The sequence below is a fragment of the Gigantopelta aegis genome, chromosome 6, assembly GCF_016097555.1.
Source record: "Gigantopelta aegis isolate Gae_Host chromosome 6, Gae_host_genome, whole genome shotgun sequence".
NCBI classification, from domain to species: Eukaryota; Metazoa; Mollusca; class Gastropoda; order Neomphalida; family Peltospiridae; genus Gigantopelta; species Gigantopelta aegis.
In genome coordinates, this window is record NC_054704.1 from 36,759,273 (window position 1) to 37,015,411 (window position 256,139).

Below are 256,139 nucleotides of genomic sequence, written 5' to 3' on the forward strand. Positions count from 1 at the left end.
CGTGTATGCCATTAAGACGTTTGAAATGGCTTCCATTCAATGACGTCATATTCCTTTCATCCAGATATACCTGATATATTCTCCTGATATATATATATAGAAAAGAAATAGCGTCTGAGGAATTAATCTGAACATTTATGTTGAAATTCATTTGTATTATGAACATAACCGCTTAGAAGAGGTCAGAAGATAGCAAATTGACCTGATTTAAAATAAATAATAATAATAAAATAAATTGCGATTGACTCTTTAACTAGAATTTTATTTTCATCGAGCATGTTGATTTGAAACTGTATTTATTAACGAGTTCTTTGCAAATAGTTCTTTAAACATATCTGTTTAACAGTCGTGCAGGCTTAAATTCTAGAATATAACTAACACAATAATCTTAGAGTTAAATCATTCTCGTCGAAAAAAGAAATCAAACAACTACGTGCTAAATACGTAACGTTGCAGTAAACAAGACACGTGACATCGTTTCTGGCATTTTGAAAGTTTGGTGACTAAATAGGGGTAGAAGATAGAAGGTCGGCACTGGGGGTAGACTTCGATCAGCTTCATGGTTCTTCACATATTCATGTTCTATACACTGTGAATTCGTTTCAATGAAAACTCTCAAAACTAACATGTCTGTTACGGATTAAAATTGACCTTTGAAGCAGGTTTTTTGTTAGAATTTAGATAGTTCCATGAACTATATACTAGTAGTTTGCATGGTTCTAATTTACATTAAGTTAAGAAATTTCGAAGGTATATACATAGACGTACGGGCTCCTATTTTTGTAGAGGAGGTAACAGGTTTATTTTTGCCCGAATCGGAATAACAACATTTATTTATATTAGCATTACTATCAAATACCTATATAAGATTGCAAACGAATCACTACGCATGCATTACAACTAATTTTTAGGATAGAATGATGGAAATACATGGTAAAACACATTTTGCCCGAATATATCTATACTTTTTGCCGAATTTGAGGTGTTGCAGTTGCCCCCCCCCCCCCCCTCCCCACACACCCACCCCCCTTCCCGATCTCGTACGCTTACAGGTATATGTTCAATCTACGAACCAAATATTGCTTTAAAGATTTTCTGTTTACTTGCTGACTTTGAAGTCCAGTCTGTAGTGTATAGGACCTGCTCAAACAGAAATATGTCGAAAGGATGGAAACTGTCACGGTGCGCGATCTGTCTTCTGTTATTGCCGTCAAAATCTAGCACCTCAATTACATTGGTTTTCGCGTCGCACCAGTAAATCTTTTGTCCTAGAATAATAATAATAATAATAGTAATAATAGAACATGCAGGTCAAAATGAAACAAAAACTAAAACTAATTCGATACCCGACTTCTGTTTATATAGAGAATAATACACGAGTGGCCGTTAGATACCATTATTCTCACAACGAGTTGTTTTGAAATGCATCTAACGAGCGAAAACGAGTTTGATACGTTTTTAAACAACAAGTCTGTGGAAAAGAGCATATAACAGCTCTCTTACTGCTAAAGGAAAATGTATCAGGGTTTTTTGCTAATGTTTAACATCCAATAATCTATGATTAATTAAATTAATGTGTTTTAGAGGGTCGTTAAACAAAACAAACTTTAGCTTTAAATCAACTGACTGACTACTGCAGCAACCTTATGAAGAAAACATCATCTAAACACTAACAAACATCCATTCAATTTGTGCTTTTCACAAATCGATAGTCTTTCCCAGCTGTTTGGTGGTTAGCTGGAAATATTAGACGAATATATTAAAGGGACATTCCTGAGTTTGCTGCAATTTTTAAGATGTTATCGACTAACAGAGACTTTTTAACGATTGTAATTACATATCAAATATATTTTTCTGCATAAAATATTAATGGTTGTATATTAAACGTGTTTCTGATGGTTATAATATTTGTACTAGGTTAAATTTCATTTTATTTCCTAAAATATATTTGAAGACAAAATCCAGTTGGGCTTCTTACAAATATTAAGACGACACATTGAATATACAAACAATGGTATTCTAAACAAGAAAATATATTTAATATGTAAGTTTAATCGTAGAAATATTTTATTAGTCGGAAACATCTTACAATGCAGCAAACTCAGGAATGTCCCTTTAAAGTTGAAATGACTATAATTCCAAAGTCATATTCTAGACTGTATTAGCCGCTGAAAATAAATGAATCAGGACCCCATACCTGACATTACCAAATACTTTCTGGGATAATAAAATATAATAACAATAAAATAAAATAAATATTTTAAAATAATAATAGAGATGTATTTATTGTTGAATAAAAACAACATTGTTTGTCGTTACAGACACATTGCTTTCCTATTACAGTACCTTCTGTGTCTAGCGTTATTCCGTTTGGCCAGATCAGACCGGTAGAAACCAGCGTCGTTCGACTTTCTCCTAAATATGTTGCTCTCTCTATCTTTGCTTCTGCACCCCAGTCTGTCCAATACATCATTCTAGAGAAGAAAAAAAAACCTAAACAAATTGATAGACAGACGAACGGACATAGAGATGTACCGCCGGAGAGAAACAGTGCTAGAAATTCGCACAACTATGTTGACAACATTTTTATATGGCGGGAAATCACAAACCCCTACCCTACTAAATCATAATAGTCTTGTAAACACACACACACACACACACACACACACACACACACACACAAACAAACAAAAACACACACACAGATATGCACACATACACACACAGAGACAGGCAGACACAAAAAGACTATCAAAATAAACACTGACAGAAATGATGCACTGCTATCAATGTGTTTACAAAATCTTAAAATCATTACACAAAACACCAATCACAAACGATTGTCTTACCTCTGTGTTCTGTCAAGCGCTATTCCTCGAGGCTCGTCTAAGTTTGTATTAATTATTGTCTTGTGGTAGAAGTCGGCCATGTCGATCAGAGCGATGACGTCATTTCCTGTGTCAGTGTAGAATATCAGTCTTGAGACTGGATCCAGAGTTAAGCCATCGGGAACTGAGCCTGGAAATATAACAGTCAGACTGTGCTCATGAACCTCGTTATGTTTTCAACATCGGGGTCTGTCTTTAAAGGTATACTGTCACAGACCATTGACCTATTTAATGGCCCAATAAAATACTACCTATATAACCACCGTTCACACTTATTTGAAATATGCAGATGGTCCATAATTCAGAGAAAAATAACAGACATAGGACATATTGTATTGTGAGTCACGTGACACTCATCTTTTTATAACCGCAAAATGGAATGCCACATTAACAGTACATGTATATGCTTAACTAGTCGAGAAATTTATATTTAGTTGTACGTATTCATTTTCCACCTTGGGGGCGGGACGTAACCCAGTAGTAAAGCGTTCGCTTGATGCGCGGTCGGTCTGGGGTCGAATTCATAATTATCTAAATATACTATAGTTCCATGATACTTATATTATCTAGTAGGCCTATTCACTATGGTCTAGGAATAGTTCCATTTTAAAACTGTACATATAGGTATACTAGTCGATGTTTAAGTAGGCGTCATTCGTTTCTGCTACAATTGTCTATTATGTTCAAATCAGTAAAGTTTCAAAAATCAATAATGAAAATTGCCGAAGGGTTGACGTGAATTTCCATCCATTGTGGTTCAATAACATTGTTTTGATGATACAATAGCAAGGTTTGGTATTCAAAGTGATTTATAATCAATTGTTTTTGAAAAATAAGTCCTTAAATCCGTGACGATAAACCTTTAATTCAAACATCGGGTCCGTTAATAAAATCATTGTACATTATGTCATCAGTAAGAATGTAGTTAGTCAAGCCAACAAATATATGGTTGAAGGCTGGCTTTTTATACCATAATAACAGTACACTTCACCGATATTCACTTTTTATCCGTTCCGTTCTAGAAGTGTGATTACTGAAATGTTGTTTTGCGACAATAACGTTAAAAAACCCAAAAAAACAACAAAAAAACCCCACACGATTCTGTGTTAATGGATACTTGGCAATAAATGTATCAAATTACTATACCCCAATTATCTCAGCCTAGGTGGCCATTTCTAACAGCACAATACAATATACATAATCTAGCGATCTTCCGGGTTGCAAACAAAACACACACAGACAAAAAAAACGAAACATAAATAAATAAGTAAAACCTGCTTAGCTATTGGCTATAGAGAAAAGCAGTGGACAGAAAAAAATCCCCCATCTTTTATGAACTAACTTTACAGCATACTTTTTGTTGGGTGCATACCCGTATTTTAATTGTCACTCGGTGAAAAGAACCCGGTAGTTCTATGCATATAAATCCTCTTAGTCAGGTCTGTGGGACAGTGCATATACAAGATCCCTTGTTGCAAACAAAACACACACAGACAAAAAAAACGAAACATAAATAAATAAGTAAAACCTGCTTAGCTATTGGCTATAGAGAAAAGCAGTGGACAGAAAAAAATCCCCCATCTTTTATGAACTAACTTTACAGCATACTTTTTGTTGGGTGCATACCCGTATTTTAATTGTCACTCGGTGAAAAGAACCCGGTAGTTCTATGCATATAAATCCTCTTAGTCAGTTCTGTGGGACAGTGTATATAAAAGATCCCTTGTTGCATTAGAAACATCCTGCCAGTGCAGGCGGTTCCCCCCTCAGTCCAACCCCACTCCTTTCCTGTCCTGTACGGAGGAGCCGGTCGATGTCGATACCTATGCCCAGGACAGGCGTGCGCTAACCTGACCTGACATTAGAAAAATATAGCGGGTTTCCTCTGATGACTGCGTGTCAGAATTACTAAATGTTTGACATCCAATAGATTAATTAATGTCCTCCAGTGGTGTCGTTAAACAAAACAAACTAATAAATCCTGATAGTGGCTGTTCACAACTGCGTTCGATACCATTAACATTGCTCTCTCTCTCTCTCTCTCTCTCTCTCTCTCTCTCTCTCTCTCTCTCTCTCTCTCTCTCTCTCTCTCTCTCTCTCTCTCTCTCTCTCTCTCTCTCTCTCTCTCTCTCTCTCTCTGATATATTAAAGGGGCATTCCTTAGTTTGCTGCACGTTTTAAAATGTTATAGACTAATAAAGACATTTTAACGGTTGTAATTACATATCAAATATATTTTTCTGCATAAAATATTAGTGCCTGTATATTAAACGTGTTTCTGAACGTTCTAATATTTGTACTAGGTTAAATTTCATTTTATATCCAAAAACTTCTTTTTTTCGTACGACAAAATCCAGTATGGGCTTTTTACAAATATTAAGACGACCAGAAACACATTGAATATACAGACACTGATATTCTAAACAAGAAAATATATTTAATATGCAAGTTTAATCGTAGAAATATTTTTACCACATCTTACCACGCAGCAAACTCAGGAATGTCCCTTTAATAAAACATTTCTGCATTATATCTTATAAAAGCATTTTTTTTAAATATTTGATTATTATTTTGTTATTGTGTCCCTTTATACTATTATAGTTTACAATAGTTGGAGATCTCTTTTGGTAAACCAAAACACTTGAAAATCCTCTTCCTTTTAACTTTACGTCAAGTCAAGTCAATCTGTAATTACTGGCAAAAGTCAAGCAAACAAAAATATGTGTGAACGTATGCTTTTTATACCATAATAACTGTACATTTGACCGATATTCACATTTTATTAGGAATCCGCTCTAGAAGTGTCATTACAATAACGTAAAACAATAAATGTAAATTAATTCTGTAGTGGGGAACACTTGGCGATAAATTCGTCAAATCCCTATATCCTATCCTTCCCACCCCTAGGTGGCCATTTCTAACAGCACCATACAATACTAGTGATCTTCCGGGTTGCAAAAAAACAACCCAAAACAACTATCAACACCTGTTTAGCTATTGGCTACTGCGCACAGTGGTTGCCAGTAGAAAATCCCCTGTCTTTTATGAAGTGTTCACACTTGACTAACTCACTTTGTATAGCGTTTGTATTGTTTGGTGCATACATGTAGTTGAATTATCACGAAGTGAAAAAAAAACCGTATCTTAAATCCTCTTAGTGGCTGTTAATAAAAGCCTACGTTGTCATTAGCAAACCCTCGCAACGGGTCTCTCTCTCTCTCTCTCTCTCTCTCTCTCTCTCTCTCTCTCTCTCTCTCTCTCTCTCTCTCTCTCTCTCTCTCTCTCTGTCCGTATGTATATTTGTCTGCTGTGTGTCCGTCTCTTTCACTGTATGTCTGTCTCTCTCTTCATTATAGATTATTCCAGTATGTTTTAATTTAACATTGCAAATGTAAAACTATATATGGTCGCTGATAGTATATGTTATGGAGAGGTCCCATTAAGTTAGAACGTTTTGCCCATTTAATTTATTTTCAAATGGAATAATATAATATATTTCAATCAATCTAACATATCTCTCTAGATACATCGGATGGCCCCTCAGAAACATGTACCCACTGTTTCTGATTAATAACTTGGAAAATACTTACATCAGGATAATGTTTTGCACCTGATATCATTATAAGTTGTAGAAGCATCACGAGGGATATATGGCTTTTTCTGTACCCTCTGTGTGTTCTTGTAAAAGAGCATAAAAAGCCATATACCCCGAGAGATGCTTCAACAACAAATTTATCTTGCCGACATGTTAATCCATATAGCCAAATAATCAAAATAACGCCAGACAATAATTGTTAACAATTTATTAACGGAGCCGTACCACGCGGACGCGAACGAAACCACTTACCAATGACGAATAATAGTTCCATCGATAAACGAGTTTTTAACTTCAAATGTTTGTAATGCGAAATTATTGCAATATTGATTGATTATCAATGTTATTTATAATCTAATTATTGCTTTAGCATTAACTGGGGTGGCTGGAAACTGTTGGAAATTACAGACGGTGTGTTTGTGAACCTATTCCAGAAAACCATTTGGTCTAGACGTGTATTCGGGCACACAGATTGAGTTAAATATGGCAGGAGTAACAATTAGTATGACTGTTTTGTGTTCATTGCAAGGTCATTTATATCTTAATCAAGTCTAAATAAGTAGATTTATATAAATAAATACACCCTTTGTGCAAATATTCAATGTATTTTAATCAAATGTTAAAATTTAATACAAAATGAGTATATTTGATAATTTGTATGATTCTTTAAACGCATTTAGGACCACCAGCAAACCAAGTGAGGTTGTGCCCACAGTATGAAACCAATGTACACGTGGAGTGAAAACGTTATTTTTCCAAATGCTAAACGCAGTTAGAAACTACTAACCTTTCCTGTTTAAGAGGTTAACTTTATCATAAAGAAAAGTTATAAACATACCGAAAATGTATTACCAAGTTGTAGTCAAATATCGGAAAATTACATAACGTATGTTTTCATTTTCAATAAAGGCTATTTAAATTTAATTTTTGTTTTAAATATTGAATATCATGCATTAAAATAGCTTTTTAGTTAAAAGGAAATAGTTCACTCTTTTGAATAATGACGTAGTTCTTATGATTTATTTGATGTATATTTGCTGTATAGTGTATGTACTGAAAACATTAGAATGATATCACGTATTTATAAGGCGTCCTCCTTTTTTGAAAATATTTGGAACATTTAACGTAGATTTTTGCAGCGCTTGCGTAAAAGCAAAAGTAGGATTACAACTTTTTACTCGTTATTGGGAATACAAGTATACAGTAAAACAGATTTTGAGCCTTAATATAAACACGAAAATAACTACATAAATTAGTGAATTAATAAATATTTAATTTAATATTTGAACAAAATTAAAATTCTGTATCTTAATTTAGTATATTTTTAAAACTGTCTGACCGGCCGTATCTTATAATATAAATACGGAAACACACAATTATTCTAATAGGCCTTTTAATAGTTGTAGGCTGAAGAAGAAAAAACAGACAAAACAACATTTAAGGAAATATTAATTACATAATTTTGCTAACAAGTAGTGTAGTGGTAGTCTCAAGAATAATAGTATTTCCAGGATACAGTCTTGAATGTCATTGATGTTACACACTGTCATTGGTGTTACTTCTTTTGTCAGTGGTGTTACGCAAGGATATTTTAGCTGTCATTTCTCAAAAAAACTTTATGTTTGAAATTTAAACTGTTTATTTAGGAAAGCATATCTTTTACCTTTATGACTTTGATGAAATTTATTTGGAAAAACTCCATATTTTTAAATAATTAAAATTGCCACTGTATAATTTAAGTCACATACAGAATATCCGTTTGGAAATGCACAATTACATCCTTGGATAGTTTTTAATTCTAAAATTATTCCATATATGTTATTAGGAACACTCAAATAACACATCCATGTGCTCTTGATCACTATAAAACAATTGGATCACACTGCTGAACTACCCCACTTGTCCGGTAACACCAATGACCGATTACAGTTCTGCGTGGCCAGATATAATTTTATGTTTCTTTGTTCATTTAGTTTCCAAAAGTTAACAATAAATATTTATATCTCTTAATTGTTTTATCTTAAATTTGTATTTTGAAAAGTGACGCTTTCTGTAGAATGACCCAGTACTGACTGATAACAACTGTGCAAGTGGTATAGTGCCACTTGTATAACAGAAATACGAGACGCTGGTCAGCCGTTAACTAAATACGTTCGTGGTCGACCAATGTTGATTTTTGTGTACGGTACCTGTCAGTTGAGAGCACTCCCTAAAATTAGTAGTCGCATGACCATCTCGATAGTGTTTTATGTTTCACAGAATATATTCTGACAGAAATTGTATTCAACTAAATGGAGTAAATAATAGTGGTGTGTAACCTTTACAGAACTATTCTTTCAATGTTTTCAAAATCATTCCTTCAAAAGTCGTTTTGCTCTCCATCCCTTTTCAGTAAAGCAAGCTTCAGTGATAGCTTTGTGACAGTCATGGAACACTCTTTTGAAAAATCGTAGGAGTAATTTGTACTATGAGAGACCTTTCAGTGAAAATAGGTCGAAACATAATCGGACTGGCCACCTGCATTTGACAAGTAGCATTCCCTGCGCATGCTGTAACTCACCGTTGTGCAGGGGTGTAACATTCTCTTTGAGAATGGCCAATACAGCACAAAATTGAAATTTTGAGTAAAAGTCAGTATCTATCTGTCATATTTGTATTTTTGTACAGTTCTTTACACTGTTTTTATGTAAATCTTGAATTCTTATATTGGTGTTGATCATCACTTTATTTGTTTGCATTACCATAGTTTGACACCCAATAGCGGATGTATTTGTCGTGCTGGGGTGTCGTTAAACATTCATTCATTCATTCGTTCATTGACAGGTAGCATTTGACTAACAGATATTCTCTCTGTGCACCACACGTAGCTCTGACATGAGTTCTTTTAATATGCAGTTTTGATTGTGGCACTAGTCATAAAGGCATTCGACCCGCATAATTGCATTTTTTTTTACAACAAATGGGTAACACCCCTAAGATATCAGGTGCAAAATAGTATCCTGGTTTAAATACTTTCCAAGTTGTTACTTATATGATTGACGAAGAGGGGGGTACAGCTTTGTTTGTTTTTGTTGGGGTTTTTTGTTTGGGGGTTGTTGTTTTTTCGTTTTTTTGAGGGGGCCGACGGGGGTCTTTGCCACTAGCAACCAACGTCACCACTAACTATTTTATTGTATTATTTGGGTTTTTGGGTTGTTGTTTTTTGGGGGTGGGGTCTTGGGGGTTTTGTTTGTTTGTTTTTTGTTTTTTCTGGTTAGATGATCATAACTTGCACGCCTGAGTTTATTAGAATACTCCTTGTTCTTGGAAAGGGGGGGGGGGGGGGGGGGGGGGGGGGGGCGTCGTACATCCCCAGAACTATGATGTTATAAAAATAACAACATTGTCACCAAAATTAATACCTGGCTTTAGTTTTCGCACTAAGCTTAAATTCTCTCCATTGAAGCCGCACGTTCTGATATCCGGCCGTCCGACGTCTGTCCAATATATTTTGTTCATCACTGGATCATAATCGATGGCGATGGGGTTTTCGTGATTTTCTATCACAATATTGGAGTAGTTGGAATTGTTAAAATCCAGTTTCCATATTTGTTTAGCATAACTGTCTGTGAAAAGTATGTACACGTCACCTGACCCTGTAAAATAAAAGCAAACTGGAATTTTAACACTTGAAATAATTTCTAATAATTGAGAATCGGTCTTCGCGATATATCGTGGTATGTATCGCAATTCGGGTTCCTGTATCGCTATATATGCACTACGAAATGTTTGGCAATACCCATCACTACAAGTTAATAAAATGGAAATAATACGTAAATTACGTAAGTGGTGATATGTACATTATTTAGATACTACTACTACTACTACTACTACTACTACTACTACTACTACTACTACTACTAATAATAATAATAATAATAATAATAACAATAATATGTTGTCCCGGACCCAGATACTGGCGATGTCGGAAGTTGTGCCCTGGATTGTGCCTGAATTTTTTTTTGATATCGGCACGTAAATAGAATGACTATGACCGTAATAATAATATGTTAATTATGTCAGTAGTAATATGTAAACTGAATCAGTAGTAAAAGGTAGTACAAAAAATACATACGTAGTGTGAAATAACAGGGGGGAGTGACAATTAATCAGAGTACGGTAATATATGGACTGTTTAAGCTAGACAAGGGGTTCTAGTACCGGTAGTTTAAAACTAAATAAAGCATTTAGGCCTACCCGTATTTTTCTAGGGGAGCATTTGCCCTCTTGTCCGCCCTGAATATATAAATTATGCAGATTGCAAAAATACCCTTTGGTACCCTTTTCTTATTTAAAAACCTGGCCAATCTTTTATCCGCGCTCAAACCCATCTGTGGACTAGACTGTCTGGTATTCTCTTTTCTTACACACCTATTGGTGAGAACATTTTGTGACATGTTTGGTAACATACGGTGATTTAAAGTTATATGAATAGCTGCTCCATAGTAATGACCTGGACACCAAACCTATGCCATCCAATCACATGACCACTGGTGAAACTGTTCTGTAAAATACGCCACCGAAATACTTTGTAATTAAAAAATACCTTTCCGTTTCTTTTAAACCTGATTTCTGAGGATTTGTAAGAAACACAACACTATACTAGTGTCCGTTAGATACGAGTATTCATCTACCAACTCGTTGTTTAAAAAAACAACCCAACAGCTTTCTCTGGTTCGTAAACTCGTTCAATGGTAAGTAATGCTCACTCGTGTAGGTCCCAGTTGATTAGCGATTATAGAAACCTAATAGTTATGAGATTTAATGTGCCAGATTCAATTAAGTTGAGGGGTTTTTAACGTTCAAATTCAAGTTCTTTATTATCAGTTGAATACATGACATACATAATACAACATAGCTATTATTCTTGCAGCAGAGGTTGAAAAAGAGCCTTAGTTTTTTAGTAACAGGGGCCGAAAGTATAACATTTGTTACTGTAGCTGAAATTAATCTCTAGGGTGTGGAGTTCATGAAAATATAGGACGAAATTGTTTTAAGTTAGTGCAAACAAGATGGGGGCTGTTTTTCAAAATGGCTGCCAGTCATCATAAAAACTGTATATCTTCAAAACTACAGCACTTAGAAATGTGATCTTGGTGTCAACATAGATGTTTATGGGCTCAGTGAGTTAATTAAAACTGTTTCTAATACTGTCAGATATTGGCTAACTAAAAGGACGGTAATTATGGTATACAAACCTAAAATACCTAATTTTATGTCAAATGTTAGTTTTAGATTGTTGCTAAGTTTAGTTAGCATGTTTTAAAAATTATTAAAATAAATATAACTGCAAATTGTAAATAATTGTATGAAATAATTGTAAATAATTGTATGAAATAATAGATCAAGATACCGACATATGTCATACTATTGACCAATGGTTCCCCAGTAAAAAAAGTGTTGCTGTAATTATATACCTATCAGCATCCACAAACACCTAACAACTATATCCTGAATAAATACACGAATGGATGGATTAGTGAGTGAATGAGTGAGTGTATGTTTGAATAAATGAATAAATGAAAGAATGTTTAGTAAAACTCCAGTACAAAAAACCTTGAAAGTTGCTCACAAAACAACCTCAATGTGTTGTACATAATACACAGTACATGCTACTTGTGTTGGTGGATCACATGCAAAAAAAAATCTTTTGCATCCCTTCGATACATCTGCATGCTGCTGTGCAAGGTTGTCCAATATCCAAACATGATCACATGTGTATATAAAAAGGGTCGCCTGGTGCACACCAGGATGTTCAGCAATTTTGCATATAGTCTGTTTTATTAGTTTTGGTAAACCCTATCCATTGAGTGTTTTCTCGAAATCAAACTTGGTGGAATCCTCATTCGTGGGCCTGGTGTTTATCGCTATGTCAACTGGTATGAATGCAGTCTGCATGTGCACGTGTCTTCAGCTGGTGGCCATTTCTTTGCAAAGACACTCTTCTTATAGACAATGTCTCACTGAATATTGTTTGACAATGCACAGTCAGCGTTACTGAACAGGGCCCAAGAAACCTGGTAGCTACCATTTTTATTCCTAAAACAATATTTCCTGTGTTCCCAGGTTGGGAACGACTAACACTGTTCAACGTTCTTCATTATTATGCAGTAAACTTAGTGTTTACCATGGCTGTTGTAGCCAGTTATAGGCAGGATACAGAACTCCTATTACAGTGCTGCATACGCTTTAGCTGATCATACATAGCAAGTGCTGGTTTATACCAGGTATGACTGGAATATGTTCTTTCATTGCATGTTTGGAGGTATACAACTATTTTCTTTACTCTAACTATACTCGTATTACGATAATACAGAAGCAATACGAGAACGTCGCTGCTTATTACAATGTACTGTGTTCACTTTCCTGAAGTACATTTTGTCAGCCTAACACTGAGACACAACATCTTCGTGCCGTTCAGACTGATACCTAGACATTTGATCATGTACTTTGTATAGGTATAATATAATATGCGGGCTTTGTCTAATATTATAATTGGAGTGAACGAAATATTATTATATCTCCTCATATATGGAAACAATATATGCCAGTCTTAACTGGTTTTCATCAACGCATGCTATTTATGATCAGCTAAGGAATAAATAATACAGTATCATTATTTGGCTGTGGCACGGAAAATGTTCTATTTAATGATGAAGAAAGTTGAACAGGAAAGAAATGTTTTATTTAACAACGCACTCAACACATTTTATTTACGGTTATATGGCGTCGGAAAAGTTGAACAGATGCAGTTGATTGCAAACTTGGGAACAAAAGGGATATTGTTTCAGAAAGAAAAGTTAGACGCCACAAAATGTTGGGTCCCTGTATGAAAATGCATATTGCGCTTCGCTGAACAATCTTCAATATTAGATTGTCAGTATGAATAGTGTGCTTGCAAATGGTAATTCCATGGTAAAGTTAAATTTTCACAAAGTTTTCAAATTTAGTTCACTGACAACTGATGCACATAAATGAAATGTACAATGATTCAACTTTCTGAAACAAACATAGTTTTCAGTTCATTTTTACAATGGCTTACTAGAATATTGACAAACCACATGCCTTACAGGAGGAATGGAATAGCATCTCGTCAGTCACGTGGTTTTGTCCCATAAGTTACACTAGAAAATTAAGCAGTATTAAAAGTGAATGAGATATTTCTCTCAAAACGGATCTTAATGCAGAATTGCAATATGTAGCTAATAAAAGGGTTGTATACAAAAATCTGTCTTTCTAGCTGAGATAGTGATTACAACTTCAGTACACTCTGTCAAAAGACGTTTTCCGTAAACGTCCAATATGTCTTCTTGACAAGACGAATCAAGTTACCATAAGGTTTTATAATTTTCAGAAAGATAAATACTTCCCATTTAATATGTGATAAACCACACCATTATCTGTTTAAAGTTTTAAAATGTTGTCCTATACTTTGGGAATTATTGATCAAATGTCCCATAAGTCACAATGGAATTCAGCAAATAAGCTACCCAAAATGAAGATAGTTTTAACCTACATAGCAGTGATGACTCTACCGGCTGATGACATCACGACACGTCACCACACACAAACGTGAGTTTGCAAATGCTGCCAAGAGTGGTTTTGAAAAGAAAAATGTTTTATGGGTATGTGGTACCCAAACTAATAAACCAGGTTTGATGTTGCCCAGAATTGCTGAACAACCTGATACGAAAGTGACTGCCCATTTCTTGTGCTTCAAAGTGATCATGCTTTAACAATGGATAACCATGTCAATAAATGAACCAGAATATGTTGTATGTGAAGATGATAGTGAGCCGCCAGTGTACCAGATGATATCTAGTATGACAGTGGTATTCATAGCACTGTGTAATTTATATATTACCCTCAGTGGTTTTCGTGTTATGGATTTGTTAACAATTCATTCATTCATTCATTCATTGTTCATTCATCCATCCATTCATTCATTAATTTATTTGGTACTGGAGTTGTGGTAATTTGAGAGTGCTAATAGCTCTATAATGACAACAATGCTTACTCAATGAGCAATGAATTGATCAATGGTATATCATATATACCTCATCTTGATTTATCATTTTAGACGAACAGTTACAATTTTAGGTTAAATTTTGTTTTAATATTCTTCATGTCAACCAAACTTAGCAACCATTAAAATTTAATATTTAACATACGAAGTATCTTTTCAACACAAATTATTAGATTTTCATGCCATTTTCGTCAGCCATTTTAACTGTTTGATAACCAATTATCTGACAGTATAACAAACCGTTTTGATGAACTTATTTACTCCACAAACATCAGTTTGGACATCAAGATCACCTTTCTAAGTGTTGTAGTTCTAAATATGTACAATTTTATCGATGGCCATCATCTTGTTCGCACCAACTTTACAAAATGTCATCTTATATTTCCATGAACTCTGCACCCCAGAGATTAATCTCCACCATGGTGACAAATGTTATACTTCCGGCCCCGGTATACATCACTTTGGAGGGCCTCTGCTGCAGGACTATATATATAAAATGCACACGTACAAAACAATTATTATTCCTTATTGCTACCGGTGGTTAATAACTGTATAAAACAAAACACACTTGGCCGCTTATAAAACATTTTACCAGAAATTAACTAGACACACCATATTAAATACAAAATTATACTTTATAATGAAAATTCTACCACTAATAGACATAATATACTGGTTTTGTGAAAAATACCAGTGCTCTGTATTGACTACTGTTTCAGCTATTCAATTTCAGCGCGTAGGAAGAGGTTTTTTTTATGAATCACCCTATATACATTAGAATACCTGTATATTATAGATCTGAACGCATTCTTGGATAGGGGCCGTGACGTAGCCTAGTGGTATAGTGCTCGCTTGATGTGTGGTCGGTCTATGGTATATCCCTGTCCGTGGACCCATTGGACTATTTCTCGTTCCAGCCAGTGCCGCACGACTGGTATATCAAAGGTCGTGGTATGTGTTATTCAGTCTGTAGGATGGTTCATATAAAAGTCCCCTTGCTACTAATGGGAAAACGTAGCGGGTTTCCTCTCTAAGACTATATGCTAGCATTACCGAATGTTTGACACCCAATAGTCGATTATTAATAAATCAATGAGCTCTAGTGGTGTCGTCAAACAAAACAAAGTTTAACTTGTCCTGGGTAGAAGACTGAACGGAATCTCGACCAGCCGGCGTCAATCATACACGATCATCTATATGTTCACTATAATATCCTACGCTATCAACTAATCAAATTTATTATTACATTGTAATGTTATTGTAATATTATTGGACCATTTTGGTGGCGGGAGTCAGCCCAGTGGTAAGGCGATCGCTTGATGCGCGGTCGGTTTAGGATCGATCCCCGTCGGTGGGCCCAATGGGCTATTTCTCGCTGCAGCCAGTGCACCAAGATTGGTATATGCTATCCTGTCTGTGCATATATAAGATCCATTGCTATTAATGGAAAAATTCCCCTTTCTCTTTCGTTGAACCTGTTCCAAAATGCGCCAAAATTACTTCAAGAAATTTGCGCACAATTTTACCTTTTTGACTTAATCCTACGGGATATTCAAAATTCAATAGTACCAAAAATAGCCCCGTCCGCTATCGACCCCGATCCGGCTGTTGGTTCTCTCTTGCACTTTTCAGCGCGTGCGATCCCTTCCTCCCACCTACCATAACCCTTTTTCTGTCCTGGATGGAGGAGCCGGCCCAGGCCGACACCTGCACCCATGAAAGGCGTGCGCTATAACAGCTTGTTCTGAATGTGCACGTTATGACCTGACCTGGTCTGACCTGACCTAACGAAAACATGTAGCAGGTTTCCTCTCTAAGACTATATGTCAAAATTACCAAATGTTTGACATCCAATAGCCGATGATTAATAAATCAATGTGCTCTAGTGCTTTCTTTTAAAACAAATCTGTTTTTTCTTTTACATTACTGACACTAATTACATCAATGTACCACTTTTTTCACATTAATGTTACCACATTATTGGTTGTAGTATAGATCCACAAGCATTCAAACAGTATGTCGCCTTTCCATAATGCAAGACAGTAAAGCAAAACAAATTACACAACCGTAGCCTTAACACATACAGTAAAGCCTGTTTGTATTGAAGAGCCTATAATAACAAATATCTGGAATGTCGCCAATATGTATGAATGACTATGTATGAATGCATGACTAAAGTAGTGTCGGAAATAGAATAAAACTGATTTTCGTTGAATATGTCTTTCGTATTAAACTGACAAGTAAATATTTTGTAAATATCTATTTAATGATACTCTACCTAATTTAGCTTTTACTTGTTTGGGCTCTCATTGATGTATAAGGTGGTACTTACTCTTGAAATTAAAAGAAAGATGTCAATAAACAAGTGATTTGTGTATTTTATTGGAACAGACTATAACAAATTTTGATCGACATGTGTCAGTTTCATATATCTTTAAACAAACTTTTAATTTAAAACTGCAAATTAACTGAGTATTTTGAATTGCAGCATAAGTTATTAATTATGATCAGCATATTTAGTGAATATGAATTCAATATAAGTACATTAGAAATTTACACAATCTTGCAACCACTTAAAGGTGCTATATCAGTTATATGTGAGCATCTGTTTGTGATAAAGAGTCTCCAATAAAAATGTATTTTCTACTATTAGATAAAATTATATTGTTTGAATCATTTATGGGCATATAGTTGAAGGTGTAGTCTTTAAATTTTAAAGCAAAATTTAATTTTTTTTAATTTATTTGCAATAGCTGTGATTATACAACCTGGAGATAGCACCTTTAATACATGTACATAGCACATTTAATACCGGTATAATAGATCACACACTCAGAATGGTTCTTGGCAGTTTTGCTCAAAAGTTACTAAGAAATGTCTACAAATATTTTGTTTTGGAGAGAAATAGGGGTAAACCATCATCAGAGACAGTCCCTCACATATTGCAACAGCAATGAAATTGACACATGTCAATCAATTTATTTTGTAGTTTGTTCCAATAAAGAGCACAAATCACCTGTTTATTGACATCTTTCTTTTAATTTCAAGAGTAAACACAACCTTGTACATCAATGAGAACCCAAACAAGTAAATGCTAAATTAGGTAGAGTATCATTAAATAGATATTCACAAAATATTTACTTGTCAGTTTAATATGAAAGACATATTCGACGAAAATCAGTTTTATTCTATTTCCGACACTACTTTAGTGTGCATTGCGCAATATGAGATTTATCTCATCGAATCATAATACGTTATTTTTTTTAAAACTAGTATTTCGCAGTGAATAAGGGTTTGTAACCTAAATGATTTCACCCGTACAGTCGGGTTTATTTTTGTGTTTGTTTGTTGTTGGTGGTGGTGGTTTTGGTGGGGGTTTTTTTTTTTTTTTTTTTTTTTGGGGGGGGGGGGGGGGGGGGGGGGGGGTTATGTTGTTTGGGGTTTTTTTTTCACTTTTTAAATATTTATTCCAGTCCCTCATTTACATGACACACAGTTCATGCTGAGGACAAAACATGAGTTGTGGATAAAATCAGTACATGACATAATTATTAGATTTCAAGAAACCTTTCATATATAAAGTATACAAATCATGTCTTGTTTCTGTAAACAAAACAAGATAAATAATAACACAATGGTTTATAAATGTAATAATAAAAGGCTGTTATGGTTTCTGTCAGTCTAGGTTATAGAAGAGGAAGTAAATACGTGAATCAAGATAATAAGTATAAATAAATAATAATAAAGTAAATAAGTAAATTTAAAGAAAATAGTAATAATAATTTTAAAATATATAAATAAATAATAATAATAAATAAATTAATAAATAATAATAATAATAATTTTAAAACAAGAAGCAACAAATAGAAATGACTTTGACACACAAACATTCAATCACTCACTAACTCACATATACCTGTACGTACACGAAGTTACTGTTAAAAATACTTTATATTTCATATACACTGTAATTTTGAAAATATTATTAATTTCTTGTGCTGTCTTGCACAGTTCTGAGATACTGCGATCCTATTTTACTAACATTTCATACTTTAACTTATGAACTGTTGAGGTGGGAGAAAGGAGGGTGTAATAAACGTATAAATAAATAAATAAATAAATAAATAAACAAATAAATAAATAACCGAATACATGAATTATCAAGTTATGTTTTCAAAGAAAAAATGGTACATGGACCACTTAGTAAAGAATTTATTGATACTGTTGTTACTTAAGTGCATATATATTTTTTACAGTGTATCATTGTTTAATTTCACATTTAAAATGTGTAATGTCTAGATGTATATTTTGGACTTTACATCGATATATAAAATGTTTTCCTTAAAGTAATAAGAACTCAAAGACGCTGTCCTAATGTTCTTCTTATGTCCGAATATAACATGTTCAAGAGAGAGTTTTAGGTTAATTATATGATTACAAGATGTCAGTAACCAATTTAAAAATGTATTCCAGAATTTTTGAATAATATTACATTCCCAAAAGGGATGCATGATAGATTCTTTACTTTCATGACAAAAACTACACGCTTCACTATCCACAAGTTTCAACTTATAGGCAAATGTGTCAGTAGTTAATATTCTGTGTAATATTCCATATTGGAACCATCTTAATTTTGTTTCCTCCGTGGTTATAAATGGTTTTAGATAAATAGTAGACCAGTTAAGCTTCATGGTGAAATGACATAGCTATTTTGACATAGCGGTATGTATAATAAAATAATTTGGAGCCTTTCTTAGCAGAGCAGAGTTTACGTTGAACAGGCGAGTCATCTAAAGATATGCTTCTGTCTAGTCGTGTCATTTTCAGTTTCGTTAAATATGATCTAAGTGAATTAATGACTGTAGTATTATACGAAACACACCCTTAATTCGTATAGTTCTTTAAATTCTTTTAAGTTATGAAATTCACCTTTTTCATAAACAGGGGGTGTTAATGCTTAGTATTAGTGGTTAGTGAGAGGGAAGTCGGTGTAGTGGCCTTATTTTTCTCTGTCGAGCCGTTAAAACACTCTATTATATATGATATTTCTATTAACTGATAAAGTTTATTGAAAACCTTTCAGGATAATTGTGTTTGGTCTAAGAGATGACAGAGCTTATAGTCTGACATGTGGCACGATAGGTAAAATTAGGTTTTAAAGATTGGTAAAATTAACAATATTTTGAATAAAGTTTGTTTGTTTTGTTTAACGACAGTACTAGAGCACATTGAGTTGTTAATCATTGGCTATTGGATGCCAAACATTTGATAATACTTGACATATAGTATTAGAGAGGAAAACCTCTACAATTTCCCATTAGTAGCAAACAGGATAGCACATACCACGGCCTTCAGGCGAGCACTTTACCACTGAGCTACGTCCCGCCCAATTTATTACACTACAATCTGCACAGGCTATATCCCTAGTCATCAGGACGTTAATTCCTAGTATTCCTAGTCATCAGGACGTTAATTCCTAGTATTCCTAGTCACCAGGACGTTAATTCCTAGTATTCCTAGTCATAAGGACGTTAATTCCTAGTATCCCTAGTCATCAAGACGTTAATTCCTAGTATTCCCAGTCATCAGGACGTTCAATTCTAGTATTCCTAGTCATCAGGACGTTAATTCCTAGTATTCCTAGTAATCAAGACGTTAATTCCTAGTATTCCCAGTCATCAGGACGTTAATTCCTAGTATTCCTATTCATCAGGACGTTAATTCCTAGTATTCCCAGTCATCGGGACGTTAATTCCTAGTATTCCTAGTCATCAGGACGTTAATTCCTAGTATTCCTAGTCACCAGGACGTTAATTCCTAGTATTCCTAGTCATAAGGACGTTAATTCCTAGTATCTCTAGTCATCAAGACGTTAATTCCTAGTATTCCCAGTCATCAGGACGTTCAATTCTAGTATTCCTAGTCATCAGGACGTTAATTCCTAGTATTCCTAGTCATCAAGACGTTAATTCCTAGTATTCCCAGTCATCAGGACGTTAATTCCTAGTATTCCTATTCATCAGGACGTTAATTCCTAGTATCCCTAGTCATCAAGACGTTAATTCCTAGTATTCCCAGTCATCGGGACGTTAATTCCTAGTATTCCTAGTCATCAGGACATTAATTCCTAGTATTCCCAGTCATCAGGACGTTAATTCCTAGTATTCCTAGTCATCAGGACGTTAATTCCTAGTATCCCTAGTCATCAAGACGTTAATTCCTAGTATTCCCAGTCATCGGGACGTTAATTCCTAGTATTCCTAGTCATCAGGACATTAATTCCTAGTATTCCCAGTCATCAGGACGTTCAATTCTAGTATTCCTAGTCATCAGGACGTTAATTCCTAGTATTCCCAGTCATCAGGACGTTCAATTCTAGTATTCCTAGTCATCAAGCCGTTAATTCCTAGTATTCCTAGTCATCAAGACGTTAATTCCTAGTATTCCCAGTGTGACGGTACATGCTCTTAATTTCTTTTCGCCTGTGGCGATATTAATTGTTTTAGAGGGCCGTGTGCAGTTCCAATATGCACTTAGCCCAGGTGGGCACTTTGTTACGTAATACCTTCGCGCGACCGTGCATCCCAATATGCACTTAGTTAGGTGTGGAGGCCATGTGGCCAGTAGTTACGTAATACCTCTGCGAGTGCGGTTTCGACGACCGTGATTTTGGCGACTAGGCGTCAGTAAGTCTGGCGATCCAAGAAAAATATGCCGGCGTAGTCGCTGTGGAAATATCACTTGATAGGGGGAGGTGCCGCGATGTACCCCCAGGCGATATTCGGTTTTATGATAAATAGCTAGGGTTTTAGACATATCGGGGAGAAACAAAAGGAAGGCTCCAGGGGATCGCTGTCCGTCCGGACTGGTAAATAATTTTATTTCTGCTCTGTGTATAACCTTGATGTGATTGATGTGACTTTAAATATTTTAATACTGTATTATACCAATATTATTTAGACGGTGCTGCCGGTCATCTGACGCAGTATACTGTAGGCTCACTGTACTAAATAATTATTAAAAAGCTTAACCAGTCATCCTAGAGGACCTAGGTAAACTGTAGGTTATTGTCTTTATTGTGATAGGTATCAGTATTAAGTCTGTACTACAAGGTTATTGAATGAGTAGTTAGGGTTAATTAAAAATTAACCAGTTAGGAATAGAGTTGTAATTCCTTTATTAATTAAGTTCTCCTGGAAGCGTTTCTCAATGATCACACGTTATTGAACGAGTAGTAAGGGTTAATTAAAAATTAACCAGTTAGGAATAGAGTTGTAATTCCTTTATTAATTAAGTTCTCCTGGAAGCGTTTCTCAAAAAATCACTTTTGTGTAAACTATGTAAATATTTGCAAATTGTCATTGAGAGGGTCAGTCTTCCGGGTTAATATTACTTAAATAGTATGTCCATTACCACTACAGTAAACACTTTGTAACTTATTTTGTTTATATTTTCTCCATACTGCACTCGGTGCAGTTTATGAGAATAAAATTCTTGTCTTGTCTTGTCAATTATCACACGTGTGGGTGTTGTGTCACGGTGAAGTGATTAGCATATTGTGTAAACTAGACACCTAGAGATTAACTAATTAAGTGATCAGTTCTGGGTTGTTATTATTTGTTGTTGTTAATTAACTACTGCTGCAGTACATTTGTCAGCGTAGGTTAATACAGATTCCAAAGTGTATTGTGTTTTTGTTGTGTTTTCTAGTGAACTAAACGTGCTACAATAATATATACTTTATATAAGATCTTATCTCTGAACATACCTAGACGAGCCACACTAGGGTATAACCGCCCGTTACAGAGAGATCTAATAGATATACAGTTAGGAGAGATATTTGGATAATCGTGTTTTATTCAGTTACGGGTATTATAGGATCCCCGTGACACCCAGTCACCAGGACGTTAATTCCTAGTATTCCTAGTCATAAGGACGTTAATTCCTAGTATCCCTAGTCATCAAGACGTTAATTCCTAGTATTCCCAGTCATCAGGACGTTCAATTCTAGTATTCCTAGTAATTCCCCAGTCATCAGGACGTTCAATTCTAGTATTCCTAGTCATCAGGACGTTAATTCCTATTATTCCTAGTCATCAAGACGTTAATTCCTAGTATTCCCAGTCATCAAGACGTTAATTCCTAGTGTTCCCAGTCATCAGGACGTTCAATTCTAGTATTCCTAGTCATCAAGCCGTTAATTCCTAGTAGTCCTAGTCATCATGACGTTAATTTCTAGTATTCCTAGTCACCAGGACGTTAATTCCTAGTATTCCTAGTCCACATGACGTTAATTCCTAGTATTCCTAGTCATAAGGACGTTAATTCCTAGTATCCCTAGTCCACAGGACGTTAATTCCTAGTATTCCTAGTCACCAGGACGTTAATTCCTAGTACCCCTAGTCATCAGGATGTTAATTCCTAATACCAGTCGTGGTGCACTAGCTGGAACGAGAAGTTATCCAATGAGCCCACCGACGGGGATCGATTAAAAACCGACCGCGTATCAAGCGGACGCTTTACCACTGGGCTACGTCCCGCCCCTGTCTAGAAAGAATGTCAAGTTACTAGATGTTGCTATCACACTACCGTGGAGCTGCATCTGAGCTTAACACAATTAATGTGACCATCCAGCAAGAGTCAGTGTCGTTCACCATTCATATTTACTTCATCGGTATTCAGTGCCAATGCTGTATCTTCCTCTGTGTATGACACAGGCTGCGTTCAGACCGAGCGGAAAAACGTCCGCTAGACTGGTTTAGGCGCCTCACGTTAAACCAAACGGCCACGCGGGAACCAATCAAATAGTCCGCGACCGTTAGCGAAACGTTTGCTGGCTGAACTTACGGACAGTCTCTGGCGATGTTTGACGTCATTCACTGCCTGCCCGAGACCTTGCTAACAAGGGATCATGGTGAGGGTCCAATATTACAAGAATAGCTGCCTTCATCCATCAGATGTTTTAGTCAGACAAACATTTTGGCACTGGCATTTTAAATTTTCTATATTACTAGTTTGATACCGGGTGAGCTGGACCCCGCTCCTGTAAACATACAATTCCAGCTGTGACGTCTGTATTTTGTGGTAATCTGATAACACAATCTATTATTAGGTATTATCGGGCCAGTGACACGATAACAGTTTGAGTTTGTGGTTGCTTCACACCAGCTCATTTCCCATTGGTGGTAATGTTATTTGTTTTTCAAAAAGTTAAAAGTTTGTTTTGTTTAACAATGGAATACATTGATTTTATTACTCATCGGCTATTGGATGTCAAACATTTTGTAATTTTGACATATAATCTTAGAGAGGAAACCCGCTACATTTTTCCATTAGTAGTAAGGAATATTTTGTATATACACCATCCAACAGACATAATAGCACATACCACGAGAAATAGCCCAATGGGCCCACCGACGTGGATCGATCCCAGACCGACCGCACAGCAGGCGAGCGCTTTACCAACATGAATTCTTCCACTACACTTTCTGCATCTCTTAATCATATAACATCAATCTTTTCATCACCAATTTATGGTGGCACCATAAATAATAACTTTTGTGGTGAAAACAGTTGCTCTGCATTTCAGAGTGAACCCAAACGTCGGAAAATCGCACATGACATCAACCATACAGACTCCCTTGATTAAAGCGGAAAGTTGAACGACATTGTGGACTTTGATCATTTATAATGTATTGTTTTATATATTAATACAGTTTATTAAATTCTGGTAATTTTGGAAGCATCTGTTAACTTTTTTTTATAACTGGTACACATACTAGTGCTATATGACGTTGCGGAGTCATAATGCACAGGCGTATGCACTTTTAGAAAAAAGAAAGAAAGAAATGTTTTATTTAACGACGCACTCAACACATTTTTATTTACGGTTATATGGCGTCAGACATATGCTTAAGCACCACACAGATTTTGAGAAGAGACCCGCTGTCGCCACTATATGGGCTACTCTTCCGATTAGCAGCAAGGGATCTTTTATTTGCGCTTCCCACAGGCAGGATAGCACAAACCATGGCCTTTGTTGAACCAGTTATGGATCACTGGTCGGTGCAAGTGGTTTACACCTACCCATTGAGTCTTGCGGAGCACTCACTCAGGGTTTGGAGTCGGTATCTGGATTAAAAATCCCATGCCTCGGCTGGGATTCGAACCCAGTACCTACCAGCCTGTAGACCGATGGCCTAACCACGACGCCACCGAGGCCGGTTTGTATATGGGAATTGTAAACAACAAGTTCTGATTAAACGTCTTCGAACGTTGTTACTTTAATAGCTACAGAGAAATCATAGAAATCACTAATATAGTCTTTCCAAAATAAATTATTTATATTTTTAATTCATAACTTTTGAAATATGCAGCCGTAATTGATATACGGTGTTCACAATGGATGTTTGAAAAAACAGCAAAAAAACAAAAACGTAATGCGCAGAAGTAATTTCCTACTAACCTGCTAACCCACTGTCATGCGCAGAATTCATTCCCTAGTGACCGGATAACACACAGCAACGCAAGGTTATCATGCTAGCAACGGGTCACAGGAAGCATGGTTTCATGATAAAAACAAATATCGGGTTACGACGTTTTGATAACGTGGTTATTTGGCTCGGTTCGATAACGTTCGATAACGTTGTAATGTAGTAACAGACGAGCGTGACGCAAGTCTGTTACACCGTTATCTAAACCTCTTCCAAATAACCACGATATCAAAACGTAGTAACCTGGTATTCTATATGTACCGTGCAGTGGTTTAAGAGAAGTTAGTAACTTTCAATTAAAAAGTTATCCCATTGCAGCTTGACTTTAATATAGGCGACATATATTTTGTATATTATTATTACTTACATAATATATAATACTACCGTGATCATTTATATATTACTACATACACAAGTAATATTTTACTACCTTCATAATCTACATATTACTATTTATATAATTTTCATATTACTACCTAGATAATTTGCATTACTACCAGTAATTTTCATATTGGTACCTAGATAATTTCAATGGTACCAACATAATTTTCATATTACTTCCTGCATAATTTGTACATTGCTGTCTGCATAATTTACATATTATTTACACAGAGTTGGGATTAGTATTGATACTTCATGTAGCTGTGTATGTTACCTGAAATAAAACAACTATTTTTATATTTTTATTGAATGCACTTTGTATTGAACGACAGAGAGGCATTCTTCTGGATTCTTTCAAAACATTCAACTGATTTTACCGTTGATCTTATATGTCAAAAGTATATTAACTAATGAAAGCAATAGTTCTTTTCTCATTTCCCAGTGGTAAAGCGCTCGCTTGATGCGCGGTTGGTCTAGGATCGATCCCCGTCAATGAGCCCATTGGACAATCTGATTAAAATTAGCACCACTGGTGTAGACCAGTAGAGATAATTTTAGTCACATTGCCCGTTGGGCTATTTCTCGTTCCAGCCAGTGCACCACGACTGGTATATCAAAGGCCGTGGTATGTTCTATCATATCTGTGGTATAGTGCATTATAAAAGATCCCTTGCTACTAATGAAAAAAATGTAGCGGGTTTCCTCTCTAACACTATATGTTAAATTACGAAATGTTTGACATTCAGTAGCCAATGATTAATAAATCAATGTGTTCTAGTGGTGTCGTTAAACAAAACAAACAAACTAATAATTTCTTAAATATTGCATTTTGTTCTCCTTTAAGATTGTAAAAATTATCGCCAGAATCATAGAGCAAGTTAAAAAAAATAGGTAGATTTTTTTTTTTTTCAATATATTTCCTCCCCCCGTATGAACTTCACTCGCTATAATCTAGATCTCCCTGCATAAATTCTAAATTCCTGCACATGCGCCTAATGGAATAAAATGTTTCATTGAATTTCCATACTGATATTTACGTTGCATGTTATTACATACACTATTTGCATATAAATAAATAAATACTAATTAATGTATCACACATTTATCTTTTGCATTACTAATTGTAATGTGCCACCTCTCTGCGTAAACAGTGGCGTCTCAATCCTTAATACAAATTTGTTTACAGTAAATTCATTAGCATACAAGGTCCAACGTATTTTTATATCTCCTAAGGTCAAGGGCTGTAACTCTGTCAAATGAGTAAATCGCCATGAAAGTCAAACCTGGTCTATAGCAGTATATGATAAAGCTATGCACAAAATTCCACACCAATATCTTTTGTGAAAATATCCAAAGAACTATATGTGGGAGAGACGGACGGACAGACAGGTCACAGACAGGAAGGCTGGATATGAAACCTATAGTCACCTCCGGTTGGACCGGTGGGGGGGCTAATAAAATCATTTAGATCGTCCAAGTCTTTGTGAAAAATCATTGAGGACAAATTTTTAAATGGCCATCGGGTAGATTTGTTATATCATATGGGATGTACTGTATACATTCGATGCTTGTATCACCATTTGCACGATTTAACTGTAAATACCGCTGTTATATGTTCCACTATGTTGAATTACCATATATATATACATATATACAGACCTAACCGTATGTGTGTGTATATATATATATATATATATATATATGTGTATGTATGTATGTGTGTGTGTGTGTGTGTGTGTGTGTGTGTGTGTGTGCAGTGTATGATGGCAACCCTGCATATAAAGGTCAGCTTTTTGTACAGTACATGTAAGCTATCAAACACTTTCATACATTTCACATTCAAGTATTATCATCTCAAGCTCAGATTAATTTAAAAAAAATTAAAACGAATAACGAAATAGTCTGGAGCTTTATAGATTTTCAAATGTAAGTTTGAGTTTTTGGAGGTGGGTTTTTTTTCCACCTCATCGGTTGATATTTACGCACATATTCGAGATATACATACACAAGCGAATAAATAAATTAGTTTACTTACTTTGTCCCAAAGCTACCGACAAAACAAAAAGTACTCCCACTGTTAACTGATAAATTCCACTCATTGTTTCTTATATATTGTGTCCCTGTGCTGCCTGGTTTTTATATTTCCAGGTCTACCACAGAGAGTGAGAGCAACATGTCGGCCACTGCAAACATAGACAAGACCAATCAAGCATGACAACGATTCGTATGATCGCGTCATTTCGGGTCCGAAACCTAAATTTGTCCTGGGTAGGGTGTGTAAATAAATTACACATCCGACAACCTGTGGGGCGAGTGGTATTGGGCTTCCTTACTCGTATAGTGATCATAAATCTGTGCCAAAATCTCTCAGAGGGCATTCGTACTTCTATAATGTGATATGATTTTCAGAAAAGAGGGATGACTGAGAGTTGTCTTGTTTAAATTTCAGACTAGATGTCAGACTAAGCCAGTATTCATTCATACAAGGCGTCTTATTTTAATGCAGGTGGCTTTCGTGGTGAAACACTTAAACTGAATGATCTATTCCAAATGGAAAGAAGGAAGGAAGAAACAAATGTTTCATTTAACGAAAATAAAATAAATCGTTGTTTAATTGTGGGGCAAAAGAGGCTTATCCTACCAAGTCCCAACCCAAACCCATCCCATGATAATCTACCCCAACCCCGCCCCTCCCACATATCCCCACCTTGATCTGCCTCTGAATTCGTATACAGCTGGCGACGCAGTAACCGGATTGTACGTTGTTCTGATTATATCAACCAGGAAGTGTAAAGCTAACACTTATTCAAAGCCCCATGTCGTCAGATATGTTTTTAACACTAGGGTACCGTACAATATAGAGTAGATCATCTAGTCCGTAGGAATAGTTGTGACTCTCGGACTCATAGGAATACAATCGGAGTTTAATTCATTTCAACTTATTTTCGTGCTTATGTCAAATTAAGGTTCAAACACGCTGTCCTGGGCACACACCTTATCGGTTAGTGAGAGAGAAGAGGGTGTAGTGGCCTTACACCTACCCATTGAGCCCTTAAGATATATATATATATATATATATATATATATATATATATATATATATATATATGTGTGTGTGTGTGTGTGTGTGTGTGTGTGTGTGTGTGTGTGTGTGTGTATATGTGTGTATGTATGTATACACACACTCATTGTGTTGTTCTTATTACGTTAGACCTGAACCAAGACCTTTATTCAATGTATGTTGTTCCAACTGGTAAATGTTTAAACATTTAAAATTAATTTTTGAAACATTTCAACATTTTTCAATGAATGTTATCGCTATTCACGTAGATTTATAACTTGCCAATACCAGAAACAAACAAAATGATCTCTTAAAATATGCACAAGCATTTAAAAATAATAATTCAACTAGAAAACAAAAGTGATATTTGCTTTAAATATAAATTTATAGTCTTAAGGTTAATTTTTGGTGTCGCATTTTATTCCTTTTCATTTACCCAATAACGCGCTGGGGTGTCGATAAACATTCATTCATTCATTCATTCATTTTATTCCAAAATATTTTATGTATATGTATTATGTGTACAATAATTTTGAATACAGATATGACGATTGTATTAAACTTACTAGTGATCTTTATTTATATTACGTCTTGTTTCATTCTATTGTTTTATAAATGTCCTGACCTGCTGGGATACGAGTCGTAATTTCTTTATTGACGAATATATAATTCTCTGGTGTTTGACAATAAAATTGTCCATTTTACAAATCTTTAAATCTCCATTTTCCCTATCATCCTACATCTCAGGCTGTAGGCGCAGTGGTCTCTTAGATCGAACTCATCATATCATTTACTTTAAGATTTCAGTCATTGTAAATGTAAGTACTTTAAAATGTGAACATGTGTTTATTAACACAATTACACATACGTCATAGAACGTTTGAAAGACTACAAGTATTGTGAATGAAATTCCAGCGGACTGGGAATATTAGGAATGAACGTCTTGGTGACTGGGAATACTAAGAATGAAATTCCAGCCGACTGGGAATATTAGGAATGAACGAACATCCTATGGACTAGGGATACTAAGAATGAAATTCCAGCGGACTGGGAATATTAGGAATGAACGAACGTCCTGGTGACTGGGAATACTAAGAATGAAATTCCAGCTGACTGGGAATATTAGGAATGAACGAACGTCCTGGTGACTGGGAATACTAAGAATGAAATTCCAGCGGACTGGGAATATTAGGAATGAACGAACGTCCTGGTGACTGGGAATACTAAGAATGAAATTCCAACTGACTGGGAATATTAGGAATGAACGTCCTGGTGACTGGGAATACTAAGAATGAAATTCCAACTGACTGGGAATATTAGGAATGAACGTCCTGGTGACTGGGAATACTAAGAATGAAATTCCAGCGGACTGGGAATATTAGGAATGAACGAACGTCCTGGTGACTAGGAATACTAGGAATTAACGTCCTGGTGACTAGGAGTATTAGGAATGAACGTCCTGGTGACTATAAAAATAAAATGATAGTAGAAAACTCATAAAAATAAACTAGGTATGAATGTCCGATAGGACTACACTTCCTAGGATTTGCGCTGCTTTCATACCTATACTAAACACGGATGCCACATTTTGTTAAATATATAGTCAACCGTTGTTATCTCGAACTCTGTTATCAATGTCGATAAATAGTTCTATGGCATATTGTTCAGGATTAACTACAGACAAACGTCGTTATCTCGATGTTATCCCTTGATGTGACGTTCAGTGAAAATCGGATGAGAAATGAAGTAGAGCAGTGACGTTGTAATTTCTATTTTTAGTAAGAGTGACCTTGATCTTTGACGAAAAGAGGCGAAACGAGAACTCCTTCAATCTGTCATCATCCTATTCCTATATGTGAAGTTTCATGAGAATCGTTTGAGAAACGAAGTGGCCGGAGTGACTATGTCGTAATTTCTACTTTTAGTAACAGTGACCTTGACCTTTGAAGAATAGAGGCGAAACGCGAAGTCGTTTAAGTTGCCATGATCCTACTCCTATAAGTGGAGTTTCATAAAAATGGGATGAGAAATGACATTGCTAGAGCCGTGGCGTCTATTAAGGTTTTTTTGTAAGGGGCCTTGACCTTGGCTGTAGTTTAAAATATGATACGGTGTGATTAAACAAATATTTCTTTCTGTATTTGTAATCACGTAATATGTTTTATATATAAAGCACAACAGACACATGATGCATATCAGTTGAGACAACATTTATTTATGTGTTACATAATAAAAAGTACACCGGAAATGCGTTACTTTAAAGCTCTGGAATAACACACATTGAATACTTCCTACAATTAATTAATGTAATATCTATTAACAAACATTTTAGTTATTAACATCGCGTCACATTTGATACTACTATTAGGTGCGGTGTATACAATTTATTTAGACATACACCAACAACAACTGTTGCCATTGTACCTTCTTTCCACTAACAGAGCTTTCTTGGTGACTAACTTTACACACTGAACACATATTTTGTATTTCAGATACCAGCGTACCTATATTCAGGTCGCCCTAATGTTTATAGTAGCTCAAACTTTTCCTCTCAATAATTTCATACATATTATAACTATATATTAGGAAGCAAAGTGCAGTTTAAAGTACTAGCCTACAAACAACTAAAACGCATTGAACATACAGATATACGTATTTAAAAAAATGTAATTAATATGAAATTGTAACTGTATATACATAGGTTTGTCTATGTCTATGTGTATGGTGTATGTATATGTATGTGTGTATGTATGTATGTATGTATGTATGTATGTATGTATGTATGTATGTATGTATGCCTACCCCCCTATAATTGCATACTAATAGACAAATAAATGGGGAAAAAAATGACAGACAAAGATAAGTTTAATATCGTCCATGTATCGCGGTTATCTTCCATTCCGTATCAGGACACCCAATGCTGGGGCAGTGTGATATCAAAACGAAAGTTTATATATAGATAATCACTTATTGTTGTCTTAAGATATCGGCTTTCGCACATCTTAAGACATTAACCAGTTATTTTATCCTACAATCCACATAAAACGAAAAATTAATTAAATGAACCAAATTATTTCACAACTGTACCATTTGCCAGAGTAGTATGCACACACGTGTTAAATGCCTTGTCCCCTACAATATCTATACACCAGAACAAAATAGTTCTTAAATAACCATTTATTTCTTATTTTTTAAATAAAAATTCTATCAGTAATGGATTATTAAAACTAAAAATAATCAACTGAAATCAACTGAACAATACAACATTCGTTTGCTGATAGCTAGTTGTAAAGGTAGTTCCGTCCCAAAAAGCTGTATTTGTGGTCAGTGGCCTAAAATGTAGAAGTTTATCTAGTTGTCAGATCTTTATAATATGTTTAGTGAATGCAGGGTAAATTATCTACTATAAATTATGTACTGCTAAACCAAACGAGCGTTAAAACAGTATTATAACTGTTGGTATTTTTATTTTATTATAAACATTAGTAGAAAATATAAAAATATGCCACTAATATTGCCACTAATAATACCAATATATAAATACTATTGTAACTGCTGATAATGGGTAAAATATCTACACAACAAAAACAAAAACACCAGGTATTGTTTATGGATAACATCAAGTAAAAATAAAACGAAATGATCACATTTGCTTGTTTTACCTCAAACACAATTAAAACTACAACACCTCTAGGTCAAGACATGAGACCATAAACAGAGTAGAGAATAGTGTAGTAGAGTTGTGACATATAGTATGAAAATAGTGCAAAATGTGATACTAACATGCCACTTTGCATGTTGTTAGGCCATCATGTGTAGAGTAAAACTTGATATAGGACCAACCCTGTTGGCCAGGTGAAGTCACAATTCAAAATGACCGTCAATTAACTAATTTTTTCGCTGTTTGTATAACATTTGAAAGTACAAGCTATGGAATATTGGTTCCAATGACAATATAATCACTATTTTAGGTGCACACGAATGACTGTCAAAATGTTTCTTGTTCGTCTGAGCTCAGTGTGCGGTTCCACTAGTGCCGAACACCAAACAATATTTACACACATAAGAAGGCACGTGTTTTCCGGCCAAAACCTCTGACCTTGTTTCAGGTATGGTCTAGGCCCCGTTTCACGAAGAGATCTTAACGCTAAGATCATCTTCCACAACGTTTTGAAAACCTATTCCATGATACGTCCCTCTCCTCTTTCTCAACATTTTGAAAAACCATTCCATGATACGCGATTCCCTTTAGAGAGTTACGTAATTGTTGAACGACCCTTTCGTTCTTATTCTGCTACTAGCAAGTTGCTAGTTAGAACTACATAAAGTATGATAATGGAATGAATAAAAACAAGTAAACTTGAACGTTTAATGCTGGTGGAAAGAAATAAGGGATCATACCTACACTAAGATAGGAAAACGTAACTGCAACTAAACCCCTCAGCCATAGTGTCAGGATGTTAGCCGTGTTACCGATATCCAATCTCACACTACTGAAATCTTTGTATTAAAGAGAGAATTCCATGAATATATATATCTGTAGCTGATGGTTACCTATATATCTGTAAATAATATGAATATATAATATATCTGTAGTGTGTGGGGGGGGAGGGAGGCGGGACGTAGCCCAGTGGTAAAGCGCTCGCTCGGTGCGCGGTCGGTCTTGGATCGATCTCCGTCGGTGGGCCCATTGGGTTATTTCTCGTTCCAGCCAGTGCAGCACGACTGGTATATCAAAGGCCGTGGTATGTACTATCCTGTCTGTGGGATGGTGCATATAAAAGATCCCTTGCTGCTGATCGAAAAGAGTAGCCCATGAAGCGGCGACAGCTGGTTTTCTCTCTCAATATCTGTGTGGTCCTTAACTATATGTCTGACGCCATATAACCGTAAATAAAATGTGTTGGGTGCGTCATTAAATACAACATTTCCTTCTTCCTTCCTTCTTATATCTGTAGGAGCTAGCAGAGCTGACGCCACATCAACATACAAATAGTGGGGGAGACAGCAGGCGGTGCTGTAGTTGCCATAGTCATCATCATCATCGTGGTCGTGGTTGTAGGTGAGTGATTGAAATGGCATCTTCTATTATAGCGTTTGTTATTATAATTTCAATCATTATAGTATATTACCGATTTACGAATTGTTTTAAAAAGGATCATGTCGGAAATATGAATTAAAAAGTGAATTTTTAGAGACACAACCATACCTGCGACTCAGTGTTTAAGAAGGTAATAGAGGATCACATAAAACTACTGCACGATACGCTGAATCCTTCCTTCATTGTTATTTTATATTTTATTAGTTATTCAAATGTTTTTTTCATATAGTTAAACGGCGAAGAGCAAAGAAAGCGGACTCTGAATATGAGCACTTGAATCGAAGTCGACCAACAGCGAACAGGGAGGCGATCTTCAACATAGCCTATGGACTAGAAGACGACTCCAGAAATGACTCTCCTCAACGACCTACTTACACCAACGAGAGTGATGTGGATGGACCCTATAGTGAATTGGGGGCCGAGGCTGTACAACTCCCAAACGGCGTGTATGACGTCATTGACGGAACACTTTTTGAGTCATCTACTGATTTCGATTAACCATTTAGTTCTCGTACAGAAAAATAAACTTGTAAAATAGTCGGCCATATCATAAAATGGTTACGTTAAACTGGTTGTTTCCTTTCAAGAGTTTTCAGAAACATTTACCAGTTTCTTAAAACCCTATTCTCTGGTGGATAATTCAGGGACTGTGTTAGATGTTTAAAAAGAGCAACTTCAAAAAGTTACAGTTTGTTTTGTTTGACGACACCACTGTAGGACATTGATTAATTAATCATCGGCTAATGGATGTCAAACATTTGGTCATTATGAATCAGTCATCAGAGGAAATCCGCTACATGTTTCGATTAGCAGCAAGGGATCTTTTATATGCACTTTCCCACAGACAGGTAAGCACATACCACAGCCTTTGTCCAGTTGTGGTGCACTGGTTGTAACGAGAAAAAAACGCCAAAACGAGACACTACATTATTTTAAAGTATACTTACGTAAGGTGTACACTCCCTAAGCACCAACCCTTAAATTACCAGCTGAAATCTGAGTATAGCCCATCTGTGTACATGTTAGCCATTGACAATAACAGATACCGACTGCGTTTTACACCCTTCTCGGCAACCCATATTTCCGATAGCGAACATTTAAATTACATTTATCTGCTGTTCACTTCTTGAAAGGAAAAGCTTGGTGAAATTCTTATATTCAATAGTAAAGCTTTATGACTATTAGAAAGTACAGTTTGGCCTGGCAATTTAGTTCACTTGCAGATTATCTAACAGTAATGAGAAGGTCGTTCAGTTACTAGTTTGTAAACAAGCAAGGGAAAGTAATTTAGATGAAATGCACGAACCCATGTAAAAACACCGTAGAAGTCATATTATGCCCAGTTTTGTGTAGGACAAGACAGAGAGATATACAAATTGTTTATTAAAGTCTCACCTCAGTTAAAACATAAAACATCACTAAACACCATAAAATCTAAAATAGCACCGAGCCACTCCATATGGAGTTACGAGAGAATATAAAATATTAATAAATGACATAATAAAATATATAAATATTATATTAAAAAACATTTAAAACATTTAACATGAAATAATATATATAAAAGATGTATCTAACTAAAACCCCTAATTATACAGTATCATACACTTAACATATAAAAAAAATATATTCCGTTAACGTGTAAAACACCATGACGCTTTTCTAAAATTAATTTTCAGGTCTTGGCACTTAATCTGTATAAAGTATAACTCGATAAGATATGTAAACAAAATTATGGATCTGTAGCTGTGATAAAACCATCCCATAATTCTACACATTTAATAAATAAAATCTCCCTCAAATCTTTATGCATGGGGCAATGAAGCAGGACGTAAGTTATCAAACACGTTTCTGAATTGTGCTATTCAAATAATTAACAAACTGTTTTGTACATTCCGTACATTCAAGTAGTATGATCTCATGTTCTGTTTAATAAATCAAATATTAAATCAAATAACCAAATAGTTTGGATAGTAAAATAGTAAAGAGTTTTCAAACGTACGTTTTTAGTACACGATCCTTTGCCATAACACAGATACACAAGATGTCATAACAAAAATACATACACACAAAAACGAATAAATTAGTTTACTTACTTTGTCCGAAAGCTATCGACAAAACAAGTCTACTCATTTTTCTTATATTTTGGAGTTCTACTTTTTCAAGCTATACCATAGGTAAAGAAACATGTCAGTTACAACAGTCGCACAGAAAACCAAATACCTTAATAAACTAACCAAGCGTATTAATGTATTGTTTCAGGTGCGTAACCAATATTTTGTTTGGGTGAGGTGTGTGGTTGCAGTTTCTTTGGTTAAGCGACACCGCTAGAACATATTGATTTACAAGAAGTAAAAAGGTGTTTTTTTTTTAGTTGCCAGAATAGTGGTCGACTAAGAGGAGTGGGTGGGGGGGGGGGGGGGGGGGGGGGGGAGGGGGGGGGGGGGGGGGGGGGTGGGGGGAGGGGGTGGGGGGGGGGGGGGGGGGGGGGGGGGGGGGGGGGGGGGGGGGGGGGGGGGGGGGGGGGGGGGCACGAGTCTTTGGTTAATGATAGCATGTCGAAGCAAACGAGTCAACTTGATCAGTGGAATGTTATAAGTACCAAATGCTTATGATTCACTTTCCCCTGCGATCGTAGTTTTACGATACGAGTTCATTAATGTATTTGCAATGATACTACTGTGCACACTGCCACACCGACTATGTAGATATCCCCGAGGTTATTTCGCAATGGAGGTGGCTGACCGAGAGAGATGAAAAGATTCACGCAGTAGATATGTTTAAGTATTTATAATGGTCAGGAAAAGCACTCATAGGGGTACAGTACGACTTACTAACTGCTAACTAAAGATCCGACAGCATATCGAGGTGGCTGATGATAAGATGCTCTTACAGAATTACGAATCCTCTGACTTACAACGCTGATGAAAGAAAATACTGCAGTCCGACTTTCTACAGAATCCAGTTAATACTATTGCCTGTTCGCATACGACTTTTACGGCATATGCGTGGTATGTGCTACATATCTATGGCAGTGGAGCTAATTTAAAAGATCCGAATTGCTACTAATGGTGACAAAACTATAGCGGGTTCCTCTCTAGAGATATATATCAAAATAACCAAATGTTTGACAACACCAATAGACTGATGAGTTAATAAATCACATGTGTTCTAGCTGGTTTGGTGTTCAACCAAAATCAAACTCTTGCCTGGGCTGTGGTCGGTTTTGTAAGAGAGAAAATGTGTTAAAAGGCCACGCGTGATCGTAGAAAAAGTGTAGGAGCAGTTTGTGAAACCCGTTATCCTCTTGTTTGGTAATTCGCGTCATGGATCATTTCGCATCACTCGGAAATTCACTCGGAAGCCGAGCCCTAGGGACTATTGGTAGCTGTTGTTCTTCTGTGATAAAGAATAACACACACAAACACTACACACACACACACACAACACACAAACAACACACACACACACACACCACATATTATATATATATATATATATATATTATATATACCTATATTACCATGAGGTCTGATGGAAAAGGGGCGTAGTGACCATGTTTGAAAAAACTTCGGCGTGCTAACAATTTATATGAAAGGGCTCCCTTTATTTCCTCACGCTGATACGAGATAATATATATATATCATTAATATATATAATATTATATATATATATATAAAAAAGAAGAAGAAACAAATTCAAATTTCTGCTTAACTAGTGGAGAGGGAAAACGACCGTTCCGTCTCTAGCACTTACCACCATCATGTTAGCCAACAAAACCCCATCCTCATGAAACAACCAAACACACCAGGCGGGCGTCAAGTATTCCCAGTGGTACAGCGCGCGCTCGATACGCGGGGTCGGGGTAAGATCGATCCCCGTCGGATGGAACACATTGCGCTCTATTCTCGTTCCAGCCAGTTGTGCACCACGACTGGTCTATCAAAGGCGCTGTATTTGGTAGACTACCGTCTCGGTGTGCTGGTGCATTGGCATATAAAAGATCCATTGCTGCTAATCGAAAAAGAGTATGGCCCACAATTGAAGTGGCGACTAGCGCGGTTTCGTCTCTTAACATCTGCTGTATGTCTAAACCCTATGTATGACCGCCATATAAAAAAAACCCGTAAATAAAATGTGATGAGTTGCGTCGGTAATTAACAACTATTACTTTCCAACCCAACTCCACTCCACCTAAACCCCACCATTGAAACTAGTATATGAACTTTGTATTTACAGCCGGCCGATGCCGCTCTTGCCCCTCTGTAACATGATACTAGGGTTCTTCTGGTTGTCCTACGCATTTGTGTCACTGAATCGTTTCGTTGAACCAGGAAGACACAATCCCGACAATAAGCTCATTGTAGATCGGTGGGGCACACACACCACGCACGCACGAATGCACACACACGCACACACATACGCACACACACACACCAGAGCGCGAGGAGAGCGCCGATGAGAGCTGAGAGAGAGAGAGGAGAAGTAGAGAGAGAGATGAGGAGAGAGCGAGAGTAATTTCACACACATACACCTGTACACACATACATACGGACACGCACACACACTAGCTACACAAACGACATCTATACACATACATTTACATACACCACACCTACAATTCATACATATCGCCACGGGGATTCTATAATTCCCGTAATCTGAATATACACGCGATTATCCAAATCTGCTCTCTCTAGCTGTTATATCTATTAGATCTCTCGCTGTAACAGGCGGTAAAAGAACCCTAGTATGGCTCGTCTCTAGGGATGAATCAGAGATACGATCTATATATATAGGTATAATTTTATTAGCACGTTTAGGCCTCACTAGAAATACACAACAAAAAACATCAATACAATGGGAATCGTGTATTAACTACGCTGACAAAATGTCCAGCCGTAGTATTTAAGTAATAACAACCAATATTATCAACCCAGAAATGATCATCTTAATTAGTTAACTCTAGGTGTCTAGTTACACACAATATGCGAATCACTTCACCGTTAACACCAAACCCACACGTGGGATAATTGAGAAACGCTTCCAGGAGAAGTTAATTAATAAAGAGAATTACAACACCATTCCTAACTGGTTAATTTTTAGTTAACCCTTACTACTCGTTCAGTAACGTGTGATAATTTAGGAACTCTTCCAGGGGGAACTTAATTAATAAAGGAATTACAGCTCTATTCCTAACGGGTTAATTTTTAATTAAACACCTAACTACTCATTCAGTACCTTGTAACACAGAATTAATACCTGGTACCTATCACAATTAAAGACAATAAAACCTACAGTTTACCTAGGTCATCTAGGATGACTGGCTAAGCTTTATATTACCAAATACTCGTATAAGGTTAGAAACAAAAAGTCTACGATTTACTTCGTCAGATGACCGAAGACCACTGTCTAAAGAATATTGGTATAATACAGTATTAAAATATTTAAAAGTCACATTCAATCACATCAAGGTTATACACAGGGCAGAAGAAATAAAAAATATTTACCAAAGTCCAACGGACTACGTTCCCTGGGAGCCTTCTATTATGGTTCTCCTAGATATCTCTAAATCCTAGCTTATTGATTATAAATCAGAATACGCCTGGGGGTACAAGGCGGTACCTCCCCCTATCATCTGATATTTCACCTCTATTAGAGTCGATATATTTCTCTCTGATCGTCAGACTTACTGACGCCTTGGTCGCCAAAATCACGGTCGTCGAAACCGCACTCGCAGAGGTATTACGTAACTACTCGCCACATGGCCTCCGCACCTGGCTAAGGGTATGTATTGGAATGCCCGATCGCGCGAAGTATTACGTAACAAGTTGCCCACCTGGGCTACGGGCAATGAAACTGCACACGGCCCTCTAACACAATTAAAATCGCCACAGGCGAAACAAATTTAAGAGCAATGTACCGTCATACACCCCCACCTCAAAAAGGTATTTTCCTCTACTCTAGGAATAGGAAAATATACTACATTAAAACAAAAGGGTGCGTTAACCGACGCATACGGGCATTTATAACACATGTAATAATAAGGTGACTACCACTAATCACACTGAGTCTCGGAGTCCCTGGTATACAAATAAAATATATATAAACAAAACAGAATTAAAGAATGTCAACACATTATCATAACGTTCAACTTCGGGACAGGGCATCAGCGATTACATTGGATTGATATGGTAATTGGGTATTCTTGCACAAGAAGACTCCATCTCAAAACTCTCTGGTTGGAGGCTTTCATTAGGATGGTCCAGTCCGTCTTCGTCTTCTTGGAACAGCACAGCTCCAGCACCCACGTTACTGGCACCCACAGCTAGCGTTGAACGGCATTCGGTAGTCTGGTGCTGCCATCACGGGAGACGAGTAGCGCCTCTGCTTGAGACGGTTTGAATGACTTCTCGCATTCACCTGACCAATGGAACTTCGTTTCCTTCTTTCTCAGCGTCGCACGTTTTCCAGGTTTTCTCCGATAGGCATGCTGTCGACGCGGTGTAGCGTTGGGTTCCAAGCGCACATCTTTGCTTAAGGTATTGGTAACCGTTGGAAGGTCCCGACAAATGGAAACATTGTCTTGTATCAATGTAGTCAGCTTTGCTCGCTGGGGGTTCAAGTCTGCTAGAATCTGGCTGTTGGCCAACTTGATCTCCGCAGTCTTGACGTCATCACAGGAAATTGAGTGTCTCTCAATTTGGACCGGTCTCTCTGGAACTATCGGCAGTCTGTGAAAATAACCTTTTAGCAAATTGATGTGACAATACCTACTTTTCCTAACCCTATCAGGAGAGTTTATCATATACCCTGTCTCATTAACCCGTTTGTGCACAACATAGGGCCCGAAATACCTGTTCTGCACAGAACCCCGTTTAACGGGAAGGTACAGCAGCACCTTATCCCCTGGTTTAAATTCCCGACTCTTAGCCCTCCTATCAAACACTGATCTTATTTTGCTCTGATCATGGCTCAGTTGCTTCCTAGCTAGTTCGGTTGCCGGCAACCTCCTATCCCTAACTCTTTTATTCATCAATACTCTCTCAGTTAACAATGTAGTGCGAACTGCCAACAATTTTGGATCAGCCCCCTGCTCTAGAATTAACTCTTGTCTATTACAAGGTAAATCCCCTCTATCAAACACAACTGGTTCAATTCCCCTCTGCGGAAGATCAACAGGTTCCACCACATTTAATTTGTCAGTTGACTTATCTACCATTTTACTGATAACCTCATCCACTCCAATTTCATGGCTCACACACGTATCAGACAAATCACAAATATCCTCTGCGTCTTGTGCTAACCTACTGGCCATAGCCCTAGTCTTTACACACGCAGGATATTTAATCTCATCAACCTCACACTCTTCTATTGGTAACGTGCTGTCTTTAATTAACAGTTGGTCACATTTCGGCTGACAACACTGACTAGTCAAATCATTACCCAACAAAACTCCTATGTTTTCAACAGGCAAATCATTCACAACACCCATAACGACTGGATCCGTCACAAACTTCGAACACAAGAAAACCTTATGTAACCGGACAACCATATTTTCTCCAGTAACCGAGGTTAAAACCAAACTACGTCCTATGTCTGAATTTTCAATACCAGCTAAACACTTTTGCGTTATCAGACTCTGACTACACCCGGTATTTCTATAGACTGATATTGCCTTAGGACTCAATTCTTCGTTCACATCACAAACCATACCAGTGGACACATACGGGTTTACTTTCTCTGCCATGGGACTAACCATTAACTCTCTCGCTAACGGAGCTGACCTCACTAAACCGACCACTTGCGCATTATCGCGTTTCCTTTTAAAACAGTCTTCGATAAGATGGTTATCCTTTTTACAGTAACTGCAATGTGGACGAAAAGTTCGTGCATTGGCTGATAATGCAGGTCTATCCTTACTTTGCCCACCAGGTGCATTCCTGGCCTGACTAGCTAACCAACTAGATGACTCTCCCCGATAGTTACTTTCCCGGGAAAAACCTGGCTGAAATTTCTTCTTATCACCCTGTTGTAAAGAGCTACCCGGTACTGCCTGAGCTTTGTGTATTAACACGTAATCATCTGCCACTATGCCTGCCTCCTCTATCTTTTTGACTTCACGAACCTCTAAGTGAATACGTAAGCTAACTGGTAATCCATTTTTAATGTCCTGTAAGATCAACAACTCCCGTAACTCGGTATATGACTCTACCTGATGAGACACCACCCATTTATCAAACATCCCTGCCTTCTTAGCCACAAACTCACTATAAGACTGACCCTGCGTTTTTCTCAACTCGCTATACCGTAAACGATAATCCTCAGGTCGTAATTCATACGCCCTCAACACCGCAGCCTTAACTAGGTCGTACTGACTTGCTCGCTCATCACTCATTGAATTATAAGCTACACTAGCCTTCCCCTTAAACTTAGACACGGCTAACAATGTCCACTTAGACTGCGGCCAATTTAGCTGCTTAGCGGCCCGTTCAAAAAGTTGGAAAAACATATCTACCTCCTGGTCATCAAATACCGGCACTGATCTATAAGCCTCCGACATGTTAAAACCATTTCCTGCCTCACGTCTAACTTCTTCAGTATTCAACTTTAACTCATGTTCCACTTTTAATTTTTCTAACTGGAATTCTCTATTCCTTTCTTCTTTCTCTCTATCCCTATCTTCTCTTTCTCTCTCTTTCTCTCTATCCCTATCTTCTCTTTCTCTCTCTCTCTCTCTCTCTCTCTCTCTCTCTCTCTCTCTCTCTCTCTCTCTCTCTCTCTCTCTCTCTCTCTCTCTCTCTCTCTCTCTCTCTCTCTCTCTCTCCCTTTCTCTATGCCTCTCTCTATCTTCCCTATCCCTCTCTTCTCTTTCTCTCTCTCTCTCTCTCTCTCTCTATCTAATGCACGTTCTTCTCTTTCGTACTCAAGTCTTTTAAAAGCTAATTGTTGTTCCACACTTAACTCATTTATCTCTATCTCTGGAACAATCTCACTGTCTTCCATAACAGGACTATCACCAAAAACTTCCTGGATAATAATTGTCCTTATATCTCCTAAGGTTTTAGCTGATGTTAAATCAATTTCTCGCTCACCCGCGATTTCAACTAACTCAGCCTTACGTGCTCGCTTAATCTCCACTACACTGAGCGTAGGCCTATCCAGCAAATTCTTATCCATGTTTAGATATGACGCACTTATTATTAATTAATTTTCTAGTGAACAACGTGCTACTTCTGGTTAATTTGTAAAATTAATTTATAAAGCCCCCATTTATAAACAATACTTTTTTAAATATGCATGTCCCGTTTCAGATCCGGGACGAGCGCCCCAATTTTCTACTCCTGTCACGGGGATTCTATAATTCCCGTAACTGAATAAACGCGATTATCCAAATCTCTCTCCTAACTGTATATCTATTAGATCTCTCTGTAACAGGCGGTTAAACCCTAGTATGGCTCGTCTCTAGGTATGATCAGAGATACGATCTTATATAAGGTATATTTTTATAGCACGTTTAGCTCACTAGAAACACAACAAAACACAATACACTTTGGAATCTGTATTAACCTACGCTGACAAATGTACAGCCGTAGTATTTAATTAATAACAACAATAATAACAACCCAGAACTGATCACTTAATTAGTTAATCTCTAGGTGTCTAGTTACACAATATGCGAATCACTTCACCGTTACACCACACCCACACGTGTGATAATTGAGAAACGCTTCCAGGAGAAGTTAATTAATAAAGGAATTACAACACCATTCCTAACTGGTTAATTTTTAGTTAACCCTTACTACTCGTTCAGTAACGTGTGATAATTTAGGAACTCTTCCAGGGGAACTTAATTAATAAAGGAATTACAGCTCTATTCCTAACGGGTTAATTTTTAATTAACCCTAACTACTCATTCAGTAACCTTGTAACACAGAATTAATACTGGTACCTATCACAATAAAGACAATAACCTACAGTTTACCTAGGTCGTCTAGGATGACTGGCTAAGCTTTATATTACCAAATACTCGTATAATGTTAGAACAAAAAGTCTACGATTTACTTCGTCAGATGACCGAAGACACTGTCTAAAGAATATTGGTATAATACAGTATTAAAATATTTAAAGTCACATCAATCACATCAAGGTTATACACAGAGCAGAAATAAAAATATTTACCAAAGTCCAACGGACTACGTTCCCTGGGAGCCTTCCTATTCTGGTTCTCCTAGATATCTCTAAATCCTAGCTATTTATTATAAATCAGAATACGCCTGGGGGTACAAGGCGGTACCTCCCCCTATCATCTGATATTTCACCTCTACTAGAGTCGGTATATTTCTCTCTGATCGTCAGACTTACTGACGCCTTGGTCGCCAAAATCACGGTCGTCGAAACCGCACTCGCAGAGGTATTACGTAACTACTCGCCACATGGCCTCCGCACCTGGCTAAGGGTGTGTATTGGAATGCCCGATCGCGCGAAGTATTACGTAACAAGTTGCCCACCTGGACTACGGGCAATGAAACTGCACACGGCCCTCTAACACAATTAAAATCGCCACAGGCGAAACAAATTTAAGAGCATGTACCGTCACAACATACATACATACACACACACACACATACGCACATACATACATACACACATACATACACACATACATACATACATACATGCATACATACACAGACAGACAGACATACAGATAGACAGACATATACATACACATATACGCCTAGTCGAGGGATGTAGTCCAGTGGTAAAGCGATTGCCTGATGTGCGGTCGGTCTGGGATCGATCCCCGTTGGTGGGCCCATTGATCCTACCCATTGTATGTGCTACCATGTTGGATGGTTTATATATAAAATATTCCTTGCTACTAATGGAACAATGTAGTGGGTTTCCTCTCTAAGATTATATGTCAAAATTACAAAATGTTTGACATCCAATAGCCGATGAGTAATAAAATCAATGTACTCCAGAGGTGTTGTTAACAAAACAAACTTTTAACTTTTTGAAAAACAAATAACATTACCATCAATGGGAAATGAGCTAGTGTAAGCAACCACAAACTCAAACTGTTATCGTGTTACTGGCCCGATAACACCTAATAACAGATTGTGTTATCAGATTACCACAAAATACAGGTGTCACAGCTGGGATTGTCTGTTACAGAAGCGGGATACAGCTCACCCGGTATCAAACTAAATAATATTATGGTTTGACTGGTAATATAATTTTTTTTTGAAATGTCATTGCCAAAATGTTTGTCTGATTAAAACATCTGATGGATGAAGACAGCTATTCTTGTAATATTGAACCCTCACCATGATCTCTTGTCAGCAAGGTCTCGGGCAGGCAGTGAATGAAGTCAAACATCGCCAGAGACTGTCCGTAAGTTCAGCCAGCAAACGTTTCGCTAACGGTCGCGGACTATTTGATTAGTTCCCGACGTGGCCATTTGGTTTAACGTGAGGCGCCTAAACCAGTCTAGCGGACGTTTTTCCGCTCGGTCTGGTTGAACGCAACCTGTGTCATACACAGGGGAAGAGACAGCATTGGCACTGAATACCAATGAAGTAAATATGAATGGTGAATGACACCGACTCTTGCTGGATGGTCACATTAATTGTGTTAAGCTCGGATGCAGCTCCACGGTAGTGTGATACCAACATCTAGTAACTTGACATTCTTTCTAGACAGGGGCGGGACGTAGCCCAGTGGTAAAGCGTCCGCTTGATACGCGGTCGGTTTTTGATCGATCCCCGTCGGTGGGCTCATTGGGCAACTTCTCGTTCCAGCTAGTGCACCACGACTGGTATACCAAACGCCGTGGTATAAAGTTTGTTTTAGAGTTTGATTTGTTTAACGACACCACTGGAGGCCGTGGTATGTGTTATTCTGTCTGTGGGATGGAGCGTATTAAAGATCCCTTGCTACTAATGGAAGAAATGTAGCGGGTTTCCTCTCTAAGAATATATATACAAATTACAAAATGTTCGACAGCCAATAGCCGATGATTAATAAATCAATGTGCTCTAGTGCAGGGCCGTAGCTAGCATGGGGGCAACTGCCCCCCCCCCCCCCCCCCCAAAAAAATAAATAAATTCGGAAAGCATTACAGAAAGTTAAAGAAAAGGAGTTTTAGACTATTAACTACTCAGTTGGCCCCCCCTCCCCCCCCCCCCCCCCCAAAAAAAAAAGATCCTAGCTACGGCCCTGTAGTGGTGTCGTTAAACAAAACAATTTTCTTTTTTTCTTTATAGACAGGTGCATTCTCGGGTGATATTCAATACCACATTTGTGCAGTGGATTAGGTAACTGTCGAACGAGAACATACTGTGACACTTCAGGAAAAGAAATTTAAAGGGACAGTCCTGAGTTTGCTGTAATTTTTAAGATGTTATCGACTAACAGACTTTTAACAACTGTAATTAGATATCAAATGTATTTTTCTGCATACAATATTACTGGCTATAATTTAAACGTGTTTCTGATCGTTCTAGTTTTGTTACTAGGTTAAATTTCATTTTATTTCATGAAAAGAAAATTTCGTACGTACGAAATTATTTGAAGACAAAATCCAGTTTGGGCTTCTTACAAATATTAAGACGACCAGAAACACATTAAATATACAGACACTGATATTCTAAACAAGAAAATATATTTAATGCGTATTTTAGACGTTAAAACATTTTATTAGTCGGAAACATCTTACAATGCAGGAAACTCAGGACAGTCCCTTTAATATATAAAAATCAGTTTATAAAAAAGATCCTTGGTTTAGCAATTATTTTCTTGAATAACAACCAAATAACTGAATAGTTGGCACAAAAAAAGAAACCTATGTGGAGACGTTGTATCGTCTTTTAGTCACAGCAGTCACTTGCATTCAAGGCTATTGTAATGACTGTGATGAGCGATGTACGATTGAAAAAACACGAGTTGTAATATAAACGGTCTCACACGGGAACGAGTATAGTATTACATTTATTACACCGTACATAACAACTTCCGAAATAACTAAACCAGACACGAAAATGCACAGATTAAAGACCTGTGGGGGAAAATTTACGTTATATTGTGGTCACTTTCATTTAGCTATTTATCAATGAAACTTTGAATTCCTACGCCACACACCTGTCAATGAACTTTACACAAATAATATTATAAACACATGCAAGGCTAAACAAAATCATTTTAACTTTATAAGACAGGGGCAATTGTGGAGGTGGCATATGTACGTTTTACACTAGGCTGCTTAATCATTAGAAAAACAACAAACAAAATCAACCATTAATTTATCACACACATGTGGCATATTGTACAACATTATAACCTAACCTGAAGACGGTCGCTTTAGGAAGAAGGAAATGTTTTATTTAACGACGCACTCAACACATTTTATTTACGGTTATATGGCGTCAGACATATGGTTACGGACAACACAGATATTGAGAGAGGAAACCCGCTTCATGGGCTATTCGTTTCGATTAGCAGCAAGTGATCTTTTATATGCACCATCCCAGTACTTATCACGGCCTTTTATATGTCAGTCGTGGTACACTGGCTGGAACGAGAAATAGGCTAATGGGCACACCGACGGGGATCGATCCCAGACCGACGCACATCGAGCGAACGCTTTACGTCCCGCCCCATGGTCTCTTTAGGATCGATCTCCGTTGGTCTATTTCTTACTGTATCCAGTGCACCCCGACTGGTACACCAAAGACTGTGGTATATGCAATCCTGTCTGTGGGATGTTACATATAAAAGATCACTTGCTACTAATAGAAAAATGTAGCGGGTTTCCTCTCTAAGATTATATGTAAAAAATATTACAAATGGTTGACATCCAGTAGCTGATGATTAATAAATTAATTTACTCTAGTGGCGTCGTTAAACAAAAAAAAATTCTTTATAGACAGGTGCATTCTCGGGTGATATTCAATACCACATTCGTGCAGTGGATTAGGTAACTGTCGAACGAGAACATACTGTGACATTTAAAGGGACAGTCCTGAGTTTGTTATATATTTTAAGATGTTATCAACTAACAGACTTTTAACAACTGTAATTACATATCAAATATATTTTTCTGCATACAATATTACTGGCTATTTTAAACGTGTTTCTGATCGTTCTAGTTTTGTTACTAGGTTAAATTTCATTTTGTTTCATAAAAAGAAAATTTCGTACGTACGAAATTATTTGAAGACAAAATCCAGTTTGGGCTTCTTACAAATATTAAGACGACCAGAAACACATTAAATATACAAACACTGATATTCTAAACAAGAAAATATATTTAATGCGTATTTCTTACAATGCAGGAAACTCAGGACAGTCCCTTTAATATATAAAAATCAGTTTATAAAAAAGATCCTTGCTTTAGCAATTATTTTCTTGAATAACAACCAAATAACTGAATAGTTGGCACAAAAAAAGAAACCTATATGGAGACGTTGTATCGTCTTTTAGTCACAGCAGTCACTTGCATTCAAGGCTATTGTAATGACTGTGGTGAGCGATGTACGTTTGAAAAAACACGAGTTGTAATATAAACGGTCTCACACGAGAACGAGTATAGTATTGCATATATTACACCGTACATAACATAACAACTTGCAAAATAATTAAACAAAACATGAAAATGCACAGATTAAAGACCGGTGGGGAAAAATGACATTATATTGTGGTCACTTTCATTTAGTTATTTATCAATGAAACTTTGAATTCCTACGCCACGCACCTGTCAAGGAACTTTACACAAATAATATTATAAACATATGCAAGGCTAAACAAAATCAGTTTAACTTTATAAAACAGCGGCAATTGTGGAGGTGGCGTATGTACGTTTTACACTAGGCTGCTTAATCATTAGAAAAACAACAAATAAAATTAACCATTAATTTATCACACACATGTGGCATATTGTACAACATTATAACTTAACCTGAAGACGGTCACTTTAGGAAGGAAGAAAATGTTTTATTTAACGACGCACTCAACACATTTTATTTACGGTTATATGGCATCAGACATATGGTTAAGGACAACACAGATATTGAGAGAGGAAACCCGCTTCATGGGCTATTCGTTTCGATTAGCAGCAAGTGATCTTTTATATGCACCATCCCAGTACTTACCACGGCCAGTCGTGGTACACTGGCTAGAACGAGAAAAAGGCTAATGGGCACACCGACGGGGATCGATCCCAGACAGACGCACATCGAGCGAACGCTTTACCACTGGGCTACGTCCCGACCCATGGTCGCTTTAGGATCGATCTCCGTTGGTGGACCCAAATGTAGAGGGTTTTCTCTCTAAGATTATATGTAAAAAAAAAAGTACAAATGGTTGACATCCAATAGCCGATGATTAATAAATTAATTTGCTCTAGTGGTGTCGTTAAACAAAACAAACTTTAACTTTTTATTTCTATCCATCTAACAAGAACATTATTTCACTTAGACTGCCATGAAAAAAGCAGACAAAAGTTCTGTGTCAGGATATCAAATTGCATATTCTTTGGAGAAGGGAACTGGCTTCAATATTGTTTATATAAAGTGGCCAGCAGTGTCATAACATTCCCTGGACATCTTAATTGGTTTCGTGGAGCTCCAACCAGTGTCTTTAAAGTACAACTGGTGTTCTTTTAAGATGTATGTCTGCCGTGTAATTCGAGACAGGTAGAGTGGTATTCTGCAGAATGGCCGTCATCCCAGTTGGCATCAGACTAGAGTTATCCACTCATTTGGTTGTCCGGATAACGAAACGAATGCGAGAAAATATAGTTTTCTTGTTATCTTGTTATGTGATTAATGGCTGGGGAGCGGCTTTGTATACTGGATTGTTACACTGGGTTTGACAGGTAAGAGGATGCAGTTAGTGAATATGTGCACTTGTTTACACTGGATACTGCATACTGTCCCCCAGAGCACCTTGAAGTCATGTAAAATTTGTGTAAAATGCACAGATATGGATGTGATTCTGTTCCTTAGCCCACGTGTGTTTGTTTACATTGATATAACGCGGAAAAGAGCTGGACAACAGAGGTCGTCCTTTTGAGTGTTCATTGGGCCCAGGCAGGTAATGTTTCCTGTGAACTGCTAATGGCCTGGTGAAATTAATAAAAGTGCTACAGCCACTGGGGCTACATGAGAAAAGTTTAGGCGCTGAATTTTAAACGGTTCGGTAGAAAGTTAAAGGGACAATCCCGAGTTTGCTGCATTGTAAGAGGTTTCCGACTAATAAAATATTTCTACGATTAAACTTACATATTAAATATATTTTCTTGTTTAGAATATCAGTGTCTGTATATTGAATGCGTTTCTGGTCGTCTTAATATCTGTAAGAAGCCCAAACTGAAATGTTAGCCCCCCCCCCCCCCCCCCCCCCCCCCCCCCCCCCCCCATAATGTTCACCAAGCTACGGGCCTGTAACCGCACGGCCGGTATTACTGCTAGTAGCAGATGTAAACTTACGATGTTTTGTGAAATGGGACCCAGTTTAGCAAGCATTGGTGACAAAGGGATGTATGAACTTACCATCTATGGGGTTTTTTGTTTGTTTTGGGGGTTTTTTAAATTTAAATATTTTGTTCACCATCTTCAATATGTAACAACATTTAAAAAGGTACATTTTACAAAGTGACACCAGCACCAAAAGCAGTTAATATAGTAACATCTACCGATTCACACCTCAAGATATAATACAAACAATGTGTTTCTGTCTAGACTAGTTCAAGCTGCAAGAACAGATTAGACCAGATATCCCATCTGTTCAGAAATTATTCATATTTATTTTTATTACAGTATGATATTCTTTCTAAAATTATGTTTTATGTTATGCAGGGTTTTTTTTGTAGTGATATATAAACTGGTTTTTTTGTTTTTCTATGCCAAGAAGAAACTCTTTCGAGAAACACACAAATACCATTGGCTAACATTTTGCAAACTTTTAAATATAGACTGAACATGAGTACAATAATAAAATTGCAAATGCTGACTCATTGCAAAAACAGTTTGGACTAATTACCTGTTTAATATCAAATAAAAACTTATTTGTCGGAAGAATTCATTGTGTTATTCTATACTGAAACCACTTTAACCTTTGTAATGTGATATTTTTTCCACCAGTTAAAACCAAATCACGTTCCCATTTACTAATATACTTTGGTGATGAAAACGAGTTCCTAACGTAATTTTTTTACTCTTCAAAAAAAGAAACGCAAAAGGGTTTATGTTTTTACCGGTTCATGCTTTGTGAATATAAGGTCATTGCATGACATTGTTACATTCGATAAAACGAGCTACTGTACTCCAAATGTGAATATTCGCAAAAACGCGACGTGCAAACCATGTCACCACAGACGTGCAACATACCCAGGGTGTTCGCTTGCCTGGCTGGCCGACAGTTGCAATCCAGGACATGCCACGTCTCAGTGAACAGCAGAGAAACAATGCCATCGGCCGACTAGACGCAGGCGAATCCAGAACGGCCGTTGCCAGGGATTCCATGTGTCCCCAAGCAATCTCCAGACTGTGACCGTACCACAACATGGATCAAAATAGATCGACCACGGGCAAACCGCTATCCGGGTACGCCACCTTCGGGAACGATTGACTAACTGCAGCAATCATTGCACACCAGCGTACAGTACGTTAGGACTATTCGTACCAGACGTCCAGTTCGAATATCAAACACCAAAACTTACTTGTCGGAAGATCGACAATGGCCTCAACTCGATTGTGTTCAGTGACGAGTATTCTGCTACTCGAAACCACTTTAAACCGTGTGGACAATGTTAAAACACAAGACTGTAAGGGCTACATTTTCCGGCCACACATCGTTCCAGTTATGGCCAACGCCAACCAGTGTTCCAACATGACAACGCCAGGCCTCACACAGCACGTTAAAGTGGCCTCGATTCTGTAGCCAAATCACGTTCCCATTTACTAATATACTTTGGTGCATGAAAACGAGTTCCTAACGTAATTTTTATATATATGCCGTGATCCCTTTTAGTTCTTTAAAATAATATAGACATGTTTTGATCAAAAGAGGAATTTTTCTGATAGGGGTTTAGAAGAGAGAAATGGCCATCTTTCAAGTACAGTAGCTTTTAACCCTTCAAAAATTGTGAATGGAGGATCAAACCCATAAAACTCACAAAAGGTATCATAACTGAATAGGTTACCATCTGGATCAAACATATCGTGTACATTTGTAATACCTCTTGAATTCCAATTAGCGTAATATGTAGTTTTATTATTAATTTTTATCAATGAATTGTACCAAAGTGGTTCAGAGGCAACATCCTCCTCTTCAAGTGTCACTATGTTCTTTAAAAACGCAAGAGTGTTAAACACCTCTTTCCAAAACGTATTTGAAATCTTCTTACTGCACTGCCTGTGATAGTCATCACCAATATTAGTAATTAATGCATTTCTGGAAGGTAACTGACAGTGAAGCAAATGGGACTGCAATGGTTCAGGACCTTTTTTTTTTCCTTTTTTTTTAAATAAATGTCATATTGCCCCAGAAAAACAATAGATAATGTCAGGATTATTACCGTATATAGCAAGTATACACAGAATATACCATGGAGCAAGGAGAGAAAGGGAAGAAAGCTGAAATAAGTATTTTTTCCAAACCAGCAACATTGTAAAACAAACAACCATAGTCTTTTTCTATATAAAAACTATTTATTAATCTTCTTATCCAGGTTAATTTCAGAGAATTTACAAAAATATTCTAGATATATCATCTTCAAGCCACTATAATAATTTGGTTGTGTTAAGGTCGTTCTGGCTATACGGTCTATGGAGTTCTTCCAAACATTAATTTATTTCTGTCTGGATTAGGAATGCCAAGAATAAGATGAATAAGTTTTGACAAAGCTAATGATTTTACAACTACAATTCTTCCTAACATGGTAAGCTGTCGTTTGGACCAGGAGTTGAGCAAATTGGAAATTTCATTAATTTTTTCTGTATAATTTAAATCTACAATTTGGTCTAAGTCAACATTAAATTTTACTCCCAGGAATGTAAAGGTGTTTTGAAACTTACCCTCTATGTTAGATGCCAAATAAGCTCAGTTATTAGTGAGCTGAGATGTCATTACACAAATGTTCGTGTTTGTAGTCACATAATATGTTTTGTATACAAACTATAACAAATGCATGAAGTGATTTAGTTGAAACAACATTTATTAACGAGTTAAATAAAGTAAGTAAAGTACACACGAAATGTGTTAATGTAAATCATGGGAATAACAAACATTGAATACACTTGATAATTACTCGATGTAATGTTTAACAGAATCCTTTTACTTATTACCATCTCGTCACATTTGACACTACCATTAGATGCTGTGTTTAAAATGTGTATACCATACACCAACAATGTTAAAGGGACTATTCGTACTTTGTTCCATTGCCATTGTTTCATTTTGAAGGAGCGGGATTCAGCTCAATCACCTGAGGTGCTTGCGTCGTAGGTTCGAATCACCTTGGAGGACCCATTCTCTGATTGGGTTTTTCCCCTGTCCCAACTAGTTCACCACGACTGGTATATAAAAAGCCGTGGTAAGTGCATATAAAATATCCCAAATCTCTTTGACATCCAATAGCCGATGATTAATAAATCAATGTTCTCTATAGCTCGAGACACTTCTAGCTCTCCCCTTATTGATATTGATATGTAGGGGAAGGCTAGAGGACACTCTAGGTAATGCTTTGGCAATCGTCGACAACCAAATGGTCGCAAGCTACTGTGTCTAAAATACATATGTTTTCCTAAATCTGAAGCCACATTTAGTTTGATTATTCTTGAGTCTTGTCATGACATTAAACTTACATGTTTCTTATACAGTACCAACGCTATACGAAAAAAACCAACGTTCCTATGCAAAAGTTGAAATTCTTCATTGCTTTAGGTTTTTACAACGTATCATACTTGTGCTGTACTTTATTGTGGTGACGTATAGGGGCGTCGGGTTTCTTCATGTAGCGTTGGTGACAGTGTTCTGTTTGTATTAAACAAAAATATTTGGTATTATTAAATCTGAACAACAAAACCGTACTCCATTATCATGGCACGAGGCAGATTCGAAAGCATGTTAGGCAAAGTGGTGATTGCTGCCATGATCCACTATCAGGTGCTCATCCTTTGAAGGAGCGCCACTCCCATAGGAGATCCGTAAAACATGTTTCATCCCCTCTACACCGACCGCATTAGGACTGCCACTCTTAAGACTAGCTTAGAAAACCCAAACTTGCACAGGACTTAATAAAGTTATATCTATAACTAAATAAGTGATATGTCATAGAAAAATTGGCCAAACTGTCGGTATTTAAGTTATGCATAAAATGACACATAATTCTGAAAACGTTACCTAAATCATGAAAAACACCCATTCCTATGTTCCATAATTACTCTCCCGTCTCCCCCATTCCCTCCAGAGAGTTACGTAATTATCGAATGACCCCACACCTTCTCGAGCACATTCTGCTCGCTTGAACCACATTATGTCTGACAATTGAATGAATAAAAAGAAATTGTCTTGAAGGTATACATAATATGAACAGTTATTTTTTTTCTAATAAGGATTAAGAATCTGATACAATGTTAGTATGACGTTTGTGTGTATTATTCACTTATCACGTCTACAATGTATTTGTATGATTTCGCGCATTCCATCAAAATTAATTTTCAATCTCTGGTCACAAACTGAACAAATAAATGTAATTAAAATGTTCGCTACTAAAAATAACAAGGATTATAAAAAGTCCCTCTGTTTTGATGTTACTCACTCTCAATATCCGTAACCGCCGCTGAATTACTTACCAATGAATAACCGTACAACAAACCACTAAAATATTTCTAAAAACACGTGAAAGGAAAACAAAGGTTTGGGCGGAAGAACTCGGTGATATAACCGACTATTTTCAAGTTTATTTTCCTGTATAGTAATGAAAAGGATGAATGTAATCTAGATCCGTGGGCGATCCAAAATGTTCTGGGCCAATGACGTCATACACCTCTTCTTGTGGTTGTGCACCAGCGGCCCCCAGTTTACTATAGGGTCCATGGACATCACCCTCGTTGGTGCAAGTGGGTCGTTGAGGAGAGTCATTTCTGGAGTCGTCATCTAGTCCATAGGCTATGTTGAAGACTGGTTCTCTGTTCGCTACTGGTTGATTTCGATTCAACTCATCATAGTCGGAGTCCGATTTCTTTGTTCTTCGGCGTTTAACTATATAAAAACAACATGTGAACAATACATACAATATACAATGACGCTGGAGCGAAGGTTCACCATAACATGTTGTAATTTTAAGTTTATCCTCTGCTTAAAAAATATTCTTTCATGGTTTTGCGGATATGGTTGTGTTTCCAAAATTCCTTTTCAAATTCATACTTCTGCGTGATCCTTTTTGGTCCAATTCTTAAATACATGTGCATTGAATATGTTTACTATAGTGACGTGACACGATTGATATATGATATTATTAATTATACGGAAGAGCATAACATCCCAGGCCTGCTATTATTAATTGATTTTGAAAATCATATTAAAGTTTCGGGGGGGGGGGGGGGGGAGGTGAAAATCTATTCGGAAATGGATTTATTTATTTTCTTGTATAATGTCCTTGTAATGGATTTGACTCATCCTTCTTTAGCCTGGGAAAGGATGTAGACAGGGTGATCCAGTATCTCCATATATATTTTTCTCTATAGTAGCCAGTTTGTTAAAAAAAAAAAAACATATATATATATATATCAAAAGTGACAATGACAAGCCTTTCACGAGGGACATAAACATGATACGAAATGGTAGCGAGTTTAATATTCTAATTATTACCCATAATTGATTTTAATTTATATGAGGTCGAATTGTTACATCCTACTTGACGTTCTAGTGTGTGTGTGTGTGTGGGGGGGGGGGTTAACACTTTGTTAAGAACCAAGATATTTTGAACCATTTGTGTAATAATATTGACTGAAGATGCAGACAAATCAACAGTATTATTGAATAGAACGGAAAAAAGCTTTTACGCTAGATTTTCAAGACTTAAAGTGAAACTAAATTGATTTGGATATAAAAAAAATGAAATTGATATAAATTATGTAAAGAATGGAAATTTGATTGAACAGAACATTTTAATCTATTGGGAATTATGTTTTATAGTGAGTTTTAAAATATTGTTAAAATTAATTATACTGATACATGCTACTGAAACTCTCGTGAATATTTGGTACTGTAGACCTTTAACACCATTGGCAAGAAAAACTGTTTTATTTCTTTCAAAACTAAATCATTTATTTCTGGTCATTCTGAACCCATCTATTAATGTAATACAGGGTTTTCAAAAGAAAGTTTTTAAATTTATATGGGAAGGGAAACCATGTCCAAAAGTTTATTATGGCGCCAAAACATTGCATGGATTAAAAACGATATATGTATGTATGTACACACACACACACAGACACACACACACACACATACACACACACACACACACACACACACACACACACAGACACACAGACACACACACACACACACACAGACACACAGACAGACACACACACACATGTATATGTTCTAACATATGAATATGTGCAATAGGTTCGAATTCTACCAAATGACACTTTTGTGTTTTCAAATGTATGTATGATTATGTATGGTTATATATTTTTTAAAACGTTAAATAAACAAATGTTTACTACAGTGATCTGCTAATATTTTAAGGCAGGTAAAATTATTTTACTTTTTTCTGTTAAACATTTAATGTTTGGTTACGAAATGTAACCTGGTCATAACACTAAATTAACTTGAACTGCCGCCAACAAACATTTAATTAGTGTCTCTTCTTTTGCCACAAGCATTTATTATTATTACTTATTTCTTTATTATTAGTGTGGTATTCTAGAATACAAGATGTCATGTGTATCACTCACCTACAACCACGACAACGATGATGATGATGACTATGACAACTACAACACCGCTTGCTGCCGCTCCCACTATTGGTATGCTGATAGGAAATGACGGTGTCTCCGATCTGCCAACATCTGCAAGTTCAAGTTCAAGTTCAAGTTCAAGTTCTTTATTTGCTTTGAGTTTTACAACTCATCAGCTGGATACATAACATACATAATACAACATAGTTATACAAAATACACACGTGCAAACCAATGGTGGGTGTGGTTTATATATAATCATGGACAAATGAAGTGATATAAGTTACATTTATTACATTAACTATTATCCTGCATTAACCGATCTCTAATTGTATTCGCTTGCACTAAATATTTGCCTAGGTTATTCAATTCCTTATTGTTACCGGTGGTTAATAACTGTATAAAACGATACACACTTGGCCGCTTATAATAATAAATTTTTATATATTTACAACGCAAATCTTTGTATTGTGGACACTCTATTACAAAGTGATATTCATCTTCTATGGCATTAGCGTTACACAGAGTACATATTCTTTCTGATCGTTCAATGTTTCGATACCTGCCAGATTCTACATTTAATTTATGAGCGCATATTCTAATCTTACATATTTCTTTTATATAACGCGTTTCCATTGGCAATCTTAAATATGTTTGTAATCTAAATTCATTTAATAAATGTTCATATAAAAGTCCTCTAGACGTTATCTGCAGATATATTATGTAGATATGTAGGTAATCGTCACCTAAGGTTAATTATGTAGATACCTATAACAAACCAGTATACAGATATATTATGATATACAGATATATTATGTTCATATGTAGGTAATCGTCACATAAGGTTAATTATGTAGATACCTATAACAAACCAGTTACAGATATATTATGATATATAGATATATTGTGTACATATGTAGGTAATCGTCACCTAAGGTTAATTATGTAGATACCTATAACAAACCAGTATACAGATATATTATGATATACAGATATAGTATGTACATATGTAGGTAATTGTCAACTAAGGTTAATTATGTAGATACCTATAACAAACCAGTATACAGATATATTATGATATACAGATATATTATGTACAGGTGTAGGTAATCGTCACATACAGGTTAATTATAGAGATACCTATAAAGGATATACAGATATATTATGTACAGATGTAGGTAATCGTCACATACATAATTAACCGGCCTCGGTGGTGTAGTGGTTATGCCATCGGACTTCTGGCTGGTAGGTACTGGGTTCGTATCCCACCTGAGGCAATGGGGGATTTTTATGCCAGTACCGGCTCCAACCCAGAGTGAGTGCACCGTAAGGCTACATACACCGAGTTTCACCCACTTCACGGGTGTGATTATGGGTGTGCCTCCCGAGTGTATCACCCCACATGGGGGATGATTACCCGGCATGCACTGCAGGTTCCGTATATCCCGGGCTCGGGTGATACCGAGATAAAATGACAGCAAGCGTAGAGCACGAACCTGTCAAGTAGTCCCAAATGTCAAATGGCAGTTAGATGAGGAGTTGATAATTTTTCCAACAAGGATACTAACTTTTTGTGTAAAAATGGTTCTAGTATATACTAAATACCTTTTATGAAACTCGGCGTTCGATGAAAAACAGTCTAGGTCATACGACCTTCACACGAAAATACGAGAGATAACTCTCATGTCTTATGCATTCGGCAATTTTCACTTAGCAAATACACTGACAAAGTTACTTCATTGATGTCCGATACCAATGAATGCATCCAAGGTGTTCCCAAAAGTCGGTAACCAATTTGTCATTTAATTAATTCGCACTTCTTTGCAAAGAGGATCTTAATCATTAAAGGGGCACTTACGACTACCGTAAGGTTGCTTTGTGAAACGGTTGTAAAGTTTACGATGCCAATTGTAAAACTCACCTTAAGTCACTACAATTAACCTTAGCTATAATTATTTCGTGGAACGGGACCCAGATGTATTACTTATCAATTATTGATATCATGTTTTATGGACAGAAGAAATTGATATTGACCGATTTCTTCTGTCCATAAAAACATGATATTGACTGAAATGTGGTCAATAATTATTTTATTACATAATGCCATCCATAAGGCTCGTACATTCCTGCTTTGTTTATCAGAATCGAAATACGCCAATGCTTATAATTTCCCACAGTGCGTTAAAACTGGTGGAATTTAGTGACGTCATGTAATCCTATGGCGTTGCATAACAAGTAGAGGAATGAGAAAATAAACAGTTGAAACATTATCAAGACAAAAATTAAATTCGAGACTTCATAACCAGCAACCGGCCTCGGTGGCGTCGTGGCAGGCCATCGGTCTACAGGCTGGTAGGTACTGGGTTCGGATCCCAGTCGAGGCATGGGATTTTTAATCCAGATACCGACTCCAAACCCTGAGTGAGTGCTCCGCAAGGCTCAATGGGTAGGTGTAAACCACTTGCACCGACCAGTGATCCATAACTGGTTCAACAAAGGCCATGGTTTGTGCTATCCTGCCTGTGGGAAGCGCAAATAAAAGATCCCTTGCTGCCTGTCGTAAAAAGAGTAGCCTATGTGGCGACAGTGGGTTTCCTCTAAAAACAGTGTCAGAATTACCATATGTTTGACGTCCAATAGCCGATGATAAGATAAAAAAATCAATGTGCTCTAGCGGCGTCGTTAAATAAAACAAACTTTACTTTTTTTTCATAACCAGCAAGAGTGTCAAAACCATATTAACAGCAAAATAAAATACAAAATGTGGTAATTTATACTGAACAGTTTCCGATTACTTCCAAATGCATTTTTTGTTTGTAACATAAAATCCTGAGATTGCCGATTCCATCTGCGTTTTGATATATTATGTACGTTTCTAAATCTGCAAGATAATCCTTACATACTTTGACGATTACTGACCTTGTCTTTGTCGTATTTGCGGAATTAAACTCAGTAAAGCGTTTTGTTACAAGTTTGTGGTTGTTTAATTCGAATTAGCAGTTGACGTTTCATTACGTTACCTACTCATTAATTCAACATAATTCTGTCTCATTTTTATTTTCATTGGTTAAATCTCCCAGGGCATTATCACTTTTGATCGGACCGGTGGGACCGTCTCAGGGCAATATCACTACTTACGGAAGGTCATGTGACTTGTTTTTTTACCAAAACGAATACAGATATATTTTCTTTTTGTAATAATAATATAGCTAGATACCTATAAACTTCATATTACGTACAGATGTATAAGTAACTATCATCTACAGATGTATTATATAGATTTAAATAAACTTCAGATATATTATACACCAACTACATACGTATTATATAGATACCCGTAATCATCAACTACAGATGTATTAATATAATAAAAAAATACCTGTAACTTTCAAATATTATATGCAGAAGTATAGGTAATGGACAGTCGCCTGGAGTGGAAAAGGTTATAGTAGTGGAAAGGTGGTGTTATCGCCAAAAACAGTCATATCGGTTTTCTGCTGTCGCCACAGTAAGACCACTCAGACCTCACCTTTGGGAACATATAGTGTTATCTTAATTTCAACGTTTTAGACAACCCTTGAAAATGTTATTTACTGTTTTATTATTAATTTACATGTATTAATGTATTATTATTTTTAATTATTACTTTTGTTGTTGGTGGTAGTGGTGTTAATAACAGCCTGGTAAACTTTATTTTGGCTGCCCTTCTTAATTGCTTAAAATGTTTTGGCAGAGCAGTCTATTTTCTTTTGTTTGGCCTTCATCAGTTTTACAACCAGTCATGATTTGTTTAGGCTCTTTATCAAAGTACCATTTCAAATTATGTCCGCTATGCATATTTGTTCACAGCCGCCTTTATCAATTGTACAGGCACTAGTTACTGAAATAAATAAATAAATGTATTTATACTATACTATGCAATGTTATACTATGCTATACTATGCTATGCTATGCTATGCTATGCCATATACATATACATACACATATACATATACACATACACATACACATACACATACACATACACACTGTTTCATGCACGTAAGCGGGATTGACCGCGTAGCTTGTAGGCCCCATGCATATGGTTGAGTTAAAGAGCATCCTTTTTGGTGGATGTCTTGATAGTTGAGAACATATCGTGGCAACAAAACTAGATTCCTTGTCCTCACCCGTGCAGTTCAGTCCGTTTGTTGTGAGTGTGTAGCCATCATCACATGCGCATTGTCTTCCCCCAGAAGTCGGTATGCAGATCTGTTCACAGCCACCTTTGTCAGTTGTACAGGCATTCGTATCTGTAAGAATATGATTGTTACTTACACTATGGGCCGAATTTACGAAGCTTGTGTTTCTTGAACACGGGTGTTTAAGCATTGTAAATTTATATAGTTACACGTGTGTAAGACATAACAGGCTTTGTACATTCAGTCCATATGTCTAAATTCGGTCACATTGTAAAATGTCTAAACAATTCCAGGCAATTTGTAAAGCGGGCAATTTACAAATTGCTTAAGTTTTCAGTAATTTCTCAAATTGACTGGAAAACGAAGGCCGTTTTTGGACAGATTGACTAAAATGAATTTGGGTAAAGAAAATAAAAGTAATGTGCTATATTATATTTTAATTTTAAAATAGTAAATCAATCGAAATTTGAAACCTAAGACGTTTTTTCGGTGGAGATCCATTATTTGTTACTAGAATGTATTTGTTTTTCATTCAGGTTGTTTAGGCATTGACGTAAACTGATTAGAATATACATGTATTTGATTTTACATTTTATGCCAAAACACTCCGTAAGTGTTCGTTTGTTTTTGTTACAATGAATATGCGTGTCTACCATTATCTTATTTTTTCTTAGACAAAATTGTGTATGGTATTTATGTAAGATAAAGATTCATGAATTAATGCTTATACTTATTATATATCCGTTAAATTATCTACTTTGTCTTTTGGCATTTTAACGCAGTTTTACTTTCTTTAAAAGAACAATCGCATAATGTAGGAACTCAATCAGTATATTTAATATGACCTCGCTATAAACGTTTTTGCACTCGCTATTACACGTTTTATTTTTAAAACAGTTTTGCACGTATTATATCACAGAATATAAGTAATCCATGTATTTTATGCTATCGATTCCATGATTATAATTACAAAATATAATTACGTTTAAAAACATAATTAAATAATAATAATTTTTTAAATCTATAATGTTATGATTTTGAAAGAAACTAAAAAAAACTAAAGTTTGTTTAACGACGTAGAGCACTATTTTTTAATGTAACGTTTAATGTTCTAAATGTAACGTGGACTGTTTTTAACTAAAACATATGTTTATGGAAAATAAAGAACGACTATTTTGTACTACTTACCATTTTGAAAGGCGCCGGCTCTAAAAACGTGTATGCCATTAAGACGTTTAAAACGGCGTCCGTCCCACGAAGTGACATTCCTTCCATCCAGATATATGTGATATATTCTCCTGATATGCATACAACAAAAAAAAACGTCTGAGGAATTCACCTGGACATTCATATTCAAAACTAATTTTTGATTTTCAGCAATGTAACTAGTAACGTTCCTTCCATCCATCTATCGACTTTTGTGTTACATGAAAAGGTGGTTATTGTGTCTACCGCCTTGCTTGGAGACTGCCCTCAAATGTTTGGGGGGTTTTACCACAAGGAAATCGATTTTCATATTTCTTCCTATCCAACGTGATTTTGTCTTCTTTTTTTTTCTTTTTATTCATTCTCCGTAAATATTGACGTGTTATATAAAATAAAAAAATCTAGATAAAATTTCACTTAGCTTTTGGCGTCGTATTGTTTTTCTTACAATTTTGAATCTGTTGCTATTCTAAAAATATTTGACATATGAGACTACGATTTTCACTGAATGTGGCAAATGTCTATTTAGAAATGAGTGTGAATTATTAAAATTACAGACCCCATACTTTTAGCCAATTCCATATTCACAAGGGTTATCTTTCTTCTTCTTCTTCTTCTTCTTTTTTTTTTTTTTTTTTGGGGGGGGGGGGGGGCACCCGATATATAGATATATATACTGAATTGCACAAGTGAGGTATCAATACGTTTATTTTTAATTTTTTGAATATATGATTCGGAACATCAGAGATGAGGAGGACAGCCATTACAGGTAACAGTTGGGACCTTGCAAGTCAATACATCGATCATGTACACGTTTATACCCATAGTGAGAACTCATTACACGGACAAGAGAGGCAGGATTTCAGAGAAGGTGTGTGATTTGTTTTTATATATATATATATAAATTTCTCTTTGTTTTGCCTTCTAACGGAGGCCTTCCATAAAGGCCTGGTGTCATATTTAATATGAAGGATTTATCAAGGCATATGCAAACGGTGAGAAGAAAGGCAAGATCCATCTTTTGTGCGAGTGATAGTGTCAGTAACAACACGTTAAATTCAGATCATAAATAATCTCTATTTAACTATAAACAGTAATAGCCGATTACATATTTACTTAACCATCTTTACTTGACTTTCATTTCTTTATGGGATGCTTACTAATAACAGCCATTAGTAGCAGATCAAAATCTAGTATCATTGCTGCCACATCTATCCTGATTGTAGCTGCAGCTTTGTGTCTGTCATACTACTCCATACTTAAACACTATATAACTTCCATTCATTCATTTTAAGTTACCAGCAAGATGAAACAATTCAGTTGTAATAATGGATAAAACAATTTCTGGGAATATGTATAAAATTAATTTAAATTTCAGGTATTATGTATAATAAATAAACATTTCATGGGTTTTATACATAATTCAATAAATATGCATATGTATATATGTATGTTAGTATGTACGTGTTTATGCATTGATGTATGTATGTATGTATGTGTGTGTATGTGTGTGTATGTATGTATGTATGTATTGATGTATGTATGTATGTATATATTGTATGTATGTCGGGTTTGATTATCATATACATAGATATTAACGTACTGAGCCCGTGCGGTGTCCGTGCGATGCTGTCTACGACGTGTCTACGGGCCAGTAAAAATTCTAAAACACATCGGGAACTTTTAACTCCGCGCTAAAAGCTTCCAGTCCGCCCTACAACAAGAAAAGAACGCCAAGGCGCCAGCAGGATAGCCACGGCACCCTTGCGGCCGCCGTGAGATTTTGACAATTTTACCCGAAATTTTGACCGGTACGGGCGCCTTATCCTGAATCGGTGGAGATGTGACTTAGTCATAATTAAAGATCGCTGTAAACATTTTCTGTGTTGTCTTGCTTACGTTCTATTCCATTCTGTGGTGTATATGATCTGCTCAAAGAGAAATACGTCGAAAGGTTGGAATCTTTCACCGTGAACCATTCGTCGTCTGTTATAGCCATCAAAATTCATAACTTCAATTACTTGGGTTTTTGCGTCGCACCAATACATCTTTTGTCCTAGTTGAATATACAAATAAAAATGAAACAAACAATCTATATCAATACCTTTCCTCTGCCTTGTATAAATGTTACATAGGCATCCTATCCGGTGACCGTAACACGCAAGCGTGGTAGTGAAACAATGGTCCTTTTGTTTAGCTGAAAAATACCCTATATCAGTGACTTCGACAACTTCTTCCCAACAGTTCCATTTTGTTTCAGTCCTTTTATGAACGATGTACTACAATATAGGGTGTATACCACCAAATCAAATCTCATAGACAATATTAGTAACATATGTGGTTAAAACTCCTACCTGCAGCGTATCAATCGACATATACACCACGGATATAAATACTACCACCCCTCACCCTTAAAGTAAATCAGAAAACAATTGGAGGTCAAGCTGCTCATTTCAGAGATAACAGGTAGCGTCTATGACTACCCTTGATCCGCACACAATTTGAGTATTTTTGTTTTACAAGGCTACTTGACAAAGTGGTACTAGATAACATTGTGCCCAGATGAAACTATTTTTTTTACAACAAACACACTCACATTTATCGCCTATGACAGGGCCTGTGATATTAACTGCTCTATCAAACGTTGGTTGCCCCTTGAACTTTGACCCATCCGGAAGTTATTTGGTTTAGTACTACCTATAACGACATTGCTATTTATTTATCTCCACAAACCATGACACAACTGACCACTACAGAGTTTTGCAAAAGTGGGTTTCCATTCTAGAATGTACGATGTCATTGGTTACGAATGTATTGTAAATTGGTTCTATTATATTTATTTTCATTAAAACAACTAAGTCATAATGTCATTGTTAAAGGAAGCACACTTTTCATTTTAGTACACTGTGTGATGACCCTATAATTTCATAATTTTAAATGGGCGGGGTGGGTATGTCAGACCTCCTGGATCTGCCTATGTATATGTAAATCACGTTCTAAAGCTATCTTATTCGTTGCTGTGCGCTGTGCCATTCGTGAATATCTTGTGTTTATTATTCCATAGCGACAAAGGGGCGGGACGTAGTCCATTGGTAAAGCGTTCGCTTGATGCGCGGTCGGTTTGGGATCGATCTCCATCGATGGGCCCATTGGGCTATATCTCGCTCCAGCCAGTGCACCACGAATGGTATATCAAACGCCATGGTATGTGTTACAGTGGCGTAGGAAGATGCCTAAAAGTGGGGGGGGGGGGGGAACACTTATATTTACATACTTTTACACTATTATAACGCAAATGTAAAGCAAAATATTTGAAAAGGGGGCACATGCCCTCCTGCCCCCCCCCCTTCCCCGTTTCCTACGCCAGTGTGTTATCTTGTCTGAGGGATGGTGCATATAAAAGATCCCTTGCTGCTAATCCAAAAGAGTAGCCCAAGAAGTGGCGACAGCGGGTTTACTCCCTCGATATCTGTGTGGTCCTTAACCATATGTCTGACGCCATATAACCGTAAATAAAATGTGTTGAGTGCGTCGTTAAATAAAAACATTTCCTTCCATAGCAACAAAAACATATCACGTTAAAGAACTGCGATTGCACTACACTACACTACACTACACTACACTACACTACACTACACTACACTACTATAATATACGCATAGGCGAAATATTCATGGAATTATCTCTTTAATACAAAGTGGCATAATTTCGTTATTTATGATCGTATCATAGTCAAATTTGACATGAGTATGTGACAATGTTCTTGCTATAGGTTGGAGGCGGTTTCGTCACCAAACAGCGTCGCACGAGGGCGCTGAAATCAGTACCTTGTATGGCCACCAGCAGCAGCAATCACTGCGCGACATCTCCTTGGCATAGACTGAATGAGTCTCTGAATCCGAGCACCTGGAATCCTAGCCCATTCTTCCTGCAGTGAACGTGACAGTTGCGGAAGCGTCGGAGGCTTCGGGTCACGCTGGCGTACACGTCTGTCCAGTTCGTCCCATAGATGTTCAATGGGGTTGAAATCTGGCGATATTGATGGCATGGCAGCACATTAATGTTCTCATTCTGTAGGAAATCTATTGTTGCACGTGCCGTATACGGCCTGGCATTGTCCTGCTGAAAGAGTTCTCTCTGTCGATCCAAAATGGGAAGCATGTGACGGCGAAGAATTTCATCCCGGTAGCGTACAGCTGTCAGGTTGCCTTGTATGAACACAAGTTCACTTCTGCCGGCTCCCCACACCATGAGACTCCCTCCACCGAATCTGTCAACTTGGGCGACGCAGTTTTTGGCAAAATGTTCATTGCGGCGTCTGTAACGTGACTTGTCGCTGAACCATACTCGCCGCCAGTTTCCCCAAGTTCCACCCCTGTACATTCGTGCACCAGCGAACACGTAAATGTCGATGTTGACGTCACAGGACGGGATCAACATACGGTCTCCAGCTTCTCGAAGTCGGTTCTGAATGGTTTGTGCAGAAACCCTTCTCAAACCAGGTATGCGTCCAGCAGTGTTCGTTGCTGTGGCAATTAGGTGGCGCAAGTGCAGGACCCGGATGTAGGGATATTGTGCTGCAGTTGTTATGCGAGGTCTTCCACTTCTGGGCCGGTCTTCAGCTCATTGAAACTGCTGGTACCTGTCCTATAGACGTGATAGGTGCTCTGATAGACGTTCATGTGGCGCGCGACTGTTGACTGCCATTCACCCAACTGGGGGGCGGCCTATTGCAATGTTTCGATTCGGCAGGCTTAGTCTTGGCATCTTGTAACCCGGCTACGTCGAAATGGTAATGAGGTATCATTGCGAGCATTGCAGCTTTAAATACCCATCACTACACCAATCTTTTCCCCGAGTTTCACGTGCATTCGCCAAAATCTGACCATTTCACGCCGATTTCCTGCAATTGTCGCACAACGTGCCACAAATTTGTTTTAGGGTGCATTTGGGAATGCTGTCCCATTCCAGGAACATTAACAGACATGGTCATTCAGCAACATTGTACAAAAAAACTATATTTTGTCAAATCAAACACTTTTCTTCTTTCCCTATCACCTATGCGTTTCTTTTTTAACAGAGTATATATAGTATAGGATACGATACTATACTGTGCTGCGCTGTACTGTACTGTACTGTACTGCACTATATTATAATATATTATATTATATGTTATCATATTCTTTAAATAAAATATAATTTTGTGTGATTAAACACACATTCATTTGCTATTACCTTGAGTGTCTAGCGTTATTCCGTTTGGCCATCCCAGCCCGGCAGAAACCAGCGTCGTTCTGCTTTCTCCTGAATATGTTGCTCTCTCTATCTTTGGACTTGCTCCCCGGTCTGTCCAGTACATCATTCTACGAAAGAAAACGCTTTAGAATATAACAGCTCGTGAGAGACTAACAGACGAGTGAGAAATAATGTAGAATTAAAGTCGCATTACTATGCAAGAGTTGTAATATTAGCCAGCTGATAAACCAATCATCCATCGACAAAAATGATGCACTGTTATCATGGCCAATTCCACGGTGACAGACGTTACATTCAGAGAGGCTTGAGGTCATTCCAACTGATCTGGTTGCTAGAGTGGTACCCCCAGTAAATTGGTATTGTTTATGATACTTGCCAATGTTCATGTCTCATTTGAAGCCATAGAGAAAGGTGCTTAGAAATAGTTATGGTTTAGTGGGTAATCAGAAATATGTGCGTGACAGACGTTACTTCAAAAGGACATGCGTAAGAAGCAACTAACTTCATTTCCAAATTGTGTGAAACCCTTAAATTGTACAAATCAATGTTTGCCCTTGAAGTAAAGGTAACATGGCTATAGAATATTTGGTTTAACCACACCTCGGCACATTTTGAGCTACGGTTACTTTGGAGTTTTAATATATTTACTTTGACTTTTGATCAGCAGAGAAAGATATTAAAAACAGCATGGGATCATTTATATGCATTTCCCATATAGGACAGGGTATATCATGACTCTTGTTGGGGCACAGGTGGGGGCTGTTTAAAACATGAGTTCCCTTAGCTCGATGGATCTTGCGACCCACCGCACCTCGGGCGACCATTCATCCACCGAGCTATATCCCGTCTCTTTGTTAACAACACCACTAGAGCACATTGATTTATTAATCATCGGCTATTGGATGTAAAACATTTGGTAATTCTAACATATATTCTTAGAGAGCCAACCCGCTACATTTTTGCATTAGTAGCAAGGGATATTATATATGCACCGTCCCACCGACAGGATAGCACATACCACGGCCTTTGAAATACCAGTTGTGGTGCACTGGCCATACGAAATACCAATTACAAATTGTCGTCTTACCTCTGTGTTCTGTCAAGCGCTATTCCTCGAGGCTCGTCTAAGTTTGTATTAATTATTGTCTTGTGGTAGTAGTCGGTCATGTCCATCAGAGCGATGACGTCATTTCCTGTGTCGGTGTAGAATATCAGTCTTGAGACTGGATCCAGCGTTAGGCCATAAGGTTGTAAATCTGGAAATATTATAGTCAAACAGTGCTCATGAACTTCATTTTTGCAATATCGGGGTCTGCTTTGGGCAGGTTGGCCTTTACATTAAAGTTAAAGTTTGTTTTCTTCAACGACTCCATCAGAGCATATTGATTAATTAATCATCGGCTATTGGATGTCAAACATTTGGTAATTTCGACATGTAGTTTTGAAAGGAAACCAGCAACATTTTTCCATTAGCAGCAAGAGTTGTTTTATATGCAGTTTCCCACAGACAGGGCTGCACATACCACGGCTTTTGATATACCAGCCGTGGGGCATTGATTGGGACGACCGGCCTCGGTGGCGTCGTGGTAGGCCATCGGTCTACAGGCTGGTAGGTACTGGGTTCGGATCCCAGTCGAGGCATGGGATTTTTTAATCCAGATACCGACTCCAAACCCTGAGTGAGTGCTACGCAAGGCTCAATGGGTAGGTGTAAACCACTTGCACCGACCAGTGTTCCATAACTGGTTCAACAAAGGCCATGGTTTGTGCTATTCTGCCTGTGGGAAGCGCAAATAAAAGATTCCTTGCTGCTAATCGGAAAGAGTAGCCCATGTAGTGGCGACAGCGGGTTTTCTCTCAAAATCTGTGTGGTCCTTAACCATATGTCTGAAGCCATATAACCGTAAATAAAATGTGCTGAGTGCGTCGTTAAATAAAACATTTCTTTCGTTCTTTCTTTGATTGTGACGAAAAGAAAAATAATTAAAGAAATTGGTTTTTAATGTAAATATTGGGTCTTTTAATAACACAATTGTACATTATATATTATTAAAAGTATAGGATACCGTAAAAAAGAAGCATTGTTTTAATCCGTCCATATATAGTATCATATACAGTATATAATAGATGGATATATGTTTTATTAACTAGTAGGATAAACCAGTCAATAAAATATAATTCCATTCTTCATTAAACAGATGACATTTTACTATGGATATGTAATATACTATTTCATTCATAACGGCAGATGTTTTTACAAACAGCACACAAGAAAAGAACTTTTTATTTAAATATGAAAATTTCCTTTTTGTTTTTCCTAGTCAAGCCGAATTATAATTTATGACAAAAACACTTATAGTGAAGGCTGGGACTGGTTCTAGATACACTCAGGCACGTAAGAACTGGGGTTGCCCCCATTCCGCCCCCACCGACCCTCCCCATCCCGTTAGAGGACCGTGTGCAGTTCCAAATGCACTTAGCCCAGATGGGCAACTTGTTACGTGATACCTTTGCGCGACGGTCGTCGAGCTTTTCTAATACACACCTAGCGCAGGTGTGGAGGCCATGTGGCCAGTAGTTACGTAGTAACTCCGCTAGTGCTGTTTATGACCAGGGGATTGCTCGCGGAATGGCGACAGCCAGTCTGACGATCAGAGAAAGATATGCCGGCGTGGTGGCTGTGGAAAATCCACATGATAAGATTCAGTACCGTCTTGTGTCCCCAGGCGATATTCGCTGTCTCTGAGAGTTTTGAATAAATAGCTAGGGTTTTAGAAATATCGGGGAGAAACATATTGGAAGGCGTCCAGGGGGAACGTTAGTCCGTCCGGACTGGTAATTATATATTTTCTGCTCTGTGTATAACCTTGATGTGATTGATGTGACTTTAAATATTTTAATACTGTATTATACCAATATTATTTAGACGGTGCTGCCGGTCATCTGACGCAGTAATCTGTAGGCTCACTGTCCTAAATAATTATAAAAAGCTTAACCAGTCATCCTAGAGGACCTAGGTAAACTGTAGGTTATTGTCTTTATTGTGATAGGTACCAGTATTAATTCTGTGTTACAAGGTTACTGAATGAGTAGTTAAAGGTTAATTAAAAATTAACCAGTTAGGAATAGAGTTGTAATTCCTTTATTAATTAAGTTCCCCTGGCAGCGTTTCTCAATTATCACACGTGTGGGTGTTGTGTCACGGTGAAGTGATTAGCATATTGTGTAAACTAGACACCTAGAGATTAACTAATTAAGTGATCAGTTCTGGGTTGTTATTATTTGTTGTTGTTAATTAACTACTGCGGCAGTACATTTGTCAGCGTAGGTTAATACAGATTCCAAAGTGTATTGTGTTTTTGTTGTGTTTTCTTGTGAACTAAACGTGCTATAATAATATATACTTTATATAAGATCTTATCTCTGATCATACCTAGACGAGCCACAGCGGGTATAACTGCCTGTTACAGAGAGATCTAATAGATATACAGTTAGGAGAGATATTTGGACAATCGTGTTTCATTCAGTTACGGGTATTATAGGATCCCCGTGACACACACATACACACACACACACACACACACACACACACACATATATATATATATGTGTGTATATATATATATATATGTGTGTGTGTGGTGTGTGTGTGTGTGTATATGTGTATATATATATATATATATATATATATATATATATATATATATATATATATATATATATATATATATGCAGGCTGATTTTTGCCCGAGTTAAACGATATTCCTCGAATTTGGATAATAACAAATATTCATAAAAGCTTTACTGCCAAACAGCAAACCCCACAAAAAATCCGGTAAGAAAAATATAAATTTACTGGTTATTGATATTGATGCTTTAAGTAAGTAACCTCCCTGAAATGGCTGCAAAATGGAATTTCAGAGCGTCTAGAGTTCTTGCGCCTTCCATGCTCAATGGTTCTAAGAATTCATCTGCCCCCCCCCCCCCCCCCCCCCCCCCCCCCCCCCCCATTTTTTTTTAATCCTAGCTACAACCCTGAATAGCTATACAGGGATGCAAATGAATCACTACAATTTTTTACATGGATTACAACCAATATTGTATCGGAGTAAAATGATGGAAATACACGGTGAAAAGGTTTTTGGCCTGCTCATTTGCCCGAAATGCTGTACCTGGATACTATTCAACTATGTCAAGGCAAATAATAACCAGGTAATGTTAATTTGTATTCATGAAAGGCCGATGGGCGGTGCCTAAACTCACTTTTTAAGGAACCAAGTGTTCTTTTAGACGACGTTGCACAAGTGTTCGGTGAATGTTACATGAAAATTACTTAATGAATATCGTTAAACCATATAGTTAGAAAGATTATCATTCTAAGAATCGACTGATATATAAATATATGTTTTATTGTGTAAAGGTGTTTTTTTATGTTTGTCGTTTTTAGCGAGTGGGGGTTTGTGTCTGATCGATCTTCGTTTCCAAAAGGTTCAAGCATTCATTAACACAAAGTAAAATAATTTATGCAGAAAAATATATTTGATATGTAATTACAATCGTTAAAAAGTCTCTGTTAGTCGATAACATCTTACAAAGTGCAGCAAACTCAGGAATGTCCCTTTAAGCAATTTCCTATGTTTTCTCTTGCATTTTGTTTCAGTTGTATGACAAACTACTTAAACAAAGTATCACTATAGAATGCTTAAATGTAGCTTTTAAGTTGATTATGGATATAGACTTATATTGAAGAAATTAATCCACTATGCTATTTGAACTCTACATTTTTGTTTTTGCTATATTGTTCCCCAAAATAGTCTACAAACCTGCAATAAAATTCACATAGCTGCTAGTCACAGACGTAAATTTACCGAAGTTTTGTGAAATGGGCCCCAGGACCCGAACGCTTGTCAGTGGCGGATCCAGAAAATCCATTGGGGGGCAGTGACATGAGGAGGAATGCCAAGGGAACTTTGGGGGAGGTTTGAAGGGGAATCGTAACAAAAATTAAAATTAATATATAATAAAATTATAACTATCGCAAAATTATGGGGGGCCCCTGCACCCCCCCCCCCCATCCCTCCTAGATCCCTCTGCCTGTGTATATAATATATACTGATAAACTCATGTCCAGGATTTTATTAGGATAGTCGTTGCTTTTAAAAAAGAGGGGGTTGTACTTCAATAGAATCCTCTTTTTTTAATGTTCACCAAATACCTGGCTTTAGTGTTCGCACTAATCTTAAATCTTCCCCATTGAAGCCGCACGTTCTGATATCCGGTCCACCGACGTCTGTCCAATATATTTTGTTCATCACTGGGTCATAGTCGATGGCGATGGGGTTTTCGTGATTTTCTATCCCAATATTGGAGTAGCTGGAATTGCTAACATCCAGTTTCCATATTTCTTTGGCAGAACTGTCTGTGAAAAGTACATATACGTCACCTGACCCTGTAAAATAAATGTAAACAGTAATGTTAATAATATGTAAATTACGTACATGGTAATATGTACATTATTTAAATAATATTTGTAATTATGTAGATAACAATATGTTGGGCCTTTTTGTTATTGTTGTTGTTGGGGGTTTTATCGCTGGTTGTTTTTTGGGTGGGGTATTTTTTGTGGGGTGTTTTGTTGTTGGTTTTTGGGTTGTTTTTGTTGTTGTTGTTTTTTGGGGAGTCGGGGCCTGGCGCCCGTTCAAATTGTTTCTAATCACCCTTAAATATTTTTGGATATTTTGGTATAAATAGTTTTTGTTTTTTATCACGACTGTGGTATGTGTTATCCTGACAGGTAGGGGCCTACATATAAAAGACCCCTTGCTACTAATGGAAACATGTAGCGGGTTTCCTCTCTAAGACTATATGTCAAATTGCCAAATGTTTGACATCCAATAGCCGATTATTAATAAATCAATGTGCTCTAGTGGTATCGTTAAACAAAACAATTTTCCCCCTAAGATAGAAATAAGAAGTGTATTGTACTTTTAAACTAAATACGGCACTTTTCGTATTTTCCCGGAGTATTTGCTCGTGCCTACCCCTGCTAGGTACATTAAATGATTTCATTTCATGTTATTTAATTTTTAATAATTTTTGTTATCCAATTAAGGTTTAGGCACTTTGTCCTGGGCTCAGCTATCTGCGCTGTCTGTCCAGGACAGTTGGTTAGTTGTTAGTGAGAGAGAAGTTGGTGTAGTGGCCTTACACCTACCCAGAATTATTCGAAGTCTTTAAGTATACGTGACAGAAAGACGTTTCATTTTCCATTTTACTACACAAAGGTGAATTATCATGGACGCAAGTGCCAAATTTGTGCATGTATTTGTGATAAATAACTATAAATTAAATAGGTATTTTCACAGATGCAAGTGCCACATTTCGCTGTTTGTACATTTATTTGTGATAAATAACTGCAACTTAAATGTGCATTTTTAAAACTGAAAGTGACATATTTCGCGATTTGTGAAGAAAAAAAACCCTACTGATTAATCTATCCCAGACAAAACGTCTGCATTATCTCAAGAATATCGAAATTGGCATGTGTTCCTACTCAAAGTAAATGGCGGCTTCTTCAAGAATCCTGAAGTAAACTTAAAATAAAAAGTAAGTAGGAAATATGTATGTCCATCAAAACAGAAACGTGTTCTTAGTAGGTGGGGAATGTATACGCGATATAACAACTGTGACGTCACACGTTTTTCATGTCTAACTCCAAAATCTTCCCTTTTAATCCACCACACATATAATGAATATACAGGTAGTATAATTAACAGAAGAATATCAAAATTGTTATATTCTGACGCTCGGCGTAAACAGGAGCTGCCTCAAGAATTCTAGGGGGGGGAAAAGTAAACAGACAAAGCTATCTGTGTTAATTAGCAATCAAAAATAACAGGAAATCAAAACTACAAATAAATGCGACGTCACGCGCTTAATCTGTCCACTAACCTCTAAATGTCCTGCCCCCACCTAGCACCCTCGTCCTCTGCCGCTAATAAAGGTGGTCTGACCCACGATACTAACTAACGACCGCCGGTAGTAGGGTTGTATAGTAGGTGGTTACAAGTGCCTCTTATAGTAACCCGAAGTGGTCAGACTAAGCCCACAGCTAAAAACTGATGGGGAATGGCAGGTGTGTGGCACGGATAGTCACAAGAGACAAGCACCTGGAGAGACAAGGACTAAGATGTGGAGGTGGACAGCAAACGAAGTTGAAATATAGGAGGAGTTGCCAGATCGGGAAGAAATGAGATGGTATTCAAAAGAAGAGAAAAAGAAAGGGGGCAGTAGGATAATAAAAAAAAAAAAATCCAACAAAAAAACATTCTGCTATTAAATGAAATTATTTGGTTGTAGTTTTTGTGTGTATAGAAGATAAATTCTTTATATTTCAAAACAAAAAGTATTAAATAATTTGGGTCGTTAAATAACTGATACAACGTATTTCTGGTCGTTGTGTAGCACAAATGCAGTTTTTAAATGAAAAAAGTATGGATCTCGAAAATTAAGGTCAGTGACTTTTCGTAATTCACAAATTACTACCTACGTAATTTAGATGTTATTGCCTAAGTCATGTACATGTAATTACAAGTGTATCTATGTAACTTACCTTAAATTCTAACGGTATTGCTCCAGAGAAATTGCGTAATGTCGGGGTCTACCTGTATACTTTACACAGACCCTGTACTGACTATCAGACTACGGATTAACATACCTATATTGGACATATTACTACCCACACGATTTAACCTTTTAATACTGATCTATTTCACATTAAAGTAATTTTGTAATGAAAACAATATACATGTATGTGTCCGGTATATCAAGGCAGCCTGTCTATAAAGGTCAGGTATGTGCAGGACATGTAAGTTAGCAAACTCGTTTGCAATTTACAAAGTTGTAAATTTACAAACAAATTTAAGCAATTTACGCATTTGTTTTCTACATTTCGTACATTTCATATTCAAGTATTATGATCTCACGCCCAGTTGAATAATACAAAAATAAAAAATAATAAAATAAATAGTTTGGAGAGTAAAATGGTAAAGAGTTTTCAAACAGAAGGTAATTTTTACACCATACATTTACATGTACGCACCTATCTAAGATATGCACACACACACACAAAAACTGAGTAAATTAGTTTACTTACTTTTTCCGAAAGCTATCGACAAAACAAAAAGTACTTCCACTGTTAATTGATAAATTATTTTCATGTTTCTTATATTGGGTTCTTTTTTCGCTGAAGTTTTACTTTTTCCAGCTACACAATAGATTAAGAAACATGTCGGATACAACTGTTAGTCAGAAAATCAAAAACCTTACTGAACTAACCAAGCGTTAATACGAATGTATATCGTTTTAGGCCCGTAACCTACATTTTGCCTGGGTGAGGTGTGTGGTATTCTAGAGGACTTTTGGGAGGAGAATGAGTAAATCCTTACTCACATATTGTTCATACATTAGTGCTAAAATCACTGCAAGGATATTCGTAGTTTTATGGTAAGATATATTTTCAGGAAAAAAAACCCGAGGGGGTTAAGAGTTGCTTTTTCAGATTACTAAGACGTTAGTCAGGGAGCGGCAGGTAACCCAGAGCTAAAGTGGTCGCCAGATGCACTGTCGGTCTAGGATCGATCCCTGTCGGTGCGCCCATTTCTCGTTCCAGACAGTGAACCACGACTAATATATCAATGGCCGTGGTATGTGCTATCATGTCTGTGGGATGGTGCAAATAAAAGATCCCTTGCTACTAATGGAAAATGTAGCGGGTTTTCTCAAAAGTACTAAATGTTCGACATCCAATAGCAGATGATTAATAAATCAATGTGCTCTAGTGGTGTCGTTAATCAAAACAACTTTATGATGTTATTACATTTACTTGGCAATGACCAATACTCCGCATGGAAAGGAAATGATTAACAGCAACCGAGCAAATTTTAAACTACGGTTATTTGAGATGTCTAACATACGGTTATTTCGACACATGATAGACAAAAAGAGTGGAAACCTGCTGAGAATATAAGTAGCAAGTGAGATTTTAATTGGCAGGACAGTATATACCAGGGACATTTGATATATATACCAGTCGTGGGGCATTAATCGGGGTGTGAAAATATTTCTATACCAATATAGTGGATGAAGTATTGGTTTAAATGAGAGTAAATCTTCCCACAGTTTAGAGCTCTACAATTTTATTCGGGGAAAACAATGTTTCTTTGGGTAAAGACGTTTTATATAACAAATTAATGAAGTAAGGAAATGTTTGATTTAACGACGCACTCGACACATTTTATTTACGGTTATATGGCGTCGGACATATTATCATATGGTTAAGGACCACACAGATATTAAGGGAGGAAACCCGCTGTCGCCACTTCATGGGCTACTCTTTTCGATTAGCAGCAAGGCGTCTTTTATATGCACCATCCCATAGACAGGATAGCACATACCAAGGCCTTTGATATACCAGTCGTGGTGCACTGGCTGAAGCGAGAACTAGCGCAATGGGCCCCACTGACGGGGATCGATCTCAAACCGACCGCACATCAAGCGAGCGCTTTACCACTGGACTACGCCTCGCCCTCCAATTAATGAAAACTTGAAACACGTGTTTTCAGATACAATGCAGCTTCGTGGATAGGTTAATAAATTGGAATACGAAATCCTTAACTTGCTAAACTGATTAAAGACACTAATCAATTTCTAAATTCTACGGAATCTAGTAAAGCGACAATTGGTTGCGGTCATTTTAAAAAGGAAAGGTTAAAGATCATGGTTATGTAACAAACTTTCCGACATGCTTGTGAAATCTTTATCTCTTGTTATGGATCAGAGAATAATTCGAAATTCAGCGGAACCCAGCAACTATCTTATCCAGGGTCTCAAGATCCCTAGGGATACCGCTAGCTGCTGTTATTTTGTGGTTAAAACAAATTAAAGGTCAAGGTCATATGTTAACAACACATGTTTGTTAAAACTTTTTTTCGAGCTCATTACATTTTATGGTCGAGTCTTTAAGTAAACAGTGTTTTTCATATCTAACGGCCACTCATGTAATATTTTCTATGTACTGCACAATCCACCTGGGAGAAGTTGCACTTTGAGGTTATAGAAGTTGTTAACATAATATTCACAGCCCCAGTCGATCGTTTCAAACCGGCCCCGGTGGTGTCGTGGTTAAGCTATCAGACATGGGGCTGGTAGGTACAAGGTTCGCAGCCCGGTACCGGCTCCCACCCAGAGCGAGTATTAACGACTCAGTGGGTAGGTGTAACACCACTGCACCATCTTGTTTCTCACTAACTACTAACAACTAACCCACTGTCCCAAAGGTGTGTGTCCAGGACAGCGTGTTTGAACCGTAATTGGATATAAGCAGGAAAATAAGCTGAAATGAAGTGATCGTTTTAATATGGTTTACGAGCTGTTCATACGTTATTAACTACTCGTAGATGCATGTGCTATATAAATAGTATAATAAAATAAAAACATGTTGTTCATTACCAAAACTAAATACAGTTATAACAGAAAAACAACAAATAAACATTGTTTTTCATTTCATCACATGAATATCTATGTTTTTAAAGAAAGAAACAATTCAATTTTCTTGAATAGTGGAGAAAACGACGTTCGTCCTACCACGTACCAGATCATTTAGCCCCAACCCAACCCCATCTCATGAAGCACCAAACCCACCCACTCCACCTAACCCCACCCTGAACTATATCTGAATTCGTATACAGCCGGCGACTCTGTAACCCGATACTTGTGCCGTTATGGTGTTCCTATGCTTTTGTCATGGGTACGTTTACTAACCGGGAAGTGTACGGTAACGTTTTTATACTTATCCAAAGATCCGTGCCTTCAGGTGTATACTGATACAAAAAAGAACCGACTGCAGTTCCAGTTGGTAAACTACATGTTGTTCGCGCCTGGCATGAACGTGCACACATCTAGTTCTGAGATATCCAAGATGGTGCACGTTCATGGTCAGTTCTGTGCGAAACACGTATTGAAATGAAGGTCGTTTCCATGAGAAAATTGTTCAAGCACGTCTGTCGTAGGACAACTTTAACTTCGCCAGAGAATTCTGCCCATGATAGGGAAGGGGTAAATGGTTGGTGGAAGAGGTATTTTTTATTGCTATGGAATAATTTTTTCCTAAAATAAAATTATCTTTATATGTATGTATATATGCGCGCGCACGCATGCACGCACGTACACACACACGCACGCACACACACGCACACACACACACACACACACCACAAAAACACGCACATATTATTAAATTATATAATAAATACAATTTGAGTAAGAAAATCCATTATGGTTTAAAGTAAAGTGTGCCTTTTGTGTGATGTGTTTAAACGTTGTGTATATGGGTCCTTCCTTGAGAGTGTTATTTAAAGACTGACATAGGCACTAGACCAGAACCAGGAGAACGCACTACAAATACAATGGCTGTTTTTCCCCATAATTCAGGTCACCCGGTCATGTGTTTAGTACAAAGTCGGACATTTCGCAGATCTGGTTGATCTTTAAAATAAACATTCGTTGGCGTGATTTTCGAAATAAAATCCCGACGTAATAAAGTAATTAATGTGTGGGGTTTTTAATATTTTTTATTTATATTATGAGCATCTGGACAAGAACGCATATATTAATATGCACACCGTGATGCTTCAGTGAATCGAATCATGTTCAAACTAGTTTTCTTGTTACTTTTGTTAAAGCTGTCGCGTTCCGTACGTAGCTTGAAGCGGACATCACTGGTTATATATAGAACCCTGGCTTTGATTGCAGTTTTGGGAAATTGGGTTCTTATATTTAATGGTAAATATCATTAAAACCATGACCATTTCTGATGTCCCAATTTTCGTCTTAATCTCATTCGTATTATTTGGGAAAATTTGATAATTTTTGTTTGCGTGTTGCCTGTTCAAGGATATTAATTTTCATGGACACTTTAACTCGGACAGTGTCCTACACAGGGAAAGAATTTAAAATCCACGATTGGACCAAACTGTATGAAAAATAAAACACTTTAGACCAATTTTAGACAGGTTATCAAACAAAATATGGTCTCACTAGTAATATATACATTAAAAAAAAAATTGATGCTAGAGATTCATTATACTCAATATTATCCAGATGCCTAAAAAAGTTTGGTTTGTTTACCATACACCGCTAAAACACATTGATTAATTTATAATTTTGGTAACTTTTGACACGTAGTCATCGGAGAAAACCAATCTGTCCAGTCGCACAACACTTATATCTAAACCAACCCAATACAACTCAACCCGATCTAAACAGATCAGGCCCTTTTAAGAGCCCTAGGGAGACATTTCAACACCAACTAGATCCCAGTAACGAGTACTCTCAGCTTACTAAGTTGCAAAACATATATAGCTCCCACTTTCCAATTCGACGGACAGGTCAAACATGCGCCAAATTTCCTTCATTCAAAATTGTGCACCTATTTCACGTTAGCTGCTGGTGCTCTCTTACACCTGCCAGTGCAGGCGGTCCCTTCTCCCACCCACCCATCCCAACCCTTTCCTGTCCTGGACGGAGGAGCCGGCCGGCCGACACCTGTGTCCATGACAGGCGTGCGCTAAAACAGCTTGCTCTGGATGTGCACGTAAACCCCTATACCATACCATACAACTGAACCCAGCTCAATTCAAATATAATCACATCAACCATTCGATAGGTTCTTACATCTACTAATTGTTCAATCACGTATTTCATGGACACTAACTCGAACCTCACAAGGTTTGGGAGCTTATTGGTACTGAATAAAACAAATTAATAACGATTAGTTTTAAAATTTAGTTTGGAGCAATTTTAGATCAAACAAAATATTGTCTGACTAGTAATATATATATATATATATATATATATATATATATATATATATATATATATATATATATATATACTGAACAAAATAAGAAACTTCCGCTAACTTTGCTTGAATATAACTTGATGAAAACAAACCGGGGGAATAATTGTTATATATGCGTTTAAAGAGTGTTCCATGATGCATCGTTTGGTGCAAAAATCATGGTCATAGGTTAACAGAAACTGGGAGAAATTTTGACCAAGTGTGGTAGGGGTTAAAAATAAAAACACCCACTTAATAACGGGTATGACCACCTCTTGAATTGACCACTGCAGTGCATCGCAGGCGCATAGAATTGACTAAAGTGTTGATTTCTGCCTGTGGAATATTGTTCCATTCCTGAATGAGCGCTTGACGAAGTTCGTTGACGTTAGCGGGTGGGTTGGGACGACGCCTCAATCGTCTGTCCAGACTATCCCAGACATGCTTGATGGGGTTGAGATCAGGACTTTTTAGCGGGCCAGTCATCAATGAAATCAATGTTATTTGTCCTAAGAAAATTTACAGTGTCTCTAGTTGTATGAGAGGTGGCATTATCATGCTGAAAAATCGAGATGTTGGCGTTGTTATGGAACAGAGGAATGAGGTGATGAGCGAGAATGTCATCGCGGTAACGTTGAGCATTTAAATTGCCATCAATGACGACTAGTGGTGAAGGATAACCATTGCCCAGACCATGACAGAACCCCCACCCACGAAACGATCTCGTTCAAGAACACAACAGTCAGCATAGGGTTCATTTCTCCTACGGTAGAGGCGCACCCTGCCATCACTACGTTGTAAAGAAAATCTGGATTCATCCGAAAAAAGAACGGTATTCCAGCGTCGCCGTATCCAACGAGTGTGTACACGTGCCCAATTAAGACGATTTAGACGATGACGTTGCGTTAAAACGCATCCGACGTAAGGACGTCGTGCATGTAAACCGTTCTCCCGCAGACGATTACGAACAGTTTGCCCACTGATTCGGTTATTATGAAGCCTAGGTGTGTTAGCAGCAGTAGCAGTGGCAGTTTGGAATCGATTGCGCAAATGCGTGTTCATGATATAGCGGTCTTGACCACGCGTTGTAACACGCGGACGTCCACGACGTGGCAAGTCGTTGGTGCTTCCTGTCGTTCGAAATCTTACGCGAAAATTTCGTATCGCTCGACTAGAACTCCCAACATGCCTTGCAACGTCTTCTGTCGACATGCCAGCATCAAGCATGCCAATCGCCCGTTCGCGTAAATTATTGGGTATTCTTGGCATACTAAAAATGCTACAATGTAAAAAACGTTATTTTTTTTACAAATTTTGAAGCTTTTTCGTTCACTTGACAACAATGTCAGTAAGACAAGTAAAACAAATTGACCGTATACTACACGGGACATGTCGAACCATGCATGCACGTGCAAATTGAATTTCACGTTTTTGACGATTAACAGTGAAAAAATAATCGATAAAATTCATGAATCCTGATAATACAGCTCAAGGCTAATACTACCTATATAATTTCATTACACAACGAATTCTTTAACACAACAAATACTATATGTACAAATCGGAAGTTTCTTTTTTTGTTCAGTAATATATATATATATATATATATATATATATATATATATATATATATATATATATATATATATATATATATGTGTGTGTGTGTGTGTGTGTTAAAATCGATTTGAATTCCTTGGTAATATATATATATAATGTGTTTACATCAATTCTGGAGGGTTTCGGGGGAAGATTTGTCTATTATATACTCTTCAAAAAAAGAAACGCAAAAGGGTACAAATGGGTTATAACTCCGATTTTATGTTTCCTACCGGTTCATGCTTTGTGAATATAAGGTCATTGCATGTCCCAAACACATTCCCACGGTTACATTCGATAAAACGCAGCTACTCTACAATAAAGTTCCAAAATGTGAATATTCGCAAAAACGCAGCCACGTGCAAACCATGTCACCACTGCACGTGCGTTGTCTGCACGTGCAACATGAACACCGACAGTATAAAAGTGCAGGGTGTTCGCTGCCTGGCCTCTGTATCTGGCCGACAGTTGACAATCCAGGACATGCCACGTCTCAGTGAACCGCAGAGAAACAATGCCATCGGCCGACTAGACGCAGGCGAATCCAGAACGGCCGTTGCCAGGGCATTCCATGTGTCCCCAAGCACCATCTCCAGACTGTGGGACCGTTACCAGCAAAATGGATCAACACGTGACCTCCCTAGATCCGGTCGACCACGGGTCACTACCCTCGGGCAGGACCGCTACATCCGGGTACGCCACCTTCGGGAACGATTGACTACTGCCACCTCCATAGCCGCAGCAATACCAGGTTTGCGCAGGATATCCGACCAGACCGTACGGAACCGCCTCCAGTTCGAGGTGTCATCTTAACACCACAACACCGTCGACTCCGACTGCAGTGGTGCCAGATTCATCGACAATGGCCTCAACTGCGATGGAGACAGGTGTGGTTCAGTGACGAGTCCCGATTTCTGCTCCGACGTCATGATGGAAGATGTCGCGTGTATAGGCGTCGTGGGGAACGTTATGCGGCAAACTGCGTGCAGGAAGTGGACAGATTCGGCGGGGGTAGTGTCATGGTGTGGGCAGCCATCTCACACACTGGCAGAACTGACCTGGTCCACGTGCAGGGCAACCTGAATGCACAGGGCTACATTGACCAGATCCTCCGGCCACACATCGTTCCAGTTATGGCCAACGCCAACGCAGTGTTCCAACATGACAACGCCAGGCCTCACACAGCACGTCTCACAACGGCTTTCCTACAGAACAACAACATTAATGTCCTTCCTTGGCCATCGATATCACCGGATTTGAACCCAATTGAGCATCTATGGGACGAGTTGGACCGACGCCTCCGACAGCGACAACCACAGCCCCATACCCTGCCCGAGCTGGCAGCAGCCTTGCAGGCCGAGTGGGCCACCATCCCCCGGGACGTCATCCGTACTCTGGTTGCTTCAATGGGCAGGCGGTGCCAGGCAGTTGTCAACACACGCGGAGGCCACACCCGGTATTGACTCCAGATGACCTTGACCTTGGTGGTGTGTCCTATCACTTACTCACAATGGACTAGAGTGAATTGTGAACAATCCTGCAACATTTGGTAATTATCGGACTCACCATTCAATAATTAAATCAATTCTCCAAATGTTACGACAATGTGGTTTTGCGTTTCTTCTTTTGAAGAGTATATATACAATAATACATCTATTTATTAAGATATATGCATATAGGCCGGTGGCTTTGGAGCACTCTGGAGGGGTAGCACAGTATCTGGTGTGACTGGTAACAGGTCGTTTCGCCCCTGTTACTAGATCAATCGTGTCGTTTCGACCCGGATTCATTTGTACTGTTAACTGAGTCGGTTCGCCCCCATGTAGGGTCGTTTCTCACTTTTTTTTAATTTTGTTAATAAAAACATTTATTCATTGCTTTATCATATATTCATCGGGATTTTTTTTTTTTTTTTTTTTTTGTTCTTTTGATATTATTTTTTTTTTTGGGGGGGGGGGGCGGGGTTACACACTGCCGTCGATAACCACAGAGTTTGGTCTAATAGTAATACGCGGATGGTTTATACTAAAATTCTAGCAGATCTAATTAATTTTTCTTTTCAGGTTGAAACATCTGCTAAAAAATAATCCCCTAAAACAGTGTCATACAAGACCTAAACTGAATAATAAGTACATCTTAGCATGTACTACATTATCATAAAGAACAGGATTAAAAACAAAATATTTTAACTGAAATGCCAAAATGTAATTGGCGAATACATATTTAGATTGGCGAAAGAAATTGAAGATTGGCGAATTTTTTGGCGAACAAAAATAGCCACCCAGGGCTAGCACTGTAGATATATATATATGTATATGTATATGTATATGTGTATGTATATGTGTATATATATGTGTATGTATATGTATATATATATATATATATATATATATATATATATATATATATATATATATATATGTATGTATGTATGTATGTATATATATATATATGTATATATATATATATGAATGTATGTATGTATATATGTATATTTAAAACAAAATTAGATGCCAGTGTCAATACGTTTGTGTGATAAAAAGAATCCGATGGTTGCAGTGTGAGTTTGGTCTAATACTAAGTTTACAGCTATTATTGTATTGCACCATCATCATGGTTCTTCGTCAGCGAGGTCCTCAGCAGACAGTGAGCGTCCCTAGATTCAATGTCTGGCAGTAGAGCCCCCACCCGCCCCCCCCCCTCCACCCTGCCCCGTGACGAACTGACGTGGGCAGACAGTGGAGTGGCACTAGAGTCGATGTCTGGCAGTAGAGCCCACCCCCACCCTGCCCCATGACGAACTGTGCTGGGCAGACAGTGGAGTGGCACTAGAGTCGATGTCTGACAGTAGAGCCCTCCCCACCCTGCCCTATGACGAACTGACGTGGGCAGACAGTGGAGTGGCACTAGAGTCGATGTCTGGCAGTAGAGCCCACCCCACCCCCCACCCTGCCCCATGACGAACTGTGCTGGGCAGACAGTGGAGTGGCACTAGAGTCGATGTCTGACAGTAGAGCCCTCCCCACCCTGCCCCGTGACGAACTGACGTGGGCAGACAGTGGAGTGGCACTAGAGTCGATGTCTGGCAGTAGAGCCCACCCCACCCCCCACCCTGCCCCATGACGAACTGTGCTGGGCAGACAGTGGAGTGGCACTAGAGTCGATGTCTGACAGTAGAGCCCTCCCCACCCTGCCCCGTGACGAACTGACGTGGGCAGACAGTGGAGTGGCACTAGAGTCGATGTCTGGCAGTAGAGCCCACCCCACCCCCCCCCCTGCCCCATGACGAACTGTGCTGGGCAGACAGTGGAGTGGCACTAGAGTCGATGTCTGACAGTAGAGCCCTCCCCACCCTGCCCCGTGACGAACTGTACTGAACAGACAGTGAGTGGCACTAGAGTCAATGTCTGACAGTAGAGCCCTCCCCACCCTGCCCTATGACGAACTGTACTGAACAGACAGTGAGTGGCACTAGAGTCAATGTCTGGCAGTAGAGCCACCACCACCACCACCCCCCCCCCACCCCACCCACCCCCACACTGCCCCATGACGAACTGTGCTGAGCAGACAGTGAGTGGCACTATAGTCAATGTCTGGCAGTATAACATCCCCCACCCACCCCCACCCTGCCCCATGACGAACTGTGCTGAGCAGACAGTGAGTGGCACTAGAGTCAATGTATGGCAGTAGATATATCCTACCCACCCACCACCACCAAGCCACCTACCCACCCCCACCCTGCCCCATGACAAACTGTGCTGGGCAGACAGTGAGTGGCACTAGAGGCAATGTCTGACAGTAGAGCCCTCCCCACCCTGCCCCATGACGAACTGTACTGAGCAGACAGTGAGTGGCACTAGAGTCAATGTTTGGCAGTAGAGCTCTATCCACCTCACCACACCCTGCTCCATGACGACCTGTAATAAACAGACACTGAGTGGCACTAGAGTCAATGTCTGGCAGTAGAGCCCTCCCCACCCCCACCATGCCCCATGACGAACTGTAATGAACAGACAGTGAGTGGCACTAGAGTCAATGTCTGACAATAGAACCCTTCCCAACCTGCCCCATGACGAACTGTGCTGAGCAGACAGTGAGTGGCACTAGAGTCAATGTCTGGCAGTAGAACACCCCACCCACCCCTACCCTGCCCTATGACGAACTGTACTGAACAGACAGTGAGTGGCACTAGAGTCAATGTCTGACAGTAGAGCCCTTTCCACCCTGCCCTATGACGAACTGTGCTGAGCAGACAGTGAGTGGCACTAGAGTCAATGTCTGGCAGTAGAGCCCTTCCCACCCTGCCACATGACGAACTGTGCTGGACAGACAGTGAGTGGCACTAGATTCAATGTATGGCAGTAGAGCCCTCCCCACCCCCGCTTGCTGGGTGGCACGATAACATATAAGCTGCGTTCAACCAGATCGAGCAGAAAAACGTCAGCTAGACTGGTTTATGCGTTGCACGGTAAACCAAATGGCCTCGTCGGGAACCAATCAAATAGTTAGCAAACGTTAGCGAAATGTTTGCTGGCTGAATTTGGGGCTGTTAAGATCGAATTCACCTCCACAGTAATGTGATACCAAAATGTAGTAACTTGACAGTTAAATACACGGGTGCTTTCTCGGGTGACATCCAGCAATGATTTATTTACTCGTGCAGTGTATTAGGTTTCTGTCGAAGTAGAACATACTGTGACATTTCATGAAAATATTTTAATACATAAAAATCAGTTTATAAAAGTCCTGAATAACAACCAAATAACTTAATATTTCAGCAAAAACAGAAACTTTCATTCCAACATTTTTGCAATAACTGTGGTAAGCGATATGACACACACACACACACACACATACACGCGCGCGCGCGCGCGCACGCACACACACACACACACCGATCTGATCCAAACTCTGTATCGTGGAGATCCAATGTATTTAGTCAATCCAACTGGTGTTCTATTTTAAGGTGTATATCTTAATTTAAACGTGACCCAATTCGTATTTTTTAAAACAGTATAATAGTAATGTCTACATATATGTAAATATAAAGTTTATATACACATTTATTTCTATATCAAATTGAGGAAAAGACAATATTATATACGACAGGATTTTGAAAGAAACTCGAAGCAAAGACAGTACATGTGCAGTCAAACCATTACACTCTTCTTAATCAAAACGATGTGTTTGTTGTATAAATTTTTGGACACAAATAAAACAAAAGTATTATTACTATTGACATAACTTAAAGGGAAATTCATGAGTTTGCTGCATTGTAAGATGTTTCCAACTAATAAAATATTTCTACGATTAAACTTACATATTAAATATATTTTCTTGTTCAGAATATCAGTGTCTGTATATTCAATGTGTTTCTGGTCGTCTTAATATTAATAAGAAGCCCAAACTGGATTTTGTCTTCAAATAATTTCGTACGTACGAAAAAACTACATTTTAGGAAATTGTATTAAATTTAACCTAGTGCAAATATTAGACCGATCAGAAACACGTTTAATACACAGCCACTAATATTTTATGAAGAAAAATATATTTGATGTGTAATTACAGTCGTTAAAACGTCTGTTAGTCGATAACATCTTAAAACTTGCAGCAAACTCAGGAATGTCCCTTTAAGGTAGGCCCATTTCGTTCATATAACAGCAGTTGTAAATGTATTGGTTGTTACAACTTATGCTGATGATGATAACTAGTTTAACGTGCCCATATACCACTAGGGTTTCGAACACGCCCATCCCGAGTCCGACCTCCGATAAGATCGGTGGCCTGACTCGGGATGGAGGGGGGGGGGGGGGGTGTAGAAACTGGGCAGAATTTTGAAAATAGCAATTAGTAAAGAAGTTAATAGATAAAAAAATAAAAAGGTTACAAGCCAAAAAAAAAAAAGAATTGACTGCTCGGTCGAATATTTATATAATTTGGAGCATTTTAGAAGGACAGTCCAAAATTAAATAAGAGAAAGAAGAGAGGATCGGACTATTTAATAATATTTAAAAAAAAAAAAAAAAGTAATTTCGACATAAAATTTTGAACGCAGATCTAAAAGTTTAAAGTCCGATCGATATGTCCACGCGAGTGGCCTCGTTAAGGCCGTTTGGGTGCACAGCATCTACGGGGAGGTGATGTTGTTCCTCTCCTCAAAGTGAGGCACCAGTCTCCTGTAGCTGTGGGTGTTAAGGCAGTGGACCATCTGTGGGTACTGGGCGCCGGTGACGATCTTCATGATTCTGTGGATGGTGTTGTTATCCATGTCATGGCTGAGGAATCCCTGTCGGTAAAGATCATCCCGGCGCGACGTCACTACTATAGCTTCCACTCCCCGTAGTTTGACCGTGTGGATGGCGACCTGGTGGCCATCGGGAAACGTCTTGAAGTTTTCTTCGTAGACCCCGCCTGGCAGTCTGTCGGGGTCCGTGACGTCTCCCACCAAGTACTTAGAGTACTGGCCTTTGATTTTCCGCGCTGCCACTCTCCAGTCACCCGAAGAGGAAGTAGAAGGCCGCGTCTTGGCTGGTTGGTCCTCCGGGGGGGTCACGGCCTTCCTCTTGACAGCCCCAACATCCAGAGTCGCCGTCGCGGAGTCCCCCGTGGGTGGGGTCTCGACGCAGACGAACGACGAGCGGGAACAGGTGACGCTGGTCGCGGTGCACTGGTTGGCTGCTCCACTTCCCGCATCTGAACAGTCGGTCCGGCTGGTTGGCGAGTCGCCTCCCGTCGATCCGTCCGGTTTGGTCGTGGTGGGGGCGGCGACGCAGACGGGACCGCCACTGGCGGTTGAGCCGCCAGCTTTGTCCCCGCCTGAGCCGCCCCTGGCGCACGTTTCCTCTTCCTAGTTCCCTTCCTCTTGGCTGTAGCCGCGTCGCCATACACCAAGGTCACGGTTGCCCGTGACCCGGTGTACGCGACGCGGTACTCCAACAGCGATCCATAACTAGCGATCAGTCCCCCCAGGTGGGGGGGTAAGTTGAGAGCGCATGAAACCACGTCTAACTTCATCGCTGGCCAAACTGAGCATGCATGTTGTAATGAGTTATAAAGAACCTGTCTGCGTTGCTCATATTTTTACATTAAACATAAAACAGTGACTACTGTCCACTTACTTTATTCGTATTCATAGTTTTAGATCTCACCCAGTTTGGAGCAAGATGATTAAAGACAGGGTCGTACCCTGATCAAAATCCTAGTGGGGGGGGGGGGGCACCACTTTTTTTTATAAACAAATGAAACACTATACAAACCCTGAGATGTGTATGCTATTTTCTGGAGTAAAAAAAAGAAGAAAAAAAAGGTGAGATTCTCGGGGTGGGGGGGGGGGGGGATCAGCCCTCCTTGCCCCCTCCCCCGAAGGGTACGGCCCTGAAAGAAAGCTAAAAAGGAGAGTAGGCTAGCCAAATGACCACTCTGATATAAATCCGATCAATTAGTCTGTAACCAAATATTTCGACACCTGTAATAATATTACTACTAATATGTAATAATAATTGTTTCATCTGCTAACTTACTATTTTAAAATTACTATGAATATGCTTCGAATACGTAGAAACATGTGTACCATTACGTTCACAGTTCAGTACAGTTTATCGGCATTTTATTTAGGTATGTGCTACAACCGTTAATCGTTTATCGCATATCGTATCGTGATCGGCAGTACACCATGCAACAAAATTAGGTGTGTGCGTGCCACCGATCTGCGACGAGCGATCGTCAACTGGCGTTTTCAGGACACAGCAAAAATAATCCAAGGGAAGCAAATGTGTTCACGAATACAAGAATATTGTAGAGTGAAATGTACAGTTCTCTCCCTTTGTTATACTTGACGGGATATTATAAGCTAATTATTACAATATTATTTCTCCACTTTTATCTTTCGGTGAACCGTTCAAAAATGCGCCAAAATTCCTACAAAGAAATTGCGCTTTTTTTTTCTTTTTTGACTTAATCTGACGGGATATTCAAAATTCAATAGCATCAACATTTCTCCCGCCCGCTACCGACCTCGGTCGGGCTGTTAGTGCTCCCTTGCACTTGCCAGTGCGGGCCGTCCCCTATCCCACCCACCCCTACCCTTTTCCTGACCTGGGCGGAGGAGTCAGCCGAGGCCGGCACCTGCGTCCATGACAGGTTAAGCCATCGGACATACGGCTGGTAGGTACAGGGTTCGCAGTCCTGTACCGGCTCCCACACAGAGCGAGTTTTAACTCACTGGTTAGGTACACCCACTACACCCTCTTCTCTCTCACTAACAAATAAACAACTAACCCACTGTCCTGGACAGACAGCCCACATAGCTCATAGGTGTGCCCAGGACAGCATGCTTGAACCTTAATTGGATATAAGCACGAAAATAAGTAAAAGAAAGAAAGATATTAGCTAGCATGAAACATGTATTATTTTATTAAGCAGATGTAAACTTTGACGCAATAGTCCGAAAGCCACTTCTTTATATCATATCATGATTTTTAAATTCCAATACTAAATATGTAAGTATAATTGCAATAATAAAATTATAATTAACCTTACTTAGTAACTGTTTGACAAGTTTATTTGATATTTTCAGATGAATTCTTCCGACCTCGCTGGTTCCGTGGTTAAGCCATCGGACATCAGGCTGGTAGGTACTGGGTTCGCAGCCCGATACCGGCTCCCACCTAGAGCAAGTTTTAACGACTCAGTGGGTAGGTGTAAGACCACTACATCCCATAAGCGTACGAGACAGGGAGCAGGAACAAATCCTTAAATTCGGGCAAAAACAATAGAGGTATTTGAGCAAAATGTGCTAATAACCTGAAGCTTTTTTTACCATTTTTTTCCATCATTCTACCCGCAATATTAATTGCAATTCATGTAAAAATGGCGTAGTGATTCGTTTGCAACCCTATATAGCCGTTTGACAGTAAGGCTAAGATGACAAAAACACCTTGTTATCCAGATTCGAGCATTTTCGTTTAATTCGGAGACAAATCAGCCTGGCCTCCTACGCCCGTACGCGTATGCTACACTTTCTTCTCTCACACTAACCACTTACAACTAACCCTCTGTCCTGGACAGATAATAGCTGAGGTGTGTGGCCAGGACAGCGTGCTTGAACGTGCTTGAACCTTAAGAGTGCTTGAACCTTAATTGGATATAAACACGAAAATAAGTTGTGCGTGCGTGCGTGCGTCTGTGACTATGTGTGTGTATGTGTGTTGTGCGTGCGTGTGTGTTGTGTATGTGCGTTCATACATGGGTGCGTCTGTGCGTGCGCGCGTGTGTGTGTGTGTGTGACAGTGTGTGTTGCGCGCGTGCGTGCATGCGTGTGTGTGGGTGTGTGGGTGCGTGCGTGTGTGTGACAGTGTGTGTGTATAACACATATACACACACTTACACACACACCAACACACACACATTCACTCACACACATACATGCACACACATACATCTACACACACATACACACACATACATACATACATACATACATCCACATCCACACACACACACACACACACACACATACGCACACACTTATAGTTTTACAGAACAACTGAGATTGGCAAATCAATGGCTTGCCCCCTCCTCTATTAGAGGGTGTGCCCCCATCCACCCACCCACATTCCAGACATCGTTCCAAAGAGCCTGTGTAAAACGTTATTAGTAGAGTCTATGTATTGCTGCTATCATTAAAGTACGTACACTAACAATGTGGGATGTTTACCTCCTCCTCCCCTCCCCCCACTCCCATGTATGCATTTTGTACGTTTCATCATTCCTCGGATCCCCCCCCCCCACACACACACACACCCCACACCCCCATTGTACGTCCTTACATCGATCCCACATATTGAATAGTAGTGGTAGAAATGAGAGTTCTGGCTCACTTTGGCCCATTCACTTAACAAGCGAGAGGTGTCACCCTCTCAGCGTCACTCTCCCAAGAGGGGACGGTAACGTCACAGCCCAGATGAATTTTCATTGGCTTACTAATGGTGATTTTAAAAATGGGGAAATTCCATATCGCACCAACTAACCAGAAAATAACCCCATCCACCCATATTGTACACCAAGTAAAGCGTAAACAATAAGAAACCATTCCATAAACACTACCAAGACATGAGTATGTGTTTGGTTATTAATGGTTTGAACTGCGTCAACATGAAGATGTATTAATATAAATGATGGCTATTGCGCTGTTAATAAACAACATAAGACAGAAATACATTTTCATTATTTATTTCCCCATGTTCATCGTGAATGGATCACAGGTCATGGGGCCCTGCGTCCACCCTTACAATCTGTATATTGGTCTAATTCTATGTATGCTATTGGTATTTACAAGTGTTCAACGTCAGATGCCTGCACCCATGAATTGAATTTCTTGGGCCAGTTTAGCCATTTAACATAGTGTTGTTTGTTAACACCACGTCCTCTCGTCTTTAGAATCTTTTCCACTTTCCAGAGATCGTCTTCCTTTACGTCAACCTTTTGGAGCTCGGACTGGTAGAAGGTGCCCTGGATTTCCTCGCCATCGTAGTCCTTCACTCGATAGTGGGGTAGTCCACCACGTAGTAGCGTTTGGCTGATGGTGAAGATTTCTCCTGTCCACTTCTCGTCGTATTCTCTTGTGAATATGTTTCTGCCACTGCTGCCTTAGTTTCGTTATTGGTAAGCAAATGTTGAATTTTCCGTTGTTTAAGAAGCCTTTGGACTTCCCTGGCTCTAAACTCCATACCCCTATCCGTGCGATTTCGACTCGGTTGTCTTACCTCTTGGAATATATCTTCCATGGCTCTAGACACAGTCTGTCCCTTCTTGTATTTTAAAGGTCTCAACCACAGGTATTTGGAGAACACGTCGAAAGTATGAAAGTGGTGATGATGATGAAGAACCTCGTATTAAAAGACAAAGGAATGAAGAAGGAAACGCAGGCGATGGCAAGCTTTGGGAAGATGCTGGTCTTCATGTCCTCTGGAAATGTGTTGTAAACCAGCATAAAGACAAGATGGCTGCAAAGAGAGCTAAATACGAGGCAGATGGTAAATCTGTGGATTGGATTGAGAACAAAATGAAGAACCTATGGGAGAGTAAATTCCTGGATAGACTGATCGGCACATTAACAGGTTGTCTTTATTTCACATGTAGACCGCTGTTTGACCCTCTGTTTGCTCAGCTCAGAAAGGTGAATCCTTACACAGATCTAGACGTTGAGGGGAAACATGTCCATGAGAAAATTGAACTCCTGATAAAACCATTACGCCCAACTATTGTTTCATATGTTTACCTCAAAACACTCTCCAATGATTCAGATGAAGAATCAGAAGATGAAGAAACATCAGATGTGGAAACGGATGAAGAGCAAGACTGAAGTGTATATAAGTGCAGTTTGTAAATATAGTGACTCATAATTAGTTTGACATTTGATGCACACGGATCATGCCTGCTTGGGAAGATTATCTGAAGGAAATATACTTCAACCCAGCCTCACCAGCAAGTTTTTCAGGACCTGATAAACTTTATAGATATGTCAGGAAAGCGGGAAAATATGTTGTCAACAAATACAAAATCAGAAAATGGCTGCAAAGACAAGAAGCTTATAGTTTACAACGCCCACTCAGAAGAACATTTGCCAAAAGCAAGATTATGGTTATGGGAATTGATGACCAGTGGTCGGCCGATCTCATGGACATGGTGAAGTTTGCCAACTATAATCGAGGCTACACCTTCGTGTTGGTCGTGATCGACGTGTTCTCCAAATACCTGTGGTTGAGACCTTTAAAAGACAAGAAGGGACAGACTGTGTCTAGAGCCATGGAAGATATATTCCAAGAGGGAAGACAACCGAGGCGAATTCGCACGGATTGGGGTATGGAGTTTAGAGCCAGGGACGTCCAAAGGCTTCTTAAACAACGGAAAATTCAACATTTGCTTACCAATAACGAAACTAAGGCAGCAGTGGCAGAAAGAGTCTTAAAAACCATTAAGGGACGGCTGTATCGGTACTTCACCTACAAACAGTCCTACGAGTATGTCGATCGTCTGCAGACGTTTGCCGACAGCTATAATAACACTTATCACAGAACCATCGGTATGGCTCCAAACACAAGGAAACATCTATATTATGGAAAATGTACTGGCCCAAGAAAGACGTGAAGCCAGTGAAGAAACGTTTTCGATTCAAAGTCGGGGACCACGTTCGACTCACTCATCTGAGAAACATATTCACAAGAAAATACGACGAGAAGTGGACAGGAGAAATCTTCACCATCAGCCAAACGCTACTACGTGGTGGACTACCCCTCTATCGAGTGAAGGACTACGATGGCGAGGAAATCCAGGGCACCTTCCACCAGTCCGAGCTCCAAAAGGTTGACGTAAAGGAAGACGATCTCTGGAAAGTGGAAATGATTTTAAAGACGAGAGGACGTGGTGTTAACAAACAACACTATGTTAAATGGCTAAACTGGCCCAAGAAATTCAATTCATGGGTGCAGGCATCTGACGTTGAACACTTGTAAATACCAATAGCATGCATAGAATTAGACCAATATACAGATTGTAAGGGTGGACGCAGGACCCCATAACCTGTGATCCATTCACGATGAACATGGGGAAATAAATAATGAAAATGTATTTCTGTCTTATGTTGTTTATTAATAGCGCAATAGCCATCATTTATATTAATACATCTTCATGTTGACGCAGTTCAAACCATTAATAACCAAACACATACTCATGTCTTGGTAGTGTTTATGGAATGGTTTCTTATTGTTTACGCTTTACTTGGTGTACAATATGGGTGGATGGGTGGATGGGGTTATTTTCTGGTTAGTTGGTGCGATATGGGATTTCCCCATTTTTTAAATCGCCATTAGTAAGCCAATGAAAATTCATCTGGGCTGTGACATCAACGTCCCCTCTTGGGAGGGTGACGCTGAGAGGGTGACACCTCTCGCGTGTTAAGTGAATGGGCCAAAGTAAGCCAGAACTCTCATTTCTACCACTACTTTGAATATAAAGTATAATAGATACAATTAGAGATTGAAAATGTGTATATTTTACAGCCTGAAATTTAAGACATTCATTAATTTACAGAATTTAGACTTACTGATAAATTTTGATATTAAACAAATCTCATTTTACAAAAAAATTCAATATATAGGTCTTCTTACACCCGTAGACCTACATTGCTGGAATATGTGCTCTGTCAGTCATATCTTCATGCTATGGGGGAAGGACTTAGCATACTATAGTGGAAAACCGCTCGCTTGATACGCGGTCGGTCTGCGATCGATTGCCGCCGGTGAACCCATTAAGCTATTTCTTGTTCCAGCCAGTGAACCACGACTGGTATATCAAAGGCCGTGGTATGTATATCCTGTCTGTGGGATGGTGCATATTTATAAAAGATCCCTTGCTACTTGTGCACAAATGTAGCGGTTTAACAGTTTCCTCTCTAAGAATCTATGTCAAAATTACCAAATGTTTGACATCCAATAGCCGATGACTATTAAATCAATGTCCTCAGGTGGTGTCGTTAAACAAAACAAACAAACAAGCGAATCTTCCTACTTGTACACTATTTGTAGCAAGGAAGGAAATGTGTTATTTAACGACGCACTCAACACATTTTATTTACGGTTATCAGGGACGTAGCTAGGAATTTTTGTTTGGGGGGGGGGGCAACTGAGTAGTTAATAATCTAAAACTCCTTTTCTTTAAGTTTCTATAATGCTTTCCGAATTTTTTCTGGAGGGATAACTGCCTCCCTTGACCCCCATGCTAGCTACGATTTTCGCCCGATGGTCTGGAATATGGGCCCATTGGCGCTCGGACTGGTATATCAAAGGCTGTGGTATGTGTTATCCTGTCTGTGGGATATAAAGGATCCCTTGCTGCTAATCGAAAAGAGTAGCCCATTAAGGACCACACAGATATAAAGAGAGAAAACCCGTTTTAGTCGGAGGTTGGCCGAATCCATAAAAAAAATCAAATGTTTTCATTTGCGTAAATAAAATATAACTTTTTTGTTGTTGTATCAACATACTGTCCACTTCGTGGGCTACTCTTTTTGCATACTGATCGAGATAGTTTTTCGATGTTCGCTCCCTTAAAGGCACTCAGTCACGGATGGTTGACCTAATTAATGACACAACAAAGTATTATCTGAAAATATACACATTTGATTTGTACCTAAAAGTACTTTACTGAATCATCTACGTAACCACCATATCCCATTTATTATTGATATTTTATGAACATAATTGAATTATGTCGACGGTCCATAATTCAGAGAAAATAACGGCTATTTGGAGAGCAGAGGTGTGACGTATTATTTTTGAGTCATGTGACGGGCATCCCCCGAATAACCGCAGTGTCAAAACGAGAACGCTTGACCGTCCTCTGCGACGTAGGGTAAATAGAGAAATTTATATATACATGTATATATTTTATTAAAATTAATAAAAACATGTACTGAATGATAATAGGCTTATACATTAATATATTTTAGTAACCTAAGCATGGTAAACGTCGACGATCCCGACTAGTTAGGCCTTTGCATCTATAGGTAAATTTATCGTTAGTCGTACACAAAAACATTTAACATCTGGATCACAAACACCTTCATTTTCCACTTTGTCAAATTCATTATTATGCAAAATATGCCATAACAGCTGGTTTAGGATAGGAATTGTTATATTTTTTAAAGAATACTGTTGGCGAAATCTAATACGACAATAATCTATCGATTGTATATAGGCGGTGTAAACTTAAAATGTTTGAACATCAATGGTTCTCCCACGTTTTCTATCTTGTTATACGGTTGAAAGAAGTACTGGGGATATGGAAAAAACGATATATGCGATTCATTGTTCAAATAAATTTCTTCCGACACATCTTGCCACTCCGAATTCCAAAGCTCGCTAAAAAAAATCCACCCCATTATTTATGTTATACGGAGAATTGGGGAAAGTGCCCGTGGAATTTAAATATTCAAAGAGTACGTAATTAAATTTAAATTTCATTAATTAGTCACTAGAGTAGTTTGTGTGTGTCCCCCTTAAAAACTTTTTAAAATATGTAATTATGTATTCCAAAACATTCACATAGCAATATTGGGTTTAAATCACGCATTATTTTTCAGGGAAACAATCAGGTGAAAAATTACCATGCCTGCTTGGCGTTTCTTCTATACAGACTTTATGTTGACAGATCATGTTACAAATAAAATAAATCATAAATTGGCTCACTAGTATTATTTTCAAAACATATTTTGGAACATGTTAGGATATGAGCGATGTTTGGATTATCACACACCTATGTATTTTTATCGTTAAACTTGGCTCTCACAACAAATTAAAATTAGGCAAAATGATTAATATTTACAAATATGGAATAATAGAATGGTTTGTTACTGGGCATCAGGGAAACAATCAAAATTACCATTTCTTCAATGTCATCATAATTGGCTCACTAGTATTAAACATATTTTGGAACATTTAGAGGCGATGTTTGGATAAAACCCTATCATTTACTATTTTAAAGAAGAACTCACTTTTTAAAGAAGAACTCATTTTTGAAAAATATTTAAATATAATTCCCGAAAGGTTGTGGAGATTAATTATAAAATTTAGAACATCAAATCACTGTTTACCTGTCGAAACTGGAAGGTGGAATAACATATTATTTGAAAACAGATTGTGTACTTTATGTGATGCAAGTGACATTGGTGATGAATTCCATTATTTATTTGTATGTATATTTTTTCATAATTCCCGAGTAAGATTTTTACATCCCTATTATTATACTAGACCAAGCACCTACAAATTCAAAGAACTAATGAGCAGTAAGAAAATAAGTGTATTAAAGAAGTTGGCGAAATTTATAAATGTAATTTGCCAGGTTTTTAAACGTCCTTGTAACTGAATAACTCGATGTCACAATCAAAACTGTTTCCTAGCTATATTACAATTATTATTATTATTATTATTATTACTGTACCATGTACTACCATTACTATTACTATTATTATACTACTACGACTACCATTACTGCTACCACCATTATTATTACTACTACTAATACTACTAATACTAATACTACTACTGTTACAGTTATTATCAATTGATATCATATACAAGTAAATGCATGTATTATGTATTATCATATGTTATTATTTCATCCTCCTGTAAACCATCTTGTCACGTTTATACTATTTATTATGTATGTTCCTCTAACGCCGTTGTGGAACGGCCTGAGTGTAATAAAGTTCTGTTCTGTTCTGTGATTGTTGGGCACTTGGGGTGGCTGGCAGTTGTGTGGTTATGTATGAGCCTGTTTTGTTTGGGGGGTTTTACTTTTGTAAATTTTGTCTCCACATTTTTATTTCTTATTTTTTTGGAGGGGGGGAGGGGTCGGTGTCCAAGGAACGAATCGTCAAACTACATTGGACAAAGACGAATAATTCTTTTTCGGAAGTGACATTACATCAAAAACATCACTTAATGTCTATGGAGCACTGGCCCACCTTTGAATTGTGTGTAAATTCCTAGTCTCCCAAACTGTCCACTTTTATGCTCCAAATTGTCTTTACAACACAAAAACACAAAACAAAACTAATCCATGTTGTAACCTTGCTTGGTGTGAGACTGCCCTTGTAACTTTGTGTAAAGCAGAATTACCGAGTGGTCGATCACGTGATCTACGTCACGATATAGGTCAGCGAGCTTTGGAATTCTGACGTCGGAGTGTGCCGAAGGTTAGCTGAATGTGGGTGCTGTCGGATTTCTTTATGTAGTGTGTGTATTAGTGATTAATAAATGGATTTTTTTAATCAAGTAACTCGAAAATTATCGATGTAAAGGTATTTGACGTCAAATATAGGATTGTTGTGGTATTAGAGCGGGAATCTTTGACTACCGTTTTGTGGGCAGCGATTGCCCGAAAATTACATCGCTTGGTCTCTGACTGCAAGGGCTCTATGTTTGTCGAACCATACCAATACGTACGGGGTGGGTTATCAGTCTTCAATTTTACATTAAAAATTATTTATTTATTTATAAAACCCCCCAAATAAATCAGTCTTCAGTTTTACATTACAAATTATTTATTTTATAAAATAAAACATGTTTTAAGGCATTCGTAATTCACACGAAACATGTCGTATACCCTCAGGATAATTCGGAATGTTTTCAAATTATTTTTAAATCACTGGCAGGATTCTGCAAGTAAGGTTTTGATTGGTGGACATGAGCTCCAACTGGCTGGTGTTAGATCCACATGTAATTGTGGAGCTAATTTTAATTAGATTGCAATTTTTCACACGTCGAAATGTCAATGAACGGGCTTTATCGAAAGGTGACACTTTTATCACGTACAACGGACATCTCTTGTGTCGAGGGATGGACACTCATGCTAACAGATACTGATAATTCGATGGATATTTCAGTCACAGAGAGGTTGGGTGGGGTGAAGGCAGGTTTTAAACGAAAATGCCACAATCTCAAGAACAACGTTTATTAACATTTGCAAATAATTACTACCAAACAGCTATACAAATTTCCAAAAGAATCACTGCGCATTTTTACTACAAAGTATACAACTGTTGAGCATTAAAGTATAAAACAGAAATGTTTTGCTTGACAATGTTAGTCTAAGAAAACAATATTTTACGCGCTTATGGAGGCATGTTCACACACACACACACACACACACACACACACACACACACACACACTGACTTAAAATTCAGATGAAAGTTCAGATGAAAAATAAAATTATCATTTTGCAATGTATTATTTTCAAGTTACAATGTAAGACTCTATAACCATATTTACAAAATTAACTAAACTGTTTTGACATTTTTGGTATAGCGGCGGGATGTAGCCCAGTGGTTAAGCACTCGCTTGATGCGCGGTCGGTATGGGATCGATCCCCGTCAGCGGGTCCATTAAGCTGTTTCTCGTTCCAGCCAGTGCACCACGACTGGTATATTAAAAGCCATGGTATGTGCTATCCTGTCTGTGGAAAGTGCATATAAAAGATCCCTTACTGCATTAGAAAAAATGTAGCGGGTTTCCCTGTTGACTACGAATCAGAATCACAATAGCCGATGATTAATTAGTCAATGTGCTCCAGTGGTGACGTTAAACATAACACACTGTATTTTTTTCTTGGTATAACGCGATTTCTTCAATTCTAGACACGTTTGAGGGCCCAGAAATGTAATCTCCTGCATTTTACCACCAAATTCACCACAACAGAATGATGAAACGTTTTCAGGTCAGCTCATTTTGCTCATTGTTTTTGTACTAATAGGTAATTTACTCCACTCTCGTCCCGTACGGTTATATCCGTTCCTCATCAACATAGATAATGGAGAAATTTTTGTTTATACGGGGTTTTTTCGAATTGAAGTTTTTAATGTTATTGTTAGGTTTTAATTATGGTTGGGTTTTTTTTTTTTAATATTTATTTTAATTTTAAAAATCCTTTTTTTTTTTCTTTTTTTTTTTTTTTTTTTTTTTTTTTTTTTTTTTTTTTCTCTCTTTTTTTTTTTTTTTTTTTAACATCTGCGTGTATTATCATGTAAAATCTTCAAAATCAGTTTTTAGTATATTCAGCAATAATATGATGAATGACTAGCTTGGATAAAATTACCTTCACTTAAAATAAATATTTAAAAAATCGTAACTCATCTGTCATTACCAGGAGTGCTTTCATTAAAAATATGTTACCTGTTGTCGCCAATCTGTTTACAATGATTGTTGACAATTTACATAGAATATTTACCATTAAGAAACGCCATCGTAAAGAAACTGTAAAATGTTGAAAAGAAGCCGTTATATTTATCATTAAGAAAAGCCATCGTAAAGAAACTTAACATGTTCAAACGAAACTATTTATCATTAAGAAACGCCATCGTAAAGAAACTGTAACATGTTGAAAAGAAGTCGTTATATTTATCATTAAGAAAAGCCATCGTAAAGAAACTTAACACGTTCAAACGAATATTCACCATTAAGGAAAGCCATCGTATACAAACTTAACAGGTTGAAAAGAAACCGTTATATTTATCATTAAGAAACGCCATCATAACGAAACTGTAATATGTTGAAGAAAAAAACGTTATATTTTATCATTAAGAAACACCATCGTAAACAAACTTAACATGTTGAAAAGAAACCGTTATGTTTACCATTAAGAAACGTCATCGTAAACAAACTGTGACATGTTGAAAAGAAACCGTTATATTTACAATTAAAACACGCCGTCGTAAAGAAACTGTGACATTTTGGGGGGAAAAGTTATATTTATCATTAAGAAACGCCATCATAAAGAAACTGTAATATGTTGAAGAAAACAAACCGTTATGTTTACCATTAAGAAACGTCATCGTAAACAAACTGTGACATGTTGAAAAGAAACCGTTCTATTTACAATTAAAACACGCCGTCGTAAAGAAACTGTGACATTTTGGGGGGAAAAGTTATATTTATTATTAAGAAACTCCATCATAAAGAAACTGTAATATGTTGAAGAAAACAAAACGTTATATTTATCATTAAGAAACGCCATCGTAAACAAACTTAACATGTTGAAAAGAAAGTGTTATATTTATCATTAGGAAACGACATCGTAAACAAACTGTGACATGATGACAAGGAACCGTTATATTTACCATTAAGAAACGCCTCTCACCGAGTTCCTAAACAGTTCATGTATGCTTTAAACGCAAACAACTGCTCATCTAAGGTGTGATGGGACTTAAGATCTATCGTCCTCGATAGACTCGGTTTTTTCCATTCCAACCACTTCCCACGACTGGTACACCAAAGGCCGTGGTATGTACTGTGGCGTTATGTATTTAAAGAATAATGGTGTTTGGCTACATTGGCAAGTCTATCGTTTGAAGAAGCAATAACTAATTTAGCAACATTTTAAGGGATTCTTAATTTATGTTTTTGTTCAATTTTTAAATATCATTTATTTGAATCAACAACATACGCACATAAATACATACATACATACAATATACCGGTATTGATATTCATATACACACACATGCACACACACACACACACATACACACACACACACACACAAACACACACAAACAGACACACACACACACACACACACACACACACACACACACAAACATATATACATGCAGTCATACATGCAGTCATACATGCATACGTGCATCATGATATATACATAATGTTCCGCCCAAATAAAGTTGACTGCAAAATTATGAAGCACATCAAATTTATACCTGCGTTCCCGAATATGATTTTGAGGATGGGCAGGACAACATGCACAGGACAGAAACAACTCAATAAACTTCACCGCAGTTGGATGAGGTACTTAAATTTAAACTAAGGCCGGGAGAGAGTTTAGGATTACGATTTAGGATTAACAACTAACATTGTTAACCTAACTGGTGACCCTAACCTTCTGACACCCACTGAAAAATCATTACTGGACACCCTCAACCAAAAATAGGCTTAGAGGCTAAACTTGACAGTGCTGTAATGGATACGGCAGGGTTGTTTTTCTTCACCAAAACATAAAACTGGCCGACTGTTTTCGACACTTAACTGGAGAAAAAAATGCCATTCGCGAAAAACTTAGGCTGGTTACCCCCAAACTCTAGTGTCGATCCTAAAATTAAAACTTTTAAAAAAAAGGATAATGAAAAAAGTGGGTGATATGACTGATATCACAAATCATCAAAATATTTCTGTGGTGGAACGTCGTCATCTCACCAAATTAGGTAAAAACCGCAAAATTGTTATAAAAAATCGGCAGACAATTCAATGGGTCAACTACTAGTGTCATTCTATCGGGGATGAACTATATCCGGGAAGTCCATCGACAGCTTAATAATTCAAGGAACTACAACAAATTTAGACAAAGCTATTTTGCTTGAGAATTGTAAAAAGTCAAATGCAATTATTCTATGTCAAAAAGATCAGGGACATATTAATTCTGTAAAAAGTAAAAATATTTAGAAACCAGGTTACGATTACAAACCCGGAAATGTACTTCCAAAATTCCACAAGCCAGTAAATACATGGACCAATATTAACACACCACCCGATCGTCCAATCATTTCAGACTGTGGATCAGAATCGTACAGCATTTCGAAATATATAGACTTTCATTGAAAACTAATTGCAAATAAACATGAAAGTTTTGTGGAAAAACATTGAAAATCGTCACTATCAAAATTACCAAAAACCAAAATCCCCGAACTTTCATTTTTATTTATCCTTGATATTGACTCCGTGTAGACCAACATAAATACTGATGCGGACATTGATTCAGTTAAGAGAGCATTTGATAAGTATCTATATTCAGGCAGACCAGATTAAAACATGTTTTTAATTTGAACTTATTTTTGTGCTTATATTCAATTAAGGTTCAAGTACGCTATCCTGGACACACACCTCAGCTATCTGGCTGTCTGTCCAGGACAGTGGGTTAGTGGTTAGTGAGAGAGAAGTTGGTGTAGTGGTCTTACACCTACCCAATGAGTCGTTAAAACTTGCTCTGGATGGGAGCCGGTACCGGGCTGCGAACCCTGTACCTACCAGCCTTATGTCCGATAGCTTAACCACGACACCACCGAGGCCGGTTAAAAACATTACTGAGCTGTTAAAATTAAACCTAAAAGGAAATGATTTTTCGTTTGAGGGAAGAAATGTATCAGCAGGTGTGTGGTTGTGCTATGGGCAAACGTGTTAGTCCAAATTTTGCATCTATCTATGTCGCCGAATGGGAAGAGGTTGCTTTAAAACATTTTTAAAGTTTGTTTCGTTTAACGACACCACTAGAACGCATTGATTAATAAATCATCGGTTATTGGATCTCAAACATTGGTACTTCTGACTCGTAGTCATCAGAGGAAACCCGCTACATTTTTCCTAAAGGAGCAAAGATTTTTTATATGCACTTTCTCACAGACATCAAAACACATACCACGGCCTTTGACCAGTTGTGGTGCACTGGTTGGAACGAGAGAAAAAACCCAGTTAGTTGAATGAATCCACCGACGTGGTTCGATCTCGCAAGCACCTCAAGCGAGCACTCAACCAATTGAATAATCCTGCCCCTTTAAAGAAATTAAGTAAAATTCCTGTTTTGTACCTTAGACATCTCGACGATATACTTCGAAACAAAAAAATTTGAACTTTTGTTTTAGCTATTAAAACAACAAGATGACAATATCGAACTTAAGGCCACCATATCAGATGTAACAATGTATAACGGTACATAGTTTGAAACATCAGGTTACGTCGACTACAAAGTCGGGGTTTTTTCCGAAACCAACAGACACATTTTCTCCACTGCAAGTCGTTACACCCACGCCATACCTTTCAAGATAATGTTAAATATCATATTATTAGATTTCACAGAAAGTCGAATAACAAACATAATTTCAATGAGGCTTGTTCACTTTTATTAGTGTTTTAAAACCTAGGGCATATTGAACACGGTCTTTAAGAAAAATTAAATCTGAAGCTGTTCGAGGATTAGGAAACCATTTTAGGGCAACTGAAGCCTATAACCCATGCAAACTTCGGGCTAATCAACCACCCCAGATAAGCACTGGCTCGTCTGTTACTTGTAACAAAACCAGGTACAGATTTCACAACTTATTTAAAACGCAGTCGACTTTCAAAAGTCAACAGGCCAAAATTGAATATCAAATTCGGACAGATTTGAACTGTGATTAAAAAATATATATATATATATTTCTAATCACCTGTAATTTATGTATAACAAAAAATATATAATTTAAAAAAAAAAAAAAAAAAAAACCCCACCTACATAGAACAAACGCCAATCTAACAAACGCAAAATCAACTGAGAATTAGAGCAGTTTGTCACAAGTATGATATTCGGCATGAAGCCGACACCCCGGTCGTCAGTAACTTCAATCTACCTGACTATTTATTAGCTACAGATTTTGAAATAAATTAAACTGAACAACCCTCGATACTGGTTCATAAGACGAAACATATCTCTTGAGATTCGAATGAAAGGCCTTCTGGATTCGTCCATTAAAGACACACAAAAAAAACAAGAAAAAAGAAAGAAATCAAATTTAATTTGGAATCAATGTGGAATTTGGCAAACCCGTAAAAAGAAAGAAAATTATTTCCACAACAATTTACAATCTGCAAACAGATATAAAAAAAACAACAACATTAAAGCACCTCTGGTTATTGCATACAGGAAAACAAATCCGAGTCTCAAGGACATTTTAGACTATACACGACTACCCGCCCGCCTAAGCCTGCAACCCTCTAACCCAGTCCATTCTTCAATGGTTGGTTTATTTGTTATCCCCTTTTCCTAAACATAATAAATCTTATTAGGCTAATAAACAAAACATGGTACTAGCCAAACAAATTAACATACATACATACATACATACATACATACATACATACATACATACATACATACATACATACATACATATATATATATATATATATATATATATATATATATATATATATACATACATACATACATACATACATACATATACATATATACCACGACTGGTATATCAAAGACCGTGGTGTGTGTCATCTTGTCTGTAGGATGCTGCATATAAAAGATCACTTGCTACTAATGGAAACATGTAGCGGGTTTCCTCTCTAAAACTGCACGTCAAAATAAACAAATGTTTTACATCCAATAGCCGATGACTAATAAATCAATGTGCTCTTGTGGTGTCGTTAAACAGAACAAAACTAACTTTAACATGCCCACTCATAGGCTTTCAACACACACGAATGCCAGTGGCGGGTCCAGAAAATCCATTTAAGGTCGCACTGCCCCCCCCCCCCCCCCACACACACACTTTAAATCCACCACTGGATGCATTCATATATATATGTGTATGTATGTATGTATGTATGTATATATATATATATATTATAGATATATATATATATATATATATATATATATATATATATATATATATATATATATATACATACATACATACATAATGGGTGACATTCAATGAATATATATGTATATATATATATATATATATATGTATATATATATATATATATATATATATATATATATATATATATATATATATATATATATATATATATATATATATATATATATATATATATATATATGTATATATATATATATATATATATATATATATATATATATATATATATATATATATATCCCTAGACATCTACGGAATAAATGTACATAAGTACATAAATGCATACATATACGTACATTATATATAATTTATGAGTTTGATTATAACGAGTTTTGATTGAGATAGTTTGGCTATTCAGTTTTGGTTTGACATTTCTAATAATTTGGTTATAACTGGGTTTAGAATATTTAATTATATTACTCTGATTATAATACTTTGCTCATTAATGTTGTATAGTAATTATTTAAAAAAAAAAAAAAAAAAAAAAAGTGTGTCAAATAATAAACAGCAATTAATGTTCTGTGTAACACGTATTCTGTGCGGAAAAGCCATTCCTGGAAATTTTCTGGACAGAGCTCGGAGCATTTGACGTCAGGGGTTCGAGGGTATTTTTATTACTGTCCCATAATTCATCTTTCCAGTTATTCCGAAGTCCTCCGCATCTCTTCGGTTTGGGATGTCCGTAAGTTCCTACCAATCATCTGCTGTCACGTGATTAGTTGAGCAAATGAAATGTATACAGTTTTGAATAATTAATATTCGGCACATTCCGGATTACTCGGAAGTGTTCGAGGCCTATGTGACAAGCGTAAAACTTTTCATCAACAGCCGCCATCTTAGGTATCGAAGATCCGATGGATCGACGAGTTTCAAACGATTAATTTCATTCTCTTTACATTTCTATCCATCTTCTAACCTGTACGGATATTCATAGACGTCTAAGGAATAATTTAAGCCCAGGGATGGTCATGTACGGGCCGAACTGGATCGTATTTTAGTATGAAAAGTTGCGCCGATTACGGCTTTGTACTGGCAATCATGGAGGCTTGGGCATTTCAGGGATTCCCTGTGTGTTGTTTGGATACGTGTATGCGCATCGTCATGATGTAGGTCTCATGCGGCAAATGTTGTCTTTGCTGAAGCACGTGAAGCCAACTGATCGCAGCTGAACAGTGAAGTAGGCTTGCATTTTTTTCTGTAAAGAAATTTTTACAAAACATGGCTGACCAGCTTGTGGATGGGGCCCCAGCGGCCAAACGACAGAGGAGAGATCTTGCATCGCCATCTCTTACGCCAGCAAGTGACAGTTCAGGTACACATTAACTTTATTATTAAATCTCGATCACTATGACTGTTATTTTCGATCAAATAGTGTTCGATGATGCTGAAGTTGCAGCCTTTTGTCTGTCAAAAAAAAATATATATAAAAACAACTACAATTTTTTTTTTAGACATAACTGTATGTGCAATTATATATTGGCTGATACGGTAAAATCGAGGTGCAATTGTTTTGTTGGTGTTGCTATGTTCTAATTTATCTTCTAATTTCAAGCACTTTTTTTCGATTTTCTATCTCAGTTTTACTCTTTATTAAAAAATGTTTTAACAAAAATAAATAAATCAGGAATGATGAAAAACAGCTTTAGTAATTAGGCCTATTAGCTGTTATTTTTTTTCTCCAACACACTTGAATTTTTATTGTAATTTAACATTTTGTTTTAGTTTAGCCAAAATTAAATTGAGCATAATATATTTGTGCACAGTTGCAACATTTTTCGTGAAATGGCTCATTATTATATGGTTATAAATTTAGGAAATAAATACATTGTATTTGTCCATTTGTAGATGTTAATACTGATTTTACTGTTGCAGATTGAGTTTTACTGGTGACGCAAAGCACATGTGATAAAACAAATATTTGTAACTAAATCAGCATTAATGTCTGCAAATGGTTAAGATACAACATGGTTATTCCCATACTAATTTAATAAAAAAAAAAAAAAAAAATTAAATCTGTAAATATGAATTTTTCGGAATGGATGCAGCGTTAACAAAATCCTAGTTACTGCGATCATGTTTCAAGTCTCTGTCTTTAAAACATAATTATATCGCAATCGGATTAAATAATAAATTTTTATGTTTAACCAGCCCACTGTGTTTTTGTTTTTTTAAACGAGTCCCTTAATGATTTTATCAGGCCCATATATCAAAATATCCTCATTTTTGTTTTGTAAATTTTAACCGGCCCTTTAGCTAAATAATTGACATGGACAGACTTTCCTAAGTTAATGTGCCACTTGCCAATTGCAAATTTTAAAAACAATTTTAATTTGGTGTAATAATTGATATTTTGATGGAAAATAGCTATATTCCTAGGTTTTTTTAAAGATAATTTGGTGAAATGTTCTAATCATGCAGAGCTAACCCTGCCGGTGTATTATCTGATGCTCCTAATTTTATTTTTGCATTTTATTTTGTGTTTTTTAACAATACTAACCATTATTGTCAATTTCACTTATTCAAAATACTCCTCACATCAGGTGCTCGATATATCAAAGATTCATAATTCGGCATAGTTTCCACTACTTACTTTGGAATTCCTGTCAACGTCACACAAACATTTATAAACAGCATTACATCATAAGAGTTAAGAAAGGATCAAAAGTACTCTTGGGGAATCCCCTAAATTTCTGACACTTTAATACTGGTTTTTCTGTCAAATTGATTTGATTAGCCAGTCAAATTTCACTGTGTATGCAGAGTGAAATACTTAAACTAGAATGAAAACATTTTATTAATTACAATTACTACATCAAATTAGCACAAGTTTAAATTTAAAAAATGGTATTTAATTTAAAATATCAACATATTATTTGATACCAGATTTTTTTATTTTAATATGCAGCTGGGATAATGCTAAAAACATTTAGTATCAGACACTGCACATTTCCCCCTTTTTATACATTGCATCCTGTACTTAAATATTGTAGATATTGGATTATAAGAAATGAAAACTGCAGTTTTCATCAAATCATTGTATAAAAAAAATTGATGGTTACAGGAAAATAATAAAAATGTCAATGAAATAAATATGTCATTGAATTTGATTGATATCATATGTATGAACTTTGTCAATAAATTGATGTTTTGTTTGATATAAAAAAATTTTTTTTTAATATTCCATGTATGTCGCACCTCACAAGACACTGCACCAATATATTTAAAGTAAGAATAGTTTATGAATTTTCTTTGCCAGACGCTTCGAATATTTGTAAATTATCAAATGGTATCTAATTCAAACTGAATCCACAATTGGATTTTATGTAATAAAAATTATTCATATAGCAACCTCAGAACAGAAAATTTGCAATATAACCTATTTATGAGATAAATTACCACCTAACCCACCAAAAACCCATAAATAATAAAAACGTCACACAGAATGTCAAACAGTCTTTATATCTTCTAAACTGAACTAGTGTAATTGATTTTTTTTTCTCTCTTTTTGTTTTCAGAATTCAGCTATGAGACTCTAGTTAACATTGCAAATGAACTTCCAGATGAACTGACAAGTACAAGTGATGGAAATCATAATGCACTCTGTGACCAGCCAACGTCAACCCATGACAGTACTGCACAAAATAACCAGCAATTGTCACATCTTTTATCTAGTTCAACACCACCATCAACAAATATTTCAATCACTAACAGTATTGCTAGTCCACAAAATCAAAATGCAACCCAAGGACGAAATGCAGGTCTTGTGCAGCAGCTTCCAGGCGGAGGCCTAAATGTTGTGAATAAAAGTTCACACATGAACATGTCCTCAGTGCTTGTTGGAAAGCAAGGCACTCTGAATCCACAGCATATGATGAACATTTCTGATACAAATCTAATAAACACTAGTGCTGCTTTCACCGTCACAAGTTCAGGGGGAACAAATTTGGGTGCTGTCTCAAGTTCAATGAACATGAAACCACTGACACCGCAGCAGCATATGATCCCTGGTGTGAATTTGAGCCAGCATAATCCCAATCAACCTTTGATGAATGGACCTTCGTATTCTCAAAGTGGTATAGGTCAGGCAAGAAATGTTCCATCGAACACTGTTGGGAACACAAATGCTATGCCTATGTCACAAGGAAATGTTATGGGACAATCAATTAATATATCCCAGTTAGCTGGACACCAGAATCTTGGGCATCCTGGAATAAATTCTGCTCAATCACATCAACAGATAGCCAAGGTATGTGCACATGACTGTTATTTTAGTTTCTTTAGCTTACAGTGACCAGGAATGTTTTGGTCTTATTCAAGTATGTTGGTTAATTAGCCTGCTTTAATATTAATTGCCTGTGTGTATTGGATAAGATACTTCAGTTTTCTTTAAAAAGTTTCTTTGTTGGTTTATTGAAAAAGATGCTTAGCTTTGCTTTCTAATGGCAACATTTTAAAAGCATAAATTGTGATGGTTATAGCATTGAGGCCTCTGATAATTAAACATTTGCAGAACTTAGGATTTAAACTGGATGCTAAAAATGAACAACAATTTGGTGAATTTGATAGAAAATCTAGCCAAATTCAAATAACATTCAGTTTAATAGAATTATTTAAAAAATATATATTCGTATACAAACAACAAACAATTTAACTTTTTGGCGAATTGGTAATGACATATTTGCCAAATTCAGCTTTAAATCACATTTGGCGATTTGGTGAACAACAGCGTAAATCCTGATAACCCATTTATGACTTTATATGCAAAAACAAATAGAGAAAAATTATATTTGTTAGCAACACATGAACGAAACAATAATTCTTTAAATTTTCATTCTCAACTTTATGTACTCATTGCAACTCTTTGTTGTGAAGTTGACAAAAAACATTTACAAGTCATTTATGATTATTCAGGGCTAGCTCTGGCACACGCCAATTTCGCCATTTGTGAATTTCAAAAACAATTAGCAAATTTTATTTTTTTATTTGGCAACTTAATTTCTTGAAATAACTGATATTTTGTTTAAAAAATAACTGGATTTCTGCAATTTAAAAAAAATTAACAGATTATTTGACAAAATTTTCTGCTCACCCAGAGCTAGCCATGTTATTGCACACTTTCAATGTTTGGGTCAAAACTTTATTTTGTAATTATTCTTTGCTTGTGGTGTTTGACTCCCTTGATATGTGATTTTGTATAGTATTTTAAACCTCATTTTGTTGTGTGTGGCAGTCTGTCCCGCAAGGTGGTGGTGGTGCTAGTGCATTCAACTTCTCTTCTGCTCCTGGTCCTGGTCATCCTCCTTCAACTGCTTCATTCACTACACCCCTTTCAACTGCAATGACGTCTATGACTTCTTCCCCTATGAATGCAGGCAGTACTATGACCAATGTAAGTGTATAGTTAATTTAGGTTTTCTTTTAACTTTGTGAATGGTAATTAGTGAGTTGTTTTTGTTTTGTTCACACTGGTGACCAACATTGTCATATTGGAGCATTACTTTTTTAATAGAATGATATTGTGCAAGAAATATAAGAATTGTGTATAAACTAAATATCATCTTGTTCAGTGCATATAAGATTTTCTCTGACATTTTTTATATATTATATCTACTTGGTTACAGAAATCTAATTATTCCTTGGGATTAATATTTAGTGTCAGTAACCCCAGACTCACACACTATGCTTACTCAGACATGAAAGTTCATGACTTGTAATATACTTATTTACGAGGAAATACATTCATGAAGAGAATACCAGTGAATTCTTTCTTTCTTTCTTTTTTTTGTACTCATTTCAGATGTGTTGTTCTTGTCCCAAAAAATTTCATATATTTTTTTAGTCTTTATTTTTATATCCTATAACGCACACATTATTAATTTTGAAACTTACTCTGCTTAAATAGTTGATAATAACAATTCTCCATTAAAGTTACAAAATACTGTTAGTAAAACTTTTGGGTTTTTTCCAATTCAGCCTGGACAACCAGTGCAGCCGGGAACGAGTCGCCCAGGAGCTGCTGATCCCGACAAGAGCAAGCTTATTCAACAGCAGCTTGTTCTACTGCTCCATGCCCATAAGTGTCAGAGGCGCGAGGCTACCAATGGAGAACAAGCTTGCAGCCTCCCATATTGCCGAACAATGAAAAATGTTTTGAATCACATGACTACTTGTAGTGCAGGAAAAGCATGTCAAGGTGGGTAAACCGTGTTACACATTTCCAATAGAACTGGAAAAGAATGTATGCAGTTATCCTGCAACCACCGTTTCTATTGACAAAATATGACAGGGCATAAAATTTGGCACGCACGATTTTGTCATTCGTCTGTCAAAACCAATATCAACATAAACAACGGATCGTTCGTGTAAAAGCTATAATCTTTTGTCAGAAAATCTTTTTAAAAAAAATATCACGGTTTTTGGAAGAAAATAAGGCTACTTTCCAGTGTAAGAAAAATACTGAAAAACCAGTGTCCACATCGTTCGTGTAAAAGCTTTAATCACTCGTTAGAAAATCCAAACAAAAGTGTGTTGGCTAGTATCATTAATGGAAATCCCTAACCTAGATGTACCTCGTATATGCTTGATGGTAATGTTCTATTTCTAACCAGCTTTTTCTCCATCGTTAACATCTCTATTTCTTTCATGACCACAGTCTACTTCTGTTAATATTAATAAAATGCTACCGGTGTAAGCTCGCCACCAACATATTTACAGTCCTGACGATATTAGGTGTTTGAAGCAAGTCACAGAACCTTTATGGGTAGTTTCTTAGAATATTATATTATATACCGATGCAATTTAATGACACTGATGAAAAGAAAACTTGTTAAACAAAATTATAGACAGGTGTTATAAAAATCTCGCACCACTTCAAGCCAATCAGAATAAGTCGACCGATTACAGATTCTCCGCCGAGTTCGACACTTGTACAGCTTCTTTCGGAATGAAGCATGTGTATTAATAGCGAACACTATGGCATTCTAGCAACTATTATACCTACTGCTAGTGTCGGACAAAATGACTGCTAATATTCAGTGTTTCTGCCAAAAAGAAATTTTTGGGTATGTCACTACAGTCAACAGGGGGTATAGGGAGCCTCCTCCAGAAAGAAAATGGGTTAAGTTTAAGGTTAGGGTTAAGAAAATCATTCAGTAATGATGAGAGTAATTAATTTTGTCAAAAGGTTAACTTTAAAAAAAAAATCTGCAAAATATTTTGGGTATGGCACCATACCCATTTTACCCTCTAGCAGAAACCCTGATATTAACTTTGTGACTGTTAAAGCATGCCAATACATAGCCTCATCTGGCTCACGCGAAGGTACCTGCAGAAACCGTTAGATTGATTTAGTTTAAAACAAATTTTGCCTGTCACAAGAGCATGCACCATGTATTACAAACATGCACAGCGATGCGCAGGATCTAGTGCCACCGTTAAAAGAAAATCATGTTCTCGTTACTATGACTAGTTCTTTGCAGAATCTAAACTGACGTTAATAAATTTTGCTTAAAGGTTTTAAAATGTTTGACAACTATCATCTACAGATCAATATTATACTTGTTTAAGTCTAAATTGAAATTGGTTAAATGTTTACAACAACAACAAAAAAATCTTCCCCAAAAGAGGTCAAAAAAGATTTCGACACAGGTCGATATTCGTGGGTAGGGCAAAAAACTAATTTTTATGTTCGTCTAAGCACACAAAAAGTATATTTTTGTATTTACAATAGGAGAAAAGCTATGAAACTCGCTCATCTTATTTGTATCTGAACTATAGAAGAAAATCGTTTGTGTTACAAACAATAAAATCACACAAACAATATATTGGTTGTCTGAAAAATTTTTTATGCCCTGTATGATGACGGATAAAGCAAAGACATATCCTGCTACTAGCTCATGTGACGTCCCACTCATAACCTACATTACAAAATCGCTCACTTGACCTCTAGGTCATCGTACAACATGGCTGAAATAATAGCTTTTCCGCATGCTTTTTATCTAACAGGATAAATCTAACAGCTAGTTAACCTTCTGACAACTGCATGGGCGAGATATAGCCTAGTGGTAAAGTGCTCAGTCGGTCTGGGATCGATCCTCGTCTGTGGGCCCAGTGCACCACGGCTGGTATATCAAAGGTCGTGGTATGTACTACCCTGTCTGTGGGATGGTGCATATAAAAGATCCATTGCTGCTAGTCGAAAAGAGTAGTCCATGAAGTGGTGACAGCAGGTTTCCTCTCTCAATATCTGTGTGGTCCTTAACCATATGTTTGACGCTATATAACCATAAATAAAATGTGTTGAGTGCATCGTTAAATAAAATATTTTCTTACTTCTGACTGCTGCAGGCGAGATATCTTGCCAGTCAACATACAGTGCATTCCTCAATTCATATTTTCTGCCGTTTTGCACACAACACTCACCGGAAATACTGGAAATACAAAACAGGAAACACTGACACTATGGCTGCTTTAGGTCTCCGTTTTTCAGTGGGAAATACACCTGACAACAATGGCAGCACATCATGGTAGTTTTCGGGAATCAATAGCTAATTTAATTGTTTTACCAACAACGAAAATTACCAAATATTGGGGTATGAATCGTAGTTCGTTTTAACCTTTAGACTACCAGATTAATTTTTGACAAAAACTGCTTTGAGTGGGTACAAGTTTACAATTTTTACTCACATATATTCACTCAAATGTTTTATGAATACATAAAATAAAGTTCATGTTTGAATCTGTAAGTATTATTTTTGTTGGTTTTCTAATTTTTATATGGATAATAGACTAAATACTGGACAGCTGGTCACGAATGCCAGTAAGTAAATGAGACTTTTTCAATGTTTGGCCTAATTTTAATCAACATTAACTGATCTAAAATTTCATAAAAAAGTAGAAAAATCCACAAAAATAATACTTACCGATTCAAATATGAACTTTATTTTATGTATTTATAAAATAATAATTGATCCAGTAGTCTAAAAGGTTGATTACGTCGGATATCTGATTATAAAATGCCTGAAATAAAACCATATTTACCCATTTTTATCAAGTGACTACTTCCAATTATAAAAACTGGCTATATCCTCCATGAAGAGAACCTATAGGATACCATCTCATGATATTGCAGCCTCCCTAGAACAAACGGTAAAGGCACTTTGATTTTATCCCTGAGGTCAATGGGTGTGACACATTGTCGTTAATTAGTATTGGAGGAAAACAGCATAGGACTCTTGTACAGCTTTTCCTGACATTACAGGAAAATGTCTGTGTCTGTCCCAAGTCTATGTCTGTCCACTGGCATCACAGATAAGAGCATGCAGGGGATAATATTTCAAAATCTGAGGTAACTGGAAGTCGGTTCACATGGTTTTTACCTAGGTAACCAATTGTTCGGTTACGTGAATTATATTTGCATAACCTGTGGATTAACTGATCGGTTACCTCAAACTTGTGTTGAAATTATATTTTAAATACATAATATTTAGTTCAAACATAAAGTAAAAACAAAATACAAAACAAAATACAAAACAAAACATTTTTATAAAACAGATTCTTTAACGCTTGCTAAAGTTAACTATTCTAAAAGGACTAAATATTGGCCCCTGACTACTGAAACAAAATAGATACACTTCCAGATTCCTTTTCTCGTTTTGCGTTGGCCAAGTTACTTTCACTTTAACAATGGTACCTCTATACTACAATGATGTTCCAACTGTTTGTTTTTTAAAGCTCATTATACTGTTTGTTTTTTAAAGCTCATTATTGCGATGTTAGTGTTTTTCAACTTTCGTGACACGTTTGAATTTTCAACATTTGTCAAATATTTTGTCTAATATATATTCCTTTAGAGATAAAATACCTGTAGATAATTTGGCCGTCTCCAGCAGGCCGTGCCCATTTAAAAAAAAACCCATTTGGCTTGACTTTATACTGAGCATTTAGTTTAGACTGGTCGCAGGTTACAATTGTTGCAATATAACGTTCTCTACTGGTTTGCTGCACATCAGGTATCTAAAAATCAGTCCAAAAACATTTGTCGGAATACTAGTCAATTTAGGTTCTTGAAATTACAATGCTCAACTGTATAATAAACTAAAGTTTGCAAGTTTTAATTTCCGAATGTCTACAGGTCACGACAGAACTGATTTGCGGTTTGCGTAAATTTAATTTTGCGTAATCGACACATGAATAGAACAGCGATTTGCATGAAACATTGTGGCCTGGCATGTATCAGCTTCAAAGATTAGTCAATTCTTCTTTATGACAGGACAAACAAAAACACTGAGATGGACCAGGCAAAGAAGGTACTCTTTGCCAAAGTGAGGCAGCTAGATCATATAGCTCGCACAAAAGGTGCTCTTACAACATATACTAAGAGCTAGGACTGCATACCAAGCAGGTCATATTTGAATACAATCACTGGTAGCTAAACAACGGCTACTATACTAGGGCCTCCACGAGTCCAAAATACTCAAGGGTGAAACTCGACCTGGACCAGAGTACACGACACAGATGATTATGAGACTAAGGAATGAAGTAAAATAGCATTATGCATCTTAATTCCAGTACTGAACATGGACGCCAAATCATGCCATTTATAATACTATAATTCACACATTCAACTTTTTTTTTTTTTTATAATTCATAGCCCTGTAATGTAATTGGCAGCAAGCACATTGATACAATTACATAAAAATATAATTAAATGAGTGTGCGCATCCTTGCACAGGTACCTGAGTCCTGTAAATGGACTTGAGTCTTGGTAGACTGTCCATACTCGAGTACTCATGGAGACCCTAAACCAAACTCGTGATTGGGAGTAGACAAGGACTCCAGTTAGGAGATACCGGCGTCGTGGTAGGCCATCGGTCTACAGGTTGGTAGGTACTGTGTTCGGATCCCAGTCGAGGCATGGGATTTTTAATCCAGATACCGACTCCAAACCCTGAGTGAGTGCTCCGCAAGGCTGAATGGGTAGGTGTAAACCACTTGCACTGACCGGTGATCCATAACTGGTTAACAAAGGCCATGGTTTGTGCTATTCTGCCTGTGGGAAGCGCAAATAAAAGATCCCTTGCTGCTAATCGAAAAGAGTAGCCCATGTAGTGGCGACAGCAGGTTTCCTCTCAAAATCTGGGTGGTCCTTAACCATATGTCTGACGCCATATAACTGTAAATAAAATGTGTTGAGTGAGTCGTTAAATAAAACATATCTTTCTTTCTTTCCAATTAGGAGATGACCATATGGAGTTTTTAGCTTTCCTGGTGTTATTGTCTATTTGATCCCGGAAAAAGAATGTAATTAACCAATCACAACATAGAACACACTCGCAGTCAGTTTACAATGATCTATAGATTCCATTCTAGACAGAACTTTCAGAAGCAGCCAGTACATTTATGGATTTGATTAGATGTGGTCGTGTCAAAAGAAAATTTCATTGCATACAATTTCAGCGCAACTACAATCACAAATGAAGTGTGGGTCTGACGCAACAAAAAAAGTAACTTGTATTTGACATGTCTTTGAATTTGCCAAAATTATCTGAAGTATTAAGTTTTTAGGTATATACAGAAATGTGTAGCGCACAGGTAATCTATGATCACTAGAACAAGAGAACTAAGTTTTCTACAAGGAATTTTTTATTAATGGGTAACTGACGTAACACTAAAAGTAACTGACGCAACAGTTGCGAATCATAAAAACATAATAAAACATTTGTCTTTGGCAACTGGTTCATCTAAATTGTAAGAAATACATAAATCTTAAAGGGAATTAAAAAAAAACTAACAATAGGGGCATGTTCAGGGTGGTGGGTTGAGGGGTCAACCCCCACATTTCCCAAACCTATCCCTGCTCAAAGCAAATTATTATTATTATTTTAATATGAATATACATGCATTTGTCATGATGAATTTTACTTGTAGAATGCGATAAATTGCATTTTAGGACATATGGTTCTCACAATTTTTCGACACACACACACACACACACACACACACAATAACTTGGGCAGTTGCATCCTTGATGCCAGCCAGTCTAAACCCCCACTCCCTTCAAAATGTTTTGCACACATGCCTCAGCAATGAGACAGCAGTTTACATTTACATGTTTATCTTGATTCGAAGTGTAATGATTTGGGTTTTTTTTGCAGTTTCCAAGTATATATACTGCATTCACTTTCTTATGATATGACTGAACTGAACCAAATATTTCGTAAGAAATCGATGGGAATAAGGCAGATATTGTAAATAACCCATATTCTTTCTTTAAAATCTGGGTTTTTTTATTCTCAGCATGCTGTTCTGTCTCATTTTTTTTTTCTTGCTCCATTTTTCACTATTCTCTGTTCTTTTTCCTCTCCAACCTCTTTCTGTCTTCGTTCAAATGTGCTTTATTCTAATTCATTTTCTAGGTTGCTGTCTTGGGAGGTATTCTACTAAAAACATCAGCAACTTGGGATATTTTTAGGAGTAGTAATCAATTTATCAAATGAAAGGACATTTGCTATTTAGAACTATTAACTCATTACCACATAGAACCGTGTTTTGACGTATGGTACATTTCTCCATGGAAACGTCTTTTGACGTGTAAGCACATTTCCATGTAGACGTCTTTTGACGAGTACGGAAAAAACCGATTATAACTTCGTAAATATTCGGTAAGAAACCGACGTATTTTTCCGAAGTTCAAGTTCAAGGTCTGATGAAAATTTCCCACAAGCCATGTCGTGACTGTTTATAAATAAAAACAAGTTATATCCGGTTTTTAACAACACGTGTAGCAAAATTTTAAAAAATGTCGACCATGGAAGAAAACAGTGAAGAGAGCGATGGAGAGTCATTATTTGAGGGTTTTGATGAGAGTGAAGTAGGGGATGATATTTCTGACATTGATGTTGGAAATATATCAGTAAGTGATGTTGAATCAAGTGACGATGAACTGTCCGACGACGCTGATGACGGTGACCTGAACTGGACCGATCAATTTTGACGACACTTTCGTGGTGAACGATTTTCGTGAAGAAACTGGACCTCAACTGCCTGAAGATTTTGATGTAAATACTGCTTCGCCGTTAGACTATTTTTACATGTTATTTCCTTTGACATTATTTGCTAATATTGTTGACCACACAAACAAGTACGCAATTTGGAAAATGGCCCAATCCGGCGAAAATGACCCAAAATGGATAGCTACCACCGTTGAAGAAATGGCCGCGTATATCGGACTAAACATCTTTATGGGGATCGATTCCAAGCCACATTACAACATGTACTGGTCAACAGATGAATTTATTGGAAATGCTGGTTTCAAAAAAACAATGACGTGCAATCGTTATGAAAAACTAACGCAGTATTTTCATGTGGCAGACCGACAAAGTGAACCAGAACGCAATCTCCAAACTATGACCGGCTATTCAAAATTAAACCCATCATGAACACTGTCAAAGAAACATTTTTTAAGTCGTACAAACCACACGGGGAGATGGCTATTGATGAGGGAATGATCAAATTTGCTGGAAGAAACTCCATGAAACAGTACATGCCAGCCAAACCAGTGAAACGAGGAGTGAAAGTGTGGATGAGATGTGAATCCAAAACCTCGTACCTCACAAAGTTTAATTTTTACATGGGCAAATCAGACAAGACATACGAAAATGGCCTGGGACACGGAGTTGTAACTGAACTAACTGATGATCTACGAGGAAAACATCACCATGTATATTTTAACAACTTCTTCACCAGTGTCAAACTACTGAAAGATCTATTGAAAGACGGCATATATTCTTGTGGAACTGTTCGACAAAACCGACGACACTTTCCGGATGAAATGCAACGTGGAGACAGCAAAATTGTGCAGTCGGCTTCAAAGAGAAACATTACAGCTGTTATTTGGCAAGACAAGAAGCAAGTGAGTATGCTGAGTAGCTTGAGTCCTCCACAAGACATCCTAGAAGCAAGCAGGAGGATTGGAAACAACCGGGTGCAGCTCAACCAGCCACATTCTGTACACAGCTACAACAAGTACATGAACGGCGTCGACAAACACGACCAGTATCGCCTGAAGTATGATGTGTCGAGGGAGAGCAAACGGTGGTGGAAGTACTTGTTCTTCTTTCTGGTGAACTGTGCTATTGTGAATGCATATATCCTGTACAGTTTGTCATCAAAGAGAAGAACCCAGCACAAGCAATTCACGCACTTGGACTTCCGGAGGGAGCTTGCCAGGGCCCTGGTTGGAGGCTTCACTTCAAGAAAGAGAAGTGCCATGTGTGACATTCAGGACATTCCCGTTGCTAATGCAAATGTGAGATTGCATTGCAACACACACATGGGCAAAGCACGCAGGTGCAAAGTTCACAGCAAAAGTGGAAAGCGCAAAGAAACTGTTTATGGGTGTGAATTGTGTGGGGTTCATTTGTGTAAGGAGGGGTGCCATGCAAAATTCCATAACACTCAGTGACATTCACAGGACAAAATTCAAGTGGAACACTTCAAACTTGTAAATAGAACATAACTTTTTTTTATTATAGTTCTTTTTCATACAGTGGAACACTTTTTATTGTTTTGTGACTTTCTATTGTGATTTTTGCCTGAAACATATAATAACCAAATATGACAATGTAAGTAACATTTTAAAAATATTCATCCTTTTCTCTACATTAGCTGTTATTTTTTTTTTCTTTCTAGGATGTATATATAAAAAGTTATAACTAATTTCCTTTGTTGTGTGGTGTTATTTGCTAATTGGCAAATTGTCTTATGGAGATGCTGCCTGCAGGGCCTAAGTAGGTCATGGTGCTTAGCAGCCAGCAGACAATAGGGCTCTATGTGGTAATGAGTTGAATAATATATTTTCAAAAATTATTATTATTATTTTATTTATCTTAAGTTATATGCCCAAAAAACATTACTACAACCAAATAACTTCATTTATAGGTAAAAAAATAATTAATATTACAAAATTAATTTCAGGTGACCAACAGTTAATTGCGTGAAATCACATTTTGAATTTGAGTTGCAATTGCACAATGACCAAGGATTGGCTGTTTTGTTGAATAACTGATACAAACTGTTTATGTACTTTACAATTTCAGCTAAGAATTCATGGGAAGCCACTGGCACTAAGGTGTAATGTTGATTTATTTTTCTAAGTTAATTATGAAAGATTATGTATGAAATCATCTAATGTATAGTTATTTATCATAAATAAATGTAAAAATAGCAAAATAAGTAACTTGCCACTACATGTGTGAAACTGCAATTTTAAATTTGTGTTACTGGTAATTATTATTGAACATTATAGATACTGTTTACAATAAAAGGTGCTGTACATATATAAATCTAAGCTAATGAAACAATGTCTACCTCTGACATCACAAGCAATACAATATATCTACTGAAACATTCTATGTGCATCTGATATCAAATGCTATACAATATATATCTTGAAGTATAAGGGTATATGCATTGATGCTTGTGAAACTGCTATCATCTACATACATGTATCTATTTAAAAACAGTGTTAAAGCCGCACACCCTAGTTCCATCCAGCGAAAATAAATTATAATTTGGTTAATCTACAAACCTGTAACACACTTAGATCACGTTTTTATCAAATGGAGTGAAAAAGCAGGTTTTATATCGATAAATACCATGGGAATTCCCATGTCCCAATTGCTTGAAATAATTTTGAAAGTTAGTATTCTGATGTCACCGGTAGATGTCGCTCGAAGCACAACAATGCCTACGTCACGACAAATTTCACAGAGTGCGCACAGACTTGGGGTGCGTTCTTTTCACCTCTCCTGGACATGTTCCATCTGTTCTGTCCTGGTTGTATCCCCTCTCCAGATATCGTAAGACTTAGCAAAATTATTGGTTTTAAGGGTTTGTAACGTTTTGTATTGAGACACTTACTTGTCTGAACTTTATTGTTACTGAAAATGTTCACGAACTGTGAAGAAAAATCTCACAAATGAACAACAAGCAAACGACAACAAATCGGATGTTGATTGCACGAACCGTGCACAAGAAAACAAACCGAACCAAAAATTATAACGGTCACGTGGTATACCAACGTCTGTGACGTTTACACAGGAAGATTTGCTCTAAAAATAGATTGGACCTCGCTTGCTTAACGTTTTTTTCTCGAGTGCATGCCTGTTGTTAAGAAATACAAAAAATGCATTCCGTGGTTTTACAAACATCAGGATTACCAGGATTACCAAAAAGCACTTCAGGTAAATGGAAATGTGTATTCTAAATAATAAAATGTAAGTAAAGTGCAATTTTATTTGTGAAAAATGGGTTTAATAACGAAAAACGCGCCGTAATGGTTAACAACTAGCCGTAACTAGGGCGTGTCCCTTTAACTGAGTCATGATTATTTTATTTTAGTGAAATAGACATCTTTAGATTAATTTCTAATTAGGAGTGACAGTATTTGCAGTTATTGAAAACTTTTTTTATATATATATATATAGTTTTACACATGTGATAATAAAGAAATTATAAAACTTACAAGTGCAAAGGTCAAGAAAATTCTTAAACTTAAATTATTATTTTTTATATAGTACTCAATCTAGTTTGAGAATTAACACATTTCACAATCTTACATTATGCCTCCAAGAAATATAACACTGGAAAATAATGTACGTGTTAATGTGTTGCGTCAGTTACTGACTGGGAAGTTACGTCCGTTACAAATAAATTTCAATTCTTGGTGTGCCCACTTTATATTATTATGTTGCCATGTTGTGTAACCATGGCACAACTAAGAGAATATAAAAAAATATATATATATATATGGTAGCACTGTAGGAGGTCAATATTAAAATTAAGCTTCAAAAGGTAACTGATGCAACGAGGTAATGCTATAAGTTAGTTTTTATTCATAAAAATCTATTCCAAATTTATTAATTTGTGGTGTGGGAATTACCATTAAGATCTTAGAAACAAAGTGCAATACTTACCTTTATCATATTCATTCAATTTTAATGACATTTTTGAAAAAAGATTTCAGTGCAATTTGGGTTCTATTCTTAGGAGGAAATAGCACAAATTAAAGATGGCCACCAAGTCAAATGACACAGTTTTGAATTAAAACCTGAGTATTTTATGGTTTATTGATTATCAACAAATAATTCTATGGGAAAAATAAAGGTACAACAGTGAAATAAAATTTCCCTCCTGAGGTATCATTTTTCGTGGAATTGCTCTATATGGCTAACAACAAATATTACCTGTAACGGTGAGCTCCGTGGTCTAGTGGATCAGCTGCTGGACAATCAAGCTGACGACAGTGGTTCATATCCCGTCAAAGCTAGCTCATACTTTAGTTCATCTTTCTCATCTATCACCCTCTGCCTATCATTCTCATTATCTTATTATAAAAAAACCTCCATTTTCTCCAACGATTTCAATCTGTTTCAACCCTGTTTGTCAGTTTTCTCCGACGGTCTTCTGAGCTGTCCACACCATCACCTACCTGTTTCAACTTCCTCCACAGTTGTAGTGTGTGTACTTCCCTGAACCCACCTGGTATCATCGCCCTCTGCCGCTAACAAAACTAGTCTTGACCCACGGCATTAACGACCGCCAGTAGTAGAGAAATACAGTAGGTGGTTACAAGTACCTCTTAACAATGCCAAAAGTAACTACTGAACACTCTGTAATGATGTGGCTAAACCCACAGACAATTCTGATAGGAAATGACAGGTGTGTAGGACGGATAGCCACAAGAGATGAGCACCTGTCATGTTTCGAGAGAGGACTGGGATGTGGAGGTGGACAGTAGAGTTGAAAGATGTGAGTTTCCAGAGTGGGAGCAAAGGAGAGAAAGAAAAGAGGGCAGTGGGATTTAAATATATATAGATATGTAGCTCTTTTTTTTATTTACTAAATATATTCCATATGAATTTACTTTTTCAGTTGCTCATTGTGCTTCATCCAGACAGATAATCACTCATTGGAAGAATTGTACTCGTAGTGATTGTCCCGTTTGTTTGCCATTAAAGCATGCTTCTGATAGAAGAAATACAACAGGTTTGTGCTGTTTATTTCCACAAAACTTTAAATTGAAAGATGTGCTGTATATGTCGAACGAAGTTTTTATATTGTTCCCCAAAGTACAAGAATTGTGCATTGTAATTACTTGCTAATTAATCATTGATCAATTTGTACGAACTGATAGTGGTCAAACAATTTTTTGTTTTTTTAATATATATATATTGAAAAAGCATTAACTGAAATTTAAGATGGTAGCTTTACAAGAAAAAAAAAATTCTTGAAAATAATTCTTAATTAAATTGACTTTTGTCATTTGAAAATATTGCTAATATTGCAGTTTGTATGTGTGTGTTTTAAATACCTTTTTCTTCTTCTGTAAAACTAGTTGAAAGATTGATTTAAAATTTGGCTGTTTGTTCTTGTTTACAGCCCAGAACACCTCGATGGCACCATCTAACACCCAGACTGTAACTGCAGCAGTATCTACTACAGTTGGTGTTAAGACTGCTGATCCTGCAACGATGAAAAGAGCATATGATGCACTTGGTCTGCAATATAACAGCACAGGTACAACTCACCTGGCACCCTCTGCTCACCCTCAGATAAACCAAGGGATGGCACCAGGTAAGTGGCTTGCTTTTTATGAATGATAAATTGGACATAAAAAAAAATAAAGCATATATATTAGTCACTGAATCTGATGGATGGCTTTTATTTATATTAAATGAAATGCTGATTGATACCTTTTACTTATTTTTTTTCTTTAAGATCAGTATTAAAATATATAGTGCTAAAAGTTCTTGATTAAATGTTAGTTGATAGATGAAATAAGATAATGGTGTATATTTTAAAATCGTAGGATTGGGTTTGGATTTTTTTTTTTTAATGTTATTGTTCACTGGTAATTCTATCTCTGATTGTACTTAATATTAGGCAAGCTAATGCTTTTATCACCTTGACCTTAATTCAAATGGTTGTATTTTTATCAGTGTAATTTTGACTTCTTACCACATATATTCTTTATTTAGCTGTTGGTTGATGTTGGTAATGCATGTTAATCTAAGAATTGAAATGTGAGTTAACAGGCGAAATAGCTATGAAAATTGACCAATTGATCTTCAAAGCTAATTTTATTATCTTTTTTTTTCTTCTGTTTTATTTGTTTTTAGCACAAATAAACTCAACAAATCAATCGAATCCTATTCAACAACTTATGGCAACACAACCAAATCTGAACAACCCAGCAGCAAATGCCACTCAGAGTCTGCCTCCGCTTTCTGATGGTCTTGCTACTGTCCAGCAGCCAAATGCACAAATATCGGATGATTGGCACCAAAATGTCACCCAGGATCTTCGAAATCATCTCGTGCATAAATTGTAAGTTTTACAATTTTCAAAATGTATTTTTCAGTAATTGCTGCACACCGAGATAAGCATTTCGGTCTATTAGGATTGTCTTTGTAGACTTTTTACCTTTGTGAAAAAATACTGCTTCATTCCTTATGATCAATTCAGGAACAGCCCTTCATTTTAAATCAGCAAGAGTGGTGATGGCTCTCAGGGCTCACCCTGGATCAAAAATACCTGTAGCCAAAATAGTAGCCAAATGGAATTTTTATTAGCCATATTGAAAATGCTTTAGCCAAAATTGTTTTACCTAGTACTATATAGAGTATTTATATATGAATATGAAAATGCATCTTTTTTAGCTAATTGTGTACAAATTGGAATAAATCTGAATAACAAAACCGTTTTACCTGATCAAAATCAAAGACAGCAATGGGGGTAGGGGCAGTTAATATATCACCGGTAGGGGCAGTTAATATATCACCGGTAGGGGCAGTTAATATATCACCTTGATTTTTCCGAGGTGGGGGAGGGGGTGATGCATTATCTCAGATTTGGAAGCCAGTACCCCGTACACCTGCCCCCACTTCTAAAGCATTTGACATTAAATTAACAAACATAAAAAAATATGGGGGTGGGTGAATGTTTATGGAGGGTGTTGTTTTATCTTTCTTCCTTTTTTTCCCCAAATAAAAAACTTGGTTTTTGTTTTTTTAATTTAGAGCTCATTATTTCTTGAAATAGCTATCGTCTTTATGTTAGTTTGAATTGATTTTTGTTTTTTTAAGTAACCCATCAATTCCCCACCCCCAGCAATTTCATAATTTGCGCCATGTTGTTGCTGTTGATTTCTGATTGTAAAATACCTAGGTTAAGAATGCTGACTACATAGTATATTCTAGTTATTAAAAATAATAATAAATTACGGTGTTTTTAAAATCCAGTTAACTTATTAAATTTCACCTCACAGTCTTACAAATCTATATCTAACAAATATGATTATTGTCAACTAATTTTATTCAGTGTACGTTTAACTGCAATATGTATAAATACTGCATGTTCATTTCCCACGATCGCAATCTGCATGCGTGCTCTCGACCATGGGTACGAAATTAACAAAGACAAAGAAATAACCGAAACTGCAGTTAGGTATTCATTGACTGCGAACAACTATTGTTTTTTCTACAAATTTACATCAAGATTTACTCCTGTGTAATCGTATTGTTTAATGTCCGCAACGATGTCTCTTGACACGTGGGTGTCAGCTGACTCTAAAGCGTGACGTTCGATACTACTGACGTGTAAAGTTAAACAATAGAACAGTCACCTGTAGCCTAATTGGCCACTGTGATACCCGGTATGCTCTTCGATAGACAACTGATCACAGTCTTTGATTTTATGTAAAGCCAATTACGACGTATGTGTGAACAAAGCACTTAAGGACGCCATGAAGTCTAATTTTACCACATGATATTCAAAGCGGGTTTCCCTGGCTATGAAACACGGCGAAGTTGTAACGGACATCAAGATCGAAATGCGTACTTTGGCGATAAAATCAATTCATGCAAGGTGGATTATGAAAGTTACGGCAGAATTAAAAATATGCCAGGAAATGTTGAAATCTGCATTCATCCACCCCAGAATCTCTGATGCAGTGCGGGCGGACATTGACAAAAACAATATACGAAATTTAAAATATTTCATTATTTTCTACAAACAGTGAGATTCACGCAATAACTTTTTTTAAATTCTAACTTGTTGTTTTGACTATACTATTCTCTTGTCATATCCGGTGGACTGCGCATGACAGGAAATAAAATGTTCCGGTAAATTGTCAGTGTGTTGTGGTTTTCACAATAAATATTTTAGTTAGAATTTGTTGATTTTTTCAAATATTTTCAAGGATTTATATTTTCGATGCTGACTACTTACCCTCGAAACCCACGAAAATAAAACTCCTGGAAAATTTCCGGTTATACGGTATATTCGTGCCGAGAGTTGTCCTCAGTTCAGCCAACGAACGTTCTTCCTAACGTTCGCGAACTATTTGATTGGTGTCCGTTGTGTCCATTTGGTTTAACGTGAAGCGCACAAACCAGTCTAGCAAACGTTTTCTTTTCGCTCAGTCTGGCTGAACTCAGCCCTTTGGATAGCCTACATGCTTTTGGCCTTGAACTGGCATGTGTATTCAAATTGAGACACATTGTCGGTCTGTTTTTATTACTTTGGTTCAAAGACTTTACAAAGTTAAAATAACAAGTTACAGACTATTATTTTATACATGTTGAATACATGACGTTAAAATTACTAACCGTGATTATTAAAATAATCAAACTTCATTAGGCCTACGCTGTATTCTGGATGACATCGTTTCTCGTTACTGGTCGTGAGATCGCTATTACGCTAATTGAATATTTGGTATTATTATTATGGTGTCGGATAGATTATGTAACGGTTTGTTCACATCAGAAGATAGAAAATGGCTTAGCCAAAATTTTAGCCATTTGCAAATTTTATTAGCCATTTTTTGTAAAAATTAGCCAATGGCTAATTTGGCTACCGACAGTGCGAGCCCTGGGTTCTATCATACATTTACTGGTGCATGTATAATATTTTATTTGTTCACTTATTTTTTATTGTTGTTATTTTTGGGGGAGAGGGGTAGGTGTTTTTAGATGGTCAAGTTTAAAAATAATGTCAATTAAGAAAGCAAACCTTACTTACCCTTGGACAAGTAATTTTTAAAATAATATTTTAAGTCCTGACAAGTCTTATTCACTAATATTTGTAAATATTTTGCTAAGTGTACCAAATATTATTTTAACATAATTTCAAACATATTTGATAATTATGATTTGGCATTCATAAAATATTTGGTTGAAATTGTTTGCAATAAAGTAATTCAAAATAGTGGTGAAATTCTCTAAACCAGATGGATTGCTTGTACTCTTTCACTTAGTGTTAGCCAAATACAAGTTTTAAGTTTATAATTGGATGTTTTGTTTCAGGGTTCAAGCTATTTTCCCTACCCCTGAACCTGCTGCATTAAAAGACAGTCGCATGAAGAATCTAGTGGCTTATGCTCGAAAAGTAGAAGGAGACATGTATGAAACTGCCAACAGTCGAGTAAGTAAAAAAAATCATCTCCATACCAAGTGAGAGTGGATTAGTAAATCAACTGTACAGATACAGTTAGATGATTGTAAATGAGGTTTGAGAGTAACTATACTTACAGTCTGTTCCACAGGGAATGCCTTTTTTCATGCTATGGAATTTACTACAAGTTATTTATTTCTGAGCCAATTATTTTCTAAATTGCACACATAATTAGTTTGGTTTATTTGTTATTTCCAAAACACTTTTACTTTTCTATGTTAAACAAAACATCAATTATTTTTTTAAAAACCAAAACATTTTCGTAGGAGGATAGGACAGATTATAGATTGTGGAAATATGTTTGATCTCTCATACACAAATGCTTCAATATTTATAATGAAATCTATCTGTCTCTTGAGCGACATTTAATTTTAAAAACTGAATGAAATAGTATATAATTGGTGAAAATAACCAGTTCTAAACATACAGGTTTTTAAAATTGTATTTTATAATTTACAACAGGAAGAGTATTATCATCTGCTGGCTGAAAAGATTTACAAAATACAGAAGGAACTGGATGAGAAGCGCATCCAGAGAATGATGAGGGGAGGCAACCCTAGTGGTCCAAATGCTCCGGCTGCAGTGGTTGGACCAGCTCGGCAAGCTGGACAGCAGAGTGAGTTTCCTTTGAACATTTTATGTGTATCTTTCATCCAGTGGTTGTTCTATTTCTTGTATTATTAAACTTCTACTTACATAACTGTTAACTTGGGAAAAGTTGTAGGAATTTTTTTTTTAATTAAACATTTATAAAATGTCGCTGCTCTGCAGTTGATTCTTACATTGCTTCCTTCTCAAAACTGAAGCATGCCTATTATGACCTTAAAACATCTTTCATTTGACAATTATATTCTCGGTATGTTAGTTAGTCCTGCTGGAGTAGCACATGACATTGTGTAATAAATCAATAAAGTTTGCATTTGTGGCCTGGTGTGCAGTATTTATGGTCATTATTCCCAATCACTATGTATTACTGATCACAATGTTTTGGAGGAAACAAACAACATTTGTTATTGTTGTCAAGCAAAAATACTCGCCGAAAATCATTTCCACAGAAAATAAAAGAAGTCATGAATTTAAGTCTTGATCAAAGCTATTTCCACTTTTATTATTGCTAACTATCACATGTGAAGAAGGTCGGTAAATATGAATTTGTGAATTCGTTACATTTAATATCAGTGTGTCGGCTTCTTTGACATTGGACGGGTTATCTTGATTGAAGTCCTTAACAACACTTCATTTGAATGTTTGTCTTAACAACATGATTGGAGCACGTGAATTTTAATCATCGGCTATTGGATGTGGCAGAAAATTCTTCTGGCGTAGTCTGCAGAGAAAGCCCACTACCATTTTTCATCAGTAGAAAAGGATATTTTATATTCAGTTCCTCATAGACAGGAGTGTACATACCACAACCTTTGATATACTAGTCTCTGAACACTGGTGATACCTGAAGTTTGAATTATCCATGTTCATTTCGCCGATTTTGTAAGCCATATGTTTTTTGTTATATTTAACATTATTCTTGTAATATGGTTTTATTGAGAGATGCTGGAGGTATTTCCAGTCTACAGCCAAGGTGAGTGGAAATGTAGCTTACTGTATCTTCATGTCCATGTAAGATGGTTATTACACTTTTTATGGTAGAGAGATGGTGTTTTCGATCACAATGTGACCAAACTGTCCAGCGATTTCATGTAACAATATCTTTATACTGTAGGTGTGTTCGAGACTTTAGGAATTCGAGCTCCTTCACAACACTTTGACAGTTCACTTCGAGGTAATATAATAGAAAGTTAACAGTACTATGATGTTATTCAACTTTTTAAACATAGACTAAGTCTCGGTTAAAATATTTGTCAGTTAGAAATCCTATATTTAAAAAGAATATATATATATATTTAGATATGTTACTTTTTAGTTGATTCAAAATATCAACCACAGCTTTTGGCTTACAAATTTTTAATGTCGTCCAAATATTTTAAGTGCCATTGCAAAAACATAAAGTTTAATGTAATGTTTTGATATAAGTACTGAAACTGTTTGTGTCGATTGGAAGTTGATATTGCCTCTCGTCGTCCAAGTGTTTTGCTGGAGTTTTATTGATACATATATATATTTCTCCCATCCCTAGCTATGCAAGACTGACCCATTCCATGACATCAGTCCATACGGAATAAATCTGTCTTGCATGGGCTATGACTTCATTGAATTTAACATGGGGAGTAATGACTTCATTGAATTTAACATGGGGAGTAATGACTTCATTGAATTTAACATGGGGAGTAATGACTTCATTGAATTTAACATGGGGAGTATTACGGTGTTGGTAATATATGATGTCATATTAATACTAGTTGGTAGTTTTAGATCAAAATTTTTAAAATTAAAATCTCCATTACAAAAGTTATCTTGTTAATTTATAGTGTTCTGTACATGAAACAGATGCGGAAAATATGATAGTATAGTTTATTTTTGATAAACGATGAAATAAAGAAGTTATTTTTTCAGCCATCTTTGTTCGTGTAAAATAGTGGTTTATTTATCAAATGGATGGGAGAAAAAGACTCCCATCATATGCGGTCATGTGGGATAGAAAAAGTACACCCTTGGTGGTGGAAATTTTGACCCTGGGACTCGGCAAGGGTCGAAATTTCCACCACCTTGGATATACTTTTTTGTATCCCACATGACTGCATATGATGGAGTCTTATTAACATATATAATTGTATTGCATCACAGATGTCACATGAAAATTTGGGCCTGTAGAAATGACGTGAAGAGGAAAGCACATGCTATGGTGGTGATGGGGGAGAGTGCCTCCACTTATTCTAACAAATATTCCAAATACGAGTTTATTACACATCTTGCATTATACAAACATGAAGTGTATCGGGGTGGCTATCGAATCTGTTTTACTCTATATCATCGACATGCTTCATATATAGAGGACTCTGAAATGATTCCCAAATTGTGGTCATCAGAATGTGCTGTATTTGAATTATCATTTCGATCCCGTCCCAGTTATTATTTTAACATTGCCTGTTTAAATGTTTTTTTAAGTTGCACTTAATATTTCAGAATTTTGGATATTTTTTTCTTCTTTCTTCTTTTTGGTATTGTAGGTAGCATAACATTTGCACATATTTGCAACAGGTTCATTACATTTAATTTTAAATTTGGATGTCACGGTCAATTTCATTTTGGAATTTCATCAGTAAATGGTTATAGTCGGTTTGCACGAACCAAATCAACTTTCACTTACAAAATTATTTAAAATTATACCAACATAAGATGGATTTGAATTATTATGACCATGTACCTATTGTATTCAGTGTGATAGACCCTAGAAACCAGAAATAAAGTACAAACCACAGCATACTTACATCATTTCCATCATCTAAACAGTAGGAACAATTAGGTAACATTTTCCAAGACAGTTGAATATTGATTTTTGTAATAGACTTCTTTCACATTCCACTGCGCATGTGCCCGTTGCGGAGTTACTCGAGGACGCAAACCGCGAGATTTTGCGAGATCTCGCCAAAATAGACCTATCTGCAAATTGGGGGGCAAAAGCAATGGGAGGCCACGACCATTGTTCAATTATAAACTGTTCCAACCGCATATGTCCGGGAAATTCGTTATCCTCCTATCGATATCCAGCCAATGGATATCGGAAACGATTGTGGGTAATCGTTTCACGTAGAAAACGATTTTAATGTTACTCTAAGTACGAGGGTTTGTTCGGCACATTTTGTAGGAGGGAAGCCAGTGAACGCATAAGGGACCAAAACCTTACCGGTTCTGTACAGGACGTTCCTACACAGGGCGGTCTAGTATACTTAGATATGGTGGAAAACACATTAACAGTAAAGAAAATAAATATATATTTTGTATATAAAGAAAATATATGTATATTTCGGATTATACTCAATAAAATATATAACGTGTGCGTGTGTAAATATATTAAAAATATATGTAGTCAGGACAGCTCTGTACAGAACATTCCTATACAGGGCGGTTTAGTATTCTCTATTTAGATATGGTAGTAAACAGTAAATAAAATAAAATAAATATCTATTTTGTATATACAGAAAATATATGTATATTTCGGACAATACTCAACAGAATATATATATATATATATATATAATGAACTTTTAATGTTATTATTACTCAGTATGTTTCAAATTTAATTATAAGTATTGTCTGTCATTACTTTTACGTTTATCTAGGTATGAAAAAAATTTTCATCCGCAAACTTATGTGAGAACGGCTTCGCCAATTCACACAATTTACGAATGATTTATTTTGTTCATACCCTGATGAACGTAAAAGAAATAACAGACACTCCTTAAATAATAATAATAATAATGATATATAAATATATATAGAGTGATGACAGCTCTGTATAGGACGTTCCTACACATGTCCGTCTAGTATTTTATATACTTAGATATGGTGGAAAACACATTAACAGTAATCCCCCTTTTTTAAATTCCCACTTTAACAGCATAAAATCTCTTCTTTTTTTTAACTTTTCCCAATTAGATAGACACTAAGAAAAATGCAACAAAACACCTTCCGATATATATATATATATATATATATATATATAGACCATATAATAAATATATATATATATATATATATATATATATATATATATATATATATATATACTGTCAAACCTGTCCTAGCGGCCACCTGTACTCAGCGGTCACCTGCCTTAAGCGGCCACTTTTTTGCTCCCAAACGATTTATAATGTAAATGCACCTGTAATAAGCGGTCACCTGTCTAACGCGGCCAGCGGCCACCTAAATCGGATCCCAAATCCAGAGCCCTCAAAAGTACCCGGTCTCCGGCGGCAAATCGCCGCCTGAAACAGCTTTTGCCGCCGCCTACTTTTCGTTGATGGTAAAAAAAAAGTGCTTTCTCTTCTTTAATAAAGTCTCCTACAAAAGGGATCCAAACAAGGTGCCAAAATAGTTGTTTATTTGTCTTGAAACGCGATTAGAGGCCATGAGAATGCATCTCAGAGGTTCGATTTTTCAAATGTTTCTTGGGGAGGGCCCCCTGCTATCATCACTGTTGTAGCCTGCTACTTCTTAAACTATTGAGGGCGCTGCAAATCGCTAAAATACCTGCATTAAGCGGTCACAGTGAAGTTTTACTCTTATATAAAAGGGATATTTTAACAACACCGATAGGTGCAGCAAATAACCGATCTTCACACCTTCAGGAATAATAGTACCCATTCAGTCCCGACATCTCCACTGTGTATCAATTAAGGAAGTATGAATCTGACATGCATCTAATTGCCTCTGGGCAGGCTACGCTTGACATTTGTAGATTCACTTACTATAACAATACATCGCATGAAGTCGGAATTAAATAATTAAATGGAAAAAGAAAACAAACTTGTGGAGAACAGTTAATTTAATATATTCTATTTGCATTATTTCTGAAGGAGACAACATGTCAAAAGTTGATTTATATGAAGCACACATCCGTTAATTAGCAGTACAGACGGTAAAACAAGAAACAACAACAAATGTTTTAAAGACTATATATGTGGCAACCTGTACTAAGCGGCAACCTGTCTTAAGCGGCCACGTTTATCTACTCCCTTGTGTGGCCCCTTAAGACAGGTTTGACTGTATATATATATATATATATATATATATATACTGTAAATCATGAAATTAATGCGAGCAAGTAATTAATGCGAAAAATGCGACGAACACATCGACGCAATAATAACTTGACGCATTTTGTTTAGTCTCATTCCCAATACAAAAAAATGTACAGGATTTTACTATAATACTTCTAAATAAAATAAAACTTTTATAAAGATGAAACAAAATACAAAAACAATTTTTGTTAAACGTCTTTTTGTGAATACTTCAAGAATCTTTCTTTCGTTTCGATGTTGCCATTCTATTTTCACTTTCCTGGAATATCATAGCGGTTATATAATACAGTTATGTTCCAAATGTTTTGTTTTTAAAAAGCTCATTTTGAGATGTGAGTATTTTTCTAATTTTCTTACACTTCTGGATTACTGTATACATTTAAACTGTTTTGAACATTTGTAAAATTATAATCAACACATTTTATTACTAAATATATTTCTTTAAAAATGAAACAGTAGAAAATTATATAACCGTAACGAACAATCCGTGCCTATTTCTTCAAACCATTTGGCTCGACTCTATACATGGCATTCAATTTAGACTGGTCGCAAGTTGTCACTGTTGCAATATATCGCATTTGTTAACGTCTATTCCTGTGCTGCGCATCAAGTGTATAAAATCAGTCTAAAACATTTGTTAGACTAATACGTCTGCGTTCACGTAAAATATTGTGCCCTGTAATAGCGACCCGTTTACATTTTATTCTTACTGGCGGATTAATTAGAAGCAATCACCACACAAAAGTGCGAGGCATACCCTTAACACTAAGGTGTAGTTATACTAATTACACTACTTTAAGTAATTAGGGCTTCCTGGTCGACCCACCATGCGATTAGCTTCAAGTTCAGGTTATGTAGTAGCTGTGAAAACAGCTACTGACTTCTTTTAACATGAAAGATGAAGCCCAAACAATATAATAACAACACAACTGTGGTTTTTATGTGATGTGGACTTTTGCCCGACGCATTAATAAAAATACGCATTTTTGTTCATTCATGTACGGACGCAATAATATGACGTATTAATTACATGATTTACAGTATATATGTGTGTGTGTGTGTGTGTGTATATATACTTTCTCTCTCTCTCTCTCTCTCTCTCTCTCTCTCTCTCTCTCTCTCTCTCTCTCTCTCTCTCTCTCTCTCTCTCTCTCTCTCTCTCAAATATATATATCGATCGATGCCATAACCTGTCGATGCCATAACCTATGGAATCTGTCAAATGTTTTGTTTATACTTTTTACGAGATAGTCTTTTAATCTGGCGTTATCAAAACCCTCAGATACAAGCCGCAGAGACTTTGTCCAAGTTGTTGCACTGCTTTTTAATTTGAACCATTCCGCTGTAAATTTCAGTGGACCGTTTTCTACGGCCAGTATACCATCTAATTCGAAATATGTACATGTTAGTTGCCAAAGTTTAAAAGTCTCCTACGAAGCTACTCAAGTTGCCCATAACAACCTGTCTGTCACGCCCCCCCCAATTTGTAAATAGACTAGCTTCAGTCTATTTTGTCAAATGACGTTACTCTTCGCGCGCATGCGCAATAGGAATGTGAAATACCTCTATTGCTCATCACATCAGTAGAGCCAATTTAATAAAATTATAATTGATTATTGCAACATTAGTGTGTGTAGTTTGGTTGGTGGGTTTTGGGTTGGTGGAGGTAGTTATTGGCAGAGACACTTTTTGATAATGTTACATTTGTGTAGTTGTTAGTGGCGTAGACACTCGATACTTTTTATTGTTAGCTTCAGCCCAAGTCTGTCAAGTATTATATTTTTTAAGAAAAAGGAAGTATAAATTTTGATTAAAAGTAGTGTTTAGGCGATTGGTATAATTGATTGTGTTACAGCAATGTTATTGTTGACCGTGGACCTCAAATTTGCTAAGCTGAACCATGAACAGTTATTTAAAATAAAAAACTCAAGAAAAGCACAGTAAACTATATTTCTCCGACTTGAATTTTTAAATTAAAAAAAACAAAATGTTTTCTTCTATCTCAAAATGCTTTCTGTTATCTCATTGCCTTACAGAGTGGAAATACACTACTCCACTCACTAGGGATACACCAAATATGTCATGATAAACAATTTGTGCAAGATGTGATCAGTGAGACTGTGGTTTGGATGTACAGTTAGATATGTCATACATCAAACACAATGAATGCAGTTACTTTACTCGACACATTTTCCCCAAATATCTCTATTGAACGTTTAGTATTTTGCAAGTGGTCTTTGTAGAAAAATAATAAATTAAGTAAACACTAGTGCTGAAACATTGTGTGCTTTTTATTTCAGATGTACCTGTTACAGGTGGTAATCAGCTACAAACTACTATAAATGCTCCCAATGATTTTAACATTGCACCACAAGTTCCTCAGATACCAAGTATGCAGAGAATGCCACTGCAGAACATGTCAGTACGAACTACCCCACCTCCTGCACAGGTTTGTACTGTAATATTCGTTTGAATAATTATTCCTGTCAGGTAGATGTTATCATAACCAATTTTACCATTCATATAGTATTGATTGAATGATCAATTATAGTGTTGTCTTATTTTGTAATGCAAAATTAATTTTTTAATTAAGAAGGAACAATGCATTGTAGCCTCCTAGGTTATGTAGTTGAGAAGGGGAGAGTGCTTCCAATGTCTAACAATATAATTAAGATGTTGTGATGTTTTCTTTGATTTAATTTTTGTTTTAATTAACTACGGATTCTTGGTGAAATGAGTGCCAGCACATTACAGTTTTTATATTATCGAGTTATTTAATATATAATATTAATTTGATGAAACTAAGGGAGATTCCTGTTGAAAAATATCAAAATTTAAGCCCATGGGGCTTAATTTTTCAGTAAACATTTCCGATTTTAAGCCCCATAGGCTTCATATCGTTTGGGTTTAAATACTGGAAATCCCGGTATGCTCCAAATTATTGGTGACTATTCAATAATTAAATTCTTCACATGAATTTGGTACAATTATTTACATCAACTTTAGTTGTGGTCATGTCTGGTCATTTGGAACCAAAACTGTCAAAATCTTTCTCTCCTCTTTCATGTCTCTCCCTCTGCTCTTTTACTTTGAATCTGGTTTCTCTTTAACCTGCATGAATGAATGTTTAACGACACCCCAGCACAAAAATACATACCGGCTATTGAGTGTCACAAATGGTTCTTTAACCTGCAGTCAATCTTGTATCATAACTGATTAATTTACTAGTATGTTAAGTTATCCACAGTTTTTGTATGTGCTACTATTGCCAGTCATCTTGTTCACATGAAGGTATCTGTTCTAAATTTGTGGGATACAGTTCTAATATAGGCTTCAGCCTGTCAACCAGTCCCTACCACCATGTAAAAGACAGAATAAATATTGTTTAAAACAAAACTGTCACAATAAGTATTTTCTTATAATGATTTAAACAAGAAGTTGAACAGAATACAGTGTGATTAATACATGAACAAAAGTTGGTCTTCTGTAGTTTTGTCCATCTTTGGGGGAAATGCAAATTCTGTTTATGATTTGTGTTTTCATCGGCAGTTATTTATCTTAGAAAAATTACAACCCTAACACATCTCAAAACATTGGGGAGTAATGCTTTGTTTGTCTTTTTCAGTTGCCTCTTGGCTCTAATGCAATAACAATGAATGCTGCTCTGCGTGAATCTAACCAACAGCTACAGGAAGCTTTGAAGAAAACATCGATACAACAGCCAATTAGCCTTCCTCAAAACCAGGCTGGCACGCAGCCTGGCCTTCCCCAGCAACCATTCTCAGCCCAGCACCAGGGAAACCAGTCCATTCCTGCACAGTCCCAGCCCCTGCCACAACCACAGCGACCTGTCTCACAACCCCAGCCATCACCGCAGCAGATGCAGTCACAGCCCCTTCAACAATTTCAGCAGCAACAGCAAAATGCTCAAGCTGTGCAGCAGCCAGTGCAGTCCAAGTTGCAACAACAGCTGCAACAAACACAGCAGGTAAAGTCTCTTGTTTCTGAGCACTGTCCAATTGCAGATGGTAGTTCTGGTTTTATCACTCATGTCCGATCCATGGGGGTGGGAGGAGGGGGGGGGGGGGGGGGGGGGGGGGGGTAACCAATGTGCAAAGCCTCTAACCTGAACTTAAAATGCCCCAAAATCTAATGTTGAACAGATGCATATAAATTATTATTGAATGTATCTGTTTTTAACAAGGAAGATGGTTATATCAGAGTGCATATTAGTATATTTTGGAAAACTGTTAATGCCCTTTTTTAAAAGTTGCACACCTTCCCTAGATAAATCTAGCATTCAACCCTGAAGTTAAGTGTTTTTTTTAACTGATAAAATCAAGTCTACATATCTTTTAACATTTTTTAAAGGATTAATAGCAAAAAAATTGTCCTTTAAATAATGTTTTTCCAAAATAAAACTTAAAACTAATGCTAATTCCTTGTACGTGTACATAGAAACAAATTATTGTGATTAGCCATTTGTCCTCTTGCTGTGTTTGTCACTAGTGCTTTGATTTTGTCTTAGATGGAACAAACACCAGCACCCCAGGAAGCCAAGGTCAAACAAGAAGTTATCGAAGCCAATCAGCATTTGTCAAGTCTTTTGTCAAGTTCCACACCACCACCGAGCAGTGTTGGCGCTACCTCTGCAGGCCAGATGATGCCGTCTGTCAACAGTGTTGGTGCAGCCTCTAATATAGCCTCCACTTCCCTGAAAGAAATAAAACAAGAGGTGAAAAGTGAAATGGACACTGACTTTAAAACTGAAGGCGATAAAGTGATAAACGGTACAAATTGTGCTACCAGTGGTAAAAGTGCTAATAATAATGCTCCACAGAATGTTGGCGGAAAATGTATTCCCTCTGTCGAGGTGAAAATGGAAACCCAGGATTCCGACTCAAATTCTGTTCCTGTCAAAGAAGAACAAAGTGCGTCTGCTTCTGGCACCGAGTCGTCTACTCCAAAACCAGAAGGCATGGACAATACTGCTGAAGCCAGTAACAATAGTGACGATTCCAAAAACAACATGGAGAGTCCAGCAGCTGGTACTGCAACTACTGCTGCAGCAGGGACGGCAGCTGCAGGTGCTGTAGTTCGAAAACCAAATAAAAAGAAAGGTAAGTGTGTATGTTAACTTGACTTAGCCATTGTTTTATTCTTATTTCTTGGGTGCTATGGTGTTGTCCGACCGTCCTTCTTAACTTTGCACCGGCCTCGGTGGCGGCGTGGCAGGCCATCGGTCTACAGGCTGGTAGGTACTGGGTTCGGATCCCAGTCGAGGCATGGGATTTTTAATCGAGATACCGACTCCAAACCCTGAGTGAGTGCTCCACAAGGCTCAATGGGTAGGTGTAAACAGGCCATGGTTTGTGCTATCCTGCCTGTGGGAAGCGCAAATAAAAGATCCCTTGCTGCCTGTCGTAAAAAGAGTAGCCTATGTGGCGACAGCGGGTTTCCTCTAAAAACAGTGTCAGAATGACCATATGTTTGACGTCCAATAGCCGATGATAAGATAAAAAATCAATGTGCTCTAGCGGCGTCGTTAAATAAAACAAACTTTACTTTCTTAACTTTGCATTTCCCGAGCATATCTTTCTTGTCACTTCATATAGAATTATCAAGTATAACTTGATAGTGATGATGTATACTATAAAGAGGTAATCGTGACCTACTTTTCACACATTACTGCACATTAAAGTAAATCCATATCGGGTCATGTCTTCCTTCTTTATCAATTCAAATAGGATCATCTAATCTTGCATGCAAATACAACTTGGGATGGTGATGTTGTGTACCATAACTAGATTACCATGACCTACATTTCATGCATGACTGCACATTAATGAGAATTCTTGTCAGGGCTATATCTTCCTTATCAATCCATATAGGAACATCAAACCTTGCAAGTTCAAGTTGGGATGGCAGTGAGTTGCATACCATAACTAGGTCATTGTGAAAAAGTATTTTGTTCAAATTTGTTTAATTGCTATAGTTTAAAGTTCAAAGTAAAAAAAAAAAAAAAAAAAAAAATGTGTTGTACTTTTCATAATTATTACCTGTAAAGCAGTCTCTATTCATGTACTTCAGACCTTGTCTGCGTGATTTGTGAAATATATATATATATATATATATATATATATATAGTAGGCAGTCTTAAGTCCTATCTGCATTACTTCATAAGTTCAAATACAAATTCTTTGTTATATAATAGTATGTGTTTGAAAAACCTGAATCATCTTATTTTCAGTATTTAAGCCAGATGAGTTACGTCAAGCTTTGATGCCAACTTTGGAAAAACTGTACAGGCAGGATCCAGAGTCTCTTCCCTTCCGTCAACCTGTTGATCCAATTATGCAACAGATTCCAGTATGTATTACTCGTCAATATATATTTTTAGGGGGGGGGTAGTACAAATATGATGTTTATAATAAAGTTTAGTACTTTTTTTTTTAACATACAGTATGACAATTACAAACAGGACTTGAAATGGTGGCTTGCAAAAAGTGAATAACTGGCCATTATTTAAATCTTATTTCAACCAGCCCATATTTTTTCTTAGCTGGTCATTTCATTGCTGTTCTGCAGTTGCTAAGTTTCTGTTCTCACTGTCTAGATCAAATGTTAAAGTAACAATATTAGACATCAAATATTCATGGTTAATAATATGCTAAAATGTTCTTTCTTTTTCTTCCCTTGGAGTATATACTAAAATGTATAGTTTTTTTGTTGTTTTAGGACTATTTTGAAATTATCAAGAAACCAATAGATCTGTCAATGATCAAACGCAAATTGGATACTGGTCAGTACCAGGATCCATGGGAATATGTTGATGATGTCTGGTTGATGTTCGAAAATGCCTGGGTATACAACAAGAAGACTTCAAGAGTTTACAAGTATTGCACAAAGGTAAATACATTCATTGTTTGATGAATGAATGAATGAATGTTAACGACACCCCAGCACGAAAAATACATCGGCTATTGGGTATCAAACTATGGTAATGCAAACAAATAAAGTGATGATCAACATCAATATTAAAATTCAAGATTTAAATAAAACAGGGTAAAGAACTGTGCAAAAATGCAAATATCACAGATATTGACTTTTACTCAAAATTTCAATTGTATGTCGAAGAAAACAAGGATTTGTGCTGTATTGGTCATTCTCAAAGAGAATGTTACACCTCTGCACCACAGTGATGAAGTGTGTCATATATCTCATCGGAGAACTGGCTGATGTGTACTGTGGCGCTGAGCTCAGAAAGAAAAGTAATTAGAAATGATTTGTCTGACGAACTTTGTGACAATCCCTTATTACAGTGAGGAGTTGTTCGCGGTTTGTTGGGTTTGGTTTTTCTAAAGGGTTGGGGGGGGGGGGGGGGGAGTTGGGTTTAAGCTTTGATCGGTCTTGGAATATTTGGTGACTCGTGGATATATTTTTGTTTGCTTTTAAGTATTCAAAATCTTTATGATGATAATGACGGCACTGTCAAGAAGAATGTGTAAAATTTTGTCTTCTGATTTGTTTTCAGTTATCTGAAGTATTCGAGAGTGAGATTGATGGAGTTATGCAGTCACTGGGATACTGCTGTGGTCATAAATATGTGTTCAGTCCCCAAGTTCTATGCTGCTATGGAAAGCAGTTGTGTACTATACCAAGAGATGTCATGTATTACTGCTACCAAAATAGGTAAGGTATAATTTTGGCAGTCTTTGGGCTGGGTCTTGGCTGTGCTTTTAATAGTTCCTTTTAATAACTATATACATTTCTTATGCACCCATTGGTGAGAACACCATGTGTTATTTATGATTACACATACTCGTACTTGTGTTAACAATTTCAAGACCAACGACTCGCTGCTCCTAGGTGATGACCAGCTCACCAATGCCATACGTCCAATAAAAAACCCAGCTCGATGGAAATCAATTACATTGTGACATATAGTTAATCTGACAATCGTGTCTGTGATGTGTAAGTCAGCTACAAGTACAACAGCTGTAAATAACTTTTAGTCGAAAAAGATGTTAAAATTTGCTTTAAACCTTCTGGGGTTATTTTTGAGGATATGTAAGAAATAGAATAATTCATTTGTGTCCATTAGATACCATTTATCTCGCAACTCGTTAAAAAACGTATCGAAGTCACTTTCACTCGTTAGATACATTTTAAAACAACTCGTGAGATAAATGGTATCTAACGGCCACTCGTGTATTATTCTCTATGTACAGGTAGACTAGTTAACTGATGTATTACATTGCATTGTGAAATGTTCTTGATTAGGTTATGCAAATACAATCCATGCAACTAAACACCTGGTAACAAAGGTAAAAATCATATGAAGTGATTTCTGGTTATCTAATGCCTTTTAATTTTGCTCCATGGTATTAATAAGTGTGTTGAGAGACATTAGTTAACAAACAAAAAATGCCATCTTGGAATAATTAAAAAATTAAGTTCCTTTGAATCAAATGGTAACATTCGTAGCTTTTTAATGTGTTATATTTGTCTTTTTCAGAGTGGTATATTGTGAGAAATGCTTCCAAGAAATCCAGGGTGATGAGATTGAAGTTTGTGATGACCCTACTCAGCCTGCTTCGTATGTATCATTGAGGTTATGATTGTTTTTATTATACCTTTTTAGAATTCTTAATTTATTTTGGCAAACAGGGTGGGATGTAGCCCAGTGGTAAAACACACTCTTGATGCATGGTCGGTCTGGGATTGATCCCTGTCGATGGGCTCACTGAGCTATTTCTCGTTCAGCCAGTGCTCCACGACAGGTTTATCAAAGGCAGTGGTATATGCTATCCTGTCTGTGGTATGGTAGATATAAAATATCCTTTCCTACCAATGGAAAAATGTAGCAGGTTTTTTTCTCTGACTATATCTTGCTGAGTTTATAAATTTATAAAATGATTTTCGTATGGAAATGAATAAATTTAGTTTTTTAAATTTAATCTATAAAACATTTTGGTGGGAGAAGAGAAGATATTTTCTGATAGCTTTAAAAGCTTCAGTATTACGACCTTTATAAACTGCTTATTATCTGTAATCATTTAATTTACAATTCAACATATTTGTTGAGTGAACCAGACAACATAATACAAACACAAAGTATTATTATATTAGATGATAGAAGTGCAGTTTGAAATTCAAGGTACATATTTGTAAACTTATTTTTTTAAATCCATTAAATATATTTATATTTTAACAAAATGTAAAGCCAGTTGTACTGTCGAAAATCAAAGATTTGCTTCCCTTTTGTGGATAGGCTGTGTTGTATGTTTTTATTTTTATTTTTATTTTTTTACAGGAGAATCCCAAAGACGAATTTTGACAAGCTCAAGAATGACAAGTTAGAATATGAAGAGTAAGTTCAATAGTTTTAATTAATTTAATAACAAATTTACATTGTTGGTTGGACTTACTTGATAAAGCAGCTACGTATTGGGCCTGTTTTCCATTAACAAGATTATCAATATAGTGCACATGTACTGTATGTGGTCCGTACATGAGCACTTAGTACATGGGTATTTAGTGTGTAGAATTAAAAAGTATTTTATTGTGCAAAGGGGTGGGATCTAGCTCAGTTGGTAGAGCATTCACCTGAGATGTTGCATCGTAGGATCGCACCACCTCGGTGGACCCATTCTCTTATTAGGTTTTTACCGTACCACCCAGTGCTCTGTGATTAATATATATGTGGGAAAATGTATATAAAAGATCCCTTTTTGCCGATGGAAAAATGTTCTGGCTTTCTTCTAAAACTATGAGTAAAAAATGTTTAACATCTAGTAGCTGATTAATAAATCGGTGTGCTCTAGTTAGTTGTTAAACAAAAATCATTTGGCAACAACATTGGTGTTAAAAGTCTAACCTGACTGAGTCTCCTACAGAAGCAATTACTTATCTTCCATCTCTTGCAGTTTAGAATTTGGTTCCGTTCTGTAGACCCTATGAAAGTGAACATTTTATAGTTAGCTGTTTTTTAAAGCTGTATAAGATGATACATTGTAAACTAAGAGAGTGGTTCATAATACTTTATCTTAATAATTCAATTGTTTTTTGCTTAGTTGGGAATTACTTGAAATTGTTGCATTGGTATTCAGAACTATGTATTTTATAACACATATATTGGTAATTTATATAACTTTTTTTCTTCATTTGTTTTTCAGTTTTATTAATTGTTTGGATTGTGGAAGAAAGTTGCATCGAATATGTTGTTTATGGTTCGAACCCATCTGGCCTCAAGGGTAAGTACTTTTAAGTGTTCTTAGTAATGAAGAGTGGGGTTTTTTCCAAAATTATATATCTTTATCTTGTTTACTTTATGCCATAGGTTACAATTCTTTATCTAAGCATGGAGATGGGTGAAAAGCTACTTTAAAAAAAAATATTGATACTTTATATGTAGTTGCTTAAAGTATTTTAGCTGACATTTTCTAAACCATTTCAAATTAAAATGTGATGTGGTATGAATAGTTGAGTTCCATTTAATTTTCTGATATTAATTTATAGATTTTAAGTTGATAAAGTACATTAAAGTATGTATTAATGGTCCTGTTTATTTCCTATTTTCCAGCTACACTTGTGATAATTGTTTGAAAGCCAAGGGAATGAAAAGAAAAGAGAACAAATATGGAGCAAAGAGTATATATGTTTCTTTATTTTTTACTCTTTTAGCATAGTCATGCATTTTTGCCTATTAAACAAATAATTAAATGCTGTTTAAATTTTGACTAAGATCATCAACAATTTCTGCACCATGATCTTTGCTTCATATACAGTAAATATAACATACACATTATTTTTTCATGTTACATGACAACTGATTGAAAAAAAAAATTCTTCTATCTTTTTAAACTTGAACAGTATTTTTCTACAAAAATAAGAACGTGTAAATGACTTGTTCTGCTCAGTGTAGAACTGAGAATTATTTTGACAGGTGTAGAGCTAATCTATAAGAATTGCATCCCAAAGTTCACATAGCTGATCTTAATACAAAAGTGACATCAGTTTGCAGATTCTTACATTAACAATGACCTTCTATTTTAAGAATGTTGGAAGTTTCAATGCTAAATTGCTAATGGAAATTTTTGGGTCGACAGTTGTTTGATTTATCTTTAGTGGTTGAAGAAAAAAATATAATTTGTAAAAGGTTTTTTTTTTGCTGTAATATGGGTGTGACATGATATTATGGTACAGTGTTTTATGTTATATTGTGTATGCAGCTAAGATGGTGCAGAAATTGTCTGTTGTTGACTTATTCACATCATTTGTTTTACAATTTAATACTTAGAATTTAATCAAAGAATGTATGGCCCCTATCATCAGAACATTAGAGAATTAGAAAAATAGCCACATAGTGATAACATGAAAATAACTACATATTAATTATAAATATTTAATATAAGACCCACAGAACTGAGAAGATATGTGTTGTGATATCATAGGTATTTGACATTTCTCTTGTTTTTGTTTTTCAGGATTGCCCAATACAAAACTAGGTACATATTTAGAGAACCGTGTAAATAATTTCCTAAGGAAAAAAGATGTTGGTGCTGGAGAAGTATCTATTAGAGTGCTGTCCAGTTCAGATAAAGTGGTGGAAGTGAAGCAAGGCATGAAAAAGAGGTATTTAAAAGATTTATGCCATAATTTGTTTTATTGTTTGATTTGCGTTTATATTTTTTCATTTTGGTTTTGTTTTGTTTTGGTTCGGGGGTGGGGGGGGTGTCATATTTCAAAACTGGTACTGGTTTAAATAGTAAAAATGCTTTTTTTTCTTTTATTAGTAATGTACAACTAAGTAACAACCTGATAAGTCACTTCATAAATTGCAGTGACAATATTCAATACAAGTTGGAATAAATATGGTTAATGTTTAGTTTTCGGAGGGTATGTTGTGGTGGAGGTGGGTTACAAGTAATCCATACAGCTATTACTTGGTGTTATGTTACAGAATATAGGATGTATGAACTAGATAGTGGTTCATCTGGCTAGTACAACATTAAATACATTAATGCAAATTGTAATAATCATTGTAGTAAAATGAATCTATGCAATTGAAAATGTTTGACTTTATGCAATGTGTGTGTAAATATTCTATATGCCATGTAGTTCTGAAGGTTGGAAGTGTCCAGTAATATGTTGATGTACTATTTTATCCAGATTTGGTGATGAATTCCAAGACTCGTTTGTATACCGGTCCAAGTCAATGTTTGCATTTGAAGAAATTGATGGCACGGATGTGTGTTTCTTTGGCATGCACGTTCAGGAATACGGCTCAGAATCTCCTGCCCCAAACACTAGGTGAGTGATGTGCTTAGTTTTGAAGTTCTTAATAAAACAGTGCAGTGATAATGATTGAGTATTAGATTTTTAGGCTCGGCATAAATCACTAGTGACTTGTTTTGTTATTGGTGCTTCTGTTTGATGCCTAAAAATAATAGACCTGAAATATGACACAGTAAAGAGTTTCTTAACTACCTGCTCACAAGAGGGTAGATTCAGTGGAGTGAAGCAAAATAAGTTCACATATTCGCTGTTTTATTTTTTTAAAACCTTCATTATCCCCAAATCAATGACAATGTCAGGGTTGCGGAGCCATGAATCACTGCCTTACAATACAGTAATAGTATTTTAAATGAAACAAATTGATAATACAGAAATTAAGCATTGATATTGAGACATTTAATTCAATAAAACATAAAAAATAATAGGACGAGAAAAACGGGGGGGGGGGGGGGGGGGGAGAAAGAAAGAACGACAGATATTAAGGAAACAAATATATCTTTAAAAAAAGTTAACAGTAAGAGAAGAAAAAAAAAATCATATTTTGCCATTATAATCTACTATAAATCGTTTTATTAAAATAATAGACCAATGCTCTTGTTCATATTCAGCAGTAATGTGCATTAAATATTGTTTGACTTTAATGTAATATAAATAATTTTAGTGGGAGCTGTTACTTAAGTATCTTTGAAACAGGTTGTGTAAACTTTCTCAAACTAATGAATGAATGAATGTTTAACGACACCCCAGCACGAACAATACATCGGCTATTGGGTGTCAAACTATGGTAATGCAAATAAATAAAGTGACGATCAACATCAATATAAAAAGTCAAGGTTTAAACAAAAACAGTGTAAAGAACTGTGCAAAAATACAAATACAAATATCACAGAATTTTACGGACACCGAATTTTACTCTAAACTTCAATTTGTGCTGTATTGGCCATTCTCAAAGAGAATGTTACACCCCTGCACCACGGTGAGGTTACAGCACGCGCAGGGGCTCAAAACTAATATGCAAAGGTTTATTTGTTTGTCTCTTTTCTTCCATCTCTTCCCCCACCCATTAAAACTTAATACCGTGAATTTGAATAAGGAAACAGGCTGTTTGTATCCCGAGGACATGGGTAATAAGTAGAACATTTAATGAATTTTGCTATCGGAGCATTAAATAATGGACACAAATTAGTGCCTCGATTTCAAATGGTTTTGGAGGTTACATGGTTTTAAATGCAAAGCATTATAATGTTTTTCTTTTTGTCTTTTTACAGGAGAGTGTACATATCATATTTAGACAGTGTTCACTTTTTCCGGCCCCGTGCATTAAGAACGGCAGTGTATCATGAAGTTCTCATTGGATACCTTGAATATGTGAAAAATCTGGGCTTTACAACGGCTCACATTTGGGCGTGTCCGCCTAGTGAAGGAGACGATTACATTTTTCACTGTCATCCACCAGAACAGAAGATTCCAAAACCAAAACGGCTCCAGGAGTGGTACAAGAAAATGCTCGACAAGGCAATCATCGAGAGATGTGTCACTGATTACAAGGTAAACATGAATATTATGCTCATCATCCGATTGGCAGATTGTTCCTTCATTGCAAATGTTTATTATTCAATTTATTTTAGAGTAGTTTATCATCATTGTTAACTCTTGTTTCATACTTAAGTAGGGGTGGGATGGGTAGCTCATCACTAACAATCGTCATCTTATAGTAGTAATGTAATAGCATGCTAAATTTAATCACCCAGTAAATAAAAGTTGGAAAATAAAATAATAATATATTTGAAAACATACATTTCACAGAATATACTTGTATAATATTATATAATTAGCATCTATAAAATAAGTAAAGGAAAAAGGTCTATAGAGATGGGTTGGATAATGTTTCATGTATGTTTACATGTTGGATTTTTATTTGAGAGGTGGATACATAAAACTAGCTTTAAACAAATGTTTGCTTTATCAAAATGGATTGGCTTGAGGCAGATTGAGACTTCTCTGGTGCATGTATTTCGATCCACAGGTTCAAGAGTTGTAAACAGTTTTTCATAATTATTGATGTTTTTCATTTTACAGGATATACTTAAAGATGCGATAGAAAATAATTTTACCAGTGCAAAAGAGCTACCATACTTCGAAGGCGACTTCTGGCCCAACGTGTTGGAGGAGTGTATCAAGGAGCTGGACCAGGAGGAGGAGGAGAAGAGGAAGCGCGAGGAGGCGGAGGCGGCAGCCGCTGAGGCCGAGAGCCAGGAGGTGGTCGATGAGACGGGAGACCCGGTATGTGCACTGGTAACAACACTTTTTCTAGCCTCTTTACTTAGTCAGTTTACACACTGTATATTGCCGTGTATCAGCCAACTTCTTAGTTTGACCCCTAAATATCTGTAGTCCTACCCACAGGTAATGCCTTTTTTTTTTTGGTGGTAGACGTTTGAAAAGTATATGTTTTTACTACTGAAACGACAAAACGGGTAAAAAAAAAAAAAAAAAAAAAAAAGATTCATCAAACTTATAATGCATTGAAGAACAAAAAAATACATAATATGGGTGTTTTATTTATACTGTCTACAAGTTATTGTTACATAAGTTGTGAAAGGCTTTAAGGGTCTGATCAAAATTTATAAGTTGCGGTCGTGAGCGTTTTCGGTCAGGATTTTATGCACCAATCTGTTCTCTCAGTGTATAAGCCAACTCTCTTCTTTAGGAAAGTTTTTCAAGACTTCAAAACTTGGCTAATACACGACAATATATGGTACTGTAATCTGTATGTTACGTTACTATAATGGCAATCAGATGCTTACTAGTTCCTTATCGGTCCAGCCAGAGGGAACTATAGGTTTCATGTCTGTCTGTTCTGTCTATCTTTTTGTGTGTATGTCCGTCTTGTCACACACACAGTTTTCCGGATATTTTTTTCACAATGCATTGAAATATTGAGCTGAAATTTTGTGTAGAGCTTTATTGTGTTCAGCTTTATTGTGTTCTGTTACAAATCAAGTTTGACTTTCATGGCAATTTACCCATTTCACACAGACTTATGACCTTTGAACTTAGGCGATGTGAAAATTTATTTTCCTGGGGATTTTTTTTTTTTCATTGCCTAAAGATATTTAGATGAAATTTTTGTATATAGATTTATCATGTACCATTACAGATCAAGTTTAACTTTCATGGCGATTTACATATTTTTCAAAGTTATGGTCCTTGAACTGGGCCTGGCTCTCGGAATGCTTGTTGTAACTACAGGCAGTTGCATATTTGAACTGGAAAAAACTGCACACTTGACTGTTGGCAGGGCAGGATGTAGCCCAGTGATAAAGTGCTTGCTTGATGTGTGGTCTGTTTGGGATTGATCACCGTCTGTGTGCCCTTTGAACTATTTCTCGTTCCATCCAGTGCATTACGACTGGTATGTCAAAGGTCGTGATGTGCTATCCTGTCTGGGATGGTACATCTAAAAGATCCCATGCTACTAATGGAAAAATGTATCGGGTTTCCTCTAAGACTATATGTCAGAATAACCAAATGTTTGACATCCAATAGCCGGTGGTAAATAAATCAATGTGCTCTAGAGGTGTCATTCAATAAAAAAAATTATTCTTTTTTTTTGACTGATAACCTAGTGATGAGTAGCATTAAATTAAAAAATGAATGAATGAATGTTTAATGACACCCCAGCACGAAAAATACATCGGCTATTGGGTGTCAAACTATGGTAATGGAAACAATGGTGATGATCAACATCAACAGAAACATTCAAGATTTAAATAAAAACAGTGTAAAGAACTGTGCAAAAATACAAATACAAATATCACAGATAAGATACTGACTTTTACTCTAAACTTCAATTTGTGCTGTATTGGCCATTCTCATAGAGAATGTTACACCCCTGCACCACGGTGAGGTTACAGCACGCGCAGGGGAGCATTAAATTATAACCTATGTTAAAAAGGCCATTTGGTTACACAGACAGTTAATTGTTGAATGCTTTATAGTTACTAAACCTGGCAGTTGTCCAGTAGTGGTGTTACTCTGTGTTTTAGTATTCATGTGTGTTTCATATCTACATTAATCAGGAAGCAACTTGTCAATAGTGGACATAACCAAATACTTCATCTTTCCTGTGATGCAAGGAAAGATAACTGCAGTTACTTTTGTGATGGTATTGATGACATTAACACTTGTTTCTAAGTCTTTGCAAATGTTTCTCAGAAATCATAACCCAAATACAATCACAGAATTCTTTAGACTTTAATCAACTGCACAAACATCAACTTTAATTTCATTTGATATTTACTTGCATGCAAATTGTTTTTGGGAAGTTTCTAACGTTGCTTCATAATTGAAATACAAAAATGAATTATTTTTAGTAATTTTGTTAAATGTTTTTGTGTAGAGTGCATTTAATAAGTGCACATTTTCCCTGTAACTCTTTTCTTGATGTTTTCAGACTATTGCTGGGAAAAAGAAAGGAGAAAAGAAAGGACGTAACAAGAAGGCTAGCAAAAGCAAAAATAACCAGAGAAAGAACAGCAAGAAAACCAGCTTGCCCTATGGTGGAAATGATCTCACTGCTAAAATCTACCAGACAATGGAAAAACACAAAGAGGTTCGACATCTTCTTAGTCCAAAACTTTCTATTCCTTATCTAAACAGCATGTTGAAATGTGAGATTTGAATGAATTATTCTAGGAAGAAGTAACTTCAGTGCATATACTTGTATAAACAAACATTCAAACTAGTTGTAGACAATATTAAATTGACATTTTGCAGTAATTTGATATGTAATTATAAAATATTTTATTTGTGGGTGTATTTTTAAATTTTGATTCAGGTATTTTGTTGACGGATTATTGTTTTGGCAATTTCATGGAAGGGAAATAACTCTTAAAATATCTTCTTTTTTGTTTGATAAATTGAATGCCTATTTAAAATCTTTTAATTGATAATCAACATGTCCTAATAGTAAGTAGCTTCAGTGATAATGATATCACTTTCAATTAAGGGAAAATTATGATAATCTTTAGTTAAAAACCACAGTAAACAAGTTTTACTGTTTAACATTTGAGGATTTTATTTTTAAAAGTTTATTTGTCATACATGAGCAAAGGTACTGCTTTCAGTCTATGCCTTACATACATTAATACTATTTTTAAAAGATATATTTGCCTTTGATATTGTCTTTTGCACAGCTCTATGCGCTTCATTATAAATGTAGAATTTTTATACTGTCGATCATTAATTCATTCTTTTATATACTTTTGTTAGCAGATACGTTATTAGTGTATTTATTGTATATATTATTTTTATAGTGATTATTGCTAACATTGAAATGGGTATCTTTCAGGTTTTCTTCGTTATTCGTCTGCGGCCTCAAGCTAATCATGAGCTACCTCCGATCGTGGATCCCGATCCTCACATCAGCAATGAACTGATGGATGGAAGAGATTCATTTCTCACCATGGCTCGTGAAAAGCATTTTGAATTCTCCTCACTCCGAAGAGCAAAGCTGTCCACAATGGCTCTACTCTACGAACTGCATAATCAAGGAAGAGATAGCTTTGTGTACACTTGTAATAGCTGCAAGACACACGTGGAAACGAGATACCACTGCCAAGTCTGTGATGTAAGTATTGCTGTCATAAACGGAGGATAATAAACAAGTTGCCAGTTATTATCAAATTTATGTCCCAGGTGAAATCATTTTCACTTGCCTCTAGCTTTAGCGAGTGACAAATGAACATTATTTCAGGAGTGTCATAAATTTGATATTTTGATATAAGTTTCTTATTCTATTTTTATATTCCCCCAGCTATTTTTTTTCTCTCTCTCAAAAAAGCTTTTTATTTTCGACATACATCATTTCTATATAAATTTATGTAAGCTGCTTTACACAGTGTTCTGAGTATTGCTATAACTTTATATTTTAATCCCGTTCACATAATTTCCTATTTATTTTGTTTCAAAAATCTATAATGAATTGTATTAAAATAAAGTTTTGTTTACAAATTTAGCAATGAAAACAGAGCCATAAACTCGAAATCTTTGAACTGTGGCATCATTTTGTGTTTTTACCAAAACATGATGATGTCATCTTGAGTACGGACAAGGTCATTGGTTTGATCTGGGGTAATTAAAAAAAGAAAAAAAAGACAAGGTCATTGGTTTGCAAATATCAGGATAGTATTGTACATTACACTAGTGTAGAATATTTCTCACTGAAAAAAAATATTTGTGACTGTTAGGGTAAAAATGTATATAATTTTGCCACCAGTTTTGTTACAGCAGTATATTTCTATTTGGGGGGCTTGAGGTGAAATGTATTGTATAGTATAAAGCCACTCATCCCACTCTTCTGTGATGTCTGTGTTGCTATTTTATCAATATTTGACCTGTGAGCCTAAAATATTCACTGAATGTGGCAAATGACAATATAGTAATGGCCTCATACTTATTCAATAATTCCATATTCAGTATGGTTGTCGATCTTAGAGGGCCTTCCAATATACATATATAAAACAGCAATGATACTGAGGCAGCCGACTTTAAAATTGCGAGAACAATAATTTTGTTTACATGTAGCTTAATGTAAGTTAAATTTGTGTAACCAGTTTTTTTATTAACACATTTAATTTAGGACAGCATTTACATGGTCATGATGGGTTACCAGAATTAGTTTTGGTTAACCCATAAATGATTTATGCAAATTTTCAATTCTCAGAGGCCTATACACTTACAAGGTAGATGATCTGAAGTGATCATTATGATTGCGTTTGTGTAGCATAATTTGTGTCTCGTCTTAACATTACAACCGTACAAATGAGTGTCATCTTTATCAAGTTTCTTTATTTCATAGAAAAGTTAAAGAATATTCTTTGTTTGTATTCCAGGATTTTGACCTGTGCACTGCATGCTTTAAGAAAGAGGGACATCCTCACAAGATGGACAAACTTGGTCTGGATCTTGATGATGGCTCGTACACTGGTGATAAGCAAGAAAATCCTCAGGAATCTCGGCGGCAGTCCATTCAGCGGTGCATTCAGTCTCTGGTTCATGCGTGTCAGTGCAGAGATGCAAACTGTAGACTTCACAGCTGCCAAAAAATGAAGCGTGTTGTGGCTCATACTAAGAGCTGTAGGCGAAAGACAAATGGCTGTCCAATTTGCAAACAGTTAATAGCTCTGTGTTGTTACCATGCAAAACACTGTGATGAACATAAGTGTCAGGTGCCATTCTGTCATCAGCTCAAACACAAGCTGCGACAGCAGCAGCTACAACAGCGCCTGCAGCAGGCCCAGATGTTGCGGCGGCGGATGGCTTTAATGACTGCAAACAATAGCAATGCCACTAGCGCCAGTGTTGTTGCGGCACCCCAGGTAGCACCACAACTTCCTGTGGTACCATCGTCAACTTTTACCAACGGAAAGCCATCGTCGACACCACCACAAGGTGCTATGGAAGCTGCCATGAAGGCCCAAGAAGCTGCCCAGGCTCAACGACAGCTTACTCATAATTTGAGTGTGGGCAAACCAACTTCTGTGAATAATATGCAGCAACCAAAAATGCCCAACCCAGGAATCCCTGTGAATACTATTCCATCACCTCAGGTTCAGCAGCGGCCACCTATATTTATGCATCAGCAGCAACAGTACCCAACCCAACAGCAGATGCCTCAGCAGCAGCAGGTGGCTCCACCACGGCAGGCTGTCGACCAGCAAATGTCACACCAGATGCAGCAGTCTGTGCCCAGTATGAATCCAGGAATGAATTCCCAGCAGCAGAGACCAAGCAATCAGATGACAAACAGCGCTATCCAGCAGCTACTACAGGCTCTGAAGAATCAATCCTCCACCCAGACCGAGCAGAAAGTCCTGGCCATGCTGAAACAGAACCCGGCTCTGATGGCGTCCGTCTTGAAGCTGAAGACCCAGCGTATGCAACAGCAGCAGCAGCAGGCTGCAGCACAACAGCAACAGGTACAGAATATATCTGGGATGCAGGTGCAGGGAATGCCGCCACAAAACCCACAGCTGGTCAATCCGCCAACTCATCAGCAGCTGCGCAACCTGCAACTGATGCAGCAGATGCGTCAGCAGCAGGCTGTACAACAACAAGCGGCTCAGCAACAGGCAGTCCAGCAACAACAGCAGCAGCAGCAACATCAGATGAACCAGTTCCAACAGCCCATGCAGCCTTTCTCGCAGAGGCAACGGATGAACTTCCCTCCGCGGCAGGGTTTCCAGAACGACGGTACCCAGCACCACATGCACCAGTTCCAGCAGCAGCAGCAGATGATGCAGGTTCAACATCACCAGGCACAGCTAAAACAGCAGGTGGTCGGCGGCCAGCCCATGAGCCCGCAGATGATGGTGCAGGCGAACCCATCTCCACAGCAACTGATGCAGCAAGTGCGATCACCACCGGCTCCCTCCACCTTGCCACAGACAGTTCGATCTCCGCAGCCCATCCCTTCCCCCCGGCAGCAGCCCATCCCATCACCACGTCAGCAGCCACAGCAGTCACCTCATCACGTGCCGACAATTAACTCACCGCACCCAGTTATGGCGGGGTCATCGGCCACCCCGGACCCAAGTCAAATGAACTCGGATCAAGTCATGCTTCCTCAGTTACAGTCCGCTCACACTTCCATGTTACAAAGTCCTGCCAACACAGACCTAATGAACACACAAGATCAAGACATGTCATCAACAATCCCTCCGCAGGACCAGCTCTCACGATACGTTGAAACATTGTAGTATTGAGCTTCACATTTAAAAAAAACTATATACAAATTTACACGTGCATATATATATATATATATATATATATATATATAATTATTATATATATTAAATGTTATATATTTCATGTACATAGATTGTAAAAAGTTGTAACTATTTCATACATAATGACATGCAAACATAATTTATCATTCACTTATAGATTTATCATATTTTACCATTGTTTTTCATTTTTTCAGAATAAGGTATCAGAAATTTTGATATATATATAATAATAAAAAAGTAAATATCTTGTCATCTTATATAAAATCATTAATTGTAGTTTAGGGCACTTGTTGCCAAAAGTTCATGGACATCAACTACAAAACTTCTAGCTTTGTTTTGATTCATTATTTGTATAGTTAGTGTTTCTGTTCTGTCCCATTGACATCTAAGCAAATTTGATGCTCCTGTTGACACTGTAGCTACGTTTAGTATGTTGATGTTTTAGCTGACAAAGGATGAAATTATCGAGAAACTTTGTGTTGTGATTTGCCCAAAGTTGGTGCATTTTTGTCAGGTTGCATTCAAAAGCATATAGTGTGTGATCAAGACTTCACAGTGTTTTAGAAAATACCAAAAAAAAAGAAGAAATTCTTGGTCAATAAGAAATTGTTTTGCTAATTTCCTATTTCTGGATTCATGCGAAAAAGACAACAAAAAAAGAGATTGGAATTCATCATCATTTTATTTGTCAGAATGGACTGTTCGACTGTGTTTAATGTGACGTGAAATACAGACAGTACTGACCAGTGGTAACTATAAAACAATTGTGTGTATGCATGTTGGTGTCAGAAGATTACCAGTATCTCTCAACTACAATCTTTCCAATTTGCATTTGATATTTCATGAGTGACATTGTAAATAAATATTTCCTACCAGGAAAATTTAATGAATGATTGCTGCTTTTTTTTTTCTTCATTTGTTACAGATGAATGTTAAGTGGAATTTTAATTGAGTAAAATGCAGTTATTGAGAAATCGATCATATGTCACATTGTGTGCGAGGTAGCTTTTTAGTACACAGAACAGCAGAGTAAAATGCAAACATTTAGATTTTCTTTTGTTTATTTGTATTGAGCTAAAATAAATGTAAATCTGAGTTGGGGAGGGGAATGACCATTTTTGAACATGTTTTGATTTGATCAGCGGTTATTATATTCCATTGTTACCTATTCTACCATTTTGTTCTAGACTTTGGGGTTGGGTGCAGAGAAAGGACAACTTATTTGTAACCAATTAAAGTAGCGAGTAATGTGTCTTACAAGTGTGGATTCGTGAAAAATAATTCATGAGTTTCATAGAAAACAGTTGATTTTTTTTTTTTATGAATACATTTTCAAGTAAAATGATCCAACTTGATCCAGTATGTATTGATCTTTTTCATTGTCCTTATCAAATTAACTACAATTACATATACAGAGAAAGAAATAAGGGAACATTTGGTATTGTAGACCAAATTTCAGTTACTATAGCATTGTAATGTCTATAAAGTACGAAGATGTATTGTGAGATTGAACTTCAGTAATATAATTCACTTTCTGACGGCTTTGGTTTCAGTCACTCCTATTTAAAGGTAGGGTCAACTCAAACAGGAGCCTGATGTGTTGAAAGACACATACCCTGACCACCAACACATACTGACACTTTAACAAATGAAAAATGCATAATTTTAGAGTTAATAAAAAAACATGATTATTCCTGCTAACTGGGGGCAGCCATTTTGTTTAGTTTTTGTGACGTCTGGTGGTATAGCTTGGGGTGAAATGACGTCAGCTCCATCCATCTTCTCTATGCACAGTGTAAACAAATGCTCTAATTTACAACAAGGCGCTTCGCTTTCATCAACCCGACGTGTAAAACAACATAAATGACATACTATAATAAACTATTTAACTAAATATATTTCAGGTTACATCAATAGAACGAAATGGAGTTACAGTATTTATTTATTTTTAAATCCAAAGAGAAAATACATACTATTAGTATTAGGCCTATTGGTAGGGCACATTCGAGCAAATATTACCACTCAAGATACCCAAGTGATACTTTTTTCTTTCGGACGACGTTATTGGTCAGTTTTGTGATTTTAGATTTACAGTTATTTAAACACTTTGACAATGGTGGTTTATTATGTATTGAAAAATAATATATAATTATTGGTGCTGGCTTACTAGGATGAATATAATTGCAGAACATTGCAATGCATCTGCAAAAATCAGGTATGTTTTGTTTCTTCAGTTCGAAGACTAATTCCTGACGTGACAGCTGTCACATTTAACCGTTTTATTAACTACGATTATACTTGTTGATGTTAAACAATAATGTACATTATATATCATTGAATATGCATACCAGGCCAAATGCCTTAATTGTCTCCTCCTTTAATGTTGTTGGTGTGATATCTCCTTTCTTTCCATCACTATATTTTTAATGGAAAAAAAATGGGTTAAAATTACAAATATTTATAAATGATGGGATGTTTTTGAATCTTACCTGAATGATTTGGCTAGTAATGTCCCAGGAGTAGATGCTGGCATCAAGTGTGATACTTTGCTAAACATGTAATCTATAAATTCTGTTTTAATATTAAACTTTGTTGTATTGCATATGCATGATATGTTACGATCACTAGTATTGGGTTTATATGGTGTCCGATGTTCATTCAGTGATAGTGGATGCAGATGTTAGGAATGCAATTTTATACTGGTTTTCATTGTTCAAGTTGGACATGAGTGGGTTCAAATCTTCCGACTTGAATGCACAAACAGTTCAAATTACATTGTTCACAGCTGTATTATTGAAAACTAATTTGCAGTTAACAATAGTTTGACCTCACAGGTATGGATTAAGGGATGATAGATATTTGTCAGTGATTTGAATTGTCTACACCTAAAATAGTGTAAAAACATTGCCATCAAGTACTTGTGACAAGTAAAATGGTTAGTTGGAAGGTACATGGTCCTTAGGGTTCTTGTACATTCTAGAGTTGTGTCCCTTGTGCAAATAATATCTATGAATACGATTGTCATTATGAAGTTTGGTTCCACCATACAGTTGGGTTGGGGGGGGGGGGGGGGGGTGGCAGGGCCGATTGGTGGGTATTACAGTAGGTTATTGATCATTTATAAGTTACCAGTATCCCATTAAGTTAACCCATTTGAACAATGTTATGTAAAAAGTAGTCCAGTAATACTGAAAAGGATAGTGTCCATGGTAGAGAAATTCCCACAGGGAACATATTTTTTCGTGCTATGAAATTTACAAGTTAGTTATTTCCGAGCAGATTGTTTTCTGAATTGGACACAAAAATAACTTTTTAAAATTTGTTATTTCCAAAAACACTTATTCTTATGTCGAACTAAATTGAAATTATTTACCCAAAAAAAATATATATATATTTTTGTAGGATGGGAAATTTAGTGGGTGTTTTTTTTTAACACCAGCAGATTGAATGATATATTTAAGTTCTGGAAAAACTCTGAACAAACATTTCAAGCCACTAAAATTTCACTTGAAACCATTTGTAGCTTTAAATGATTTTTTTTTTTAATATGGTCAGTTAACCAGACCAAGCAGAAAAGGTCTGTGAGACTGAAGTAGTTCACAGTAAACCAAATGGCCAAGTCAGGAACCAGTCAAATAGTTCAAAACCATTAGTTAAATGTTCACTGGCTGAACTAGGCTATAGTAGCTGTGCTATTGGTGGCAAGGAATCTTTTACACAAGACCGGACTATACATGCATCATTACACCAGACCAGTCATTGCTGGAATGGGAAATACCTAGGTATACTTTGGGTGGACTAGCCATGTGATCCATCATGCCTTGAGCATCGAGCTTCCACAAGGTTCAGCTGAAAATAAATCACAACAAACTAATAGTATTTCATATGCCATATTTTCATGACAATCTTTTATTTCACACCAATAGCAGAATGAAGTTTGAACAAGCATTTTGTTAGGAAAAACATGTTAGTACAGTATTTTCTTCACTAAACAAGCTGTGAGTAGTATAAAATATAATTTAATTTGGGTTTGGAAGAATGGGGTAATTATATGATAAATAAGAAAACTACTGGAAACATATTTAACTGAAAGCTCTATTACTTTCCATAATGGAGAAGTTTCAATAGTTATGCAGTTCTGTTTTTGGCAAAGACTAGTGAAAAATGTGTACTACTGAATGGCTTTTGAAGAAATGAGAATTTAAAAATATTAGAACTCTAGTTAAATATCCACCATAAAAGAAACATTTTGTTTTATTATTCCATGTAGGCCTATCAAGGTAGAATCCCCTTGAGGAATAAAGGCAATGGAAACTACAGGATTTAAAAAAAAAAAAAAAAAAAGTTAATAAAGATGCTGTTTTTGCTGATAAAAAGTGTTTTTACCCTATTGCTAAGACAAGCTTTGAATTGTAATGGTCACTGGAAACAATTGTTTGTACAACACTGACCAGTGAACCTTTGCAGCACACAGACCACAGACAAAACAGTGATGATACATGGTAGCCTTTGATGGCCCTTATTTTTATTTTACAGTGTTTTAATTATTTTACCTATGTTTGGTGCCATGATAAAACAGTCATGGATCCAGCATTTATATGCAATTTATTTTAAAATGATCCATATGATTAGTTTTAAATAATTTAACATATTCACTGCCTAAAATTAAAAACCAGACAACAAATGTGTTGTAAATAAATTTGACTTTTAAAAAAAACGAGAAGAAAATGCAAACATTTTTAGTAATAATACACCAATAAAATTCAGTTAGATTTGAATATGTACAAAACTGAAATACTTGTTTTAAATATTTACTGTTATAAATATTTTGAAGTAAAATGTTTTGGGTTTTTTACCATCAGATGCTTTCAAAGATAAGCATGTTCATCCCATATATATATGGAAGGGTGCAGGCAGACTAATGGATTAATTTTATAACCAGTTTTTCACCCAAAAAATAACCTTTAATTTAGTTAATCCTACATTTTACTGGTGTAAATGAAAACAATTCTTGAAAGTCAACTATAGTCGTGATCATAAAATGCTACGGTGCTTTTGTGGTATGATAAAAACTAAGCAGACCCATTGGGCTTTTACCCATCCAACCACTTCTACACAAATAGTACGTCAACGGTTGTGGTATGTGCTGTTCTGTCAATGAGAGAATGCATATAAAAGATCCCTTACTGGTAATACAAAAATACAGCTGGTTTCCTCTGATGAATGTCAGAATTAAAAAAAAAAATTGACATCCAATAACCAAACAAAATAAACTTTAAAATATTAAGAGGGATCTTTATTTTTCTTCTTACAAATCAACACTGCCATCTACATTGAAAGACAACAGATGGAGAAGGTTTGGAAAGAAATCGCATTTGGCCACATTCTTAACTAAGAGTTTCCAAAGCCAGACGAACAATTTCACATTTGGGTTAGGTTATAATAAAATAAGTCCTTTCTTCCCTCCCCCTGACCCTCTTTAATTGGTCAAAAAATATATAGCCTTTAAAAAATATGCATTTCCAATGTAAAATATATTTTTTAATAATCACATTTTTTTTTACCCGCTAGCCCCATTTTGAAAAAACAATTTGATGAAAATCTAGCATTAATTTTTATTATAGCCGTATGTGTTATATTTAATAATCTGAGACTTTAATGTCATGGCAATGCCATACGAAATTGCATGTGTGTGATACTTAAGTCTTACAGGTCCTAAAATCCAGAGAAAATCGCATAAAACCTGTAGTTGAAAAGTAAATCTGGCCACATTTAATGAGGATAATGCCATTGATTTCACATATAAAATCCAGGGTTAATCAAATCATTTTGTGTTAGCCATGTTAAGCAGACCCATTGTATCTCTCGGGTTAGATGGATACAACCAACTTGGGAGAGTGGGGGAAGGGGGATTGTTTTCACCATGTACTGTGCCACATGTGGGGTACCAGTTGTGGCCCCTTGGATGGGCTGGGGAAAAACAAACATGATTCCATGGAGATGCATCAATCCTACAACCCATCGCACCTCGGGTGCATTCTCTATCAGTGAACTACATATCCCAGTGCATGTTAGTCATGCTCCAAAGGTCACAGACTCCTACTGAAGGATAACTTTTCACTCACAACAAAGACTGCAGAATATTCATGTTTGTTTTTTTATATTATTTCTTTTTGGGTGGGTTAATTAGGATCTTGCTAAATCAGGATTTTGCAAGAACAGTAGTGAAAACTAGGCTTAAAGTATATAGGTCACCAACATATATCATGACTAGCATATTTATGGTCTTGGGGCCCCGTTCCACGAAGCGATCCTAGCGCTAAGATCATCTTACGGGCATACGGTAGCTATGCACATACAATGATCTTAGGGCTAAGATCGTTTCATGGAATGGGGCCCCTGGCGCCAGCTTTCCATTAACGCAATTCCGCATACGTTTCTGCACGTGGAAAACATGTTTTTACATATCTGCGTTTTCGCAAACATTACTATACAAAATTTTACATTGTTTCAGTGTACTTTAAGCCAGAAGTAAATGCTTCACATTATGATGTCACCACGATGAAAAACTCTGGTGCGAAACATTCGCTTGTCGCGGAATCATGTATATGGAAAAGGTCCTATGTAAACACACTATCAATAAACTTGTGTGCGAAATCACATTAATGGAAAGCAGGCCTTAACAGGACAGACCCTAGTTTTTAAACACTACAGCAGTTTTTCACTATTATAGCCGTTTCTGATCACTGAAATCAAACATTACTTATATTTTGTTTAGATTATCCATTTCCGTAGAACTGAAGTGTTGATTCTAATATCACAAAATACATTTTTCATATTTTTAAAAACACACGAGCGTCCGAGAAGTATCGGTTATTGATTAGAGTTCTAGTCTATTTTTTAAAGGATATTTTCCGTCACAGACTCTTGTTTCACTCTGTTGTATCTTGTAACCTGTGTTACAGGTTTTCGGATTAACTAAACTTAGTGTTAATTTTTTACTAGTTGAAACTAGGGTCTGCGCCTTTAAAAGGGACGAACTATTTTTTAACTTCTTACCATCACTGGATCAATTTGCTGTGTATGAGAAGCCTACCACTTTCCACCAACCTGGGTATGGACATGTCTTCAATTTTTACACATAACCACATTCTGCTACTAAATTTTGTATGTGCTTCCAGGTTTATGTTATTACCAATAGGTGTAAATCCTGTGCTCTTAATATGTGGAAGATTAAAATTATAGGCACTCGAGTTTTAAATCTACATCACTGATGTCTGTTGGACTGCTTTCCTTTTTTTAGTGGATTATACAGTTTTTCTTTGTCGCTATTTGTGACATTTATTAGTTTAAAACTGCATGCACATTTCTGGAAGGACCGACGGAGGAACAAATACAATAAATAACAGGAAAGACAGACAGACAGACAACAGTATAATCATTTTAGCCATAATGAAAAACACAAAAAAAACCTGCATGGCAAATGTTAGAAGATTTTGTTAAAAACCGCTAGGAACTTATCAGCATAGTATAAAATATACACTGATGTTATTACACTGACAATGTATAATAATAATATTAATAATTTAATGGCACAATAATAGTGAGCTAAATTCATAACATTTTACACATGATAATATTTATCAACAACTGTACACGTTTATTAGTAAAACTTCAAAAATAAAACAAGTATTGTAACAAACTGTTATAGCATATTTATATATGGGGGGTTTGGGGGGAGTAGGTTTTTTTTTTTTTTTTTTTTTTTTTTTTTAAATTAACATCTTTGAGCATAGGTATTATATATGACAAATACATATTACATGGTTCAAAATCTCAGCTGTATAAACATTGTCATTTTTTAACTAATCCATCCCAGTGAGCATACTGTGCTGTGGTTGATATGTACTGAAACTAGATAAAACAGCTAAAGTGCGGCATTAAAACCAATTATAAATTATACCCAAGTTATTAGCAGCAATAACATGTTCCCATATTGCAGGAAATCATACAGTACAGTCAATTTACCAAGCTGAACTATAGACAAAGATAAAAAAGATAATGGAAATAAAGACAAAGAAAATAACATAATGGGAAGTAAAGTTAATGAAAAATACACTATATATACATATTTGTTTTTTAAAGATTTTAAAAAACAAAAATGCCACAAAAACACATTATAGGTTCAATAAATGTTGTAAGCTATATAATTATTTTGAAAAGAAAACAATTTTTCTATCAAATTACCTTTGCTAATTATGGGAAAGTGAACATATGTTTGCTTTTTTAATGTATTTAAGTACATATGTATGTGTTTTGAGTGTGTGGTTTTTTTTTTTTTTGTTTTTTTTTTTTTATTTTACATTTTAACCATTGACTGACTTTTTTAACTTTTTTTTTTTGTCTTTATTTCTATAGTCGTTTTTATAAAGGGCTCAGTGTAAATCAACCACCTCTATAAAAGCCTGTCAATAAAGGACGGTTCAGTTAGATCCATTCTGCATGCCTATATGAATAATGCCTCCATATAAAGGCCACATGCTGACAAACGCCCTGGGGTATTTTTAGTTCTTATGTAATTCCTTTTATAGACAGGCTTTACTATACTAGTCTCATTTTTAAACATAAGTAATTCCAATTTTTAAATGAAAAGTGAAAATTACACGAAATATTGCATGTACTTATTTTCACAGAAAAGTAAAATCATTGGTGACTTTGTTCCATAAATAGTTTACTACTGAAATGCATAAAGGTGCTTAAAACTATTTACTGCAATCACAGTAAACAAGGAGAAAAAAACAAAAACACAGAAAGACATATGCAGCATTTGTGAAACACTGATATTTGGCGCAGTACCATACAATAAAATTAATTTGAAAAATATCCTCTAAAAGACTTTTAAATTAACAAAAATTTTAAAATAAAGTTCATAAAATAAAGTTCATAAATTGCTTAAAGAAGAAAAAACCAAAAAGGGTTTTATTCAACTACTGGTACATTATACCAAAACTTTTAAAATAAAATAACCATGAAGTGTTAACATAAGGTTTGAAAACCTATTTTCATCCATACTGTAATATAATTTGTCCATTCTATACTTTAATTTTCAAGTACTCTTCCCGTCCTTCCCCTACCCATCATTTTGAATATTAAACAATAAAAATATTATTACTGGAAACGGTGACGACAAAACTGTATCAAGTTAGGGTACTGTTAAACTGAAGCAGTATACCACATTTGGTCCCAAAAGACAATGTGTTCACAAACTTTGAGATTGAGTAAAATAAAATAAAATAACAAAACAAAACAAAACAAAACAAACTCGAAAAGTCTGTTATCAACCTAAATAGGTCAGCAAACCAAATATAAAAAGTGATTTCAAGATAGTGTAAGTATTCAGTAGGAGAAAATGGATGACATGAAAAAGTGTCTTGGGATCAATTCTTCTACAATGATAGTATGGTAATAGTATGTATTATAGTACAGTATGTATTATTGATGAAATATCGAGAAGCCTCAGAAAGTTAGTGCGACTATTTGATTCACGACATTTGAAACATACGGATTACCGATGCCATTTTAATTATCTGATTTTCTGACTGGAAATATATACAAGTTCAGCAATCAGAAAATGGGTTGTTTTATGTCACAATTCAGTTATATCTGAACATATTCTTTAGCAACTGTAGAGAAACCTGTCTAAACCGGATCACGCCGAGGACCTAATATTTATCCGATTTAGACACGATCTGTTGCCCAATTCACTAAACTCTCGCAACTTTGCCATCTCGCAGTGCAATGCTAAAAGACTTGCTAAAAGGATGATTTGTTGTCTAGCAGAGCCTAAGAGACCTTTGTGAATTAGGCCCCTGGTGTTTAGAAGGTCGCATTTTAGAATTTTGAATATTCAGAACCATGATAGTTGGCAGGTTTTCACAGGTTTCCGGTTTGTTCAGGGATGTGTTTCACTGTATTATAAACTGGATCATATTACGGTACATGCATATCCAAGACAGGCTCAGTAAAATAAAATTATAAAAACTGAAAGCCTGTTGCCTACTGTCATGTAACATAACCCACAATTACCATGTCCACACGAAAAAGTGTTTACCATGCAATTTGAAATCCTGGGACCTGCAAGGCAAAGCATTTATATGTGATGAAAATGTCTTGGATTACACTGAACGAAGCAAGCAAAAAGGGGTGATTTTCAGGCTACAGATTTTCAGAGCTATGATAATGCTAAGATATAGTAAAAAATATCGTAAGCTATGATGTCACAACAATGCATGCTAAAGCCTATGGCGGTTTTACGATATCGTAGCGCTAAGATAGCTTTGAAAATCTGGCCCCAGATTCCTACAATACGGTAGATCTGCTAAAAACAAGATAATACTTATGAAATATCTGTAAATAAAACAATAACTGTAATGTTCACCTGTAGCTGCTACAAACAGTTAACTGTAAATATATTCTTAAAATTAGTTTTCAAACAATTGCAGTTACGACGTACATGTGCATGTAACGCAGACAGGCCCATTATAAATCTTAAATAATTCATCATCATAAATGAAATACAATGTTCGGTTAATGACTATTACATTGAGGGTCTTTTAACATCATAAATCATATATGAAATACAATGTTTAGTTAACGACTATTACAGTTAGGGTTTTTTTAACAATTAATTTACTAATAAAGCACAATCTTTTACACAAATGAAACATTCTCTACTACTTTTAATTTAGTCAAAAAAAAACAAAAAAACATAAAAGATAATAAACAAGCATTTTGAGAATACACGTCTCTTATTGGACCATACAAATATTTGTATCTCCTGTCAATGATGGGTAAATTTCCATGAAAGTCAAATTTTACCTGTAACTCTGCCTGATAAAGCTATAATACACAAAATTTCAGCTTAATATCTTGAGGCATGGCAATAAACCCCCCACCAATAAATAGTCCCCTCTGGTAAGGAACTAATAAAAGAATATTTCTTAACTCAAAAGATCTCCAAAGACTACATGTATAATTTTCAGTCTTCAACAAAATATACTGATGGAAAGAAATAAAGGATAACACAGATGTCAACAAGAAATAATGACTGCATCAAAAATCAACTGATACTGTCAGAAGTTGACTGGGAACATATAGGCAGCACATTCAACACTACAGACATTCAATCCCACATTACAACTTGGTATGAAATACAGACGTTACTATGCTAGTAGTGAATTAAATTTGGTCTACAATTTGATGTGTTCCCTTATTTCTTTTCATCAGTATATAATAGTGTTAAATTAGCCTGACTAGTGACTAACATTATCACATTGAGAACATGACATAGAAGAACGGACGGATAGACGTTCAGACCACCTCTTACCACTGTGTCTCATTGTGTCACACCTTAGTGCTGCCTGATAATGCCAGTAAATCATCACTGCTTTCATTCCAAGGGTTACAAAGGGATTTCTCATAAAACAAATTAAACAATGCTGTCTGCTAATACATATTTCCATAAAGCGTTTGCTAATACATGTATTACTTATTTTCTTTTTAAACATTATTTTCATTAATTTTGCCACTTAGTAAAAGTAATTATATATATATATATATATATATATATATATATATATATATATATATATATATATTATAAATATATGTCTTATTATATTTATTTCTGTAATACTCATTGGAGTTAGTAAGCTGTTATCTGAAAAGTAAAGTATCAGAAATTAATTTATAGACAGCCAAACTCATTAAGCAGCCATCTAGGTAGTACCAGATGGTATATCTTAAAACAGTTGGAACCACATTAAATGTCATTTTGTTCTGTATTAGCAGAACTGGAGCAATAGGTGACCTCCAAAAACAGGTATTAGTGCAGTCACAGGCTAGCTCTGGGTGTGTAGAAAATTTCACCAAATTATATAAAAATAAAAAAATGTCAGAAACTCACCATTATTTTCAACAAAATATCAATCATTACATGAAATGTTTTCACCAACTTGAAATAAAATGTGTCAGTTGTGTTTAAAATCCACAGTGGGCGAATTTGGCGAGTGGCAGAGCTAGCCCTGGTATCAACAGGTTTGATTAGTTTAAATAATTTATAATGCCAATAATTACAGTACACTAATGAATTGCATATTGTATTGTTTTTTGTTTGTTGGGGGGGGGGGGGGGAGATGCGGGGGTTTTTAAAATTGGAATAGAGATCTTGCTTTATTTTATGAATTATTTTATGGTTTTGTTTCATCAATCTTGAGTGGGTCTGGCATTATATTTATAAAACATTTATCTTTAGCTTTGAAGTCCAATCATAAAGAAAGATTTCTTATCAACAGTCCAGCCATGATTTTGAGTAAAGACTTGAGTCATAATTTAAAATTCAAACTAGATTTGGATTTTTATATATATATATTTTTTTAATTTGTCTTTGTTGTATTTAAGTACAAATCATTTACAAAATGCCGACATCTCCTAAATCTTGGTGGTAATGTGTCCGTATGAATGTCATCTGTATGGAACTGCCGGACCAGGTTTTTACAATTGATTATAAAAAGAGAAATGGTCTTGGAAAATAAATTACTACAGATAGAAAAATACAAAAATATAATTTTGAAATTTGTAATGACGTATTTGAAATATTTTGCAACAAATGAAAATTACTTTAAAAACAAACAAAAAACAACAACAACCCTACCAAAGAAAGCTGATTGAAGAGTACCAAAGCTGATTATATCCCCTTGCAGGACATACACCCCTCCCTCTCCCCCTTCACCACCGATAACCTGACTGACATAAAGACATAACTACATATGATTACCAACTTACAGAATAACAACATTTAAATGATTTATGGATATTAAAACAGTTATATGATTCATTAAAATATACATAATTACTTTACTAAAATAGCTTTATAAGGTTCAATAAAATACACCTCTTTCACTATGATTGACTACAGTCTGTGTAAATCAACAGGAAACGAAATAAACAATGGATCTAAAATAAAAATAAATTCATGTACAGGTTTTAAATTCAAAAACTAAAATATATTACAAACATGTAAGAATGTGGTTGCAAAGAAAACAATGAACATAATAAAACAAAAACAAAACTTTTTTAAAACGAGGTTGGCATTTTTTTCTTTATACAGTAAACGTTTAAAAATTATGATCCAACTAAAATTTCAGACTGGACCTTCCCCCCCTCCCCAATGTTTCCCCAAATCCCAAATCAGCATGACCCCAATCCACAAACATAATTATGTTGGGGGGATGGGGCTTGGGACACATTTCTGTGGGTTGCTTTGATACTTTGTGATAAGACTAGCCAGCATTTTTAAAACATCTTTATGAATGAACACTAGTCTGTGTAATACTGTTCAAAATCCTCACTCGTTAGAATGACTGGACAGAAGACACATTCATATTCCTTACACATGTCATTTTACAGCTAGCAATGTTGAACTGACCAACTAACTGATCAACAAATCCTTCAACTGAATTTTTTTTTTTTTTAAAGACTTTGCAGTCAACTTGCAACAATCAGACCCGATTGGAACAATAAAAACCAGCAAATTAAAAAACAAAAAGAAAGTCAGCAATTCATAAATATTCACATTAACATCCATTCTGAAATGCTCACTTCATGATGTGCTGAGTATTTATCCGAATGTTTAAAAACTTTCTCTTTTTTTTTTCCACCCCGTGAAATCTTCCCGATTTTTCACAACAAGATATGTCCTCATCTGCCCTTTACCCTTGACGAATATTTCTCCACGGTATTCAAACTCGAATGCATCTGACAGTAGATTGGCCGCGGCCTCTGGCACCTGAATCCGATTGGCCACGCCGGTGGAGTACATGCGACTGGCAATGTTCACGGTGTCGCCCCATATGTCGTAGAGCAGCTTGGTGGTGCCGATGACCCCAGCGGTCACCTCCCCAAAGTTGAAGCCCACATTGAGGATGAATTCGAAGTTGAATATGCTCTCGTTGAACCGGTTCACGGCCTTCTGCAGCTCCATGGCGAAATTGAGGAGTGCGTGCAGGTGCGCGTACGGGTGTTTGTTCTTCATGCGGTTCTGCTCGTTGAGTCCCGAGGCGGCCATGAACGTGCTGCAGATGGTCTTGATCTTCTCCACATCCTGGAACTCGTCACGGTCCAGCAGCACCTCGTAGTCGCTGATCAGCTCGTTGAGCACGCGCAGGTACTCGCGCCCGCCCTCGTATGACTCATCGTAAAATTCGTTGAAGTTGACGAGCGTTGCGAAGATGACGCCACAGTCCTTGTGGTTCTTCGAGTACTTGGATGTCTTCTTCACCAGCTCCGACACGTGCTCGGGGATGATGTTGTGCAGCAGCCAGTCGGCCTGGTCCTTATTCTCCTGCATCGTCCGCTTGTCATGTTCGGCCTGCGCGCTCCCGTGGTAGCTCGACCGGTAGCTGATCTCGAACTCGCGGTTGATGAAGAAGATGAGGAACAGCAGTATCATAACATCGAGAATCATTTCGTAGTTATTAAAGTGCTTTGGTGTGTTATAATACAAAAGAGGCACATAATTGGGGTCGTTAGTACCACTGGAATTACTAATAGTATTATTGTTAAAATCTGCAGAGTCTAGCGGGCAGACGGTCACGTTGGAGATGACGATCAGACACATCCCGCCGATGGTGGCGATGCACGTTTTGATCCACGAGCTGAGCATGGTGAAGTTGCAGAAGTGCAGCAGCGCCACGAATACGCAGTAGAAGAAGAGGACAATGTGGTGCGAGCTCTTGCCGATCAGCTCACACGACAGGTTCGAGAACACCACCACGGCCGGGAGCGCGGCAATCAGTGAGCCGAGGAAGTTGCGGAAGTACCAACCGGACGTAACGCGCATCATCGAGTCGCACCGCTGCTTTTTGCGCACGCGGCAGAAGACGTCGGAGGCGACGTTGACGAGGTTGAGCAGCTCTATGATGAGGGTGACGACGAACACGAGGATCCACAGCAGGCGGCGGTCGAACAGCGCCCAGCAGCACACAGTGATGAACATGTAGACGAGCAGCGAGAAGATCACCTCCAGCAGCGCGATGTAGCGCGGAGACGCCACCGTCTCCTCCTTGAAGAGCTCGCTCTCCAGGTAGTGGTTGCGGAAGTCGCTCTCGAGGTTGCGGTCGCGGAAGCTGAGGGTCAGCTTGTTGATGTTGGGCTCGTAGAAGAACTTGTCGTTGCTGACGTCCTCCTCGATACACTTGATGATCTGCTGGTCGTCCTTGTCACGCTTCTCACGCTGCTTCTTCCACGCCGCATCGATCGGAACCTGGCTCTCCACATCACCTACCAAACACAAATACATTACTTTAACACAATGTTTTAGTCGGAAATATTTCTATCGTGTGAATACATTTGTGTGATACTGTTAAATAATGATAATGATAATAATAATAATAAAGTTTTTGGGGGTTTTAATGTTATGATCACGTTAGTAATTCAGTGGTAATATGTTTTAGTACAGGAGTACAGATATATCTTACTACAATACTAGTCTGCCAGATCACGTTAGAAAATATTGGTAATATGTTTTACTACAGGAATGCAGATATATCTTACTACAATACTAGTCTGCCAGATCACGTTAGAAATTATTGGTAATATGTTTTAGTACAGGAATGCAGATATATCTTACTACAATACTAGTCTGCCAGATCATGTTAGAAATTATTAGCAATATGTTTTAGTACAGGAGTGCAGAAATGTTTTACTACAATACTAGTCTGCCAGATCAGTGCCAGCCAAAGTTTGGCAGGATTTCCACTACCAGTAATCCATTTACCGATAGCAAAACGTTGTTACAATACAAAGTTAACTTGAAATGATCGTTCAGTGAAATGGAAACACATCTCATCTCTCCATTTTTTTAATTCTAATTTTATTTTAGTTTTTTTGCTTTGGAGTGACACTAATTTAAAATGAGAAAAACAAGACAAATAAAGAACAAAGAGAAATGGGTGAGATTTTATTAAAAGTTTAAAGAAAAGAATTAAACTACCCGGTAAACATAAAGCAAGATGATGTTAACCATACATATAGGATTGAGACTACCGTAGGTAAAAGAATTACTTTTGGACAAATGTTCACAACCGTAAATTCTGACACCATCATTTTGCAATGTTACCGTAACTGATCGACATACATCTGTTATTTGCCCATCAGACTGGTGGTTGTATTGTTTAACTCATCCATCAGAATTTTACTCTCATTAGACAAGTGGGCATGAACTTTCTGCACCCATTTTAGTCCCACACATAATACTGAGTTTTCTTATTACATATAAATACTGACCACGTGGGATACGCAGAAGGCATTTACATACAAGTTCCGAAAACATGAAGTTCCCACACCCTACAAATTAAAACGTTCTTTAAACCAAGTAAGCACATATAAAACATTGTAGCAGACACGCCAGATGTAAAACAATGATTATGGTGCCTCCCACTTACTCTATGTAGTCAATTCATGATCAGTACTACACTAACTAAGATTTTTCTACCAAAAGATTTCACCAAAACCATGTTTTATATACCACACATAAGCAAGAGCCTAATAGCAAACAATTTCATCAAAACCAGCTAGGATTGCAAAAAGCTAAAGTGATCAATGTTTAAAACAAAAGCAGTTTATATCTTCTTCTTTTTTGTAGCAAAACTAAGAACTTGGCTTTAATAAGGCATCTGATATCCCACATAATGAAAATCAACTGAGTAAATGTGAATTATGATGAAATGGTATAAAAGACAAAATAAATTATATACTACATTGCTACTAATAGTACTACACAAGACAGAGTGGAATGAAGTAACATGACCCAAGCTTGTGAAACCTTCAATCTAGAGTATATGCCAGCTGGACAGTGCCAGTGTCTAAACTTAGAGCCTGAATCCCAAATCTAAAAATGTTTTTATATGTTCAGAATAGAATTAAACATTTTAAAAGCACAGCATTATTAATATGGCCTATCATGGCAATGTTGTGTCATAACAACCACAATTGTAAACTGATGGCGAGTGTGTTCTGTATTGTCATTGATTAATTACATTCTTTTTCCATGATCAAACGAAAATAAAACCCGGAAAGCTAACGGCGTCATTAGCAATTGGAACAGGCCAAGTTGACAGTTCAAGGGTCTACAGTTAGATTGTAGCCAGGTATTTTTTTCAATATATTCCAAATATACAGTTAGTTCCGTAGAAAAACGATTCAACTTACAATGGACATAACCATATGGAGTTTTTAGATTTGCGGGTGTTATTTGATGCCCACAAATGTTTAATGTTTAACCTTAAACTAACGCCTTCAGTCAAAAATTACATTTGCAGGATCAAACAGACAATAACACTCGTAAATTTAAAACCTCCATATGGTTATCTCCTAATCTGAACATTCTTAAACCAGGTCATATTGAACCCCATTTTGTAAGAACTTAAATGATAGGAAAGCTTTTTTCTCATTAATAAAAGTATCAGTAATGTCTTCTATGAATAAAAGATTATACAGAGAACTGGTGATGTTTGTTCTGATATGCGTCTAAGCACTGGTAAGGAATAATGACTACAAATTAAGTCCTGAAAAAGGAATAATAATATTAAGCTAAAACTAATAACAAGGAATAATAATGGTAAATACTGACAAGGAATAATAACTAAGTTAAATACTTACAAGGAATAATAACTAAGTTAAATACTGACAAGGAATAATTATTAAGTTAAATACTGACAAGGAAAAATAACTAAGTTAAATACTTACAAGGAATAATAACTAAGTTAAATACTTACAAGGAATAATAACTAAGTTAAATACTTACAAGGAATAATAACTAAGTTAAATACTGACAAGGAATAATAACTAAGTTAAATACTGACAAGGAATACAAATCATAAGCCAATAACTGCCATGGTATAATTTCCGTATATACTAAGTACTGATATGAGATAATAAAAATAATCTAGGTATTGACAAGGAATAAAAATCATAAACCAATAAACTAGAGGCACAATTTCCATACACTAAGTACCAATAAGAAATACATTTGTACATGTGATAGAAATAATATGGAAAGTGAATAATAGCCACAGCCTAAGGTAGAGTAACCTGTCACCACACTTCACTAATACATGTACATGTATGTCCATCTCCGTGTTAGTAATAATACATTAAATGCTTTGGGAGATGCAATAAAGCTTGGGGAATGCTCGACTTATGTTTAATATATTAATCTTAAATGTGGTAACCTTTCTGTTGTTTGTGAATATGCATTTTTACACAAGAAATTTAAAAATCTGTTTGTTTTTTAATATCATCATAACACATCAAAATACAAGTGCAGCAGGTGATGTCAGATTCAAATGATTTAACCTGGTTACCAAAATCAAAATGCATGTACATTTAAACTAAGTGTATCTAACACATAAACCCTTTAACCACAAAATTTAGGCAAGTATATTCCATACTCAAAAAGACAAACAAGATTTTTTTACATACTAAATGTTATAATTGATACTAGCATTAATTTTACTGAAATATGCACCTCTATCACTGTGGGGGTTTTGGGAGATTTTTTTTGATTGTGGGTTTTTGGGGAAAACATTATTATTATTTTTTGTTTTTTTGTTGTTGCTGTTTCTTGGCTCAGGAGTATTTGTGTATTAAAATGTATGTAATATATTAATGTGTGCATTATATTGTGAAACCACTGGCATCAATAAAGATCTGCATTGGTACGGTATCTTTGGAGGATTCCTTTCAAAATGACTGAACACATTACAAATAGACTTGTAATGCCAGGTTTTCCACATGCTGCCAGCACGTGTATATCCATCGAAATATTATGCTACAGCATTGTAAACAGAATACTGGGTGTGTTAATGTTCCGGGTAATGCAATAAACAAGTCTGCTGACAATCTGGAAGAAAAACGATCCAAATTATAATCAATTGGTTTACGTTGTTCAGATACATGGGTGGCATATATGTGTGCATTGTGTTGGGCTTGATGGCTGGCAGTGATAAATGTTGGAAGTTAACATGTTAATATGGCTTTTTGGTCTTGTTTTATTACCTCCCCAGCATTCATTTTATTACCTCCCCTGCATTCATTTTATTATCTCCCCTGCATTTGATTTATTACCTCCCCTTTTATTTATTAAAACGTTTGTCAACTTGGACCAAGCTAACAAAAAAATGTTTCTTTGAAAGAAGCAAAAAGTATTACCTCCCCTTTTATTTATCTTTTTTTTTTGTCAACTTGGACCATGCTGACAAAAATGTTTCTTTAAAGGAAACACAAAATATTATTCAACTTGCAGATGTCGAAAGGAATGATGTGTCTAACAAATCTTAAATTTAACATTTGCAAGCAGCTTTCTACATTCACCTTGACTACATGGATTGAAACACTCACAAGTTAGCACTGTTATGTTAGTAATGTTAGTAGCAATACACCACAAACTCCCCACGCATTGCCAACCTCTCAGTCCAATTATCGTAATTAAACCTGGTTTCAACTCGATGTAAAATAGAAACATAATTTCAGAGTAATATACTGATTTAAAACAACATTCATGTTGGTTAATTCAATATTTGTTTCTCATTTTAGATAAGAAAACAAAACAAGATTGGAAATGGAATTTTTGAATTTTAATTTTTTGAGGGATTGCAGTATTTTGTGGGATTTTTATTTTAGTTTAAATGTAATATTAAGATGTGATACACTGTAATTATTATACAACCCTTAATCAAAAGGCTTCTTTTATTAAACTATTTTAAAATACTAATATGACATGCCCAAAACTTGAAAGTCATACAGTGATGTTGAGGGGAAAATTTTAAGTTAGTAATGATTTAACAAAGTAAATATTTATTTATAGGACTATAATTAAATTAACATGGCATAAAGGTTCAACAGAACCCTTTACATCAATAAAGTATATATAGTCAAAGGTTTTGTGCATAATAAACATAAAAAAGACATACATGTATATTTATTTATGAATTATGAGTTACAAACTATTTTTTACATTTCCATAATCTTTTTGTTGGGTTGCTCAGATTTTCAAAGCTGTCTTAGCACTACGATATCGTAAAGAGGCTATGACACATACCATAGTGACATCATAGCCTATGATGGTTTTACGATATTGTAGCACTAAGATACCTTCGGAAATATGGGCCCTGGTATAAAAAAAACATGTTCATGAATGTATTGTAACTCTGTATTTTCAAGACAGACTATCTTTTGTTGCATTACCCTAAAAAAATACACAATTTATTATTTATTACTATTTAAGAACAGACTTTAACATTATACTTTGTGGCTGTTTTTGCCAGATGGACTGAGAGGTTTCCAACGTGGAACCGAATGCCATGGCAAATACACGTAAGAAAGGCTAAAACCTGAAGTGTGAATCTGTATGACAGCTAGCCTAATGTTTTCAACACTCGATGAATGTTTAGGCTTTTGGCAATCGCAGCGTGACGGGAGGTTATTGTTAAGAGAGCTAGAGTTATTCATCACGCTGCCTAGCTCTCCGTGATTCCGCTCACTGGTGGATGGACTGTTTTTCACACAACATGAAATGTTAATAGTAGCTTTGCCTGTGTGAAAAACAAAACACAAAACAATACAAAACAGATGATTTAAAACGAAAACACACACAAAAAACACACAAGAACTAAAACAAAAAATTAACTGAAAGCACGTAAATTTTAACAGAATGATTTAATAAGAAATTTATTGCTAGATTCTCATTATAACATACAATTTATTTTTAATTTACTTTCTAATTTCTTTATTTTTCGTGCTGGGGTGTTGTTAAACATCTATTCTATTCTATTCTAATTTCTTTTATTCTATAAATTTACCATAAATCTTTGATTAAGGCTGTAAAAATAGTATTCCCCTAGCCTTGCCACTGGCAAAATTATTTAAAAGATTTTGGGTCAGCTTTATTGATTTAATACGACAGTCGGGGGACACTGATTTAACTTAAGACTAAAATAACAGGCTTCCACCGGGCAGTACATTCTGGTTCCAGTGGCTCAGAAAGATGTAGCATTGGCAACATTTCCTGCTGGCAAAAATAAATAAAATACTGATTATTATCAGTGATTTAAAATAAACAATGCTATAGATATACCATAGATAATTAAACAGTGCCATTCATTCCCAATACATTTGTCGATGTCAAAATTTTCTACAGGACTTATTCTCATGTAACATCGAAATAAAGTCTTCTATCAATAATTGAAAGAAAGAATTTATAAGAGAATCCAGCAATTAATTTATTTTAAACTAAAACTGGTTTTAGTATTAAAATGGTTTTAGTACCAAAAAAATTATTTTACATTTCTCGACTCAGGGTGGGTTAACTATTTGCAGTAGCTCTATCAACTACAACCAACTACTTAAGATAATTATGTAGATAAAATTTACAACATTAGAGACATTTTATGGAAAGTTAAGGAGAAAATAAACTGTATGACACAAGTACGTAAAGTTAGATAATCAAAATAAACTTTATAAATGATGCTGTCAGATAATAACTATTTAAATGTTAAGGTATCACAAATTAGTGTTAACAAACCTGCATGTTGAAAACTAAAATAAACCACTCTCCTACGATATGCTTTCTCAAACTAAAATAGACAAAAGGCTGAGAAAGTTTACTTAAAAACAGTACAAAATATTTTTGTCACAGTATGAAACTGACATTTTTTCAAAACTTGACATTACTGATAACAAATTTTTAGAAATAAATATCAACATGCAGATATTAACTGTTTACTACATTAATAATTGTAAATCATGCAGGTAGGATATTGCATGAATCTAGATACATGTATGTGCTGCTATTAGCATTGAAAGTGTAAGTAGTCAGTACAGTTAATAAATGTGTAAATCATGCAGCATGATTACCAGGACATGATCCCAGTACCTACCACAGGGCTCGAACCTAACGGCAGTACCGACGGCAATTGCCATCGTTGAGATATAAATTGCCGTAGGTAAAGCTCCTCAACAATGGCGAAATGTATACACCTGGTGTACATTATCTGCCAATATTTAACATTTGCACATTTAAAAGATATCTACATATAACAAGATAGCCTTTTAGTCACGTTTATTTGCTGCAAATGTCACTTTAAAAAAAAAAAATGCCGTCGGAGGACTGTTTCATCCATTGCAATTCTTTTAAAAATTGCCGTGGGAGATAAATTCTTAAGTTCGATTCCTGCTACCAGACATAAAAACCCAATAAACATGGATAACTGTGACTGGTCAGTGGGATTGAACCTTCTTGACGCACTCAATGGGACACCACTAGAGCACATTGATTAATCAATCAGCTGCAATTGGATGTCAAACATTTGGTAATTCTGACTCGTAATCATGAGAGGAAATCCGCTATATCAATCCTAATGCAGTAAGGGATCTTTATTTGCACTTTCCCACAGACAGGATAGCACATACCACATCCTTAGATATACCAGTTGTGGTGTACTGGCTGGAGAGAAAAATAGTCCAATGGGTCCACCGACGGAGATCGAAGGCTCTGGTATGTGCTGTCCTGCCAGTGAGAAAGTGCATATAAAATATCCTTTGCTGCTAATGGTAAAATGCAGCGGGTTTCTTATGAAGACTGTGTCACAATTACCAAATGTCTGACATCCAACAGCCAATTATTAGTTCATAAATATACTCTAGTGGTGGTGTTAAACAAAACAAAACTGGAGTTTTTTTCCAATGCCTGGGTTTTTTTCTGCATTTGTAGAAATGAAATTAAATTGAGTTGCTTCCCTTTGATTTAAGAATTATGGTGTTGCTTTCAGGGCAGAAAATGACACTGGATAAAAAATTTGAAGGTTCTGCAGGGTGTTAAAATATTTGTCAAAATCCAGAATTGCAAAAACATTCTGCAGTGCTTTTTCATAATTCCTATGGGCATGTATAATTTTTGTGCACCTATGGTTGAAAACAATGGACCAAATGTAACAAGCCTGTTTTTCTTAAACACATGTATGTAAGCATGGTAAATGTATGTAGTTACACACATGTAAGTCTAAAACGGACTTGGTAAATCCAGCTCCATACAAATATTATTCCTTTCAATCTATTTATAAACCATTACTTATAACTTACTTTTGTTTACTTTGAGAAAAAAGAGGTTATACCTTGTTTTACCAGATAAAATTGACCTAGTTGCTATCAATAAATAACAGGAATGAAAAGATATGGGTTCTTGACAAACACGTCACAATATGGCACAAGAAGTCAAAAAATCTTAAACCAATAACAAATGTTAAAAAAAAAAAAACACAAAAATATTTTTTACCCACCAAATCGGGATACCTCGATAAAACAGAGATATACATAACAAAGAAATAGAAGCCAAGAAACGCCAGTAACAGTCTGCAACTTCCAACTGTGGAATTAAAGAACACCCACCTTCCACATGCCATTTGGAAACTGGGATGCTAATTGCATAGAGACCGCTGCTGTGCTCTCTAACAAGCAGAGCTGTTGGAATCAATCACAGAAGAAAAGAAGATTAAAAACAAGACACAAGTGAGTTTAAACACCAAGTCCAGATACCGTAATACAAATGAATGAGGAAACGCCAGTAAAATTTTTGTGTCTTCCGACTGTGGAATGATAAAAAGAACCCACCTTCCTTTATGAGATCGAGGGAAGTCGTGCTGCCCGCGTAAAACCCACTGCTGTGACGTCTACCAAGCAGGGCCGCTGGCGTCACTCCATTAGCACCGTTCTGTAATAAAACACACTCGCATGTTTAGTTCAGACATACATTCTGTCAGACAGAGACGAAATAGAGGAACATTATTTATGGGAGATGATTCACCTGTACGCACTGTACGGTTTATTTTATGATCTACCCTTTATGATATGATGTACTATGGTAAGCTTATGTCTGATGTATTTTCCCTTTAAAATTTGCGACAGCATTTATATTATTATCAAGTATTTACTTTGTACTAAACTGCTGACACAAGATGATTTGAATTTTGAGGGCTGTGTATTCATATGCATTCAATTTCTTCATCAAAATTAATGGAGGAATTATATTAACAGTTGAATCGAACAGAAAAAGTAAATGGTCTTAAAACAATAATAATCATGATTCCTTTTATTGGCAGTATAATACTGCATGTGGTTCCTTCTGTCTGTCATGGCAAAAGTCAATGTATTATGGTGAATTTTGCTCTGCATGTTTTCATACGCATAAGCTTTTTCAATATAATGGAGTATTCCCTCTCGATTCAGAGAACAATAAACAGTCCTAAGCTTGATGGTTGATAGTTCCATGATACTGTGGGTGTTACTCTGCCTATTAATCATGACTTATCTTATTGTAAAATACTTGCTTGTTTATTTCATTTGTCACCACCACTACAGCACATTGAGTTATTAATCATTGGTTATTGGATGTCAAATATATGGTCATTTTTTACACAGTCATAGAGAGGAAACCCGCTACATTTTTCCATTAGTAGCAAGGGATCATTTATATTCACCATCCCACAGACAGGATAGCACATACCACAGCCTTTGATATACCAGTCACGGTGCACTGGCTGGAACAAGAAATAGCCCAATGGGTCCACCGACAGGAATTGATCCTAGACTGACCGCGCATCAGGCGTGCACTCTACCATTGAGGTACGTCCCTCTCTATTATAAGATACAGTTTGTTTTCTTTGTTCTTGTATATGACATTCTTTTCTTGTAAGGAAACAACTACAAACACTACTTTCTGCTTTAATAATACTGTGGGATATCGGGTAGGATTCGAGGCTCACTAAATATGAGGTATGATAGGAGGGGCTCGCAAAATAATAAAAGCATAACTGAAATACCCCAAACAGAAATCAATATTGTAAATAAAGAAAGAAAGAAATAAATAAGGAAAGAATTAAAGAAAGACATTTTTTTCAACATAAATGTATTTTTACATTTAACTAGAATCTTTTATTTGAGCATCTGATGTAATACAATAACTTTGTAACAGTTGTCAACGAAATTAGTTTTAACAAGCAATATACACTTAATATTGAAAACAATTAAACAGCTGACTGATAATAATGTGAGGTTATTTCAAGCAGCATTAATTACCAAGTTAAAGGTAGCTGCATACTGCAAATAGAATTGTTTCGGGTAACATGTTTTTATTTCTGCCATGAGGCCTTTTTAACTGTTTTATATACTAGTATTATGACCAACTGTACAGTGATAAAAAAAAAAAAATTCCAACAGATTCCTAAGAGTAATTTGTAACTTCCCTTAGCACATGAATTAATTTTTAATTAGTACTACAAAAGGATTAAATATCAATGCTCAATATGGTAATATTTTCAATGGCTCCCCAATATTCTAAGTTAGGGGAGCAATAAATTATTAATCACTTCTTTCAATTGTTTTCTCATGGTCTGCTATTTTAAAAAGATTATGTCCCTATAATGGCAGACACTTTTATTGTTTTCTGTGCCTTCATTGCATTAATTAATATTTAATTCTAGTTAATATTTCATTAATTTTATTACACTATTTACAAATGTTTACAACAGTTTACCTCTGTTTCCATTAAAGCATTGCTTTCTGACAAATTAATATCCACTGGATTCAGATGTTCGACACTCACGTCAGGCTGCAAAGAAATTACAGAGAAAAGGGTTTATTGGTTTCCACCATGGTCTGCTCCATCACACTGACTTTGGAATACTGGGGTAAGTGTCGGAAGCATGGCAGTGCAGGAGGGCACAGACTCTCAACTCTGACGATTATGCATTGCCCTCCATTTCCATCCATGGAAAGGCAAATTTTTAATATGATGTTTTATAATAAATAACTAAAGCAGTGAAGTGTCGATCAATATCATTTAAGTCTCTTTCATGAATAACATAATCACTGTTAACTTCATGAACAATCATTTCATGAGAAACATTTCAAAATAATCATTGCGAGTTACAGATATTTCCTGACAAATCAGAGCACACATATAGCTCAGTGGATAGGTCTGGATTACTGACACAGCTATCAGATAGTGTGTAATGTATTATAATTTATGTTGAATGTTAAAATCTTGAGCTAAGGAACGACAATGATAAAAGACAATGATTCAAGAGTTTCTTAACCACGAGTCCATGGACCGATGTCGTCTACAGCACCACGGTTGCCAGTTCAAATAAGATTAAATAAATCTAGAAGGAATGGATATAAAGTTAAAGTTTCTTTAATGGCACCACAAGAGCACATTGATTTATTAACTGTCAACTATTGAGTGTCAAAAATTTGCTAATTCCGACATATATATAGTCTTTCAGGAAACTCGCTACATTTTTCCATTAATAGCAAACAATCTTTTATATGTATTTTCCCAGACAGGACAGCACATACCACAGCCTGAGATATACCAGTCACGATGATCTGGCTGGTGAAAACCCCCAATCAGAGAATGGGTCCACTGACGTGTACCATCCTACGACATAAACACTTCAAACGAGCACTCTGCCGACTGAGCTAAATCCCTCCCTCTCCTGCTAGAAGGATGGAAGTATAACAAATTTCAGGCTTTCTGCCAGAGGGTAAAATGGGTATGGCGCCATACCCAAATTTGTTTGCAGATTTTATTTTTTTAAGTTAACCTTTTGACAAAATTAATTACTCTTATCATTAGTGTATGACTTTCTTAACCCTAAGCCTAAACTTAACCCACTCCACTGAACCATACCCAAAAAATTTCTTTCTGGCAGAAACACTGAAAATGGCTGTGATCTCACAACAAACAATCAGTATTAGTTGCAGAAGGTATGGCCTGCTGTCCTCAGCAGCACGTATGTTCAAGACACACCGGTTTACAGTACTCCGAGCAAAACAGATGAGGATATAAAGAGAATCAATAATTACCACTAACTGTAACCAAAAGATAGAAATCATTGGCAATTTAGTGTGGCACACAAGAAATCCATTCTTCAAATGTGTTTGCTAAATGTTATGCAGTGATAAATAGAAACTTTGTTAGGCTGTTCTTTTCAGGAAAAAAACCTTAAGTAAACAAAGAAACAATTTTGGTTTGCTTTAATTAATGAGTTAGCAAAAGTTATGAATATTATTTAATATCTAATTTTTGTTGGTAGCAAGTCTATTGGATATATTATGTACAGGTCTTATGTTACAGTTTAGTTGAGGTACTCATACAAGTACATTTCATCTGCACTGTATGTATGCACTACTCGTACAATTATGATTGTTACATTTTATGCAACACCCTATAGCTGTTATTAAGGATGGGTATGATTTGCTACATTTGTCATTTGTCATTTCCTGTCATAATGTAAATTTGATTTAGAAAATAGGGTGCATAAAAGTATAACTAGCAAACTTAAAGGGACAGACCCTAGTTTTTAAATACTAAGGCATATTTTTCACCTAGACTCTAGTTTCAACCCTTAAAAATGGACACTAAGTTTTTACATACCTGTAACAAATTTGGATACAATAGAGTGAAACAAGAGTCTGCATGTGACGTTCAATAATCATTACTTCTCAGACGCACATGCATTTTTAAAAATATGAAAAATGCATTTTGTGGTATTAGAAACACCAGGATGACCAGAAACACTTCGGATGTACGGAAATGGATTATCTAAACAATAAAATATAAGTAATGTTTGATTTCAGTGATCATAAACGGCTCTAATAATGAAAAATATGCCTCAGTGTTTAAAAACTAGGGTCTGTCTCTTTAATTAAAACAATAAATATGGTGCACTGTGCTGTTGTTAGTACATTTACACGTACTAATTTGTTTGAAGGTAATCTGTCAATAGAAACAGTGGTTGCAGGATAAATGCATTTATCAGATATTGTTTAAAGCATTTAAAGACTTAAGAGCTGGCAAGCATGAAACAAAGAAAAACAATGTGCACACACACTTACTGCATAGTACATGCAATAATATTGTAAAACGTGCTTATATGTGTTCCATTCTGACTCAGCTGGTAAGTGCTGAACTCACACATAGGGTCTGTAGTTCAAAACCTCTCACTGGAGGTTCATTATCTGCTACATCAATATGGCAATGTCAGTTGAAGTTTTATTTGGTTTGTTCAGTTTATTGGGCCTCATGTTGACTACTGAACAAGAAAATTGAGTGAGTTTTACTTTGTGTAACTTAGGTAAAATATTTTCTCCAAAAAACTCTTAAAAACATTTTGTTATAAAAACATTGACCATGTCATGAGAAAACAAAACAGAATGACAGGTTAACTAACTATTAAAATAACGTACTGGGGTGTTGCTAAATACATAGGATATACTGATATCTATATTTCTCGCAGATGGTTCAAACATGAAATCTGGTTTGAAACAGGATCAAAAGTAAAAGTCTGCTTTGTTTAACAACACCACTAGAGCACATTGATTAATTAATCATCGGCTATTGGATGTCAAACATTTGAAAATTCTGACTTGTAGTCATCAGAGGAAACAATGAACCATGTTAGCAATTCAGTTCTGATCACCAATCAAAAGTACGAACTGAATGATATGACATGTGAAATCAGTACTGACTTGATGGTCAGTTCATTGTAAAGTGAGTTTATCTGAGCATGGATCATGGTTTAAGCCTTTCACATTTAAACCACCGGCATGAAATCTGGCCGACTAATTGGCACTCAATGCTTGACTGGACTCAACCGGCTGACCTTGGTGGTAGTTTCATCTTCAGGATTCATGTAACTGTTAGAGTTAGTAGGCGGACTGGACGATGGATCTCCAGGCTTCTTATTGCGGCCGATGATAAAGTAGGTCTTAATCACTGAAACATGAGTAAATATATTCATTTCTGCACACATGTAAAGTAAAGAAGCAAAAAGGTCATACATTTTTTATTTGAAATCCTTAATCATAAAACTATGAGTACATACGATTGTATTCACAATTTATGGGATGTTCAAGAAATATTAATTGGGTGTTGGTGGGAGGCTCAATAACTAACCATAAAATAAAAAGTATTTATCTTTACACGTATAAAAACAGGTAACACGAATGTACAGGTAATCCAAACACAGTCCTTCACTTCTAAGGTGTGCAATCACACTTGTGCACACCCAAGAGCACCTTAATTTCATCTCAGGAGTGTTTTTCATAATCCACATGAAACATGGTATCAGTGCCCTTTCCATTGGATGTTAGAATAGCAGCGGTTTAACTCCAGCCGGCCCTAGTATTTGATGTATCCATGCATTATTATTATTATTACTGTAACCTGGGATCATTTACATTTATATGTGTGCTATTCAAAACGTCTTTTTATCAATGTAGTAATGTACATCCAGTGTTTCTGCCAGAAATAAATTTTTGGTTATTGCACAATGGAATTGCATACAACCAGTCAACAGGGGTATGGGGAGGTCTCCTCCAGAAAGAAAATGGGTTAAGTTTAGGGTTAGGGTTAAGAAAATCATACAGTAATGATAAGAGTAATTAATTTTGTCAAATGGTTAACTTAAAAAACAAATCTGCAAAACATTTTGGGTATGGGACAATACCCATTATACCCTCTAGCAGAAACCCCGACATCTTCTACTCTAACTTGTTTCCTGTAGAATGCTAATCACTTGCTTTCAGCTTACGAGGCGAGTGATTTATAACAACTGTAGTAAGTGGTACAAGGATTTCATAAAAATTATAGATAAAATCTTTTTTAAAAAAGACTTCAAGGAAACATTGATGGATGGATAATGGATGATAATGGCAGGAGGATGCCAGATGAATTGGTATCCAAAAAATGTTCCGCTGATGAATGTCACATAGCAGAGGTAAATATCTTGTAATAGCTGTCATTATCGCACTGCTGTATCAACTACAGTGGAAATAACTTCTTTAACATGATTGACTCAGAAATATCAGCTTAAGGTACATAATTTATATAAAAAACTTTCTTTTGCAAATTATGTTATTACTTTTCTACCAGTATTAAGACTATTATGCCAGTATAGCAGGAAGGAGAAGACATTTCAGGCCAGAACTGTTTCATTTGTCTGCATAGAATACCTTTTATTTTATTTTATTTATTTTTAATCTTTTTTTTTCTTCGTTTTTTTAATATATTTACATATACATATACACACATTTTTTATCATTTATAATTTGTTTTTTTGGGGTTTTTTAATGGTTTTTTTACTTTGCATTTTGAGAATAAAATGAAAATATGCCACTTTATTGCTATGCACCTTGAATGATGCAGCATGATAACTAAAAGACAGCTAATAACTCCTGGAGCGAAACTAAATTAAAAGGTTTGTGCTTACAATTTTGTTCCTCCTTGTGGCGAATGGTAAAACTGGACTTCGCTAGGTCATAGTGTTCTATCAAGACTTTGTTTGTGTTGATATCTGAAAAGACAAAAGAAAATGAAGTTACCGTGTGAATCAACAAACCAACAAATAGACAAGTGGACAGACAGAAGATGACCAGAAGAGTGAATAAATCAGGGATATCCCAACATTTTCTGTTTTCCAATTTGCTGCAAATTTGGTTTTATTGGCAACACAATAGCAGAGCCAATTAAACTCCCAAATTATGTCAGCAAATCATAAAACAGTCGAATTACCTCCATGGCTCACCCTGTACATTACCAAATGAGCCAACTGCTAATTTCTATACAAGTGGCTACAACATTTAGCCTTTAGCAAATCAAATATTCCTTAAATTAACCGCATTTTAATAATGTTCAAGAAAATACTGAAAATTGGCTAAACCAAAATTGGTTCCAGTGTAAGCCCTGTATCTCTGTGCTATAATTTTACTGTTTGTCTTTTTTTAAACCATCTGATTTTTAGTAGGAATATCCATTACAAATGTCACGAGATGACGTCTCCATTAGGTTCCCAATAACAGGTACCAGATGGACAAACCATTTATGATTCCAACAATAATACATGTGTGATTTGTGACATTTTAATCAGCTCTCCTGTATGGATAAAGCCCAATTAAAGAATATGTTCATTTCTGTCTAGAAATTCTTCAATACTTAATTAATATATACACTAGAGAAAGATGTAACTACAAACACACATATTTTTTCTTCTTCAAATTATGACATACTGTAACTTAAAAAATCTAAGGTAGAGATCCAATCAGATTTGTTCTTACAAATATGTTGAATTAATGCTGAGGTTTTCTTATATTGGTTTGGGTAGCACAAGCTGAATATTGCTATATGCAAATTGTGCTCTCAGTCTTTCTATCCCCCATTTCTCTCTACCTCCTTCTCCTCTCTCTCTTCCTCCTCTTTCTCCCTCATCCCTCTCTGTCTTTCCCTACTCTGTACCTCATCCCTCTCTCCCTCTCCCTCCGTCCGTCCATCCGTCCCTCCCTCTCTCTCCCTCTCTCTCAACCTACGGTATATAATAATAATGTTAGACACCAAATAGCCATAGCTTAAAATATGCTTAAGTGTTGTTAGACAAACATTCCTTTCCTTTTCTCCCAGTTATTTTTCAGAATAACTAGCATTCAGTGTTTCTATGTGATGACAGATATATACTACCGTAATTAATCAATGTTGCTAGTTTGCTTTCTTACTGACTTAATCACTAATGCTATCTTTTTTGAAAAGGTTATCAATTTAATCACTAAAGGTTATAAAAATTTCATTAATGGGAAAGGGGCACCAGGTGTCAATATTCCATACCGATTATTGTGACCATTACTGAAGAAGCATGGAAATACAACTTCAAGCCATTGATCTCTTTATAATAATGACTGAATGCCAATATAATTATGACCACGATGGTGGACACTGAGAATGTCATGCCTGGGGCAAGATGGAAATAAAACTTGTTGATTTTATATTTGTTGACCCCTATATCGTCCTGTATCCTGGTTCAAGAACCGAAGCATGACAAGTACACTGCTGTACTGGAACCAACCGGTACAAAACAACACCACATTAGACATCAATCATTTCATGCATATCCATGGCAACAAGTATGTTAATAAGATAAGACAAAGTCTGAAACAATAAGTGGTGGATAGATCAATTTAGCGAACAAAGGACAGCCTATTTAATAGTATGTATCTATTGGCAGAAAATCGCCGGACTAACAATGGTAAACATGGTAAACCTAAAACTGGAATATTTATGGGTGGAATAAAGGCTTTTACTTGCTTGTACAAACACAAACAAGAATATTAGTAATTGTAAACTGACCTTTAACTTTTTGCACAAGAAAGGAAAGGAATGTTTGTTTAATGACACCCCAGTATATTCTCTATCAGCATCTATTATGCTTACAATTTTATCAGAACCACAGCCCCACTAACATCATTGTCTATACAATATAGACAAATATTATCTCTAAGTAAATTACTTATTCCAATAAGATCATTAACATATTCAAATGTATAACCTGATTACATGGGGCGGTACAGTGGTAAAGCTTTCGCTTGATGCATGGTCAGTCTAGGATCAATCGCCGTCAATGGACCCATTGGGCTAGTTCTCATTCCAGTCAGTGTTCCATAACTGGTATAACAAAGGTTGTGGTATGTACTATCCTGTCTGTGGGATGATGCATATAAAAGATCCCTTGCTGCAAATCGAAAATAGTCCATAAAGTGGCGACAGTGGGTTTCTTACCCTCAATATCTGTGTGGTCCTTAACAATATGTCCGACGCCATATAACCGTAAATAAAATGTGTCGAGTGCATTGTTAAATAAACCTATCCTTCCTTCCTGATTACATAGACATATAGAAAATGAAAACTCTGAGTTAAAATAATATATGTGCGTAGTAAATGAAGCCATATTTCAATGAACACACAAATTCACAATCCTTTGATCAATATCAATATTAATTAGTTTTCCCATGGAAAACTCAATATCTACAGTCAAACCTGATGAAATAGCCACATCTATTAAACAGTGACTTATATTAAGAATCTAGTTTATTTTTGTCTCAAATCATCTACCAAATACAAACTGACCTACACAGACAGTACTGAACAGGGACATATAGCTCAATAATACAAAGGAATGAAGAAATATTTTATTTAACGATGCACTCAACATTCTTATTAATGTCTATATGGCACTGAACATATGTTTAAGGACCATACAGATAATGAAAGAAGAAACCTGCTGCCATCACTCCATGGGCCACTCTTTCTGACTAGCAGCAAGGAATCTTTTATATGCACCATCCCACAGACAGGATAGTAGATAACACTGTTTATGTTACACCAATTGTGGAGCACTGGCTGGAATTTTAAAATAGCCCAATGCGTCCACAGAAAGGGATCGATCCTAGACCGATTGCGAATCAAACAAGCGCTTTACCACTGGGCTATGTCCCTTCCCTATTGATAGAATGTTTGACTAACATTTAAGTCATAGGATGAGAGATCTTCGGAGGACCAGGTGTTCAAACAACCACCATTTCCTTTACAAAATGGTTTAAGAGATCACTTTCAAATATTTTTTCAGGTGGCTGCTTAGCACAGGTTTCACTATATAGTTAATTAAAATGGTCTGTATGGCAAAAAAAATAAAATAATAAAAATAAAAACATTTCTGTTTGTATTTTGTTCAAAGATTTTATCAGATATAGTTTATTACTTAATTAAAAATGTATTTGTATTCCATTTTTGGTATGCGCATTCCAAGATTACACTGGACACCGGATACAGTTAATTAAATACACGATCTGTAGGCCGATTTCAACCTTTTTCAGTATGCATATTAGGAGATTGCATCGAATATAGTTAATTAAAGTGTACTGATATTGCAACTGTCATGATGCCGATCATTACGATGAGACAGGTGTTCTGTTCTCAGATAAGGCGACTACACACCATGCGATTGCCCGTGTCTCGCATGAGAATTGCTGATTGTCTTTTCACAATCAGCTATTTTCATGGCTATTCTCATGTATACACGGTATTCGTATTGTGTGGCATTACCTATAGCGAGGCTCCAGAGGACTACATACAGATTAAAATCTCCTTGTGTCTCATCCCAGGGGGCGGGATGTAGCCCAGTGGTAAAGCGTTTGATTGATGTGCTTTCAGTCTGGGATCGATCCCCGTCGGTGGGCCCATTGGGCAATTTCTCGCTCCATCCAGTGCACCACAACTGGTATATCAAAGGCCGTGGTATGTGTTATCCTGTCTGTGGGATGATGCATATAAAAGATCCCTTGCTGCTAATCGAAAAGAGTAGCCCATGAAGTGGCGACAGCGGGTTTCTTCTCTCATTATCTGTGTGGTCCTTAACCATATGTCCGACGCCATATAACCATAAATAAAATGTGTTGAGTGCGTCACTAAATAACACATTTCCTTTCCTTTCCTTGTGTCTCATTCCAGAGTTTACCAGCCTTAGTAGGAGGTATAGTGGTTACATCTGGTAGGTACTGTGTTCATATCCCACTACCGGTGTCTACCCAGAGTGAGTTTAATGGTTCATCGGCCAAGTGTAAGGTCACTTTAATCCACACCTGTCATGTTACACTATTATTCTAACTGCAGATTATATTTCAAGAATCTGATGCAATTTGAACTATTTGGGTATTCAGGTCGTGGGATTTGAGCCTATTACTGACTGAACTTGTACAGTAAACATGTACAAAGCTGTACTCCATGATGTCATATATCTGCATCTTTGAACAGAAATATGTAATTTAAGCCTTGCACTAATATATTCATCTGGAATACAATAAAGATAAATGAATGAAAGAATGTAAGTTTAACGACACCTCAGCTCAAAAAAAGATACACGTGGGCTACTGGGTGTCACAAATGGTAAGTATATGAAAATATTTCTAGAAATTTTTTTGAAATATAAAATTAGAAGTCCCAGATTATGTTTAGCACATGCATCCTGGTTAATTATCAGCCATACACAGTTGAGAATTTACTGGAAGAATCGTTCAGGTCAAGTCCAAAAGGACGGGTTATTAGCTTTGTAAATATTTCTTGCCAGTTTAACCAATTTTTTCATTAAAATTAAAAAAATAGTAGTTAATTTGGCAGTTATGTTAAAACCATTACCAAATAAAGGATTAAGTTGGAGAATGTACAAGGAAGTGTGGATTCATTAAAAAAAAAAATCATTAACTTGCCCCCTTGTGAATTATTTTTCATGAATCTACATTTCCTCGTATATTCTCCATAATATACACCAATTTAATTTCTAACAACTAACCACTATCCTGGACAGATAGCTCATATAGCTGGAAGTGTGTGCCCAGGATAGTGTGCTTGAACTTTTAACTGCATGGAAATGATAAAGCAAAATTAAATTAATCACAGATCAGTCCACCAGTTAACTGCACAAACATGTGAGTTCCACGTTTGTCCATGTTTCTCCAAGACAAAATACACAATAATAATATTATTTCCCCAGGGACTGCATGGCTGTGCTAAGATTAGCTCAAAGTTGCTATGACTTGAGGTCAGCTCAACTATTTATAGACAAAGAGTTGATGAATTTTAAAGCTGTTATGCAGCTGACTTTGTCTCAACCCAGCTAGGATTCCCATGCAAACTGGGAGAAAAAGTAACAGTTTACTTATAGAAATGTGTAATGTGCACACACAGACAGTTAATTTACTATTACACAGACAAATGCTGGACAGGCAACTGTTCCTTTAGGAACAAAGATCTGGAATCATGAAATCAAGGTTTAGACAGATCTGTGCATGTTTTGACACAGAATACCCAAGTACATGTATATAAAAATACACAGCCTGTTTTAAAAATAAACTGCCTCAGTATGAACCTAGAGATGTGAGATTGCCAGTAGGTGTGTAAATCTTTCTCTTTTTCTTTCTTTTTTCTTTCTTTTTTCTTTAAGCCATAATAAAGGTAATCACTTCAGTTACTCATAGAGATGTAGACACTCTCACATTTTTAATTATTATACATGTAGTTTGAAGAAAAACAATTGTTTCACTCCAGCACCCACTGACGAAGGCACCCAGTTTTAAGTAATGACGAAGGCACTCAGTTTTAATCAAAGAAAGAAAGAAAGAAATGTTTTATTTAACGACGCACTCAACACATTTCATCTACAGTTATATGGCATCAGACATATGGTTAAGGACCACACAGATTTTGAGAGGAAGCCCGCTGTCGCCACACAGGCTACTCTTTTACGACAGGCAGCAAGGGATCTTTTATTTGTGCTTCCCACAGGCAGGATAGCACAAACCATGGCCTTTGTTGAACCAGTTATGGATCACTAGTCGGTGCAAGTGGTTTACACCTACCCATTGAGCCTTGCAGAGCACTCACTCAGGGTTTGGTGTCAGTATCTGGATTAAAAACCCCATGCCTCGACTGGGATCCGAACCCAGTACCTACCAGCCTGTAGACCTATGGCCTAACCACGACGCCACTGAGGCCGGTCAGTTTTAATCAATGACGAAGGCACCCAGTTTTAAGCAATGATGAAGGCACCCAGTTTTAAGCAGTGACGAAGGCACCCAGTTTTAAGCAATAACGAAGGCACCCATACATATGTACAGTAATAATTGGAAACAGAAAATGAGCAAAGAAACCCACTACTGCCAAAAGACAATGGATCTTTTCATATTCATTTTCCCACAAATAAAGACTGCATATATTGCCATCTTTGATAACCTAATTGTGCAACTACAGTAAACAAATTAGGAAACAGCTGATTTTTTAATAGATGGAAATGTGCATAATTTTCAGAAATTATTTCATTTTGCAATCTTTGCAGATGATTGATTAAATGTGTATAAAATGTCATTTAGCACTTTCCCTTTGGTTGCTAGTGTAAGTTACAGTTAGTATTAGTAATGCAATCCCATGAATTTTGTTCACTGGCCATGCACTAGTAGGTTATATTCATTCAATTTCAATTGTGAAATAAATAGGTCTATCCAATACGCTACTTTTGATGTGCACTAAATTATCTATTTGTACCCTAATAAAAATGTCCATTATTACTAGAATTACTTCACTACATTAAAAAAGAAAATGTTCCAACTGTTTGAAAGGCATAGTTGAAAAATTTGGTAAGTGGTAGAGTAGCTAGAATTCATTAAAACCAAAAGGTATGTGTATTTGCATCAGTATAATTTTCACAGTAAAACTACAATTAGAACAACTGAATGAAAAATACAGGTTGAAAATACACATTTCACAGTATCTGAAATCAACCTAATTAACTGTTATTTTTATCCATGTGTGCTATGTACAGTTGTTCCCACCACTCAACAGTAATGCATGGTTGACTAATTTTAGCCCTAATTCCACACTAGTGCTTTAATTATAGCCACATGATGCATTCCCAGCACAGCATTGCTAGTCAATGCCAAAATATAAATAGCCCAGAAACACGTAACTGGCAACAGCAGACACTGTACAATTATCACCAATATTTCACTGCCCGTCTATCATAGACAGGTACTGGTTATTCTCACTTATGGCTCTTCTATACTGTCTGTCATAATACATGTACTTGATATATAATTTAAAATTTGAATAAGGAAACTTTCACAATTCTCAACATTTTTACCAGTGTACAAACTTTACTATAGGAGTCAGTATACATTTGTATGCATGCTTTAAGGGTGTAGTCAAAAAGTATACCCTTTGTATGGTTGTGGCAGTATGGATAATTATGAATGTCCACAACGGTAACCTGATTGTTTTTATTCATATTGGTGTAAGATGAAGTTCAAGACATGTTGCTGTCATATAGTACTGTAAAGGAAATGAAGGAAATGTTTTATTTAATGACGCACTCAACATATTTTATTTACAGTTATATGGCGTCAGACATATGGCTAAGGACCACACAGATACTGAGAGAGGAAATCTGCTGTTGCCACTTCATGGGCTACTCTTTTCAATCAGCAGCAAGTGATCTTTGATTTGCATCATCCCACAGACAGGATAGTACATACCACAGCCTTTGTTACACCAGTTGTGGAGCACTGGCTGGAACAAGTAAAGCACAGTAATTGCACGCACAGCAGGATTCAAAGTTAAGAATTTGTTAAGTATGGCAGTTTTGAAACTCCTACAGCAATCTTGAGCCTGCCTCCTACAGCAATTTCAAACTAATAACTTTCGTAACAAATAACTGAGAAGAAATTTTTTTTTTTGCTTCAGCAGGGAGGGTTGACTCCCAAAACCCTCCCCATACACTGTTATGTTTGAACCCTGTACAGGCTATTGTTTTAATGTTTTATTTATTTATTTACTTACTATTTTACTTATTTTCCAGCAAAAGTATCACTTAGTTAGTTTTAATATACAAGGCATTGAGATTTTTTAAAAAGAAGAAAAAAACAATGCAACCTTGTTCACTGGTTGCAATTTACCCAATAACCTCATTCACATGAGAGACGTTCAGCTTCAACCCAGACCGAGGCAATGTGAACACCAATGCTTGTCCTGACAATCCCGATAGACCATGTGCAGGGTGATTTTATCTTTAATAACTGGCTATATATTCACCATGATAGAGCGAGTTAATCTAGAAAGGTTAGCCTTGTGGGAGATTGAACAGATCATCATCATAATGACTGTTCTGTGCCCTAGCCCCCCCTAGACCACTACCTAATCCCACTATATGATGACGGCACTCACGATATTATTAAAGTATCTGATTGATTTGGAGTTAACCCTGCTGATTACGGATCGTCATTTGAACAGTCATGCAGGAGTAATTACATGTCCACTACTTAAATCCATGTGGTCAACCCCATTACAGATGCATGTTAACCTTTTCAAGAATTTCCAACTTACTCAGCACAAACAGCACACAAAAGGTGTTGGTGGTAAGATCCGATTATATTATGGAATGGTAGGCAAATAGTTTAATCATGAATTTAATTACAATAGGATAAAATAGGATAGGATAGAATAGGACAGGATCAGATTGGATCAGATATTATATATATGATAGCTAGGATAAAGGAAAGGACAAACTAGGACAGAGTTTGTTCTAAATACTTGTGGAAATTTAATAGCAGTGTGATAAAACACATATTTAAATCATTAACATATGTAAACAACCAAGATTTTTTTTTAGCTTTATGAATGACAGGGTACCAGAAGAAGTTATCTTGTAATGTTTCTATATGCCAAGATGAAACACGAGGATAGGAACAACAAGACGTTATTCCAGTCTGGTCAGCTGGCACGTATACAACCGAATATTTACAACAGGAGGAGGTTAAAAAATATGACAATAAAAAATTAAAGTATTGATATTTCTACCAAGTGCAAATGTTATTATGAATAATAGCCAACACACCAGCAATCTTGCCAGAGGTCTAGAGCTAGGACCGCCATCAACTGGTCGTCAAAGAAGAGCTAAAAAGCAATGAAGCTAATAAGGTTTCTAAGTTTTGACCTGGCGGAATCCAATCATCTTTAACTCTGACCTCGGGACACACCAAGTACTTGAGGTATTTAAGTGTTTACTTTGCAGTTTACTATTTACATTTACTATTCACCATTAGCTGTGAAGCAAAGCCCACAAGATGAAATGTGAGACGGCACGTATGGCGGCTATTATTAAATAAATCAAAGATCAATACCGCCGAGTGCAGGGTCCAAATTTAGCCTGTTAACTATTTCACCAAGCTGATAGTTGTAGCAATTTCTTCTCATAAAGAACATCACAGGAACAGCAGGCTAATCAATGGTTTCAGCCAAGTGATCTTCGAGGGTTCATGTAAAATAATGAGAAGCGTTCACCCATTACCTTGCTGGGTGATTCGATGCCCAACTGGGTCTCGACAAAGCCTGATCATATAAATGTAATTATGACATAATTCAGAGCTGGCAAAGATAGTCTTAAGATGGAATAAGACTTGTTTAGGGCGGGATGTAGCCCAGTGGTAAAGCAGTTGCTTGATGAGCGGTCGGTCTAGGATCGATCCCCGTCGGTGGGCCCATTAGGCTATTTCTCATTCCAGCCAGTGCACCACGACTGGTATATCAAAGGCTATAGTATGTGCTGTCTTGTCTGTGGGATGGTGCATATAAAAGATCCCTTGCTACTAATGGAAAAATGTAGCAGGTTTCCTTTTTTAGACTACCGGTATATGTCAAAATTAACCAAAAGTTTGACATCCAGTAGCTGATGATTAATATGTCAATGTGCTCTAGTGGTGTTGCTAAACAAAAACTTTAAGACTTTAAGCCACTATACTATCTTTGATGAATTTAACCTCTTCTTTTTAGTATTAATAACACAAAGTTAAGATATTTTCAAAGACTTGTTTAAAAATACATGTACTACATCATTTTTAATTTTGAAATCATCATTACTTGATTTTGTTAATACTAATACAAGACATAAACAACAGTCTTAATAAGCGTGTATGCTGACTTAGTTTTGACCATTCCAATTATTATATTCTACAATACTGAAGATATTTTGTAGGAAGGAAGTGACCCATTCCAAAACCGGCTACTACTATCTTTGGATTTAATTATCAAGGTGTAAAATATACCAACCCACAATGAGCAAAATACAATGTTAACAATGGCCATACCAACAGACCATGACCAACAAAGATACTTGGCATGAAGATTAAAATTATTCCCCACATAGTGGCTTTATGTACACAAGATATAAAAACCTTAAATGACATGTATTATGTACATGCATGATCAAGTTATTTATAAAAGAGTTAGTTACATACGCCTGACTGAAGCTAATCGTAACTGTCTAAGATGTTTCTGCTAGTGCTAGTGTATCCGATACAACAAAACACCATTTTCTGTCCAAGTAACCTGTTGTTGTGAACAGTCATTCTGGATGTGTTACAACTTATTTAGCTACTATCACTATCAGGTTTATCCTATAGTCTGTTTGAGTTATTCTGGATGTGTTACAACTTGTTCAGCTACTATCACTATCAGGTGTATCCTATAGTCTGTTTGAGTCATTCTGGATGTGTTACAACTTGTTCAGCTACTATCACTATCAGGTTTATCCTATAGTCTGTTTGTGTCAATGAATTGGCATGTAATTCTGTACTTGAATCATTTTAAAACCTGAATAAAAACATATTATAAAGTTTTAAACCCACATCAACTAACTCAAATTCTTTTACTAAAACTTTGAGAGTAAATAAAAAAAAGTTTCTTATAAATTAGAATCAAACTGTATAGACTAAATCTCATTTTTAATACAGGGATAAAGGCAAAATGTTGGAACAGCCAATATAGGCAGTTGCCACTGCAAATCGATATGCATATATACACAGAGACTCAACAGAACTGCATGTGCAATTGACTGTTCCATCAAAAGTATTCATCCCTTTATCAAAAACGAGATTTAATCTGTACAATTTGATGGACATTTGTTTATAAATGTTTTCCAAGTTGGTAAGGGTAAAACCTTATTGTTTTTACAACACCTGCAATTAAGAAAATGTCCACAGTAAAAAACATGGAAAATTAAAAACTCCATGGCAATTTCCACAGAATTGCAAACTGTTTGAGGTAATTGCAGGGGACACTTTTATGACTTTTAGTATTGTGCATTATAGATGTACATGTATACAAATTCATTGCTTCCCTTTCCAGGCAAACTGACTATAAGTGTTTTGATTTGTTGCTGGCCTTGCTTAGATAAATCTACTGATGGAGACTGAAGACAGGGAGATCCAATTTAACGAGCTATCTCTAGTAGAGTTCAGGAATAAATCTGACTATAAGTGTTTTGATTTGTTACTGCCCTTGTTTAGGTAGATCTACTGATGGAGACTTTGAAGACAGGGAGATCCAATTTAACGAGCTATCTCTAGTGGAGTTCAGGAATAAATCTGCAACGGTTCTTGGAATCTAAAAGAAATATCTGTGTGCCAACTGTTGTAAAGTCATAAATACATATATACTGAAAGTTAATCATCTGGGTCCAGATTCATAAAACCTTGCAACGTCTAGTTGGCTGCTAAACTGCCCTCTAACTCAAATCTGTCACAGTGCTAAAACTTCTTAATGGTAGCATGCATCTACGTTGTTTGCTAGGTCTACAGTTGATGGCAGTACCTCTAAATCACAAGCAAGCTGCTAAAACAATTGATTTAGATGTTAGGTAGTGAACATAGCATGAAGAATATTATAAAGGTGTTACAATACGCAATTTTCGTATCAGGACAGTTTAAGATAGCAGTTGAGTATAACAGCATTCAAAACAGGTTAAAATGTTATGGGGTGGGAAAGAGTATAAAAACTCATTTACTCATTCATACACTGTCAATTAACAGTCACTAAAAATTAAACACTGTAAACCTGATTAACACCTCAATATGTTGAGGTTTTATTGTGAATGCACACCTTAGTTCATGTTTCTAACATGTAAATTTTGCAAACGTTTTGAGCCTGGAAATTAATGTGTACGTATACATTTCAAAACTTGTGATAGGGTGAAAAAGACGCAAAATTTATACATAAGCATGCCCCCACCCCCACCCCCCCCCCATTTATAGTACTGTATAATACTTTATTTTCGCATGGAATTTATTTTCGCGTTTTTCGCATGTGAATGAAATTCGTGAAAATATATTCCACGCGAAAATAAACTTTTTATAAAGGCCGACAAAAAAAAAAATGTAGTCTCGTTCAACTATACCACATTAGGCTAGTAGTAACAAAGCCATGTTCCCTCCTGTCACGGAACAAACTACAAAACACAAAAAAGTTTTATGCTGTTTTCCTTCGCATGTGCTAGTGATCAGTTCATCGGACAGAGTCTACACGTGTTCAACGACGGAAGTACATGTAGGATTAGTTCTACAGATTAGCATAACAACCAGCAAAACTAAGTTCCGTTTTTAAAACAAAATTATTGACATCTGTACTTCGTTTTTTTATTGATGGGGGTTGGGAGATTCGCGAAAATAAATGTTCGCGAATTGACCCATTTTCATTAAATCGCAAAAATTTGATCCCGCGAAAATAAAGTATTCTACAGTAATTAACATTTCTGTTGAAAGAATACTAATACAGAATACCTATCATTTTCTATAAATATATTTAAAATCAACTATGTCAACTATGAAGCAACAAGCTTTTATGTATTATATTTTAGTTAGATTTTGTGTAGCAGTGAACTAAACATTTAGACCACTTCTAACATCTAGCCACCAACTTAGTTAGCCAGCTTTTATGAATCTGAGCCCTGATTTACAAGGACATGAAGCTGTAATGTTATACTTCTATCAAACGATTTCACGATTCATTGAGTAAACAGATTTAAGATCTTACATGAAATGGATATGCGTTCTTTCAAAGTAAATGTATAGATGTATATTTGTTTATTATACACTTAACCTATTTTAGTTGATCAAAATTGTTCCCACAGACAATTTGATGTTTACAAAACCACATGGTCATGGACAAGTACGATAAATATCTTTAAATATGTTATTTGCAAAAGATGAGTGCTTCGTGACTCAATGATATAGGTTAACCATGTCATCTTCTTTGCTTAATTTTTTGCTTTTGTTTTGTTTAACGACACCACTAGAGCACATTGATTAATCAAACATCGGCAATTGTATGTCAAACATTTGGCAAACATTAGAGGAAACCCACTATATCTTTCCTAATGCAGGCAGCGAGGGTTCCTTTATATGCAGACATATATTTATATTTCCCAGACAGAATAGCACATACCATGGCCTTTAATATACCAGTTGTGGTGCACTGGCTGGAACAAGAAATAGCCCAATGGGTTAACCGACGGGGATCGATCCCACACCGACCACGCATCAAGAGAGCATTTTACCACTGGGGGGGGGGGGGGGGGGGGGGGGGGGGGGGGGATTTATATGCATTCATATTCAATAGCTGGTGTTATTTATGCTGGAATATTATTAGACACTTGCTTGTTCATCCGTTTTAAAAAATAACCATTTCTGGCTGACTGCTTTCATTTATAAATCCATCCATCAATTTATCCATTCACCAATGTTTCAGAGCCACAACTTTTATTTCTTGCATGATTACAAAACCAGGTTTTCTAGCCACGCTTGTTTTCATTAACAACATATTCCTGTGTCTGTGTGTACCTGCAGCAAGTTATGCAAGAGATCATGGCTGCAAAATTACTGTGTAACCGTAGCAGCATCATGTTACTTCACAAACAATGATTTCCTTCAGACTGAAGTGGCACGTTCATCGCCTATCGATACACGTGGTGATACATTACCCGTGGCGCTTTACAGTAAAATGCTTCTTTCATGCCAATGTATAGCAATTTCACACTGCAAGAGATCTAATATTTGTCAACACAAAAAAAAGGACTTTATTGAATTTAGCTCTAATAGAAATCGAAACCTTACCGAGCAATCAATATTTAATAAGAATTATATTCTTAACACACCATCTGAAAAGGCACCATCATGGCAAAAATAGACGAATGCATTTTTTGTGTGATCATGTCTGGGAAGTGGTTTTGCAATGTTATGTACGTACAAGCCTCATTTGGAAACAAGGTTGTATAGTATTAGTAAGTACAGCTGTTGGTAAAAATACATTGCTCAATATCATGTTATGTAACCATAAATATTTTACGAGGCAACAGCTCGGCATTCTGGTTCATTTAATATCTAGAGATTGCATAATCATGTAATAAATATTTTGTTAATTAATACAAATTAAATTTATTTACGCTTTTGCAAGCCAGGTGAAACTAGTGGAGAAGAAACTAAACCTTAGTCACACCTTGGGCTATTCAAAACAATTTTAGTTAAATAGTAAGTTAGTATTTGAAACATAATTTTTTCTTCTTTTCATTTCCACCCACTCTCAATATAAAAATAAAAATAAAAATAAATTAAAATAAAATTCCAACCCCATGCTAAAATGAGTTACACCAAACAATTACATTTGAGACAGATAAGCGTCAGTAAGTCAAAATCGAATTTGTCTGTTTAAGTCTGTTTAACTTCAAGAATAGATTTATTTTGCTGTACATAATTTATAAAGGAACGCTTCCAGGAAATGGCAACCTTCAACTAGAATGCACATCTTCACATGTATAATTACATGTAAAAACCATGCACCGAGTTTTAACAACATTATCGATACCAACAATGACGTAAACAGCTTCTATGCATGTCTATATTTATAATAGCTCTTAGCTCCTTCCCACTGCTTTTATTTATCAACATTATTTATTAACAAACTTACAAATTTTCTTTATTACATGCCATATGTGCAGAATAATGAACCCCTCCCTAAAAGCAAAAAAATATATGAAACTTTAAAACCCAAAATCTTCTAACTCTACAGTCTGACCATGTTCACACTCGTAGTACTTAAGGTTTCCGATTACACTAAACCATAATTATTCGAAATGTGTTCAAAAAAGCTAAATGGTTCATATCCTGGTGCAAAAGCACGTAAGATAAAAAATGATCTTAAAAAGCTTATCACTATCTTATAAGTTACTTTTCTAGCAGCCATTGGCTTAGTGCAGCTGCTCTCTAATGATAAATGAAATATTAGGGTTGTATTGACTTAACAGTATTTGCAAGGTTTTCAAAAGTAGAAGGTTATTGCGACCTTTTCATCAAAGAAAATGAACATGTGGGAATAGTTTTTGAATAACATTAAAATTCAGAATTTCAAAAGAAAAGAAAAAGGAATATTTTCATCTCTGACATTAATTAATTAACAGACAACTGGATGAGACGGACAGACAGACAGACGAATGCACAGTTTTAAATAACCACAAATAATCTTCCAAAATATGTCCCAGACAATCAATTAAATGTGCCTGTGTTACTATTAATTGGAATTTGCCATACACACTTCTGTTCCCTACATCAAAATGGAATGTAGCCAGATGGCAAAGCACTTCGCTGAGGTATGATGGGACATAGGATGAATCCACCTTAGTAGACTTACTGAATTATTTCTTGTTCCCGCCATGAACAAAATACAGAAATGTTTTATTTGTAATAATGCACACAACACATTTTTTATTGGATTGGACAGCTGATTAAGCACCACACAGAAAATGAGAGGAAATCAGCTGCTGCCAGACAATGGCCTCAGACCACAATTAATTTCGCTATATGTTTCTATATAGCCTTAGTGGCTGTAACATTTGTATTAATATCAGCAGGCCCGTGAAGTTTTGTATGTACCTTTGCCCACATGGGGGACACATACCCTAAAAGGGACAACCCCTGTTGTCCAGCTCTTTCTCCCACCATATTGGTTTAAACAGACACACCCTCTAAAACAGGCCAGAGTACAGCCATTTTACACAAAAAGCACTACTTTTGCATGGGCCGGAATTACCACAAACAAGTCTTCAATGTCAACAAATTACACATGTTTACAAACTACATGCTATCCCCTGTCACTTCAGTCAAACAGTTGCCACTTCATAGCTGTCTGCCATGAAGTAATCACAGTCAAACAGCAGACTACTTGCGCGGTCAAATTTCCCGGATTTTGGACAACCAAATGGGAAGATAACTGTAATCTGAGGCCCAATGGGCTATTCTTTTCTATTAGACGCATGGCATGTTTTAAATGCACAATCCCACAGACAGGACAGTACATACCATGGCCTTTGTTATACCAGTTTTGAAGAACTGTCTGAAATGAGACATAGCCCAATGGGCTCAAGGACAAGGATTAATTCTAGACTGATGTCTCGTTTAACAACACTAGACTCGATGCTAACGTTCAAGAATTGTTTGACTGGTCCCCGATGTGATCATTTGGTGTAATGTCAAGCACATACACCAGTCTAGCAAACGTTTTTTCTGCTCTGTCTGGCTGAACTTGGCCACACTTGTTACTGCTTACCACACTTTTATGCACACTTTCCGACATACATGCACCACTGCCTGTAACATCCTAGTAAAGGAGCATCGGATAGAAGAGGATGGGGAATCAATTCTATGTCACATTATACCTCGAGCAAGCTCTCTAACATTAAGCTTTATCACACTCCTTTCCAGTTTTGAATGGCATGGACAATTAAGAATGTAGACCTTAAAATAGCTGTATCTCTGCTACTAGTCTCAAAGTAAGGAAGTTGCTCCTGGCATCATAACGAAATGTGTTGCCTAAGTGTTAGCATTCTTTCTTCTTCTTTTTTAAACTTGACTGCAACAATAATCAGGTAACAATTACAAGAAAGTCAAGAGAAATTATTGTGAAGAGGTAAACTGATTCAGTCTGGTTCTGTTGGGTCAATCAAGGAACTAAGAATACAGATCCTAGCTGGCAAAACAAGTGTTGGAAGGCAAAACATGCAATAATTACTTATCTACCATTTGCCTGTAGCAGCTAGTTAGCCTAAATGGTGCAGAAATAGCACATCAGATAGTTTGGATCATGGGGTGAGGTGGAGGTGGAGGTGTGTGTGTGTGTGTGTGTGGGGGGGTGTGTGTGTGTGTGTGTGTGTGTGCGTGTGTGTGTGCATGTGTATGTGCGTACATGTGTGCGTGTGTGTGTGCAATGTCTGCATAAAAATTATACTGAATAGTTGTAACATTTGTGATTTGTTATTAGTGGACAATATTTTATCTTTCATGTTGATAAATTTGGATACTCAGCACTGTTTAAGCCACAAATGTCATTACTGTTGGGTGTTTTTAGTCTCAATTTGTTACCAAAAAGAGAGACCAAAAACATATAAACCATTTCCAAATTTGAATGTTTTGATACATTTTAGGAACAAAAGAAGCTAAAATGAAAAATTCCTATTTTAAGCCAAATGACAATAATATCCCAGTCAGTGCCACGGGTATCTAATTGGAACTTAATAGATAAACCGAAGTTTGTTTTCTAAAAGGTTTTTAAAAGACAATTACTGGCTGTCAGGTTCTCCTGAGATGTGTACATCTTAATGAACACTGGTGTGTCAAAGCAATCAATCTACCACCAAGCAGTCCATGTTTCACCTTTAAATTATTTCAACCTTCAGCCCAAGGGAAACTTGCCTCAGGCATGATGGATAGTAGGACCAATTGCTTTCAATGGATCTGGATTTTGTTCCATCTCAACCTGTATCCTACAAGAGGTACACCAAACAATGTGGTATGTACTGTCCTTGTCTATGGGAAAGTGCATATAAAGAGCTATTGCTGGTTTTCAGTAGAAATAGCATATGCTACAAAGGTGGGTTACCTCTCTCTACAAACACGTTTCGAAATAGCCATATGCCACAAATTAACAATGATTAAAATGTGCTCGGACGGATATTGATTTCCTTAATCCTGCATCTTCAACATTTCAAATCAAATATCTAGTGGTTTAATCTTGTCGCATGAAAATTAAAATCTATCAACAACAGTTTAACTTTGTGTCACATGAAACTTAAAACCTATCAATATCAGTATAACTTTATGCCATATAAAAAATAAAGTCTATCAATGGCAGTTTAAGTTCATGTCATATGAGAAATAAATCTATCGATGGCAGTTTAACTTCATGTCCAATAAAAATTAAAATCTATCTTTTGTGTTTAGTAAAGGCAGGAATTTTCTAAAACTAACAGCAAGTAAAGAATGTTGGTTTAACAATTTCCCAGCACATTATTTTTAATCCGCAGCTATTAGGTGTGTAAAATGTGGTAAATGCTACACTTGGTAAAATAAACAATAAATAAAACATCTAGGTAATCTTCAGTAAGATTCAGTTCCCAAGTAAAATATGCCTGGAATTTACCAAACATGTTGGTGTAACTCACTCACTCACTCACTTTGTAACTCACTCTAACTCACACACACATTTTGTTTTCAAAATTTTGATTACAAACTTTTGCTATTAGTTTTGAAAAATGATTAGCAGCTAGTAGTTAATGTTACAGAATTGTCTTTCAATTTCTAAAACTTGCATAGCAAATCACAGTGCGATACGAACAAACATGCACAAACACATTTCACTATTTTCTTTTCTCTCATCCTTGCCCTTGAAATTTGAAATAGTCATGTGGAATATGTGTAACTCTATAGTTATGTTTATAAATTTATCATTCAGCTTTAATAGAATAAAACCAATATCTTTCGAGGTTGTTTTTTGTTTTTTTTAATTCTGCAATCCAACAAGAACAGTGGATGGAATCAAATTTATTACCATGTTCTGATATTGTTCATATTTGGTACAAACAGGCAGTATGCAAGTTAGTGATATGAGGTCATCAGACAACAGTTTTTGAAAGAAAGAGATATTTTATTTAATGATGCTCTCAACACATTCTAATTACGGTTATATGGCACAAAGGTAATTAGAGAGGAAACCCGCCACTGCCACTCAATGAGCTACTCTTTCGAATAGTATATATAAATGCTGTGGGCTCTCACTCAAAAAGGTTACGGTCGAAGTCTGTGACAGACTTTGTTACACCATTTGTGGAATACTGGCTAGAACGAGAAATAGCCTCAGTGGGTACACCAATGGGAACAACAGTTTCAGATTGACTTTTTTGTTTTGTAATTATTAAAATCTGCATTATAAATGTTATCTTGTTAATTTATAGTGCTAAATCTTGAAACAATAAGTAACAAAGTCCCAAGCAAAACATGGCTAGAATGTACCACACATGCTGGCTATGTTTTTATATATTATGTTCTATTCTCTCTTACAAGCTAATTGCACATAACCAAATGCCCACGTTACCTTCCCATGAGGCTTGGTAAACACATCATCAATCAGTTCACCTTTGTGTACCACCTCACAGACTGCTTAACACTGTGGCACTTTACAATCTCACATAAGATTCTGTAGAACCGTAAAAGAAATTCCACATTTATCTCAGTTGTAAACAAGAAGAAATTGCTGGGCAGTCATGACTTTAGGGCTGCAAGACAATATCCCCCAAAGGTTTCACTGATGATACAAATTATTTACCTGCTTCTAAGTTACATTCTACTCACGACTTCAAAGACAAAAAATTAACTCTATAGTATAGTCCTTTCCATAGAGAATGCCTTTGTTTTTCATACTATGGAATTTACTACAAGTTATTTATTTCTGAGCCAACTGATTTCTAAATTGCACACAAAAATAGTGGGTTTTTTGTTATTTCCAAAATACTTTTACTTTTCTTCTTTCGTAAAAAAAAACCTAAAATTATTTACCAAAAAACATTTTTGTGGGAGGATGGGATGGACTATTGATTACATAGACAGCCAGACAGACAAGACAAGACAGATAGACCGAAATAGATATTCCATGCGGTGGGTGGAAGATGTAATGTTTATCATTTGGACCCACATACCGTCTAAATCCACACTTCCATTTTCACTTTGGTTAGAATTAACATTTAACCCTAATACAGCAATAAAAATACAACATATGTATTACAAAAAATTAACAGCTGTGAAAAAAAAGGAAGAAGATATGTAAAGAGAATTCCTTATAAGAACTGCAGATTACAATAAATATTTACCAGCTTTCTAAACACATGTGGACCACCAGCAAGACTTCAGGCAATTTGCAACTAAACAAGCCACAACACATCATCAAGGTTATTTACTGCAATTCAGTTTACCTAACTTTTACACCTGAAACAATTTGGAACTCGTTCAGTTAACATCTGGAAAATTCTACATAATACAATTTATAGATCTATTCTTTGAAAAAACTAAAATCCTAAACTTCCCAATAAAATTGAATAAATTGACTTTATTTATTTCAGTCAAAAAATGTCTCATCTACAATGAACTGGTTTGGGTGGGTTTTTCTAAACAGTTAAATAACTTTATACTCTTTTTATTAATTCATTTATACTTATTTTCATGCTTTTATCCAATTGACCCCTCCGTACGGCGTGATTGACAACCGCGCTGGACCAATCATGTTTCGCGGTTCAAAAACTGTGGGCTCAAATTTGCTTGGACGCCATTAGGTTAGACAACATAATTTGTTTCGATGTGTAACGTTTTTGTATAGTTAGCATTAAAATTAGTTAAAATAATTGTTTCCTCCAACTGAATTATAATCATAGTAAACATATACTTCTGCTGACATGTGTTAACAGCGATGACAACTATGCGGAGCCTACGATTGACGTGAAATCAGTGTTTTCCTGCGAAACCGTCACATGGTATTGTAAGTGAAGTTTTGCCGAAATCCATCAAAATTCAACTGATATATAAATTCTACGAAGGTAAGAGTTTTAGAATCACTTTCCCTCCAATGTAATGGCATTACTGACTCATTTAATCAGTCTTCGATGTATATATTGTCGTTAAGAATCCGTCGTTAAACTGCACAGTCAGACGAATGGCCAAAATAAAAGTATTAGAAGAAGTATTAGCCTTTTTCCCTTTTCTTTTTGTTTGCATGTATGTAGGTGTGAGTGTGTGTATGTGCTTTTGTGTGTGTGTGGGGGGGGGGGGGAGAGTGAGTGAGGGAGTAACCTATATGGTTGTGAGCTTTAGGGGGGAAAGGAAGTATTGTCTGGAAAGTTATAAATTAGGCAAATTTTATGTAGGGACCCTGAAATGTTTCGAAGCCAAATTTAAAAAAATATATATATATAATTGTGATTTTTTGCAATCGGAACAGATATGCCGGTTACGGTTTCTCGGTTTGATTCGATTTAAGCCAGTGCATCACGACTAGTATATCAAAGGCTGTGGTATGTGCTATTCTGTCTTTTGGGTGGTGTGTGTGTGTGTGTGTGTGTGTGTGTGTGTGTGTGTGTGTGTGTGTGTGTGTGTGTGTGTGTGTGTGTGTGTGTGTGTGTATACATACATATATATATATATATATGATACCTGGCTACTAATGTAGCAGGTTTGCACTCTAGACTATACATGTCAAATGTACAAAATGTTTGACATCCAATAGCTGATGATTAATAATTCAATGTGCTCTAGTGGTGTCTTTAAACAAAACAAACTTTTAAGTTATCCATTAGTCACCCTCACCCCACCCCTCAATTAAAACAACCCAATTTTACCATAATATATATTAAAACAATTCCTCAACTAACAGCAGATCAATTACCAATCTTGGGTAATTTATAATAAATACTGGTAAAACATTTTATTATTCCTTTATTGTTATTCTTAGAATGTTCAACTTAATGGTTTCTGCCAGAGGGTACTGAGGTTAAACTTATGTACCCTAAAATCTTGGAAATTAATAGATATGTTTAGATAAATGATAGTAAAAGAACTGCTGTTTATAAATGGTCATGTGCTTGAAATGTAATGTCCTAACCCTAATTTCAAAACATTTCAAACCCATAACCACCTAGATGAGGCACTTACATCTGTTTTGTTTTTATTACGGTATCTACTCTAAATATGATTTTCTTTTGGAGACAGTAGTTTTGTTTTTCATCATTATTTTATACCCCAAATTTTAGCAAAGCATAGGCATTTTTCTTCTTCCACATGTCATCTTATATGTAGCTTTGTGCAACTTTCTAATAGAAATCAAATAACATCATCAAAGTTAAATATATTATTTACTACTTTTCTTAATTTACTGCTATACTTTTTAATTTTATACTTTGTTTAGTCCAACTGATTTTGTTTCCTGTTAAAAAAATGTTTTCCTAAAATTAAATTAAACTTTAAATTAATACAATGATATGTAATTAACTTACAGACTAATGTACTTCTTCAAATGGATATGAAATACTTAACATGTTTGTTTTTATATATTTCAGCAACTGGACCAATGGATGTGGAGTCATTGATTAGATGTCGGAAATGAGATTCTGAAGATAAACTGTTAAACAAATTACATTGCATCTTGATATTGAGAACAGAATGATAGAAATAATAGAACAGTTTCAACTGATATGTGAAAGAAAAACTGGGGCAGGGGGTGAAATTGCTTCTGATAATGAAACACTTTCAACAATTTCATTTAATACAATATTTTATTGTTTTTTGTGTTTGACATATTGCTGCTAAGGAGTAATTCAGACTTCCAAGACTTGGGATTCAGTTTGACACCACCCATAAAATGGTAATCCTTAATTGCTCATTTGACTGTACAAGTTTCGAGGAATTGGAGATGGATGTCACAGAAAGATACATTTTTGAATAAATATATTTACCTATACCAGACTGCATGGGGATTAATATGTAAAGACCCTCTCTTTGAGAAAAAAGAAAATGTTAGGAAGTATTCTCATGATAAATATTAAACAAATTGTGCAAACTGCAATATGTGCTTTAGTTTCATGTTATATATATATATATAATTTTGCCTCTTTTTTTATATATATATATATATATACAGTATATATATATATATATATATATCGTTAAAAAGTGTATGTTTTTCTCTACATATGGCTCTACGTCAACTCGAAAACGACTACTATATATATATATATATATATACTACTCAAAAGAATTTAAGGGTCAGACGATATTTTCGACATTATTTTCTGAATGTCAATTATATTAGCTAGACCATAATGTCACGCATGGTATTGTTCCATTTTGACGAAAGTGGGTCTAAGCAACCCATAAATGAATTAAAATCCACTGTCATTGACACTGTCGACTACTTCTAATGGCGAAAACATGCTTACATTTGCACATAAATTAGGGCGAAAGCGAAAGGTCTGCTAAGTGCCCATAACTTGCTTTTTCACAAAGCGCTTCATTTGCACGCTTTGCATGTGTATTCCATGTTCCCAATGCTGAATTTCCGTATAATTGGAGCTTGCGTTCGTGTACGGTGCACACTCCAAATTCGACAATGGTACGATGTCAACTGACTATCGAAGATCGAGGAAGGGCTATTGCTTGGCTTCAGGATGGCAATACGCAAAGAAATGTTGCTCTGAGACTTGGTGTCAGTCAGCGTGTCGTTGGCCGACTGTGGCAACGGTACCAAGCAATGAATTTTGTTCTAAATCGTCCACGTTCGGGAAGACCCCGAAGCACTACAAATAGAGAGGACCGCTACATCACCAATATGGCTCTACGTCAACGCACAACCACTGCACGCCGATTACGTGACAATCTGCGGACTGCGACTGGAACTCGAGTGTCTGATCAAACCATATGCAATCGTCTGAGAGCCAATAATCTACGCTGCCGTCGCCAGGCTGTTCGACCACCACTCCTACCACGTCACAGAACGGCCAGACGTCACTGGTGCATGCTTCATCTGCGGTGGCAACGTGTTCAGTGGGGTCGAGTGATGTTCACTGATGAGTCCAGGTTTAATCTCCAGTTCAACGACGGTCGGGTTCGTGTCTACAGACGTCCTGGGGAGCGCTTCGCTGACGTTAACATTATACAACGTCACCGGTTCGGTGGTGGCAGCGTCATGGTGTGGGGCGGCATCTCTATCCACCACAGGACCCCCCTCTATGTGGTGGATGGCAATCTGAATGGAATTCGCTATCTGAATGAGATTATCCGGCCGTTGGTTCTCCCAGGCCTTCAGCAGATTGGCGGTGGGGCAGTTCTGCAGGATGACAATGCCAGACCCCACCGCGCCAGGGTGGTAACGGACTTTCTCAGACAACAAGGTATCGCCAGGATGGATTGGCCAGCATATTCGCCTGACTTGGCCCCAATAGAGAACGCCTGGGATGAATTAGGCAGGAGAGTTCGGGATAACCATGCCCCTCCGGCCAACCTTCATGATCTGAGTCAACTTCTTATGGCAGAGTGGCAGGCCATTCCCCAAGAGTTCTTCAGACTTCTGATCAACAGCATGAGGCAACGATGTGTCGGGTGTATTCGCGCCAGGGGTGGATTCACACACTATTAAACGAATGTTCTAATGTGTAAAATCCATGTTTGACAACCTTCAACTTTGACACCATGCCATGTGACTTTCTTGTATACAGTGACGTTTATTTGTGTTTTTTTGTAAATATGGAACAATAAATTAAATTTTTGGTGTAGTTTACATCATCAATCTAATACACTCTGAAACTTATTTGGTTATAAATTTTTGACCCTTAAATTCTTTTGAGTAGTATATATACATTTTTCTAATTAAATTTTTATTTTGTATTATTATTACTGCTCTGTAGGCATGGGTTGTCTTATAATATTTATTAATATTTTTTATCTGCCTATGCCTCTAGAACAGATAAAGCTTTGTGAGTACATTTTGTGTGACAGTAGGATAACTAATGGGGGGGGGGGGGTGGGGGGGGGTTGGGTGAGATTGGATTGTGGGGGCCAGAAGCTTCCAAGTTTGATTCCCAACAGTTGTTGCCACAACACGAGTTTATAATTTATTTAAACACTGTGTTGTACTGGCTTAATATTTTACAGACTGTCCAGCTATTCTACTTTTTCGTAATGTTTGGTCTTTGTCCTATTTTTCCTACTTTTTCTTCAGAATACTTGGTTTTTCTTACTTTTTTGTTTGAAAATGCAACGAATTGCTGTTAAAGTGTGCATATTCCTTATGTTATTATAAAAGTCATCAGTTATGGGAATTATTTTAATTTTTCTTGGCAGCAAGATATATCTCCCAATTTGTGGCACCATATAATCTCAACATATTAAAATTATACCTCAAAGCCAACATATTTTCCAATGATTAACACGATTATAATGTACAATGTGTATGTATGACTTCAGAATCTATAATACATTATGGAAAACGTAAATTAATCATGTTAACTCTGTTTTACTGTGCATCAGCATTCCTATGCATGTAAATATGTATATTGATTAATATAGTGTACAGTAATTTGAAATAACTGTATAACGTGACCGTTACATAAGATCACATTATTTTTGATAGAACACAAAATACATGTACAAACTGAGCACCACATAAAAAGGTGTTTTGAGCATGAATAATGTCGCTACGTACTGTTTCAGTCCTACTTTTGTTCTACGTTTTCCTACTTTTGTCCTACATTTTCTATATTTTCATTCCTAATTGTGTCCAAGTTTTTCAAAAGGGTGTGCTGGACAGCCTGATTTTATAAAGAGGGGATGGAGCACCCAAACGTAAACAGCCCTAATATGTCTTGTCAGAATGAATTATTTCCTTGCATTCGACGTTTGTCACTTCTGGGTTCTTGTGCTTCGATTTACTAAGTAAAAATGGTTTCGTCGATTTAAATCACGTTGTCATCGTAAATGTACCCTGTAATGAAACACTTGAATGTCTCCTCTTGTCGGCTTTTTAATTAAACAGCGATATTTCTAAATACATTAAGGCGAAAATTTAATCGGCAGATCGGTTGATTTTGCTATCAACCTATGCGAATCGGCAGCCATTATTGAAAGTTTGTCTAACCTTGCATCACATGTGACGGGGGGGGGGGGGGGGGGGGGCATGGTTAACTCGTCATACGGAGGGGTCAATTAAGGTTCAAGCATGATGTTCTGGGCACATACCTCCGCTATCTGGGCTGTCTGTCCAGGACTGAGACTTAGTGGTTAGTGAGAGAGAAGTTCGTGTAGTTGCCTTTCACCTACTCAATGAGTAGTTAAACTCGCTTTGGGTGGAAGCCTGTACCAGGATGCAAACTCAGTACCTATCAGTCGCTTAAAAACTTTATTTATTTATTTGCTAAAACAAAACTTTTAGTATGGTTACTACTGTTATTTTAGATTTAGAGACTTTTTGTTCTGTTGTTAAATATATAAAAAAAAACATCTGTTGCCAGTACAGGCATGTAATAATAGATGTAGTTGTTAATTATACAATACTATAATTTCACAGTAAAAACCCCCACCTAAATTAATCTTCTGATGGAAACAGAAGAATACCAAGGGAGCTATGCTAGGTTAAAAAAAAAACACACACACACACACATACTCACACAGAGAGAGAAAGACACACATACACACACACACACACACACACACAAACATACACAGTGACACATACACACACAATCACACAAACACACACACACACACATACAACAGACACACACACACACACAAAGAAAAAGAGAAAAGATTCTAACAATGAAAATAGAATCTATGAAAATCAAATCCTATAGTGAAATTGTCCTGATCAATACAGCGAATACATACATAGTCCAATACAGAGGTAATTAATAAAGTGACAGGACTGATATTACTGAGTGCAAAATAGGCCTGCAGCCCATCATTAGGACAGACGAAGCCTTCAATACTTCAATAGCATGGACATGGACTGCAAAACAAACCATGCATACGATACAAATATGGTTTTACAATTGTTAAGCCATGCTGTGGAACTCAAGTAAATGAATGAATGAATGAGTGAGTGAATACACATCATACAATGTAATTCAGCAATGAACTATTGCATGGTATACATGTATGTACATGTACGTTCATGATAAAACTAACATAGTATCATGAAAGACCTTGACTCTTGACAAGTCCACACTAAAAGGAAATGAATGCTTGTTTGATAACATCTTACTATAAGCAAGGTTTTTGCCAGAGGGTAAAATGGGTATGGTGCCATACCCAAAATGTTTTGCAGATTTGGGGTTTTTTAAAGTTAACATTTTGATCAAATTAATTACTCTTATCATTACTGTATGATTTTCTTAACCCTAACCCTAAACTTAACCCATTTTCTTTCTAGAGGAGGAGGCCCCCCATACCCTTTGTCGACTATGGTTACATTTACTTTCATAGCGCTAAACCCAAAAAATTCTTTTTGGCAGAAGTTTAATCTCAGGACACAATAAGTACCAAACACACATGGTTAACTCAGGTGGATCGATCCTATGACCTGTCACTTCTAAGCAAGCAAATTAACTACTGCTTCTTTAAATAAAATACTAAAACGACAGTGAAAATGTCTTCTTTTGGGTGGGGTTTGGGGGTGGGGTGGGGTGGATTTAGCTCAGTCGGTTGAGTGCTTGCTTGAAGTGCTTGTGTCGCAGGATCGAACAACATTGGTGGATCCATTCAACTGACTGGGTTTTTTCTCATTCCAACCAGTGCACCACAACTGGACAAAACTGTGGTATGTGCTTTTCTGTCTGTGGGAAAAGTGCATATAAAAGATCCCTTGCTGCATTAAAAAAAATGTAGCAGGTTTCCTCTATTGACTATGAGTCAGAATTACCAAATGTTTGACATCTAATAGCCAAAGATTAATTAATCAAAGTGCTCCAGTGCAGGGTTTCTGGCAGAGGGTAACACGGGTATGGCACCATATAGTTTTGCATATTTTATTTTTTTAAGTTAACCTTTTGACAAAATTAATGACTCTTATTATTACTGTATGATTTCCTTAACCCTAACACTAAACATAACCCATTTTCTTTCTGGGGAAGGTCCCCCATACCCTCTGTTGACTGTGGTTACATTCAATTCCAGAGCGCCATACCCAAAAATTTCTAATTCCAGAGCACCATACCCAAAAATTTCTTTCTGGCAGAAACATTGCAGTCGTGTCGTTGAACAAAATAAACCTTTTTTTCTTTTGCTTTTGTTTTCCTTTCAAAATCAGAACACACACACACACACACAGAGAGACACACACACACACACACACACACACACACACACACACTGTACAAGGTTCAGTTTTATATAATTTATACATGTCTGTTCACTCTTGTAGAAATTCTATGTACATGTACATTACACTTTGATAAATGAGCAAAGAAAAGCTATTATGTACGATCAGTGTCAACAAGATACTCAGCCTGTCTGCTGTGTTTTCCAAAGAAAACAAAACATTAAGAAGTCATTACTCTCAGTTGGAAAGATCTTAACCACTCTGACAACCTGCCCACTATAAATAAATGCGCAAAGATTTGTTTTCATATTAATGGCAGCTTTAATGGTAACAAAGCGACACAGAAAGATAATTACATGGCTGAATACCTGCATGCATGTATACAAGTTAACCCAAGAAAGGGACAAGACAAAAGGCCACCATTAAAGAAGAAAAACTGTATCCCCCCCCCACCCCCCCACCCCCCCAAGTAAAATTCTGTGAAAGGGCAATGTATTTTATGAGATATCAGAATATACTTGAGTACATTTTGAAAGAAGGTATATTATGAAAAGAGGTACACTTTAGGCTCTACACTGGTCTTTAAATAAACATCAAAGTATATGACCAAAATGATCTGGCCAGTCTTTATCCTAATAAGTCACTCACATATATCCTTGTTTGACCAGCTTGTCAACCCACATTTAACTATGTTTGACCAGCTTGTCAACCCACATTTAACCATGTCTGACCAGCTTGTCAACCTACATTTAACCACGTTTGACCAGCTTGTAAACCCACATTTAACCATGATTGACTAGTTTGTCAACCCACATTTAACCATGGTGGACCAGCTTGTCAACCCACATTTAACCATGTCTGACCAGCTTGTCAACCCACATTTAACCACGTTTGACCAGCTTGTAAACCCACATTTAACCATGATTGACTAGTTTGTCTACCCACATTTAACCACGTTTGACCAGCTTGTAAACTCACATTTAACCATGATTGACTAGTTTGTCAACCCACATTTAACCATGGTGGACCAGCTTGTCAACCCACATTTAACCACGTTTGACCAGCTTGTAAACCCACATTTAACCACGTTTGACCAGCTTGTCTACCCACATTTAACCACGTTTGACCAGCTTGTAAACTCACATTTAACCATGATTGACTAGTTTGTCAACCCACATTTAACCATGGTGGACCAGCTTGTCAACCCACATTTAACCATGGTGGACCAGCTTGTCAACCCACATTTAACCATGTTTGACCAGCTTGTCAAAACACAACCATGTTCTACCAACTTGTCAACCCACATAACTATGTATAACCAGCTTGTCAAAACACAACCATGTGCAACTAATTTGTCAACCAAAGTAACTGTTTTACTAGGTTGTCAACCTATATTTAATCATAATCGACCAACTTGTCAAAACACTGTCAGCCATGTTCAACCAGCTCGTCAACTCATATAACTACATGTATGTTTGACCAGCTTGTAAACCCACATGACAATGCTCAACCAGCTTGTCAAGACATACTGAAAATAACCATCCTGCCCTTCAACGATCATTTGTGCAACCATTGGACAACGGGGACAGAATAAAAAGAATATTTATTTTCACTATTCTTTGATAATTGCCTGCAGAAGACTGATCTACAGCTATAAAAATTAAATGGATTTTTAGTATTTATTTTTTCAGATGAATAAATTCAGTTAAGCAATATTGTTTTTTTTCTTAATAATTTTAATCCTTACCATTTACAGCTTGGCCATGTGCGATGCATGCCTGGTTAAAGGCTCTGCATCAGGAAACTGGTAGGAACAATTGAATTGCCATCAGTGATCACATATCATCAAAGTGACATAAATCTCTCTGGGAGACTGGGAAAACGGCACTTTAATCAATACGAGTGTGTACCATACACTCAGTCAACAGTTTAAGTCAATGTGTTGGCCAATGCATGACGCTGTCATTGGACAAATACACAAACTATTAACGCAAGTCAACGATAATATGAAACATATTTTACTACACACATCTGTGGTGACTGCTTGTCTGGACACTTTAATGGACAGTGTACATTTCTAGGAACAAGCAATTACGGAACATGAAATATACTGACTAATGATAATGATAAACTATCTTCAAATATTTGACTTCTAGAGATAATATCTAATACAGGCAATGCTAAATATAATATGAGTGAGGTCAATAGAGAATACTAGTATCAAACGTGTTAGCTAATGATATATCACATAAAACGGGCTCCAAAGACTGGCAAATCTTATTATTATTCATAGGGTTCAAAATATAAATTGCTGTTGTAAATATTGCATGACACATGCACTATGGAAACATAAGTGTAACTCGGAGACAACACTCATCTCCATAGAAGGCTGCAATGGTATTGTGCAATTGTACTGAAACTGTCTTAAAGAGACAGAACCTAGTTTTTAAACACTACAGCATATTTTTCACTATCAGAGCCGTTTATGATCACTGAAATCAAACATTACTTATATTTTATTGTTTTGATTATCTATTTCCATAGAAGCGAAGTGTTTCTGATCATCCTGTTGTTTCTAATACCACAAAATGCATTTTTCATATTTTTAAAAATGCACGTGTCTGAGAAGTAAGGGTTACTGATTCGAGTTCTAGTCTATTTTTTAAGGATAATTTCCAGTTTTAACGCCACAGATTTTTGTTTCACTCTGTTGTAACTTTATCCAAGTGTGTTACAGGTTTGTAGATGAACTAATCTTAGTGTCCATTTTTACAAGTGAAACTAGGGTCTGCACCTTTAAAGATTCAGTAAAAAAAAACATTTTTAAAAACTTCATATCAACATTTAGCATTCAACTATTCAAGCAAAGTAAGCATCAATATGTTAATCTTTCATGTTGGATGTACATGTGGCTCAGTGGTTAGAACACACCATGTGGCATGCAGTAGATTACAAGATCAAAGATGATCCCCATCCGTGGACCCATTTGATTATTTCCCATTCAAACCATGCAGTACTTTATAAATGGTGTCAAATTCATCAGTGATCTTAACATCAAACTAGCTAACAGTATGGTAAATAACACACAAAATGTTCATTCCTATCCAAATTAAATTCTATGTTTCATCATTAAGCAACTCTTTCGTGTAATACTGCATACAAAACTGGCTGAAAATCCTGCAAGATATTTGATCCGGAAAGCTACAAATTCTGCTGTCCTGAATGAAAACCTGTCGTACCAAACACAATTGACTCAAACTAAAGTGTGAATATAAACACAAAATAATTCACAGTATGACAGGATGACAAGCAAAATAATCTCTCTGCCCATGGTGATGTTGACTGGCAAAACCTGGTCAGACAGTAGTATTTCGACCCCTGACATATAAAAATTTACTTTAGAATATTAGGTTGGCCAAATTTGGCTTCTCAGGGTGAAGGAATTTGGGTGGGTATCCTTTTTTCATATTTTTTAGGGGTGTGTGGCGAGGGGTATCACAGGACGAGCTAAAATATTGAAGTTTATTTTAATAATTTTATATTTTTAGCAATGCTTTACTTATAGATGGTATGAGGATCAATATGGTAGATGGGGAAAGGTCACTGTAAAATGGGTGACCACATAACCCAGCCTTCATCATTGAAATGCCAGCTGATGTAGCCCCCAGCAAGACAGCACACATGTAGCTGTAACAAATGAAAATCGGTTAGGCAGTACAGCTCACTTCCATCCTCCACGGGACTAGTCTTTGTAACCGTAAATAAATAAAGACATCACTGCTGTTGAATAACTTCATGATACATACAAGTGGCAACATTTCAGTCAAAATATTATTACAGTTACTAAGCTGCCAGCGTAAGCCTTTTGAAATAATAAAGAGGCTCTGTATATGAAAACTGACAGGGCCCGGTATTGTATATTATCCCATCCAGATACACTCAGTGTGTACCGGTTGGTGAACTACTGACTTCAGTGGCATTACAAAATAACTGCTAATCTACGAGTAACCTGTGAGATAAACAAACAGCAGACGTGGCAAGCTGGATCTCTTTGGATTCCCTGACCCAAACCATTAGAAAGAAATCCCATGCTTCGGCATACCATGTATCAACTTATCATAGCCATATTGATTTATATGCCACATAAGAAGCAATTCTTTTCTCGTGCCAACAACATTTTCGATCCTGCCCACAATACACATGCAGCCGATCAGAGGGTATATGCGCAAATTGCATGTGCAACACGGCTGAAGACGAAGATCATCTCGTGGTATGTCTTTGTGAATTATAAACACCCTAAAGCCTGCCTTGCTGATGGGAGTAGGATTTAGCTAGATCTGCATGCTGGAGCAATCCATCTGCATGAAACATCTTAGAATCAATCACCTCTAAAAGACATGATGAATTTTTTCTATAATTTAGAAAATTCTTCAAGACAGGCGTATTACAGGCGTTAAAGTACACGCTGCTCTGTCTGCTGGCAAAAGCAAATAGACACATGTATGTAGAAGACTAACCTATGACAAAGCAGAGAATTGGACGACAATTGAAATTATCATCATCATCCTGAAGCCATGAAAAAATAAAACAAAAGAATCCTACATGTACATGTAAATGTAACTCTAACCCCGAGTTTTATGTTTTGGTATTACAACTTTATAAATATTAATATTAAAAGAAATTATAATAATAGTTCTCAGGGCTCAAACGTAAAAATGTGTTACCTTCAGCAATTTAAAAATGTTTTTGCAAAACATTCACTTATGGTCATTTTGAGCTTGCCTACAGTAATTTTAAACCAGTATAGATCGTTTACTTAAAGTAACAAATAAACATAACAACAATTATCCCCTCAACCAACAGCAATATGTTTTATCCAGTAGCAAAAAAACTGACAATGGTAAACCCATGACCTATGGTAATTCATATCGTAGCTAGGGCAATTTCTCAATGTCCGTCAGTGCCATCAGTAAGTTCGAGCCCTGGTTCTACGAGTCAGTTAGCATTAGTCAGTTTCCTAGCTGCCCATTATTGTAGTACTTACCAGGCAGCAGGTACGATGATATATGTATTTGTGGGGTTTTTAATTCATTGGACAAAAATTATGGAAGAACAAAAGTTGAAGAAATTATTGGTAAACAAAAATGTGGGGAATGTTCATGAGTCAGTTATAAAAAGCAATTTATTTTGTTTAAGGCTGCCTCTAAATGCACCTGCATTCAGCAACAGTGCTAGACTGAACGCTGGCATCTGTATTTTATAACATGGCATTCTTCGCCAGGTGTTACGTCTTAAGACACATGGTACACCTTTGTAGCCTCGGACATTACAACCAATCATGGGTTCATCAAGTCTTATAGTAAATAACTTCAATCCATTGTTCATGCCAACATGACGAATATTACAAAAGTACAGAAAATATTGTTGAAACTTAATATTAAAGGGAAATTTGTTTTATTTAACAATACACTCATGATATTTTAATTATGGTTGTATGGTGCCAGACATATGGTCAAGGACCACAAAGATAATGAGAGAGAAAACCAGATGCCTTTACACCATCGGCTACTCTTTTTCATTAGCAGCAAGGGGTCTTTTATATGCACTGTTCCATTAACAGGACAGTACATATACCAGTTGTGAAGCAATGGTGGGAACAAGAAATAGCCCAATGGAATTGCCAAAAGGGTAATTTTAAAGGGAGAGACCCTAGTTTCAGTCCATGAAAATGCACACCAAGTTTAGTTAATCTAAAAACCTGTAACACATTTGGATAAAGTTACAATTGAGTGAAAAATGAGTATGTGACTTTGAAATGATGAAATACCCTCCACAAATAGAATAAAACCTGACACCATAACTGTTACTTCTCAGATGCACGTGCGTTTTAAAAAATATGAGAAATGCATTTTGTGATATTAAAAACACCAGGATGACCACAAATACTTCAAATGTACGGAAATGGATAACCTAAACAATAAAATCTAAGTAAAGTATGATTTCAGTTACCAAAAACGGCTATAATAGTAAAAAATATGCCTTAGTGTTTAAAACCTAGGGTATGTCCCTTTAAGGAAAGTTTTATTGAAAATGTAATCAGCGTTTTTTGTTTTCCTACTTAGCAGACTATATCAGTGCTGCTGGCACTGGCAAAATGATGACCATTTCCATGGCTAATGAGGTTCGTGCAGTTGATTAGTCAGAACACACCAATGCTTTTACAGGAGCATGGAGTACATAGATACAGTAATGGGGGGTAAAGGGGGTTTAATTCACTGAAAGCCAAACATGTGTTCTCATTAATCTTTGGTTGGAACATCAAACATTTAGTTTTCGTACATTTATCAGGTTGTCATGGGGTTAAAAAGTGTAGTTTTACCTCTATCAATATTGTTACAATAACATATATGGGTAACAGAGAGACAAGAAGGAGATATTACAAGAAGGAGGAAAAACAGACAGACAGACAGGCAGACACCATGGCCAAATATGCACTGGTTGATTTGGAAACATAACCAGTATTCCCTCAAAATATACAAAGATTACAAGCAATTAAATTATGTAACTTTTACAGAATATAAATTAAGTATAAAGACACAAAAGAAATATATTTCAAGTCCTGTAGCCATTTTTAATGCACCGAATAATTAAATAGGTCAGATCTGACACCCTCAGACAATCAATACATTATAACATTTACATGTTGCCAACTTTACCATCAAAAGGTAATGGAAATCAAGAATGGTGTATCATTCGAAGAAATAAAATTGAATGATATTCCAAAAATGCTTACATATTGAAATTAAACTATGTTTTTACTGACATTGTAAAGTCTAATGTACTGTTTAATCACTACAGTAATAGTCCAGTAGTAAACACAATATTTATAGTTTAAAGGATGACAGAGGTCACACACTGTGTCAAATAAATGATTTTCATTAGCAAAGATTCTTTTATATAATATATGCATGTTTGCATAAATAGGACAAAACCAAACAGCCTCCGACACAGTTCTGGAGCATTGGTTTGAAGATAAAACGCCGCGTTAAATGACCAGGGCTCATCCCGGGCTGTACAACCCATCTAACCACGTCCTCAGCTACATTCCACTTCCTCACACTGTTCCAAATTATTCACGTATCTGAACTGAGTTTACTATTCTTACAAGGGTGTCACCGTGAGACAGTATCAACTCATAAATCAGTTTACCCCATGCCCATAGTTACAAAACATGACTTTTTCCCCAGTCCAATCAACAATTATCAGAAGAAAGAAGACGTTTGTTTTGTTTAACGATACCACTGGAGCACATTGATTAATTAATCATCGGCTATTGGATGTCAAACATTTGGTAATTCTGACAAGTAGTCATCAAAGGAAACCTGCTATATTTTTCCTAATGCAGCAAGGCATCTTTTATATGCACCATCCCACAGACAGGATAGCACATACTACGGCCTTTGATATACCACTCATGATGCACTGCCTGGAATGAGAAATAACCCAATGGGCCCACCGACGGGGATCGATCCCAAACCAACTACGCACCAAGCGAGCACTTTACCACTGCGCTACGTCCCACCCCACAATTATCAGTTGTAGAAAAGAAATTTATCAAGGAAATCTTTTTTTTTCTTAACAATTTTTGCTTCCTTTTTAACATATTCATGTGTGTGTATGTGTTTGTGTGTGTGTGCACATGCGCAAGCATGTTCATATTATATTTTTAAGATTGAAAGTCTTGTCAGACTTGTTTCGTTTGTAATTAACAGATTTGTGAGTAGAAAGATGACTGTCAATCCCAGTCGAAATCTTGACTTGTCAGCAACACACTAAAAAAAATTTGAAAACGCAGATTTCAAGAACCATTGCTTGTTTATTTTCAATCGTAGAGAAGTATCTTGAATTAAAAATCTATATACAGATGGTATTCAACTGCATATGCCATACATGCTGGGAGTCATCACATCACTTGGTAAATGCTACACTGTAACTGAATTTAGCCACTAAATTTCTCAATAATTTCACAAAAATGTAAAGTGTGTTTTGTTTAACAACACCACTAAAGCACATTGATTTATTCATCATCAGCTATTGGATGTCAAACATTTGGTAATTTTTTTACATATAGCCTTAGAAAAAAACACCTGCTACATTTGTCCATTTATAGCAAGGGATCTTGTATATGCACCATCCAACAGATATAAATTAGCATATTTAATGCATCTTTATGTTATAATATTGGCTAAGAAAAACTGACATTTTGCACACTAACTTTGCTATCCTGTTTAAACCGATGTTCCATGACTTAAACATATGAAAAAATTCACACAAAAAAATTCCTTGCTACTAGTTAGCAGCAGTTTATGTTCCTTGCTACTAGTTAGCAGCAGTTTATGTTCCTTGCTACTAGTTAGCAGCAGTTTATGTTGTGGCAGCAGAGATATTTCAAAAAAACTACTTTAGACCAACTTTGACACTAAGTAGTTTCTGCACCGATGTACAAAAATATCTTGGAGGTGTTGATAGAGAGAACAATAGGTTAATGGTGTATGTTATCGGCTTTATCCTGTGAAGGTAAGAACGGGGATCTCTGCAAGACATGTGTCCTGAACAGGATAGATCCGATAACCTACATCATTAACCTTTTACCATATTGTTTTTATCCTGCAGCTCAACAATAAAAGTGGTGAAATCATTTTTATTCCTAATTTTTTATATTCTCATGTTAAACAAGTAAACTTTTTTGCAGTATTGACATACAAAATTAATGACTGCATTTTTGTAATACTTGTATCTTATATCTGTTACATCAAAAAGTTTTTTTTTAAATTTATAAATCAATATGATTTTTTTATATAATATACAACAATAAAAACTTTATTTCAAATGAAATGCTGATGTAAAGTTTAAGAGTCTAGTCAAAGCAAATGAGTCAACTGATATCCTGCTAGAAGCAGCTTTTTATGACTTTGCCTTAAATGGTTACTAGCTATAATAAGTCATTACAAACAGTGTTTTCGGGATAAACTAACTATTGAATCTTATTTATTTTTCTTTCTACACCAAAAACAATCATACTAGTGTGTGTATGTGTGTGTGGGGGGGGGGGGGGGGGGGGAGGAGGAGGAGGTTCTCATACAATTTTCACAAATTTTATTTCAACTTTATTTTTCTAATTCAAAATGGGTATATAACCATGCATTAATGTGTATGCTCAACTAATTTCACTTGATGCTCTTAAGAGGACAAGACTGACCTTATTTCACAGACAAGTACAAATATCCTTATTGTAAGAATGTATTTCCTCCACTTAGTTCAATACACAGAATCATCTCAATGTGTACCTATCTATCTTAGTGGGAATCTCCTACTGAATCTGTCATCTCCTACTGAATCTGTCATCACTGACCAATTAATATTTTTCATTTTAAATGCAGGGCTTCTAGATTATGGTAGCCCCACTCCCGTGGCTAGTGATATTCAATGTTGGGCTAGTAAATAACTAATATTGCCATGCCCGACGGCTAGTGAAAAAAGGGTCAAATGTTGCAGTTAAGTCTATTTTGTCAATATGAATATCCTGACCTCACCCTTACCCCAATGTTAGTGTTTTTAAGGTCCATATATATATATGTAGACAAGTAAAAATCTGGAACTCCATATAAATCAGGAAAATGTTCATCTCTGATATGATATACAGGCATTTAATTTGTGCATTTTTATAGGATTTCATCAAAATCATGATTTAATATAGATATTTTGGTATCCTGTTTCATAATAAAAAATCTAAAATTCGTGGAACTTTGGAAGCACGGAAATGTGCTAAAGTTGCAGCCTGATATATATTTACAATATATGACACATGAATTAAAACACCATTTTGTCCAAAATACAATAAATTGAATTGTAAAGATCATTTCTCATTCAAACCAGTGCCCCACAACTGTCATATCAAAGACTGTGATATGTGCTGTCCTGTCTGAGGAAAATGCTGCAGCAGGTTTCCTCTAAGATAATGTATCAATAATTACCAAATGTCTGACAATCAATAACTGATGATTAATAAATCAATAACTGATTATTAATAAATCAATGTGTCATGTACTGTTACATTTATAAACATTGTGTACTTAATACAAAATAAACTCATATATTCAAATTATATTAAATGCTTTCTGCAATAAGAAAAACAATTGTTGTAAAGTGCAATTGCTGACATGCCTAAAACAATTACAAAAATGTAAAATGTCATTGTTTTCAAAACAATATATATACATTTTTTATTACCATATGCTAAAGAAAGTTAATGCTATAAATGTTTAAATCTGCCATTGTCGCATCTTGAGGTGTACTGTTAAATTAATGGAGTTTAAATGTTACCAAAATGTTAATCTATTAATAAAAATTTAATCAAAACTAGACAAAATTATTATTGGACATTAAGCTTTTATATAACTATAATCTGTTAAGTAGAACTCAGATATTTCATCCGATTCAGTGAATAATTTGAAAACCTATTCCCAGTGAGCTGTGCAATGATTGGAACTAACTGTTGTAGCTATTTTTAGTTGCTGTGGAATATTTGTCAGTTGTAATGGCTGAAACTACCTGTAATTCATATTACTGGCAGTACCATAGTTATTTTCACAGGCCATGAATTGTTTCCCTGTTAAGCACAATCTGATAACATTAATTATATCAATAAGATTTCCCATGATAGCCAGTGGAAATTCACTGCTGTAGACTTAGCTTGGGGTTTTTTTCCACATAATCTGTGTTGATGCTCATCAATCACTTTTCTCCATCTATTTACCACATTTAATGATGAAACCGCACATTATCTAAACTGTACAGGTTTAACTAGACAATTCTGCCAGTGTATGTTAAGTTGCAAAATTGTTTATTCTTTTTTTGTTTTAAAATGTAAATACACCTTCAATACATTGCTCATATTAACCAAAAAAAGTATGGTAAAACTATAGATGACTTACAAGTTAAATGTGTGCAGTGTCACAGATTTATGTAGTTATACAAGTTTTTTGCAATCTCTACCGATAATGTTTTGCAGTCAATTTAAAAAGAAAAATGTGAAGCCTAAAAAAACAATACAAATATATGACATGATTTTTCTGTGTAAATGCTTTCTTTAGCCAGGGATTCTCGATAAAGCCACCGTTTATGCCCACTGACAGCACATTACAATTCTTATATTACAGGTTAATTGTGCCAATGTCATGCACGTGTGAAATCAATTAATCTGTAGTTAGTTATCATAACCAGAGTTTCTGTCAGAGGGTAGAACAAATTTCTTAACCCAAACCCTAAACTTAACCTATTTTCATTCTGGGGTAGACCCCCCATACCCCCTGTTGCATTCAATTCCATAGCACCATACCCAAAACTTTATTTCTGGCAGAAACACTGATAACTACTGTAAAAAATAACAAAATATGGGATGTTTAACTATGATAATGGTTCTTTAGAGCACAGAGTTGTAGCATGTGACTTCAGACACTTCATGTATCAAAAACACATTAGATTAAAACTGTATACCGGTACCTATTATACAAGATTTAAAGAAATAACTGCTAATTAATCCAATTTTGCAGTACAGTATAGCTATGGTTTCCATGGTAATAAAAAGTGCAAAACAGACAATATTGATGATTTAGTGGTGTAACTTGCCTATTTTTAAAACCATTATCTACATGTCCTACTACATCTGTGTTCGGATAGGAAATAAAACAAATGGAGTCATTCTTTGTCTTACTGTATGTTTACGTTATAGCTACATGAATTTAAAAAACCCCACATGTACAGTACACATACCAACTGTTGTTTCGTACCAGTACAGTGCAGAGTTCTAAATAAGCACTTGTTTGTTTGTTCTGACAAGTGAAAAACTGCTCAGACAAGCAAAATATACCTCAATGGTTGTCCAGGGGACAAGTAAAAATTTCAATGCAGTTTCATTTTGAGCAATTGAAAACATCGTCCTTGTACTCAAATAAATCAAACCATTTAAATGGACACATGAAATTATTAGCAGACAAGTTGATTTCTGGTTACATTTGTCTGATGGACTAGTTAAAAATTCTGCTTATTTCTATCACTGCAGTTTTGTAATATAACTTAGGCTGTAGCATAATTTGTGGTGTCATAGAGTTTGGCATTCAATGTATGATGCATGTACCTTTCAAGTAAGTAAAGCCATACAAAAAAATACATGTACTTAAGTTCTAATGAACTGATAATAAAGCAGGCTCTATAACTAGGCTACATATGAGATATTTTTCATGGCATAATAGTTGCCAGACAGCAATTTTCATAAATTCCATTAACTGCTGCCTATTTCTGATATGAAATCATTTCTACAGCAAGTTGCACACAATGTCTGGAGCCTATAAAATGGCTCTTATATTATAACAATAACTATCTTTTCAGCACTGATTACTATTCATAGGTCATTAAAAGAATACTTTCTTAAAATCAAGTGATAATTTTAAGAAAGTACGTTTTTAATGATAAAATAAATGTTACTTGTAACAGTTAATTAAACCTTATGGAATGACCTGTATGGCATTGAACAGTTTGCAAACTTAGTCACAGAAATATGCACTAATAAATAAATGATATGAACGTTATTTGTACATTCATAAGTAAATGTATTAGAAATAATGCACACTATTGTTTGCAGCTAGGCTGCATTGTAAATCAGTGCAGTTAAATATGTATAGATCTGGACAATTGCATCCCGTAATACAAATTGTTTACATCTTTCCCATTTCCAAAAATAAATGTCAATCTTTGGCAAGGTATCATTTGGAACACTGGCAACATTGTTCTAGTTACCAGGTGTAATGAAGCAATGGTAGCTTAAGTAACCAGCATGGTGGTGCTCAAGCTCTGAACAGTGGATTATTGGTGGCTTACAACTGAATCAGACAAAGTATGCAACTTAACCCTTTGAATCTCAACACCCATGCAATGAACATCATTCCATCCTGCACACACATACACAAAAGTTATAAATACATGCGTATACCAGGGCTTCTAGATTATGGTAGCCCCACTCCCATGGCTAGTGATATTCAATGTTGGGCTAGTAAATAACTACTATTGCCATGTTTGTTTGTTAAAAGTTGCAGTTAAGTCTTATTTTGTAAATATGAATATCCTGCCCTCACCCCAACCCCCAATGTTAGTGTTTTAAGCTTTATCTCCCTCTTTAGGTGACATATCTGATTATTACTATTATTTAGTAAAATTATATTAACGTAAATTATACTTTATAAACCTTTAAAACTGAACTTAAAGACTCAAACTCATTACGGAGCGGACATAAATACTCTTATTTCAGGGGTCCTTTAAAACTGAATAAAAATCCACCTGCTAAAAACACCAAAATTACAGGAAATGTTTCAAGAAACAGAATTGTATATGATTATCTCATCTGCTGTATGTATATATAGCTCATGAATGTGTTACATTTTAATTTAATACTGCTCTGAAATAAATCTCAGGTTCTGTATTTACAGTTTATGTTGCAGACCACAGATCTCAATCCTGGGTTAGTCCATTCATATTTTAGGACATAAATTCTGGCACAGTGAGGGATTCTAGATTATAGTAGCCCCACTCCCATGGCTAGAGATATTCAATGTTGGGCTAGTGATATTTATTGGGTCAAATGTTGCAGTTAAGTTTATTTTGTAAATATGAATATTCAGCACTCATCCCAACCCACCAATGTTAGTATTTTTAAGCTCTATCTCCCTCTTTAGGTGACATATCTGATTATTATTATTTATTATTATTACTATTATTTAGTAAACTTGTATTAACTTCAAGTAAAGTAGGGCTAGTGAGTTTTTAATCGTGGCTAGTAAATTTTTTAAATCACTGATCCCATGGCTAGTGGATTTTATAAAAATTCTAGAAGCCCTGGGCACATAAAATGAAAAATTCAAACTTTTAATGTTCATGAATTGTGCATGCATATCTGTGCATTCCAGTGTGTTCATATTAAACTTTTAGTAATCAGTACATGTGTACTAAACTTCTAATAACAAAATTAGTTTTGGGTAATTATATAGTCTCCAGTATCAATGTTGAATAGCCACACAGTCAAAGGCCTGATTTACCTGATCAATGATCTATTAAGATCTGGTATTTCAAATGCTATGGTATGCCCTGTCCTGTTTGCGGAGAACACCACATGAATGACCTGCAGCTGTTAATCAAAAGGATTAGTCTTTACGACATCAATGGGTTCCCTTTCATGTCTAGACATCATACGGCGCTTGATGAAACAATGCTCTCGGGTGCTATTAGATGAAGATTTATTTCCTTTCCATATTGAAGGATAAACTGGGATCAGACTTTAATGTGCTTTCAGTGGCAAATGGAACATTTATCAGACAGGTGGAAATTAGGAGAAAGTCAAACTAGAAACATTTTCCAAACAGATATATATATATGTCATAACAATACATAAATGATGTGAATGTACTTGAATGAATGTACATATAATTGCATGTGTTTTTATTTTAAATGAACGATTATAGTTTAAGATAAACACATAAAAACAAATACATATTTTCTCTCTCTCTGTCTGCATCTACTTATGGCAAGCTGTAAATATAGTTTCAATACATTTCCAGGGCTCGACCTTAACGTTAGGCCGGGAAAGAAAGAAATGTTTTATTTAATGATGCACTCAACACATTTTATTTACGGTTATATGGCGTCAGACATATGGTTAAGGACCACACAGATTTTGAGAGGAAACCCGCTGTCCCCACTACATGGGCTACTCTTCTGATTAGCAGCAAGGGATCTTTTATTTGCGCTTCACACAGGCAGGATAGCACAAACCATGGCCTTTGTTGAACCAGTTATGGATCACTGGTCAGTGCAAGTGGTTTACACCTACCCATTGAGCCTTGTGGAGCACTCACTCAGGGTTTGGAGTTGGTATCTGGATTAAAAATCCCATACCTCGACTGGGATCCGAACCCAGTACCTACCAGCCTGTTGACTGATGGCCTACCACGACGCCACCGAGGCCAGTCGTTAGGCCGGGATGTTTTGGATACCAATTTGTTGCTCGGGCTACCAGATATCTAAACCCAGTAGTCCGCCAGGCTACTAGACTTGTTTTTGTATAAATCTGTTACTCAGCAATCAACAAGACCTAAAAAAAAAACACACCTAAAATAAAATTAAAATAAATTATTTAGGTGTTTTTTTGTCTTTTTTTAAATTTATTAAAATTATGGTGTTACCAATTCTTACCGAGGGCTACCAGATTTTATAACCTGGTATGCCGGTGGGCAACCACTGAAAAAAGTTACGGTCAAGGCCTGATTTCCCTAACACAGGGTTCACAATGGAAGAAGTTTTGATTTAGCCAATTTTCAAACATTTAGAGTATTTCCTTCGAAATGTTAAACTTGACTTTATTTTCTTTCTTTTATTTTCACATGCACATTTTTTTTATGTCTACTAGTTAAAGTGTCTCTTTAATTACCCACACAAACTGTGAAACTGGCACCGTGTATGTTATTCATGACCATGACGTTAAAAGAAGACAAGAGGTTTTTTGCTGTTGTTTTTTTACACTGCCGGTATTAGAAAACATTTTGAGGAAAACAAATATTATTAGTCACACTTGCTTTGTACAGCATATTATTAATCAACTAGGTAACAACCTACATCATGTACATGTCATAGTGAGTTAATACACAGAATCCTGTACATGTATGTATGTGTCTTTACACATCGTGATGTATCTAATGGGTCACCCAGAAAAGACCACATTAATCCATAGCTGTGAAGTCATGCTATGGTTTAAGTGTAGATTATTTTTTTAAAGACTATAATATATATATATATATATATATATATATATATATATATATATATATATATATATATATATATATATATATGCATACATATACAGGGGTAGAATTAAAAAAAATTCAGGGCACGGCCATTTTGGCTTTGGGTTTGAGGACATTTTTGGGGCACCAAGGCCAGTGGGCAGGGCACCAAGGGCAACATTTCTTTCAAGGGTAGGGCACCAAGGCCACTTTCTGTAAAGTTTTCACTGATGCGAGTGAGAGATGAGGTTCCATTCCACAGGACACACAATGAATGAAATAAAGTAAGTGATGATTTTTCTCTCAACAAACGAGTAATTCTAAGACTAAAACTGTAAGCGAAACAGAAGAAAAACGGTAGTAAATCGTTGATTTTAGCAAAATTTGAAAACTAATTGTAATAGGTTTTTCAAATTTTGATTCAAACTGGCAATTCACTACAGTTTATCTTCATTTTCCCCTTTTTTATAACAAGATTTACTCTTTATATTTTGAAAAAAAACTTGAAATACACAGCAATACAGCCAGTTTACAGTGTTTTGCCAGCCAAATGGCTTCAGTCAATCACGTGACTCGACGTGTGGCGTCACTGTGAAACGTCCTATAAAAAAGTGCGTCTCTCCCATTATCGCTTTTAGATCTTGGCTTTGTAATTCCCTTGTAGCCGGTATTGTTTTTATTTTGGAGCCAATCAATTGCTCAATCAAAAACTCCCTCTTTTAGGGAAATACTTTATTTTATAATTTATACCCTTTTGACCTGAGGGCAGAAGAAAATATTTAGTCCTGACATATAAATATTTATATTTCAAAATTTTAATACTAAAAAGTCCATTAATTCAATAAATGATTATTATTAAAGCAATAGCAGTCTATTTCGCCTTTTCTCCCACGTGATCTTCCCTGCGCAGAACAGTCTTTATAGAGCGACTGCGCAGTTACTTCTCGGCGACCACGTGGTTCTCGGATCTGTGGCTTGTAAACAATAACAATATGGCTACGCCCATTGAAATTGCGTGTCTGAGAGTCGGCAATAATTTCTTTGGATTTCTGTTCTTATGGACGAATACACGTCAAGTGACAAATGCTGCAAAGTTCAATTTAGTTGGTACCAGGCATGAGAAGGGCACTAGGGCATACAAGGAAGGCAACCACTACTTATAAGAACTACTTATGGCCGTGGACACAGTCCAATTTATCGGGGCACTGCGTCCAGTAACAAGGGCACCTACGGCAATAGCCGTAGTGTCGTGGGCCAAAATCGATCCCTGCATATAAAACTTGTAAGGTTAAATTAAAAAGGTAATCTTGCTTAACAACTGACATATATCTACAAACATACAACTTTACAAGAGTATTTAGGTCACTAAATATAGATAAAACATCCATTCTCGTTAAAAAGGTCGACTGCTAGCTCTTGAAACCATACACTTTCTTTCTGCTTTGTATGTTTTACTTCCTAGTTTGTATTGCATAATAGTGTGTTTGTGTTATAAACTGGATAGGTAAACAACAACATTGTGCTCCTATCTTTATGTATGTAATAAATGCTTAAGTGTACAAGGACCATTCCAATCAGTGTTCCACAACTGCATGAAGAATATCAAAAGGTCATGGTATATGTTGTGCTATCTTATCAATGAGAAGGTTCATGAATAAGATTTGCCATACAAACTAATTGAAATTGTAAAGTTGTGTGCTATCATAAACATTCCTTTCTTTCACACAGGCGGCACCAAGGTGGCCTTGAATTGCTGACCAGTACAACAGTAAATATTTCCAAACACCTGGTGCCACTGTCGCCACCATCCGGCTTCATATGTGTCGATGCCTTCATCCAAATCACACATCTATTTGTACATGGCCATGTTTATCATAGATTCAATATACTATCAATCTATAATGAAATTCAACACATTTATGAGTTTACTTAACCTGTTGAATCTGCAGCTGTTCACAGGTAAACATCACACAATACTTGGTATAATGGAGCGAACCTTTTACCAGGTAAATCAATTAGAAGCTACCACTTCCGCAGGTTATCCACAGCTATCTAGCTACTCTGGAGACTAACTCCAAGCCCAAATGCACTTTGTGGTTGACAAAAATAAAATGCAAACATGCATGGTTTAAGCTGGATAAAAAAACAATATATATATATACAGGGTTTTATCACCTATGTTTCTAGACTCTGATAATGGACATCATTCCCCACCATTCTCGAGAGGCCATGTTTTTTATTCCCAAGTTTGTAGTAAACAATTCCCAATGTGAATGTAAATCTCATTCACTTGACAAACCTTCCCTCCACAATAATATTTTGTAATGCACAGTAGATCAACACAAGTACATGTATAGCATTACTTTTTTAACTCTTAACTTAGCTTAATAAGATGTTTTTGAAATGAAACTGAAAATTCCCTATGTTAGGTAAAATAACGTTAAAATTCCCAATGTCAAAGCCATGGGTGCCAAGTCAAATTTTAGAAATAAAACCTTGATATATTACATACACATACACATATATATTTTTTTAAAATTTTAAATGTGTGCTCAAATTCACTGCATCTACATGTAAGAATTAACCAAGGGGCAGGATGTAGCACAGTGGTAAAGCAAGGTAAATCTAGGATCGATCCCCATCGGTGGCCCATTGGACTATTTTTCGTTCCAGCCAGTGGTATATCAAAGGCTGTGGTATGTGCTATCCTGTATGTGGGATGGTACATATAAAAGATCCCTTCATTCTAATGGAAAATGTAGCAAGCTTCCTCTCTAAGACTATACATGTCAAAATTACCAACTTTTTTTACATCCAATAGCTCATGACTAATAAATCAAATGTGCTCTAGTGGTGTTGTTAAACAAAACAAACTTCTTCTTTTTTCAATATTCAATATTTAAAGAAAAAAAAGCTTATTAGGAATCACCCTAAAACTTAAATGATACACCAAGAAGACAAAAATCATTTTGTATGAGATGGAAGGGTTTCCATAAATATTATATAATATACATATTTGATTATATTTTTGGCTCCACTATTAGTTTTTAAGACAATGGTGATTAACCTGGATTTGTAAGAATAATCCAATCCGTAGTTTGAAAAAAGCCCAGTATTTAAACACACAAACATTCCATTGTGACTTCATGTCATATTTTCAAAACATTTCCACACTAAATGTTCAGGCAAATCTATTATATCTGCTAGTAATTTATATAAGTGCTGTATTTGATTTAATAAAGACATCAAATCGCTGTATGCTTTAGTCAAAACACGTTGCTGAGGAATTAATTGTGACTGAGAACTGGTGCTTTGAATATATATAAATACATGTATAAATATATAAAAACCATCGCTGCTGCTACAAAGTGCCCACACACACTTCCTAAGCCAGTGAAATCATATTCATGTCGTTTCATGATAAAGTTTTGCATATACAAGTTATTTTTTATGAAATGAAAGCTTTAAGTACATCTGTCTGTTCATACGGAGGCTTATCCATAAATGGTGAGTTAATTAATATTTTAAAAACTGCCTTAATGAACATGACACACATGACCAAAAAAAGTTGATATGCATGAAAATGACTTCAACTTGCATTTGATGAGGTACTACAAACTAGGAAAACTAAATATTAATTAATCAATATTCAAATTGTTGTCCAGAGTCAAAATCTTCATGAATTTTTTTTAATTCCTTTGTACCCATTTACTGTATCCTTCTTAACAGAAATTATATTTGTAGAGCTTACTGATATTCTAAACTCTGATGTATAGTTTACATGGAATGGCGGACCTGGCCAATCCTGACGTCAAACAAAAACTATGATACAATCAATCATTAATTATCTGCAAGTAAATACAAAGACATGATCATTCATTCATTCATGCCAATAACATTCAAACACATTGCTACAAGACAACAAATGGGAAAGATAAAAATAAAACGGCAGAACTAAGATGTCTTCATGATAATTTTAAGTAAGTCACTATGGCCATCAAACACTGTGTTTATCAAATTCTCTTCTGCTTTATAACATCCCAGGGATTTATCCAGCATTTTTCAGCTGCGTCTCCTGTCTGATGGGATTGGAAAAATTAGCAAGATTTAATCACAAATGGGATGTTTTTTTCCAAGTCATTGAATGACGCAATATACCATTATTAAATTAAATTAAAAGAAGACACAATTACAAAAATATTTACACATTAAATTTGGAATTTTCAATGCCACTTGCTTTTGGGAATGGGCTTATGTTCAATTACTGCAAAATGCCTGGATAAATATGTGCAATCTCACAAATTTTCTCATTAAGTATATCTATAGACAAAGAAACAACGATGTATTTAACTGAATGGCTGCATCAAACTATTCATACCGGCTTTGGTGGCATCGTGGTTAGGCCATTGGTCTACAGGCTGGTAGGTACTGGGTTCGGATCCCAGTCGAGGCATGGGATTTTTAATTCAGATACCGACTCCAAACCCTGAGTGAGTGCTCCGCAAGGCTCAATGGGTAGGTGTAAACCACTTACACCGACCAGTGATCCATAACTGGTTCAACAAAGGCTATGGTTTGTGCTATCCTGCCTGTGGGAAGCGCAAATAAAAGATCCATTGCTGCTAATCGGAAAGAGTAGCCCATGTCGTGGCAACAGCGGGTTTCCTCTCAAAATCTGTGTGGTCTTTAACCATATGTCTGACGCCATATAACCATAAATAAAATGTGTTAAGTGCATCGTTAAATAAAACATTTCTTTCTTTCTTTCAAACTATTCATTGATAATTGTGCATACATGTCAGGTTTATACCATGTTTATAAATGCTTTTTAGCGAAAGTCTTTTGAGAGTCACCTTTTTCAGCATCATTCAGCATCATGTGATGAACAAATATATTTAAAATACCAATTTGGTAAATTTATGGTGAAATCCATTCACTTCAAATTCAGTTTAAATACACAGCTGGCAACTAACACATTTTAAGTTAAACCTATGTACTGACCATATAAAGGAAAATATGTCACTGTGGTACCAAAACCTGATCAGTTCTTTAACACTGCAGGTGTGTCTATGTATGCACACTTTGATGGCAATAACTGGGTCAACATAAATATATGTAATTTATTACATCTGCTATACCAAGACAGATGGTGATGAACAAGATGTCAATCATTGGTGTGTATTATACGAATAGTGTAATTCAGCAAAGCTAGACCTGACTGACAGAACAATTATCTCTTGAAATCAAAAACTGCATCATGCACACGTATGTATAATAGTTCATGAATTCAAATTCCATCATGCACATGTATGTATAATAGTTCATGAATTCAAATTCCATCATGCACATATATGTATAATAGTTCATGAATTCAAATTCCATCATGCACATATATGTATAATAGTTCATGAATTCAAATTCCATCATGCACATATATGTATAATAGTGCATTCTAATTCCTTCAGACACCACACCACCATTTCCTGTGTTGTTACTTTGTGCAACAGCTTAATTTCATTTCATTTCAACATACTTCTGTGCTTATATCCAATTAATGTTCAAGCACACTGTTCTGGGCACAAACCTCAGCTATCTGGGCTGTCTGTCCAGGACAGTGGGTTAATTGTTAGTTGGTTAGTTGGTTAGTGAGAGAGAAGAGGTCTTACACCTACCCATCAAGTCAGTAAAACCAGCTCTGGATAGGAACCGTTACCAGGCGTGAACCAAGTACCTACCAGTCTTATGTCTGATGGCTTAACCACAACACCACAGAGACTGCTTAATATATAGTCTGGTTAAGAAATACATACATGTATGTATGTCTTCATTGAAAAATAATGATTAACCCATTAGTTTGAACAGGTTCCTCAGAAAGGCAAGAATTATCATTTCGTTTATTGCTCACTCAAATCTAATTTTTGATAACCTATTTTTTGTGCAACATTTAGGACACCATTCATGGTTTATGCAAAAAGGAAATGAGTTACCTGAATTTGTTATTTGGATTATGCACATTTTCAATTAACAGTCATAATTTGCAGGTGAAGTTATGTATCAGTAGACATAATGCTACTGTAACATTAACAGTATTTCCCCATCTTTTACCCAGCCTATAATGATAGCATTGGTAATATCACTACATCACTATTGTTGTTGGATGTTTTCTCCATTCAAATTCTATTAGAGATATTGCAACTTAAGTGATTCCATGTCTACAGAAAACTGATACCGTTAAGATTATATTTAGTAATGATGACAACATTTATTACCAAGACATCAGTGAGTATATATGCAACAACAGATGCAGAATTTTTTCTATTGGGTATTTTGGGGTGTTTTTTTGCATATTCAATCTGCAAATTCCATGATTTCGAAAGCATGGCAAAATAGTAAAAGGCTCAAATATGAAATTGATATATATGTGACATGAACAAAATGTCAAATCGATAACAAAGTATCCAAAAGCATAATACTTAAATTCTTAGGTGGAATTTACTAGAATTTGAAATGTTTCAGGGTACTGTCAGGTTTCTTACTGTAGTGTGTGTATTAACGCTTAATGTGTGAAATATTTGTATTGATCAACAACCTTGAAAATGATCAATGAAAAGGTATTTATTTAAATCATATTACAGCAGAAATTTTTGCCTACTCAGTGGTTGGCAGAATTCTACATTTTCTAGAGTTGTTGGGCTAGCTAATTTGATGCAAGTACATATTAAAATAACAGTTTAGATTTCTCTGTGCAAAACATCCATGAAATATATGAGAGGCAAGAATTTTACCGACAAAACATTTGTAACCGTATTAAATTCTTTAAAATATCTTTATTTCTATTAATTTGTTGAGAGTTAACAGGAATATACTGGACTGATTCTCGTGGAAAATTATATATGTACTGTATGAAACTGAGGCAGGTTTAGGACTTTACAATGATTAAAAACATGCCTGGTTTGAACTACTAATTTCATTGAAATCTATGAAGAACGAAATTATTTTTTGCTTTCATAATGTTAATGCACATTAACTCATGTACATATTGCTTCGCTGTTAATTACATACATTTACGTTTACTATATGAAATTTGATGAGGGAACAAATGAATCATCTTCTACATGTTTGTGTAAAAATGCAAACCACACTCCCCTGCAAAGGGATTCCCCTGACCTACATAAATGTCAAACGTATGAGGCGCATTATACAGGAGCTCACATAGAGAAACCTTGAACTCTCTGATATTATAGTTTGTATCAGATTATCATCATTTGATACAACCTACAGATCTACATAGATAACCCTTTTGTCACTAAGCAAATGTATTTAATGTAATCAATCTTTGAATGAACAGTATTCAAGGGTACCGATCACTGACATAATTAACTCACCAGGCCTGCAACAAAAGAATGACAGCCATACCAAACATGTATGTACAAGCAAATGTGTGTGTATGAGGCTTGTGGGCTTTTTTTCAAACCAAAGACTAAATGTTGCAACCATTTTCAACAAAATTAACAGTTTGCTAATGGACAAGGTGAGTCCCAACTAAGGACCAAGCACATAACTAAAAATAACTTGAGATGCAGTGAAAAAAGAATCTGGGCACAGTTATATACCAGTATAGACAAAAATGACACTTATATTTAGGTGCTGCTCAAGGAGCAATGACAACATCGATCACTCGCATCCTCTTCACACTCACATGGAAAGTTTGGGATGATTGGCAATTTGATCACCTCGAAATTAAAAAAAATTACAAATTTTATTTGGTATTTCTTGTGAATTCTCACCAAGCACTATTTCAAGAGAATGATTTTGTTCGGCTTGATTTTACTCATGTTAAAGATACAAGACATGCCAGCATTTTCGGGGCTAGTTGTGTGGAGTAGAAAATGTCACCAAATTATCTTTTATAGTTAAAAAAATTGCAAACACACACATTTTTCCCAAACTAAATATCAATCATAACATGAAATTATTTTGCCAAATTAAAATCAAATTTGTCAATTGTTTACCAACTTTGCAATTAGCCAATTTGATAAGTGGCAGTGCTAGCCCTCATGTTGTAAAGCTGGAGTTTTTTTTGCTATATATATATATATATATATGCTAAATGAGCATTTGTTTGTGATCATCTACATCAGTTGGTGGCATAATACATTTTTGCTGGCTAAGCTAATGAAATTTTATAAAGAACATAAAAAAAAAATAATTACCTTCCACATCTTCCCCTGAAGAAACTTCATATTCATCTTTCAGAAACCGATATGTAGGATCGGAAATATGTACCATTCCAGGCTGACCTGTGGACTCCATTATGTTGGCCAATGTGACATCATTTGACCATACATCAAACTTGAAACGTCTGGTACCTACAATTCCACAAAGTACAGTGCCTGTGTGAACCCCAACACGCATGTTTACAGATTCATTGTTTTCATAATCAAACTCCTTGATGGCTTTGATCATACCCAGGCCCATTTCGACACAGCACCTCGCATGATCTTCTCGTTGTTCTGGACATCCACAGACACAGTAGTAACAGTCTCCTAAGGTACTGATCTTTTCACATCCAGACTGGGTGCACAGTTTGTCAAATCGTCCAAAGAGGTCATTGAGCAGGCCTACCAAATGTTCAGCTGTTTTGTTTGAGCTCATCTTGGTGAAGCCAACAATGTCTGCAAAGAGAATGCTGACATTGCTCATTTTGTTCATGTTGAAAGGTCTAAAAATAATCTCTCCCTTGTCCCTCTTGCCTTTACGTTTTTTACGGCCATCTGCCAGTTCGTCACTGTTGTCATCCTTGTCTTCTCGGGAACGCATCACATCAGCTGCAACTGATGGAGGCATCAAAGAATGGATCATCTTTTCCTTCAGCTGTTTCTCTATCTGCAGGTCCCTTCTCGCTATGGCAGACTGACCAATCTTCCAAAATGTACTTCTCCTTCGCACCTGAGACATTGTAAAGATATGGATGCCAATCAGATGGATGCATAGATGCAGCAGAATCTTTGCAATGATGATCTCATATGAATTCCATACATTGTCCTTTACCTTGTGAACATTAAGAACCGTTTCATATCCAACTGAAAAGGTTATCCCAACAATTACTGCAGCAAATAAAGGCATTGGAATAAAAGTGTAAATCAAAAGCAAAACTTCAATTGACCCTGCAAAGGTAGCTACAGTTGACAAGTTACGATCATGGAATGCAAATGGTGTTAGCAGCACACCTGAAATAATGAGTGTAAACACTATTGATGTCAGAAGGTAGAACCTTTCATAAAACCTCGTCTTGGTGAACAAAGTTATCAGAACTACTATTACAAATAAAGCTCCAGAACCTGCTGTGAATTGTTTCCAATGTTCCTCTTGCATAGAAGTAAAAAATATTATCCAAGCTATGCAAGCAATGGCAACGAATATCAGAGTATATTGGAAACGTCTCCGGGTCTGGGGAAAATAACTTTTCCATAAGTGATCTTCTAAGATCTTGGAATCAAACTTGGGGTCCCACCAACTTTTTGACGCTCGTTCAAAGAGTGCAGGACGCCTGCGAATATATATGTTTGCAGATTTGTTCCCAGTCTTAGAAGGAGATGTTGTGAGCTCAACACCTTCTGTTTCGGTGTCCTTTGAGACCTTAAATTGGACCGCACTGTTATGGGTGTTTGTATCTTCTGTGATCGCCATCTTGAATATATCTCCGGTTGTTTTCTTCTTTAGCTGGTTATGAAATTCCAATATCAGAACCACTTTCGTTTATCCATATGACTTTCCTACTTTTTTGCACACACACGCCTGTCGATTGCACCTCTCCACTGTGATGCTACGTTTTCACAACGCAGACGAACTTACAATCAATCAACGGTGTGTGAAAACCCGTTATAAACTCACCGGCGAAGGTCGCGTGTACATGTCTCTCTATCGCTATTTCGGTCTGGAAGCCAGTATCGAAATGTTCACTAATAAAAGCATTGTAGCGATCTTGGAAACTAGCTGCCTTGTTATACAAAGGCAAACGATATTCATGACATTATGTGTGTCGCTTTCCAGCTAAAGTAAATCGGCTTATAATAACCGGCAACTACCACTGACGCAGTGGTTGTTTGGAGCTGTTCCGCTTATTGATAACCCGCCTTTGACTGTCATATGTTGCTGTTGAAAGAATCGCGCTTACTCCTCCCACAAGAATTCGGTGGCAAACGATGATTCGGATTCAGCATGATTAATTTTGGGGTCCGCCAAGGACAGCTGCAATTGATATTTTGAATTGTTTCACTGTAATCACTATTTTAAATTATCAGACGTGGATAATAAATAGTTCACTATGTTTTATAAATGTATTATACGATAAAATGTTATTGTAATCTAAAATATGCATGTATAAGCCGGCATTTATGTGCATTTTGGTTCTTTCTTTTTCTCTTTTTTTTGGTAATGTTTTTATCATTAAAATTTAATTTGGATAAAAATAATGAGAATAGAACATGGGCCGCGAAACAAGGGGCTATAACCCCACTCACTTTTCTGCTGTGTAAAAAAGGAGACAGACGTGGGGGGGGGGGGGGAGAGAGAGAGAGAGAGAGTATTTGTTACACTATGGCCGTCCCTTTGTAAAATATAACTAGGCCTACATCACATTGATTCAAGAATTTCAAGCATGGGCGTCGATCGGTGGGGGGCGGGGGACACGTTCCCCTCACTTTTCAACGCCGGGGGACAATCTATATAAATGTCCCGCCCCCCTCCCCCCCCACACACTTTTTCGTTTAGCAAAAGCAACAACAACACCACCACCAACAACAACAACAACAAAAAGTAAAAGTAACCACTAATGTGTAGCTTTATGATTTTCATTGACATTCCTTTATTACACACACACACACACACTAACTCGTCACCCCCCCCCCCCCCCACCCCCACTTTTAAAGCCGAATTGACGCCCATGATTTCAAGACCAGTTTCTTGCTAGCCGATGAAGGGGCGGGATTTAGCTCAGTTGGTTGAGTGCTCACTCGAGGTGCTTATGTCGCAGGATCGAACCATTCAGCTGATTGGGTTTTTCTCGTTCCACCCAGTGCCCCACAACTGGTCAAAGGCAGTGGTATGTGTTTTCCTGTCTGTGGGAAAATGCATATAAAATGTTCCTTGCTGCATTAGGGGAAAATGTAACGGGTTTCCTTTGATGACTACGAATCAGCATTACCAAATGTTTTACATCCAATAGTCGATGATTAATTAATCAATGTGCTCTAGTGGTGTCGTTAAACAAAACAAACTTTACTTTGCTAGCCGATGCACCTCATTCGCCTTCAGAGGGTCGCTTAAAGTTAATCCATAACAGCAAACATATTCAACACAAAGCAGGATGCTCTATTCTGATTATCATATAGGCCTAGGCTACTTATATATATCTGAGATTCGAGCTTTAAACATGAAAAGCCCAGAACTAGGAAAGCACCTGGTTCTAACAACGACCACTGTTACTTCGCTAATTAAAGTGTCTAGCCTAGACACGATTAAGTCGTTAGATTGTTGTGAATGTCCAGATAACTTCAAAAGCCTCGGAAGCGACGAAGAGGATAATTATATGCATTTTTCCCCAGTTAAAAGGCCACCACCACCACCACCACCACCCACTTGCCAACTAATTACTATAACAGAGATTTAAAAAAAAAGAAAAAAAGATTTCTTTAATAATCATCTGTAAAATTGTATTTTATCATGTGTTTTACTTTATGCCGATTATGACACAAATTGACAAACGTCTTTTAAACATAACTTTATTGTAAATAGAAATATTTCTGTGTTGATTTTGTTGTTTCAATAATAATTTAATGTCTTCCTTATCAACCAGGGGCAGGACGTAGCCCAGTGTTAAAGTGCTCGCTTGATGCGCGGTCGGTCTAGGATCGATCGCCGTCGATGGGCCCATTCAGCTATTTCTCGTTCCAGTCAGTGCACCACGACTGGAATATCAATGGCTATGTGCTATCCTGTCTGTCGGATGGTGTATTAAAAAAATCCCTTGCTACTAATGTAGCGTGTTTCCTCTCTAAGACTATAATTATGTCAACATTACCAAATGTTTGACATCCAATAGCCCATGATTAATAAATCAATGTGCAAAACACAAAACACACTTTAACTTTTCCTTATCAACCATGGGCCTAATTCACAAACGTCTCTTAGGCTCTGCTAGACAACAAAGTAAAGTTTTTTTTTTAATTTAACGACGCCACTAGAGCACATTGATTTTTTATCTTATCATCGGCTATTGGACGTCAAACATATGGTCATTTTGACACTGTGTTGAAGAGGAAACCCGCTGTCGCCACATAGGCTACTCTTTTTTCGACAGGCAGCAAGGGATCTTTTATTTGCGCTTCCCACAGGCAGGATAGCACAAACCATGGCCTTTGTTGAACCAGTTATGGATCACTGGTCGGTGCAGGTGGTTTACACCTACCCATTGAGCCTTGCGGAGCACTCACTCAGGGTTTGGAGTCAGTATCTGGATTAAAAATCCCATGCCTCGACTGGGATCCGAACCCAGTACCTACCAGCCTGCAGTCCAGTGGCTTAACCACTGCGCCACTGAGGCTGGTCTGCTAGACAACAAAGCATCCTCTTTGCAAGTCCTTTAGCATTGCACTGCGAGATTGCAAATTTGCGAGACTTTAGTGAATTAGGCCCCATGACGCCAAAATAACTGAAGACTTGACTGATTTTCTTCAAGAACCTGTTTTTCGCGGGTGGTTCACATAAGAACGTCTTCGCTGTAGAATCGATTGTGAAAACGGGTGAGGGGACATAACTCCGTGGTAAAGCGATAGTTTAATGTGTGATCGGTCTAGGATCGATCCCCGTCGGTGGGCCCATTTGCCTATTTTTCGGTCCAGCCAGTGCTCTACAACTGTTGTAACAAAGGTAGTGGTATTTAGCCTATTACCCTGTCTGTGGGATGGTGCATCTGACGTCAAATAACCATAATTAAAAGGTGTTGTGCTAAATAAAACATTTATTCCTTCCTTCAATTGTGAAAGATCAATTACAAATACTATCCTTAGCAGTTTTTTTTTTTTTATTGTAAAATGTTTTAAACTAAAATTATAACAACTAATTGTAAAATTACATATTATTTTTTTTTTTTTTTTTTTTTAAATTAGCCTCTGTATATGCGACGTTTTTCTTGTTAACCTAACGTTTGTAGTAGCTTAAACTTGATTTTGTCTCGAAAAGTTAAATAAAATCTAAGCTATTAGAAAACATTAGCAAGATAGAACCTTATTAGTCGGAAACATACTAAAATGGTAGCAACTCTTGACTGTCGTTCTCTCTCTCTCTCTCTCTCTCTCTCTCTCTCTCTCTCTCTCTCTCTCTCTCTCTCTCTCTCTCTCTCTCTCTGTGTCGGTCTGTGTGTGTCTCTCTCTCTCTCTCTCTCTCTCTCTCTCTCTCTCTCTCTCTCTCTCTCTCTCTCTCTCTCTCTCTCTCTCTCTCTCTCTCTCTCTCTCTCTCTCTCTCTCTCTCTCTCTCTCTCTCTCTCTCTCTCTCTCTCTCTCTCTCTCTGTCTGTCTGTCTGTCTGTCTATCTATCGCTCTGTCTATATCTGTCTGTCGCTGTCTCTCTGTCTCTCTCTCTCCCTCCCTCTCTCTCTCTCCCTCTCTCTAACTCTCTCTCTCTCTCTCTCTCTCTCTCTCTCTCTCTCTCTCTCTCTCTCTCTCTCTCTCTCTCTCTCTCTCTCTCTCTCTCTCTCTCTTCACTTTATCTCTTATTTTCTCTTGCTTTATTTTTACCCCCTCTCTCAGGGGCGGGACGTAGCTCAATGGTAAAGCGCACGCATAATCCGCGGTCGGTCTAGGATCGATCCCCGTCGGTGGGCCCATTAGGCTATTTCTCGTTCCAGCCAGTGCACCATGACTGGCATATCAAATGCCGTGGTATGTGCTATCTGTCTGTGGGATGGTGCATATAAAAGATCCCATGCTACTAATGGAAAAAGTTAGCGGGTTTTCTCTCTACGACTGTGTCAAAATGACCATATGTTTGACATCCAATAGCCGATGATTGATAAATTAGTGTGTTCTAGTGGTGTCGTTAAACAAAAACAAACTTCTCTCTCTTTCACTCTCTTGATATACGATCCCTATATATAGCTTGCTCCTCACTTTAAATCTTGTTACGAGCCTGTGTTGTGTTGTGTTGTATCGTAGTTATGTTGTGTTGTATTTATTGCGTTGTGTTGTTGTGTTATATGTATTGCGTTGTGTTATTTTGCATTGTTTTGTTGTGTTGTGCTGTGCCAGATAAATACACGTACAATTAAGACGACGCTTCGTGAAATTATGTGTTATATCATATTTAAGTGAGCCAAGTCATCATTGTAATTGGTTTTGACGGACATTGACCACTTCAGTGGATTGTAGATTTCACTCTTACTATTACAATGACTATTGTGAATACTTATAGCAGGCCTCTTGTCAATTACTTACCTACAAGATTGATGAAGAGTTGATGCCAAACAATGAGAATTTTACACTTGTCATAACAATTAATAAATATGCATGGAAATGCTAAATTGCCAATCCTTTAGACTTCTAAGTGAGACATAAGGATTGATATGCATCTCCAATTCGGGTTCCAAACAGAAAATATCTTCGTAATATAGTGAGGACATACTACTGCATTGTAATGTATTAAGCCAAACTAATGCATAACTACCCTCACTACCCCCACCCAAGCTACTGGCATAAGAGGACCTGGACGTAGCCCAGTGGTAAAGCGCTCGCCTAATGAGCGGTCGGTCTAGAATCGATTCCCGTCGGTCGGTTCATGGGGCTATTTCTCGTTCCATCCCGTACTCCTCGACTGGTATATCAAAGGTCGTGGTATGTGTTATCCTGTCAGTGGGATGGTGCATATAAAAGATCCATAATTGCTACTAATGAAACAATGTACGAATATATGTAAAAATTACCAAATATTTTACATCCAATAGCCGATGATTAATGAATCAATGTCCTCTAGTGGTTTCGTTAAACAAAAAACAAAGTTAACTTTAACTTTCTTTCAATGCCTATGAAATTCATCCTGGTACTATTTATTTCCGCACTGGTATGGGTCTTCTTTTTCCCCCCTGTTTTTTTCTTCTTCTTCTTTTTCTTCTTCTTCTTCTTTACGACCGGCCTCGGTGGCGTCGTGGTTAGGTCATCGGTCTACAGGCTGGTAGGTACTGGGTTCGGATCCTAGTCGAGGCATGGGATTTTAAAATCAAGATACCGACTCCAAACCCTGAGTAAGTGCTCCGCAAAACTCAATGGGTACGTGTAAACCACTTGCACCGACCAGTGATCCATAACTGGTTCAACAAAGGCCATGGTTTGTGCTAACTTGCCTGTGGGAAGCGCAAATAAAAGATATCTTGCTGCCTGTCGTAAAAGAGTAGCCTATGTGGCGACAGCGGGTTTCCTCTATACAAAAAAAAAGTGTCAGAATGACCATATGCTTGACGTCCAATAGACGATGATAAGATAAAAAATCAATGTGCTTTAGTGGCGTCGTTAAATAAAAAAAACTTTTTGGGGGTATGGGTCTTCTTCTTCTTCTTTTTAACGTGCCTGGATTAACGTGTAATGTCGTTTAAAATCGTAATTTCATGAGTCGTTACCATAGGGATTATTACGAAAACAGAAATTACAACTATTTTACTAGCTTATTCACTTCAGTGCTCACTACGATTGGCTCTAATGATCCAAATGTCGATCTAGTCTTCTTAGGTTATTTGCCTAATCATACAGGACCGTAGGCCTAGTTAGCCTAAAATAGCCGAGGGTGCAGGGTTTTTTTAATGCCCCAGAGCATAGTAATAGCATAGTAGAGGATCATCTCCAGGAAAAATACTTAAACTATAAAATGGCACATTTCCTGGGCACTACCTGATTGGCAGAACAGCGTAACCAGTCGTGACGTCAGGCGACTGTTAACTTTTCAGTGTGGTGAAATCAATAACAGTAATTGATCAAGATTACAAATGGACTCCTTTAATTCAAGAGGTATTTAGTACCGTATTCATAAATAATATTACTATAAATACTATAAATACTGAGTTTTAAAAACGTTGTAAAATGTATCCAACGAGCGAAAGTGAATTGGATAGGGTTTTTGTTGTTGTTGTTGTTTGTGTTTTGCTAGAGCACCCAGCTCCCCCCCCCCCCCCCCCCCCCCCGCTCCGCCGTGCCTAATAATTGGAATCTAACGGACACGAGTGGAGCATGCTCAGTCTTACATGTCATGAAAACTAAGTTAAAAGAAAAAATAACAGTATTTTCTTATAAATAAAACGAATTTACTGCATTTGTATCGTTAAACGTCATGGCAATCAGTTTCAGTAGTATTTATTTTATTAGACGGTGTGGATTTGGCATCTAGATCATTGACATGGAGTAAGAAATCAGACTGTCCTTAAATCGATTGCCCAGCTATGATGGATATCGCCGTGATACTATAAATAGCACAGTGTTCTCTTGAACGGACGTGTAAGGGGGCGGGATGGGGGGAGGGGGACGCTGTGGTAGGGTGTTTTTTGGGTGCGTTAGGGCGTTGGCGGTTTGGGCCGATAGGGATGCCTGGTAGGAGGCCTCCCCCCCCCCCCGGAACGCCCCCCCCCCCCGTGGAAATCCGGACTGACCGGAATGGGCCACCCGCCTGTTGGAGCGCCGGACCGAATGGGCGCGAGGCTCCCCCCTTTGCGAATCCTTGATCCTCTAGGGCCTAAATTGACTAATTAACGTAAATTAAAATAATTTATTAAATTGTTGGTATAATATTTATTTTGAACTGCCCGATTGAAAAAATACTTTATTATGCACCTACTAATTTATATATTAAAAGAATAGAATGTTATAGTTTAATTGGTGCGACTACTATAAAAATTTAAAAATATAAGATATAAGATAATGGTAGCTCCCGAAGTGTTTTCCTTTTCTTTTTTTTAAGTGGTCATACCACATTTCTAAATTGCCCCCAACATTCAAACCCACTCCCCCCCCCCCCCCCCCCCCCCCCTCCCGCCCCGGAAGTGGTCACTGGCGAAATTAGAGGCTAGATCCGGGGCGGGCGTGCCTGAACCCTTGTCGATAGGGGCACGTTAATAGAGTTGCCCGTTGCCCGTTGTAAGCCGTTATATCGGGTGCTCCCCTCCCCTCAAAAAAAAAAGAAGAAAAAAAAAAGAGAAAATAATCCTACAGTATATAAATAATACTACATGAGCGGTCGTTAGATAACCGTTTATCTTAAAAACATTTCTAACGGACGAAAGCGAGTTCGATACGTTTTTAAACAAAGAGATGTAAAATAAATGGTATCTAACGGACATGGATGTAATATTCTATTTCTTACATATTTTCAGAAAATAGTTTTAAAAGAAATTTTAAACGCCTTTTCCAACTAAAAACTATGCACGGCCTTGGCGTGCATAGTTAATTTGTGCGTCACATACAAGTCAATTTCAGGTTAAAGGGACTGTCCTGAGTTTGCAGCCATTGTAAGATGTTTGCGATAACAGGTCCTTAAAGGGACTGTCCTGAGTTTGCAGCCATTGTAAGATGTTTGCGATAACAGAGCCTCATTGGCAACTACTCTTTCATACTAAATACATTTTCTTGTTTAGAATACCAGTGTCTGTATATCGAATGTGTTTGCGGTCGTATACTAATGTTTGTAGCACTTAGTTTTTACTTTAATTCGTGATATATATTTGTTCGAAGTTATTGGGAGGTAAAATCCGGTTTGGGCTACTACAAACATTAGGACAACAAGAAACACCTGGTAAATACAGACATTGGTATTTTAAGTAAGAAAGTGTGCTTTTCCATTGGATACAGATATTTGCCATATTCAGTGAAAATTGTAGGCCCATAAGTCAATTTTATTCTTTTTAAATAGCAACCTATTTAAAATTGTTTGTTAAAAATGTAATGCCAACCAAACAGTAAGTGAAATTTCATCTAATTTGTTTTCTTAAAAAAATTGTTAATGTATACACCGTCTTGTTAATAGACTGCCCTCAAACGTTTTTTTACGATGAGGATATCGATTTTTAAATTTGTTCCATGGTATTTCTTCCCATCTGTCTCTTATTTTGTCCGTTAGTTCATTCTCCGTGAATGCTGCTGTGCCGTAAACAAACTTTAAGGTAGATAAAATTTCACTTAACTTTTGGCGTCGCATGTGGCCTACAATTTTCATGTGTCAACTATCCACATAGTAAAATACAACTATTACAGTCCCCATACTTTTTAGCCACTTCCAAATCCAGTACGGTTATCTTTCTTCATTATAATAGCACTTATTTGAAAATATACTTATTCTTTTAAAAAGAAAAACAAATCTTCTTTTTCTTATTTTCAGGTTTTAAGACACGTTCAGACTCTCGACTAGATCGGGTAAATTATTATATCAGTTACAGTCATGTTAATCTGTGTATAGCCTTGTTCGTCTAAGAAAGAACAACACCTTTGTTTGTAGATCAAAATGGTCTGCGTTCATATATTGGTATATTTAATTAATAAAGAGGTATAAATGTGATTGCTATTATACATAATTGGTGCAGCTATTTTGTTTCATCCCATTTCATTTCATTTCAACTTATTTTCGTGAGACAAGACAAGAGAGACAAGACAAATTGTTTATTAAAGTCTACCTCAATTAAAACATAAAGCATCACTAAAACAATAAAATCTAAAATAGCATTAAGCCACTCCTTATGGAGTTACGAGAGACTATAAAATATTAATAGTCGACACATAAAATATACAATATTATATTAAAACACATTTTAAAACATTTAGCATGAAATAAAATATATAAAAGATATCTCTAACTAAAACCACAACATGTAGTTAATAATACAGTATCTACACTTAGCTTAATTATTTTCGTGCTTATATCCAATTAAGGTTCAAGTACGCTGTCCTGGTCACACACATCAGCTATCTGGGTTCTCTGTCCAGGACAGTCGGTTAGTTGTTAGTGGTTAGTGAGAGAGAAGAGGGTGTAGTGGTCTTACACCTACCCACTGAGTCGTTAAAACTTGCGCTGGGTGAAAGCCTGTACCGGGCTGCGAACCCAGTACCTACAGGCCTTATGTCCGACAGCTTAACCACGACACCATCGAGGTCGATTTCATCATATTGAATCCGCGCTCTGGTGAGTAGGTAATTATATAATTCTTAAAATGATAACCTGGTCAAATATGAACCTTATGTGTTGCAAAGCTCCATACCCGGATCACCAACACATACTGAAAAAAAAGAAGAAGAAGTCATTTTAGAATGAATACAAGAATACCATGATTATTCCTTCTAAATGGGGGCAGCCATCTTGTGTCTTTTTGGTCTATTCCGCCTAAAGAAAGTGACGCCACCGTCGGTGTAGACATATATATCTAGTAAACAAACGAAGTAATTTAAGGAAAGGCGCTTCGCTTTGATTAGCCTGATTTGTAAAACAACATAAATGTCTCTTTAATAAAGTATATAACCAAACATATTCTAATGTGTATTAACAGAACGAAATGGATTTTTTGTTAAAAAAAAAACAAAAAACAGATTTAATATTTAAAAAATGCAAAGAAAAAATATGCACACTAGTACGTTCGAGCAAAAATTACCCCTCAAGTTCGCCGTCTGTCATAGTAATAATATTTGTTTTTCTGGAACTACGAGATTGGTAATTTCTGTGATTTTAGATGGAACAGTCTAATAAACCCTGTCGGTTAATAATGTACATTACCAGTTTAAGCGTTATTTGTTGGAGAACGTTTTAATTTCCTTGAGCAATACATATGGTGACACGGGTCATGATCCGTTACATGTTAATAATATAAGTAAATTTGTTTAACGAACTAATTGATTTATTAATCATTGGCTATTGGATGTCAAACATTTGGTAATTTGAGTGATATACTAGTAGTCTTAGAGAAGAAACCATCTACATTTTTCAATTAGTAGCAAGGTATACTAGTATTTTGTATGCACCATCACACAAACATACCACGGCCTTTGATATATCAGTCGTGGTGCAGGCTGGAACGAGAAAAAGCCCAATGGGCTAACTCAGTAACTGACGGGGATCGATCCCAGACCGACCGTGTATCAGGCGACCGCTTTACCACAGAGCTACGTCTTGCCCTTGCTTATGCTAATAACAAAAGTGCCTACATTTTTTCCATACCATTGAACAATGACTCATATAGGTATCTGCTTCATGGACAAAACATGATATATGGATTCGTTGTTCAGGTTTTTTTTTTTTTTTTTTTTTTTTTTTTGGGGTGGTGGTGGTGGGGGGGGGTTCAGTCAGTCTGACAATGTTGGTTTATTTTGGATAGGAAAATAATGTATACTTAGTTCTGGCTTACTGGGATGGGTATTACTACAGAACACTGCGACGCTTGTCTGTTTCCTCATTTTGTAAACATCATGACCGGTACACTCTGACTCATTTCTGAAGTTCTAAGATTGGTGTGACATGTTAACTATTACATAACTATCAATGTTCACTAGATGGCGGATTCAGTGGTTGCACACGTTATATACAATAACCGCCACAGTTTTACCGTTTTATTAATTAAATATACCAATATACTTGTTGATGCTAAGCAATAATGTGCCTTAAATATTGTTGAATATGCTTGTCAATCCAAAAGTCTTTAGAACTGAATTAACGAGCGTATCGGTCTATTGCTTTTCGCGGAATGATGAATCTGATATGTGTCGCAGTGTTTTGTAATATCTATTTCAGTAAGTCAAAAATAAGCATACATTATTGTCCACCATTGTCATAGTTCATAAAGCTACCTACTGAAATGATAATGTGACTGTTTACTTAATTAATTGGTATATTCTTCCCCAGAGAGAGAGAGAGAGAGAGAGAGAGAGAGAGAGAGAGAGAGAGAGAGAGAGAGAGAGAGAGAGAGAGAGAGAGAGAGAGAGAGAGAGAGAGAGAGAGAGTACCTTTAACATGCCCATATACCTCAATGGTTTCAGGCATTCTCTTAACCTGAGATTTGTGTTTTGCAGGTGTGTATTTGGTAGATCAGATTACCGGTCGTTGTTTGGTCTTGCTTGAGCTTGAACTGCATTTATGTGCTCATATACCACGACATCGCCAGTGACTAAGTCCGGAACGGTGTGTGTGTGTGTGTGTGTGTGTGTGTGTGTGATAGAGAGAGAGAGAGTTTGAGGTGGGAGGAATTTGGAATAAGAATTGAGTAGTTAGGTCAAAGACTTAAAGCCAAAATGAAGAACTAAAAATATAAACTTTGAGTGGTCGGCCGAAAAAGTTTAAGGTGATTTGAGTAATTTTTACATTTGTCAAAATAAAGTGCGTCGGACTATTATTTACAAAAAACAACAACAAATATACTCAAGGGCAAAAGTTATTGTGACACACAAAAGACAAATATAATTGATGATAAGTTTTTACTGCTGTGTATGAAACATTATAACATGGAAACGAGCAATAGTCCAAGTAAAGGGCGCACCTGCCATATGTAAATGAGCCACATTACTAGAGGGGGGTCCAGAGCGAAGTTCACACAGTCAGTAGCGAGTGTGTCCACCTTGAGCATTGATAGATGCCTGGCACCGTCGTTTCATTGAGGCCACTAAACGCTAGAGAAAGTCCCTGGAAATGCCATTCCAGATATGAGGAAGGATCAGCGTGGTTCGGATCCATGTGTCTTGGTGAGGGGTCGGCCGCTACGGGACGGACTCTGACCTGGTTGTTTCGTTGATATCGTTGCCATAAGTGCCATATGGTGTTTCTGTGGACGTTGAATTGATGTGTGACGTCACGCTGCGAGGTCCCAGATTCAAGCATCCCTATGACTCGTAATCTGTCATTTTCACTGAGGCCTGGCATGATGAAATTGCATCAAACAGTTAACTAATGGTGTTTTTCTGGACTTCTGAAGGCTGCACAGAGTGGCAATGATTTGCGACTGAATGTCTGGCCTTTTATGGTGAACACTGGACAGGATTTCTTCATTGACAAATTTATTACTCCAAACAATCCATGTCACAATAACTTTGCCCTGTATAAAAAAATAATACGTATTATTAACATCACAGGGTATTGAGATATACATGTATATACAGAATAATACATGAGTTGCCGTTAGATACCATTTATCTCACGACTTGTTTTAAAATGTATCTAACGAGCGAAAGCGAGTCTAATACGTTTTCAAACAACGAGTTGTAAGATAAATGGAATCTAACAGACACGAATGTATTATTCTATTTCTTACATATCTTCAAAACACAAGTTTTAATCAAATTTTAACATCGTTTTTGACTAAAAGTTATTTACAGCATTTACGCGCCAGACAAATGATTGTCAGTTTAACTATATGTCACAGTGTACTCTATTTCGATCGTGCTGGTTTTTTTCATTGGATGTATGGCATTGCTGACCTGGTCATCACCTAGGAGCAGGCAGTCGTATGTCTTGAAATTGTTCACACACACACACACACACACACACACACACACACACACGTATGTGTTATCAAAAATAACGAATGGTGTTCTCATCAACGGGTGTGTAAGAAATTCTTTTTACCATCTTATGTGTTATTGCATGTCCTAATATTAGTCTTTACTTAATAGTATGGAGAAAATATAGGTATGGATGTTATTAGTATGTGATGGATCACGACCTGTGTCACCATAAATTCGTAAACACATTTTTAAAGTTCTTCATCAAATAACCTGTAACCCCTAAAATGGTAATGGATAATATGAATCGACAGGGTTTATTACTGTAAATAATTTGTAATTCTATCGGTTAAATAGATAGTCCCATCTAAAATCACAGAACAGTTAATTGGCCAATCACCTAGTTTTAAAGAAGAGGGAATTATCATTAGCCATGATCTTATTTGACAAACTTGGCGATCGAGGGTGGTAATTTTTGCTCTAGCGTATTAGTATGGGGTTTTTTTTCTTTGGAAATTACAGGGGAGAAAATACTATTTGTAATCAGATTTCGTTCTGTTAATACACATTGAAAAATGTTTGGTTAAATACTTTATTAAATTAACTGTGCATTTATGTTGATTTAAAAGTCAAGCTGATCAAAGCAAAGCGCGTTGCCTTAAATTACTGCCTTTGATTGCTCTGTACATAGAGGAGTAGATAGCGCATTTACAGGAGGTGACGTCACTTCCTTTCAAGCTAGAATATCCGTAGTTGACCAAAAAGACACAGCAAAAATAATTTATTTTTTTTAATTCTTTTTTTTCAAAATTATTATTATTATTTTTTTTTTTTTGGCGGGGTGCTTTTTTATTAATTCTAAAATTACGGTTGTTTTATTTTCATTTATTAAACTGTTAGTATGTGTTATTAGTCCGGGTATGCATATTTCCAACACACAAGGTTCATATTTGACCTGCTTATCCCTTTAATACCAAATAAAAAGTAAATATGGCTGTATCTAGATGAAAATAACACGAAGAAGAGGTAGTAAAATATCAGATGATGGTAATATAAAGTCTTGTCTAGCTACACCAATATAGCACTTTTAAACTAAAAGAGGACTTGTTGGTATTTTCCTTGGGTGCGATAGGAATAACTACCCCCATCCTTAAATATACGTTTTCTAAATGGTGCAAAATATTTATGCAAATCTTTCAAATTATATTTTGAACTTTTATGCTAATGAAACAAAAAACAAATAAAAAAAAAGTTTTTCTGTATGTTCGAAAGATAATGTTCATGTCAAAAACATATCATACTGTTTTTTATTGTTTGGGGGTGGGGTATTTTAGTGGGATCGGTAGCTTTTTGTTCTTCTTTCGATGTTTGTTGTTGTTTTTTGGAGGTGATGTAGTTTTTGGTTGGAGGTGGGGGTTTTTGGGGGTTTTTTTTTTTTTTGGGGGGGGGGGGTTGGTTCGGTTTTGTGTGTGTGTGTTTTGGGTTTTTGGGGTTTTTTTTTTGCGTTTTGTTTGTTTGTTTGTTTGGGGTTTTTTGCTTTATTTCTTTACTTGTTGTTATTGTTGTTGTTGTTTTTGTTGTTTTTGTTTTGGGTGGTGTCTACGAGCCTTAGGTGGCGTAATGACCGCCACACAGAATATGAAAATATGTGCTATTTTTATATATTTTATGTTTTGCACCCCTAAAAAAGAAAATAAAAATTCAAAGTTCTAAGCCCAATAATAGTTTTCATTGTCATCTTGAGTAGGCCTACTAATCATTCTTGAACATCAAATTAAAAATTATTTTCGGGCACCATCTTGGATTTCAGAATGGCTGTCATTTTATATCTCCTATGTTATTGCAAAACCAGTCTTAACTGTACCCATTATCTTAATGGATATCATTTTCACATGGTTTTTTTTTTTTTTTTTTTAATGTTTAAGGCCAATGCCTGTCTTTTGGATTTTTACTGTAGCTGCAACATATTATTTAAATACTATCGTCATCTTGGGTGTCGTAATACCAGCCATTTTGTATATCAATTATTAATTCATTAAGCGCTTTGTTGGAACAACCGGCAATCCAATTTGTATAATGTTAGTTGTCTTCATTGTTATTTTGACGCTCAATAGCCGATGATTAATAAATCAATGTGCTCTAGTGGTGTCGTTAAACAAAACAAACTTTTTTATTGTCATTTCTGGTATAAATTGGCCGAAATATTATATTATACTTTTGCCGTCATCGTGGATTTCACAATGGATGTCAAATAAATCTGACTTGGTGGAAATTTAGATAGATGGCCGACTCTTCTGTAAACTTGACATCGGGTACTATACTAATATTCTAAAGATTGCATTGTTCTAAAGGCTCTTCGTGCCTGTTCATGTGTAGACACCCTTTTATGCCTAATTTACTTATTTCGAGGTACACCACACGATTACGTTACATTCACTCGCAACTCCGCTATTGCTGCTGGAACCTGTGCGGTGTGTGTAAGTCAGGCATTAGATCGTCATTACAGTTTTATTAAACAACGCTTGATTGGACCAGTATTTGTGGGGTTCGCCATCTTGACGAGACCGCTAGCGGAGATAGAGGTTATGACCACGACAAGGTTGTTTGAATATGAAGGAAGGAAGGAAATATTTTATTTAACGACGCACTCAACACATTTTATTTACGGTTATATGGCGTCGGGCATATGGTTAAGATATTGAGGGAGGAAACCCGCTGTTGCCACTTCATGGGCTACTCTTTTCGATTAGCAGCAAGGGATCTTTTATTTGCACCATCCCATAGACAGGATAGCACATATCACGGCCTTTGGTGTACCAGTCGTGGTACACTGGCTGGAGCGAGAAATAGCCCAATGGGCCCACCGACGGGGATCAATCGGAAACCCGACCGCGCATCAAGCGAGCGCTTTACCACTGGGCTACGTCTCGCTCCCTGTTTGAACAGTTGTCTGATGGAACCATATAAAAATAATCCACGCCAACATATTTTACGGTTAGTCTCTTCAGACACTGCCGACTGGCAATGGGCTCACTTGGTATGCTTTCCCCAAGAGCCAACGGATATGAATAGCTCATGAATACCCTTATCTATGCACAGTTGATGGCTGGCTGGCTGTGTGTATGTAGATGTACAGACTCGTCACCCTCGTTACAGAAGAAACATCGGGGGGGGGGGGGGGGATATCAGCCTTTGGGTGATATCACAAAGACGGTACTGTTCACCATCAAAAGTAAATATAGCAGCTTATATGTTTAGCCTTGAACAGGCATAGGCACAACATTGTATCTCTTCGGTGATGCTCAGCATGTCAAAATGACGCCACCTGTCTTAAGAGGCCATCCTATTATTGTCTCAAATCATCAAATATAGTAAAAACTGACCTGTCTTAAAGGGTCATCCTTTGAGATTCCTTTTGGTGACTGCTTAACATATGCAGTAACAAAAGTACTAGAGATCCAACATACTAAGCGAATGTTTTTAACAGAATGCTTTGTTTTTGTTTTTTGGGTTCTGTACGTTGATGTGGTGGCTATGTGTGTGTGGTGGGGTGTTTTTGTTTTTTGGGTTCTGTACGTTGATGTGGTGGCTATGTGTGTGTGGTGGGGTGTTTTTGTTTTTTGGGTTCTGTACGTTGATGTGGTGGCTATGTGTGTGTGGTGGGGTGTTTTTGTTTTTTGGGTTCTGTGTGTGTGGTGGCTATGTGGTGGTGGGGTTTTTGTTTTTTGGGTTCTGTACGTTGATGTGGTGGCTATGTGTGTGTGTGGGGTGTTTTTGTGGGTTCTGTACGTTGATGTTGGCTTGTGTGTGGTTGTTTTTTGTTTTTTGGGTTCTGTACGTTGATGTGGTGGCTATGTGTGTGTGGTGGGGTGTTTTTGTTTTTTGGGTTCTGTACGTTGATGTGGTGGCTATGTGTGTGTGGTGGGGTGTTTTTGTTTTTTGGGTTCTGTACGTTGATGTGGTGGCTATGTGTGTGTGGTGGGGTGTTTTTGTTTTTTGGGTTCTGTACGTTGATGTGGTGGCTATGTGTGTGTGGTGGGGTGTTTTTGTTTTTTGGGTTCTGTACGTTGATGTGGTGGCTATGTGTGTGTGGTGGGGTGTTTTTGTTTTTTGGGTTCTGTACGTTGATGTGGTGGCTATGTGTGTGTGGTGGGGTGTTTTTGTTTTTGTTTTTGTTTTTGTTTTGTTTTATAACGGCATTTATTTTGTTTCACCTTGTCATAACCTTGGTATAACCTTGGT

General features: G+C 36.4%; 6 protein-coding genes across 20 annotated transcripts in view; 3 read left to right on the forward strand and 3 right to left on the reverse strand.

Moving 5' to 3' along the window:
* LOC121374515 (low-density lipoprotein receptor-related protein 6-like) overlaps positions 1-27,590 on the reverse strand; it is a 46,776-nt gene extending 19,186 nt beyond the window's left edge. Inside the window, exons 1-6 of the mRNA XM_041501617.1 lie at positions 27,458-27,590; positions 9,885-10,118; positions 2,850-3,018; positions 2,347-2,474; positions 1,112-1,268; positions 1-83 (exon numbers count right to left, since the gene is read on the reverse strand). The exon at positions 1-83 is cut by the window's left edge and continues 27 nt beyond it. Of these exons, the coding sequence (XP_041357551.1) occupies positions 1-83; positions 1,112-1,268; positions 2,347-2,474; positions 2,850-3,018; positions 9,885-10,118; positions 27,458-27,521 (835 nt within the window). The 5' untranslated portion in view covers positions 27,522-27,590. The remainder of the gene's footprint in view (positions 84-1,111; positions 1,269-2,346; positions 2,475-2,849; positions 3,019-9,884; positions 10,119-27,457) is intronic.
* A 25,195-nt stretch (positions 27,591-52,785) lies between these two features.
* LOC121376429 (low-density lipoprotein receptor-related protein 6-like) lies at positions 52,786-75,496 on the reverse strand. Of its 2 annotated transcripts, XM_041504295.1 has the most exons (9): positions 75,365-75,496; positions 72,425-72,658; positions 68,297-68,465; positions 67,189-67,316; positions 63,853-64,009; positions 61,936-62,045; positions 60,736-60,858; positions 56,564-56,677; positions 52,786-54,854 (listed from the first exon to the last, which is right to left on the reverse strand). In XM_041504295.1, exons 1-9 carry the CDS (start codon positions 75,426-75,428, stop codon positions 54,553-54,555), a joined length of 1,401 nt encoding a protein of 466 aa, XP_041360229.1. In that variant the 5' UTR covers positions 75,429-75,496; the 3' UTR covers positions 52,786-54,552. The 2 variants fall into 2 exon arrangements, with proteins under 2 accessions (XP_041360229.1, XP_041360230.1); XM_041504296.1 differs by lacking the exons at positions 61,936-62,045; positions 63,853-64,009.
* A 30,819-nt stretch (positions 75,497-106,315) lies between these two features.
* On the forward strand, positions 106,316-155,899 carry LOC121375784 (CREB-binding protein-like). Of its 10 annotated transcripts, none has more exons than XM_041503419.1 (27): positions 106,316-107,019; positions 109,223-109,953; positions 110,938-111,096; positions 111,681-111,900; positions 123,642-123,755; positions 124,149-124,343; positions 124,889-125,096; positions 128,075-128,192; positions 128,685-128,838; positions 129,943-130,002; positions 136,222-136,370; positions 137,547-137,909; positions 138,450-139,041; positions 140,172-140,290; positions 140,660-140,830; positions 141,456-141,613; positions 142,440-142,535; positions 143,238-143,294; positions 144,100-144,177; positions 144,507-144,574; positions 145,411-145,558; positions 146,096-146,236; positions 147,490-147,769; positions 148,301-148,516; positions 150,678-150,836; positions 151,575-151,853; positions 153,118-155,899. In XM_041503419.1, exons 1-27 carry the CDS (start codon positions 106,926-106,928, stop codon positions 154,981-154,983), a joined length of 6,993 nt encoding a protein of 2,330 aa, XP_041359353.1. In that variant the 5' UTR covers positions 106,316-106,925; the 3' UTR covers positions 154,984-155,899. The 10 variants fall into 10 exon arrangements, with proteins under 10 accessions (XP_041359353.1, XP_041359356.1, XP_041359354.1 ...); XM_041503422.1 differs by having other exon boundaries at positions 150,696-150,836; XM_041503420.1 differs by having other exon boundaries at positions 148,301-148,504.
* Positions 118,955-120,480, forward strand: LOC121375785 (piggyBac transposable element-derived protein 4-like). The gene has a single exon (XM_041503430.1). The coding sequence runs from the start codon at positions 119,143-119,145 to the stop codon at positions 120,169-120,171; it is 1,029 nt and encodes a 342-aa protein (XP_041359364.1). The 5' UTR covers positions 118,955-119,142; the 3' UTR covers positions 120,172-120,480.
* Positions 155,900-167,169: 11,270 nt separating the features above from the next.
* LOC121375216 (adenylate cyclase type 9-like) lies at positions 167,170-239,494 on the reverse strand. 3 transcript variants are annotated; one of them, XM_041502524.1, is made up of 7 exons: positions 237,609-239,494; positions 185,400-185,483; positions 183,792-183,904; positions 180,659-180,733; positions 178,738-178,837; positions 175,464-175,664; positions 167,170-170,352 (listed from the first exon to the last, which is right to left on the reverse strand). In XM_041502524.1, exons 1-7 carry the CDS (start codon positions 239,083-239,085, stop codon positions 168,704-168,706), a joined length of 3,699 nt encoding a protein of 1,232 aa, XP_041358458.1. In that variant the 5' UTR covers positions 239,086-239,494; the 3' UTR covers positions 167,170-168,703. The 3 variants fall into 3 exon arrangements, with proteins under 3 accessions (XP_041358458.1, XP_041358459.1, XP_041358460.1); XM_041502525.1 differs by lacking the exon at positions 175,464-175,664 and adding an exon at positions 178,516-178,587; XM_041502526.1 differs by lacking the exon at positions 175,464-175,664.
* A 5,840-nt stretch (positions 239,495-245,334) lies between these two features.
* LOC121375915 overlaps positions 245,335-256,139 on the forward strand; it is a 12,336-nt gene continuing 1,531 nt past the window's right edge. Inside the window, exons 1-2 of one of the 3 annotated variants that reach the window (XM_041503622.1) lie at positions 245,335-245,447; positions 247,804-247,838. In XM_041503622.1, the coding sequence (XP_041359556.1) occupies positions 245,426-245,447; positions 247,804-247,838 (57 nt within the window). In that variant the 5' untranslated portion in view covers positions 245,335-245,425. Of the gene's footprint in view, positions 245,448-247,803; positions 247,839-248,583; positions 248,602-256,139 lie in introns of those variants that run through there. The other 2 variants (XM_041503623.1, XM_041503624.1) reach the window with 2 other exon arrangements.

What these genes read in the sequence shown, in the direction of transcription:
- LOC121376429 (XM_041504295.1), bottom strand. Translation starts at nt 75,428, where the DNA reads ATGAAAATAATTTATCAATTAACAGTGGAAGTACTTTTTGTTTTGTCG. An exon ending in GTCGATAGCTTTCGGAAAAA is followed by an intron (nt 72,659 to 75,364) that starts GTAAGTAAACTA and finishes TTTATTTTACAG; the next exon opens with GGTCAGGTGACGTATATGTA. An exon ending in AAACGGACTGAACTGCACGG is followed by an intron (nt 56,678 to 60,735) that starts GTGAGGACAAGG and finishes TTGAACTTGCAG; the next exon opens with ATGTTGGCAGATCGGAGACA.
- LOC121375784 (XM_041503419.1), top strand. Translation starts at nt 106,926, where the DNA reads ATGGCTGACCAGCTTGTGGATGGGGCCCCAGCGGCCAAACGACAGAGG. An exon ending in TGCAGGAAAAGCATGTCAAG is followed by an intron (nt 111,901 to 123,641) that starts GTGGGTAAACCG and finishes TTACTTTTTCAG; the next exon opens with TTGCTCATTGTGCTTCATCC. An exon ending in AAGCAAGGCATGAAAAAGAG is followed by an intron (nt 145,559 to 146,095) that starts GTATTTAAAAGA and finishes TATTTTATCCAG; the next exon opens with ATTTGGTGATGAATTCCAAG.
- LOC121375785 (XM_041503430.1), top strand. Translation starts at nt 119,143, where the DNA reads ATGAACACTGTCAAAGAAACATTTTTTAAGTCGTACAAACCACACGGG.
- LOC121375216 (XM_041502524.1), bottom strand. Translation starts at nt 239,085, where the DNA reads ATGGCGATCACAGAAGATACAAACACCCATAACAGTGCGGTCCAATTT. An exon ending in CCACAAGGAGGAACAAAATT is followed by an intron (nt 183,905 to 185,399) that starts GTAAGCACAAAC and finishes CTCATGTTTCAG; the next exon opens with TGATTAAGACCTACTTTATC. An exon ending in ATGCTTTAATGGAAACAGAG is followed by an intron (nt 178,838 to 180,658) that starts GTAAACTGTTGT and finishes GTTTTATTACAG; the next exon opens with AACGGTGCTAATGGAGTGAC.